Source organism: Leptosomus discolor, chromosome 1 (assembly GCF_034619465.1).
Source record: "Leptosomus discolor isolate bLepDis1 chromosome 1, bLepDis1.hap2, whole genome shotgun sequence".
NCBI classification, from domain to species: domain Eukaryota; kingdom Metazoa; phylum Chordata; class Aves; order Leptosomiformes; family Leptosomidae; genus Leptosomus; species Leptosomus discolor.
In genome coordinates this window covers 181,089,269-181,329,050 of record NC_141391.1, presented here as the reverse complement: position 1 = coordinate 181,329,050, position 239,782 = coordinate 181,089,269, and the positions used below count along the sequence as shown (strand labels likewise).

Sequence of the window (239,782 nt, the reverse complement as noted above, 5' to 3'; positions counted from 1 at the left end):
TGGAGTGTGTGATGCATGCTAGAGGCAGAAGCCTTGGTTCGGGTAGGACCAAGCATCCCTTTGGATGGAGATGTGGATAACTTATCGGTAGGACAAAAATTAGTTGTTGTGAATATGCCCTAAATGTACTCCATTTTTACAAGACAAAACAAAGTTCTAGAAATGCGGCATATACTTGGAGTAGGAAATGGGCCAGTCCTCAGGGCCAGTGGGACCTTGTTCCCATTGTCTGCGAGTGGTTCTTATGGAAGTTCTTCCTTCCTGTATGGGAGAAATTTTCTGTGTGAGTGAAGTTACTGATAGTGGAAATTGCACAGCTTAAAGGAAACCTTTTAAATATGCTGGGCCCACATCACTGAGCACTCACAACAAAAGGGTCAATTCAACACTCAATAAGAAGCTGAGAGCAGGAGAGACTGAGATGCTTGTGGCAATCTGCGCTGCTGAGGTGCACAAGTGCTTTCCATAGGAACATGGGATTTTCTTAGGGCTGCTGGCTTCCTGCTTACGTATCTGGCCTGCAGTTCAGACGGGAGGTAATGGAGGCAAGTGTGTACTCAGGAGACAGGGAATAGTGCCAGGTACAAGAAAGCAATGAAAATGGGTCAGGTCTCTGAGTGCTAAACAAGCATAGATAGTAATACCAGTAATTGTTTGGAACACACTGAATGTAGTGCTTTGCAGCAGCCTAATGACATGGACAGAAATCAGAATGGTGGCCTATTCTGAACTTCTTTGATTTGTTTATTTTTATCTGATGTATGTATTTATACTCTGCTTATTCATTGAATAAACTGAAATTAGAGCTTTGTGGCACAAGAAATGCATTACACAATTAGCCTCAAATGAAAATGTAAACGACATTTTTTCTTTCAATGAATGACGGTTCTTCTTTTAAACATTATTAGATGAATGAAATAAACATAAGTTTTCAAGACATTAGCCTTGGATGAAGTCAGGGATGTAACTGTGAACAGTGAGCTCTTTGTCGCTATGTCTACACTGCTCTTCATGTTGCCCCCAAACACTATCAAGGCCCCAGGCTAGAGTGCCATGTCTACACCCATATTAAAGGCTGTTTAGGACATCTCAAAAATATCTCATCAGGTATATTCAACATGTTTGCATCCTGCATGGTGCTCACAGGTATTTCCTTAAGTAAGAAAGTACAGGAATACAGGAAATGAGGCATCTCCATATTTTCAGGGTTCTGTGGATTTCAGACAGACGGAATCCCTTCCCAGTATTCTCATGCAATTAAGGATGCAGGTCTAGTTTTCATCATTCCTTAGACCTTGAAAATATTTGCAAAGCATACCTAATAGTAGATGCTCAAAAGCCAGAATAGTCTATTGCCATGATTTTTGGCTGCAGCTGTGCTGGGAGGATATTATCTATCTATAGAAGTACCTCTGCCAGTTCTGGGTGGCAAATATGTGTTTTACCTAGCCAGTGTTTCTCTATGTTAAGAGTAGCGAACCAATATGAAAAATACTCTGCCTGACTACCAAGCTCAGCTTCACTTTTTCCTTTTCAAATTTAAACAAAAAACTCTGGATGTAACCTACTGCAATGCTTTAGAGAATGAATTACACAACTAATGTCACCCGCTTAGAACTGTCTGTTATGGCATGCTGTAGTCTTCTGGCCAGAATTACTCTGAGACAGAAGATAACAGGGCAAGAAGGTTTTAGGGACCAACAGCTGAGTGACGTTTTGATACTGTCCTACTTCTGAGATTTACACATTCTCTCTGAATAACTTCAGGATGGGCCTCTCAACCATTCATCTGCATTCATGATTTCATACATCTGCCTCTCTGTAACTACGTTTCTGCTGGCTTCCTGAAAAGAAGAGGCAGGAAGATAAAAATTGACTACCATAATAAACACCAGCTTTTAGCCACTATTATTTCTTTTTTTTTTTTAATTCCTAAAGCCCTTGTCTCCATGTTGGTTTTTTTACCTATTAGCTTTTTTTCCTTATTATTTCTTTGTCACACTCTGTCATGAAATCTCTTGTCTTCCGATAGCTGGCATTCTTGTTTAAGCTTAGTTCCTGGGGAGCTGGACAGCTCGGGTTCAGGTTTTAAAATAAATAACCTAGCTATTCCGGTTCCTGAGAAAAGAACTGAACACATAAAGTAAATTTCAGTGAAAGGCTCATACGTAAATAAACTGTCCCTTTTAAATAAATACAGTTTTCTAAGCCAGGCTTAAGGATTTGGAGTTCTGCTTTGTGAATTTTTTTCAACGTAGAGAATCAGCAGTAATGCCTCCAACAGTCCCATTAAAATGGCCAGTGCCCAGGAATACAGACATAATAAAGTGAGCCAGGCATTAAGTGACCAGATCAGGGAAGAATACCCAGTTGAGAACATGCTATTCTATGGATCAGTACAGGTTATATAAAAGGCAAAGTACTAACTGCAGCAGGGGATTCTGTCGCCTTACGAAGTCTCGGACTTACGAACTAAGATGGTTCACTTTTTGTGACAAGAACTGCACGGTCATAGTAGGTCATCACACACTTCGTGGGAGTGGAACTACTGTGGGACACTTAGGGAAGAACCGTCACCTGGAAACACAAGGCCTCTGCGGGATTAGGGTATCGAGCACACTGTGCCCGTATGCAAGCAGTCCAGCAATGCATGGGAAGTGTGAGCACTAGATACCTTGCAGGTGCCCACATCTGAGCCACAAATAAGCATCAATGCCAAGGCAAGAGCTGGCATAAGCCTTTTGAACTCTAACAGGATGCCCTCAGGAAAGAAAAGCTTATGAGCAGAAGATGTATCAGCAAGACACACAGGTTTACATGCAGAGCGGCGTGGTCAATACAGAAACAAATGGTACATATTAGTACTGTCACACCACTGTTAACTTTAACAAAGATTGATTCACTCTTACAAAAAGTTGCATGGAAGCTGTAAGGAGGAGAAACAAGAACTTAAAAGAGGGACGTGCAAGTGAATCTGTTCACACAGAACTAGCACGGTAGCAGCAACTGTAATAGTTAAAAATTATTTTTCTTAGTAAAAAGCCTGAACAGTTTTATAAGCAGAAAGTTTTCATGTTCATCATGTAGTATTTGAAACAACTGGATAAACCAGAGTATGTTTAAAAATAGATTAATACAGTTTGTTTTCATAGTGAAGAGAGATTTCTTCCTATGCATACCATCTTAAAAGTAACTGTACTAGTTCTTCGAGTTCTGCGATTGTGTGACAATCTCCACTTTTATTAAAAAAGAAAGGAAAAGCACATTCCTACTGTTCATTAACATTCACATTCATTACCATCACATTCCTAAGAGAATGCAAACGTGATTTGAGCATACTTTTAAGGCTCAGAAATCAAAAGGTAAATAGAAACAGAAAGACACCAGCATTTATGATACTGAGAGTTTTACAAGAGGATCATTTTTTAAGATGTGACTCAAGATTTCTAAATGCTTCAGGTATGCAACAGTGAGTTGTACAGAGACCAGGTTGCATTAGTTGCTAGAGGAAGTTGCAGTAAGAGACAAGTTCTAACCCCAGAAGGGCAACTGTCCTTCATAGATTCTAAGAACTGAAAAAAACACGTAAATATCACACAAACTTGGAATCGGGAAAGAAAAGTAACTGAGGTATTAAGATACAACTCCAAATCCCAGTCCAATGAGGCCGATGGAAGAATGGTTGCTAACTTCCAGAAGAATACCTTTTCACCAGTGGAAGAACAGGCAGTTGAGAATACCAGTCCTTTAAGGATGGGAGGGAAAACACAACCCAAAACTTCTTATTCAAAAAACAACCACCTTTTTTTTCCTGATGAACAACAGTGTCCACACTCCCTGTTGTCAACATTTACCTTTAAAAAAACTATCTACTTTCAGTATCTAAAAATTTACTGCGTGGAGGTATTGATACTAATGAGGCATTGACATTATTAATACTAATGTATACCATTAAAGAAATGTGGAGATTTTGGATCAGTAGCAGAAGCAAGCTTTTGTTTTTTGCTTAAAAGCAAAAGACATATTTTTGAAACATTTCAAAATATTCTGGCACAAAGATTTTAAAGCATGACTTGAAATACGAAGACTTTTCAGTCAGCTGTTCTGTGTATCTACATGCTATTGTCTTGCAGGAGATGATTCAATTGTTAACAATTTATAGTATTTACTGCCCTCCTGCTGCTAAGTAAATAGTTTTATAAACTAACTCATGCCCTTGCTGTAACAGACAGACTGAACATACGAGTTGCGTTGGTAAGATGATGGGATTTCCCCTCTTGCAGGACAGCATACAGTCTTCTAATAGAAGGAAGGTGTCCAAGTGGGCACTAGGCAGAAGTGCGCTTGTCAGGATGGCATCTGGTCTGGGACTGGCTGCTGTTGGTTTGGCCAGTGCCACAGGCAGCCGGGGGTAAACACTGAACATGTTCCAACACGTACCCCAAATAGCTGGTGGAAGGTGTGGGTTGCTTCTCACTGAGGAGGAGGAATGCAACATCGGAAGCATTTCTCAGGGCATTTGGGATACCAATCAGCTACTACAGATTGGGAGACAGGTCAGAACAGGTACCTTTACATTAGTGGTTTAATGTGCAATGGAGTGAGAGTGTAATCTTCCCTACAGCTGAGGTTCTGTGCATCGCTCCAAGGCACAATACTGCTGCAGGTGAAATGGCTCCTCTGCCAGGGAAACAAGGAGGAGGCTGCGCACAGTGGGCCATGCAGAGCACACAGTAACACAGACCCTTGTCTAGTGCTTTTCCCCCTCAGGAGAGCTGTGCTACAGGAGGCTCAGAGGAACAATAGGACGGGTTCTGCATCCTCAGGAGTGGCTGGTCAGAAATGGAGGGTGGGGTACAGGAGTTAGTCATCACCATTCATCATCGTCATCATCACCATTCATCATGAAAGATGGCTTCAAGCCACTCCTCTAGCTCTGTAGACTTGGTTTGATCTTCAGCCTCACAGCTATCTTAACTTATGCTCTGCAAATGCCCCTCAATAACTGAAGATTAGCAACTTCAGTTCTGACATCAGCAGGGCGCATCCATGACATCCTTGCTGCAGCAGACTGAGGGGGGACGTACGACTGTTCCTGCACTTGGATCTTGTTTTGGCACGACTGCTGCACATGGTGTTGTAAGGCCAGTCAGAACTAGGTTAAAATGGAAACTCAGCCTCCTGCGTTTATGATGCGATAAGCAGTAAGGCTGGGGTTTTGTCACTCGGGGTGGACAGATAGATACAGGCAGGTCAGAAGATTTTGAGGGCTCCACACAGGTTCTGCGGCCAAAGGGCCAACGCAGAAGGGCCAGCGCACACCCCACACTCTGAGAAATGACAGTATGGCATCTCTTTACGTTGGCACAATCATTTTGACGACTACGCATTTCTGCGCACGGTCAGACATAGTTTCAACTGTAACGTATTTGAAAGACTGTATTTTCCCAAAGAAAACTGCAAAATACATCCAGGTGATTGTAAACTTAATGAGGGCGGCGCTCAGCCGCTGCCATCGAGGATGCAGCTTCCCATGGCGTTCGTGCCCTTACGCTTCATCCGCCTCCTCACACCTGTGACGTCGTGATGCCGGACTTCTCCACGAGGAACGTTCACTTCTGAAGGAAGAACGTTCACCCCGCGCCGTCGTCGGAAGCGAGCACGCTGCCGGCCACCCTGGCGAAGGGCCCACGGAAGGCGCGCACCTGGGCGCTTCGGCTTTCTTCAGCCCTTGTCAGGCTAAATATGTAACCTAGAAATGGCGTCAGAAGCCGTTTGACGTTCGGTCTGACCCTTCTCGCTGCGGTTTATCCCCAAACAACCGGACATCCAACTGCCGGTCGCGTTTTATCGCCAGGCGGGCGCAGGGCAGCGCGTTTCTGACGCGACCGCCGCCAACCCTCCCCCGCCTCCCGCACCCCCGAGCGCGGCGCCCCCAGGCCGGCCGGGGCTGCGCACGCCGCCGCGTCCCGACCACCGGCCAACACGCCTCCCGCGCCGGCTGCCCGCGCCAAGGCGGGGTGCCGTTCCCCCGCGGCCGCCCTCCCGCCTCTAACCGACGCCCCAAAGCCCCCGCCCCGAGCGCGGCGGCAACGGCGCAGGGGGGATCCGCCGGGGCGGACGAGGGGGGGGGGGGGCGCTCGCTGGGGGGGATCCACCGGGGGGATTCCGCCCCCGCCGCGGCCACAGCGCGAGGCCCCGGGCGGAGGGGCGTGCCGACGCCTCTCGCAGGGGCAGCGGGATGCACCGCCCGCGCCGGCGCCAGCAACCCCCGCGCGCCAGCCGTTACTGGGCGGCGGGGTGGGGGGAGGGGCCGCCGGCGCCGCGCGGCCCCGCCCCGCTTCCACCGTCTGGCCCCGGCCCCGGCGGGCGGCGCCCGCGGGGTGACAGGCAGGTCTAGGCCACAGTCGAGTGCGCACGCGTCAGTTCCGGCGGGGAGCGCGGCGCGGCGCGTGGGTAGGAAACGCCGCGGCGGCGGGGGAGCGGAAAATGGCGACGGCCGCGCAGCTCACGGACGAGGAGCTCTTTTCGGAGCTGAGGCGCTTCGGCTTCTCCCCGGGGCCGGTCACCGAGAGCACCCGGCCGGTTTACCTGAAGAAGCTGAAGAAGCTGCGGGAGGATGAGCGCGCTGGGGCCCGCAGCGGCGCCAACAAGACCCGGAACAGCAACAACAATAACACGGGGGCCGGAGCGGCGCCGGGCGGAGACGGCGGCGGCGGCCCCGGGCGAGCGGCCCCGGGCGTGGGCGCGCGGCTGGTGGGCGCCGAGCACCCTTACCTCCCCGGGGCTGCCGCCGGGAGCAGCCGGAGCCGCGCAGCACCCCCTGCCGGGGGCGGCAAAGTGCTGCTGGGCTTCAGCTCGGACGAGTCGGATGTGGAAAGCAGTCCCCGGAGCCAGGCCGGCGCCGGCGGCAGCAGCAGGAGGGAGCGGGCTTCGCCCCTCTTCCGCGGCCTGAGGCCCGCCGCCCCCGACGGCGCCTGCGGCCTGGGTAACAGCTCCCCCCCGGAGGAGGCGGCCAGGCGGAAGCCCAACGCCTGGTGGGGGGCGGCGGCCAGGAGACCGGCGGCGACGGCGTCTCTGGGCGTGAGGGAGCCCGGGGACGGCGACGAGGAAGGAGGGGAGGAGGACGACGAAGAGGAGGAGGAGGAGGAGGAGAGCGAGCAGCAGCGGTGGAAGAACCGGACCGTGAACGGTAACCGGCTCCTCTCCTACGGCGGCAGCAGGGACAAGTACTCTGACTCGGAGGAGGAGGAGGCGGCGGCAGGGGCGAGGGCCAAGCAGCAGGTACCGAAGGAGGAGTCTGCAGTTCGCCGGCCCAGACGGAGCCTCAGCAAGTCTCCTGCTCCATTCATAACAAGCAAATGCGCTGCGGCCGGCTCTGGCGTGATGGAGACGGGCCAAGAAAGGGCTGGCGGAGGCTGTGGTGCTGGTGTAGTCGTAACGAATGACAGGGCGGCGGCAGCGGAGGCGGCTGCTGCCGGGAGTCTAGACAGGGGCAGAAATGAGGAGGAGGAGGAGGCGGCGGCGGCGGGCGGAGGAGGATGTGAAAATCTGGACTCTAGTCCTCCCAGCCCCAGATACCGCATCGGCATATCTAAGAAATCCCCTACGGTATTGTTGTTGCCACCACCGCTCGCGGACGTGGACAGCAGTAAAGTCACTGACCCTCCGGCCACCATTAGGAAAGCGACCAATAATCATGTTCTCAGCGGTGCTGCTGGTAGCTATAATGTTGAATCCAGGATCTATTCAGCTACTAATAGCCTTCCCCCAGGTGGAACCACCTCCTCCCTTAGACTCAACCACTCCAATCATACGGGTTCAAATCATACCTACCTGAAAAACACCTACAAGAAGAATCTCTCAGAGCCCGAGGAGGAGCTTCTCCAACAGTTCAAAAGAGAGGAGGTATCCACCACTGGAGGCTTCAGTGCACATTACCTGTCCATGTTCCTCTTAACTGCTGCATGCTTGTTCTTTCTGATACTGGGATTCACATACCTGAGAATGAGAGGTTCTGGAGTAGCTGAGGATGTGGGAGCCAACAGTAAGTATTAGGTGAAGGGTAAGAGCAGTTTCTTTATGCAGCTGGATATACAATTGTTAATTCGCCTTTGCATTCCCTGACATCCCTTACTGAGCGGTTCTGGGTTCCACCTTGGTATAATCGTCCTGTATAGGATGGAGCACTGAGAAATTGTCTTTCCTTAAGTATATACCTTGCAAGCTGGTATGATAAGCTTGCAAGACATTTGAGGATAAACTCAAATCCTGGCATTTCCTGTTGTAATCTGTTGATACCTTGTTTTCTAGCGTGTTTTCTTCACAGAGCAGTTTTATGTGTTTTGTTCAATATAGCAGATGTGCGGTTAATAGAGAATTGACGAGGTAAGGCTTTATGCTAATCTCGCGGAAGTAATCGTGCACATTTAGATACCAGGGATTCCTGCAGGGCTAAGTTTTGACTGCAGTTGTTTGGTAATAAAGCAGGTTGTTTTCATTTACGTGTACTGAGGCTTGAAAAGGATGCTGGGTTGAGATGATGTTACACACTACAACAAACTTCATGCAGTGGATGCTGCACCTATTGTGTATTGTTTTCTAATAAGTACTTTTTTCTAAATTTAGCTGAGAGCATGTTTATACATGAAATGCTGTTGTGCTTTAGTTTGAATTTCAGAACATTCTTTTTTTAATCCCGAATTACTTGGGAGCTTCTTTAAAATATGAAAGTAACTTCTTGAAATGGATTTAGAAACTACCATTTTCTATTCACAAAGCATACAAAAATGGAAACATACCACCTAAGGGTGGTGATTCATGCTAATTCAATTCTTGGCTGCCCCAAAATGAACAGTGGAGATTCTAACATAAGAAAGAAAAAATCATGTAATTGCTGTCTTAATTTCTCATCAGGAGCAATGAAAAATTATGCAAAAAGCTAGTTTTGGGACGTGAGAGCATTAGAAGGTCCTTGGGGACTTGCATTTTTCTTGAAATGATTGAGGAAGGCCTGTGGGGTGTATGCATGTGCATATATTTCTTTGTATAGATAGTAGAGGATTTATATACTCATGTGTGGACATGTATATGGTATCTTGTAAGGAGTGATACCACTGTTAGATTGGGATCTTCCAGATGTTACAGGGCAAAAATAGCAGTGTGGGCTGATTCCGCCCACCCCCCCCGCCCCCAGTGTTATTTATTACATTATGGGAGTAGCAGAATGATCCTTAAATCTGTTTTGTGCACTTTGGGGGGCGGGCGGGGGGAGTAAAGGATTTAGTGTTTAGGAAGGACTGTAGCAGCAAGGACTTAAGCATTTGCAGTGGTTTCGTTCCTGTCCACGTGGCTCTTAAATACTGTTCAGTCTTTTTTTTTTTTTTTTTTGGGAAAGGGCTGAACATACGCAGGTGGGCTAAAATTAGGTAGTGTAGTGTGACTGTTGGGACTACTCATACTCCTATTCTGTGGTTAACTTCTGGCCCTGACTGCTAGAGACATACATAGATTTTCTCATGTGCTGATAAACTGTGTAATTCTACTAACTTGTATTAGATTTTTTTTTTTTCCTAATAATGAAATCTGGTGATTTTAATAGGATAGAAGGTCTGTCGGCCTACTGGGGTAAACTTTCTGACTGTCAGATTCAGTGATTGAATTAAAACTCCCCTGTCATGCTGATTGATAAAGCTGAATGTCTCTGATATGCAGATAGCAATAATAATACTGTGAAAAGAAGTACTCTCTGAACTTTGTCTTGTAAGAAAACTTTGCTTTAAATGTGTGAACTTTCCTATAGCACATGTGAGATCACTGTGTTGAGTACATTGCTCTTAAAAATTTAACCCAGCTGGAACTGATATACAGGGAAAATTGTTCTCTCCTGCCCTTTTGCTGCCCAGCTAATGGTCTGGGAACCCAGCGTTGCTTGGGCCTGTTCCTATTAGTTCTTGTTTCGGTGGAACTCCTGAAAGTGGGATTTCCTGAAGAATTGTTCTGGCAGTGGCACTGAGATTTCATGTGTCCTTTGTCACAGCCCCGGGCTTTGCAACGTAACAAATGGGAACCAAATGGGAACGTGGATGGGGCCCATTGGAAGAAGCAAATGACAGGTTTTGTGGCTAGCTCCTTTGGCAGGAAGAGGAGCAGGCTGCTTCTTTTAAGTAATGTGGGAATGTGCAGGGAATTACCTTGCTGATATGCTCACTCATGCGCTTACTAAATTCTTACTTAAATGGGCATATGCAATGAAAATATGGTAGGTCTGTAGAACAGGCGAGAACAGACAAGACAGGCCAATAAAGGGTGATTGCTGCTGGGAAGGGGAAGAACCCTGTCTTCTGTTAGATGCTTCCCTAAGCTTAAACATCGTCTGAGTGAGTCCTTTGGCTCTTAGGCTTGTGTGGGTGTATCGTCTGTTTTCTTTGTTGAAGCAGAATGGATTCATACACTATTACTTTAGAATATTTTATATAATATTAAATGTTATATAATATTATATAATATAATAATATATAATAATATAACATTAATTTATATATTTTAATATAATATTTAAAATAATAGTGTATCTCAAGAAACAACCTTTCAGTTAGGTGCCTGCTTACTGAGTTTTTTCCTGCCTTTTAGGTGGCTATAGGTAAGATTCTGTTGGCTGAGAGTGATTTGATTGTGAAAAACAGTTATTTTCAACTTCTAAAACCTTCTATGGTATAGTTTGGACTCAGTGGAGTTGCACTATACCCACTTCCATAATTATCATAAGTACTGTAAGAAAGCAAAAAAAGCAGTTATTTGTATATTTGGGTGGCTTCTTATTTTAACTTTGCAGGGAATGATGCACAATGAGCTTAATGTTGGCTGTCTTAATTGTTCGTTACCTAAAATGAAATTCAATTAAAATAAAGTGATATTGTGTGTGTGACATTGAAAAATATTTATCACTAAGTAGATCCCATATCAGCATTTACAATATTTGTCAGGCTGTAATCTGAGAACAGAGGAGGTGTGTGTAGTGGGGGAGGCTTAAATCTAGGTGTTGGGGTTGAATTTAGGCCTGGTAAAGTAATATAGATGAGAAGTGGTAAGCAGAAAGCTTTAGAAGGGGCTTCTCACTTACATAATGCGTAATGTTCAAATGGTTTCTTATTCAGAGCTCTGAAATAGCTATGAACTGCTTTAGTTTTTCTGCACATGTGGCATAAAGTGTTCAAAGACAAATCAGAATTGGGCTAATTCTTCCATGTCTATCCTATGTATGGTCACTTGAGATAAGGTTTTTCTGCATTTAGCTGTCTAAAATGCAGGTAAAGTATATATGGGGCTTTTCCTAAAGAATCTGAAACCATTGAAATGAAACTACGCTTTAAGCTTACATAAAAGACCACCTAATGCCTAAGCACGTATTGTGCTTGCTGTCTGACAGCGTTGTACCTGAAAAGAAAGATCAGTTTGGGCTTGGTGCTGGTAACCTCATTCATGTGTCTCTTGCTGTAAGGCATGTTTTGCTTGCACCTGCCTTCAAAATGTCATGGAATTGTATCAACTTCTTGCCATGCCAGCATAGTATTTTGTCAGGAAAATGGTAGATTTGACTTTTGTCTACTTCCTAGGGTTCTTGAAACCTTGGAGAGTTGGGTGTCTCTTCCAGCTTCTTTGGTTTTGTTTTCTGATGTTACTCTGTGAGCATCTCAAGTGGCTGCTCCCGGGAGTTAGTTCTGAAGTTATTTTTCATGGAAAGTTGATAGCCATATCGGATCAGTAGATGTTGCTTTTAGGTCTGGTTTATGTTCTGAAAGATGAGGGCACTAGTACAGGTGCTGTTTAAAATTGTAATCCGAAATAGGTTTTGTTTAAATTACTGTCATTGTTTCTGCTCCAGTACTTTGCCTGGGGAGTAGTTGATGTGGCAAAACCCCAGCAACAACAAAAACAATCTTGAAACTTTCAGGTAGGTTGTCTTTAGAATGTTATGTTCTTGTTAGGAGAGGCTTTTGAAAGTGACATCGCTTGCTAGTAATTTTGGTCTTTCTATGATACTTGTTACAAAACAACTGCTAGGAGGATAATCCTTAGTATGTTTGCTACGACTTGTGGTTTTGAAATGTTAATTCAGGGAGACTTAGCAGTTGCATATACTGCAAGTGGAAGCTTATGCAAATCACAATTCTAAGAGTTTAATTCTATTCCATTGATGTTGCTTTGTTCTTGACTTCTTAATCTCTGAAGTGTTAAAACTTCTATGGAATTTTACGCAGGGAACTCCGTTGTTAAGAAGGTAGACTTGCTGTATAAAAAACAAGAAGATGACTGTTATGCTCACAAGCCTGAAAGTTGAAGTGCTGTGGTATTTCACAGATAACTGTTACAAATCTACTTTACTTCTAAGATCACCTTCTTAGAAGGGTCTTATATTCTTGACAGTGTTGGCTTCAATGGAAGAAAATTAGTTTTGGGTAAAAATTATTTATAGAAGAGAAGACAGTAAAGGGAGGAAGCAAATTTGAAAGATTTGGAGAGTTACTGTGTTGTGTGGCTATTAATATTGCTTTTGCTTTGCAAGTGATACTCTGACTTGTATCTGACAATATCTAGCGTATAGCTCTGTTTCACTTTCTGTTTACTGCTTTAAACTCTAGTTAGCAAGTACTTCTCTTCTAGGTGATACAAAAGAAAATCCTAATGTGCATCTACACTAATCTCTCGTGTAGCTGATCTCACTTCTGTGGTTTGATCAGCTTTGGATCAAGATCAGTAGATAGAAAAAACCCTAGTCTGCCTTTGTAAGGTAAAGCCAGGCAGAAAAGTTTAATTTCCTTAGGATTCTTGACATTTTTAAACTCTAGTCTTCCTTATGGTATGTCAGAAATAACACTTAAAAATGAGGAACAAATTTGGCCAAGACCTGTACCCAGGAAAGTCCTGATGATTGTTAATAGTGCAAAATACTTCATCTTAGCTGACAAAATCCTTCCTAAAGGGTAATAAGCAGTCTGTTTACCTGTACAGCAGATGTATAGTGTTAAGTATAAATATGAAAAGTGCTCATCAGTATTTGAAACAAAAATGATGCGACTTCAGAATTCCTGTTTTTAAGGAGATAGCGGTGTTTGATACTTTGTTCAGAATATTGGCATTCATACCTTAAATGTGCTGCTGTTCACAGCTGCGGACAAAACTTTCCTTGTGACATGACTTTAGATATTGTTACAATGATGTTTTTTCAATGTTACTGTTGTAGGCTATGCTTTTTTGTGAAGTCATGGGAAATCAGAACTGAAACTACTTGCCTGGGGAGCAGGGATGCAGAAGAGCTCTGGGAGGATCTGTTTTCACTAGGTGTCAGAAACTAATCAAAAGTTTGCACTCCATTCCATACCGTGTGGTAGTTTTCTCAAAAGAAAATTTAGGTTCTGATGTGATCTGGGATCTGAAAGCAGATCTGGCTGCAACTTTTCCATATTTATAAAAAGTTGCAGACTAGAAAGGAGTGGGAAAGCAAAAAGCAAATGTGTGTGTTCTGTTAAGAACCTCTGCCAGCTAATAGTGTTCTTTAAGTGCAATGCAGATTTCTTTCTGCTTAGGACAGATGTGTACAGCAATAATGGATGCAGTGGAAATATTTTAAGAAAGAGCCCACTATACCCAAGGACATAAATTTAGCATTGTAGGAGCACTGTTTCATAATCTTTTAAGTATCCCAGTACAAGAGGACAGTCAGGTCTGCAGTCTTTCTATTCTAGAGGACCAATTGTGTTTCTGAAAAATCATGTACATTTAACTCCTGTTATCGTCTGTGTTTCATCTGGGAGTAGTAGGTGGCAAAACTTTGGCTTGATTGCTTACGCAGCTAAGCTGGCGGGAGTACTAGAGTCATACCAAACCGATCCCTGTCGTGCTTCTAGACTTCTGCTTCAGAAAGAGTATGAACATGTGAACAGGCCAGAGCTGCCTTTTGAGACAGTAGTTCGGTCACTTAACAAGAAAGATTGGGCAAGTAAATTCAGCAAATACATCAGTTTTTGTTAATGAAAGTGCTGTTCCAATGCTGTGGTTTCTTGTGGGTTTTTGTATTCTCTGGTAAAATTAGCTGTGATTTGTGGTAGATTCAGGGGAGTAAGTTGACTGGTTAAGGGATTCTGAAATATTAAGAAGAAAAAGCAATTTTCAGGGGACTTGCGTGTTTACTGAGAACTTCAGTGATAGTAGTATCTTTGTCTTTACTCTTCATTTCTTGGCTCCTACTGTGGCTGCTTGCAGGTCTAGAGTTGTGGGAGAAGATGGCGATGCCTTTGCTGTGATCATAATAAATGAGGACACAGTGTAACTCTCTCTGCCACTGATCAAAGTAATCTTGATGGCTTCTGTCCACTGAGGAATTCTGATTTAGAAAAACTTGGAAAAGGGGCGGTGTTAACTGATGGAAAAAAGCATACTGATGGATGCAAGGGTAGATTGAAGAACCACTGCACAACTTAAAGCTGATCTTACATAGGTTCCTCCTGTGTAGAAGGTTTGCTCCAGTTTATGACGTCTGATGTTGAGTCCTACTGCGCTGTACTTCCCACAGTGCTGTTTAGTGCTGTTTCTCTATTCTGCTGTGTGTTTACAGTCTACTGTGGAGGGTGAGAGGGTAAGGAGCAAGTGTGGATGCGTGTGAAGTGTGAAACAAACATGGTGTTTGAGGGAAAAGTGTGTTATGTCTGGTGTTTTTCAGAGATGAAGTCGCCTTTTTGCAGAGGAAAGGATCAAATTTTCTGCTTACTGAGGGTGATATTGTAACACAGGTATCTTGAGTAAAAGTGCTTTTTAGTCTTAAATTCCTTTAGCTGCTTTAAATGAATTGAGTGACAGACTGAATTGATATAGAAGGCTGTTTAATGGGAGGAGAAGAGGTAGGGGCTTAAAAAGAGAGGTCTAACATTGAATTAAGTGGCATTTTAAACTTACTGAGTAGTCTACAAGATGCTGAATTCTAGTGGTGCTGTGCTAGGTAAGTAAGAAATAGGTCTGTTCATGAATGAAGGATTGTAGGCCGATTCCTAGGCTAGCTTTTTTGTCTGAGAAGGCCATTTACTTAACTAAAAATTGAAAGTTGGCCTGTTAGAAAACAATTGCTTTATATACATACTAAGACTTCCTTCATACTGCTTTTATTCACTTAAGTCTTAATACAGTGTTTATATATAGGTCACATTCCTTTAACCTTTTCTTGAGTACAAGAAACTTTTACAGTTGGGCTCATGGTCTTTTGGGTAAATGCAATATCAGCCTGTCCTTGCTAGGCAGTTGACTAAACAAAACTTTCATCACGAGAGGACTGCTGGGATGAGTTGAATAAATGTAGTGTTATTCCAGACCAGATTTTAAAGGCTACATCTATATCTTATTTCATTTTCTTCACAGAAAAGTGTTTCTTTGAAGGTCAGTTAAATCGCCGAATTGCTTATTGGAAATGCCTCAGACTGTCCATTGACTTCATAACTGCTTATGTTAGCTTTTGGATATTTTCAATAGGCTATGTATCAACAGATCAACCATCTGTCCCCTCAATACTCATCATCTCACTGTGTAGTTATACAGTAAAACATTCCACAGCACACTCATTCAGTAATACTTACCCCAGTGTCAGTTCAGTATCATCAAGCTGCACAACATGAGCCTCTCTTGTCTGGTATTCCCATATCTGACAACACAACTTCATCAAATTTTTATCTGAACGTGTAGATACTGTTGCTCATAGACAACAGAAGTCTAGCTAGAACTAATCTGAAATGTGGCAATAGCCGTTGAGCAATGGAGCACTTACTGTGAATGAGGGGTTTCAAATGTCAAAAGGTAGATGTGTGATTGTTTTGTTTGGATTTTTTTGTTTTGGTAGTGTTGCCTGAAACAGCTCTTGATTGTGATGGGTGGTGGCTTGTTTTGTTTTGATGTTTGTTGGGTTTTTTTTTTAATTCCCAGGAGGTTTTCTGGGAAATGATAAAACATTCATCATGAAATTTTCTGTTGATCTCTGGCAATTGACTTATAGCTAAAGTTTAGTGGGCTGTTTGTTCTTTTTCAGGTGTTATGCTTCAGACAACCAAAGAGGGTGTTTATTAATTTTGTTGAGTGACAGGCTGGGTGGTGCATGTGTGACCAACCCCTGAGAGGCCTCTTTCAGGCTATGGAAATCCACAGCCAAGCCAAATTATTGGGGAAACAGCTGGTCTTACTTTTGTTTCTCATTCTTGCGTACTCCTTGGAACTAGTTTACTGTTACTTTGTAAATAAGAGAAAATTATTTATATGAAATTCCTTGGTTTGGTCTTGAAAAGAAGAGGAGGGTATAATGTCAGGTTCATCCTAGTCTGTTTCTCTATTTGTTTGCACCTGATGTGTGATCCAAGGAAGCTTCTGGAGGTCAGAAGCATAGCTTATTTCCAGGAATAAGTTGAAAAGGTGCTCTCTTCATTGTGTTTTCGTTTTGTGTTTGGTGGGGTGTGGTGGTGGTGTGTTTTGGGAGTTTTTTGTTTGGTTGGTTTGGTTTTTTTTTTCCAAAGAAATGTTATCCAGTCCTGGGGAGAATTTTCCTAGCTGAGAAAATGAGTTTAGAGATGCAGGTTTCCTTCTGGAGAAGGAACTAGTCTCACTACTTATTTTTGGGTTTTGTTTCTCTTATGTAAGCATGTGAAGTACTACTTATGCAAAAGGAGCTTTGAATAAAAGTGTTCCTAAATCACTGTGGGAAATGGTAAATCTGAGCTGTATCTGAAGGATATATTCATGTTTGGGTACTTTATCTATTGTATATAACAGCAAACGCCTGTTCATTTTTATATAAACTCCAGAAAAGTAAAATTGTGTTGAACATCTGGAAGAGCCATCCTGTTGTACTGTCTGTACAGTGTCCGTTGAGCTAGTAGTTTTTCATTTCTCATTGAAAACCAGAAATACTAGCCTTTTAAGTACTCCTGAGAGCTCATTTGTTCAGAATGGGCAGGTGTATATGCAGTCTGACTTGGTGATCCTATGTGTATCATGACCAGTGTCTGTTCACTTCCATTAAAGGTAGTACTCCCTGCAGAAATGCTATAGACTTTTTTAAAATCTTGTTTACATTGAGCACTAGTGTGTCTGTGTACTTTGGAATTGGACAGTTCAGTGGCTAATGCATTTTTTGATTTACAACTTTAAAAATGTGTTTTTCTCTTGACCTTCAGCTAAAGTTGCTGCTTATGAACTAACAACAAAAGTACACAGATTGAGTACAAGTGCACATGAAATAGGGGGGAAAAAACCACAATAGGATGTTAAATCCAGACTTGTTTTATTCTGCTGTATAGGATGTGTGGTATTAGTTATTCCTTTAGAGGGAGAGCAAACTGTGAAGGGAAATCACGTGAAAGCAGCAGCCCTGGGAGGGAGCTGTCCTGGTGATTTGGGGACTGAAGGACAATAGGGTCTGCCTGTCCCTTCTGTAAGGGAATGAATTAGCATGCAGTGTTCTTTGCCGTTCAGGAGATGGGAATATACTGAGCTTCTTACACAAACCTTGGCATCAGACTGCTAGCTATATGGCCAGCTATGCTTCCTTAAGCATGAGATAAATGATTTGAGGAAGGAGAGTTAAGATCTTGTTTTGTAAACTTTGTTTTATAGGTTAAACATCTAGCTTTGTACTCTACGTAGTGACTTGCGTACTACAGAGTTCTTATGTATCTGCAGGTAGCCAATGGTGTGGTAAGGTTTGATTGTCCCCAGTGTTTGAGATCTCAGTAAGTCACTTGTCCTTCCTTTCAATCCTCTTTTTTTTTTTTTTTTTTTTTTCTGTTTCTGTATGGCACGTGTGTTTCTTACCAAGATAGGTTCTTCCTTCTCTCTAGATCCACCTGGATCAGGAGGATTGCACACAGTACTGCTAGAAGGTTCATCGGCTTAATCCACGAGCTGGTGCAGTAACCCTTTAGGTAATAGGTGTAACCTGTTTATTGATAAATAATTAGATAATAATATTGGAAGTCTTAAATCAAGCAAACTCTTCAGCTGAGTATAGGAGCTCATGAGAAGGCATATATGAAAGGATAATGGTGATGTATGGCTGTTTGGTAGCTCAGTTGTTCCCTTCAGGTATTAATTTTTATTTGAACCAGCCAGTTTATGCTATCAAAGAAATGCAGCTGGTATGGTAGACAGCCTGGAAAGTTAGCCCAGCTGAGTAAAAATGGAAGTTACTGAATATTGCCTACTTTCATTTATTTCCAGTCAAGTGGTGTTATGTCTTGAATTACTGCTGACCTCATCCTGGTTTTGAGCTCTGCAAACTTCTGCTATGCGTGATCGGCAATAGAGGAAGGAAAATTTCTTCTATTTAGCTAAGACAGATAGTTCGGGTAAGCTGGCTGCTTCTTCCTCTATGAAAGCTCATCTTTGTCATGACAACAGACCTGCTAGCAGCTACCTCTGTATGTTCTGCATAGAATAATCTTTTTTTTTTTTTTTCTCCCTAGGGTACACGAGGGCACTTGTTTTTTAGAGTTTTGCTGCCATGTTCAGGCTTTGTATAGATCATTGTTTAGCAGTTCTGCTACTTTTAGTGCAGCAAGCAGTCATAGACCAGGGTGTGCTGAATGGTTAAAAGGATGGAGGCACAGCAGAACCCCAGTTTTAAATATGAAAAATTCCTGTGTGATCTTGATCTTGACTTTGTTAGTGTCTCTACTGTCATGGTTGAGGGTCTCTTAAGAGTTATCCTGCCAGTGTTCTCCATTTGAATGTTGTCTCTGGATGCTGTAAACTGTTCATACTATTATAGTATATTACTAATGCTTTGTAACTGAAGTCTGCCTGGAAGAAGAGGTTATAACTGGGTATACTCACATTGAGAACTCTTCAAGGCAGGAATCCTTCCTGCTTGTATGAGATCACAGGAGTGTTTCTCTCCAGACTAGGACACTTGGCAGAGTGACAGCAGATTTCATATTTAATTGCAGAATTCCATTGATGCTTAAACCTTTTGTGTTTTGATAACAGTTGCTTTATGAGTTTGCTTTCCATCTTGTACTTTGGAGTTTGAGGAAAGCAGAGCACTTCCTAATTTAACCTAAAGCTACCTGCGCTGCCATATTTTCAAGGTGGAGTTTCCCCTGCTTCTGAATATCTTTAGATTTGTTGTTGTGGTTTTTTTTTTCATTTGTGCTCATTTGTTGAAGTTGTGAGTGTGTTTTGGCCTTATAAAGTACAAGAAGCTGAAATATTTAGGAGGGAGCACAGAAGAAGGAAGAAGAGCTGTTACAGAAGCCTGATTCTCTTGCAAGTGAAGGTACTCTCCGCCCATTGTAAAATGCTGGTAGGTGTCTGAAGTCTAATGTTTCTCCTGGTAACACTTTGCAACTACTGATAAAACACTAGCCTATAATGGCAATTGTGTGTGTGTGGTGCAAGGAATGTAGTATTACCTAATTTTTACAATGCGTGGCAAATGCACTTCTAGTCTTGTTTGTTTTTTTTTTTTTTTTCTGGCATTTTGAGCTTTAGGAGCTTTAAGAGACAGTGTTTTAGAAATGTCCTTGACACATACACAGTATGTCACTGGGTGGAATCAGTACTTGATCCCACACTGAAAGTTACAGGTCTGTTAGCTGATGCTGAAAGTACTTGGATTGTGAAATTGAGAACTTGTTTCCAAGGTCATGTACAAAAAGGCTGGGCTAAAGGCCCCTTTTGGATAGCAGTGCTTCCAGTATTGTTCCTGCTTCTGTTAATTTTCCAGCTACTGTTTTTTTATGAAGAAAAAATTCTAATGGAAAGCATTAGGTTATCCACTTACTGAACATACCTTTACAGGACAAATTTTGGAAAAAATACAGCTTCTGTTTTGGGATTAGTCTGCTTGTGATATGGTGGGTGGGGAGGAGAAAAGTACTTTTCTGTTTGCGAGGAGAAACATTCAAGCTTCTGCAGAAGTTGCCAGCTTGAAGTGTGTGTGTTGCAGTGTATGGTCTCTGAGTCCTTGTATTTGGCACTTTCGGTATCATCACATTGAGAAATTAAGTGCTTATGGGTTAATTGGAATCATTCTTGGTTTTGCAGCTGTGGCTTTACAGCTCCTTAAAGTTACATTGGAAAGTTACTTTTCCATTTATAAAATCAAATTATCTGTACGTCCGGGAATAGATTATGGTGTTACAATTATTCTGTTTAAAATGTTGCGTTAATATTCAGTAGTGGTCAAGAAGGAAATACAATGGTAGGATTTTCTGATTTTTAGGAAGGGAATGGAGAACTTGTATTCTTGAGAGGATACATTTGAGAATATCAGTATGGACTAATAATCCATGGTGCTCCTTTATTTTGAAGAGTCCAAATCTGATTGCCAGCCTCAGAAAGGATATAGCAGAGCTGCAGAAAGATTCAAAGAGTAGTAATATGGTCAAAAGCACAGTATGGCATTCATGGCAAGGAGGAATAGGACTCTTGAGTGTGGAAGAGTGAGAACCGAGGGAAAGACTGAGGAATGAAGTAGAGGCATGAGATGGTGAATAGCATCTGATTACTCCTGTCTCCTCTAACACAAGGACAAGTTTCTTAAGCTAACAACTGGCAAGTTTCGAGTAAGCAGAGAAAGTTTTTTCACACATGCATGTTTAAGTTCTGCAACTTTCTGTGACCTTATGTTGCTGAAGCTAAAAGCTTGCTTTGGGGTTAATGTGGGACTAGACAAATTGGTAGGGGAAAAATACATTGGAGTTGATAATTTAGGAAAAAAAAAATAGCCAGCCACTTTTGTCTGTTGCAGGAAGCTTCTGAGGTGCAAAGTTTTTGATAACTGGAAGAACATTCTGTTGAAGTGTCAGCATACACTTTGTATCTTTATGCTCTGACACTCATTTTTGACACTGTTCTGTTGATTTTCCCCCTCCAGTTAGGGACAGCTGTATCTGAAAAGAGTAAAACTTCATGCTACTGCTAGAGGCAGGATTCTGGCCTGGATGAATCCTTGGTTTGTCCTGGTGTGACTGTTCCTTCATACTTCAGTTTTGATGTTGTTTGTTGAAATGTGTTGAATACTGAAACTGCAAGAATGGTAACACTGTTCAGGGCAAGGTACCACAGCATCCATGAGATAGCTGTAGTGGAAGGATTAGCTACTTTTTGGCATCCTAATTTGGTGACCAGAAGGTAACAGAATCCCTTATTTTGATACCATTTAGTGATAATGGTTCTAGCTTAAGTCCTAAGCAAAGATATTTTTTATTTGTGCAGTATTCTTTCCAGGTACGACCGCATGTGAAGCTATGTCAGTCTTTGGAACTTGTACTGTTAAGACTCTGTAAAAGCTAACTTGTGTGTTCATGAATGTCTGCAGTTAGGCTGCAACTTCATGTCTGTTAAACCATGCTTTGGAAATGAGGAGAAATCCCACTTTATGCTCCCTGTTTGTTTCACTGGAGAAAACTGAACCTTTCTAAATACTGTGTCTGTCTGCAATTGTTGCTAGTGTATTAGGGAGGAAAATAGGTGGTGGCGGTGAGTGGTTTTATTGTTACTTTGAAGATGAAAGCTTCTGTATTCTAGAGAATATTAACTTTGTATGTTGACACTGACTGCACTTGCATTCCTAAAACTGAGCATCTCTGAGATGACTTGGTATGTGCACTTGTGTTGACAGCTTTGGCTGGAATGCTTTGGAGCTGTGCTGTGACCCTTAGCTTTGTATTGGTGACTTTTTGTTATTTGAGACTGACCAGTTCTGCCGTTCTGAGGAATTCTAGTAGTCTGTAAGTTATCATTTACAGCTTGTCCCCACAGCAATATGTGTGAATTAGTTACTTCTAAGGGTCATTAGTAGCCTTTTCAGTTATCCAGAACAATGCTTTTATGCTGCTTTGGTTTCTTTCACAGGCTTTTCAGTAATCTTATTGTCTTGTTCTTGATTAACTAGCATTTAAATTTAAATAAGATCATTTCTTAAAAATTGAATTTAAATAGCATATCCCTTCCTCTTCTGAAATCAAGTTTCATGTGAAGTTGATGTCTCTTAGTGTGCTTACTACTTGTTTTCTTACATTTCTGGCCAAAGAATCCTATTATCGTTACACCTTGCCAGGAATAAAGCTCTTCTACCATGTATCAAACTTTGAAGCAGAATGTTTAGCTATTACAGTGTTTTGGAGGAGTTGGTATGGTTCCCTCTGTCACGTTTTTGAGGTTTTTCTCCCATGAAAATACTCTTGCTTTTTTATCCAGTTAGTATGTGGTCAGGTAAAACTGCCATGCTTATCACAGTTTTGCTGCTGTCTGGGGAGTTCTAATGGATAATGAGATTGTCAGATAGTTTGTTGCTTCCCTCCTTTTTTGAGGGCAGTGGGTATGGTTGTCACTTGGTTGGCCAATCTGGAGAGAAGACTCCCTGGGACAACAGTCAGGAGATCCCTGTTGTAGAGAATTATCTCTCTAGTTTTTAATTTTGTAGTGTAAGTAGATGAGAATTTGTTCTCTGAAGCTCATAAAAATGAGATTGATAGACTACATCCACGGCTGGTAATTGTTGCAGGATGGTGAAGGTCTTGAACCCTTTTTGAGGATGAGCCTTCAAAGTATGATATGTTCACGTAAGAAACTCTGCTATTAGTAATTAGTTATTAAATTAATGCGTAGTTTGGTAGCAACTTGTTACTCTTAAAACTATATTTGTATATATTAAGAACTGTCAAGAAACCTTTTGAACCAATGTTGATGTAATATATTGAAATACCTTAGACATGTTGGAGTAGGTGAAACCTTTTTGTATCTGTGGCTGGAGCAAGTGGGAGGATTTGGTAGGAGCTTAGATCCTGGACAAAAGATGGGTGGATTCAGAACAAAGGAGTTACTGGAGCAGTTAAGGAGTGGCCTTATTAACTCAAGGTTATGTGCTAAATAGATGCAGATTGATTAACAGTTGTTAATTGCATATGCAGCTGATAAATTGCTGCAGTTGCGTTTAGCATACTTGCTTCATAAGGCATTAGGCATCCTAAACTATATTAACATCTTATGTAAAATGTATCTCACTTATTGATTAACTTGCCATAAAATTACTAACTTCAGAGGATTTAATGGAAATCCTATAGTGTGAGTTAAGTGTTAAATTTTTGTGATAATTTTGGAGGAGAGGTGGTTTTTTTTTTTTTTGGTCACTTTAGCCACAATGTGTTTGTGAAGGAGAGGCAAACATTGACATCTCACTTAGATCACTTCATAAGTTTACTGTTTTAATTTATCCAAAGATTAAGTTGCTCATATGTGAGATTGACTTTAACACTGGCATTGTGGTGCTGGGAAAGTCTGAGTATGATAACACCATTGCCTTCATTTAATTGCTGTACTGTCTGAGCATATGTAGAATTGCAGCTGACAGTTTTCAGTTTGCAGGCATGGAAGTATTGCATTTGTGTTTGTTCCATAGCTTTCATCAGTGCTAAAATATGTTTGTCAGGTATACTGAAATCTACATGCTGTTGTCTCTCATGCCCTGCTCCTTTCCCCGCCCCCTCCAATCTAAAACCGTGTAATCAAGATTTCATGTATGCTCAATAAGATTGACCTTGGGAAGAGACCGTAATTACATAATTGTCCTGTCTGGATAACTAACGATCAAACTAGGAGGTTGGCAGTCATCTAGAGCCTTGGCTGTGTTTCTCTAATCCTATTTCAGGCTATTTAGATTAAAAGTTTAGTGTACTGGGAACGTTCTGCTGAGTTAATGGATGAAACACATAGAAGCTTTGTAAAGTTGGTAGCTTGATAATCTAGTAGGCAAGGTCTGAGGATTTGCACCTATGGAATGAAATCATGAAGTGGTATAGGGCTTGGTTTACAAGAGTGCTTGAACATCATCTGCTTCTATCAATTTTAATTAATCTGGTATCTGAATCAAGTATTCAAATATCTGTGAAAACCAGTCCCTGTGTTTGGGTGGTTTTGTATTTTTTTTTTTTTTATATTTGCTGTGTCAGAGGAAGTTGAAGTGCTTATTGCTGTTGGGTAGGTAGCATGCTTAATTTTCTTCTGGGCGCTGGCACATGGACAAACCATTGTTTGCGGTTTCAGAGAGTCAAGCTTTCTTCTTCACTCAAAATTTTCATTGCCCCACTGTTTTATACATCATTTGTTGGTTGTAATTGTAGAAATGTGTTCTTTACCATTGCTACATGTAGGAGCATTGAAAATGGTAATCATTCCCACTTCAGACTTGCCTTTCAAAAATAAGGTGAAATGGGTCAGCATCTGGCTGCTGCCAGAAGTGCTGTGGAAGTTTGTGCAGGTAGTAAAAACTACGTTGTTTTACAAATAACTTTTTTGAGTTATATCCAGATGTGGTTACACTAGGTAAAGGTTAGGGGACCCCTGGTTTATAACTTGGTCCTTAGTTTCTTTTGTATCCTCCATTTCTCCTAAATGAGAAATCTTTCCATTAATTTAATCTAGTGTGCCCACCTTTTTCTCTTATTTTTCCCAGTTATAACTAAATTAACTGGTCAGCTTAATAATCATGGTTATGGTTCAGGAGTCAAGATACTGTCAATTGGCTGACTGTTGGGGGGACAACTCTTGATGTTTTGTGAATATCTTTGTGTGGGAGTGCCTTTTAAGAAGTCAAATTGGTTAGTGCTGTCAGAGGCTGTTGCCAAGTTACCTTCGGATGCAAGCAGAAATGCTGTGTAAACAGTTGCAATATCTGGGGTGGGGAGGTAGGTGTAATTACACCCTGTAAATGGAATTACGTATTTGGACACTATTTAAGACGGTGGTTGTCTTTTACTATGCGTTGGTCTAGAAAGTTGAACTGCAAGATTTCAAAATACACAGAATTATTCCCAGAGTGAGATTTCTTCCAGGTTGTCTGTGCAAATGCATCAGACCTAGAAGTTCTTTTGGAAGATTTCTCCTTTTTGTAGAACTGTATATGGAGCAGTGTGTCACTCCAAGTGCTACCTGTTCTTGGTGTGCTTTCAACATCAGTATGGTGACATTTACAACTTAGACCTTCAATTTTGTGTCAAGTTTCCCAGGATACTTTTTTCTTCTGTTTTTGTGATTGCTGAACTATGGTCAGTAGAAGCTTCATTTTATGTTGGACTAGCACGTAGAACTGCTGATTTCTGTATAAGCTCAAACTGTGGGTGAAACAAGAATTTGTGGCTTAGAAAGGCAAGACAGTATGCTTTAATGGTGATTGCTTCCTGCCTTGGTCACTTTTCAGTTACCAGCTGGTCGGTCTTAAGTGGACGCATAGCACAAATTACGTGTCTGATTTCAACTTCTCTTCCTTGAAGAATGTACTTTTGTAGCCAAGAGGAATATAATAGATAAACTTAATGATTTTAGGAATGCTGTGGAAACTGTTTTATTTAGAAAGGAAGGAACGGTCATTTAGTCACACTGTACTTTTCACCTGAGCTCTCAATGTGCCATCTACTCTTGTCAAAACAGAAAATGCTGATGAGTTGTACAGCTTTGTATTTTGTGGATTATTGCGTAGTAAAAATAGTTCCACGTTTTTAAACTAGACACTAAAAAAAACGTAAAACCTTTGAATTACGATTTCAATGCCATTGAGTCATTAAAGCAGGAGTTTGGCAAATGGCAAGCATGGTTTTGTTTGCATGGAAATAGCAGTAGACTCTGGTTTAACCTAAATACTAGTATAGCGTGTTATCAAATGCAGAGTTAAGTCAAAGGTTAATAGCTGTCTAATTGTTACTTGTCATATTATGGACTTGTTTGTTTTTACCTAAAAATTATAGTATTATCATAAAGGTACAGTGTTGCTGTACCTTTTTAGTATTTTCAGAGTCTAGAATGAACTAATTTTTTTTTCTCTTTGACAGTCAAGAATCCCTTCAGTGAAGAAGTACTACAAAAAGTAAAAGTAAGTAATCTCACTTTGTATTGAGATATTAATATATATTTATATTTTATATTTGGTCTGTCAAATGATTGTATAAAAACAATATAGATCTCTTCAGAAGGATGCAATTTCAGAGTATTTTACATGGGATTAATGCACTTCTTGCAACTATAATGTTTTAATCTTTTGTTTTTCATCTTGGGCAATATAGCTAGGATTACAAGATTTGTCTGTGGCATGCTGGTTGCTTTATATACTAGGAAAATGTTACATAACTTGTGTTGTAGTGCTACGAGGAAAAATTGTGGTGTTGTAAGTTTTGAGACTAAATTTATCAGTTTGTCTCTTACTGTTACCATTTGGCTTCTCAACATTGAAAGGACAGCTGGTAAGAGGTGATTGACTTGAGACTCCAGGATCTTATTTAGTGCCATAGAAGAGCAAGGGTCAGCCTCCAGAAAATGGATTTTAAAAAGTCTGTCTTTCTCACTTTGATTCTATTTTGTTACTCGTTCCTACATTCACTCTCTGAACTGGAACATTGGCATAACCATTTTTGAGATGTTACCATTAAACGTATCTGTATTATTCGTAGTCCTGCAGCATGTGGTCTGATGGTTCTCTCTTCTGGCTTTCAGTCTTTCTGCCTGGAGTGTAAACAATAGTGTTCTGCTTTTGCTAGGCCTATATAAGAAGTATTGCAAGATAAAGGGGGTGTGAGGGGAGTGTTGTGTGTTTTGTTTTGTGTAGTGGTTTTGTTTGGGTTGTTTTTTGGTGTAGCCTTGGCTGGTTTCTTGGGTAGGAAACGTTTCTGAATCTTTTGAACAAATTGAATTTTGTGGGGTAAATTCTGCGGATTCTTTCAGAATGACTTTAGTGTGCGGAGAGAATGCATCTTGTGCACTGGACTTGACAGCTTGAGAACCTGTTTTTGTGTGTTTTGTATGTAAGTTTGTATGTTCTGTTTCTTATGTACTGTTCCATAGGAATCCTGCTCCCATGCTTGGTTGATCAGTAGCTACGAAGGTTATACTATTCAGTTCCTTCCTGTGGTCCAACCACTGATTTACAAAAAAAAGTTTGGTCACAAAACTGTTTCACGTGTCTGTCTCTGTGTAGCTGTTAGTGAAGTCATGGGTGTACCTACTGGCAAATAAACGGACCTTGGAGTACTGCTGGTGGTGTGTGCATGTGGTAGAGGACTGATTTTCCAGCCAGGAAATGAGTTAAGGTTGGTTAGTTTCCTGGGGAATACAGACTACATCAATTTAATCTCGGTGATGGTTTTATAGGACCCGGAGAAGGAGAGGTGATGCTGGTAACTGTTGATAGCGTCTATAGGAATTAAGCTGTCAAATGTTTGACCGATGAAAGAAGTACTCTGCTTTTTGAAAAAAATTGGAGCATTCAGATTTTAAAATAGTGTCAGACAGTGCTGGTGCATCAGGGAATTAAGATATATTTAGTGTTTTTCAATATGAGTATAATCAGTAGATGCACAAACTGGAAAATTACTTTCCTTGCGTATTTTCTGAATAAAGGCTCTAGCCTTACCTCAGCCATTTGACTCTGCCCTAGGAGTCAGAGCCGACTTCAGAAAAAACCCAACACTTTAGAATGGCCTTTAGTACTCAGTTTATGTAATTCATGTTCCTTGTTTTTGTATTTTGAATAATTTCTTCTAATATAAGATGTTTCTGGATATATTTCAATGAAATTGCTTAAGGAAGTTTCAACAAGATTGTATAGTCCATGGTTTTCTGGGGGTGTGTTTGGTTTTTTTCTTGTTTTGTTTTTTAATTAAGTTACTGTAGTTTGAAGTTAGACAGCAAAAAAAAAATCTTACTTTGTTACGGATTTTATGCTGCAATATGACCAGATGGTACTTTAGTGTGACTTGTATGAAATGTTACTGCACCTTTATTAAGAAATAAACTTTTATTTTTGCATAGTAGCTATTAAAAAAACCCACAAAAACAAAACTGAAAAAAACAAACCCAACCGAACTTTTGTGTCATTGTGCTGTTATCTCTATACTATTAAAATAACTTTTTGAGCTGTCAGTTTTACCTGGCAGATCCATCGGAGTCCAGGCTGCAATCTAGTTTAGTTTCAGTCCAGATCTGAAAAATCAATATTGTGACTACTTTGATTCAAAATCTATTGTTTGTGTCATTGTTGTGTGAAACGCTCCAGCTTTCCACCTGTGTGTGTAAACCCATTTTTTTTCCCCCTCATGTTATGTAAAGATTTTTGGGGTAAATAGAAGAAAATACATTTCTACTAATGTTTGTTTTAACCTTAATGTGTTTTTCTACTTCTAGGAAGATGAAATAAGTCTCATGATGAACAGCTTATATGCACTTCATGATAAATTGGCACAAGTAGCAGGTAACACTTTAAAAATATTGTGACTAAGAGTGTTATGGCAACAGCTACAAAGAAGTCTATGCTTAGATAGTGATTTGTGACAACTGGTATATGCTGGGGCCCTGACAGCCATTTAGAGTTCCATTTTGGGAAACTACACATCCCATTTCTAGTTCACTTACACTGCCTTTTTCACCACTGTAGCACCTTTTGTTGCAATGTTTTTTAGTTAGTGGGATAGGCTGTTGATTATTGTGGTCCTCTATGGTTTTTAGATCTAATGTCTTAATGCTTTATTAATTTGATTTCATGAAAAAAGTTTATATATGCTATATGTGGAGAGGAATGTATTTCTTTTAAAGGTACTTATGGTGGAAAAATGTCTGAAAAACAAAGTATTTTGCAACAATCAGAAAATGGTTACTAATACAACAAACTGTGGTGGTTGAACAAGATTGCCTTGTTAGACAAAGTAGTCCAACTTAATCATACTAATTATATAATAATGAAAATGCTGTATATGATAATGTGTCAGAGGTGGTGTTTAGGATTAGTGTTAATTATTGAATATTCAGCGTAAAAAATACAGTGCTTTTGCCTAGAGTCATAATTAACACAGCTTTAAACTGCATAGATATTTCCACATCAGAATCAGGAAATGGTAAAGTTAAGAGTAACTTTGGCATCTGGTGAGTGTGAGTTACAACAGAATCTGTTTCATGACTATTAAGCCATTTATTTACCATCCTTGCTTATTTAATCCATAATGTGTTTAGGAGGCAGTGGTTCAGGGTTTTTTGGTTTTTTAAGCCTTATTGTTTTTTGTGCCAACTATTTGTTTTGCCACAGCAAGTTTCACCAAGAAGGCTTTTCCGCTATTATCAGGTGCTGCAGACATTTCTCAAACATAAAAAACAGTGGAAACAACTCTGTGTTAGAGATGAGGCTGACAGTTTTGTGTGTCAGGGCTATACAGGAAATCTGTAAGAAATTTGAACAGATCTGTAATACCTTTTAAGTTGCAAGAGTAATCTTCCTGCAGAAGCTTTTTGTTTCCAGAGCGTTTACAGTATCTACAGTGAATAAAATAGATGTTTGGAGAAAACCCACAGATTTCTTCTTGTTTGTTATTCTTTAACCCAAAATAGTGAAAGAATGATGTTTTAACCTGAGTGCATGCAAAATTATAGTTGCTTTAGTCTTCATTTTATTTCTTTCTGACTGTGAATGCCTTAGTGTCGATCTTTCACAGGTCAATTATCTTGATAAATTTGTATCTGTTTCAAGCTGTTTCGTACTTAATAGTATGAAAGTAGATAATTCTTTGTTATAAATCATTGGAGCCAAAAGATTTTTTTTTCTATGTCGGGTGGCCAACCTGTGGTGTCTAGGAATGTCTTAGGAGACCCACAGCTGTGTGTGGTAGAGTACTGACTTGTGTGAAGTGGAAGTGATAGGTTAGGCTACTTCTCTCCCTCTTGAAAAGCAAGTGTAGCAGTTTTCTGTTCCCTCACTGTGTCACCTGGCCCTCCAGTGGCCATACAGTAAACAATGTACTTGCCTGGATAAAAAGATTTGGCACTTCATTTCTACATCTGTGAAAGAAAGGGAGTTTTCTTAATTAGCTGAGGCTTACCTGTGTGCACATACAGTATAAAAATGTTTACCTTTCTGCCTTATGAGAGGAATTTGTATGCTTAAGGATGACTGCTTTCTTCCCCAGGTCTTAAAGGTGCACTAGTCTCTTAGGCTATTCCTGGCCAGGACAATCTTCAGTACTTACTTTCAAAAAGTATAGCTATACTTTCTGGTTAGATGGTCCCCCAAACTGAAGCTGTATTGTGAGACTACCTGATTGCTCAACAGAGTAGCTTTCATACAGTCTGAAAAATGACCTAATTCATCTGTACTTAGACAGAAGTTTCCTTCAATGCCAAGTTTCTTAAGGTATGAGAGGAAGAAGTCTGCTGTCCATTTTTGAATACCATATTGATGTAGACCTGGCACAATATTTGGAAGCTGTTTAAAAGTCATAGAACAGGGAAAGCTGCTAGAGCGGTGCAGGGTTTAAAAGTGTTGATCTTGTACACGGTGAACCACTTCAAAAGAGGGAGAAGTAAAGGAATACAGCTTTACCAAAAGTGGTGCTTTTCAGGTCTCTCTGTCACATACTTGGAAAAGTTCCTCTCATTTCATACTTGGCCATGAATCATTTATTCATGTTATAACTATTAATATTAAAAAGGCAGGCTAGAAACTTGCAGTAGTCTGTTCTGTTAAGCTTTAGTCAACATCTTGACTACCATGAAGATGGTCACTTCAGAATTTGGTTTCTAGCTCTTCTTGTATTTTTACTGAGCTGTTTTTTTGCCTTGTCAACTTCAGTTGGAGAGCAAGTGATGGAGCTTTTGTTTTAGAAGGTAAAACACTGACAGTTGTTTGAAGGAAGAAAAAAGTCAGATAACAGCTTGTTAATTTTATTTGACTTAATATACTGTGTTCCAGCTGTAGATGCATATTCGATACTGTGGTGCTCCGATATGATGTAAAATGATATAATTACCCTATGTAAAAATAGATTGCCTTTAATGCATCACTGTTCTCGGAATTACTAGTCTGCCAGTGGTGAGTAATGCCTACCTTGCAAGAAATTAGAGGGAGAAGCAGTATCTACTCGTGCAGTTCTGAGTTGAACTTTGTGTTCCTAATGCTTCAGCCTTTCTTCAAAGCAGCACCTTTTCGTAGACAGTATATATGTCAGTTCCTAACACTTCCTCCCAAACCAAAATATGTGCTTTATTTAAATTAGACTTCCTTTAGGCATAGGTTAATTACTGGATGTCTTGGTCTTTCATGGAGAGACTTCAGTAGATCATATCCATTTTCAGTCAGGCTTGCAAAATGAATAAACATAACCACTGTATTCACAAGAAGCAGCCAGCTACTCATGGATATGTCCCTGCTTTCCTGTACATAAAGAATTTTTATTTAGTTAGACTTTTGTTTTGCTTGCCATTCCTCACAGAGTGATGATCTATCAGATTTAGATGGTTTCCTTCTGAGCTAATGGACAGCACAAGTCCTTCAGATGCAGGAGTGGATTAGACTTCATATGTAATAAGGCTTACTGATAAATCCATGTCTGGATGAAAATCTGGCAAAACACTAGATATTACTTAATATTAATTTCAAGTGTCAGCTACTGTATCTGATTGGTGTCACAGGCTGTCCGTTCTGTCACTCTCCTTAGTCTTTAGTTCTTAAGGTAATTGATAGTGTGCTGTTTCCAACCAGTGACTTAAAGACTATTTAGCAAGTTCTGGTTTTCCACAGTGTTATTAAACTTGAACTTGCCTTTGGGAGACTAGGCATCCTTACTTACACTCACAACACTTGTTCTGCTCCTGCTTTTCTTCACCTACCCACTTTAGTGTCCTTCTGCAAGTAACCTGTAAGCATGAGACCTGCTAAACAAATGCTTTGTAGACTACTTGCTTTTTGTATTGGTTGGCTGTATTGCATCAAGCTATAACCTAAAGATCTGTGCTAAATCCATGTGTTTCTTAAAGTATTAGATTTGCACTGGGTTTTGGTTCTGGTACTTTTAAGACAATTATTTACATTGTAAAGCAAATATTTTAAAATTTGAATATTTCTGTTAGCTGTGTATGCTGCAGCTCATAAATTAAGCTAAATGTCAAAATGCAAGTCAGTTTCAAATATTCTAGCCTGCATGAAAAAGCAGCTGTGAGAAGACTTACGTGTTTCTTTAGAACTGAGGCTTTAGTTGCTTTTTGTTAGTATTTCTAAGAGAAGAACTCAACTTCTTATGTGGCTTGCCCAAGTACACTAACATAAGCTAAAAGGTAATTTTGTGGCCCTTGCTGGGATGTGTTACTTCTCTCCTCCCTACAAAGGCAAGTAGAACCGTTCTCTGATTGCACTTGAAATTGAAGTGCCCAAGAAAAGTTTGAGCACAAAGATCCATGCTTTGTGTAAGCTTGCAGTAGACACTTTAACGGAGGGGCAGTTTTTACAAAGAGCTCAGACTTACCTTGCAGGAGACCTGTGTAAAGTTTTTTTGCCTCTGCTTCAGTTTTATTCCTGGGTATAGGGCCTCAGATGGAACAGTTGGGAAACATTTTGGCTCAGACTATGGAAAGTGGGTTTCCAAGCCAAGTGGTTAATGATTGCACCAAAGTTATTCAAAGTAAGCCTTCATTTGCAGAACTATTAGCTAAAGCGGTGACTGAAATGGCATATAGGAATATCCTGCTGTTTGTAGTGAAATAGAAGGTTGTCTGACTTGTGAATTGCCTAACTTTCTGCAGGCTTTCAAATTCATGAGTTTCTCAGAATAAAGCTGTTAAATAGTTCTCAGCAATAGATGGGTTGGAATGAGAAACTGCATCTCCAACTGCTTTTTGTACGGGACTGAAACTCTAACTCTGATTAGCTTTCTTGTTTCAAGAGTGGGAGGCAAGATGAAAGTGATTTTTCTCTCTCCCCCTGCCCCCCCCCCTTGCATGAGGGTAATTTGAACTGATGGGCCTCAGACATTGTCAGAGCCTAGGCAGCAAAGGCATTTTTAACTGTTAAACTTGTTCAGAGCGAATATAGTCTGAAAAAAAAAAATTCAGAAGCAGGACTGCGAGGAAGCTGTCTGCTGGTTTTTGAGGATGAGACCAGAAGCTGTGAAGTCAGTGTGTTGGCTGCATACTGCATAAACGTAATTCCTGGAAGAAGGCAAATAAGATTGAATTTAAAACTACTAAAGTAATCTGGTAGTCCCCCATCTAAGGGAGCTTTTTTCTTTTTGTAATGTAAGAGGTAATACTGTATTCTCCTAAGACTGAAAATCTAAAATGAATCTTGAAACTTGTTTTTAAGAATTCATTTTTCACATTCTGGTCTCCTGCTTGTGTATTTTGTTTTCTTCTCTGTGTATTAAGCTCACCTTTTCTATTCTCTTATTTCATAAACGGGCTTCCTGGTTATCTAGATGATTACAAAACCAACCAACCAAAAGCTCCTAAGCAGAAGGGTCTCATCCTCCTGCTCTCACAAGCTGTTTTGTTCAGTTAAATTGAGTGACATGCTTTTTCTGTGTTGGAAGGACCCCAGGAAGACTTCAGGTCTTACTGAGCAACAAAAAAAAGCTTAAGTGGATGAATACCTATCAGACTTGCTCATGTCGTACCACCTGATTGAGATTGTACATAAGGCTTCTACAGAGATACATTTTGGTGTTGTGTGTATTCTGTCAGTTCTACGTGTAAACCAATGTTTATACTGGAGACTATATGAGTATGATACGTAGTTATCCCAAGTCTGCTAATCTTGAAACTTGAAATTGCCAATAATTACACATGTAAATTTACAGGTTGTAGAGCTTATGCTGCACAGAAAGAATGTCTGCCTAAATTATGTACAGGAATAGCCCATAACTCCAATTCTAGAGTTGACTTCTAAATTCAGAGTGTGTTTTTTTTTTGGCAAACGTGGTGTTAATTTTCACCAGGGATCTCTGTAGTTTTGTTACTCAGGCACTTTGAAAGTCTAAGACATCGCATGTTAATTATCAAGTGAAACAACTTTTAAAGTAGTGTCTTTTCTGCTCAGTGCTTGTTTGAAAATATGCGCATGCACACAGGCTTAGTTCCAGCAGTGCTTCTAGGCCAGATACCATATGAGCACTCTTAAAAACAGTGTTGCTATTTCTCTGTAACCCAACAGTAAGAGAAGAGCATCGCTGTTACACTGATGTAATTGCAAGGCCAGATGCTCTTAAATCTGTTGAAGTGTATTGAACAAAACTTTGCTTTAGCAGTCTGAGAAGGACTTCTGCTTCACAGAAACACTTATTTCTTTGGAAATCCCTTCTGTGAATGAGACTTGAAGATTCTTCTCTGTAGCTTGCTAGTGTTTCCTGATTTTTGCTCAGATTGCCTCGAATGTTCCCATTTGTGTAGGTAGTTAATACTTGAAGTTGCTCCGTGTAGAGGGTATTTCAGTGTGGAGTAATTCCAACTTTAAATACTTTGCAAGAGAATAAGCAAAGGCGTATATTTTATATATGCATGAGTATCTTACTTTCCTAGCGTTGCTATGGCTTTGGGAATATTACAGCTTGGCATAGATTCAGGGAGGTAATGCAGGCATAACCCTGAGGCAGAGAGAGACTGAATCTGTTGTTTCCTTTTTTTTTTTTTTGTTTTGGCACAGTAGAATCATAGTTATAGATGCTAAGATTTTTTTTTTTTAAAGAAAGATCAGGAAAAAAGTGATTTGCCACTCCTGACAGATCTTCAGAAATGATGGCCTAGTGATAGATAAAACTGGCGTTAGACCTTTTCCTTTTCTGCGTGACTATGTTGGTATGACTGTTAATGCATATTTTTTGCATGAATCTGGTATCTTCAGTTTAGCAGAGAAAATCAGGAAGATGATGGCTGTCAGGACTCACTGTGTGTGCAGTGCCTTATTTCCTGGACAACCTCTGCATAGTTTTTGAAAGAATTAGGAGGATGATGAAATCGCCACTTTTGGGCCATGTTAGGATGTTGTGCATGTTCAGGAAGGGGATTGGTGATAACTTGTGATAACTTGTACCAATCTAAAATGTAGTAACTTCATAGTGCCTGAAATACTGTTACAGATATGTTGCAACTGGAACTAACTTGGTCTATATAAAAGATAATACATGTTTCAGTGTAAATGGAAATTACTTGGAAGAAGTTGGGTCAGGGTACAGCAACTGTTTTATAATGTCCCTCATAGTTCTTGATACTACCTTTTGTTCTACTTTGAGTTTAAACACCAAAATATACTTTGAGCAGTACGCAAAGTTGTATTGATGTGATTTGTACGTATTATTAGCTGTGACGATCTTAATTTTTGAAAACTTTTTTGAAGGAGAAATTTGTCCAGAGATTTTTCTGTATTTTTAGTGGAACTTGTGAGAATTATTGAACTACTGCTACTTGTGTAGAGTGTGTTAACTGTAAGCTTGTGTTTAGGTGATTTTTATTTTATATAAAGCAGTAATAAGTAGATCAAAATAAACAAAAGTTTAATTTTACCAGGGGAACATGAATGTGGCAGCTCTATTCAAAGAAATCTTACCGTCCAGGAGGCAGCTGCATATTTAAAAGTAAGCAAATGAGGTATTTTTCGTTGGTTGTATATAAGATTTGTGTAAGTTACAATATATAAGGCCTGGTTTCATGTCTAGCATATTGATTACAATTCAGCTTAGTATTGAATGTTATTTGGAAATGTTTGGAATTGATGTCTTTAACACATGCTAGTTACAATTTTTATTTGGGGATGTAACAAGGTTTTGGGGAAGAGGGAAGGTGAAAAACTGGATTAATTGCAATGAAAGTGTGGATAGCATGCGGGTTTTTTCTCTTTAAACACAACACTAGGGCATAATTTGATGGCGATAGTTGACCAACATGAAAATCATAAATTTATGAAATTAAAATCTCTAGAAGCTTCTCTGGAAATAAGTATACTATGCTTTGAGACTTGGTAGAAAAAGATACTGTCTTCCTTTCTTTGGGAGGAGAGGTTGATGTGTGGATCCATGCAGTGGGCCTGACAGGCAGCAGCTGTATGGAAACACCATTCATTGGTGCTTTAAATAGAAATGGTCAGAAAAGGCCTTTTTGTTAATTTGATAGGTGTGCAGTATTATGAAATCCCACTCTCTGCTGTCATTCCCCTGCCTCACTCCCCAAATAAAAGATGACTGTTGCCTTGACAGCTGTAGGGTTTATTTTAGCCCACGTTGGTGTACCCTTCAGTGGAAAATACTTGAAGCTTCTAAAAGGCTGAGAGTATAAGATTTCTTTGATTGGATGGGGAAGAGTTATGTTGATGTGATTTGTAATATACAAGTGTATACAAATTTTACATTTTTGCCAATGTTTAGACAGTAGACGAAATGGGGCAATGTTAAGAGCATCCTGAAGAAGCAGCTAATGCTCGTTTATGTTTTGGCAATAATATTTGAGATCTGTTAAAACCAGTGCATTGTGGGAATACGTTGGAAAAAATTAAGTTGATGCCAGATAACTGATGGTCTTACCTATATTGTGCTGAAAGAATAACAGTTGTTATTGTAACAATTGTTTTAGCTCCGATGAACTCAAATTTCATATGAAAATTTGTCGCTTTGTACAAAGTCTCATTTAACCCTACAGTTCCTCATTTTGGGAGTGTAAATTTAACTCCTTTCCAGAATTTCAGTGTTCTGTGATAAAACTTTAGTATTTTACTTTCAAAGTGAAAATAAAACAATTACAGTTTTTTTTCTTAAGTGCTTATCCTTTAATTCTAGGCTAGTTACATTATGTGAGGTTCAAAGGCAAGATAGAGACAAATCTTTTTTGGAGAGTATAATTTCAAATACAGTAGTAACTTCAATTCTTGCTTTTCTTTTTCTGCAAAAGAACATGCAAGGCTGAACTACAGAGACAGCCTTAGCTCAGATAGCAGTGAATGTTCTCGTATGATACTTGATCCCAAATAATTAAAAAAATCAATTTCTATATAGTAATATCAGTTCTTGAACTACAAACACTGGACTATTTATCAGTTAAAATGGATTTTTCTCAAACTTTAAAAAAAAATAGCCTGAACTGCTTTTATAGGACCTGTTTTCAGCTGGGTTTATGTCTAGTTTGAGGTTTGCTCTGAAAGTAGATTTTCAATGAGCACCACCTAGTGGCTAAATATTTTTTTCTTGCTGTAGGTTAGAATTTTTAATAGAACAGTGAATGTGGCTTGACTTTTCAAACAGTCTTTAATTTGACCAGTGGCAGCAAGTCTGATAGCTGCTCATAGCGTGTATAGATTCACTTCATGTAGTGAATGCTTAACGCAAAATCTGAAGAATCAAGAACAGAACCACGTGGTTTTAGCTACTAGTCTGTGCAGTATCTGAATTTTATTTTGGCATGATAACTTTCTGGTCATTTATGAAATTACTCATTAATATTTACCTTTTGATAGAATTTAGATCCAGAATACGAAAGTGTACTTAACACAGCATTACAATGGATCTTGAAGAGTGGGGAAGATGTTGGCATAAAGTAAGTGGTCTTTTATTTCTTAATTTATTTTCTTCTAACAGAATGTATCCTTTTTCATAAATACTGTATATTTTTGAATAGGTGTCTCAGCAATGACCCTAATGAGATGGATGTCATTAATGTGACAGATGTGAAGTATCTGGAATCCACTAGTCCAAAGATGTCTTTCAGGTGTCGTTTTCGCCGTGCATTTGTTAACGTAACTCACAGATTATCACTATTGCTTTTGGGTAAGTTAATAAAAAAAATCAAACTTTTTTGTTAGAACTTGTATTTATTTAAGTGAACATGGAAAAGTCAACAGCATACAACTGTAGTGTAGTTTGGGTTGGAAGGGACCTTTAAAGGTCACCTGGTCCAACCCCCTTGCAGTGAGCAGGGACGTCTTTAGCCAGATCTGGTTGCCCAGAGCCCCATCCAATCTGGCCTTGAATGTTTCCAGGGATGAGGCATCTACCACCTCTCTTGGCAAGCTGTTCTTTCACCACCCTCATTGTAAAAAACTTCTTCCTTGTATCTAGCCTAAATTTGCCCTCTTTTAGTTTAAAACCATTACTCCTTGTCCTATTGCAGCAGGCCTTGCTAAAAAGATTGCCTCCATCTTTCTTACAGGTCCCCTTTAAGTATTGAAAGGCTGCTATAAGGTCTCCCTGGAGCCTTCTCCAGGCTGAACAACCCCAACTCTCCCAACCTGTCCTCATAGGGGAGGCGATCCATCCCTCTGATCATTTTTGCAGCCCTTCTGTGGACCTGCTCCAACAGGTCCATGCCTGTCTTGTGCTGAGAGCCCCAGAGCTGCGCAGAGTACTCAGGTGGGGTCTCACCAGAGTGGAGTAGAGGGGGAGAATCACCTCCCTTGACCTGCTGGCCACACTTCTTTTGATGCAGCCCAGGATATGGTTGGTCTTCTGGGCTGTGAGTGCACATTGCTGGCTCACCTTGAGCTTTTTGTCCACCAGTGCCCCCAAGCTCTTCTTAGTGGGGCTGTTCTCAATCCCTTCATCCCCCAGCTTGTATTGATAGTGGAGATTGCCCCAACCCAGGTGCAGGACCTTGCACTTGGCCTTTTTGAACCTCATGAGGTTCACACAGGCATGCTTCTCGAGCTTGTCCAAGTCCCCATGGGTGGAATCCTGTCCCTCAGGTGTGTCAACTGCACCACTCAGCTTGGTGTCATCAGCAAACTTGCTGAGGGTGCACTCGATCCCACCGTCTGTGTCATTGATGAAGGTATTAAACAGCACTGGTCCTAGTATGGACCCCTGAGGGATGATGCCGCTTGTCACCAACCTCCATCTGGATGTTGAGCCATTGACTGCAACCCTCTGGATGCAACCATCCAACCAGTTCCTCATCCACTGAACAGTCCACCCATCAAATCTGTATTTCTCTGGTTCAGAGAGAAGGATGTTTTGGGGGACCATGTCAAAGGCCTTACAGGAGTCCAAGTAGATGACATCCATAGCTCTCCCCTTGTCCACTCATGTAGTCACTCCATGATAGAAGGCCCCTGTTTTGACAAACCAAAATAATGAAAGGCCAACTGTCCCATATTGCTGTCTTTCTGATAATGGTTGATATGAGAGTTGAGTTGGGATGTGGAGATGAAACTCTGTATCCAAGTTAACCACTGGTCTTACCAGTCATGCTGAGCAAATTGCTCTGTGTCTCAATTTTCTCATCTGTAATTAAGGTTAATATGAAGCACCTTTTCAAAAATAAGCCATTGTATAAATACTAGCTGTGTTGTCATTAACTTAACACACATTTTGGCCTGAAATGGTGTCCCTCAGTCTCTTTTCATGTATTGGTTAACATTGCCTTGTGATCACTGGTATATGAAACAAACTATGTAACTCTAACTTGTGTATGTGTGGTTTTGAGGTGATTTTTTTTAATTGTTAAAAGATCACAGGTGTAGTGGTACCCTCAGCCAGGGATAGAAGGAATATAAGATTTTTATTTTCAGTTTGTGCTGCTGGGCTTCCTAACTAGACTGTCCTTTTTGGGAATCACTTTTAAAGTAATAGAAAAAGAGCATGCAGTATTTTGTTGCAAGAAACGCAAATCTGTAGCTGGACTGAAGTAGTCCAAGTTAATTAGCTTTGACTGGTATATCTAAAGCATGTGACTTGTCTATGAGTTGGTGAATATTGAGCATTTTTAAATCTTAACGTGCTCTGAATTGTCAGTTTACGACTTTTGATGTGACTTTGAGTTTTTCCAATATAGGTGGTTTACTGGTTTGTTTTTTTTCTTCATAAACGGGTATAACTTCAAACCACAGTCATGGGATACCAGGCTGTCATTAAAACAATGAAATGTTTTTCTAAAGGTAACTATTCTTCAGAGTTTAAGAGTTTGTGATGCTGTGTTAGTAAAATATAAAATACTGACAGTGAGTACAGTGTATTTTACTAGATTGGAAATTTAAAGTGCTTCAAAATGTTAGCTAGTTCAACCAGCTTCTGAAGTGTGTGCTGTAAACTTTGTTAATAACCAATGTTCTAATCCTGTTTAAATAACAAGTATTTATTATATATCTTAATGCAGGTATAGCAATGGTCTGGGGAGTCTTGCACTACATGAAATACCGTTGGGCAAAAGAGGAAGAAGAAACGAGGCAAATGTATGATATGGTGGTAAAAATCATAGGTATGGCTTCTTGAGTCACATCTGATTTGTCTGTATCAGCTCTGTATAAGCTTTCTAAGTAGTGGCATTAATTCAGTTATGTTTTCTTCCTGTTCAGTTGTCAGTTATCATGCTGTTAAGAGTTCTTGGTCAAATGTGTGGTTTATGTGTTGTTTTTTTTTTTTTTTAAAAAAAAAAAAAACACCATCATCCTTCAAACCTAATCAAAGCTTTTGGTATAAAGATTGTAATTTGTGAATTACATCAACGTGGCTATAATAAATTCCCATTGACTTAGTGGTATTATTGTATCTTACTGTTGAAAACAAATACAAACGCAATGTTTGTTGACTAGAACTATGGTGACGTGTTGCTTTCTGCATCTGTTTTTTCAGCTATCTTTAGCTAAAATATCTACTCCTAAAATGTGTGTTAGCTCTCAGTTCCATCCTTAATGGCTTTTCATAGAAAAAGCAGCTTTTTAATTAGTCACTTTGAGAAGAAATTATGTTACTAAAGTAGAGTGCATAATTGAGTTCTGAAAGCCACAATGTTTTCAGTAGTTTGTGTTTGTAGATTTTTAAGCTGTATCTTTAGTTAAATTGTCTTACTACTTTCACCTATGGCAGTCATCATAAATACAGAGATGATAGACAAATTTGAGCTCTTCTCCATTTTCTTACCTTTTTTTTCAAATTGAGTTTTGTTGGGGTGGGGGAAAGCACTTTATTTTCAAAGGTGGCTGTCTTTGCTAACAGTTAAAAGTACCGATCAAGAGTTAACTGCAAGAACTCTTTTCCTTTATTCCAAAGTTATTCGGGGTACTTGGAGGCACTGTGTGTGGCTAGTTTTCTTGACTTGCCTTCAGCATAGTTAGGAGGAAAAATGTTTCAAAATGCCAGAAACCACCTTAACTGCTGAAATTGGGAGGGGTCTTCAGAGTAACTGTTCATTGCCAGAATTGGTATTTTTCTTAATGCTTGCATGAACTACGTAGTTACTAGTTTTTCTTATGGTGTCCTCAGATGTTCTAAGAAGTCACAGCGAGGCATGTTCTGAAAATAAAGACTTGCAGCCTTACATGCCTATTTTACACGTGCGTGATTCTCTAATACCACCGCAGGACAGGTATGTTCTCACTAGAAGTACTGAATTTCCTTGTGTGTAAGTAAAGAAAAACAATAAAAATAAGTTGGTCAATTAACTAAGTTAATTTTAGTAGGTTGCACAGTATAATATTTTGGAGATTCTTGCTGACACAGGTTCAGGGGAACCTGATTTCTCTTGCATACTGGATGTCAGCTGTGCAGGTTGTTACAATGTTAACTTTGTAATTGTTGCTTTGATTTTTAAGGAGGAAAATGAGGAAAGTCTGGAACAGAGCAGTTGACTTTCTTGCGGCAAATGAATCTAGAGTTCGCACAGAGACACGAAGAATAGGTGGTGCCGAGTTCTTGGTTTGGAAATGGATGCAGCCTTCTGCAGCGTGCGACAAAATTTTAGTGATACCATCGAAAGTGTGGCAAGGCCAAGGTACTGAAGTTTAGTTATATTTTTCTAATATAATTTTTTTAATTTCTGCATCTAGCTTCTAAATGGTATTTTGTTGCTTGAACATGAAAGACTTGTTTTCTCTCACACCTTTAAGTACTGTTATGAACTGTCAGTGCTATTTCTCTGTTACCTTATTGGTCAGTAGACTTGCGTTTTCTGCGCACTCTGACTCTGCCTTGTTTTCAAGCAAAACGAGCTTTTCTGTTATAGCTACCGCAGAAATACAGCAGAGGGCATGTAGCCAAAATGAGCTGCTCGTTCCTTTTCATGGATTTTCTTTAAAAAAACATACTCTTTAGTCATTCTGGCATACCTTCTACTTACTGGAAGTAGTGTAATTGGTGGTATCTAACAGCAGGTAGATCGGAGCTTGTAGACTTGAGTTTCCTACTGTTATCAGTCAGGTACCTAAAGACAGTTTGGAAGAAGAGATGTTTCTTTATTTTGAAAGGGAAACTGCTGGGACAAAAGACTCCTCAATCAGCAGAACATGGATTTTGAGCATCTCCTAGTAGTGCTGCTTTTCTGTCATAAATGTTTTTCTACACTGCATTTGTATTTCAAGCTCTGTGCTGCAGCAAAGCATTTGCTTTAATAGAGGAGGCTGTTGTCATACATGGATTTTGTAGTGGTCTGACACCTTTTTCAGCTTTATTATGGAGCCAAGTGGCAAGAATCCAGTGGGTTTGCAGTTGTCTGACTGCAGTAGTCATCTTTTCCTAGGTCTTTTTTCTTTCTGCCTTCATGTTAAGCTTCAGGTTTTGGGGTGAGTTGGGTTTTTTTGGTAGATGAAAAACTGAAGCTATGAAACTTGAATTCTGGGTTTCAATAAAAAAGAATGGTAATTTCTATCAATGAGTGTGAAGGTAAATGTTTGAAGTGAAATCTTAATTGCCAATTGTTTAAATGTTGTGATTTTTCTTAAAAGAGACTCTTGCCTTACGTTCTTCTGTAATGCTGTATTATCTCTCCAGTGGGACTGAAATAAATGCTGTGCAGAAGCCTAGTTTATAAACTTATTGGCTTACCTTGATGGTGAGGGAGGAGGGAGTGGTTGCTTCTCCATTTTTTAGTTCAACTCTTAAAATTGTATGTTATCAAAGTTGTATCATGCATTACTTCTATGGCATTGAGCTAGATGCTGAAAAAAGCCTAGTTAAAAACCAAACAGACTTTCTGCCCTTTAATCCCACTTAAACAAGATAAAAATTCCCACTTTCAAGCAACAGCACACTCATTTATGTTGTTCTGGAGTATGCTAATTTTGGTCTCAGTTTAACTAATGCAAATGTAATAGGCTTCCTTATTTTGCTTTTTACTGGTATACATTTTTATTTGTAAGAAACAATGGGTTTTTTGTTCCCTGTAAAAGGGTACAGTTTATAAAGTAGCTCCTTATGGAAAGAGTTTCTTTGTGGACTGGAACACTTATGCTGTAACAAGCTAGATTGCCCAAGTAAACTACTGCTAACGTTCTGGTTTTGTCCCAGGCCACTTGCATGTTTTCATAAGTTCTATGTATGCTTTCAGCCCTTGGGTCTTAAATTTTGCTTTTCTGTAAGTTCAAAGCAAAACAAAACAATTCTGTCTGTCAGCTTGAAAAGCCAAATATTTTGAGACATTTGCAGATACTTGGCATGTTGTCTGATGAGGGTCTTAGTAGTCTTGGGAGCAATTTCTAGCTCGTCTATGCAAAATGTTATGTTGGGTTATCATTATATACTTCTCAAAGTTATGCTACTGGTTTTAGCATTATGTTTCTCATTTTAAATCATTCATTGGAAACGAGGGCTGATTTTTTTTTTTTTTTAGAATACCTTGTGAATATTACTGCAGGCTTGAGGTTCTGTGGTCATTGTCCTGTGGTTCTGCTGTGACAACTGTGTTACATTCTTTTAGTTTCTCAAAACTTTAGTAAGATGTGAATAGTAACTTTATTATGAGAGTTGCAGAGCCTTTTTCTTTCTAGGATGTTGTTCACTAGGGATGTGCAAGTGCTTTAGATGCAGTGCAGAAATGGTGGGTTTTGTCAACAGCTGTCTGTTCTATCTCTGTCATGACTGATTTTCAAACACTTAAATTGCAGAAGCTATATTCAATTTATGTGTGTTATAAAGCAGAATCTTCTACGTAGTTTATTGTTCAATACAGGCTGTGAAACATGGCACTCCGTTTCTGGAATTTCTCACTTACTACTCATTTGCTCTTAGTTTTTCCTGTCTTGTTTGACTGCAATATAAATCACTCTATAGCATTCTGTCCCGTATTAGAAAGAGGACTGGGTTTCCCTTCATCTGGAAGACTTATCAGTGTGTTAAGCTCAGGTGCTGCTTTGCTACATGGAATTTGCATTCAAGACTCTCAACAGTAGTTTCCAAAACTTCCTAGAAAGCTACTGTAGTAGCTACTGTTTGGTAACATCTGCATTTGAACATCTGATACCTACTTTAGCATATTGTGGATGTGGACAGAGTGACTTTTTCAGCTGTGGTTTTTAGCTGTATGTTGCCTAGAGTACGTACTTAAGACACTATGCTTTCTGTTGAACAGGATATATTAAGATCTATCTTGTTTCAGTTCTTTTAATAGCAGTTTTCCTAGTTTTCTTGTTATGTTTCTAGTTCAGCAAAGATCTTTGAAGAATTGAAATTGCGTACTTTGGCTTTTAACAGAAGGGTGTGAAAATAGGGGTGGCTGAAATTACGTAGGTCATTTGAGCTCTGTATGTCTTGGTAGTCAGCAGGCAAAGGCAATTTTCACATGCAAAGGCTCTTCCTATTTTACATGCCTTGTTTTCATGTGACTGTTGGAAATAGTTCCATTACACAAGTCTCATACTTTCTGCACAGCTCTTTCTTTCCTGGTGTTAGGCATCCTATATGTATATGTCACTTTCTTCATTTTTGGAAGTATACATCAACTGGAATTAAGTTCATCCTCCAGTTTTGATGTTTGAATATAGAAGTTCATAAATGTAAATACTCTTCAAGACTGCTAGGTCCTGAACAAACTCAGTATATACAAAATCAGAAGGCATTATTGGTTTTGAATCTTGTGAATAAATGTCAAGGTCGCCATTTTAACCTTCTGAGATCTGGTAGTGCTCTGTAGCAGAGCACAATACCTAGAGTATGCGCAATTGAAGAAGAAAGCCTCTTGACCTGTCAGTGTGTACTAGGATATTGGTAGATGATAGCATGCATTTTAAATGTGGGACCTGTAGCATGCATAAAGATCTAGGCTGTACTGTCTGTTAGCATCTCGAGTTCAAGCATCATTGTGGCGTTTTGTCCAGACTTTCAGGATACAGCCTGTGTTTTGACAGATAGTTTGGGATTTTTTTTTTACTGTTTACGGATCAGAATAAAGTCTGGTGTACTTCCTTTGAAATATTATCTACCAGATACAGTAGATATATCTGTCAAAAAAAGAAGTGGGTAGGTAAGCTCATTGTAGGATGGTAGAAAAATGTTTTTTATAACTGACAAGAGAATTGTCAGTTGAAAAAAAAATCTTGATCATGCCAAAATGTAATTTAATTAAATCAGTGGGGGGAAAAAAAATCTAGTGTGTTCAGTTTGCTTTTGAAAGAACAGATACTGTTGTCTTATTGTGCCTTTGATAACTGGAGCTTTAAAGAAAAATAGACAGGCAGAGCTCCAGTGTAGCTAAGCTAACAGCAATAGCTAAAGTTCCTGGACAGCTCTGGAAATAAAGAGGTTCTCTGAAGTACCACATCTAGGGTGATATTTCATCCTGCAGCATGGAAGATAACCTGTTACCTTGTGTGAATGACACCCCTCCCCTCAGCTTGTGAGAATATAATCCTTTCTCCGTGTTTAAAAAAAAAAAAAAGGGCGCTCTATTTTTAACTATTGCAAGAAAACTGGATTTTACGCTTGTTGTGAAATGCTGTATCCATCCCGTCCTGGTCTTCTATAGCTAAACTTAACTGTATTAAGCCCCAAGTCAATCACACTCTCCTCTCATTAACGTTTAGTAGGATGTTGATTTCAATATCTTTCCTGTTCACTGAAGAACCGAAAGTGTGTAACTTCAACATTTTCAACTAAATGTTTTATCATCTTGCCTTTGATAAAAAGGGTTAGTATTTAAATTATGTGATCTGTGGATTAACGTGAATAAATCTGTTCTTCAGAAACATGGTTGCCTGTATTTGATGCAAGTCTTCAAGCCTTATCAGGTGCATCAAATCCACACCAAAAGATCTGTTGAGCTGTCTTATAACCCATGGTGGTGATACAGGGGGATCCCTTTAGCAATAATACAGTAGTAATTCAAGAGGTATAGAAAGCTGTACTGCAATTTGTTAGATGTTCATTTTGAAGTCTGTGCAAGAGCCACTCCTATCATAGACATACTCCAGTCACAGTGATGAAGAGGCTGTTGAAAGCACATGCTTTTAGCTGCTGCTGTTCTTTGAATCTGGAATTATATAATCATATTCAGTTTAAGGTAATAAAACAAAGTATATTGATTGAAATACAAGGTGGCTTCCTTTCCTTGAAGGTGCTTACTAGTCCCCAAGGGGAACTTATGAAAGTCCTAAAAAATTTCTTGTCAGTGACTTATTGCACAAAGTTGTGCTTCTGCTTTCCTATTTCATCTCCACCTTTTTATCCTTATTGTGTCTTACTGTTGACACTACTTAGGAAAAGAACTGGTGTGTGAGGTGCTTAGTTAATTATGATGTAGCTTAGACTATCCCACAAGAATGTCTGCTGCTTATGCCTGTATTGTCAGGGGAATATTTTGTATGCTGCACACGAGTGTAAATTTTCAAATAATCAGTACTGTAATCTGAATAAGTTTGTCACTTAAACTTGTTCTTTTCAGGGGAGGGTGAGAATTAATTGTTAATAGATGTGTAATGAAATTCAAGAGACGTCTGTTAACTGTGCTATTTTGAATTTTGTTGTGTAGGTACAGCATTACTTTTAACTTGCCTGTGTCTTCCCTCTCCTCATTGATTTCTGTGGCCATTTTTTCCTTAAAGAGCTCCATCTAATTTGCAAAACTTTCTTTCAATTTACCACGACTTTGAACCTTTTTTGAGAAAAATCAGAATTCATCTTTATTTTCCTATGCTGCACTGCCCTAGGCACACTTGCTCTACTAGTATGATGTTACATTAAGTTGGTGCCGGGTTAGTTTTGTGCTAGTGGTGTGCTCTGGCTGAAATCATCTCTGCAAGCACCTGAGATCTTCCAATCAAAAGGGCATCAAGATTATTAGAAATTGGAGCAGACAAAGATTGCTTTTTTTAGGTTTCTACACTAAAGCGTGAATTCCCTATTTAGTTACTTTTGCATAGCTCAGTGGCGTGGCTGCTGCCTTAAACAGTGTGGGTTTTTTAGAGTTCACAAACAGCTTGCAGAAATATTGATCCTCTGGGCCTAAAGTCTCTGCAAATAACTTCACCATTCTTTATCCTTGGATTAAAACCATGTGCTGAATGAACCTAGCTATTGACAATCAGCACATAATTTCCTCAACCCCACACCTTTTCAGGTCCAGGTCCATGACTAGGCCACCCCAGATCACCTTCTCCAGTATGGTGTGGTGCCCCAGTGTACAATATGCTGGTGACATTTCACTCCCCCTTGATCTGCTGGAGCCAACCTACATGAGTAAGGTAAGTCCATTTATTTTTCAATGTTGCTTAGTTCTGTAAAGTTTTTATTGTATACCCTATGTATAATTTTTAATCAAGGGCAAAAAACTTTACAAAACCATGTGCTATTGAAAAAGGACTTGTCCTTAAACTATAGGCAGCTCAGAGATAGATGCAGTGTCACCAGCATATTCAGAAATCTGTTCCCTGGAAAAAACAGTTGTTGCAGGTGTTGGTGACTTGGACTCTCTGTGTGTGTGTATTCTAATAATAACAACATCTGTAGTTGTTTGGGGAACTTATGGTAGGTTCCATATTATTGTTGGAGGCCTCCTTTCCTAATTTCTAGTTGACAATTGTATTTTTTTCCCTCGGAAATTTACATAAGGTGTAAGTGTCTGTACCATATCTGCAGGCAGTGTATTTTCTCTTGGTTGGTGCTGGTCTGTGGCATGCAGCGTGTTCCACATGACTGAATTTCTTCTATGTGACATAGCTTTTGTTTTGGTGACATGCAGAAGAGCAGTGTGTTTGTATTTTGGATATACTTGCAAGATTTTATTTTAAAAGGTTAGCAGTAAGAAGCAGAGACCTGCAGTGTCATCAGCCCAAAACTGAGACTTGTAACACATCTTGAATCTGTCAAACTTCTCCCAAAGTAGGGATTGCAAAGGAGAAGCATTAGCATCAGTTTGGAACATCATTTTGGTCCAAAGATTTTTAATCTTATGAGTTGATACAAGAGTTTAAACATCTGAAGTCTTCAAAGTAAAACTTCCTTCAAGCCTTGGAAGTTGTTTTACCAGGTTATCCCCTTCCATTTCTGTTGCTGTGTTGTTGGCCCTTGTCTGAATCTGAAGGGATCTTTTATTCCTTTTCTTATGGTGCAGTCTTCTGTTGTGACTCCTACAGGTACAACTTGTGAACTTTAGAGAAGTTAATATTTATTTTAGAACTTCAGAATGTATTTCCTGGGATTGTTCAGCTTTGAAAGAATTACTGTTATTTTTAATTTCCATTTTTCTTCTTTCATCTGTTTTACCCTCTTGTGTGTCTCACTTCAGATTTTTGCAAGCTTCTGATCATGTGTGTAGAGCATTTAGGGTTACCAAAGTTCCAGCCTTTTGGGGTGCTCCTTGACAGTTGTTACTGTAATACAGATGCAATACAACATCCATTTAAGTGTGTCCCTATTTCTAAGTCAGATGGGCAGTAAATTGCCCCAAAAGTGGAAGAAATTAAAATTCATTAGACAGCTAAAACTAAATGGTTAACCTCCAGATCCAAAGATTTGCTCCAGATGTTAAGAATATCTGTCTTTTCATGGAGATGTAATGCAAATGCTTTCTCTTCAACTATATGGCATTTTTTTAAAATATCCTGAGTTCCTTCCATGTGCTGTGGTCTGGATATAAGTGCATTATCTTTTTAAAGGTGAAAGTTGTAAATCTAAAGTTCGGTTAAGTATGGTACATTTTCTTCAGTGCAGAAGACGACTGTGGGGACCTGAATTTGCTTGAAGCTTTTTCGTATATGAAGGAAAGTATTTGTTTGAGTGAAACCAGAAAGGTATTAATGTGTAAAGCTGACACTTGTTAACTAGATGGTATTATGCCTGTCAATTACTATTAAATTTCTTTTTTTTTTGTAGCATTTCATCTAGATAGAAGAAATTCGCCACCAAACAGCTTGACACCATGTCTAAAGATTCGCAATATGTTTGATCCAGTTATGTAAGTAAAACCAATTATCTTTCTGTATTCTTCTAGAAGGGTCTGTTTCTTTCCTCTGAGGGGGATTTGGAAGACGTGAATAAACATGATGAATACCTTGGAAACAAATGGGTTGAGGGGAAAAAAAAATCATACTCTCAACATCTTTGAGAAGACATAAATAATCCTACTGTCTGTCTTCTGTCCTTCATTGTCCTGTTTTTGGGTTGGTTCTTGAAGAGCGTGGCATTTAGCCAAACTACTTGGAGCAATGGCTGATCTTTCTCCATTAATTCAGTTTGTAAATTTTCAACTATATCAGCTGACAGGGAGGACTTATGTGGCCTAACAATAACCTGTAAGTTTCTGAAGTATTGTTAAGTATTCTGGAGTATTTAGACTGTTACAGAGCTTGCACCATTTGCATTTAAAAGGTTGAATTTAAATAATTTATTACTTTTTGGCAGTGTGACTGCCTAGTTTTAAAGCAAATGGATTTTTGTAGCGGGAAGGTTTAAACAAATAAGTGCAAAGTCCTGGCTTCTAACGCTCAGATATAATTCTAAAGTATGTACTGTGTATGAATAAATAACGGCAAACCTTGTTTTGTGTGTCAAGAGTTAAGGAAGAATAGTTAAACTTTTTTGTAGTAGTTTAAAGCTTCATCCACTCCACTATCGTCTTATATTCCCATTGGCTGTGTACCAGATCATTTTAGGAGTTGGGGCCTAACACATAAATTTTATGCCAGCTAATCCTTCCTAATTTTTAAAGCCTGATTTGTCCAGTGCAAAGAGATACAGGGACTCCAGTAACTGCTCTGAAGTAATTTATTCCCCGATGCGATTATATAAAGGAAAAATGAAAATGTTATTCTGTCTGGTAGAGTAAAAGTGAGGTGCTAATTGGGACTGAAGAGTAGGAGAAGTTGAGTGGAAAATAAAAGCTATTGATTAGAGTAGGGAATAACAGGAAGTAGGAGGGGACACTGCAGTACGAACACAAGTGATTGCAAAGTTTGGATATATTTCTTCAGCTCTGTTTCACTTCTGCTTCTAGCCACACTTAATTACTTTAGTTCTGTGCCTTATTAATTGGGAAGCTGTTAGCTAATTTAGCTGAGGACAGTGTTACCCTAGTGTAGAGAAGTACTCTTAAAAACTGTTTTTCTCAATGGCTTTAAGACTTAATGACTGTCATGGGTAGAGATCCCAGCTGTGGCTTCTTTCATAACTTTCAGGTTGCAGTAGGGTGAGCAAGACTGAAATTTTAGGCATTGTTCTTGAGGCAAATTCCTCCTTCTGTAGGAGGATGAAATAAAAGATGAGATTTGCTGAGAATTTTGGGCAAGATTGACATCCTTTTTGTTCTTGCTACGAAGGAGGCTTCATGAGCTATATTGGTTAGTCTGAGTAGTACTGAAATAAATCAACTCGTGAAGCTTCACTGTAATATTTATTGGTATGCTGTATTGGTTACTTTCTTGTTTCACAATGTTCACTGTTCAAAATCCCTGCTGTTAACAGAACTAGTAACTGAGTTCTTATTTTTGTTAGAACAATCTCCCTTTATAGGCTCTATCTTTGCTGTAAATGTCACTGTTTTTCAGTGCTGACCTAGTCTATGCCCAGCAAGTGCATTAAAAAAACCCCCACAAGTATTTATAGACTAGGATTTGTTCTCTTTTGACACCTCTCTGGTGTCTGTGTCCAGTCAGCTGTTTTGAACAGTGCAACTTCCAATACATTTGCTTTTCGTAGAACGTTTCTTTTGCAAGTTGACCTAGCTCTGTTAACTGGACTGCTGGATTATAGTCATAGTGGGATACTTCATCCAGTTCATATTGCACACCCCAGCCCATTCCTCTTCCACGAGCTGTCTTGCAGAGGGCTGCTGCTTAAGGAAGTACTTTTTATCACACCCTTGGAGTAATCTTAACAAACCAAAAAAAACCCCTAAAACCCTCAGTGCAAGACAAAATAGTTTATTCAATTGGTTGTGTCAAAAGAGGAAGGAGGTTTATGTTCTTGTCCCAGATCTGAAAGGGAGGGATGCCTTCACTGACCACCTGAAATATAGAATGTACCAGTGTATGTGATTAGATTGGGCCATAGGTGCAATGTATGTTTAACAAAATTAGGTTTTAGCTGCTCTTTAAGTCAAGCTATTTTATAGTAACAATAAATGACTAAGTAGTGTTCAGCAACATGCCAGTAGCTGGTAAAAGCAGCCATCTGTAAATGAGGTCTTTTCTCTTGAGCTGAGATTCGTCTGGGGAATATACTAGTTTATTTACTCTGTTAGCACTGATAAATACAAATTATCATATTTCTACTGCCAAAAGTCAGAAACCTTACCTGGACACTGTGAACCCTCAGACCACAGCAGCAGACTTAAACTTGGGTGTATGTTCTAGGCATTTCCTATGCCAGACACAAACCTATTTTTGAAAATCAGTCTAAGCATCATTTGGGTAAGCCCATTTTAGCGTTTCTGCATCTCCCACGAAGTCCTTGAAAAGAATGGTTCATAGAGCATGGGTAGCATTCCTGCAAGACTCATATTGACAGCTAATGGAACATGTGTGCAGGATCAGGGAAGGGCAAGTCATTCCTGCTGGGAGTGTATTTCATTATGGGAAATACAAGTTAGTTGGTAACTTGTGATGTTTCATGTCCCAGGTTTGCAAAACACAAGCAGCAGACTAGGCTGAGAATGCACTTCTGCTTCATTTGCAAACAGGAAAGGAGCACTTGGGAGTAATGCAGTGACTTTGGTATTTGGGAAGAATAAACAGCAGAAAAGATGATTGCCTGCTCTTAATAATGCGATCTCTTCTTATGGTAGCTGGCTTTCTGCTGACGGCAGCATGCTTCTCGAGAAAATCTGGACGTGAGTCCTGGGCTGGGAAGCAATGCACTGAAGTCAAGGTTTCTTAGAATCATAGAATAGTTTGGGTTGGAGGGGACCTTTAAAAGTCCTGGCTTTTGCAACTTGGAATTACTTTATTTCCCTAACATCCTGAGCACACACAGCATGTTATTTAGAAAATACTGTTGTTTACACTGTTTGAGAACGGGAAGGAGACTTGTATATGCCCTTCATTTTGAGCTAGCTAGTAAAAAGAAAACACTTTTTTCTTTCTTCCAATCTGAGTAGGGTGCATCTTCTCCTAACTTTTGCAGGGTTTTAGATTGCAGGTGGTTTCCACTGGAAAGTGTCTCTCCCAGTAGGACCTTCATTTGGATCTTCTTTGCACCCTTGTGTCCCCCTCTTACTTTTGTTTGCTTGTTTATGTATTATCTGCCAGTGTCCGGGGCATCAGCTGGAAAGTCTGATCCTCTAACCAGTCAAGGTGAAATGACAGAAACAAATCTAGAAACAAATTCCATGTTGCTGGAGTCCCTCAAGTCTTGAGTTAGTGTCCTGCTCCAAAGTAACATCCCTGACCTATTAACTTCCCTATGTACATTCCATCCCTTGCCACCTTTTTTTTTTTTAATGAGTAAGGATGAAGGTAGATTAAATATTTCAAGAATATTTGCCTTATTTGGAGAAAACTCTTTAAAACTACCCAGAGCTCTTGATAGTATTATTGAAAGAGTAAGTTCATTGGTTTTTGTGTAAAGACTATTCAGGCAGGATTAAAGGTGTATTAAATCTGTTGAAATTGTTTTCCCTCTGCTTAGATTTATTTTATTAGGACCAGATATTTCCTGTAGTATTTTCACAAAAATACATAGAATTCTGTGTTCTCTAATGATGTACCTAAAGATTGATTATTCTTGACAATTAAATATATTTTTTTTGTGAAAAGCCCCCAAAATTGGAATCAGACTGTAATAACTTCTATTTCTGGATCTAGATCGGTACGTTCTGTCAGTATCCGATGGGATGAATGCAATTTGATGCTTTGTTTGGGATAGTGAATAGCTGTTTCAGTGATGAAGAGGATCTGAATAGCTAAAAAGCTCCTTCAGCCTGCCAAAGTCTGACATGGAATGTTGCTTCTGTGACTGCTGGTAGAGGTGATTCAGTAAAGGGGCAGAGGCCTTTGCGGTGTTGTCTTCTCCTGCTCTTCTTCCTCTGCAGTAGGAACAGTCTAGGAGTGGCCTTCTCCTTGCAACAATGGCCAGCCTGACAGAGCAGGTGTGGGAAGACGAGTTTATGACTGCTTGCAGTTTCAGACAGGAAGGTGAAGGCAGGCTGCTGGAAGGGAAGGACAACCCCCCCAAATACAGATTACTCCTTTTGATTCTTAGGGCTGAATTTTCTGAAGTGGACCATAGGACCCCATTTTCTGAATATTCAATAGCTAAAGTACAAGATCTGTCCCAAAGGCATTTAACAGAGAATGATGTCAAGTTGCAGAGAAACCAAACTCGGTGGGGAAGGATGAGATTGTTGTGAATGCTTAAAAAATTATGTTCTTAATTAAATCTTTCATTGTTTGCTTAGGGAAATAGGTGATCACTGGCATCTAGCAATTCAAGAAGCAATCTTGGAGAAATGCAGTGATAATGATGGAATTGTTCATATTGCTGTTGACAAAAATTCACGTGAGGTGAGCGCCTTTCCTGTAACATCTTAATGCTTTGTTTATCCTTTTCTGTTGGACTTCAAAAAAACCAAACCCCTCTCTCTCTTAATGCAGGGTTGTGTATACGTCAAGTGTCTCTCTCCAGAGTATGCTGGAAAGGCTTTCAAGGCATTGCACGGCTCTTGGTTTGATGGTAAGGAATGGGGGTTTATAACAAAACATGAGTAGAACTGACAGAAGATGGGTGCAGTTGGAGTTCTTGTAAATGGCGAAATGCTTTAGATATAAAGTGTTGAGCTGTAACAAAAACTGGATCTTTTCAGTAGTCATCACCTGGTAAACTAACCTCAGTGTAATGACATGTTTGTGTGTATTATGTCCTGAACAAAAATGTGATAGTACTGAACTAGAAGGTTTCTCTTTTCCTATTTCTTTGCTTCATAGGAAAGCTGGTAACGGTAAAATATCTGCGACTAGATCGGTATCATCATCGTTTTCCCCAGGCTCTTACTTGTAACACTCCACTGAAGCCATCAAACAAACACATGAACTCTATGTCACATCTGCGTCTTCGGACAGGCACAACTAATTCTCAGGGAGGTTCCTGAGAAGACTTTCTACAACTGCTAGGACTGTTACTTGCAACAGGAATTTTCCTGTTTGGCTGCCGTCTTCCTTTTTTAGTGCTTTTTGTATGTAATACTTTAATGAATTAAATAAAAGTTTGAACGTTCCAGAAATCTTGTTTCCAAAGGGACTTAGCAATGAGGCAGTAATACTGAGCTGACAAAAAAAAAAAGAAAAAAAGAAAAAAACACTCGCTTCAGGAAGTTTCCGGGGCTATAGTAAACCAATGCATTTAAGTTTTGCATGAGGAATACCGAACTCATTATACATTTGCAGATGTGGTGACTGTATTTTTGCACCAAGAAGTGTTTTTGATAATACAAAAGCATGGAGAAAAGAAGACACTTCCTGTATTTCCATAGTTTCCTGTGATATAAACTTGTGGGTATTTTGTAACAACCAACCTACAGTTCCTGATGGTGAATAAGTTAAAAAATACTTTTCAGTCAATATTAGTTTTTTGTTGCTGTATAAAAATCTTTTTCTGCAGCTAGGGTATGGGGAAAGTTAATCTGGCATTAGTGGTTGCATATAAGTGAGGGAAAATGAACTGAATGCGGATGTACTAGGTTTTGTATATAAATGTAAATGCTGGTGGTGGCAAAAATGGTTGTGTTCTGTGAGGATGTCTGCAATTGAAGCAGTGAATAAGCTTCCTATTTTATTCAAAACCTAATGTTTTATATGGTTTTGGCTGTACCATGGCAAGAGGCCAAATACCTTAAAGTGTTAGATACAGGTTAAATATCTTTTATAGGTTTTATATTAAAATACCTGACTGATTTTGTGTGAAAGGTCTGATACCAATTGTAATGAATTCAAAATTGTGAGCAATAAAGAAGCAATTGGCAGATACTGGAAAAATATTTTGTGAAAAGCTGTATTTATTATTGCAAATGCCAGGGCTGTGACAAAATACCATTGGGATTAAGTGATTTTTCGCAATACATTATAACTTGTTCTAATGAACCAGTTACCTGTTAAAAGTTTGAAAGGTACATACTTCCTTGCAACAATTTTGCTGATGTGAACTAGAAGTACAGCTGACAGTAAATATTGTGATTCCAAGCTCGTAAATTCACTAAGGTTTACCTAGAAGTACAAAATTGTTGCTGAGAAGCTTAGTTGCAAATCTAAGATTATTGGCTTTACTAATCCCCACTTCTACAACAATTGTATCTAATTATCCAGCGGAGTATCCTGTAGGAGGTGAGACTGGAAGCACACCAGTCCCACAGATTTTACTGAAACTCACTTTATTTTGTAGATAGGATGGATTTGCAGCATGAACTTGCACAAATAATGCACGTTTTTCTTATGGTTAAGTAAACATGATGCACACTATTCTGCAACAGAAAATCCTATTGTGCCTTACCTTTGTGCTTTTGTGGGCACCATGTTTATTATTGGAGAGTTTGTTAACCGAAAAATTTTAAATCCTCAGTTTTATGTCTCAGATGCTAATGAATGAGTATATATAATATATAATCAGCCATGCAGAATTCTACTTACCAAGGACAAGTACATATTTTTGATGGGTAAGTAGATTGTGCCAGGTCTGGTAGATTTTGATGAGTTTTACTATATACATATATGTATATGTATAATATACATGTATATGTATTATATATATGTATATAAACTAATTTCATTGTATTTGATGTGCATCATAGTGATTCGTTAACCTGACCTTAGTGACACCCCATCTTGTGACCTGTTGCAAGAGTGAATGTAAAAATAGTTGTGGCATTTTAAAAGGTCGCCTTGATGCAAATGCATCTATCTTGCTTCTAAAATATATTTCTTGTAAACACTGTACATTTTATTATTGTAATATGTACTATTATGTAGCTTATTTTACCTTAAACTGTTAAGTTGACCAATATCCCTTCCTGCAAGACAGATGGGAATGTGTATAATACCTGGACATTTGAGGAAAAATGAGATGTTTGTTGTAATTTGTCACCCTGTCCTGTAAAAACAAACAAAAAAAAAACCAAACCAAACTCGAATTAAAGGTTTATTAGGGGTTTTTATCTGTGTCTCACCTAGATATTTGGATGTCTGTTTGACTCGAGTACTTTTTTCAGCTGGGAGATGAGGAGGGAGATTAATATCTAGCTTTTAATATTTGTTTGGAGTTGAAGCTGAGCTTCACTTAATTGTCATCTACAGAGGGCGGGCAGAGGCACTACCTTGGTTTCTAAGTACAGGGGAGGCCACGTTACAGACCTGTTAGACAGAGGTGAAGAGTCTTCGCTTATTTCTTGTATTTTGAGATAAAGTCCTTGAAGGGAGGCTGTTAGATTAACAGAAACCATAGGCTTTTTTTTTCCCTGTCATTACATTTCTACTATGCTGTTTTAAAATTGTTCTAGTACCGATTTGATTGAAAGATGGGGGGTAGGAGGGCCACAGAAGGGGGTGTTAAGTGCATTATTTACAGGCATTTGCCCAGCTCTGCCCTGTGGCGGGGGAGGGGGAGGAGGGAGAAGGTCGCTGTCATTCCGTTTCCCCCCCGTTTCTGTGCAGACCAGCACGGTGGGCACTGAGAGCTCTCTCATTTTCGCTGCCTGCGATAAAGGTCTGTCAGTCGCTCGGCTTCTGGCCGCCAGCGGAGGCCGCGGGCCGCTCCGGCCGGCGCCGCTCAGGTGGGTCGGGGCCGCGGCGGGCCGGCGCCCGGGCAGAGGGGGAGCGGGGCGGCGGACCCTGCTCGCCCCCGCCGTCCCTCGGAGCAGCAGCAGCACTGTTTTTAGTAAGGCGGAAAGCCGCTCCGTTGGCCTTGCCGAAGGGAAGAACGGCGACCTCCGGGCGCGCTGTAGCGGCAGGACGGCGTCCCTGCCTTCCCCTCAGGCCGCCCCCCTGCAACGGCGCCGGGGGCGGCCGCCTCCCCCCCGGGCCGGGCCGCGCCGGCCGGGTGCCTCCCCAGCTCTATGTTCATATTTGGCGTTGGCCGCCGGTGCCCAGGAATTTCCCGTCATGCTCCCCGGGCGGCGGGCCCGTCACTGCGATCCCGGGGGGCGGGGGGGGCCGGGGCCGCCCGCTCGCTCCCTCGGGCCTCTCCTCATGCGCGCTGCGCCGCCGCCGCCGCTACTCTCCGCGCTCTGCCTGGCGCTGGCGGCCGCCGCAGGAGCCGCAGGTAGGAGCCGCGCCGCCGCGGCGGGCAGCCGGCCCTCCGCCTCCCCGCCGGCCCCCCGCCACCGCCGCGGGGAGGGCGGGCCGGGGGCTGCGGCGGGGGCGAGGGGAGGAGCGGCCCCGGCGGCGCGGGGGGCCGGGCCGCACCTGCCGGGGCTGCGGCGGAGGGTGGCGGGTTGGCCGCCAGGCTAGGAGCGGGTCCCCGCTGAGGAGGGAGACCCCCCCGGGCCCCGCTGGCGGCGGAAAGCGGGGGGCTGGAGTCGGTGCTCGCGTCGAGCCCCGTTTCAGGGAGCGAGCCCCTGGCAGGGTTTGCCCGCCCTCCCTCCGTCCCTCCCTGACGGCCGGGCCGGGCCGGGCCGGGCCGTCCCTGTGGCCGCCGCAGCGCCAGAACCCCCGGGCACGGCGCGCAGCCCCCGGGCCCCAGGTGTCCCCTGCTGTAGCTGCCGCTTCCGACTCAGAAACGAGGTAAATAGTTTCTGGGGTGAAGAGCGAAATAGTTGGCTTGGTGAAGCAGCGCTTCACCGAGTGGGTAATTAGTTCAGTTGTGCTGCGGTCGCCTGCGCGGTAAATTGTGCTTCGTTGGTCAAAAAAGGAGCTGAAACTTCATATAGGCTTTCAGAAGGTGGTCGTGTTTTTGTGAGGGAGCTCAGCGTGCCCGCTCGCTGGGTGTGCTTTTTGTTTCGCTGCTGACAAATATAGTCGATGCAAAGAATGTAATTTATTTCTTACTGACCCTTTTCCAAGTGAGTGTGGCTGTACTTGGTGCATCTTAATATTCCTGGAAATGGAAACGAGACTCAATTAAGCTTCCTGTAATATTTGACTAAGTTGCTATAAATGTACGGTTTTCTGCTTAAGCTGAAGTTCCAGTCATCATCCCCTAGCATAAGGACTGTCTGAAGGCACAGTGATCTTAAACAGGGGTAACCGTACATTAAAAACACTAAATCTAGTGATGGATATCTGCAGATAAGGCTAGATGCCTGCTGTTACCTAGTGCTAAATGTCAGATCTCTGTTAAGAGTCCTGACCTTAAACACAGCTTTTAGGAAAGTTCAGAGCCTTACATTATGTATGTAATGCTTTTAGTTCTTCTTCTTCTAAGCCTTCCGTTGTTACTATTAGAATGGTTCCGAAACCGTGCTCCCTTGAAAGACAGATGTCAGGATGGGATGGCTGCAATGGGCAGATACTTCGCCTCACCGATACGGCTTGTTCCTGGCAAACAGTCAGTGAAGGGAAGAGCCAGCTCTGCTCCCGCTGTGGCACAGTGCCGTTCAACTGAACGCAGCGTTTAATGCTGAGAGTTGGTCCTGTTTATGTTCTGAATTGACACAAGTGCTCGCCGTCTTATTTGCTGATGATTCCCAACTTTTTATTGCGCTGCTGCATGCTTTTGCGGTTCGTCATGATTCCTTGTCTGCCAAATTTGGTTGGTAACAGTGCCCTTTAAGTCTGATTCTGGAAGTAGTTTCCATGTGGCTTGTCGTCTTAATCAGACATTTGCTCATAGTTTCTAAAAGAATCGCCTGCCTTGCTGCAGACAGGGCTTATTTTAGAACTAATCTTATTTCTTAATTGTCTTTTAAAATTTATGTAGGAAATTAAATACGGTGAATAGCTTAACCAGAGTTACTAAATAATCCTGGAATTCAGAGGTGAAAGAAGATCCCTTTTTTAAAATAAATTTCTGCATTGATTTCTCAAAACCGCTGAAGTTAGTGGCGTTAAGCCATATATAGTTCAGTCTAGAATGTGGTTGGTTGGTCTTTTTCCTTCTGACGTTCCTTGGATCTTTGTAATACACGTTTGAAAAGACTTTTTGGGAGGAAAAAAGAATTCTGTTTTTCCCCGAAAAGCATAATCTTTAAAAATAGTGCCTTTGTATATGGGATAATGTTTCTATATTCGGTAGCAAAGCCATATAAAGCAGTTGATCCTAGACAAAAATAAAATCTTTTGACTGAATGACCTTGCTTATTTTTCACATTCGTGGTGGTTGTACGCTCTCATGGGGGTTTGGTTAATACAGATTTCTATGTTTGTACGTACCGTAAGAATTCCTTGCTGCTGTTGGATAAGGGAGGTTTGCGCGAAGAAGATATTTGGTCCTTTGCCCTGATATTTATGAAGATGTGGGAGGATCTTGTTTACCTGCTGGTGTTTTGTCAGCTCTGTAAGATGATACGTGTTTCTGTATCACTGGAGATCCAGCCTATTTATTACAATAGAAATGCTAGAAAAGAAAATTTCCCTTGTAGGTGGATTGTTAAAGGTTCCCTTGTTGTTTATTTTAAAAGATGGGGGAATAGGAGGGTGAAGGGGGAGAAAAGAGATCGCTCCGTTAAGGATTTAATCTTCTCAGCCAGAAGGTTAAGAAGTCTGCCTGTCTGCATCTGACTGGCATCGCTACAAGCCGGTGATGCAGTAAAGCCGTCCAATTTTGAGGTAGCTCTGTTGAACTGCATAATTCAAGTGAGTGTATCCTCATTGCAGAGCAACTCTTAAGCTACGTGCAACGTTGTATTAGTCAGAGGTCGGGAATATGACCCTCTTTCCCCCTTGCTATTCTTTTTCTTTTTTCATTAAAAGCTGCTGCTTTCAGCAGCACCCAGGCTGCGAACTTAAGCTGTGGAGGCTTTAGCTGATGGGAAGGTGGGATAAACTATCAGCCTAATTATAGCTTGGTCTAGCCATGGTTTGTTTAAGGGTTCCTTTAGCCAAAAGACCCCAGAAAAATGGGCCCTCAGGTTCTTGGTGTATTTCTGATGGTGTGTTTAGGGATTACTGTAGAATAAGGTTGGGTATGGATTTACCTTTCCCTGAGTATCTCTGAAGTTGGTATGCTTGTTTTGGCACAGACTCCAAGGCTGGATGGAAATAGGGTGTTTCTTGCTTGGAATAATTGTGTCCAAACATGGAGTTGTTTAGAGGCTGCTTTCTCTACACAAGCCAAAGGTCTTTAAAACATAACGACAACAAGCCTGCCACTTTGGGGGTGATTTTTTTTTTTTTAGTGTCTCATAGAGTGGCCTCAGGTTAACTTTCCCTTCCCTCACTCTTGGTGCTTCTGTAGGATTGTAATACTTTGCTTCAGAAGGATCTTAGGTTCTCAGTAAACTATTAATATGTACTAGCCAAAAAAAAGGAAACAAAAAAGCAAGGCACTAGAGATTTAAGTCCTCCTCCATGGAAATTTGTGAATGTGTAACCAACTAGCAGTGTTTTAAAAGTAATTTCCAAACAACCAACCACTTAAGAAAAGGAAGGGAGCGCATATTGCATCATGAACTTCTACCAGAAGATGAAGAATGTCATTCTGGGTTTTAACAGGGATTTTTGTGTCCTTAATCTGTGAAGATGGTGGTGGTTGTTCTGTTTTGTCTGGAAATAGGGTAGAAGAATTCTTTGGGAGCCCCTTTTATGGTGAGGTAATTGGAAGTTATAATTTATCTGCTTAGCTTCAGCCTTCTGGTTCTCATTTAGCAACCTCAATTCCAATAGCATTATCTGAAAACCACACAATCTAGCAACTGGAACTTGGAATAAAGAGGCTTTCCTCAGTAAGGACTTTAAGACCTGAGGAATTGAACGATACTGGCCTCAAACAGGCAAGAACAATGCTTAGATTTATAAGGTGCTAACACAGTTTCGCTGTCTTCACAGGCTTAAGTTGTAGTTTAGCATTGTTTTGTAATATGATTAATAGCATAAGTACTTCTTTGTTTAGGCTGAGCAGTGGAAATGATCTTTCTAGTAAGTTTTGCATTTAAACATGATTCAGCTTTTGAAGTTGTGAGGACAGGACTTCTGCAGAGCTCCCCAGTTCACTCTTGCCTTCAGTAGCACTTGAACGTTGGGATTAATGATTTCTTTGAAATGTAGGCAGCAGCTTAGCAAAACATATATAGTGTGCTAACACACTGCTTTGTTGGGAAATGTTACCACATCCAAGAAATCTGAAGAGTAATGTTGTGAGTGGCATTTGGAAGTATTTCCCCAGGGGTCTCTTTAACTCTGTGTTCTTCCAAACAGGGACAACGCCTTTGCGTTTCACCTGATGGAAAACAAACAAATCCCTGCTACCGGGGAATAACAATAGCACAGCACTGATGGAAAGTAGCTGCCAAATGCCACCGCTTTCACTCCGACTGCACAATGAAAATGGAAAAAACCCCAAAATCAACACAAGAAACCTTAGCAGCTTCCTGGGGAAGCGATCTGTGCCAGTCATTGCCAAAAGAAAACAGCCCAGGAAGTGTTTGGTCTGGCTGAGGGATTGCCCTGTTCTTGTTCCTGTCTGTTCCCTGGTGTATGGTTCTTGGGGAAATCCGCAGGCGAGGCTGTGCCTCCAGCTGTACGCACGGAGAGCGTAGGTGATTTAAACCACCCTGAGGACCTGTGCGGTGGGGTTGGCTGGGGTGAGAGCTGCATGGACGTCCCTTTCAGTTCATGCAGCAGGTGTGTGACAGCATGGTGAGTCTGGCCTTGGTTTTCCTGCAGCTGGTTCAACAGCAAGCGTTGGTTTGATGTGAAGTTACTGCACTTGCTCAAATCGGCTAAGAAAAATGGTTAACTTTGTACAAGCAGGCTTTGCCACCGGGGTCAAGTTGTCACCATCCTGCTGCTGGGAGGAAGCTTGGTATTAAACATAAAACCAATGCACATTCCTCCCTGTGTGTCCTGATGACGAGCAGTCATGACTTAAACCCAGTTCAAGTCCAATTTGTACTAGTGAGTGATCCAGCAGCGCACCGATTCACTGATAAGGAAAAACATTTTCACTGTGAGGGTGGCAGAGCACTGGAACAGGCTGCCCGGAGAGGTTGTGGAGTCTCCTTCTCTGGAGACGTTCAAAACCCGCCTGGACGCATTCCTGTGTGACCTGCTCTAGGTGGTCCTGCTCTGGCAGGGGGGCTGGACTAGATGATCTTTCGAGGTCCCTTCCAACCCCTAACGTGCTGTGATTCTGTGATTCATGGTGCTGAAACCAAGGCTTGCAGATCAGATTGGTTAAGCTTCTGCTCCTTCACACCAGTGGGACTGTCAGTAGCCATAGCATGAGTCTAAGGGAGAGAAGGGAGCAGGACAGGAACAGATGCGTTGGCTGCCAGCTCAGGGACAGGTGGAAGAATTGAGGTGAATCAGCCAACTGTGTGAAGTTAAAGCCCTGAGGTGCAAATCCAGAAACTCCACAAATAAAGTGATTTGGGTTTTCTGTAGCTTTATCATCTCTGCTTTCCAATGGCTGCAGAGAAGGAAAATCAGCACTGTTTGTCAAAGCCTTAGTATTTAACTGCTTGCTGAGGGAACTCTACTTTTAGGCTGTAACCTCATTTTTTCCTATTTTTTTTTTCAGGATGAAAGTCAGTGTTTCATTAGGTCCTTTGTATATACAGTGGAAAAATACTCTGTGCTGGCAGTATACCTTTTAACATCTCTTTTCATAAGAGAAACCAAATTGTCTGGGTACATACTTGTTCCGTGTGCTCTTGCTTTTACTTAAAAGCCAGCACACATAAGGGGCAAGATCTCCACTGTCTTGTGTTGCAGATTAGTGGCTCATTCGGGGAGGGACCCACTGGATGCTGCAGCTTTGTAATCTCCTGCAGAACCTGGCATCCCTCATCCAAAACCGCACAGCAGCTTTGCTACTTGCCTCTGAACTTGAGAGAGGTGGCTGGATTGTATCAGCCTGTTCCAGCTCTGGTTGTTGAGCTCTGCTGGGAAGGGTTACAACAGATACTTTGCAAGACCCTGAGACTCTGCCAGTGAAGTCCTTTAAAATGTGAAACACAGTAGCTGTCTGGGGGAAAACAAGCCTCTTTTGTTGCTCTGTTACATATGAATTACAGAGTAGTACATTTTTATCTAATGACAGTGGAAGAACCGAGTGATGTAATGCTATTTAAGACAAGATGCAGGTTTTCAGAGCATTATCCCATCTCAACAGTCACTCTTGTAGACTAAACAAACCAAGTTCTTAAAAATTTTTTGCAAGGATTTGGTTTTCTGAACCACTGGGGTTTTTTTGTTTGGGGTTTTGTTTTGGGTTTTTTTGTTTGTTTGTTTTAATTTCTCGTCTGAACTTTCCTGAATTGTCTGTGTCCTATGCCCCAAACTGGCAGGGTGTTTCAGCTGATACCTCACTGCTGCTGAGGAGAGCAGATTTCCCCCCAGCCCTGCTATTATGTATCATGCTTCTCTTTTTAATAAACTCCAGATTGTCATTTGCCTCTTTTTTTTTTTTTTTTTTTTTTTTTAATAGTTTCACACTGTTGGCTCTATTTATTGTCACTGTAACCTTGACATCCTTTTCTGCAGTACTGCTGCTGGTGTGGTATTCTTTGGTTTTCTGCATTTCAGGATTTCTTTTACAGTCCAAATGTGGTTCTTTGTACTTGGCTGTACTGAATTTCATCTTACGGATTTTTAACCGATTTATTAAGACCGTGCTGAGTTCTGCTTAGCTCTTTAGAGTGCATCTTACTCCTTGTGCATTGGTGTCTCTGCTGTTTTGACCCTAGTCAATAGGAGACGTGCTGAACAAGTTCTTCTAAGCAGCTCTGCACCCATGTTGCAGCCCCATGATCCAGAAGGAGGATGCTTTTCCAGTTTGCTCTGTCAAAAAGTATTTTATGTTTGAGATCTGTTAGATTTACTGCTTTCCTCCTGCCTGTAGAGAAGAAGGAAAGAAGGAAAGTACGTTGGTTGATGGGGTTAGATTTTGGCAAGTGCATGTTGGTGTCTTACTGCTTTCTAATTTTCAGTTGCCTGTTTATGGTTTGTTTAGTAATTTGTTTCAGAAGCTTTCTGAGTGTCGAAGGTGGTCTTCTGGCCATGTAGTTCACCAGTCGCTCTTTACTCCCTTTTTAAAAATGGACATTGTCAGCTTACTTATGAGCTTTTGGAAAGGCAAAAGCCTTCCAAGAATCCTCCAAGGTGCTTGCTCTTTTCTGAAGGATTGCCCCAGCTTGTTTCCCAAACACTGTAGGATAAATTTCCTAACTTGTCAGAGGAGGAAGAGCAACCTCAGGCAAAGGTTGCAGACACACGAGATAGCTCCATTGTCTGGGAATATACTGATTCAACATCAGTGTGCCTGATTTCTGATAATCAGTCTCGTATTTATCCAGATAAAGTGCCTGAAGTGAGTTCCTAAGAGTGAGAGGGAAAGCTTGGTAGATTTTGATAAAGCACTCTCAAAACCAATGCAGCTTCAGCAGCTTCACTGATGAGCTTGTTCATTACAGATCCAAGTGCTCCACTGGTAACTCATGTGCAGAGGAAGGTCTGTGCAACAGATTTCAATGGTCTGACATTAGTCACTGCAAGTACTTCAGATGGTCACCACTCTTGTTTCTTAAAAAAAAAAATCCCTCGAATACACTGCCATGGAAGGTCACCTGGGAAGTCAGCCTGTTTCCAGCCTGACAATCTGGTGTGTGTGTTGCTTTTTTCGTCCTGTCTGGACATGTTCCTGTGTGACCTGCTCTAGGAGAGCCTGCTTTGTCAGAAGAGTTGGACCAGATGATCTCCAGAGGTCCCTTCCAATTCCTGCCATTCTGTGATTCTGTGATTCTTTCTATTGGGTCACAAATAGCAAAATTTGCAGATCATAGCTTATGGTTTATTATTTTTTTTACTTGTTTTGCCCAGCAACTACATAAATTTTCCAAACATCTAGGTAAGTTCTGTCTGTGAATATCTGTTTAAGTACACATATCAATGTAAGAGAATGAGAATCCTTCTGTACATACATACCAACGCTGTAAAAATAACACAGCCAACAAATATATCAGAATTCTAAGCAGTAATTGTTGTTTCTGAAAGCCTTAAGGCAGATACAGAGCTGGTAAATCCTTTGTCGGTTTTGATAAGGGCTGCTGGAGGCTTGCATGCTCAGCACTGAGATGTGCTGAAGTGAACCGTGGGAGGAGAAGGGTCCTGTGCTGGGGCTGAGGCATTTCTAATGTGTCAGTGAAAGTGGTGTGAAATGTCAGGACCCAGAGGGGAAAGAGGGACTCCCAATGTTTTAGGTGTAGGATTTCGTTTTTTGGAGCATGAGTGCAAGTAGGACAGAAACAAACTGCATTTTGGGGCAAGGCTTAATAAAGTTCCTGACAGCACGCTTCGGCAGGAGGGGGCTGCCTGTGGGTGCCTGCTGCTGCCTCTGCTGAAGGAAGTGGAACAGATGTCACTTGTAAGAATAGATTGCGCAAAGAAAACATCCAAATTTATCTTAGAATATTGATCCAGATGGGAAGCTGAACTACGAAGCCTTGAAACTAGCAAAAGGCTGAGGGAAGAGGAGAACGAACTTGGTGGCTGCATTGTTGCCCCTGTGACCCTCCAAACGAGAGGAGCTGAACTGAGCAGTGAGCCTGCCCGGTGAGCCAGGGCAGCCCCGGCCTCTGCGTCCCGGGGGGAGCTCCGTGCGGGGCTGCTGCCAGCCCCGGTGCCAGGAGGCAGGCGGCATCACCCCTGCCCGCAGGTGGCTCACGGCCGAGGCCACGGGAGCTGACCCTGGAGATACCTCCAGTATTAGCCCTGTCGTATGCTCGCTCTGAGAGCAGGAGGAAGTATTTTATGTTTTGGGTTTGTTTTGTTTTTCTTTTTTCTTTCCTAAAGGTAAGTACTTTTCGCTGTGCAGAAAGGCTTTGCAAGGCTACTGTTGGCTGCAAGTCCAGCTGGTGGGTATAGGATGACTATTTTTGTCTTTTGAGTGCATTTAGGGTTGAGAAATGTGGATTGAAAAAAAACCCGTGATGTTTAATAAGTATTTTCAGTCAATTAAAAGACGTGGAAGAGACACGTTTGCATTCTGGATGCTTGAGAGAGAATTAAAGAGAAGGGAAATAATCAAAGCAGGTTTTAAAGTAATGTATTTAGCTAGAATTAATACTTCTTTTGTTCATTAATTGAAAAGTAGCTTTAGGATGCCTAGAGGTGCAGATGCTTGTGCTGCACATCCAGTATAAATATATTTAGCTAATTAAAAAGTAAACTACTATGTTTGTGCATTTTTAAACTGCACTGGAATGAAAATCGGAATTCAGCTCACACAGATTCCAAGTAACATTTTTCATTGAAAAAAAGTTTGTCTTTGGACTTTCTCTCTTGTAAGAAGGAAGAAGAGTCCTGAATAAATGTTTTTATCCCTGTAATTACTTAAGTACAGGTAGATGTATGTATAATCCTGGTTATTAAACAGTGGCAGAAAATTTCCTGTGACGTTATATATTTTTTGCTTATCAACGTAGTTAATGATAGCCTAAGCATGTGAAAATTTGTTTTAAGAAAATGGTGTCACAGAAATTTAAATAAATAAATGTCCACCTTGCGCAGTGGTTTATAATCAAATAATCTTTATATTTGAATCAAATCTATTGCTGTTAGGACATAAGTAGTGTTCTTTGCTCTCTAACTTTTCAGTCATTGACATTCATTATTATTTGATTGTACTGTAAGTTCAAAGAAGATTTAAAGTACAAAGATATATACTCTTTCCTTATTAGTGTCTTCTCACTGCTGTTCATAAAAATAAAAGTACATCTCTGACCAGGGAAGACTTACGAGTTACTGTTTTACTTGGTGGAATTTTATTTTGGTATGGATTAGCTGTTCTTTTATTTGGTTTGTTTTTTTTTTTCAATTGCATAAATGTTCTTTGGTTTTAGGATGGTTAATGTCGCTGTTACAGTGTGCGAGCCATTCTTTTATGCTTTTTTGTGCAGTATCAGAATTTCTTTGTGCTATTTTTTTTTAAACTATTTTTGGATGAAAGGCTGAGGTTTTCTTGTATATTCATAAGGCTGCTCTGCATACCATCATGACACAATCTGGGTGATCAAAGGTACATTTTTAAAGAGTGCTTTTATTCTGTTGACATATGCGTAGACTTTTGTGTGCTGAGGATGTTATTTGAAGGATGTTGCTTGAAGGATAACTCGGGAGACTGTGTAGTATCTAATTTTATGAAAGGGAGATGGCTCCTCTATGTGGTGATGAGCGGTATTGGTTTTTAGAGAAAGCCACGTAGAAAATTTCCATGTAAGGGAGACTGCTGGGGAGAGATTGGCAGCTATGATGTTTTTAAATCGAAATGCTTTTCTAGTAGCTGGGATGATAAAAAAGAAACAACCGACTTGGTCTGAAATGCGGTTATGCTAGCTAACAGATATAACTACATTTTATAAATCCTGTGCTTTACTTACAAGCTTTTTTACAAAATATGAGATGATACTCAGGTCTGGTTCACAGTCTGATCTAAAAATTGTATTTTCTTATGTAGTGAATTATAAAAATACGGGGAGGTAATCTAGCTTGAATGGTTTGTGCTGAAGAATTGAACGCCGAATGAAATGACGCAGGCTGATGTTTAGGTAGGATGTGGGTCTATATGTGTCTTTTGCACGAGAAGTTAATTTTTCTTTTAGGGTGCGTGGCATTTATAGGCACATTATGTGCCTATACACGCAGACAGATATTAGCACCAACCACTTTTTCAATTAAAAGTTTTAAATGTCTTTAAAATCTGCTGGTCATAGACTTACTGATTATTTTTGTTAATTTCCTATATACAGTGTAATAACCCCATGGCATCTGATCCTGCATTGCGGATGCTTTAGTTTGCTGCTGTGGCAGGGAGCATTGTTTCTTTGGGTTTTTTTTATTCCCTGAGACAGATTTTGCTCTGAGAGGCTCTTTAAATCGGAGGCCAAAACCACAGCTGAAATCACAACTGGTTTTAGCTCTGATGTGTTCAGGGACCTTGTCTCCTTCAGTGGACTAGTAAGTATCATTTCTACAGTGCCTCCTGAAACAGGGTCATCAAATTTAACTCATCAGTGATATTTCAGAATTCAGTTCCTCTGTGCAGCAGAAGTGGCAGCTTCCTTCACACCTGTGCTGTGCGGGACAGGAGCACACGCTCGGCAAACTACTGTCGGGAGGGTTTTCGCTCATCTCATTTTAGGAAAGAATGAGACAATGCTGTGTTCAAAGACTGTACTTTCTGATGTTTTAGGTTGGAAGTTGTGTTAAGTCATACCAGTTCTCAGCTGGGGCTTTCTGTTTGCTTCATTTTTATGAGGTAGTCTACTTAAGAGAAATGGCTCATATCACATACCTGTTGTGTATCATTACCCAGGCAAATAAGCTTTGTAAGCCAAGAAAGAAGTCTGCTGAGTTACGGAGCAGTGTGTAATATCATTTAAAAGAACTCCAATTCCAAATGATGTATTCGTTTAATCTTCAAAATTAGTCTTTTTATTTTCTTTGAGAAGTGAAAACTAGTAGGAAGTTCTTTCAGAAAAGCAGAATAGAAATTCCTGTTGAAGGGCTTCTGTTCACTGCTAAAAAAAGCGAGTTGTATTTTACCTTCTGGTAAATGATGCGTGGGATTTGTCCCGAGTTGAAAATAGGGAGAATAGAAAGCTTTTAGGTGTGCCATGTTGGTAAGCTTGACCAGGCAAATATTGGTGGAGAGGGAGAGCATACCTACTCAAATCGACCTGATAGTAAAAACAGGTATTATGTCTTTACTGCTAAGGTATCCCTTGGATAGCTCTATCCATAGCAGCAACCCAGACATTTTTAAACTTTGTTTTTGCTTTTAGTACTGAAAATGAATTCTTTATTGGTGAGCAATGCAAGAAGCTTTCGGGCTTGCCAGTAGGAATTGTTAAATTAAAAGGTTATTTCCAGAACACTTGTATCTCATCATCTGAGCACCAGAAGCAATTACATCTTTACCACTGTGCTGGAGAGGACTGCCTGGAATGGAAAAGATTAGATATTTTTCAAGATGTTGAAAGGATCGTGATTCTCAGAAAAGACCCATTTAAGAATAGTTTATGACCGTTGTAGTTATAAACTCACTGCCGTAAAAGGAATGTGCTGTGTGTTGGCAGGCTGCCAAGTCAGGGAAAATGAAAGTGCAGCTCAGCGCTATTTTAGTGCATCAGTTCTGGGAGGAGCAGGAGTGGATGGGGGGGAAATCCCAGTTGACTTATATTTACTCTCCTTTGAGAAGTATTGCCAGTCGTAACTATTGGGAAACAATCTGCAAATGACAGATGGGTGAGCACTCAAGGCTCAGAGACTCGCTGGTTTCTGCCCCTAGCCAAGGACCCTCTTTCGTCCGAGGCTGGGGGACTCCTTGCTTGTCCAGTCTCTTCCTCTCCTTGGGGTCTCTCTGCTTTTTCTTGTCTCTCTGCAGTTCCACTTTTCTCTTCCCGTTTCATCCGTTGCCCACAAGGCTTGCAGTGTCTTGTCTCTACAGTAATGAAATCTCCTTCCATTTTATACCCCTCCCTAAAGACCAAGCACAAGTCCCTTGAGCAAGGACCCTCTTAACTTTTGTATTACTCAAAGAAGAATTAATTAACTGCCTCCTCCCCTTGTACTCGGTGTGGCACGGATGTCCTCTTCATCCCCACTGTGCAAGGCCATGTCCTTTGGCTGTTCACAGGGGACCAGTACCACTGCCCTGCTGCGTGCAAATGGCAGGTAGTAAAATAAGGAGAATTGAGCCTTGCAGTTCTCTTCTCCGTGGGAGCAGTTGCAGAACAGGGAGGCATTAGTGTGCGTTTCCCCTTCTCGCTTTTCGGGAGGGTACAACCTTCAAAAACTCCCTTTGTTTTGATTATCCTTTCACATCTCAGGCCGTATTAATTTGGTCCCTGGACACACCTCTGGGCTTTAGTTACACCAGCACACCAGCCTCTTTGTTGCCAAACTGGTTTTTCACTAGCTGGAGAGGGGAAGCAATGCAGCAGCCAGTTCAGCATACAAAAAGGGGGATTCCTGTAGAGGATTGTGAGGTTCCCATCTTTGTCAGCTGATGCTAGAGAGAATGTTAGCTCAATTTGGAATTAAATGAAATTAAATATAGCTCTTTGCTCTCTGCTCAGGTGTAGTGTTTTTCTTTAAATAATTTTTCTATTCTGGATAACGATTCTAATATAACTTCAAACTCACAGACATGTGGAGCCCTACCTCCTTACTTAGCATATTTTTTTTCTCAACAATTGAAATCAGTGAAATTATCCTGAATTTTGTGCAAAGGTTTCAGAATCTAGTTTATTTTCCAAGATTTTAATGGTTATTTTATTGTAAAGATAATGGGTTTAGCCTGCACAGTAATCTAAAATCTGTTGTGGGAATCTCATCTCTCTTAGGTAAGGGAGCAGAGTCTGGGTAATAAAGCTCAGACTAAAGGCTGCACTCCTAAAAAAATCTCTGATTCACCTCAGTGGGAAACTTACACGCAGCCTAAGGACGGAATATGGCGGTGGTTAGTCCCTAAGGCTTTGCTTGTGACTGTGTATCACAGAGTGGGACTCGGAGTGAGCAGGTGAGAATATACGTTCCTGCTGTAGGGAGAGCAGCGCTTCCATGCTGCCTGATCCTTCCTCATCTTCTTTTCCTTCTTTCTTCTATTTCTTTGTCTGATCTCAACCTTCAGACTTTTCTTCTTCCTCCCCCCCTACTCCAGCTGTTAAAATGATGAATATAGAAGATACTGCTACTGAAGCTTCCCAGCTAGAATATGGAAAAGATACATCAGTAACATTAATAGACTGGGCCATATTACCCCATTTCACGGGAGAAAGAGGGCTGGCCTGTGGGTACCGTGAGGAAGCCGTGGGGCTGAGGAGAGCCTCCTGCACCCCTCGATCTTCGCAGCCACGGTGCGTGCCCAGGCAGGCATGTGCCCACGTCCAGCCCTGCTGGCTCTGCAGGTGCGGGGACAGCCGCTGTAGTTTGCATTGTGGAACACGGAATGTACTCCTCAGTTAAGGACTTTTCTGTTTCTTCCGCAAATGATCATGCCTGTAAGTAAGGGCCATTAAAACATCTCTAGCTGGATCTGACAGTATCCTAAAGTGCATGTTAGCCACACTGGTATTTGAAAAGCTCTTACATGTTAGACTGCGTTCTGTCTAAGTTTCTATGATAAATACACTCAGTTGCTGCAGGAAGGGTTTAAGAACAAAATCCAGCATAAAAGATTGTCTAAAATTCAAGAAAGCAAAAAGCTTTTGAACTTCACTGTTAGGCTCCTGTCTAATGGTAGTACTAACTTCAAGTTTAAAGTTTGATGTTTCCTGGTTTTCCACTCAACTATTATGAGGTATGGCAGTAATTACCTCTTTTTATCAGGGCACGATGTAAACTTCCTAAAGTAGACTGGATTGCCACTCGGTTTGCACATTCCAGCACAAACAGCTACAGAGAGCATGCTTTAATTGAAAGCGTTAAAAGTGAAGTGGGAATTCAGGTCTAATACTTCTGATTTCTGTGGCTGTAACTGAGAAGCTAGTATAGTATGACAGGGAAAAAAAGTACATGCAGACAAGCATGCAAGTTAAATGCTACAGTACTTTTGTAGACTTGCAAGGCTAACGCAATTAGTTTCTTTTATAATGTTTTATGCCTCTTCAACAAGCCTTTGAGAAGCCTATATTTATAATTATCTTTATGATGTTTTGCTGCATATTAATAATTAAAGTATTTTACTCTCATCAGACAGTGAGTTTTGCAAGGTATTTTAATAGCAAATCATGAACTTGTGAAGGCACCTGGTTTGTATTATCAATGGATGTACAAGCACATGAAAATCCAAAGCCTAAAATGTGTCTTTAAAGATGAATTTCCAAAGGTTTTGTCAATTACCTTTACAATTTTGTGCGGAATGCTTCAAATAGAGTACAATGCAGTGAAGCATGCAATTGTCTAAAAATAGAATTACAAAGCACAAACGGGAGAATTACAAAGCATATTCACAGAATGTGTGGGTTTTTTTGTGGGCTGAAGGCTGCCGCCTTGTTGTTCTCGCAGGCTGTTGGGAGGCCAGGACAGAAAGGGTGGTTAGCCCAGGTCCTGACATCTGTGTGTACGAGGAGAATACTTTGTGTGCTGCAAAGGGTGCTAGTTTCAGGGTCAGAGCTCTTCTTGGATCGGAAAGGAGAACTGGAACTCTTCCCTTCTCCTTTCTCTGATAAAAACCGGCAGTCCTCATCCCCCTGCTGAAAAGTTTTCCTGTGCTCCAGTCTGCTGCCACAGCTGGCAGCTTGGTGATGGTTATTGGATCAGACCCCACTAAACAGGGATCAGACCCCACTAAACGTCTCCTTATAAGCTATTAAACATTGCCTTCACTCCCACCTGAGCACGTGCCGTGACAAACCGAAGACATTTACCGCAAACAGTAAAGTCCCTAAAAACTACCAAGTGCGCTGCAGGGAGCAGGAGGGACCGCGGGCTTTGGCATTAGTAGAGAATGCGTTAAAAGAAAATGATGAGGGAGTAAATAACGGTTAGACACAGAAATCCGTGATATACTGAAATATTTGCTCATGTGGTTCTCTCTAGGGTGTGCTTCTTCCTGCGCTGCCTTGTGGTTGCTCTGTTCTGTCTGCTGAGTCTGTCTGGCAGCAGCTTTAGGTGAGCAAAAGCCAAATAGTAATTAAAAAAATTCCAAACGCTAAGGCTGGAATAAATATATATATTAAATATTCCGCTAAGCTTTATCAGTGAAACATTTGGTATAGTTTGATTTATGTCAAAATAAAGAGAACCTTTGCAAAACAACTGTTTGAACTTATTGCTGGACTGGAGAAACTTAACAAAATAAATATTGATTAAAATTAAACTGTTAAGTTGCGTATAGCAGACTCACAGGCCTTTACTGTCTTCTAACTTCTGGTTGTTTGGGTTTCTCCCGTGTGGCAATATTTTTGCTCTTTGCTTTTTCTAGTGACATAGAAATTCCTGACTCAAGAGCCTGGCTCTCTGGCCAGCGTGTACCTATCTCTAATTGTTTCCTGCCCTCCAAATGAGGCCAGAGACTTGGGGGAAATTGCAAAAAAAGTAGAAGCCTCACACTATTAAGGTCTCGTTATTGGGGCAAGAAAAGGAACAATTGTTCCCTTCAGAATTTGTGTTATTTTTTTTAAATTTACTTTTAAAGGGCTAAAAATACACATTTTTGTGTGAGGGCTGGGATTCTCATGTAATTTTAGGAATTCTGGACCTGAGTTATCAGGAAAAAGACTGAATATGGAAAAACTTAAACCAGTAGTGTTATCAGCTCCTGAGATCCTTGATGTTTCCCTTACAGCTCTTAAAAGCAAGGTGTGATTATATCAGAATTTAATCTTTCAAGTTGTCCCTCCCCCAAAGAAATGTCTCTAATTGCAGACAGGGGTTGAGAAAACATAACCTGAATATGTACAAAGTTCTTAATTTCCGAAGGACAAATTGTCAGACCCCCTATGTTACTTTTTAATAAGTCATGTTTATTCTGGGGCCAAATTTGTGATTTCTGAATGTTTGCAATTGACAATATAGACGCTCTTGCAAGCTGGCAGTACTTTAACATATATCGTTAGGGTATCAACATCCTGAAAGGAAGGCTTTTCTGGAGTTACCACATCTGTCGTCCTAGCAAAAGGCTCCTGAATCCCACCTAACGACATAGTTACTGCTATCTCTGTGTGATCTATATTTATAAGATTTACAAGCTATCTCTGAGTATAGCATCCATCTGATGAGAGCCAGACAGATGAAAGATCCATGCTGGCCCATTTAAAGAGCAAAGTGAAGTGAAGGGGCTCCAAGGGGTCTGGTGACACCACGGGACAACTGTGGAGGAGCCAGCGGTTTCCTGGGTGTTGCAGGCAGTGCAGCAAGCAGCACGTGTTTTAAAAAAACCCCAACCAAACCAACCCACCAAACAACAAAGATAAGAAGTGTTGTTTAAAGCATCCTGTCCTTCCCTGCGTTGCGAGTTTTGCTTTGACCTCTTCATGGAGCACCTGTCCCGCCAGAACAGTGGCACGTTGCAGTGCTGTCATACAGGCAGGGTGCGTGATGCGTCTGCGTGGTGGGAGTGCAACGCTGCAGTACTCGCCATGGCTCCAGCATGTGACAGCTGCCTTAGCATGCATTGTCCCCAGGCCACTCGGCCCCGGTGCTGGTGAGGTGGGGTGCTGTGCTGGCATGGCTCAGTCCCCTCGGGGCTGAGGCAAGTGCTTCCAGCACCAGTGTGGGGTCTTTGCTTAACCTGGAGAGGTCCGAGTGTGCACAGCACAGGAGTTTAAACCACCCGCGGAGGTATTTCCAGGGTGGTGTTTTCTTCCCATGTTTCTTGTCGTGCTCTGCCTGCTCTTGTTTAATAAATCTGAGACACAAACCCAGTTCCCAAACCAGTTGAAGGCTATGGCCAAGCTTGCATCCGCTGCAGAAATTGCAGAGGAAAGATCTTAACCTGCCCCAACAGCGTTACCGTCATTCTCCCTCAGCCTGTTCTCTGTACCTGTGGCACTGGCAGACAGGGCTGAAGCACCTCTCTACCAAATGTTAATTGTAACGAGTTTGACTTTGCTTTTCTCCTTACTGATTCTTTACAAGCAGTTCTTACGGTGGTCTATAAGCTTCCCCACAGCGGGGGCTTTGTTTGTGTGCGTACAGTACCTAGCACCAGGAGGTACTTGAAGCTACTGGGCATTGCTGTAACAGAGAGAGTAAATAAAAATAGCGATCAAAATGTCAGCAATAGAAGAATAAAATATGTTAACTGCAATAAAGTACTTCCATGAATGCTCAGTTATATTTTATTGGGCTTTCAGGACTTATATATCCTCTGAGTCTTTATGAATACTTGAGACTAAATAACATTTTGGTGAGCACTGAAATACTTGACATTTTCAAGAGGTCAGGATCTATTTTATAATCCTCGGGAATTTCAAATAATTTCCTTTAAACTGTTTACACTTCAGGGAGTTACGGCCCTGGCAGAGAGCAGGGAAGCGGTGTTGGTCTGGGAGGTTGATCCAGGACCACGGAGGAGCGTGTGGGTCTGTTGGGCTGAGGGACTGTACAAGGGGAAAGTGACATGACGTGGCCCTTCGCCTGTAGGCCGTGCTCGTCGGGTGCCCGTGTCAGACTGCGGTGGGGACCTTCATAAAGACGTGTGAGAGGTCACGTAGGCAGGGTCGGTAAAGGCCTCGCCGTGTGGGGATCTGTCAGCCCGTCGGCACGCTGACCTCCAAAATGGCTACCGGTACTGTGGGTCTGGAACAACCGCTCCAGAAGGTCACGCTGCCGAGGGTTTTGGCCGAGCCAGGCGCTCACGAAGCCCCGCGGGAACCACGGGCGGGCCGTGGCCCAGGTGTAACGGCGGCCGGGCGCACCGGGCGGCCGCCCAGCCGCCGCTTAACGGCGGAGGCCCGGCGGTGCCGGGTTGGGGCCGCCAGGCGGCGCCGCCGTGCGCGGGCGAGGCCGGTGCGGGCCGCCCGCCGGCGGGGGGCGCCCGGTGCCGCTGCTGGCGGAGCGGGGATTTGTTGGAGGCGGGGGGTGGCGCTTCCCGCCGGCGGGGCTCTGAGGGCCGGCGGGGGGGGGCGGTCCCGCCGGCGGGGCGGTGCGGCCTGCGCTGCCCGCCGCCAGGGGGTAGGGCGGCGGCGGGGGAGCTGCGAGCTCGTGGCGCGGCTGCGGGCAGGTCCCTGGCCCTTCGCACCGCTCACACGGCGTTCAGCAGCACAGGGACGTGTCGGTTTTAAGTCCGAGTTCAGGCATGTGACGTCAGGTTTCCGTCAGATGCACTACGGGTGCTGTGCGCTTGTTCTTGCGGGTGGGAGCGCCGTCGGCGCTCCCGGCCGGGGGGTGCCCGGGGCCGTCCCCGGCTCTGGGCCGCTGCCGGACCCCGCACCCTTGTGCTGCCGCAGGCGAAACAACGAGAGCACCTGGGGGGAGCCTGGGGGCCGTGCCCCGCCCCTCGGTGGCCACCCGGGGCCTGATCTCACTCCCACCAGAGCCCGTTACTGACTTCGGTGGGGTCTGGCTCAGGTCCCCGGTGTCGCATAATGTGAGGGGAGCTGCGGCTGGGAATGGCTGGGCCATGAGGCAGCTGCGCTCCCTCTTTCCCATCGCAGGGTAAATGAAACTGTTCGTATTCGTGCGTTAAATCCTTCTGAAATAAAACCTCGCGACTGCCATCTCTCCATTTGCTATATTTAAACTGGCCGGAAGATTGTTTAAATATATCTCGTGGACAGTTTACAATGCGAATGATTTCCTGCCTTCGAAAAGAGGTCGTGGTTTTAAGATATCTGGAAAGTTTATTGCAATGAAATGTCACGTTCCTCAAACAAGTCATCAAAAGAACAATTTTTAGCAATGACTGGTTTCCAGCGTTCACTGTTCAGTTGCGGAGTGTGATTTTGTCTTAAATAAAATAAATAGAAAAAGCCTGCATGTTTGATCTTCCCGGCATTCCTGGGTGTTCAGAGCAGGGTTCCTGCTATCTAGCTGAGGTCCTGAGTTTCTCCCTTAATACGTCTGCTCTTGTGACCCACGCAGGTTGCTACCCTGAGTTGCTCTCAGTTGGCTATCTAAAGTAGCCGTTGTGAATGCCCCCTATAAAAATGCTCCTTCCCTCTCACTTGGTAGCATGGAAAGTTGTTTTCACTGCATACTATGTAATAGATATAAAAATGTTGGGGGTGTGTGTCAGAAGTGGGCTAAACGTACTAAGAAAAGTGCATTTAGAATTGTGCTGCCATGTGGTGGTCTCATAAAACTGTAAGCATTGTTTTTTCTGTGAATGTATCTTGACATTTTTGATGTTTTAATTTGTTCTCATCTGTTTTTTTTCTTTTTTTTTTTTTTTTCTTTTTCTTCCCTACTCAGCTCTTGCCCCTGTTCTTTGCCTCTGGTTTTGTTGGTGAGGATATCACAGTGATGTCTGCATTCAACCTGCTGCATTTGGTGACAAAGAGCCAGCCAGTGGCCCTGCGAGCCTGTGGGCTTCCCTCAGGTTGAATGGGTGCTGCTTGTTGTGTCATGTGTAATGAAGGCCCTTTTAGGAATGGGTGTCTCTGCTGCAGGAAACGATGTGCTATGGGTTACTCTGGTTTATTTAAATTTTCCTTTGAACCAGAAGTTTGTTTGCCTTTTTTTTTTTTTTTTTTTGGTAAAAGTCACTGGCTTAAGTGAGGGTTTTCGTATCTGAGACTCCAAGATTTTAGGATGCTTGGAATGCTGTCTTGACTTCCTTGTCCAACATATTGTCTCTTAAATTTTATATTATTTTCCTCATTCTTGGCAAAACCAGTGGAATTAAACTGAAAATAATTTATTAAATGCTATTTATGTATTTTTAAAAGATGCATAAAAGAATTTCACATATTGATTGCTATCAAATCATAGGACTTAAAAATATTTTCCAAAATCTTTAGCTGTATACTATAGTTACACTCCATGTGCCCCTTTTTACGTTTTCACCATAAATCAAATATGTAGCACTGAAAAGTATGTACAAAAAGTGTGCAGAATTTAAAACTTAGTTCTTTCATTCCTCTGACAGCATATTCTTTAGTTATGTGACACTTCTTTAAATAAATAAATGGAAACACGCAATTTCATGCCCAGATGCAGCTGCACTTTTCATGCAAGGTCCAGGTTCAGCTGTTAGGTCTGTGAAGGGTGCCGTAAGACCTCATCTCCGTGAATTGGTTATATCATGAAAACCTTGAACCTCAGTATTTAGTGTTTGACTTAAACAGGAACAGTATCTGTCATGTCTGCATAAGAATGTCAGTGTGCATGGTTTTGTGGGAGAATGTAAAGGCTGCACTGAGCTAATTTTGAATGTTACTAGGAATTTTCTTGACACCCAAGCAAAAAAGATACAATCCTGGCTGATCAGTGTTTGAAGCATCAAAAAAGAACCAGCTTGGGTGTTTGTACTGCACTCACAACTGGTTCATAAGGGCGCAAAATGTTACAAGCACTTTTTCCCAGAGCTGGACTTAACAAGCATATGGAGGTGATGTTTTAAAGATTTTTTCGGTGATAAGACATCAGTTTTCAAGCTGATGGATTTTTCTGAAGCTGATTACACTTTATTTGAACTAAATCTGAGTCCAATTTTTGCAGCATTTGTGTTCTGTTTCCCCCCACATGTGCACAGGACTCCCATTAACCTGGATAGGAGCTACAAACACATATTGAGGAAGAGAGAGAATAGCCCACATTGTGTCAGCCTGACCTTGGTTTCCTGTTATATTTGCTGCCGAGCCAGATTTAAAATCCTAAAAATATAGGGTAGGCAAATTTCCTTAGCCCTCACTGTGCACCTTTTGATGTGTGCTTACATTGCTGGTGACTACCTTAAAATGGGGGCACTCAGTCTTTGTGGAGCATTTTGTTCCTACTTTGAAAAGGAGATCTCAAAGTTGGTCAGCTAGAAACACGGCCTGTGGGAGGTTTTGCTGTTGCATACCTGTTTGAAAAGCATTACATTAGCTGTTTTGGCAAATCGTTTTTCTGTCATAATCGAGTAGTCACATTTTGGAATAAAAAGCTCGTAACACTACTGTTTATTGCTGTCCCTTTGATGCATAACTGTGCAAACGTTAATAGAGTGAGTTCCACTGACTGGCTTTTTTATAGATAGATAGATAGATATTTGTATATAATAAACCCAAATTAATCTGCTAACAGTGGAATAATACACAATCACATATCTCACATGTTTTAAGAGTAATGTAAATTCCCCAGATGCTTATAAATTAACGTAGGCTTGTCCTGCCTTTGGTTTGGTTCTTTGTGTGTGATGTATTGAGGGGGTTTCAAGTAAAAGGTGTGGCATGTATCAGATTAAACTTGGGAATAGGATCTAGAACCAACATCTGCTTCAATGCCACAGTGCGCTGTGACTTTAACTTTTGAATATACAGAAAACACCTCGAGTTCTCATGAGTTTTTTGTCATACCTCGAGTTAGTGCTTTTCCCACCACCCAGTTCTGTGCGAATTGCAGCCCTGCAACTCTACCGCCATGCTGCTTGCACCCCGAGTCTGGAATGGTGTGGAGTTTGGTATTCTAATTCAGTGGCAAATTCCATACAGAAGGAGACTTTCTAACCTGGGAGCCTCACCTGCTCAGCGTAAGGGAGCAAAGTGCCAGCATAGCTGTAAATTGGGCATTGAAACACAGGTTTAAACTCCGTGCAGTTAAATATTTTCAGGATGAGGACTTAAATGAAGGTATCATTTCCATTTCTCTGCTTGGAATGGTATCTCTGTCCTTCCTGTAAGGAACAAAGTAATACAATGCAATATTTACTTTATATTTAATGTGAAGTTATAGTTCTAGATCAGAAATAAGTGGATTTTTTTGTTTTCCAAAAGTTAAATGAATGAAGTAATGTTAGGAAGTATCTTAGAGTAGGGATGACCTTCTGTCTCTTCTTTGAAACACTGTGTTGTAAGCACGTGCGAGTTCCACTGGATGAGTTGTGCTAGTGAAGTGTTTTTACTTGCTCTTTTTCCATATGTATGTTAGCACCTGGAGTGCGGATCTATTCTTCCAAATTGTATTTTTTAAAATATTTTTTTGTCTGAAGTTAGGACTAAACGTTTCAATGTGTGCACACCGAGTGCAGGGTTGCCCCCTAGCATGTTTTGGAGCTGACACGGTGGAGCCGGAATGCGGGCAGGCAGTCCCGGCAGGTGGCACTAAGCCGATGCTGTTCTGCACGCCTCGCACCGCAGGAAAACCTTTCCTATTTAGGAGTCAGCCATACATGAAGTACGAACATTTACAAGTAGCTTAAGAAAAGCGTGAGCATTGGGAAAAATCACATCAATCTGTGCTGGTGTGCAAACTGCCTTCACCTTGGTTCAAGGTTTCTTCATTGCCAGTGATGATGCCAGCTCTGTTGTGTCTGTCCCGTGATGTAGAAATGTCGCTCCTTGAGCCCGCTTTGTGGGAGCTGAATGCTCTAAATTTCTTTGGAAATGTAGCACACACTCAGCACCTGCTAGGATTTAGTTCACAGAAATTAAATCTTTAAAAAAAAAAAACAAAACCAACCAAAAACCCAAACCACAACAAAACCACCCAAAACTTTTAATGTAAAAACTACTTCAGCCACTTTAGTGCATACCAACAAGTAACTGATACAAGTAATGATTACGCAGATTCCATGTACATATGTTTTCTGTAGCAGACCACCAAGCTATAAAGTAAAAAAATAGCTTATTTTTGCTTTGCTGTGTCTTTTAATTATTATGGGTTCTCATTTATTTTTAAAAATTCTTTATTTCTTTAACACTTTGAATGTTGTGCTGCTTACATCACTTTTTTTGCATGAGATAATTTGGCTTTTCCTCTCCTGTAGATGAAAGAAAATTATGGTGCTTTAAAATTAAGTAAAAGTAATGATGAAGAAATTACAGGGGTAGACTTAGGTGTGGGTTTTTTTCTGTATGAAATAATAAAGTCTAGATAATATTAAATTGTTGTGAAGTGCTTAATTACTAAAATAACTACCAGTTGGAAACCATACTTTTCTAGGATTAGATTAAACTACAATACATCTGTATGAAGATGGTGCTGGGCATATGGTGTAAGTCTTTATTAAGTAAATATCTGTGGTATAGTTTCTCATAACTTGTTTTATTAAATCTTCGTTAATTCCGAGTTTCAGTATAATGTGTTTTCGTAAAATTGAAGTGAATAGTTAGTGAACAGAAAATTACTGGCTCTCAAAATTGGATTTTTACTAGTAATCTGTTAACATAACGGATTACTTTTGGGAGCAGATCTTGCAAACAGTTACATACATGAGTCATTCATATGAATTTGTCCCTCTGAACTTCCAAACTGCTCATGTCAGTGAAATTATCTGTGTGCACAGTGTTTGCCAGATCAGACTTTAACAATGAAAAGGCTAGAAAAGACCTTAGTCTCATGTGTTCAAAGTGCAGTAGTTGCTGTCAAACTTTGTGTGACTTAAGTATGTCTAAGCATTTCATATTATATGTTTCTATGTTCAGAGATCTAATTTCCATAATGTGTAACTTTCCCATAGCTCTCCGTACGGTGTATCACCAAAGAAGATGTACTATTACAGATGTCTGTTCACATGGTCTGAAAGAAAATAAAAGTAAGACTGATATGTTGTATAGCAAAACCGACCAGTATGGCTATGGTTAAATGCCTGTCAGTGTTTTCATTATAAATCCCTATTTTCTGGGGTTTATATCTTGAACATAAAAATGTGCTCTGGATTTAAAGATGTCATACAAGATCTCAGCTGGATGTACTTGTTCCCCAGAACTGGTTGGGGAGCAAAAATTAAAACTAATTTCTATGAAGATTAATTAAAAAAAAAAAAAAAAAGCGCAAATAACAATTTGGAACAAAAATAGATTTTTAAACTTAAAATACAGTCTTACAAATTACAAAACAAGCACTATGCGAGCACAATAGTAAATAGCATGTGAGGCTGCTCATGTGTCAGTATTATATAAATGTCTGTCTGTATGTTCACCTCCTAGCCATACGATCGAACGCTGTATTATCATAATAGAGCATAGTGTTACCATATTTTTGGAATGGCTTGAAAATGGGTTTTAAAAGTTACCTTTGTATATAGCTGTCTTAATGGGAGTGTATTGGATGTTATTCTGTATTTACAAATGTTTCTTTTGTACGATAGTATTCAGTCTAGAATGTCCTATTTAATACAGTTTAGAATTAAATTTATTTGCAGGTATCTCGTTGGGAGTAATATTGTTATTGTGCCTGGTGCTTGCAAAACTTGGGATCACAAGACTAGAAACCCTTTTGTTAATGTACTCTTTTTGTTCATACCCTGTTTTTTCCCCCTTCTTAACTCCTTGTTCTGGCGGAGTTTTGCAGTCTCCTTCATCTGCTTGATAGACAGAAGGTGCTTGTCCCTGCCTTGTCTGGGTGGAGGCTCCTCAGTGACTCTGGCGCTGAGTAGCACGGGGATGGTGAGACGTTTCTTGTGCTCCCAGACCATGCACAGAGCCAGTTCCTTTATGTGTTCCCTGTCAGATCTCTTAAGGTCATTTGCATTCCGTTCCTGCTCCCATAAAGGACCCACCACAAGCCATTTCTACCCTTCTTGCAGGAATGTTTTAATTCTGGGAGCTCATAAATTTCCTGCATTCCATTCCTGTGCCCTCTGCAGCTCAGGCGTACTGTGTTTTCTGCTTAGGTGGGTATGGAAAAGATGAAGTTTCAGCACTAGCAGTGTTTCTGTGTTTTAAAGTTTCCCATGAAAAGCTACTTCTTTAGTCATTGGACTGTCTGTTTATAACAGGAGGTCTGAGAAAGTCCTTTAAGGACTGCCTTCACTTTTTTCCTTCCAATTAAAAGCAACCCCTGGCTTGCTTTGCCTTTCTCTGAGGAGTACATGATGAAGGTTGCAGAGGAGAATGTGATGTAAAGGAGAGGTGACAGCACAGAAAAAGGAAGGAGATTTCATATATCCCTAAGCTGAGGGAGAGGAAGCAAGAAGAAGGTGCTAGATGGGAATGTGAACCCTAAAGTCAGTAAGAGTATGTTGGGAAGTGATGGAGGAGATGATCCAGGGGGGCAGTTACAGGATGTATGAGCTTGGAATTTGGTGGTACATTGAACGGGTTTAGAGTGTGGACTGGGAGTCAGGTGCCAGGAACACAAACATTACCATAACCTAGCTGCTAGGTTCACCACAGGTTGCTACAGCACAGATTGTGATTTGAGAGGGAATGAGTCGAGAGGAATTGTGTCCCTGAGGTGGCTAAGGAGCAGAACATGTTTGTTCTTAGTTACCGGCTAAACATGTAGGATCAAGCGCACCCTCAGCAAGTTTGCAGATGACACCAAGCTGAGTGGTGCAGTCGACACACCTGAGGGACGAGTTGCCATCCAAAGGGAGCTGAACAAGCTGGAGAGGTGGGCCCGTGTGAATCTCCTGAGGTTCAACAAGGCCAAGTGCAAGATCCTGCACCTGGGCTGGGGCGATGCTCATAATCAATACAAGCTGGGGCATGATGTGATAGGGAGCAGCCCTGCCAAGAAGGACTAGGGGGTACTGGTGGATGAAAAGCTGGATATGAGCCAACAATGTGTGCTTGCAACCCAGAAGGCCAATCATATCAAGAGAAGCGTGGCCAGCAGATCGAGAGGTGATTCTGCCCCTCTACTCTGCTCTGGTGAGACCCCACCTGCAGTGCTGCGTCCATCTCTGGAGCCCTCAATACAAGAAAGACATGGACCTGCTCGAGCGGAGGAGGGCCATGAAAATGATCAGGGGGCTGGAGCACCTCCCCAATGAAGACAGGCTGAGAGAGTTGGGGTTGTTCAGCCTGGAGAAGACTCCAGGGGGACATTATAGCGGCTTACCAGTAGTTGAGAGGGGCCTACAGGAGAGGTGGGGAGGGACTGTTTACAAGGCACGTAGCGATAGGATGAGGGGCAATGGTTTTAAACTAGAAACAGGTAGATTTAGATTGGATATTAGGAAGAAGTTCTTTACCATAAGGGTGGTAAAGCACTGGAACTGTTTGCCCAGAGAGGTGGTGGAGGCCCCATCCCTGGAGACATTCAGGATCAGCCTTGATGGGGCTCTGGGCAACCTGATCCAGCTAAAGATGTTTCTGCTTACTGCAGGGGGGTTGGACTAGATGACCTTTGGGGGTCCCTTCCAGCCCCATGCATTCTGTGGTTCTATGATTCTATGACCTCCTGATTTCCTTCGAAAGAAGCTGTGTTGGGAAAGCGCACATGGCTGGGGTACAAAGGTGCCCCCTGCTCCAGCTGGAGGAGAGGTTCCTGTGGGACGGTAGCTGCTGGCAGCCGAGGTCTGGTGCTGGCAGCTTTGTGCACCGCAGGTAAGAACCCCCTGATCAATGCTCTGGCCCAGGTCAAGGAGTCCCAAGGAGCAGAACAGGGAAGGGCTCGCCTGAGTCCTCTTAAAGCCCTTTTGTAGAGCTTGACCCCGTCTTCCTGACTCATAAAGCATGGCTGAATTTTACAGAAACATAGGGAAGTCCGGAAGGCCCACTAGGGAAAGAAGTTGGCAGTTGCTAACTTTTTTGGCTGTTTCTCTACCTTTAGTCCTGAAGCAAGTTCAGAAGGGAGGGGGCTACAGTGTTTTCCATGGTGGCCATAGCAGAGCAACAGCTGGAGGACAGCATGTTCCAGCTGTTCCTGTCCTCACACTGGGTACATCCCTGAGTGCTTGAAGATGTGGGATGAAAGGCCACGGAGCAGGCTGTGCCTGCTTGCGTCTTCGCTGAAAGGGTTCCTGCACGGTTGGAGACAGACCGAGTTTTGCAGGGGTTAGATCTTGGCTGTTGTGGGGAATTGGAGGAGAAGAAAGACCTCCCCCAATGCGCTCCTTTCCTCCACGCCCATCCCAAGTATAGACTGCGGCACCTTGGCTCTTGAAATGCTGTGCTCATTTCACAGGCCACACATCACTGTGTGGAGGAAGAAGCAGGAGGATTTAGCAGCAGCCCTGAATGCCACAGTAAGGTACACACCACTGTGGTAACTGCTGGCAAATGCTGGCTTTTTAATTGTTTCTGCTGCAGGGTTAAACCTTTATTAAAGCCGTGTGAATAAACTTATTTTGATGGCTTACTGAAATATTTTAATTGCAAAAGGTAGCATAAAGCACTCTTATTAAATTCAGCTTAATTCTGCTGTTAATAAAATGCCTTTCCATGTGTTGTGCACCCTTTTATTGATTGTGACAGAAACCTACTGACCAGATACAGAGTGCTCAGTGTCTCTGCCTTTCTTGTTTTTAATTTAAGCAAATGTAGTGCCTGTGCACTAGGTGCTAGGATCATATCAGCAAAACAAAAGTCTCTTTATCTGTTAGGGGAGAGAGGAAGAGAAATCCATCATTACAAATGTCCCCCCCTCTGCTGCTGTACCAAGAGAACTTGATCATGTCTTGCCTGGTTTGCATCCAAGAGTAAGGCAAATAGGTCAGCTGCCCTGTGCACTCTGTCTTTGGCCATCTCAGCAGAAAGGGTAACAAAAGGGGCAGTTTATAATGTAACAAGCTTTTGCTCCGCTGAATTGAAGGTGCCTCTATTCACTAACCAACTCTGCTGAGCAGCCACATGGTACTGGTGAAGATGACAATCAACAAGCCGCTGGGCAAGCTGCCTTCACGTCCACCGGCCAGCGCAGGGGGGTGGTGGAGTCCTCACTGGTTATAATTTCGAAAAGTTGTGAGACCAAGACTCTGGCTGCTACTGATACTTACTCCATTAACATAAGATAAGGAAGTAGACATCCCTGGTGAGGACAACAGGAGCTGCTTTTCTTTCCTCCTTCCCCACTATGCAAAACACTTCAATCTTTTGTCAAATGTTTTTTACATTTGAGGGGAGGCAGCTTCAGGTTTCTTTACCAGGGAATGTCTCTTTGGCTTGTGTGGCTACCTCGGCCATGTAACTTGCTGCAAAGACACTTGCAGACCTGCAGAAACAACAAGGCAGCTTCCGTTCCCATAGATGCTGCCTGTACTGGGACCGCTGGGATTTCAGTACCTCTTTCTTTGGAAAGAAAATGACTGCACAGACGAGACGCATTAGTTGAGAGTTTGGGGATTTTTTTTTTTAGTGCTTGGGAAATTTGCTGTCTTACATGGGAGATCTCTGATGGTGACTCAAAAGATACACATTTATATAAAACACGAGCCATGCTGATGACCAGGTGGAAAAAATAAATATGACAGCTCTGTCACTTGATTGCATGGGAAGCTTGCAAATTTGCAAAGAAGGGGCTTGCCCTTCCCCTGTGGCCATGTGGCCCTTTTGGGTGTTAAGTATATTTTTTCTTTTAAAGACAGTTAATTTTTGGGTGGTATTCTTTTAAGATAGAAGCTGGCAGTTGACCCAAAAATTGTAACTGTTGTCCTGGTACCCAGCTTTTGGATTTTCAATGCACAGTATAGTGGAAATGGTCTTCGCCCCATTACTCCTAATGCTTGCATGAAACTGCAAATGGTATTTCAACAGCGTGGGAGTTAGCTACCTACAGCAAGAAAGCAAAGAAGCCATCCCTCAGAGAAGAAACACAGATCTGTTTTTCAATGTGTAAAACATTTACAGGGCTTTTTTAATGATGAGGTTTGGATTTTACTTAAACTTGACCTAAACTTGACCTCCCAACATTTCAGAGTTCTTTTGTGGCATCTATCCTAGTCAGCAGCATGCTTAGGTAATTTAAAATGGCTTGTGATGGGTTTATAAAAAGATCTATCATGTCAAATAGAGATTTTGTAAAACAAAGTTTTCCAACTTACAAACCAATAGAACTGTTTGCATCAATTTGCATTTTCAAGAGCTGTTCTTTTTTAAACTAGATGAGCAGTTCCTGGCTTGTTTGCAGTGAGAGGACACTGCGGGTGTTCTCACAAAGCTGTGGACTAGAGGCTGCAGAGAACAGACTAAACACAAGTGAGAGTTGCATGTTGGCCTTCTCCTAAGCGGAGAGAGAGGCAAAACTGTAAACAAGAGGCACAAACTCTGTAAATGATGTTTGAAATAATAGGAATGCAGAGATTCCACTTTTAATAATACTGAGTGTTAGCGATAGCATATGTAAGGATATTTATTTCAAGAAATGTATGCAAATATTTTTTAACCTTGCAGGATTCCTCTTAACGTCACTTTGAGATAGTTTACCATTGATGACTAAGGTATGACCCACTGGTGAGGGGACAGGCTTTGGGAAGCAGAGAGGTGTATACTTAGAGCCAGATCCTGTAATCCGATGTAGATTTGTAGACCTTTATGTAGTTGTTGGAGCTATGCATATTCCCAAGGGTCTGCCCACACAGGTCACATTGCAGGATTGGGGCTGGAGTGGTGTATGAATATAAAATGTGCTGGGAGGCCTCTAAAAAACTGCTTGGTTATATTAAAAGAAGTAGTACTGAAAACTAGAAGCCAAATTTATTATATGGCTGTGCTCTGCTGGAACATTTGATCTTGCTGTATTTAATTCAGGAAGTCTTAATGCTGTGTGCTCGGTGCATGACTGTAATGTCCATTAATGCTAGTGAAACATAAGCATACATAGAAGGGGGAAAATGTATGCTGTGTCTTCCACGCAGCTGAAATGTTTATTTCAGTGATAGGAAGCAACAAAACGTAAGAGAAAATTGTTAGAATGGCTTGAAAGACTATTTGAAGAAGGAAAGCCATCAGGCAAAATGCCACCATATTTGAGGACATGTCAGACACTAATTGCCACCCTCCACCATGCTGGAGCAGGTGAAGGGCTGAGTGGTCAGGAGTAATGGTCTGCTAAGTTGTGTCCGTCTGTCTGGAAATATCCCGTTCCTAGTTTTCTCGTGATTGCTTGTATGGAAGGAAATGGCACACGCCTGTGTTGTGAACCACAGTTTTGAAAAGGTCAATTGAAATTGGAATTTATATGTGAGGTGAGATGCTTAATGTCTTCATTATCAGGTCAACACCCAGAAAATACTTTCTCACTTCATTCGTACAAAGGAGGACTCCAGAGCTGAACTCTGAAATGCCCCTAGTCTGCGGGTGAATAGTAAATGGCAGTGTGCATTGTGTTGCTTTTCAGAAAAGCCATTCCTAAGCACAGGAACGCTGTGAAGTCTCCAGAAGGGTTTCTCTTGGTGTTTGTTTCACTCTCCTCAGCTTTTTTTATGTTTATGCATTAAGATTTGTGAGCCTGGCCTTTTCTTCGCAAAGCCTTCCGTCCTGCTCCAGGATCTTAACAGCTCTTAGCTCTGCTGTAACCGTTGGCAAAAGGCTGAAGGCAGGTGGCCTCAAGAGGAAACGCTGGTGCCAGTTGCCTGCGCACTGCTCTTCTACTGAGTGCCGACTCCAGTGAAGGCACTGAGGTGCGCCGATTAGCGAGATTTAATCTGGTCTCCGATCCTGCAGCGTAAGGTAAAGGGAATTTTGTCTGCCCTCGCAGGCCAGCGTTTGCCTCTCCTAACAGCAGGATCTAACCGGAGCTGGGAACACAGCTGTCCCAGGCTCTTCTAAAAGTTATTGCTGAGCGCATCACCTCCGAAGAACAAGTGAGATCCAATCCAGAGTCCTGATACATCCATATCCAATGAATCCAGACTCTCTTATTTTCACAGTGTATTTAATTTAGTCTCACCTTTAATGTAATCACACGGATGTCATGCTATTTGTGAAACCGATGACCTTTTTTCTCTTCTGCCTTGAACTGTATAATTTGCACATGAACTGTGAGCCTGCCTTTATGCCTGACTTGCTGAAGAAGTTTCTTGCCTGCCTGGGAGCCCTTTCCACAGCCCATACCTGGTCCCTTCTTTGGGGAACCAGACTGAGGAAGGTGGTTGACCTGCACCTTTATTCTCTGCTTTAATAATGAGTTTGATAATAGCTGCATTACTAGTGGCAGTTTCTCTCATATTGGGCATATATTTGTGTAGCTTTATGTTGTCCCCTCCCAAGATACAGGCAGTTGGTTTGAATGTAGCAGACATATGTGCCGTAAACAAACCGTTGAAAACATGGAAGCAGCCACTGCTGAATGAACTGCAAGTTGAGCACTTTTGTCCCTCTTGCATGTAATTTTTTTCCTAAACAAAGGACTGTATTCCTAGAATCTCATCCGGTAATTCTTAGGATTCACTGCATTTTATTGAGGCTTGTAGGCTAGTCCTCTGTTTCATATAACATATCCTTACATTCTCTGCAGTCAGGGGTGAGTCTTGCTTAACCTCCTTGGCTCTTTGGCAATAGGGAAATAGTGCAATCAATTTACTGGGCTATTTTATGTTACTAGCAGTTAAATAATAAGTGCAATTAATTGAATAGGGCTGTTCTTGAATGCTGAGGGCTGGACCAAGAGATTTCCTTTATAATTTGTAGTGCCACTGAAGCTTTTTGCTGATGTATACTCCATTAAATTACAAACCTGGAGAGTCCTTTGTTGGGGTAGGTTGTAGTTTACCCCAGTGCAGTTTGGCAGAATTCTCCTGTAGACGTAAAACTTGTCTGTATTGTAAAACATGCAGTTAATTATTAAAAACAATGGGGGAAAAAATCTTTTATAACACATTTCCTACTTCTGATCTATGTCATGGATCAGTGTCATATAGAAATTTTCTTGTGCATATAGTGAGCCCATTGATTGAGGAACACTAATTTTCTAAAATAGATTTAAAAGGACAGTAAAGAGGGAATACTGACTGTTCTTTAGAACAGTCAGTATTTTCTCTGACTTTTTCCAAGATATGCTTAGTTTGCTTTTTTTGTAACATCTGAAGAGCAGCAAGATTTTTTTTTTAAAAAAAGTGTAGAGCTGTTGGTTTGTAGGATTCTTTGCTGCTCTCTAGACTACTTTTTAGTACTGAAATTACAGATGAAAGGCCATCTCTCAAACAGTTTCTTTCTGAGCTGCGTAAGGCAACATAACAATAGCTATTTATATAATGCATATGCTTTCTTTCCCTGTTAGCTATACTTTGAAAGACTTATTAGTCCTAGAGCCCTACACGTTCGGAGAATAAAAACCTCCAACGTTTGACATCTTTAAATAAGCAACCAAATGTTATAAAGAACAAACCTCACTTACAGTTAGGAAACAATATTTACATTTAAGGTTGAAAAGCCAGGATGTAGGAAAATTTTGCTAATTTGGAAGGTGACCTTTAAGTGCACCAAAACCAAATAATTTGTAAGCTATGGCACAGGGCACATTCCTGCAAAATTTGTGTGAATACTGCTTTAGTGGTTCTTGAAAGACAAACAAAGAGACCTGGAATGAAATCTTTATCCCTCTCCCAAATAAGATTGAAGCTAACAAAGGCATACAGCAGCGCTCTTTCAAAGCTTTCCATTAAAATGAAGGCTCTGCAGCACAGCTAATGAGATGGCTCAGAGTGGAAAACAATCTGTTTTTAAGAATGTTTAGATCAAAAGTAATTTCTAATCTATGAAATAAAGTCGCTTTTCAATACCTTTCTTTCACTAGTAAAGCTTTTTATGTTTGCACTATTTACTTCAATCAGATGTTTTCAATTTTACTTTTTTCTTCCTGAAAATACTTCCTAGGGTTAGTCAGTAGTAACCAACAGCATTATTCGTTTTCTCTCTCCCCTATTCACCCACCCCCACACATTAAAAAAATGAGAAAAGAAGAGGGGGAGGAAGAAAGAAACATCTTTTCTTAAATGATTTGCAAGCATCTGTGCTTTAAGCTACTTTTTATGAACACTCCTTAGTAATGACTCAAGGTAAAAAAGCAGAAAAGCATCCAATGTTAGGAAATTGCAATCCAATACCATGTAATTTAAACCTGCCATTGCCTCTCCTGTACTAAATGACATACAGATGGGTAGTTCTGTTGCCTCTACTTTGGGAACACAATTGGTCTTTTTATGAGTGTATATACATTACTAGCAAAAAATATTTTTGTTCGGACTGTTTATTTCTAGTTGTACCATATTTTAATTTCTGTCATAATTAGAGTGCTTTTTCCCTGCTCTATTTTGTCAGCTACTTTTTGCAAGCAATTATCAGTGTTATTTGAATATTTGGCAATTTCTGTTATACTTTGGGAGTTTTCATTCTCAAAACCAGTCTTATTGTTATTTTTTCTTTCCTGATGAGATGTGAGTTTTTGCAGTATACAAATGGTTTTTTTACAGTAATCCTTATGTGCTTCTTGGATTTTCTGTGTGAACTAAGAAAAGCGTAAGACAAGATTTTCAAAGGAGGGTAATTTCAATAGCAAACCTAATTTTTACAAGTTTATTGTTGAACCTTGTACAGCTTTATGCATAAAGAAATCACTTGGTCCTCGGGGCTCCTATTCTAGTGCTTCAACAGCAAAAAAATACAACGGTTAATGTTATAAAGTAAAAAGATGAGGATGCAACTAGAAGTTAAATCAACCTTATTGAAATTCTGAAGACTTAGAATTGGTTTTCAGCTACTTTAGAGAGTAATGAAATTGTTGGATGTTGTGGCTGAACATCATATGCCCATTACCATAAGTCTCCAATATAGATGTCTTGTAAAGAACGTTTCAGCTGTAGTTGGGGTTTTTTGCAGATTTTTTGTTTTAATGGTGGGAAAATGTTACTTTCTTGTGAATGATTGTGTGCACAACAGTTTAGTGTATAACACACCAAAGGGCTTTGGCTGTAGCGCATTGTCACTGCTCCAGTGGAATCACCTGGCTCTCAAGCAAAATTCTTTTTTAAACTTGGATTTGAAGAAATAATCAGCTGCAGTTCAGCTGAGCCATTTTTCGTGCATTAGGGACCGGTCTGGTCATTGACAAGTGAATGCAGAAGCTATGCTGTGGCCGTCTGCCAAAGCAATTATTCAGGATTTAAGCTAAAAAGGCTCCTTCTCCCATATCCTCTCCCTTTGCAGGGTCATGTAGGGATAAAAAGGACTGTAAGGTGGTCTTTTCCCAGGAGGAGCTGAGGAAGCGGCTGACACCCTTGCAGTACCATGTCACTCAGGAGAAGGGGACTGAAAGGTAAGGCAGGATGAAGGAAACACAGTCCTCAAAAACACAGGCATCTTTCTTTTCTCCCCCTCCTCTTACTGGTGCTTCCTCACCTTCCCCACCAAGTTGGTTTGTGTTTTTGTTTGGTTTTTCTTTTTTTCCCCCAGGATTTCTGCGCTTGTTTACTAACCCCTACAAATTAACACCACTGCAAAGACAAGCATCTGCAGCACAGGGGCCGAGGCCAGGGGTCTTGTGTGACTTTTTCTTTTAATGAATGCTGCATGTCTTATAAAGTCACCGGGCTCATGTTTAGAGCCTGTTTTTAGTTTACTACAAAATGTGTGGAAGTAATAGCGGTTTAGGTACACTTTTTTTGGAAGACATTGCAGTAAGCAGAACCACGAGGGAAATGGCCCTGTGCCAGGAGGCTGGAGTTTTGAAGGTGGCCATTGTAAGTATAGACGTTTTGGCTGCAGAAAGAAGGTAGCATAATTTAGTTCTTTTCCACCCCACTCCAATTTCTTTTTGAAGCACATGTGGAGAAGGTATTTATTGGCTCATTTGTGGTTGGAATGTCAAAAATTTTCAATAACTGCCCTCACATGGCTTTAGTCGCTGGAAGCCAGCCCCAAGTCCTGGAGGAAAAAAAAAAAAAGGACTTGCTTCCAAGACTGTTTTTAGTGAATAAAGTCTCTCTCTCAGCTGATTCCAGCATGAAGGTAACTTGCCAAGGCCTAGCCATTTTTTTGTTGTCTAATTTATACCACTGAGCTTGGCATAAGGCCCTGGCTTTACCTCTGCTCCAAACGTACTAATGATGTAACTGCTTGTTTTCATTCATGACCTGAAAGGGCTCTCCACCGCACGTGGGGTCCCGGTGAATCGGCAGCACTCTTCCTGACAGCGCGTACCCGTGGCGGAATTTGCTGAGGGAGGGCTGTGGGGACAGTCCCCCTCTCCGCCCCAGCCCCCTTCGTCCGCCTGCAGCCCCGGAGGGGCCGGGGCCTGTTGGCCTCTGCCGGGAGGCCTGCTTTCCCCCCGGCCCTCCTCGCTCTTGTGTACGGGACCAACAACGTGATTTAATGCACACAAACAATCGGAGATTAGGTCATTCTTAAAAATCCTGTTTATAAAAAAAAAATTGGACCTCATAAAAAGGGTGAAAGGATAATAAAAACAAGCTGCCGAGCACATAGGCTTTTTGTTGGGCTAGCGCAGCTGATTCGTATTAGATGAATGACCTCCTAGCCTCTTAGATTGTTAACTTAGAAAAATATTCCCTTAAAGCTGTAATATTGCTTTTCAACTGAAAATATAAGGCGCACACAGCTTGAAATGCTGGACCAATTATTTCATTTTCAGCTACAATGCCTCTGTTGCCCCGGCAGCCCATCGCGGCCTGACCCAGCACCATGGCTTCCCAGCTCTCAGGTGGCAGGCAGGCACCCAAGCGCTTCACACCCCTGCCTTGGCAGCTGAGCCCACCACCCACACCATTTCCTAAAGACAGACCTAGAGAAGCACGCCAGGTTGAGCTATGCCTCAAACAATCCGCGTTTACAGAAGCTTACGCTTCACTTGCCAGATAGCAGAAGATTCTGGTTTTTCCCTTTTTGTTTTTGTTGTTGTTGTTGTTCTGTCCTTTGAACTGTGGGACAATTGGCTTCCTCTTGCATGATACATAACACCTGAGGCACACTAATGAGGACATTCCCCTTTTCCTGTGCCTGCTTTATTTGCTGCCTTTAATAAAAAACAACTGCCAACTTTTAAATTGTGGGGTTTTCCTGTAACATTTCTCTAAAGTCTTAGCTAATTTAATAATTTAAAAACCCCTAAATTCCATTATTTACTTTTAAAATGTAGTGTTGTTGTTTTCCCAGTGCCTTTGAGGGGGAGTACACACATCATAAAGCTCAAGGAATATACAAATGTGTTGTTTGTGGGACTCCTTTATTCAAGTGAGTATGCTAAATATAGTTTTGAGATTTCTGTCTCTTAGTTTATGTGCTGTGTTCCTGTATAATCTTGTGTGTATTCCAGTACTTACCTCATTGTATAAGATAATTTAGGTTATTCAAATTGGTAAGGGATACCAGAGAAGCCATGTAAGTAATAAAGCTATAGTAAAATTGGTCTTATAGTAAAGATAAAAAATTGTAGTAAATAGATAAGATAGTAAGATAACATTCAGGTAAAATAGGTAATTTGACAGAAAAAAAGGAGTAAGTTTTTTGTTTGTTTGTTTGTTTAATATGCAGCCATGCCACGTAATTGTAACACTATCTTTCACTGCACTGATAGATGCTGAGTTTTGGCTGTTAGCATTACTCACAGGTAGCTTTAAGATCCCAGTCAGCGATGCTGCATCATTGTATCTGATAATGTAGAAAAAAGTAGATGCTTTTTTAGAATGCAAACACTTAAGAAGACAAAACCCGGGAAAATTGCATTGGTTACTGAATTTTCATCCATCCTAGTTAGCACATATGGAGAGCTGCTTTAGGAACTGAAGCAAGGATTAAGAAAGAAATAACTTTTGTGTCTTGCATGAAAAACACTCTTTAGAAGTACTGTGGGAATTATGGCCCTAAAATTGGTGCTAGAAGCAGTGCTGATTGAATTATCTCAATCACTGCATTGTTCTGCATGAATTCAGTTGTTGTCATGTGTTTTTTTCTTACTTCTGTCTGCTTGTGTTCATTCTGATGAAGAATTTACTTTTTTTTGGCTTGTTTTTCCCTCAGTTCATGCTAACTCAGTCCCTCTCACTTGAAGAGGTACCTTTACAGCAGCATGAAGCAAGATGGTCAGGATACTGCTAATAATAGAGAAAATTGGATCAGTAATAAGTTACAAAGAAAATAAAATTGATGTAGCTTCAGAATCACCAGATGTGGCAGTGATAGTTGTTCTCAAGAGACTGTCTGTAAAGATGAAAGAAGCTCTTCATCTCTGTTACGTTTGATTCCTCTGTTTGGAGGATTACCTGCAGAAACTTCAGGAATAACGTGAATCTTTTGAGTTGGAAAACTGATCGTTATGAACTCAGCTAAGGCAATATTCTTATGTCGTGTGTGACTGAGGTGCTTGTCTTGGGGGTACAAAGTGGGGATCTAAAGTCTCCATAACCTGATTTTCTACTCTGCCATTTAGACATTCCCTTGCTTACTATAGCTAAATATTTATGGGGGAAATCCTGGTTCTGTTGAAGTCAATTAAAATTTGGTAAACAAATACAATGGAGTCAGGATTTCACCTTTTACCTTCAAGACTGACTGACGTCTGCTGGAGAAAGAGTGGGTTTTTTTTGTGGGGTGAGACTTGGACTGCAGTAGTTCACATAAATGAATGTGAACTAGTTTCCAGTTGCTTTCACAATCCATTTAATATGGGAAAAAACTGCAATATGAGACTTACCTGTGATTATCTCAAGTGCACAGTATGCTTTGGCATAGTCTAGACTTTTTTTGAGTTAATGAGTTGGATTTTTCTATGTGAAATGAACTATGTGGAAATGTCCTTGTTTTCAGATTCTCTTTGAGACTCCCCATGGATTTTATGGAAGGAGAGAGAGGGAGAGCGGGAAGTTGTTTGGTTTTGTTTTTTTTGTTTGTTTTTTTTTTTTAATAAATCCCAGGCCAGTGAACACCTGTAAAAAAACCACCTTGCTGATTGTGTCCAAAGGCTGGACTAATCGACAGTCTCGCCAAAGTCTCTTATTGCTTTGTGCGCTCTTGCCATCTCTGCACATCAAATTCATCCAGTTGTTCTGAAGTGGCTGGCAAGGGTGGTAACAAATGGAGAGGCTGATAGGGATCCATCTTCTTTTGTTTACTGACCCCAAAATATCAGTATGTAATGTCTTCCTCAACTAGGGAAGATACATTTCCTGTATCTTGGTGACTGCTTCAGCCCTGATAGCTAAAAAAGTGAGAAGGAAACATAGATAAGAGAACGCAAAATGTGTGCTATTTACTGAATTTTCCCCATAGAGTATAAATCACCAAAGTGTTTTCTCAGGAGTAAGGTGGTAGTACAATACAAATTCCATTGCCCCATTTGAAATGCAAGTTGTTTTTGTGGTGGTGTTTTTGTTTGAGTGGTTTTCTTTTGTTTGGTTTTTTTTTTTTTTTTTAATTTCCAGACAGTCATTTGAAACTTGCATTTCCATTTGTTTTTCATTGGGTGTCCATTAATTTTTTTTCTTTATGCCATTGTAATCTGTAAATATATATATTTGGGCTATGGACCTGCCAGTTTAACCAGGAAAGAGACTGGAGCTTCAGCAGTAATACTAACAAACTTCAACTTTTAACATTTCTGATTTACGTTGTTTCATTACCATGTAACACACGAGGTCAGGGAACACATGAATTTTACACTCCAGATGAAAGACCTGGATTTTGGTACGTCTTTAAAACAGAACACTGTCTCTATCACAGGAAAGATAAAAGAAACAATTAGGAATTTAACATCTCTTCATCTACCTACTTGTACTAGTGTTATGAGAAACCTCCCAAGCTTTATGGAGAACATGCTTTAGCTTTTTCCACAATCAAAGGTGCCTCACACATAAAATCCATAATCATGCCATTGAATCTAATTACTCCATCTCTGAACTTTCACGCCAGACAGTCTCCTACATCCCAGTACAGCTGCCTAAAGAAAGCAATAAATGAGAGAGACAATAAACTAATCTCAAGGACCTCCTTTTCTGCAAGCCAGCTCTTATGTGGTTTTGTGTTACACTTACTCCAACCTAGCTGCAGGCTTATGCTAGAAGAAGCAGCCCTGCTCCCTACATGTTTCTATAGCGTGTTTTTTTTCATAGCTTCCCCTTCACTGGACCTCACCTGGTGTGGCTGGACCATGTCTCGATGCGCCACATTGATCTGACAGAAGACGAACCAGCCAGAGAAAAAACCCTCAGGCTTATCAACTATACCTGCTCATGTTAATTTTTTGCAAACTGTGTTTATCATAGGCGGACAGCCTGTGCGGCAAGGTTGGGTGTTTCTGTATCAGTTCACAGAAAGCCACCTATGCTACTCGAATCCTCAGTGTTTTCTAAGGGCCAAATGTATTTGCAAGATTGCACCTACTTTAATTTTTCAAGGTATTTTCTTGTACACCATGCAAAAATACCATTCTGTCAACAGCCATGGCAAGAGGAGGTTAAAATGGACCTGGGTGAAATCCACAACTTGTGCTATTACCATAGGAGAGGAGCTGTTCCATATTTAATAAACCACGGTCCTGTCCTTTACCATGTGCAAGACTGTGTGAGAAAGATGTGGTATAGAGGGAACTGGGAAAGCTGGGAGAATGATTTCCTTTTAAAAAAAGAAATATTATTGTTGTGTCAGTTTCCAATTTTTAGGGCCAAGGAATGCATTGCCAAGTCCTCATAAATCACCCACTGCTGCCTTTATTGCTTCCTGGAAGGAATTCTTGGTAATGGTGTTGGCTCTTCTGAACATGCACTAAGAGAAATTGCAACACCTTTATTCATGTCATGTTTTCATTTGATTTTTGTTGAACTATGTCAGGTCTTCTCAACATCTCTCAGACATCCAAAAGCAAATAATGAGAAAAGCAAAGCATGGCTGGGCAATATTGCAGTGCTATTAGCATTGTACCACTCTTGACTTCACAACACAAGGGAGGATTTCAGTCACCAGCCTAGATCTATACAGGGAATTTCCTCAGTGCTTAATTAATAGTCTTTAAGCTTTCCTAATAATCTTTGTATCTTTTGAGCGGGCCAAATCACAAATCAACATGGGCTGCCTGGCTAGGAGAGCCCGTATGAAGTAATGGCTGTACCGCCTCTAATAAGATCTAGTAGAACTACTTGAGCAACTTCATCCACCCTGACTGACTCTTAGTTTCCTCACAAAACTGTCAAAACCAACAGCTTCTGTTTAATAACATTTGTTTGGAGTAAGTTGGCTCTCGCTGGTGTAGGAATCATAGAATTGTTTAGGTTGGAAAAGACCTTTAAGATAGAGTCCAGTCATTAACCTAGCACTGCCAAGCCCCCCACTAAACCATGTCCATAAGTAAGTGCCACATCTACACATCTTTAAATACCTGACTCCACCACGGCCCTGGGCAGCCTGTTCCAATGCTTGATAACCCTTTCGGTGAAGAAATTTTTCCTGATACCCAATCTAAACCTCCACTGATGCAACTTGAGGCCATTTCCTCCTGTCCTATTGCTTGTTACTTGGGAGAAGAGACTGACCTCCACCTCACTACAACCTCCTTTCAGGCAGTTGTAGAGACTGATAAGGTCTCCCCTCAGCCTTCTCTTCTCCAGACTAAACAACCCCAGTTCCCTCAGCAGCTCCTCATAAGACCTGTTCTCCAGGCCCTTCACCAGCTTCATTGCCCTTCTCTGGACACGCTCCAGCACCTCAATGTGTTTCTTGTAGTGAGAGGCCCAAAGCTGAACATAGTGTTCGAGGCGCAGCCTCGCCAGTGCTGAGTGCTGGGGGACAATCACTTCCCTAGTCACACTCTTTCTGATAGAAGCCAGAATGCTATTGGCCTTCTTGGCCACCTGGGCACACTGCCAGCTCAATCAGTCAGCAGGCAGTATTACCAAGCAGTTCTCATCCAAACGCAGATTTTTACTAGGTCTTGTGTAGCTCCAAGAAGCTCAAGAATCTTAAAACTTGGAAGAGTTTCTGCAGTTTTTTGTGACCGTCCCTTAAAAAAGTCTGATGGAGTTAAAAATAAGTAAAGTTGATATCATTGAGCATTGGTTTCTTCTTGCTTCATCATTTTTTGGTTGACACCAGCTGTTGTTTTGAGTCTGCCACGTCTTTGCTGGATGACAAATGGTTAGACACTCCTAATCATCTCACCAGAAATCAAGACAGCAGAGTTCTTGTCTTCCTCAGAGCCATCTAGAATCTGGAGGTTTAATCCGCCTCTGAGGATGACTACCGGTATGAATGCTGTATTTACTGCGGTTCCTGCAGTAAAGTTGCTTTTTGAATATGGCCCATGGCATCTTCCACATCTGAACGTGCCTGAATGCTGGATTCACATCTAATCCTACCTGAATGCTGAAAATGTGATAAGCTGTGTGCAGCTCATCACAGCTGTAGCATGGGGCCGTCGCTGGAGCTTGACCTGGTGATTACTAATTTCTGTAGTGGTTTGGAACAGGACTTTGTCCTCCTGGTCCTCAAGAGTCCCTTGGAGCAAGAATGGTACAATTCTGCCTGTGGGTGGAGCTGCTGGGTGGCTCTTGGGGAAAGGCTCCTTTCACTGGGTGCTTGGCAAGTATGGCGTAGAGGAGCTGCAGTCATTATAGCAAATGATTCTGCACTCCTAATCGACTCATAGGTAGTTTTTAATATCCTCCAACTGGCAGCATCTTGGCTGGTGCTCAATGTTCATTTCACTACCCTCATATAAGCAATGAAGTCTGGAAAGATTTTTATGTTAAGGATTAGGAGAGCAAGAGCAAGTTTGGAAAACAAAAAACACTTCACCTCATTTATTTCCTTGATCCACAAGCCACCTGGTCTTGTTTTTTCAGTAGATCAGCTCTACTGTACTGAGCTGGTTCCTGCCCACAAATGTAGTAAGGCACTGTCTGAATTACTGCAGGCCAAGGTCACTGGCTGCACAAGGAGCAGGTTGGATGAGACTGCCAGCTACAAGTCAATACAACTGCAAACCTGAGATTTCCTTTTGCTTGTGTTCTGCAGGTAATACCATCTCCAACAGTGAAAACAAGCACAGGAATATGAGGGATCTCACAGTTTGCTAGGCAGAGGGTATTTCAACAAGTATCCTTTCCAAAAGGCACATATTGTTTTAGATTTCCTAGGAGAAACGTGTTAGGATTTAAAAAAGAAGGAAAAGGGGATTTGAAGTGTAACATTTTAAATATTTCAAGGTCTCATTTTGATTTATTTATTACTGAGCATGGCTGAATTGCAAATCTGTGTTGAAGGTACTTAGAAATAAGAGGAAATAAATGCAGATTTCCATAGGCCTAGAGATATGTATAGACAACTTCCACCGATTTTACTAAGAATTTCATTGGTATTTTCACTGTAAAATTTCAGCGGGTTCTTTGTAAACTTTAAAATCTGATACATAATTTCCCATGTTTGAAATTCACACTACTTTGTGTTGACTCTTCATCAGTTACCCTACTTAGAAGAACTAATTTTCTGCTGGTCTTAACTTGCCATGTGCTTTACTATGTGCATGTGTGTACCTGAAGTAAAAATCAGGTAGGGTGGATTGTTATGGATCATGACTGCAGAAGTTGTAGATATTTATCTGTTTATAACTCTCACATTAAAATAAACTCTGGACAGAATTCACCCAGAGACTGCTTATTGACTAACATGATGTTAAAATGCTCTGTTTGAATTTGGCTTTTCATCAGTATGCAGAACACATATTGTCACAGCATCCGTCAACAGTCAGTCAAAGTTTTTTCTGTAGTCTAGGAAAGTGAGATTAAAAATATATCTTTAACCAGGCTTCCTAAGGAAGTAAGGCTTACAGCATCGTGCTGTCTGTGTGTCAATCCTTTCCTAATAATAAAAGTGTATCATTTAATCTACTCGCCAGTTTCAGCCAAATTTGGCAGGGGAGTTGCTATTAAACCTCAAAGATATTAAGTTCTTAAAACTTTCATGAAATCAGGAGAGAGATCACATTCAAGCCCTCTCTGAGGGGAGACCTGAACAAGAGTTCAACTATATTATTAGATTATACCAGATAATATTATTGTAAATAATACATATATTATTGTATTATAACAGAGAATCCACATGAGGGTGGAAGAGAGAGAGACATTATGAATGTCCAGCTCTGGGAAGTACCTGTGAGTAGTTCTGCTGCCTTAGACACCACAGGATCTCTCCCCTGGCCACAACGCAGCAACAAGCCCAGCTTTGCTCCTTCTGCTGCCTGAGGAACTACTTGGTTCTTAATACTCGAGAGCTTCTCAAATTCCCTCATGGTGCGGGTCTCATAAATTCCTAGATAGTTGCATCAGGTATTAATTTTTACATTGGAATACTTCTGCTTTTTCCTTTCTGGAAGTTTGCCTTGTTACTTGGAGCTTGGGCTCATGAGTAAGATCAGTGACCGCTTCCAAGTAATGGTTTGGGTTTTCAGAAGGGCTGTGTCTATAATTGTAAATAAAATGGACAAAACCCTCTTCTCTGTCCATAGAGCAAGTGACAAGACGTGACTTGTGTTTGTTACCCTAAATTCGTCTCCTCTGAAACAGAGTGGCCTGGTTCATCCTGCTTGTGGGGAATGGTCCCTGGCCTGAGCCTCCCCTGGAGATTGCCTTGGTCCTGTCTAGGAGAGTGCTAGTTCACAGGAGCATGATATGGGCCAACACAGTGTCCAGGGACATGTTCACAACTGAGCATTTCTGTCCTGGCTGCCGTTAGCTTGCTAGCAGTGCTGTAGCCAAGCACGCTGATACTCCAACTTGGTATTTTCTGTACAGTTGGGGGCAAACGGGAAAGAGAGAGGAATGGTTTTATTCTGCTCAGTTACTTGGGCCAGGACATTGGTTGGCTTGGATTGCATCAGGAGCCTGCTAGATCCTTGTCTCTTCAGCAAACTGCCCATGCCAATATGGCATAAAGTTCTTTGAAAATGAAGATGTACCGAAGCTGCACCTATCTTTACAACTGTAGCAGATCTCTATTCAATCAAAGTCCTTTTCAGAGGGAGTAGTATTTTGAATGTCTGCCTCTACCAATTTTGTGTGTAGCATCCTTGAAGCAAAACCTTGTAAAGGAACAACCTGGTATAAACTGCTAATGCAGAGGTGTAAGAAAGACAAGAGTCGTCAATGACTCCTTCAGTGTTAAAATGAGAGGATTAGAACTGCAGAGGTTTCACTAGGTGCTTTCTGAGAGAGCTGTGGGGCTTTTAAAGGCTGTTCCCAACATTGGGTTTCAACAAAACCTGAATAAACCTATTAAAGACTTCATTCAAGAAGGGTGAAAGAAAAAGGTAGTTGTAATGCAATAGTAGAGGTTCTGCAATAAGTCTCCTTTCCCCTCCCCTTGCCAAAAGCCTCTTCACTGGCAAATAGCAGATCTGTGTTAGCTTCAGCTGTAGTGTGTCTGATCATGCCGTAGTATGTGGCACTGAACAACTGCAGTTCAGTCATACTTTGGAAGACGGTAGTTTAAAATTCACACTACAGGAACACATAGTGATTATCGTTACTCCGTTTCTCTCTCTTTCTCAGTACTTCGCAGTCGAAATCCTGCACCTCTTTGCAGTACAGATAAAGTGACCCTCATGTATTTTATAGTTTGTGTTTGATTTAATTACTTCTGGGATCTTTAAGAGTATTGTGGCACTTTGTCATTAGCCAAACCTTTCTAGTGTTTCACCATTTCCTTGCATATTGTGTGTTGGTAGTTGCCACAGGTTAGGGTTGGACTGGACACTAATGAATGACAGATGCTCTCTATTGACCCCTCTCCCTCCCCAGAAGGGGAAGGGAGAGAGCATAAGGGAAGAGAGGCTTATGGATTGGAAAAGAAAACTAAAACAGCTTTAATGAAACAATAACAATAGTAAGAAAAAATAAATAATAAGAACATAATAAAATATATACAAATATATCGATATACCAAACCAATACCAAACCCAACCCCCTCGATGACGATACATCACCACTAATGCTGCAGGGCTGGCACTGAGGCCGTCCCAGGCTGGATTCGACAGCAGACGGCATGCAGGAGCTGGATTCAGGAATGCATGGGTCGGGATGGCAGACAGAAGAACGTACGCAGTCCTCCTTGGATGTCGGCCGTCAAAGAAGAAGAATTAACCGTCCATGATCTCTCAGCTTTGTACTGAATATGATACGTATGGGATGGAATGCTCTCTTGGTCAGTTTTGGGTCACCTGTCTGGCTCGCTTCTCCCTGCAGGTGCGACCTTTCACTTCACTCTGACCCTTTCTCACTTCTGGCACCTCAACACGGGATACAGAATGTAGCAGTGACCTTGGTGGCTTACAGGAGCAAGTATAAGCAAGGGCCTTTCTGCATACCATTCCTCAGTATTAGCTACAAACATCAAGCGTTATCAGTGCTAGAAGCAGTCACTGTCTGGAAAAACATGCTGCTGTTTTTCAGAAAGTGCAGTTACTTAGAAGAGACTTAACTGAAAAGTAAAATCACTGAACAGAATTACTTCTGTTTTAGCTCAAACCAGGACAGTAGTTGAGCTACTTGGCATTTGTATTGCCATGTGTAATGTGTATTTGAGTCATATCGCAGTTGGAAATGGAAAGCACTTTATAAATACCCTCTTGCTGTCTTTATGCATGTGGACTCTTTTCCAAAAATATTTATGAATGATTCCCTAACTTTCAGAGTACTCCTGTCGGGCAAAAGTAGAGAAAATATGCACAAAGCTATTCTCTGTCTGTTGTGCGGGTATTTTTTCCCCTCTTGGTGTGATAAATGATAAAAGACAGTTTGTAAAGTCAGCCCCTGGCTCTGTAAGGTGCATCTTGTCTGGTAGGATGGTCAGGTTAGATGTCAGAGTATGTACAATGATAACGAATAATGTACAGAGGATTTTTTCCTTCTAGTTAATGTAGCTTTAAAAGTATAAAGGAGTCAGAGTGAATATTTTTGTGTGTGGCAGAACATCCCTTTGGAACATACTTTCAGCATTTAATATGATCCTATTTATTGGCCATTTTTGAGTCACATATTTTTAGCACCTATGTGCAACTAGTTTCTGATACTTTTGTCTTAGCATGCTGTCAAGAAAAAGATATAAGTACTTGGAGATCTAGGGGAAAAGTGCTGGTTCCATTGAAATTGCTGGAAGCTTTGTCATTCCTTCAAGTAGTCAAGGTGACGCTGTGTTCTTGCAGAGCGCTTCTCTTGCGTCTGCTGCTTGTTCCTTATTTGCAATGCCAGAAATGCTTCATTATTTTCCTCCCTTTTTTCTGTGCCTTTCTAAGATCTCTAACAATTTCTGTAATACTGTGTCCTAATTTTTGCATTGTTTTCCCAAGGTGACATGGTGACCATAACGTAGGTGGCCCTCCTCAGTGGCTCCTAGTGCTACCTCCCATGTTGTGTTTTCTTTCATAGCTGTTCTGCTGTTGCCAAAGTTCTATTCATCTGTCACCCTGTATCAGTTTTCTGATTTGTTGTCCAGTAATTTATGACTATTTGGAGCTTTGCAACTCATTACAGTGCCCAGTGACCCTTGTGACCCTCTTCCACATGTACTCTCTGCCACCTTGGCCCCATGGCCAGTTTGTTGATGCTGCAAGTTGCAGTGCATATGTCTATGCCAAGCCATGCAGGCTGAGAACCAGGGTCTTTGTTTGACCAACTAATACCAAGTATCTAGAATATAGGCAGCAAGAAGCTGATTGTGCCAGTAAACAGATGCTGAGGGTAAGGTTTGTATGTTTTCTCTGACTATGTAGGTAGTGAGGTGTTGCTTACACAGTGATGAGCAAGAGAGAACAGTCTAAATAGGTATACTGCAGCTTGAGAAGAATATTGTAAATAAAATACTGAGTAAGTGGCTTTACCTGGAACCCAGTGGAATTCCCCCCAGTCACCAGCACTCACTTTTCCCAAGGGGGGGACTTTATCCTGCTGGGCGTAAATACCAACTGAAATACACTGCCAAGCAGGAGCATGGGCTGGTGCCCTGGGCAGTTAGTGGTGGTGGTACTCATGAAGGCACATGCTTTCTTTGTTCAGTGCTTTTGGTTGTACTTTGTATGTACCAATTAGGAAGGTAAGTTATGATTTTTTTCCCTTCCATCTTTTCACCACCTGGGAGTTATGTTTAAGATATGAAAGATTGTGAGCACTGGGGGAAGGGGGAGAAGAAGCAGGAAGGGAGAAGGGAGTTGTTTTCTTTCTGACAGCTTTAACTATAACTGATAGTGGGAACTTGTTAATTTTTTAAATCATGATTGATTCGATGTTTGTTTTCCGTAGCATAGATCTTTGGTACGGGATTACAATGCCAATTGTATAAAATACATATATCTGTAAAATACAGCTTCATGTACCTGCATGTACAAGCCTATAAAATAAAACAAGAAAATAAATATGCAATAAGTTCTTCAGCTTCGGTCATTTATTTTTGAAAAAAGGACTGTAACTTCCCAAAATACATCCCTTCCTTGATGCAATAGTAAAAGGATCCAGCATTGTACTTCCTTCTTAGAATTTCTGGGGAAATGCATTTTACTGCCAACGTAACATCCTTTAACAGGTCTCCTGCTGGTCAGACCTTGTGTCCTGCTGTGACAGCCATGACCGTGTGTACAACTGATTGTTAGTGGGCAATATAAGTCTGATTGGAACATGCCCGTTAATTGGTTTGAGAGCGCGATATAGACAATGCTGTCTTATAGCAGATTGTGTAGATAGGCCTAGTCATAGGGTTAATTCTGCTTGACAGCACATCAGCAGCATCTTGAGAGTAATTACCCAACTTAAGTTTTCCCACAGTTGAATTGAGATCTTCAAAGGCTTCTACATTTACAAGTATTATTAACCTATATCTGAAACATGATGTTCCCACAAGGGCTAATTTTTTCTTCCTTTTATTAAATATACAGGTTATAGGGTTCATTTGCTAAGTGCTAAGCCCTTAGAAGAAAACACTACTTGTTAGAGAGAGAAAAATCTGCAGTGCTCGACCAAAGCTAATGGTGCATAATGCACACATCATTGTCTTTTTGCGGAGACTTTAAAATAAGTTAAAATTTAGATCTGGTTCCCTTCCTCTGTCCCTCTCTCCCACCCCCCGCTTTCCACTTTTAAGAAAATCAAACCGCTTATTCCTATGTGCAGAGTGAGTAAATTGAAGACACACACAAACAAAACCCTCCTAGGATGTTGTACAATTAAGTACAGATCATTGGATACAATACATATGACATTAATGAAACGGTATCTGCTTCAAAAATAGATTGGAAACATTCATGAATAAATTAAATCCTCTTAATGACTTTTCAAAAATGAAAATGAATGAAAACAATATTTATTTCATAGGAACAACTGTGTGCCATGATTCACAGGATATAATTTAATCCTGGTTTAAATTTATATTCTATTTTCTGTGTTCATTTTATGATTTGTTCTTTTAAAATGTCTTCTTGTAACTCTACATTGTCAAAAAACCTCAAAATATTAAAGGTAATAGTTATTATTTGGGTTCAAATGCCCTTGAATGCATTAAATATTAATGTACAGAGGCAGACAGTCATGTTAGAGATTATATTTGCTGGGGGGGGGATATCAGTCTGACAAATGACTTTTATGCATAAAGCAGTTCTTGTAACTTACGATCTTTTTATTTTCTTTTGCAGGTCAGAAACAAAGTTTGACTCCAATTCAGGTATGTTTAGATTTATAGTGTTTTGCTGAATGTACACTATTCAGGTTAATCTCAAAAGAGTAGTTTATCAGTTCAAGTTCAGTTTAGTTTTAAACAAACTGGGGTAGGTCAGTCTTAAAAAGGATCTTCATTTCTCACCCTCTGAAAACAGCATTATTACTGTGAAGCATTTGCTCCTTCCTGTCATTAGTTCCTGTCTCTTTACATTTTCCCAAAAGATGATCAGGAAGATGTATATTGCGACAGGCTTTAGTTGATCTAAAAATATTATAGTACAAATAAATGATAATACAAACTGAAGCAAATGGAGGATTGAAGTGAAGTTTGAGAATGATCACTGCTGTAAAGGAGAATGTTTTTCTTCCTAGTGGACAAAGACATTTCATGGGAATTTGAAGTCAGTGCAGCCTATCTGTCAGGAAACAGATGATTTGTCATCAAATTTTCGTGACAGATGCATGTACACAACGCATGCCAGACCAGTCTGTAGGGCTCACTTTAGGAGGTTTACCAAAAGGCAGTCTCCCTCAAGATGTCTTTTTAAAGAATTTTAATGTGTTATAGGGTTTGGGAGGGAAGCGAAGGTCAGTCTAACAGGTTAATGTGTATCTAACAAGACAAAAAACCCACGACAGCAAACAGCAGAACAGTTGGGGAAAAAACAGAGATCCTAATACCAGACTGTTGTTTATTCAGTTAACTATTCCTGGGTGTTCCTTAAAGTCAAACAATAGTAAATTAAGTCTGTTGTCCTGAAACTAGCTGAAATGCCCATTGCCTGAAAAGGTCATTCAAAATATATTTTTGCTAAGATGAAAAAGACTGTTTTAAGCAGAAAACCTGGTATTATTATGGCAATTTTGTATTTAGGCCAATGTTATCTTCTGTATGGTTTGCTTAATGAAGTGATTATAATTGCTTATAATGATATGAATTTTACAATATATATTAATCAGTATTCATGGAATAGCATGTTTCCTTTTATCCCAGTTACAACATGATTTGGGTCTGAAATGTGAGGTATTACGTTGCTTTTTCTTTCCACATTAGATTTTATCTTTGGAACTATATGGGAGTGAAATCTACAGCAGGAAGCATTTATATAGCCAAATCCTACATCTTGTATACTTGAGTCATCTTGCTTCTATTACGATTTTAGTCTGTGACTTTGAGGTTACTTGCTTTAAATATTGTTTGAATGAACTCTGTGCTAAGATTGTTTCTTGGATCCTGACAAAACATTTTTACATGGGGGGAAAAGCTTCACCCATTGTCTGCCATTTCCCCCTTTCTTTTAGTAAAGTGACCAAAACTAGGGTGTGGAGCAGAATGTCTCACTTTTCTCTTGAAGGGAGAATGCTCTCTGCACAACTTTGATTGGCTTGGTGGATTAAGCTACGAATGGTTTTCTGACTTTCTCTTTTGAAGCAGCTCTCCTGTTAGGAGCGCTATTCTGCGTGCCGCTCCCCATGGCAGTGAAGGCAGGGGTATGGTATTTCCTAGGGAGCACAGAGTAGTTAGAGAAGTTTGGCATTATCACAGCTATGGCGAACATCTGCTCAGTGGGTGGCACCAGGCCTCTGTAATTGGACTCTGTAGGGGGAGCATGAGCTTTTAAATGTCTCCTGTTCATCTGTGTGCCCTCCACAGGCTTGCTTTCCTTGAGCTTGGGTCCATGTTCTGGGCACTTGTCTCTTGTTTCTCACACAGGGGTGTTGGAAAGCCTGGTTGCCCAAAGACCGGAGGACTCAAGTTGCTCTCCTTGCCCTGCTCTTCTGAAGACACTCCTCAGGCTTTATTCTTACAAGGCCAGAGCTCTGGCCTTGTGAACATTTGTTGCAGTTTTATCTCCCCAAAAGCACAGAGCACACAAAGGTTGCAAAAGGATTTGGAAGTAAAGACCATTTAAGGGAGACCACACGAAAAATACATAAATGTAAATGAGCAGTAAAAGACTTAAGATCTTCTCTGTCTCCACTTTTGCTGTACCTAAACATTCTCTGGACGTACACCAGAATTCTCTGCAGCAGGTGATTAACGTTATTTTGCTGAGTGTCAGCATCAGCAGGTAGCATGAATGTCAAAGTGGTTTGTATACCACCAGGGATACATTATGGGAAAATCTGGGACTAAGGACTTTCTTAGATTTATTCCTCCTTTTTCTGCAGAGCCTCACTTTCATCTTCTGCTTGTGATCCCTTTCCCCTAAATCTGTGGGGAAGTCTTTAGTGGGAATGGTTTCAGGCTTCCCTGTCATGGGACCCTGGTCACCCCCAAGGTGATCACCTGGTGATCTACTGTGGCTTGCCAATGTGCATGGCTGGCCAGGTGTCGTTTTATTCTTTGTGCCAAATGCTGTATTTGGAACTGAGAGTTACTGAGGTTTAACACCTCAGTCTCATCAGTGCTGCCTCTTTTAGGTTTCAAGTTAGAACCAAGGGTAGATGTTAAAAGATAGTAGAAAAAACAGATTTAAGCACACAATTGAAATGGCATTTTAAGAGAAAAGAAATCACAGAAGCTTCATAACCTCAAAGCGCATTTCGTGGCCTGCGACACCAAGGCTGAAAAAAAAGCCTTATCTTTGTGAAAAGTACAGCAGCCTTCCCTTTATAGGGGCAGTACTCAGCACTTCCACCAAGAAGCTTTTCTTAATAGTCAGATAGTGCAAGCACTTAGAGTTTACCTTTTGTTCCCAATATGTGAGAGTAGAGAAGAAGTGGAGATCAAGTCAATATGTATCATCCAAATAAAACATCACTGGTTTTGTTTCCCCCTCCGAAGAGTTTGCCATCTCTTTCCAAAACCGGACAATAAGCCCAGACCTCCTACTGCCTCTGAGTGAACAGGAGGGTGTAGGCAGGGAGTGGAAGGATGCATTGGTGATGGCAGAGAGGCATCCTTGTAAAAAAAATCTTTCTCTACTATGGGGCGGTGCAGTGCCCTATGTATCACCATGTTCTGCATAACACGGGCCTTTGAAGTGTGTAAAAGTAGTGCTGGTTTTAAAAGGGCTGCTGACATTTGCCACCAATGACTCTATATTATACCTTGAGTTCCTTGGAGACACCTTAAGGTATTTTCAAATCCGTCATTTCATCTTGAATTCCCCAGACTGTGATTAATGAGTAAACCAATGATCCTGCAAACTGGAACAAACATGTTGTGTTCTCGTTTATCTCATGTTACTCAAAAGAGTTCAAGTGTCGAACGTGAGAATGAGGTAAGTTTATTCTAGAATGAGTGTTTTATTCCGGGGAGCTGTTCTACAACCTGTCACATGCTCTAAATTAACCCTAACGTTAATTCCAGTTAACTTGCAAGTCTAGATGCACCCTTGGTAAGCATTTATCAATGCTTCTTGTACTTGACTTTCCTAGAAATATTTGTGAAGCATTGAAGAATTAAAAGAAGTCTTTCTGAAGCAAGTACAAAGTCTGGAATACAGCTTTGAAAGTGCCCAGTAGGCTTACTGTAAATGTAACCCTGGAAATGTTGTTCAACACTGAAATATTAGGCAAACGTTGTCAAAAGAAGATTAATTTGAACTTGAGCATTAACTTAAAAGAAGGCCGTAAAATTCCTATAGTGATGATCGGGATTTATCATATAAATAGCTATAACATCTGTAGGAGACACACATTCTTCATATCATGACTAACAGTTCCATCTGAGAAACTTCTTTTTCTCTGCTGATTCTATAAGTCTATAGCTGACAGAATTTCTGTCCCAGAGACCATGGGGTTAGCTTCATGCTGTTAGAAGATCTTAAGAAATGAAACAAGTTTGCTTTCCTGTCATAATATGATGAATTTCACTGGTACTGAAAATAGATTTTTTTCTAAAAAAGTACTTGAAAGCGAAAAAGGTTGTAGGATTGGGGTTTTTTCCTCAAAATTTGTTAGGAAACAAAGTAAACCACAAAAACCACAGCTGAAACAATTTTGTTCTAAGTATTAGTATGACACTTGGCAGCGTCTAAAATGCTTATTGTGCTTTGTGCTTGGTTAGGAGATTTTAGAATTTAAGAATGTCAGAATTATATTGGAATAATGAGTTAATGAAAGATTTTTTTCAATTTAGAGAAAAATAGGTCTTCAGCATGCTGTTCCATAGCAGGAAGAACTTGTAGGTCTCTAAAGCTGTTGCTGAACACTGTTCAGCGATAGAAAAAGCAAACAACTGTCTCAGCATGCCCACTGGTTACCAGGGAATGGTAATGGTGAGTTTCTTGCTGCCTGCTGGGAGGGCTGGAGTTTTCTTGGGGCATCTCCTGTAATATTTAGTGTATCCTGCATGTCACTGTGGAGGTGAGCCATATGAAACTCAAGTGATAGTGCTGGCAGTGAAATTGTGAAGGGGAAGAAATTTGAGTTTTGTTCTGTGTTAAAAAGAAAGGATAAATTCCTGGACACTACACGTGGCCTCCAGTGAGTCTCTTTTATATATGTGTCACTCAGACGGTGGAATGGAGGAAGTCAGAGAGAGCAGGGTGCAATAAAGTGACAGTTGGGGAAGTACGGTGCTGTAGAAATGCAAGGGCTTTAAGCTGTGTTCTTCATCATTCACTGTGCCAGCTTCCCGCTTCTCTCAAAAAAAGACATGCATCTCCAAAACCCATTCTTCCATCTCCCTGCTTCTGTACAGATCAAATGAAAGGTAGAGATTAGCTGTGTGGCTTTATGTCGCTGTTTGCGTTGATACTTTGGAAACATTCCAATTAGTATCAAGAATTAAGCTGTAGTAGCTGCCCATGCAGCTAGAGACTGTCCTGGGGGACAGCTACACATGAGCATTTGTTGGATCCCTGCTGCCCCAGCAGTCAAATACAAAGCAAGTCAAGGAGCCCCTGACAGCTCCTGGAATTTCCTTTGTCTGCCTTGTCTGGACTCACAGTGTCAGCCAGTGACTCCGCAGGTCATTTCTTCTCTCTACACATTGCTTTTTCCACCAGAATGTGTGTATCCCCATGTCTTCAGCACTGCACAATGCTGACACCTCTCTATCCCCATCAAAGTTCCTATCCTTTCCTTTCTCACCTCTTGTATTCACTGGTATCGTTGCCTTAATGTGGCCCCTATGAAGTACTAACTTGCTAGGCTACATGATTCAGTACAGGTGCTAGAGAACAGTTGAAGAAAATTATAAGGTTGGGGGTGGTCAGATGTTTTCCTCTCATAAATTCCTCTTGGCTATGCTTCCAGATGTTCAACAATAGACTTTCCAAACTCTCGCTATCAGCCCTGATTTGCCCTAGCCTGTCATCAGTCCTACTGTATGAAAGTAATCAGTACAACTGTTATGAGCATAAGGAACTCTTTGCCTGAGTAAGAGAGAAATGAAAACCAAAAGGCATCTTCAAAATGAGCATCTCTCATTGACCCTTGCTACTAGGGAAACCGAAAAAAACCTTAACTTGCCTGAAACCTTAGGTCCTTGAAGCAACAGGGTGTACTTAGTAATATCATCCATCTATCAATTGGATCATAGATCTAAATACAGATTAACAAATAAATTTTTAAATTTTATTCTTGTCAGCTTCTTTACCCAGGTTGTGACAGCATCATAGAATGGTTCTATGATTCTAGACAGAGCGGTTCTTAATTTCTTCTTAGCAGGGCTGAGTAGTTTCAGGAACAGGGAGGAAAAGAGACATTTGGTGTTCATAACAAGTCATATTGACAAGTTCATCAGTCACCTAGGGTATTTGATTAAAAAAATAAAAGATTACTTTAGCGTCTGTAACAGGGAAAAGTGGCAAAATTAACTAAGTTACTGAAGAACAGGAATGTTCCAGAGCTTCTTGAATGAGGCAAGTGACCTATTCAGCATCTCTTCCAACTAGGAGGAATTATCTCTTTGGCCACCACCAGTGCACGGATTCTTGAAAGGGTGTGTGAGCTGGCACAGAGAGACGGCGGGAGACAGCAATTACATAAACAGAACAGTAGCTCAGATTATCGTTACTTGTCAGTGCTATTTTGTTCTTGGCATTAACAACTCTACAAGCAGATCGTTGGGGATGCAATGGCTGGAGAGCATGGTCTGTTATATTTGTTCAGCAGTGAGGTGAGCATTTAGATTCAGATGCAAGCTGAACCATCTGTTGAATGTTTTCAGGGCCATACTGCAGTGTGACTTGGAGCGTAGATGGCTGAGACATCTCACTGGTACATCCCAGTGAACCATGTGCTTGTAACAGCGCTGATCCGCGGCAACTGATCATCACCCTGCTCTTAATCTCTCGGAAGGGATGTGAAAAGGTGGTGGTCAAATTATTTCAACACATAGAACAATGTTTTAATTTGTGGAGGGCTGATTAAAAATGTTGTAAGCATGCAAGCAAGCTTGCTCATCTAGGATTTTTAAAGAAGGCAGTCAGCTGCCAGAGGACTCCAAATGTGTAACTTTCCAAATTCCAATACCAGCTTTGCAGCTGCAGCTGTCTTTTCCTCCCACTTTCTGCGTTCATCTTACTCATACCTGAGCTGCGCTATTCCTTGTTATCACTGGCATGATTCTTCCCAGCTGTCAAAGTGTTTTAGTAGGAAGCCTGTTCACTTCCATAAGCTCCGTGAATATACTGACAGAGGCCAGCAGCCTTGATCAGACTCACAACAGCCTTAAATCTTTCTGTGTGAATAATTTGTGTAATTTCTGTTTTGCAGGGTTTTTTAGTTAATATTTCTCCCTCCAAAAAATCCCGTTTGTGTTCTCATTAATAGGGCAGCTACTTAAAAGATGCTCTGCCCTAGTGAGCTTGCACACGTGCTCACTGTGCTGCTCCTGCATGAAGCACTGCCTGTCGGCATGTGGTGAGAACTGTGCGTTAAAGGGCTTTGCTCACGGAGCCAGGAATGTAATATCAACAAAGACACATACAATTTTCTATTTTTGTCTTACGTATACTTTAATAATCATTGCTACTTCTTTCTTGCCTTGCTCTGAGGATCTTGCTGAGAAGGATTTTGCAATGTGTTTAAATTGGTCCTGTAATGAAAATATTTAGATTTAGGTTTTCCATTTTACTATCTTTAATGTAAGCAAATTCGTCAGATTTATTTAGGAGAAATTTTTTACCCTTCTTTCTGAGTACTAAAGACAATCTTTTCTATTTTTTATTTTATTGTAAATAGCTAAAAAATGCTGTCTTTAAGAAACAATTTGTCAAAAGTAGTTTGAGAAGACATGAATAACATATAAATCATGGTTTTATTACATGGAATTGGAAACTGTGCTACTCAGTTAAATTATAAACTATAAAGTAGATTGGTGATTTTTTATTCATCATAAGTATAGCTGCTTCAGAGAGGTTTGGTCTATGGGGGACTTAGTTTGTTAGTCAACAAATTGCTCTTTCAAGTTAGCAACATTCAGCAGCATAGCATCTTTACTGTTCTGGAGGGCTGGATTTCTTAAATACAAAATTTGTGATTTTTGCTTAGACCCGTTAATCATTGTGCAGTTTTTTACGGAGCAAGGCTACCTAATTACTTTTCAAGAGCTACTTGCATTGCAGTCTTGTTCAGTGGGCAAAGTAGAAGATTTTTGGTAGTATTCTTGAATTATCCTACGCTTACAAACTTCATAAAGAGTTTTTCTGTGCCTTTTAAATGAAAATTCATTCAGTCAAATTAACCCTATTACAGACTAACTGTGATAATTAACTTTGTCATAGTCCCATTTAATTAGCCCAAAATGGAGTACGTGCACAAGAAGCCACAAGAATGGACAAACAGGGAGGTTTCTGGTCACAGCTGTGACTCATTGAGATGGTTATAGAGCTCAAATGCCACACCATGTACAGCTCAAGTCAGTTGTATTGTTTCGCAGCTTTATTAGTACTCTATTCATTTAAACCATGAAATGGGGGCGGGGTGGGGGGGAATCGCTGTCTGCTTTGTAATTTGGAAGCTGAACTATAATTCATTTGTAAGTGGAGCATTAGGGCATTGTGCATCATGTACATACTTCTGCAGAGGTTTTGAAGAATGGCAACATGGGATACTGTTTAGCTCACTGCGTGGTGCCAGGAAACAAGAATTCTGTAGGATACAAGGATACATGTCTCTACTATCTTCTGGTGCAGAAGTATCGTCATCCATCTGGGTGGATATAGGTAGCTGGGATATGCAGGTCTGGACATAATTTGTATGGCTTCATATTTTTAATGTTGTATGGGCATCTGCTGATTCTGTACCCTGTTCCAGCATGTCTGACAGCTCTGTGAGCTTGGGGGAAGTACTTTTTCCCTATGCCTTTTTTTTCCTGCCCATTTTCTGTCTAGTTTGTTTACATTGCAAGTCTTTTCAGGGAAAGAGCCGTCTCTTGCTGTTGAGCATGTCCGAGACCTAGTGCAGTGGAAACGCTTTCTCAGTTGAGATCACCTCTTAGGTCCACCATAAAGCAAATCATTTGGCCCATTACTTTATGAATGAAGTTCTGTTAGAAAGAGTCTCTGGAAAGCAATACAAGAGGCAAAATGGTAAATGTGTTCAACTAAATTAGGGTTTTCACTCTGCGTACACAGTCACCCATACCACAAAATTTGTGTCAAGGGGATTTCAGTTCTGTGCAGAAGAAATACAGTTCATGCAAATGGTCTTCCAAGGTCCGGAATCTCTCACTTAATTGAACTGCTTGATTTCTACAGCAGAATGCGTGACTGTGGCTATAGATTAAAGCCTGAATTTGTTTATTAAAGTCTGATATGTAATATTAGTGGAGTTTAAATGACACGTAAATATGATCTGAGGGCTTAGGCGTATAGACCAGAAAATACTTACAGAATATAAAACTTCCAAAAGCTCTTGAGGACTAATATTCCTATCAGTGATATGGGTCTAAGAGACAGGTTTTTACCTGTTCATCATAGGATCATTCACCCATGCATTAATTTCTGAAAAAAAAACTTGCTTGTAATTGCAAATGTGCATGATACTTAACATTATGGGGCCTGGAGGATGTTAAATGTTCTGGTCAGTGCGAGTTCATTAAATCAGTTTGAATCTTGCAAGATTCTGAGCAGTCTGATCTCTTCTGAAGGCCATGAGAGTTGAAGATTCTCCACACTTGTCTTGGATCAGTTCTATGCTGTTTTCCAATATGGTGGAAATAATACTGATTTTGAACGGAAAAGGAGGTAAATCAGAAAGATGGTGCCCTGTGAATGCTGAAGAGATCCTAATAAGATGTTTCTTAATATATGCTGTATTTAGTATAATCTGATGCATTTTCAAGACAAATTGTTTTTCCCTCCTTAAAAAATAGTCTCTTTTTAAGCTGCATCTTCTTCCTAATAAGCCTGAATTTACTCTGAATCAGTAAATTCCTTGCTTATTCTAGAAGTCCATGTTGAGTCTCCACTGCAGGTTTCCACTCCACCCTTCAGGAAAGTTCACCAAAAGACCTGAAGTACTTCCATTCCCTTTTCATTCATTCCCACTCACCTGAAAATTCCTCTTGCTCTCTTTTCTGGTGCCTAACAAAAATTTTGGATTTTTATTTGGCTGGAGGCCAAGCAGCTGAGGAGGTTGCGTTGGGGCCCTTTCTTGATTTAGGCAGAGACTAAGGCTGTGCTGGGAAATCAAATACTAACTTAGTAGTTCCTAGACCCTTCTTTGGGTGGACCACTGCATCAGTTGCCCCATGAAAAGGCATCCCTTGTTCCTCATAGTGCTTTTTATTCTGCCTCTTTGAAAACAGACAAGGTCAAAGGAAGAGAAAGCAGAGTGCAAGGTGGCAAGATTAGTGGCCTCTGTGAGATAAAATCCAGTTCCTACTTGGCTTCTTGTGGAGGAGGGAAGTTCTTCTGTTCATGTGGTGCCCTACTGAATCAGAGGAAGATGATGAAAAATGTGGCTCCTCATCTGAGGAGTGTTCCCACTTTTTTCATCCACAGAATCTAGGATCTGCTCCATATTGGCTTTCCAGTTTCACAGTAAAACCAAATGAAACCAGCCAAACTTAACCTAAGCTATCCCAACTCCCTATTTTTGGCTGAGGGAGAAGAATTGCTTAGGATGCTTTCCTTCAGCTGCCCTGGCTCTCCCTTCCCACTCTGGGAGGAGTCCACAGCTTCAATAAGGGCAGCAACAACTTAAGACATCAATAGCATCATTTCAGTTGTGACAATCTGGAGGTGCTTGGCACTGCTGTGACTTGAATTGAGCCCAGAGGAAATCTGGAGCTGTGTAAAACGTTTGGGATGAGCACCATATTGCCAGCCTCACCAGCCTCTGGAACTGAGTAGCGGGCAAGACCATGGCATTCGCTGGGTGCCCTGCCTCAGCCCCCATACGCTACATGTCAGATGGCTCCTTTGGCTTCAGCAGCTTATCTATGGGACAGTCCCAGCCAAACACCAGGCACAGAGGACTACTGAGGTGTTTTTTGCCTGCATGCCTTGGTGAATTTAACAGGATGGTTATGGACAACATGTCCACTCTTTTTCCATTATTTTCTCACTACCATAAAGGGCATTTTCCTGTTTTGGTTTTAGGCAATGTCTCATTAAGCACAGGATATTTTGTGGCTGAGTGCATGTAGTCCAAAATTGAACATCTTCTGTTTTGATTAGCATGGTTTATAGGGTTATGAATTTGAATAAGAAAGAAGTGCAAGCTGTTTTTTTTTCGTCCATCTGGATTTGGCAAAGAGAAAAAAACCCTTAACAACTTTTCTGTACAAGATTGAGAATGATATCATACAGTATTAGTTGAAACTGGAGGAAATCTGTTATTTGAAAAAAATTACCTGTTTCATGTCATTAGACTGTACAAACGAGCCAAGTGATAATTATTAATGACAGAAGACTCAATAAAGATTAAAATATTTTATGTTTCTCTTTCAATGATGTAGTGCTGTAAACTTACGACCAGTAAGAAACCATATGAAAATTCTGTCAGCTTTTACTATTGCACATTTTAGTCTCTTATCAAAACTGATCTCAGGTTTTGTAGTACTAAAAGTGAAAGGAAAAATGCAAGCTGCTTTTAATCAAACTGGAATGTTCAGTGATCGCCATCAAAATCTTTACAGTGTTGGTCTGAGTATGAAACAAAGAACGTTAATTTGTCTTTTGTAGACTTAATTTAGTGGCAGCCACAGCCTTTAGGATGTAATGGTAGACAAGTTTGTGTCATACCACTGCAACTACCACTATACATGTGAACACCCGTCTGCTTAGGATTAAGTCCTAAGTCAAAACACCAATGAGGTCTAATGCTGCCAGTTTAGGTTAGACACAATTTGCACTGAGTTTTATGCGAGTAAGGACAGCACGGTCAGGTCTTAAGCCAGATGACAGTGAATTAAGTTACAAGGGCTGAAAGTATTTCTGCAAGGAAAGAATTGTATCCCTTCGATCTGATCAGGAGTCTTAGCAACCTTGTTTTCCATCAGGGGCTGAATTACCATTCTCTGTTTTTTGCAAGCCTGTCTGTTGTTCTTTACAGAGGCAGTGGTCCCAACCTTTTCATTAGCCATGGTCCAGGTGTCTGAACAATCTTAGATCTGTATGCCCTTCTCCAGACATCATGTCTATCAAGATCACAAAATCGATATTCTCAGTGTTTGGTTGTTGTGAGTAAACCCTGGAGTATCTAATTTAGCACTAGTCTTTGCTCTTCTTTACTAGCTGTAGCAACGGAGGTGCTTTGATTATTTGCATAATGCCCTTTTCAGGTTATCCCTTGACTAGCTTTCACACAATCCCTGCGTGTCTGTGGAGAAACAGTAATGTTTCATTTGGAGGGATATTTTATACAAGTTGTTAACGTATCAGGGCGAGTGGGATCATCTTATCTAACTGTGACTATCTCCCTTAACATAGCCTTCTGAGCTTCATCCAGAGTCAGTTGGAAGAGAGAAACACCCTTAGAGGGGTTCATCCCTTCTGCTGGAGACTTCTGTCTGGGCATGCACTGAATCACCCTTTGGAGTGCCCATCAGATTTAGAGTTAGGCATGTAACTTTGGTGGTTCAAGTTAGCAGAGGTTGTCTCTGTCTGAAATGGATGTGCAGAGAGCTGGGGATGAGTAGGCATGATCCCCAAGTCACTTTCCACAGCTCCTGCTGTGGAGGTATAGTGAAAAAAATGCTACACAGTTACTCTCAAGTTCTTCTGCTGGGTGTCAGTAAACCACCTGTACACAGAGCTTGGGCGCAGCATATTTATGGGAAGGACAAGTTTACTTACCTGTAATTATTTTAGTTCTTTTTCTCCTTGTGTGCATTTTCATTTCCCTTTTCTTTTCTTACCCAAATCTGCTTATGTGTCTCCACTTATCATTACCTCAGAGAATTGCAGCAGTTTTCTTCTCTTTCTCTTTAATTATGAGTAAGAATTGTCAGATGTGAAAAAGTTGACAAAATGTGTTATGTAAATAGGTCATTCACCACTGTTCATCCATTCATGGACAGGAAGAGAAATACGTAACTGAAAGGTAACTTGAATTAATAAAAAATGTTGTAAACTTACTAAGTTTAGATTCAGCTAGGGCCCAAATATAAAGCTGGTCTTTGACGTGTTTCAGAAAGCGTGTGAAATTTTCCAAAAGCTTAGTAGGCAGAGATTTTGCTGATGTTATGTCACTATTCTTGAGCTTTTAGGAAGTCAAAGTGCTTTAGTCTGTGTTAACCATTCTAACCAAGTTAATGACACCTGACATAATAAATGCAGATGCAAAAACTGAAAGGTCAGTTTTTGAAACATTAAAATTTAGAAACAGAAATGTTCTGTTTCTGCCTCTTGCTTTTCAAGGAGGTGGTCGTAAGAACAGAATTCCCCTGTTTATATTCTCATTTAAAAAATATTTACCCGTAAGATTTATGGCTTTTGAAAGTGTTCATATACTCACTTCCATACTATTATCTCCCCTTGGGTCAGTGAATTTTTTTTCCTTGCCACACACTCTATATTTAAGGGATTTAAACATGGTCTCAGGAATATGGATTTGCAGAGGGATGGGATTTGGAATGTCAATTGTCAGAGCCAATAGAATATCTGGAAACTGATTAAGACATATTTAGGTTGAAGAGTGGTGGAAAAAATGTGGTTGCGAATAAAAAAATCTGCTGCATAAAATACTGTGTTGAGGGCATTAGGGCTCTGGAAACAAGTTTAAAAGGCAAGAGGGGAAGATACAGCATTTTACTGAAATTTCACCCCTCTCTGCTCTCAAAGGAAAGTAAGAAATCCCTAATTGAAAGTGTACTGTCAGAGCTGGACTTTAGGTCATGAGTTAGTATTAGTGTTAGACTGTGGCAAACTGAAGTTACTTTGGCCATCGCTTACGCAGTTAACTGGCTTTGCTGGAGAAGAGAATTGTAGGACCTCTCTTTTTAAATTGTTCTATTTTCTTTACTATCTGCGTGTCTGAGACTCTTCCCTTGCCCCACAATGATGGCATATCTTGGGCGTACCTGGATCTGTGTCATTGTAGCAGTATAATTAAACAGGGCTGCATTTTACTGTTGAAGAACAGCATGGTGTTGAACCTGTGCCGGCAGCTCTTTCACTCAGTTTGGTTCCAGACATCATAGTACATAGACTGTATAAAAAGTAAGTCCCACTCCTAAAAAACCAGATAAATGTACATAGCAGAACTGTAATCTTAACTCCCATGCTCTAGCCTCTGTAAAAGTAATTTATTTAATGATACATTAACGTAAGTTTTCATGTTCCCCTTTGCTTTCTCACACAAGGAAGGTCTGTGCCCAAAGGACCTACTCCTGGCCAGGATGTGTAACACACCAGTGAAACTCCCCAGTGGGACATGCCCCCTCCTGGTCTCCTGTTTCTGTGGAGGAGGGAGTGAGTACCTGACCACCTTCCCACCTCCTCTGAAGACTATGCACAAGTCCAAGTTTGAGACCCATGTCATCACTCACTTAGGGTGCCTGCTAGTGTGGCACGCAGAATGGCAAGGTATCTGGGTGGGAGTGAGGACACAGACCGCCATTTAAATGCCCTTAAGGCGATCTGATCTTCCTTCATCAGATCAAGAAAGGGGTGGACCATACAGAGGCTCTGTCCATTCCTCCTCGCGCCCCCCCCCCCCCCCCCCCCCCCGCCCCTTTCCACAGCAAAGGGGGTTATTGGGAAACTTCAGAAGCTGAAACTCATGAGATTTCCACTGGCACTTTGCCTCTGAGTATGTTTTTACTTACCCACAAATGATCGAGCTTTAATGAGTTTCTCATAATTTGTACGAGCAGTAACAGTGTGTTTCTTTCGTTCCTCTGCCAGCAGTTCTTGCGTATTTTTTGAAATTTTTGTACACTGTATTGGCCAGTGCCAGGCTTAAACCTGGCACAGATGGAGGTGGACAATAACGTTAAGATGCCTAAGTAATCACACGTATTACAGCCTGCAGTTCTGCTTTAGCATTTGGATAGGAGTGTGTTACTTCATATTTAAAAACATAAAGGTGCTCTATTAAAGAAGCTGAAAGAATAAGGCAGAGTGTTCTTCAAATTTATTAAGATTAATAAATGCAGGGCACTCAGCATCATCTTCAGTGCAATGTAAAGAATAAGATTATCTAAGTTATGCAGACAGTCTACCTTTAATTCAGGCTGTATTTACAGAAACTTCCCACCCATATCTCATTAATTCAATGTTATGGTTTATTTATGCAAGTCTGTTTTAAAACTAATGAATTATGGGGAATTAAGAGAGTTACAGCGGTGATAGCAGGTATTTAAAAATATTCAAAGCAACAGTGAAGAATGCTATGCTCTCAGGAAATGAACTGATATTTACCGAAGCCCATGCAAAGATTTAAATGATCTAATAAAGACCAGTGAGGAAAAAAATAAGAAAAATAGTCTCATGGAATGGGCATAGGAAAGTAGATTGTTAAAACACAGGGACAATAGAAAGATACACTAGTATAAAGCTGCAAATAAAATTACCATTTGTCCTGCTTACCCAGTTTACATACTTGGATGGAAGTCCAGCCTTTGCTATACATTCTGACTGTAAAAAGAGGTAAAATGCTAAAGTTAGTCCCAGAGGCTGGGGTAGCCACAGTGAGAACTGTGAGAACAATAGGATTTTTTATTTGGGGACCACACCTGCATATGGAAACAAAGTTGGGGACTTGTGTGTCCAGGAAAGTTTGCTTTAAGTTGGCGAGCACAAGTAAAAGATTTTTGGTTTTCCAGTGGATTGAACTGGGGCAGGGTGTATACCCCTCAGATTTTTTAAATTAAATTGATATTGGAAAGGAAACATTTCAAACAAAGGCTTGAACTATATACTTTCAAAATGAAGAGTGGAAAACACTTGAGCTATTTGAATTTTGTCCAAATTATCCTGCTTTTCTAGTAAAAATTTTTTACAAAATTAGAGAAATTTTCAGAAAGTTTTCTAGACCCCTAGAGACTGTGGTTTAAGGCAATTTTATTGTTTAGAAAGAAACTAAACACAAATTCCCAAACCTGCCATCAGCTCAAAGCTCAGGCCCCATTTAATTGGATGCTTAATTACTAGCACCCACAGGTTGGTTTCCTAGATTGCACAATCAGCCAGCTGTGACGGCCTTTCTTTTCAGTGCTGCTCTGGTACAATGCAGCTGAACCCCTCTGTGACCCCTGGGAATGCGAACAATAGAGATGATCAGTCACTGCACACACAGCTCTCCAAAGGGTGATCACTTTGTTTCAGGTCTTTCTAGAAAACGATTCATAGTTTCCCAAGTATTTTAGACAACATTTCTTAGGGTGTAGATTAAAAAAATGTGTTACTTTGAGTAACAGTGTGAAACAAGTATTACACCTAGTGACAGCAGTGCTGGACACTGAAGTATAGAGGTTGAACATTCAAAGTTTTGCTACTGAGGCTGCTTGGAATACAACAGAGTAGGAATTCTTCCTCCTGCCCGCTGCACATCTGCCCTCAGAAATACACCAAATCAATGGGATGGTGCCTTGTGCAAATGAAACACCGTCCTGTTTCATGTCAAAATGTACAACCGTTTTAATCTGGTTGAAGGCGAGGCTCTGAAGCTGATGTCAGGTATGGCCTGTACTGAAAATCTGCAGGTCATTAAGCTGCCTGCAAGGGAGGGAAGTACATTTTTAAGGTCCATTTTGGAACGTGGGTTGGAGGTCCTCAGGCCCTCTAGTTCTTGCTCTAAAGCCAGAAGCTGCAGGGCTTGTTTGGGTTTTCTGTGAGATGCTTTATGGACTGTTGCTTGTGGCAACCAAGTCATTTTTCAGAAACTGATTGTGCTGCTGGCTCCGTTCTTTTCCTGTGGAGATTTGGACCGTATTTTACCTCTTTAGTTATTTTATAGGAAGGAATCCTATTGAGAACACCTGGAGTGATACAATTACAGCATGAGCATTTAAAACCATGAGTATGCCTCAGCTTCCTGGGGAGCTGCTAAGAAGTCAGGGAGTGCATGAAGATTTTTTTGGGCTGGCTGCAAACCGTTCAGGGTACTAGATGCCCTTTAAATTTCAGTGGAGGTTTGCGCTTAGAACAGTCCCTTTTATGCAACCGAAAGCACACCTTTTCTGCTAAGGCTAAAAGTGCTTCTCAGCCAGAATATGTGTTGTTTTGGTTGCAATCTTATGAACACCTGAAGGGCAGAGAGGGAAAACCCGGCAATCTCCAGCATTCCAGCCCTTCCCCATCCCTGCAACTTCCATTGTTGTGATGCTTCTAAATCTGCTTTGCCTGCTCAGAACTTAAGTAAACAGACATTGTACTTGTGGGGAGTTATGCAGCATTTAAAAACAGGTCTGAGTTTGTTGAATAGAGTTGGATCAGTCCTGGGGTAGCAGGGTGTCAAAGAGATTAGCAAGGTTAGATTTTGTTGTATCCAAGATAGAGTTGAGAACTGACATAACTGTAGCTTTTCCTGAGTGATCTGGTTTTTTAAGTGCTCACATCATACTTTGAGAATGAAAATCATCCTCTGCTACCTGCTCGCTGAGAAAAGATTTAGCCCAGATAATAATCCAGGTAATTTATCTTAAATTCTAAACTTGCCCACTTTGCCTTTTGTAATGCTGAGACAGAGGAGATCTTTGGAACAGAGAGATTACAGGCTTATTTGAATTATAAAGGCACTGACCTCAAGCAGTCTTTTAGTCAAATCTGTTGTTGGTGTGGTCAGCTAATAATCATGTTTCTGTGATATTAGTGCAAAGATGTAGTGTCAATACTGAGTTCAGAGGTTTACTTTATTCTAACAGTAGAGTTTCTGTCAATCAGGGATATCACAGTAAGTCATCCTTACACCCCTTGCCCTGTGTTCCCACCTTCTGCCTTGGGTTGCCTCCAGTGGTTGTTTAACCTCTCAGTTAACTGATTCAGCTTGCTAACCCAGAAAAAAAGCTGAATAATTTTCTGCTGGTTTAGTGAATTGAACTTTCTTCTCACAAATGGATAAGCACCAGAGCTGCTGAATGGTGAGGAAGCAGCAGGACCAAGGCAACTGAGAGCAGGAGCAAGAGAAGGGCAGGAAGCTGATGAATTGCTTCAGCCATCTTAGGACACCTTCCCCTAAGTCTGCCTTGCTAAACCTTCTCCACTCTGCACACAAAATATTAGAAGTGGATTAGAATGGATGCCTCCCATGCATCTCTCATGGGACCTTCTGCTGAGCAGGTTACTGACTGTTCTAGGTTGAGTGGGTCTTTGGTGAAACAGAGGCATCCCTATGAAAATATTGCTTCCAGCAAGTAAGCATTTCATGTTTCTTTGTGTTTAAAGACCTGTTTTTATGGAAGATTTCTTACTGAGCCCATATCAAGATTTTGTATTTTGCCTTCTCTGGTGAAAGTCTCTGTAAGACTTTCCTTTTAGAATGAACCACAAACTCGTCTTTCAAACTTAAACAAAATGTCTGTACAGCTCCTTCCAAAATCTAGTCTAATCAAGGCTATGGTTCCTTGACTTCATGCTCCCAAGCACACACTGCCTGAGAGGAAGCCCAGACACCCAGTTCACTGCCTTTTTGAGTGTAAAAGAAAAGAAATATTTCCTGTAGCATAAGGAAAAACAAATGAAAAGAAGAAAGAAAGTGGAAAGGCTGAAAATGAGAAGTTGGACACATAGGGTGTAAAAAGCATTAAATCAAATTAAAATCTAATTAAAATCTCTACCTGCAGCTACTTTTCAACTTAGCTATTTTTGCTTACCCCGTCAGTTGGTGTGGACTATTGTTTCTGCTGGCTAACTTTTGTTTTGTTAACAATTCTTCTTCCAGTCAAGCCTGACCTACCTGTATCTCCCCACTTGCTTCATCCCAGGGCTCTCTCGGCAGAAGTTTTGGCAAGTAAGGAACCAAATAAGCAATTGTGTGTATGAGGTGAGAATCGACTTCAATAAGTTCAGAATACCTTGCAAACTCATTTGGCACTATTTATGCAAGGTTTCAGCAGTTTACTTTTGAAGTAAATATTAAAGAGAAATGAGGTACAGTGCTGCCTTTGAATGCAGAACATTATTTTACACCTCGTTAGGTCTATTTTTCCTACTAATACAGCAGTGGCAACTGGACAAGTAAAAGACTGGTGGGATGAACAAAAGCAGTGTTCCTTTCCTGAGCGTGCCAAATCCGTTCTGTAAATGTGGCATTAAAAAAAAAAAAAAGACCCCAAACCACATGGCGGAAGTCAGGCCTCCCAAGGAAAACCTGCACTACAGCAGTTTGCACAAGCTCATGCATCTCTTTATTTAATGTTTCAGACCCTCCTTTCCCTTGACATGAGGAGGATCACTTGTCTCTGTGCAGCTAATTTGCTGGTTTACTTAGAAGATTTCCTCAAGGAAATATGCAAAATAGTGTAATTGTGGTTGGATTTTTTTTCTGCTTTTGAGAATTTGTTTTTATAAATGTTGAAAACAACTTGATCCTGTTACTTAACAAGGCCTTTATTAATCTCTCGTAAGTAACAACTCTTCCGCTTGTTTTGGGACCTGCTGGTCCCAGCACGAGCTTATGCTGCAACAGTTATTGTGGGGGAACTGTCCCAAGCAAGTGTCTGAGATGCCCTGTGAGAATAAATTGTGTAGGGGAGGAAACTTTCCCTTACTCACAGCTCCACACAAGCCGCTGACCCCTTGTCCAGAAGATTTAAGCGTATTTCAATAACTAGTAGTATCAAGATTCCTTTTTTTTTAGGGGTATCATGTAGCAAATGGTCCAAGTGATATCTCCCATCCCTACCTGCATCACATCTCTGGCATGAGCTAAGTGTGAGTAAACCAGCACAAGAAAGGAGCCATGAAATGTGAGCTGTTCCACACAAAAATGTACGCAGCTTTCACGGATGCATCAATACTATTGTAGATTTAGTGATGCTCTATTTTAACCTAATAATAACAATGCTATGGCTTGAATACCCCTTCTTTTGCTTCCTGTAGAAGAAGCTTTGCAGTGCTACCCCTTCATACCCTGTTTTTCTTGCCTGCAAGAGTAAGATTTAGCTGCTGATACAGGATTCTAAAAGGCTGGGGGATAATGGAGTGAATTAAACATTCCTCTTCCAGCTGCTGCTGTTCACAACACTTTTGACAGTTAAAATACATCACACATTCTCTTGTCTGTTTAATATAAACAATTAGTATTTTAAGTGGAGTCCAGAATCAACCCCAAATAGGAGGATCCAGACAGGCAGTTCAGATAGGAAACTAAGCAGTGTCCTAAATTTATATAAAAGTAGTTTGCAGTCAGTTCAGCCTATGCCTAACATACTGTCTACCGCAGCACATTAGACCATGGAAATTGAGAGACCAGTGGCTTGTCTTTTGGGGATGAAGGTTTCGTTTTTCATCTCAAAATTATTTTAGCACAACTTTCTATCTGAAATTTTTAGTATGAAATATAAAATGAAGGGGGAAAAAAATAAAGTATTTTTGTTTTCATATAATGAGTTTTTTGTATAATGAAACATTTTAGTTAACCCAAGACCAGTTTTGGAGGAAAGCTTGTTTAAAGAGAATTTTCCTTTTTCTTTTTTTTTTCCATTCTGGAATGAAGACATTTGAAATCACAAAACTCATTGAAACAAACAAAAAAATCTGGCTTTTCTGTAGGTTTACTTCCTTCAAGCTAAAGTAAACCTGAAGTAATGGAAACTTAGTTTTAGTATAGAAGCAACATTGTGATAATAGTAGCAATCTTTGTCGTTTTTTGGGAATTCTGACATGATCTCTGTGAAGTGCAATATGCTAAAATTTATTTTCTAAATGAGAGAATTTATAATAAAAAGGCTGTAAACTGAAAAAGCTCCTTACTCCTTATGAAAGGCATCCAGGATGCAATACTATACATGCTTATTTTTGGAGTCTAGACGATGCATAGCTCCATAATGGAGATGAGGTAACATTCTGCATAATATTGCTTCACACAGGTGGTTTTGAAATCCTCTGTACCTAAAGTCAAGGCCCTTGTGGGCATAAGGATCTCTCTGGAAACGTCTCTGATAACTTTTCCATGTCAAAAGCTAAGCGTGCACCTCAATGTGAAGCTGGACCAGGAATGCCTATCATTTAGGACTGAACCCTCTAGCTACTAGCATGGGTAAAATATCTAATAAGTCTTTAGCCTCACTTCTGCTTGCCAGAGAGGAAGTTAAAATTTAGGTTATAAACTTTACATCAATGACTCCCTGTATTCCTTTGCAATGGTTAGTGGCTTGATTGCACTGTAGGATCTACAACAGTGCAGATAACGAATCATAAATAAACAACTTCCCAACTTTGCAAAAGGAAGCCAGGCAATTAATTTCTTTTAAATTGAGACTTCGTCCAAAATGAAATAGTGCCCTCAGACCCACACAGCAGCTTCTGCAGCCGTCAACTCGGTTTGCACCTTTAAAGAAAAAAAAGGAGCAGGGCACAGGGAGTAAAAATGAAAACAGCTTCAGGTTGTTCAATTTCCTGTTTGTTTAAATTTGTCCTTCCTGACATGCAGATTCATCACACTCCTTTCCTGGTGACTACTTCATTAGATTAGTTTAGTCAGGTATTCAGAGGGATTTTTATCTTCTGACTCATAAAATTCTTGTATTCCCCTAAGAATTTCCTGTGTCTGACTGGAATTTTATGTCTTTGTAGTGTTAGCTGGACTCCTTGAAGAAGTTGCTTTCTAAATGACTCTGCTTTTGAGATCTCCAAATAGCATCTGAGGAGCCAGCTCAGAGCCTGATTCCTGCTTTTTCGGAAAACTGATCTGTGCCAGCACTTCACTTCTTAAAATTTAAATCAGCAATTTTTCTTAATCTTTTTGAATGAAACTCTTCCTTTCCCAACAGTATTTCCTCTTGCTGCCCATGCCCTTTCCAGGTGTCCACTTCAGAATATTTTTGTCCCATTCCAAAAATACACCCCGGTGGCTCAGAGTGCAGCATGCAAACCTGTCCCATCAGGTTTTTATCACTCACTTGCTATAAAGCAGAGAAGCTAAGGTTACGAGTATATTGGACCATTTAGCAGTTGATGAGAAATGCCTTTGTGTATCCCTTCCCTGTCTTTTTTTAGTCCTTTCTGAGGAGGGTGAGAGCCAGGTTAGGCTGGAGCCCTGGTGTGTGCTTCTTTGAAGGGTTCAGTGAATTGAAGGTGATGCTTTTTGACATGTGAGCTCCAGAAATGTGTGGAGCGATTGTAGTGCCAGCTCGCCTGCTTACACAAGAGCTTCGCCTGCCTTCGCTCCCCATTCTGTGCAGAACGATGGCGCTTAGCTGCCCTTGGTCGTCGGAGCTCGGTGGTGCCTTTGACCGTCTCGGAACAGGAACAAACAGCCGACAGAATGGCACCGTGCTTGTTTTCCAACAGTCTGGCTGAAAAAGCAGGAAAAAAAGCCCTGGTCACCCGTTGCGGTTTTAGCGTCTTTTCTGCTGCCCTGGCTCACGGCGTTTGACTGCGGCTGGAGCGCCTAGATCGGTGCCCCGAAACACAGCTTTCAAATAACCGGCACGTGTAGTTGTTTGTAAGGTTACCCTCCCCGGGTATATTTGCTCATGGCATCGGCAGGTGGAGACACGAACACGGCTATGCGCCGCCGCCGCTCCCGCCCGCCCCGCCGGGACCTCCCGCCCCGCCCCGCCCCGCCCCGCGGCCGCAGCCGGCGCGGAGGAACACCCGGGCGGGCCTGGGGAGGGCACCCCCCGCCCGGCCGGGCTTTCACTGCGGGCCGGCCCGCTCCCTGCGGCCGGAGCTGCCTCCCGCCTCCCGCTGCCTTTCCCGACCCTCGGCGTAAACAGCCCTTTCCGGGGCGGCGGGAGAGGGGGAAGGGCGGGGGCGTTACGCGGCCTCATCTCCCTCAAACGCCGTGGCCTGCGGGCGCTTCCTTTCTCGTCTTCCGCTCCGTTCTCCCTCCGGGGTTTTCATGTGGGAGGCACCCGCTTTCGCTGTGGGGCGGGTCGGGGGAGCCGGCGTGCCCGGCAGCTGGCCTGCCCTTCGGGCTCGCTGGGCGAGGGCAGCGCCCTGAGCACCGGCCCCGCGCCGGGGCCGGGTTCCCGCCGCTGGGGCCGTGGGGCAGCCGAGTGTCCCAGAGGAGAAAGCTCAGGGAACACAAATACGAAGCAGCCCTCAGTGCTTCGGAAGAGCGTGTCCAAAGAGTGTCCGTAGCCGATGACGTGAAGTGCAGGTCCGGCTAGCCTCGTGCTGCGTAATGGAGACAAATCCCCATGAGTGCGGAGAGTTTTCCTTGAGATACGGGATGCATCGATTCGAGGACGGCGTGCCCGCCCCTGGCACCTTGCCTCGCTCCGGTTTCCTCTTGCACATTGGCCTGTTTCCTTTTGCCGATTTGCTCTAAATCCCTTAATTCCTTCTCTTGCTTATTGCATCAGGTTTCTTTTCCAAGTCAATTACTCTTTTTTTACATATTTCTTTACCTAGACTAGCATGAAAGAAAACAAGACCCTGAAGTGAGCTGAATGTTTATAAACCAATATTATTTGTCTGTAAAAACATGTGGTGGGTATAATTGACTTCCACTGTGACCATTCATACTGTGCCTAATTACAAATGCTCTTAGCGTAGGTTGAAAATTACTTCCATGTCTTGAGCAGTTTGTGTATGGTATATTTGTTTATTTATTGAAGTAAAAAATACAATAGAAGGCTAATCCACAAGAAAAAGAAGAAATCAAAGATGCGGCCATGTAAGCAATAGCACAGGCACCGGAGCAAATAAGAGACCTGTGCTGAGCTGATGTGCACAGCAGCCATGTTAGTGCTTGCTCAGTCTTTGGGAGATTCCAGAGGAAAGCTGGGCTTCACCGAGCAGAGCATTAACAGAGAAAGCTTCTCATGAGATCCTTTCTAAGTAGTTTGCTATTTCTTTCCTTGGACTGTGTCACTGGCTACATAGTATGGCTGTGAAAGGTTTTCCTTTGAAATCTTTCTTGAAAGAAAATAACGGAGTTTAGCAGAAAGGGCATGCTTTGCTTTAGAAACTGTAACAGAAAGCAAAACAGAAGGTGAACATTATAATCTGAAATATGAACTTTTCCATTTCAATAGTTTTGGTTTTCAAAAGTTTTCAAAGTACAGCTGAAGTTTTCCACAGAAAACTTAAAGGAAAAGGATGAGTGTGGGGGACTGTGTGTGCACATATATATTGTTTTTGTCAGGCTTTTCTGTGAAGAAAGGTGTTTATTTTCTAGTCAGCATTATTACCTATCTCCTTTTGTTTGCATAAGAGGTTGTTAAAAAGATTTAAACCTTCCCCCCCAAACCAACACTAAGTCCAAACAATCTAACCCTGCAAATCATTCCTTTTTTCTTCTTTGAGGATTTTCTGCAGTGCCTATAGCTGTTGCATCCTTTTGTGCATGACAGCACAGTGTTCACTGTGTGTTGTAGGGACAAAGTCCTAGGCAGCGGGCAATGTAAAGCTACCCTGGGCACCTGAAGTACCTCAGAAGTCTTTGCATGAAGCTGCAGTGAGTATTTTCTGCGTTACCCAGGTGAAGGAGGGCTTCATGGGAAGGTTCCTTGCAGGGCTTGTTGGGGCAGTAGCTCATGATGAGGTAAATGTTCCTGCACTAGGTTGAAAATTGTGCTCTGGAAATGTATCTGTTTGAAAGGCTAGCTTAGTGGATAAGCTGTAATATTAGGCAAAGAGGAGGGTTTTGCTCTCCACCGCTTCACGGTGGCATCAGAAGGAGCCATACCCCACCTTCCTGCAGAGTCGTGTCCTGTGACCACAGCAGATCTGGTGGTTTGTGGCTCTGTCTTCACCCTGCTGTTCAGTACTCTATTCTGTCAGCCTTTGGCAGACATTGCCATCTGCTAACTGCTCCAGTCTTGGCCCAAATCCTGACAAAAGCTTTCCTTGATGGCCAAGAAAATTATGTCCCTTCTTAGTTATTTGTGACCAGGTTCCCTCACCAAGACATCTCATTCAATATCTAAAGTAAACAGAAGAAAAGGGGCCTTTGTCTTTTTTTTTTCTCTTTTAATCAGTGTAATAACTCTTTCCCTTGTTTCAGAACTTTACAACTGCAATGAGAGCCTGTTTGTCCAGCTGTAATGTGGAGGGTGCTTGTCTGCTAGAGCACTCGGTGCTGGAGGCACCGCAGAAGGAGGCTCCATAGAAGAAATATAACTGCAAAAGGAAGACAGTACAGGCTGCTTTTTTTCTTGAGTTAAAAATAATTCTGTCAGAATCCCACTTCTGTAGTTTCAGTTTTAGTGTATAACTGAGTTCTGGCTGTTCTTTACAAACTTTATTTCTCAGACATGCGTAACAATACTACAGGAAAATATTTCAACAAACAAATTGTGGATGTTCATTACATGAAACACTCCATGACAAATTTTTCAGATATGTACTTCATCTGTGACTGCTGTTCATTTCAGTGCCAGATGCTGATTATTACAAGGTTGCATTTGCTGGGGTTTTTTTGCTTTCTCTGTGAACACTCTGCATTAGGATTCCAGTTTTGTCAAATCACTTCCATTGTAAGGCCTGCCAGCTGTACTGCTATCCTGATTTACTGATCCTATATGAAAGCTTCAGTTATTTTAGTGAATTGCACAGATAACTCATAGGTATACCAATGGCAAGATACTTTGCAATATGTACATTTGTTTTACCAATACTGCTTCTGGAAGGAAAACAAAAAAAATTATTCAAAGTTGAATGCTTTGGACTGAGGTTACTAGGTCAACAGTAAATTTTAAAAACTATTTGAGACATTTCTTGGTGGCATTTTAAAATTATAGCTTAAGGTTACCCTGCTTCACACGATTCTATTTGGTTCCTTTGATGGTGAAGATCTACAGCTGACTTATGTATAAGATATATTTTTCCAAACATTAGCCGTGATTTCAAGTAACAAGAGACACTGTTCAGATGAGGGGAGAAACCCATCCTTTGGGAGGAAGTGAGTTAGGTTCAGTAGTTTTGTTGAACCTGAACCAAGAAAGAAACCATTAGTAACTCAATCTTTGTAAGAAGACTTGAGGAAGATCCCATCTCCTGCCTATGTGTTGATTTTAGCAGCAGCCCAGACGTTGGAGATGTCAGGAGTGTTACAGAGAAAGGCTCTAAAGCAGCCAGCTTGTATTTAGCAGTATTGTAGAGCACAGTGAAAGGACTACGGAAGCAGCTAGGGCAGTAGCAATATTGCAATACAGTTATTAATTGCTGAAGAGAGCAGGCCCCATGCTTTCATTGCTCAAGAGACATCAGGGGCACTCTTGTTCTGAAAAAATCAGATGCCAAATGAAATGGTAGATGTGAAGTTTCAAGTCTCCCTTAACAATCATTTTAAACAAGTATAACCTCCTTCCACTAACAAAGAAATAAATCTAGGTTGCATATGGTGTTTCATAGTAAGTTGTTTTGGTGCTCAGAGTGCTGTAGTGGAAGAAAAATACCACCTTTATTTATGGCTTTCACTTTTTTATTTCCCAAGTGAGAAGCATATAGAAAAAAAAACCCAGATGACAATTGTCTCATAAAAGCTGCTGTTAGAAGTTCAGTTGTTTTCTAAAATTCCCTTCCCACGCTCTTCTGTCGGAGTGGTATTTGCCTGCTGCGGTAGCCCAACTTTGCTGTTGGAGACCGGTAGCATCTTAGACATAAGCCCTCTCTTTACTTTTCCTTCCAAAATTAAGCTTCATTTTGTCTTTGTTTCCCGCCCGCCCCCAACCTAGTTACCACTCCGACACTGCATGTTCTGCTGAAAAACGGTACCATGTCGTCCTTCTTATATCTATATGGTAATGGAAAGGACCAGCTTTTCTTCCCAGTGGAGTATATATCTGATGTAAAGTCATTTGCTGGTGAACAAGAATGTTTCTGTGCCTGATTCAGTTTCTAGCTACATTTGGGTAAATTAGATGAACCTCCACTGAAAGTAGTGTTACCTGATGGTAAAACATTTGTAAGTAAGAGTATTTGTTGTGCATTCATCATCATGGAGATAATATGAAAAACAACCCAGGATCTTAGCCAAAAGAAGCCCTATGTCTGCACAGGCATTCTACATAATAGCAGTATGTCACTTTGTAGTTCTACATTAAACTTGTATGTGAGAAGTTACAGCTGTGGATGCCTGTGTCTTTCAGATTCTGTTTCAATAAACCTGTGAGAAAGAAAAAAGTGAAGGCCCTTCAGCTTTACAGCAGTTTCAAAGCAGAAGCTTTATTACCTTTTTTTTTAATCCTATATGCTTTATGTTTTTCCAGAGACATAGCTTCTCAGTGAAGATAAATGATGAGACTCTACCTTAAAAAGCCTTTGGGTTTTCATTAATCCGCATTAGGTTAAAAGGGAATCAGAATTCTAAAAATACAGCACATCAGAGAAACAAGATATTTTTCAGGTCAAGGTCCTCTTTTCCATCTGGTGCCGTTTGGTAGTTCTAACATCTTCCATCTCCCCCTAGTTCTCCATCTGTAAATAACTCACTGAAGTAAATGCTTGGAATATTTACAGCAAAGAATGATAAAATGCAGGTTGAACTTAATCTCTTTGGGATCTAAAATGAAAAACATAACTACAGACATCACAGTTATTGAAAAACTGTGGAGGTCTCCAGTCAGCAGGTGTATGGAGTGGGAATAATGTCAGAGCATTAGATGCTTTGGGATTGCAATTGTGCTGTTCAAAAAAATGTCAAAAGGAATATTAGTTCAGGAGAGGGGAAAAAGTAGCCTAGCAGAGCTGATTTTCAAAAGCAGCCTGCCATTTTGCTTCTGCAAATCATTAGAGACTGGTATTTTAACAGTTAGATGTCTAAGTGCTTGCATCCATTTATTAGGAATTTGGAGATCTAACTACAACAAAATGTGTGCAAACTTGCAAAACTGGAAGGAGGTTTGAAATTGATCACTCAATCAACAGCTGGACTGCTTTCCAAAAGTTTATCGGAACAAAACGTCTGTCTTTTTTTGCATGAGGTCAGCATCGCCCTGAGAAAGAGTGCTGGAGTAGCCCACGAGACGAGGTGCTTTACAACTTCCTGGGTTAATGTGAAAGAAACAATCTACGCTGGCGGGGGTTTCATATCTCTACCAGGAATGCACAAAGGGCGCTGGACTGTAGGCACACCATTTGCTGTCACTGCCTTACCCAAGCATGACAACTACTTTGTTGGCATCTGAATTTAAGAAGCAGACGGACTGTTTGTCAGCTGTCAGGGACTGCTGTGTGCCTGATGCCTGTATATGTGCCCGCCTTAGTTGACTCGTTAGTAATATAGACTCACTCAGGTACATAGACAAGGAAGTCTGAAAGTGAGAAAGAAGCTGCCTCTTTCGAATGATTTGAAACCGTGTGCCCAGGGATGCAAAAGCAGCATCCAGCGTAGGTTACCAAAGACAACGTTTCTTTTCCTCCCTGTTCTTCGCTGTTGCTGCCCAGGGCAGTAGCAGGCCATCTCTGCTCTGAAGAAAGCATTCTTTGATGAAGTGGCATGAACCACTGTCTCCTCTTTGCCAGAACAGGGAGCATTATGAGAAACAAAAGATTTGGTTTTGGTGAGGGGGCGTGGTGTGAATTTTAGAAATGCTGTGCAGCTTTTACGAAATATTTGGGGGATGTCCCAGAATGAGGAGGAATGGGACATGACTCAGTATGTGTGACACCCAGCAGCATAAGATCCTTTCTATTACTCATGCAGGATGGAGCGGAAAAGATCTGTCAGTAATGTTCAATTTACACATGGTTTTCACTTAAGTACTTGACAGAAGAAAGTTTCATTGCTTTATTTAGTGTATTTTAGATCCAAGAAAGGATATGTGCAAGGATACTGTGCTATGTATCTGAAAAACTATTCATCTCCATGGCTGGTTTATTAACGTACCAGAAACTGGCCCTTAGGACGTAGCGGCCTGACTCCCATTTAAAGGGAGTGAGCACAAACACAACAAACTTTTATTTTAAAGCCCTTTTATATTGCCAGTGTGATGCAAAGTGATTGTGAAAATAAGATTGAGCCCATGTAAAAGGTCTATAACGTGATAAAAATTGCTGACTGTTACTGTGTCGTACTCTCCCTCAAACTAAACTTTGCATTCAAGGGTAAATGTATTCACAAATCTTAACTGCTGTTCACACACACACAAAAAAGTGCAAATGTCATTTGAAGTTGTTCACTCAGCTGGGAGACTCCCCCCACCCCCATCTTGTCTCCTGCAATTACCCTTTGCCCCTTTCCTCCAGCAGCTATTTCTTCCTAGCTGTTATGTTTTACCATCCTTCAAAAGACCGCGGCCCTGCTCCTGCTGCCCATCAGATGTGGTGAGCTAGACCTTACAGAAAGTCATCACCCGGGGAGGGTTGAGCCTCAGCACCAAGGTTTGCAAAGGGTCTCCTCCAGTGCTCAATCTCTGCAGTGCTAAGGGTTGCTGTTTCTCTCTCTCAGCTCAGCAGAAAAGAACAAAAATGGTCTTCTTCCTCCCCATGCCTACAGAAGCATGCCCTTTCCAAGTAGCCAGGTAGCCTTCAAAGGCAGGCTGAAGCTTTAATGCACAGCTAACAGCAGTCTAAAATGTAAAGCGAGCCTGCTGTTTTGCAGCCTTACAGCAGAAAGGAGGCCAGCACTCCGGGGGACAGGAGTGCAGGAGCAGCAGCCAGTGAGACAGCAGGAGAAGTAGCCTAGGGCTTGCACAGTGGAGGCCATTGCTGGGTCATTCACCACTTACAAAGACAGGAAGACTGTATGAAGAGTCCACAGGTGTCTGGTTGGCTTTCTATGTCACTAGGAGTTGCCTGATGTGCAGGCAAGCAGGCTGCTTCTGCAGCTTGTTCCTGGCTGCTTTTGAAGTAGAGAAAATAGCCAGAGGAGGCTTAGCAAACTATCAAATGGGTTTTCCACTTTAGCTGAGGAGAGAGGAAATGAGACAGCAGAGGGGGATGGGTTTTCCTGGTGAGTTTGGCTCATCAACTCAATGAGCAGTTCACTTGTCTTGTTCTCAAGGTCAGCAAAGTGACATTGTGTCTCACTGTGCCCTTCAGGGCCTTTTCTGTTGCAGGGTTTGCTCAGTTTTCAGTCAACCCTCATGAAGTTACTAGTTCATCACAGTAATGCTGGTGCCTCGCCTGCCATGTCACTCAAGAAGAGATGGCTTGACTGAGAGTTAAAAGTCCACGCTGTGGAGGCACAGCCTGTTTCCTCGTCCCTGTCTTGGGGCGTGTATGTGGCATTGGTGGAGCCTTTGGAACATGTGTCATGTATGGCTTGAACTGACAGCCTAAACTGAAGTCACTCCAGTTGGGTACAAAGGCTACTTGAGGAGGAGCTTGCCTGTTTATATAGGTTTCAGATGACTTCATTTTTTAAAAGTGCATGGAGTGCATCCAAAGCAAATAATTTTTCTGTGGTGAATGGGAAGACCAAAAGGAAAAGTCTGGAGAAAGGAGGATGAATGGTCTTTCTTTAATGTCAAAGCTGACATAAACACGTCTCCTCCAAACCCTTCTTACAAGATAATTTTCTCAGCAAGACACAGATTGCTTCAATCTCTGTGTAGCTGCCTTTGAAGCTTCCCCCTTATTGCTGTTATGGAGGAGGCTGGGTTGTCTTTGAGAGTTTCTGCAGCCCTGAAGTGTTCCTCCTCCAAAGACTTTCACATGATCAGATAGTTGGTTGCTCCAAACAGCTCCCTCTTTGGAACTTCTCTGCCATCACATAAGAGCAAAGTGATGTCTGTTCTGCAACATTACTAAATTAAAAAACCTAAAAAGGCTCCATTAAAAATATTCTGACCAGCTCTGTGTAAGGCCTCAATTCTCGTTAGGCAGAGGCCCAGCTAAGAAGATGACGAATGGTGTTGGAAAGGAGCCACCAATTAGGAGACATCAATTTTTCTGTCAACAGGATAACCCCTTTTGCAAAACTTGTCATATGTTTATTCCTTTTCTGTTTGTGAAGGTATTTGTTTGGCAGGGATATTTTGCATGAGGGGAAGCGTTTATAAATTGTTTTTTTACGGTTGTCATTGCTGCACTGTTTTGAGTTCCTGTCTTCCGGGATGTTTTCCCTGTTCAGAGTTCTTGCTCCTCAGTCTGTCTGCTGTCTGTAACTCTTCCATTTGCAATACTTTTTGGGAAAAAATTACTCTACTTACTTCTGCAGTGAGTTCTGGGGTGGAAACACTTGTGATGGTAGTAGGTACCTTGGGAGCATAGGCCTTGGGGCTTGCAATGCCCTCAGGTTGCAAGCTTAGGAATGCTACTATATGGATGTTCCCAAAAGGAAGAGGAATGCATTTCTTTCTTAAAAAATTGTGCCTATTATGCTTGCATTCTAGTAAGTGTTCTTCCATATTTAATGGTTTAAGATACAGCTGAAGGCATACAGATTTTTTTTGCGGTTTACACACTTTCTTTACCCACATTCAGAAGACTTGATAGCTTCCACACCTCCTTTTACTGTATAGGAAATTTCACTCAACTTTATTTGTGAGAAGCTGTATACATCCTTTATTCATCTGCATGCAGTGATTCACAGCTGCTGCTGTGTTTCTTAATAGCTTATTGCAAGTAATTTTATGAAATCATTGGTATCAAATGCTTAACAGATATTAGAAGGAGAAACAAGGAAGTTCTGTATACGTGGGCATATGTGTAATACACAGAGAGCAAGGGCTGCCTGTGCGTGTTGTATTTGGCAAGAGACTGAATGAGAAGGACAGATAGCTGGTGGGATTTCAGATGGGCGCTGGTAGATGTTGACGTGGCCTTAAAGCCTATCAGGTTCTTATGTGGGAACCCAGCTTCAGGAAACGGAGAATACGGTGACAGGTTTTTGAGGGGTGGCTGACAAGTTACAGCTGTGCAATGGGTATCTACTGGCACACTGAATAGACTTGTGTTGTTTTTTTACCCGTGCTGTGGAGAGGGGGAGACTTGGCATGGAATAGTGGCCATTACTGGGAGATCAGGTATACACCTCATCATCATCTGGTGTCAGGTCGTGCTGCTCAGTGCTCAGCTAGCAGCTGCGTTGAACGTACGTGTTAATGAGTGCAATTGTTTTGTCCTGGATGCAGACCGCATGCAATCCATCTGCTAGTGTCTAATATAGGCGTAGTTATGACTCCACCTGGCCATGGCTGATCTGAAGCACTCATTAGTGTTTTGAAATTAGACACAATAGTGGTCATCTCACTGCCTCTGATGTGTGATGGGTCAGTGTCTGAGCATGTCCTTCTGGGTGTGACCATGCCTTGGTGAAGGCAAAGGTTAAGGCAGGTTTTGGGGCTCTAAATTGCAACTTACCACCTCTTTTTAAAAGTACCTTTACACTGCAAAAGCAAAAATGCTTGTGTTCCTTAAAGTCTTGTTGTTTGTATGCAGGGTGGAATTTGTGGGTTTTTAAACTGATGGTGAGGCTGAATCTGTCTTACCTGGCAACCACCTTCATGGCTGAGCTAAAGTGCTACTGCTGCTTACAGTGGAGTGCAGGAATCTCTGTTGAGATGGAAGATGGGCAGCTAGTGGCAGTTTAGTCCTTGCCTGTAAACAACTCTGTATTTAGGGGGGAAATTTTCCAAAGTACCTAGGTGATTTAGGATCCAAAATCTCCGTTTGAGTTATTTCCAGGCTCTAGAGGGAGATAAACATTTTTCAAAGTGTGCTTTTCTTTTTACAGTGCCATCTGCCACGAAGACACCCTCTTTTCTTACTTACCTTGTTCCTCTTTTTCCAGGTTGGCCGTCCTTCTATGATGTGATCAGTCCCGATGCAATTACTTTCAATGATGATTTCTCCTATGGGATGCATCGGATTGAAATATCCTGCAGTCAGGTTAGTTTATAGCACACACAGACCGTTCTGATGGCAAAGGCTGCAAAAATCATTACAGCGTGCTGTACTTTCCCTCAGATTTGCAAACCTTTCAGCTCCATTAAAGAGTAATCATTGTGAGAGAGCACAATGGGTCGTAGGTATAACAGCTGGGTGGAAGGAGCTGAAGGCACAAAGGGCTCATTGGAATGCACGCCGTTGTCTCGTGTGAGATTCAACAGAGCAGATGTAAATGGTTGGACTCAGTGCTGAGTCTACAAAAACTGTCTTCCTGAAGAGGGTCCCTTCAAAGGAGCTCCTGAGCCTGAGCCTGGCCGACTGACTCCACACGTGAGCAGTTGAGAGGGAAGTCGAAAGCAGTGGAGCGACTGTCGGTGTGCTGATTCCATCACTGTGCATTACTGTGCAGCCGTGCTAACTCATTCCCAACACTCATTCCCAGCGCAATCCTAATGGCTGCGTGAAACAATCCCATCTGCTGTAATAATGAAGTCAGTAGTCATTCAAAACATGCCCAAATTTTCCGTTGTCTGTGTTGTTCTACTTTCTCTCATCCTTTGTGCTGCCCTCCTCTCTGTGAAGGGAGTGGCATAATCATTACTTAGCAAAGGGAGAAGCTGCTGCATTGGCATTTGGCTCCAGCTTCACATGATCAAACTCCTCCTCAGAGAAGCAGAAGCTTCATTTGGGCAGTGATAATTTGCTGTTCTCTTTCCAGGAAGTATTGGTGGAGGGATAACTGATTTCATCCCTGACGATATGCATCCTTACTAGTCAGTCAGTCCTCATATATAAATGCTCAGAGTGAGTTAAGAAGCTTCTCAAAAAGAGGCAAGATTGTCTTTGTGGAGAATCCATTAACTTCAGTCTGGGTAGAGGGTTTGGCCCAACATGTTAATGGCCAAATCAGCGTGTCTGCTAGTATGTCATGTATACTACATAATTCTGTAGTTTTTATGTTGATAATATGCCTTAGAAGATCCTTTTAACGCGTTGTGGGAACATCCGTTTCCCTAAATTCCCTAGCAGGGTAGCAATGGGACTGCAGACTGGGAAGCTCGTGCTTCACCAGTGATTACTGACATAACAAAAATGCAACCCACTCTCTTCAGCTCTGCATAGGAGGCCTGAATAGTGCTAAAATCAGTGTACTGCCAACCTGCTGAGCCTGTATCTGCTGACACCCTTCAAGAGATGGCCAGAGCTCCTGATTTCAACTGAGAGAAGCCCAAGGCAGCCTGTGGTCAGGCCAAGGAATCTGGGAATGTCGTTTACCTGTTGCCAAACAAAATAGCATTAGCAGACCTGAAACCACCAGTATTAGCAGCAGTCACATGCAGACACCATAAAATTAAAGCAAAACCAAAACCTGAATTTAAAGCATTAAGAAGAAAATACGACGAAGGTTGCTATATAATCCAATGGCAACTTCCTACCAGCTGCTCCAACTTCCTGGGGCAATAAGCCCACGGATGATCAAGTCATGCAGGAAAACAGCTTGAGGAGTGGTGAGCATCTTTGCAGCCACTGCTCAGCACAGTTAATACCACTGCATTTTGTATCCGTAAAAAGACCATTTCCTCCCTTCCTCGGAGCTCTAGGAATGTGATTCACACATGCAGCTGCAAAAAAATGCGGTTTTACTGCAGCCTGGAAAGCAGTGGGATTGATATGGCAGGCCTTGGTAGAACTGGAGCGAAATACCCTCACCCACACACAAAACCTTATTAATCTTTTGCAGATGAAAAAGTAGTTGGTTTTTCTTTAAAAGACCTTCCACCTGTCTGAGAGAATAGAAAAACTCTCTTTTAATGTTCTCCATTATAGGAGGCAAACACTGGGGGAAAATTGCTGTAATATTAATCAAAGACATGCATGGGATTATCCTAGAGATAACTTTTACAGTTTTTTGGAAAGACATCACCATGGATGTATTTAGAAGGTCAATAATTAGTGACAGGTAGAAGTTAATTACAAATGCATTTGAGGAATACTGTAAAACAGGTTGCATCTCTCTTTTTTTTCCTCTTTCCTGCTCGAGAGTCCTGTTCCCTGAGGCCTTCCTACCTATTATTTGTACCTGTACAAGTCAATAAAATTCTGTAGTCACAAAAGTACTGTTTGCACATTGATAGCTTAGACTTGGCTACAGCAGCTGACTGCAAGCTGCTTTCCGTGCCTCCCAGCAGCATATTAGAACCAGGAGGTTTCAGAGATCCAAGCATACTGACAGTTAGCAGGACACCCCCCCCCCCTTTCCTGCTCCCAAACGCATACTTCAAATGCTTTACTCTAACCGTTTCACCGTCCCAGTGCATTCTGCCCAATATATTTATGTGCAAGGCCACAACAGATGATTGTTTCTTTTTGGAAGGCTTTGCAGACATGTATATATGTCCTAGAAAAATGATCAGCACCCATTATGCATGGAGAGGACAGTAAAATCAATTCATCCTTTGTACTCTCAGCTGAGGACCAGGTTTCTTATACTGGGATACAAAGGATTAAATTACCTTTCCTTTCAGGGCCGATGAGTTATAGAGTCCTCTACAGAGAGAATCGCCACATAAATTTTTGGTGAGGGGTAATCTCAAAAGGTAACAAATTTTGCAGTAATCCAATCCTGGTGTGATTCTGCCATCACAAGATGGTGTAATGAGACTATGTTGGACTCTCACACAGCTTCTCAGGTTTTGTGAGGAAAACATTTTTGATAGATTGTCTTTGTAGTCTGTATGTGACTATATTACTCCTGCAGACCATTTCTCTCTACGGTTACTCTTGTTCTGTTTCTGTCCAGTGGAGAGGGAATGATTTATTTGGTTAAATGTTAATCTGGGAAAGATCAGTTTAACACTTCTAGCCAGGAGGTTTTGAAGCATTCGTAGTTGAGATGATTTAATTAGGATGCTAAGCATTTAGAAAAATACTCTCTCTGGGACACTTACGTTTTTTTAGATTTTCTTTTTTCCCCAAGGTATGGAAAAGCTTTATAATCAGGTGAAATGCCCCACTGTGAGAAACCCCACTCTGAGAACCAGCTCAGGTTTTCTGCCCAAACTGCCTAAAAAAGGCCTTTAATCTAAAGGAAAATGAAATAAAATAAGCAGTGGAGAGTTCAGGAAAGGGTGGCAAGACAGCACTCTTTCAGAAGCAAGACTTGAAGCTTTGTCTTCTCTACTTCCCATGCAACTTCCCTTTGCCTTTTCCTTGTTTGCCATGTTTTGTCTTCCTTCCTTACAAAGCTGAGCAGCTGCTGCTTAACCCAAAGTCATCCATGCCTTTTCCTATTGCCTCTGGGAGCTCGTCCTGCTGATAGCATGGGCTAGAGGCACCCGCGTTTGTTATTGGGGCCCTTGCTGGACTGCCTTGGCTGTTTCAGCGGCACTTCTCCAGGAGCAGGGAGCCTGGGATGTGGCTGTGCAGGTGGGACCGACAGGCGGGAGCACTGAGGCTTCACGTACCTACCTGCCCTGCGCCCGGAGTCAGTGAGGGTTATTGTTTCAGCTGTCATTAAATGAGAAGAGTTTCTGTACCTCCTAGGTGGTGTGAGAGCCTCCTCTAGCCTTTCAGACTTTGGAGAGAGTTTAACCTGAAGCCAAGACTTTACCTGCTTCTGCAGACGCCTTTCCTATTGCTTTGGTGAATTTAAGGCCATAACAGCAGGAGAACATTAGCAAAACATGGTAATGGCAAAGTAGAGATTTGCCATCACCGACTCATTCACAGTTCGGAACGATCAGTGTTGCCTCTATGTATTTGGGATACTATGAATTAATTAAATGTTAAGAATAATTTGTAGTCTTTAATTTTTGCTGTCTGACTGTGAGCCCATGAGCAGCCCTGTGATCCCAGTTACATCATTCCAGCTCTCACTGAGATCGGCTATTGACTTGAAAGGCCAAGGCTCTTTGGTAAAGCAGCATGACTTTCCTGTTCAAGATAAATATTTCTCCAGTGCAAGGTTTTTATTTTTTTATTTCTCATGGCAGGCTGTAAAAATGAACTTGTGGAATTTAAGTGACTAATTATGAGAAGATCTTATTATCCAGATAAATTGTCAGCCATAACGTGCAGTGATAGTAATCCTAATTTTTTAATAAGGATCAACTGGATCAGCTTCTTCAAAATATTGTACTCTTCTGTAAAGCAAGGGACTGTTACCTTTCTTGCAGACAGGAGCAGTAGTGATCACCCTGAAGGCCACTGTGAGTATCTGAGGCTGATTCATGCAGAACAAAAGTGTCAACAGACCATCTGTAGTTTCATATTGCTTACAAAAAGCAAATTCAGCATCATTCCTATTTATAATTACTCCCAGCTAAAGATTATTCATTCAGAAATCTGTTACATATCTTCACTACAGGTCTTTTTCAGTCACTTGTCCCTATCTCTTACATACTACAGAAAGTCGTACGAGATGAGTAGTGGATGAGCTCCATCCTCTCCAGGGGTGAGGAGCAGCGGTGCACGCAGAAGGACCCTGATGCTCAGAAGAGCGCCAGGCTGTGGAAAGAAAAATGAGTATAAGGGCATACTCCAAAGAAAGTCATCACTGCTTTAGGTCCTTGCCAGGATCACCAAGGGGTTTAGTGTTTTCTTACCAAGGGGCATAGCAGATGGCCGCAGGCTGAAGAGAGCCCAGAGCTCAGGCTGCCCCTTTCTTACACAGCTGACCTTAGAGCAGTGAGTGAAACGTGGGCAGTGCTGCCCTCATCAACGTGTTTTTAACTGAGCTCCTGCCATGAGATCATTGCAGAGACAAGCGGCTTCTCAGAAATAGTGGCCCAACCAAACATACGCAGTGGCACAACGGGAAACACCCAGGAAATTTGGGCTTGAAGTCTTAGGTGCCCGTGGTATCTCAGAAGATCGTCTTCCTCGATCACTGTTGCAGATGAATTTAGGCTGTAAATCCCACTTGAAAGAGTGATGTAGGCACCAATGTGCTTCCTCGGAAGTGGCTGCTGGTGGTTGCTTAACACCATGGCGATGCCATCAAGCTGCACAGAGGCACAGTGATATTCTATTGTATTTTGTTTCAGTGTGGTGCGCACCTGGGGCATATTTTTGACGATGGACCTCGCCCAACTGGCAAGCGGTACTGCACAAACTCTGCTTCGTTATCTTTCAAGCCAGCAGACAAGAACAACGCCGGAGAAGGCAGCGGTAATGCCAGTCCTGCCCAAACAGGCAAAGCTGAGCTGTAGGATGAAGCAAAACCTGCAGAAAACTGTGCTGATCCCACACGGCTCACAAGGAATGTTTTCCAAGTTGCCTGCTCTCTTATATCCTAAGAATGTTTAAACGTATGAAAGCATTTTGCACCATCCCTCTTCCTCACCTTTTTGGAACTGACGCCTTGCCTGCTGGTGCGTTTCTATATAATTGGGTTGAAAAATGTGTTGACTGACTCCACAGGTTTTCTTTTCCTTTCCTTTCTTTGAGATTGCTTTGGGGAATCCTTAAATCAAGTGGCTTTGGCATCATTAGTTATTAGTTTCTTCTTAGTACTATGTTACTCTAGGTTTGAACGCTATTCCTTTTTGTGTGGGAGACAGGACTTGGGTTTATCTCCAGTCTATAGGAAACTTTTGGGCATAAGAAAATCCTGAATTCCTAGCACATCTCTGCTTTGTTCTGACTTGCGAGGCATGCAGCCTTTGGTCATATATATTCAGCCATCTCCCAGCATCAGCCACACCCTGCAAAAACTTGTTGTTATGGCTGTTCCTTCACAACTGAGAGAGATGGATGAGATGTGAAGCCCATCCTTTGGCTAATTTACTGCCAAAATGTCAAGGGTGTGGTCGAAAGGATGTAAACATTGTCTCAGCATCTATTTTTCCCCTTTGTTTGGTATTTAAATCAAGGTTTTAACTAGTAAGGCTCACTTTTGCGGGCTGCTAAAGAGGCTTTGTCTTTTTGTGAGGCCTGTTTGGCAACTGTAACTCAAATCTGAATTAAAGTTGAAGTCTGCAGGGGGTAATTATGTGGACAAGTGCAGAGATAAACTTGAGAAGTGAAGTAGATGAGGGATGACACTAGGCTCTTTATCGTGTCGGTTTCTACAAGGATTCAGAAACACAACAGTTTCTGCTAAAAGAGAGTTTAGGAAGGAGTGTGGCAGAAAGAGGGAGACCCTCCTGAAGTACTGGATTTTAAAGATGAGCTGGTCTGGATGCATACTGCCTACAAGGCCACAGCCTTTAATTTGTGCAATTGCAGTGTAGGGCATGAGTGAGGGGATTGGTTTAAGAAATGAATTTGAAAAAAGCCTATCAGAGCTCCAGAAATTTTCATGTACCAAAATTTGCTGTCCCATAAGGTGCTTTTCACAGCTGCTTTTAGATTTTGTTGAAAACAGTTTGTCTAGAAGTGTGCATAATACTGTTCTTTAAGCTATACTATACAGTATTTGCTAACACCACTTTGCCTTTAAGCATTGAGAGACTTAATGAATATAGTATTTACTTTTATTAGCAAACTTTGTGACTAACGTATTTGGATCCAATTTTATTTCTTGTAGGAGCAAGCAACCACTGATTTTTATGGAAGCAGGACTGAGATTTTTAGGTGATAATAAACATATTATCTAAAGTACAAACATCCCTCAGTTAAAACACAGCTACTGTAAAAGCATATGGAATGGTCTGAATCGCCTTTTTAGCAACATAAAAGAAGACATAAACAAAGCATACAATACCTTGACATTGAATAGATGCAAATAAAGATGATATAAATTATTTAGAGCTAAAACACTCGGGCTGTGCTGTAGTGAGCACCTACTCACATGAGTATTCCCCCAGATGTCATGTAAGGAATTGCTCATTGGCTGCAGGAAAGGTTGTGCACACTGACCTTTGGTGTTTCAAGGCGGTTGAGTTTCTACTGGTCCCATTGGTTTTTAGCAATTTCTTCTAGAAGGACTGCTTTTATCCTTTGCCTTTATTTAAAGAAAAGTAGGTTTTGTCTACCACATTTTCTGACATAAGCATAAAAAAGGCAGCACCTATAAAAATGTGGTACATAAATGTGGTTTAATTCCAGGTTGCTGTTGGATTTAAGTGTTATCGAATTTCAGTATATTCCTGCCTTATGTTAAAGAAATATATTATTTGAACTTCAGTATGCAGTAATGTATGCTGTCCTACAGGAGATTTATTTTTGCAGGATATGGAGTGCAATGAAATGAGTCAATATGGTGAGGTGTATGTGATCTCTGGGAGTTAGACCGTTTAACATAGGAAATGCATTGTTCTCTCTTGTGTGCAAACTATACCACAGTGCAGTGCAAGGTAAGACAGATTTCCTTTTATTGCTCTTAGAAGATGCTGGTAAGGGCTAGTATTGAACCCTCCAAATTTGGTTCAGTCTGATTATGATCATGACAGAGGAAATTTGGGAGCTGAGCACAATGTATAGAACAACAGGAGAATATTTCTGTGTGTTTAAATTTTGCACTGTCTAGATGCTTATAAAAACTGAATGCAAACTGTAGAAATAGCAAACTATATTTTATAATATCTCTATTGTTACTCGGATGTTTAAGAAGCATACCTTAAAATATCATGTAAGTCACATGTTATTTATATATACTATACATATATATATAAAATTGCACATGTTTTTATATATATATACGTACACACACATATATTAACCAAGTATAATTTTACCCTTTGGTAGCTTTTTATTAACTAAAACCTTTCCTTAAGAGGGTTCAATACTTTTAAGAAATCGAATATACATTTTTCAAATTAAATTTGTTTTCCTATATTTGTTGTACACAAATATAAAATAAATTTCTTTATAAATAATTCTGTTCTCCTTCCTTATTTATTTGCTTTTATGTCAGGTTTTCAAGTTCCTAGCTGCAGCGTGTCTTAGGGAACTGCCTTTAAAGTGCTGGATGTGTAATATTCACACTAAGTTAAGGGAAAGCAAAGTAAGTTTGCTGGCAGGGTCACAGCGCTGCAGGATGCCAGGTGTCTTTGCACTTACCTGCTTTCGAGAGAATATCTCAAGGACCCAGGCCCAATAGAGAGGGGAAATGTGTAGAGAAAGGCTCAACTCTTACTTAGCAGAAGTTTTGGCCGCTTCTGAAAGACGCAGTGTGGGATGCGGTGAGTCGCAGGCGTGCCGTAGGAACACGGCGGTGTCCGGGCTCAGTCTGCAGTGGAGGAATTGGGCCGGAAGGTTAGTTTCTGTCAAGGTTTCATCTCCAAGGATGCAGGTTTGGAATGCCCCATGGCAGCAGGTTAATGCCACTTGGTAGATCAGCTCTGCAGTGGGTTTTAAAAGATAGGTGCGAGGTAGGGGAAGAAGTTGCAGGCTGTTTTCAAACCAGATTCCATGTTTGTGTTCATGGGAACCAGAGAGTTACATCAATATTAATTCACTTGCTAGTTGTTCTCGAACATTGTAGAGCGTCCTAGGATAGAGGACACACTGAAGACTTGGTTTACAAGTTTAGTATAATCTCTGTTAGTCCAAAAATTAATCTTGTAGCCCTCTGCCTCCCACCCATCCACTGTCATTCCCTCTCAGAACTGTGACAGTTTGATATTTCTGAAATAAGGAACTAACTGGTACCCACTAAAATGAGAGGCAGGGCTGGACACCCTGTGGTGGCTTTGCCCTGCACTCCCAGCATAACCCAGCTAGTCCGTCAGCACCCAGAGGTGCTGTGCTAAGGCAGATCTTTGGAGGTGTGGCGTCCTCTTGCTGCTGCTGGCCTGGCAGCAGACACAAGGGACAGCTCTGCGCTCCAGTCCAGCTCAAGGCATGCTGTGGTTTGCAGTGCATGGCATGCAGTTGTGCCTAAGACACATGTACGCCCCACCGCTTCAAAACCACGGAAATTTCTAGTAAGGGATGCTCTCCCTGATGCTCTGCTCTTCCTCAGGGTGCCATGGTTGCAGGGTGGGAAAAGCAATGGTGGCAGGATCAGCAACACGAGGCCAGTTAATAAACCGCTTTGTGATTCTCTTGTCATTGTAGCTATATGGCTTCCATACATTAAAGGCACCTTAACTCTAAGCCTTTTTCACAAGTTCTATCAGCTCTCATATGCTAAAAAAAATACAGTGTGTATATGTGAACAGGGTAAAACTGAGGCCTTAACCACAGTGGCTGTAGCACGTATTCCCCACATGGACAGGGGTAGACTGACACCTGGATTTGTGCAGCAAAGGCATCGCTCCAAGAACGGAGAGGGAGCTGCTTGCGAAGTAATGCATTGTCCTCTTATTTGTACTCGCAGGTAAGTGGTGTCTGAAGGCTCTGTCAGCTGTCAGGGTAAAAGGTGAGACAAAACCGAAGCGCACAACTTGCCTCCAGTGGCCCAGCATAAGATAGTGATAATAATGACCCGCGGGATAGGACCTGCCCACATGTACTAGTGTGAGGCACAAGACCTCATTGCCCTCTCAACAGCTGACAAAGGTGGAGCTTTCTGTGGCACTAGCTAAGGTCCATTGTATTTCCTCTTCTTCCTCACCCCAAAAATGGCCCAGTTAAGTAAGACAACATCATAAGTCAGCATTTCTCTTGGGGTTACAGTGAAGAACGTGTTGTCACAAACGTGATGCCAAGCGTGGATATGGATGTTGTCGTATTGGTTGTACTGAAGGGTCTCAGTCTTAGTTCATTTAGTCTTGTTTTGCAGTCCATTTACCCAACTGAATTTTGTAAGGCCTTCTCTAACAGAATATGTGATGTATATTAATTTTTCTTATTGTTCAGTATGTTACAAAATGTCTGTGGTTAATGTCAGTGCATGGCCAGCAGTCCTCTGTTCCTTCACCCATGGTCTGGAAGGGGATGTGTAGTACGTGATATAGGCTACTTTTCTGGTCCTAACTCGGAGTTTAAAAATCTTGCCTTCTCTATTCCCATCCTTGAAGGAATTTAAGGATGAAAACAAAACAACTGTTCACACTTCCCAAATTAACATCAGTGTGCTCTGTACCCACTTGTTTACAGAACAAACGGCAGAGTATTCAGTGGCATTAGGAGCAAATGCATCAGCTTCCATATTCAGTAGAATAAGACAAAACGTTGCTTAGCTCATTGGCAAACTGAACTAATAGTTCTTGGTTTATTGACTATTAAAATGAGGCCACCTACAGGTCCCACAATAAACCTGCAGAAATGTTTAATCCTGCATATATGAAGAGCTGCACTGCGGTGTGGCTTGCTCCTGCTTTGTTGTAAAGAGAAGTTGTACACCATAGGGTCGGACGACGCTTTTCAGATCAAAGCCATGACAGCAGTCAGCAGTTGTAGTATTAAAAAAACGTGAGATAATGATTCCAAACACACTCCAATCAGTGAAATTACTGAAACAGCCAAACTCCAAGCAGTGTAGGCACGTGACATTCTGAAATCCTTATACAGGCCACTGGTGTAATATTAAATGCACTAAACAAAAAGGTCTCAGTTATGTCCGCATATTTTTGGGATCAGGACCCCCTTGAGCAGCCCAAATTGAGCAGGAATAGTACACTCAGAAACCTTCCCCAGTGACCTCCTCGGACTTGCAGCCAGTCTTCTCAGACCTTTTGTTTAGCCCACGTAGGCCAACAGACAAAGAGAGGTGGTTCCAGATTCCAGAAAAGAAAAAAGTCTTCCAGTTTCAACTTCTCTGTTTTATTCACCTCTTGTTAGACAGCTTGCGAACACTGAAGGCATTTCACTCTGCAGATGTCTCAGCCAGCGCATTGTCATTTGGTGCTCTTCATAGTTTCAGTACAGATGGTACCTGCGGTCTAACTTTTACCCAGGAAGTTTTCCTGTCCTTATGCAACACGTCTGTTTCCATCCCCTCCATTTTCAGTTGCTACAAGGATTATTTTCTCTTTTGTTTTTCAATAGCTGGCATTCCAGACAGTGGTATGTTATCATTTTCTTTTCACTGTAGCCTAAAAACTGTCTGAACTGAGGCTTCACCTGGTCTTAGACGCTGTACTTCTCACTTCTTGTCTGCCCACGTGGAGGGAATATCTTTTCCTCAAAATACAAGCAATCACCTACTGGCAATATAAGAACTGTAACAAATGGCGTGCCCACTTGCTGGGAAAAGTAGCAGTTCTTTGGAAAAGCAAACAAAATATGTCTTTATCGTCCTGTTAAAGTGGACAAGTTGATTTTTTGTGGGTGCAAGTTAATTTTCATGTTTTTCCAGGCCACCCTAAAGCCCTTCTTCTTCCAGTGTGGGTATTGTCTCCTCCAGTTTACAACTTTATTATTGTATGTTTCATACAAACACGAACATCTGGAGAACATCCTCAGGTATAACTGCTGGGCAGTGCAGAAAATATCTGGCGTGATCTGAAACAGGTTTTTCTTCCCATGAAAGTACACCCAGGAGACTGAGAAACTTAGAAGGTCTGTAATGGCGTAGACATCCTTTCACCTCCAGAACACCACTTTACATTTAGCCTGGGTCTGTAGCAGCCAGCACCCCCGGTGATTTCTTAGCTGCTCACTGTTTTTATTGTGAAATTGGTTGGTGCTGGTACTGGTTCACAGAAATCACTGTGGCGGTTTCCCTGAGAGCCTCGGTGATGCTGCAACTGGTGAGGAGATTGAATTCCTTGCTTGCAAGCAAGCAAGTTGGTTTCTATCCAGAAAGCAGTCAGGAGATGGAGATGGAAGAGCAGTTGGAGGGTGGGGAAGGGGAAAGAGGAGTTTGCATTTTGCCCATTGCTGTTTGCCCCTCCCGTTCATCTTAAATTAGATGGATTTCCACCATGGCACTGTGAGAGCACACTTAACTCAGGGCAATTAAAATAATACAGGCTTCTGAAACCCTGTAAAAATAGGGTAAAAAAATTCTTAACTGCCTTCCAGTATCCATCTGACACCACTGACTTCAGCAAAACAAAGCCACTATAAATCTGAGGGGATGGAAGGGACTAAGGTCTACTGGGAAAGATTTGTTGACATACTTGAGAGAAAATATTTTCCAGATTCATTAAAAAATTTCTGTGGTAGTAGGATGCCTTTGGAAAAATCCTGTTCCTCCAAAGAACTAGTACAGAGAATAGGAATCCTGAAAACCATGGACCAAATCTTGAAAGTTCTTCACTAGCTGAAGCACAGGATTGCTCATCCCTCATGAGACAGTCCCCCACCTGCCTCTCTGCAGGCATCCTTACTGCTCCATTTTCACACCTTCCTTTTCATGCTGCAATCGCAGTACGTTCATACACCCTCGCTGCTTCAGCCCTGTACAGAATTTTGAGAAAGGTGATCACTTCATCTTGTTCCTAGTTTGAACGATTTCTAGGAAAAAAAAAAAAAATTGAACTTTTTTTTCTGAAGCGGAGAAAATTATAAGCATTCTCTAGAATTTGTTGTCTCCATGTTGTCAATGTCAGCTTCATGGGCTACCACCAGTCACAGCAGTCACCAGTGACCATGAATTCAGTGTTCTCTGTTGATAAATTACAATTTTATCTTTGTTTGGCTAGGGCTTTTAGTAGCCTGCCAACTCAAAACCATTGCCTAATATATCATTAGAGGGCAAATATATTCCCATGTATGTCTGTGGCGTGCAAGCAGCTCCTACCAAAGCCTGGGCATTCCAGAATCCTGCTGAGGAAGGAAAGCAGTGCCCCAAATCATTTAGACTGCAGATTTTTCTTTTCAAATAAAATATTTTTTGTTTTTCAAGGTCAGACACTTGGGGCTGCTCAGGTCACAAGACGCCAGAGGCTGTTTACTTTGGAAAACAAGGACAGCAGTGGTGGGAGGTGGTTTTAGCAACACCCAGATCTAGCATTTTAAACCAAACAGCAGTCTGGCCAAAGGGCAGCTTCACTCATCCTTACTGACACCATGACATAGAGGGAGAGCGTCCAAGAACTGACTGACGTACATGCAACAGGAATAATATTTGGTATTCTCACTTATGAACTCAAATACCTCAAAGCATGTGGGAGATCCTCAGATGAGAGGAATAAATATTTTGCATTGACTGCAGTCAGTGTTTACAGTGGAAAGTGATTTCTTGAAGGGCTGAGACAGTGCCCAGTAGTGGGTTGCATCTAAAAGCGTTTTGGTCATAGTGGAGCAGCACTTTTCCTACACCCAGATGCCAAGTGGGATGGTCGGTTTTCCTCTTCCCTTTGGGTATTTTATTTCATCTTTCGGTTGGGTCAACTATTCAGGCTATGGAGATTTCTACAAGCCAGGTTTCCTTCTAGGTCGTTAGTGGAAAAAGAGAAGAAATGAATCTTTGAGAAGCTGATATAGAGTGGCAAGAAAAAAAACCCAACAGTGTGAAAGTTTCCTACTATTAATACATATGGAGGCACTTTTATATACAGTTTTGCTTCCCTTCTGAATTGCATCGCAGGGCTGAAGCTGATCGAGCAGGATGCCCAGCCTTGCTTCTCCTCACTAACTGGCCAAGCCCACTCTTTCTAAGAGTGTCGGACTTGTCATACCTGAGGACAGCTCAACTGAAAAGGCATGGCCTCCTGGACCTTACTAATCCACTCTGGAGAAACCCTGAGTCTCCAGCCATTTGCATCCCTAGCTGGGTGGCCACGCATGAGTCTATAACACTGTTTAAAAATGTATGTGACTTTCTGTATGTGGCTTTTTTTCATCCTTGCTTTTTCACCACAAGCCAAAATTGCCATAGATAACTATTTTCCCTCTGTGAAGACATTTGTTTCCTGTTGACATTTAATTAGTAGATGTAGTCTGTGGGTCAAGTTAGAGGGCAAAAATAAAAGTCAATTTTGGATGATTCAGCCCATTCTTAACCAGCAAAATGGTGTTTGGAAATGTTAAACTGCAATAAAAATCCACATCTATGTGGACTCACCTAGAGTTTCACAACAGCAGTGAGGATAGGGCACAGAGCTTCCTATTTCAAATGTCTTCAAAACATCCCTTCAAAGAATCTCTATTAGGTGTTAGGAGTATAGAGCCTGTGGCATCCAGTTACACAGTTTTGACCATTTAAGAGAGGTGAATAAAATAGGGTCGGTTTTAGAAGCGTGCTGTGAATGGATTACTGTTTTAGCCCTGAAAATACACATTTCTTTCAGCAGTGTAAAAGTGAGGGGAGCGTTTATGTCACCAGTGTAGGAAACACACATCTCTGTTCTCCAGTGACTAAACTAGACTAATGAGAGCTATCAAACTTGCTAATGACTGAGGGAAAGCCTTTCGGTGCCTCACACTGGTAAAACCTAAGCGTTTTCTGCAGGGTTACTTCCGATTGACACCAGTGTGAATGAGAGGCAAAGAGGACGTAGCATCAATGTAACGCAAGAGTCCAGGTGCTTTTGATGGCAGTGAGTGAATATGGAGAAGCAAGTCCAGCAACCCCAGGAGAGAACCACATCAATTGCCAAAGGCAGGGACCGTTACTTTGAGCCTTACCTAGTAGATACATTTCTCAATGAACTACATTTTAAACCATTTCTGATATTCCAGAAAAAGGTTCTGATATTCCAGAAAAAGGAATATGAACTCCTTCTGTAAGGGAGGAAAAAAGGGCAAAATGACAGAGCTGAGTCACTGGTTGAGGGGACCATTCTTGACCGTGCCATGAGGACAGGCAGGGAAACTGCTTGTACAGGCAGATCCCAAAGGTGAGTCTCTGACTTCTGCATTCCAAATGCATGCACTGTCCTGGGTGATGCGTAATCTCAATGTGTTTGCCATTATGCAAAGAAAAATCTGAACTCCATTCCACTCAGTCAAAGAGCTTGTCTCTGTCAAAGATCCGCAGGCCAGGCAGTCAGCTGTAGGAGGCCTGTAAAAGAGTGAGCCTGAGATTGTTACAAGATGCCTTAGAGACGCCTTTGAATCGGCTGAGGCAACCACTGCTTTTAAAAGAAAGACATTAGCTAAGAATATTTATATTTTGAGAGTAACAGGATAACTTGGGACAAAATGCTCACCTCCAGCTCACAAAGCGTTTTCATGCCCGAGATTGTATTACAGTTAAGAAAATTCACTGCAAAGTCTCCAGGTTTGTTTGAAGACATGCATGAAGAATTATATGGTGAAACGTTTCATTCTGGCTGTGAAAAAAGTTAATTCAAAACAACTAAAACGTCAGCCATAAAGATGTACAACATTTTTCAGGAAGCCTTGTCCACCCTGAACAAATGTTTTCATAAAAAACAGCCTGCCCGTAATAATCACTGTTATTGAAAAGACATCCCAAGGTTGCTGTATGGAAATATGTTAAATACGTTCTGAAATTCAATCTAATATAATTTCAACATTAGAGCTCATTCATAATCCTGTATTAAAAGCCTATGCAATTTTCATGAAATATGTCTGTCTGTGTAATCATGAATGCTGAATATTGTCATGGCTTTCCAGGAATTTTCAACCTCAATGCAGAGGAAAGAAAACTCTTCCAACTGGACTTTTACACCACTGAGAAGAAATAACAATAACAGCTCTAAACTTAAAATAAACATTTCTGGAAAAATACTATCTTTTAAAAGGGGCTGTAGCCTGAATTTCAAGCTACTAGTAATACAACAGAGAGCCTTTGAACGTGCCTATGGTTACAGCTCCTTGCTTTGTGTGGTACTGGGGACAAACAGCCCCAGTAGGAAGGAATCTGTTTACTCATGCTAGATTTAGAAAGTGTTCCCTTCGGTTGGAGTTGGCCTAAACCCCATAAATATTTCTAGTTTGAACCCCAAGTTTACAACTGGATGTAGCTGTTACTCTGGTTATCAAGTCAAGTCTTGCCAATTCTTTCTAATTGCACAGCACCACAAGCGCAGGCAGCATCACGAGGCTGGAAACGGAAAGAGAAAATTCTCAACATCACCGTACATCTGATGTGCTTGTATGAGTGCAGTAGCTGCTCGTCATCAATTTCTTTGTGTTTATCGTTTTAGAAAAGAATGGAAGCCTATAAAGCAGTACTTGCACACACAAAAGGGTGAGGAGTGGGAAAATCTTGCTTCTCTCTCTAATGTTCCTATTCATTGGTGGCTCTTTGATATTTTTCCTTTTTATGAGCAACCTTTTTTTATTAGTGGAATATTGCTGGTTCCGTGGCATAACTTTAAAATGATAGGAAAAATTATACAACTGGGATCTCAATTATTCAGCACAGCCATTTTAATCCTTCGTGTTATTTGATCCAGTACAAGGTAATATACGTCTTATTTCCAATTAGAATACAATTCTCACTATATTCATCATCTATCGATGTCTGCTTTTCCATTTGCCAGAGACATGAAAGTCTGTGATTCAAAGGGTGCCATTCAGACTACCCTACTTGTGGACAATTATATAGTGTCAGCAAGGCTGCGTGTAGGTTTGATGCCTGTAGCCCAGGGCAGCTGGGAGCTGCTGTGCGCTTTCCTTCCTGCAGAGTTTCTCACCAGCTGACAGCGTCTTGCAGAAATGGTTCCTCTGTGCCTCCGCAGCCCTGTGCCATTTGTGTGAGCAATACTGCAGAGCACATTTGTTTGAGACCACTCAGCTGCATGTGGCAAATAGATCACTTCTCATGCCTGAGGGCCTTATCCTGCAAACCCCTTTGCAGTGCTGCGTGCTCTTGGCTCTCCTTGCTGTCCTGGGGGAGAGGTGGATGATGAACCAGGGATAGTGAGAAGAGAGGAGAATGGGAATGGGAATCAAAATGGGAATGGTGGTGGGTGAAACAAGAGTGTGGCTCTGGCCCATCACTGGCTGCCTCTTGCCGGGTGATGCTGTTCCTGCACCCCTCCTTCTGCCCCCCATCCCCCAACTCCTGCCACTCCCTTGTGCTCCCTTTATACTGGTGTTGAGCTGGTTTAGCTTTCTGAAGCCACAGAAGACTATCCCAGCAAAAAAGAAGTAGGTAATTTGGACTGCTGAGGTGAACTGACTGACAGCAGGGTGAGATGAGCACTTGATCTGGTAGCCAGGTGCAGAGGGAAGCAGGAGCAGGGACTAGGAGGACTGGAGGAAGAGATGGTGGGGACAGCGTGTTGCCTCCTAATGGGAGTGATAAGTTGCTATGCTGTAGCATATAACCCTCACTGCTCTGCCACTCTTTCCCCATCTATATAAATAGCTAAAAAACCCCTTCTAATGCTTGCAAAATATCTTGAAAGATGTCCTGAAAGCCTCCAGTGCATGAAAAGCTGATATTGACTGCAAAGCTGAGTGTCCCTTCCATGAACTGGAGCAAGACATGCACACAAGACATACCAGCTCCATAGTATCAGGTTAACATGGTGTGAAAGCTCTTCAATATTCTTCTGGCTTCAGTCATTCATGTCCAGATGGTGCCACCTCAAGGGGGTCATACAATCATAGAATCATTAGGTTGGAATAGACCTCTAGGATCATCAAGTTCAACCATTGACCCAACACCACCATGCCCACTAAACCATGTCCCAAAGTGCCAAATCTACACATTTCTTGAAGGATTCCCAAAAGTCATAGCCAGGCAAAATTCTGTACTACAAAATCCCACGTGGTTCAGCCCACCCCTCGCGTAGCCTGTAGTTACTTATGAGCCTGACTGGGTGTCAGCATCCACCTTGTGAGCATTTGCCTCCATCCTGTGCTCACAGGAAAGATGAAGTCTGCTCTCTACATGAGAAAACTCTTTAGAAATCTGTCCTCCTGACTTAATAGATGTGTGTCCAGCTTTAGCTGGCCAAGAAGCACGGAAGAGGCCTTTGCCCCACAAAACTGTGACAACCACCTTGAAAGCACTTGAGAGATTTTGGGTAGACTGTCCATCTCTCAAATTTTAGGGTGCCTTTGAAAGTAGGTTTATCCCTGGTCTTTTAGTAGCATAAGTATGGCATAGAAAAAGACAAGAGAAGACAAAAACCAAAGCTCAGCAGCAGGGTACTCACAGCCATGTCCTGGGCTGGGAGAGGAGAGGCTCTAGGCACAGCACGCCTGTGAACTTAGAGGTGAAGGCTGGGAGGCAGGTGACTTTAGATGGTGGCAGGGCTGCGACAATTCACTGGAATTAGAGGTTGGTTCACTCCCATTTCTTTGGTTTTCTAATGTGCTGAACTCCAAGCATGATTCGTGCAGATCTGAGCTGAGAGCAAAGCTATAGTATTGAAACGGACTCATGTTTTCTAGGTCAGTGGGTTAACTTGAGTTAAGGAACCTTCACAAAAAGTTACTCCAAAACCCCTATGACCTTGTGCAGTGGTGACAAACAGCACCCTTGGGGTGAAACAGGTCTAAACTGAGAAATCACTCAAATGCCCACCTCTCTTCGTACAGTGGGCTTTGTTCTCACACTTCAAAGTGAAGAGGCTGCTTCTCGCATATGCAGCTGTCAAAGTGAGATTTTTAACTGTTTCCATCTCAAACCTTGCTTCTTTGTGTCCAGAGTGCCCTGGCAGATGACCAGGTTACCATAAGATGATGTTGAGAAGATGGATAGGGAACAGCGGTTCACTGTTCCTATGGAACAAGAACTAGAAGGGACTCAGTTAAATTTCCAGGCAGGATGTTTAGTGGAAGCGAGAGACACAACCTTTCTGTAACAATACAGTTACTCTGTGGGACTCAGTGCTGCAGGATGTTATGGGATGCACAAGCACACATGATTCCAAGGGCTTAGGCAAAATTATCGAAATGCAGGTACGAACTATTTAAACCCAGTGATACAGGCACAAACATGAGCTCAGGGATATCCTAATCCATTTATTGCTGAAAGCTGGGAGTCTGTAGTGGAAGTAGAATGGTGACTTTCTTGCAAACGTTCTGTAAGAGGCCACCACTAGCACTGATGGAGGCTAAGCAAGATGGCTCTGGGCAGCTGCTCGTCACGTGGGAATATGGGCAGCTCACCCAGGCATCCCATGTGTGTGTACATATGTGAACACATGCAAGCTCACCCTTGCTTGCCCTGCAGTAGACCCTCAATCTCACGCATGTTTGTGAAGAGCCAGGGTGAGAACATGGTTGCCTTATCCTTTGCACTGCCTTTCACCCCAGGAGAGGAATGTAAATCTGCAAGATGCTGAGCACTGTTGGCTCAGGGCAGGCACTGGTGAGCTCTGTGCAAGCCTTGCTTTGCACTGTTTTTATCAAGGAATGTTTTTATTCCGGGTGGCAGATGTTCGAACTAATCCAAATGCACGATGCTTTGTAAAGGTGTGGAAGAGCATGAGCCTGCAGCTCTGAATTTTTGTAATGATTTCTCAGGGCCCTCTTTAAAAGCTGTCCCCTTGCTAATCAAAATGGGTAGTGAGCTCTAAGAGTTATGCTAATCCTGGAAAAACTTTATTATCCTTAGAGACACCTTCTTGCAGGGGCTTCTACAAGTAGATCAAAAAGCAGATCTATATATTTTCACATAAATATTTGAAAAGCATTATAGTGAAAATACTCTTTTTTTTTACTCCAGTGGTAGTGAAAAGGGCCTTAATAGCTGTAGCATTGCATAGCATTGGCATCCTGCATGTGGTGATTACAGGACAGAGAAACTCCAGACTGGCACCATAAAGCTTTTCTGGGTGCAGCTCCACATTTGCACAGAGAATATCTGAGATTTAACTTATGATTGTAATGACCAGGAACAAGAAATCTCTCTACGATGTAGCCAGGCTACGTGCAGTGTCTTTAAAGCTTGAGGAAGCAGCCACATCGTTTCAAAGGTAAATGATCGCATACCTTAAAATTGCAGCTCCCCCAAAAGCCCCTGCCCAGCAGAAGGCAAAGGCAACAAGTGGCCATGTGCTGCTGTTTCTGTGGGATGACTGATTGCTGCTGCTCAAGATGTCCTTTGGAAAGGCTGCCCTGGAAAGGGGTATTAACAAGCACTGCATGTGTAAAAGTGTTTGGCATTTCAGTTTTTTGCAGAGAGTTGGGAGGCTGCCCTAAGGATAAACATTTCTTAGTTAGGACTGAAGGAAGAGGATTCCCTGGGTTAGGCAGGGAACGGGGCTGAGCAGAGTGGGGAGAGGGCAGTGTTCTCCTACAGCAGCCGGTATTCTTAACGTGTGGGCCTGGACCTGGTGCTAGGATCTTAAACCTCTATGAGATGCAGTGCATTGAGAAGCAGAAGGACTTCAAAACATGTTTCAAATTATTTGATCTCAGAACACTAGCAAATGTGGATGCTCTTGGCCATTGAGCTGAACCAGTAAGAACACGGGAGGAACACAGGTAGAAAGGAAGAAAATTAAAAGCCATGGGACCATGTAGACTCATATTGTTTATGTAGGAGGAAACTAAGGCACAAAATGAGTTATGAACCATCTGAGATCAGTCAGAGAGTAACACTGAGAGTGGGGAACCTTTATCTCACTGTCCTTGCTTTAGTTCCTGGACATGCGTGCCCATGCAGGGGAGACCCTCGGCTCCTGGCTCAGGATGCTGGCCTTGCTCCCCTGCTACTTGAGGTTGAGCCACCGGGTGCAGCCTGGGCTTAGAGGAAGGAGGTTGTGGCCGGGGGATGTGTGTCACTGGTAACAGCGCTGGTGGGCAGTGGGGTGGCTTTGGGTTTTGAGTACATCTATGGCAGGTAGCAGAAATTACTGGATGGTAACTGTTCTAGAGGGGATCGTCAAACTGCTGCCATCATGGGCTGTGACTTAATAGCAGTAAGAGTTTTACTTCTCAACCTGGCAGCCCCAAGTAGGCATCCAAGGGGTTGAAAAAGAACAATATCTTGACTTCCTCATGCAGGCCAAGCTTTTCCACTTCCCAGTTCATTGCCTTTCCCTGCCAGGTGCGTGTCCGTCTGCCTGTCTGCTGCATTTGCACTCAGACGTTGGCAGGGTGTGTTGGCTTGTCTGGGGTCACCAAACTGCAAAGAAACACTCTCTGTTGGGTCTGGAGCTATGTGCTCGCTTTCATCACATGGATATGCGTCAACATGTCACTTTAAAGTAGTTCAAGTAAGAGAGATGGGGGAACAGATGAGGAGGAGGGAGGCAGGAAACGTGTCATAAATCCACAGTGAGAGGGACTCTGAAGTAAGAGAATTAAAGACTCTGGAAAACACATAAAAATCTGCAGTAGAAAGGGCACTGTCAATGCATCCTGTCAGTGCAGCTTGCTTTTTATTTCCTAGTGTGCAATATGATATAAAAAAAGTTCACCTTTACTAGATGATCCATGAAAGCCCGTATTTCACATGAGATTTATTTTTTGGATGAATAGACTTGGTGTTTCCAGACACTGGTGGATATCAGTCGCTGTCCTATAAAATGAGGCCACGAGCACCTGTGGTCTCCCAGGGACTGTCTCTTCCAAGTGCTGTTCCTCACACAAGGGCCACTTCATTGTTTCTACTTTTCGTTTAAGCAGAGCTGAACTGAGGAGTGTAGAGTTAAATAAAAAATAATGGAGAAAGATCGGATTGAAATAATTGCCCCCCCTCCCCATCCCACTTGTGCATTCATCAGATATGTGAGGCTTTGTGCTTTCTCATGTTGCTGTTGTAAAAAGAGAGAGAAAATTTGAATCCACTCATGTATTACAGAGAGTCTCAAATACTACAAAGAGTTTCTATAGACATGTGTCCCACTGCAAGGATCTGAAATCCCCTCAATACCCACAATATTAAGGAATCTGGGGCTTGTACTTTTAGATCAAGATTTGAGAGAAGGAAACATCCTGGCTTGCCTAAAAATGACTGGTGAAAGAAAAAATTGCCAATGCAGCAGCCACCAACCTCTCTGGCAGCCAACTGTATTCTTGTTCATCCATCCCTGCTGCCTTCATGGGACTTAATGTGTTCAACATGGGGAAAAGGCCTCCAGGCTCTGTCCAAAAGACTCAGTGATGCTAATAAGGAAGAGGATTTACACCGTGTAACCAGCTTTAAACACGATGAAAAATAATTTCTCTACAAAAGTGTGTGAGCTGGGACATCCCAGCCTGAGAGGGGGACTTTCTTCTGACAGCCAGTGTGCCCCTCACTGTGCCTCCTCGTCTTACTCCTTGGCCACACTGCGTGGTAGTGAGGACACATACCAGTAATTTCAGTGGCAGTTGATTGCAAAGGGTTAATTGGATGGCTTTGATCCATGGCATCTGCAAGGTATTCTTACAAACCAAAGTGCTATGCCGTGGGGACTTAAGGAAGGAAAAGCCCATCATACTTGGGCTTCCCTGTGGGGACCCACCAACCAGACAAGTACACTGCTCCCTTCTCTCAGCCACCCATCTTACCTTACTCTTCTGCTCCTAGCACGGTTTGACAGCTATTGCTGCTGAGACTGCACTTTAATTTCTTCGGTTTCATTGCTAGTCTATGCATAACGTATTAGTGGTGTGAAATGGAGAGGAAGGAAATAGAGGGGAAGCACAAGGAGCAAAGTAAACATCTTCAGGGAGGTAGAGACCGCACAGAAGAACGCTCACTCACCCTTTTGAACCAGGAATTTAATGTCCTTCTGCTTTGCATGACAGTCCCGCGTGCAGCACTGCTCTTTCAGGCTTTGCCAGGAGCCATGGAGGTTGCAGAGCCCTGTGAGTCAGGCTCCCAGGCACACATCCTTCATCACGCCCAGCCATGTGGGACCTGCTTTCAGCTCTGAGGCATTTGAAAAGTATAGACGCATTTCTCTCCAGATGAGCAGGCTGCTACGTATCAAGACCTTGGCTGTCTTTCCCCCGGTGACGGGATGTTAGGAGGAGCTGTTTTCTGCATGCGATGGCTTGGATCCTGCCAGGAGTGAGAGTAGATGAGACAGCTTCTGCTTATGGCCTTCAGGGTGCCGAGGTGATGTCCTTCCCACAAAACCCTAAAGCGCTGGGAGAGAAGGCAGGGTATAACAGCCCCTGTTCTTGTATGTGAGACCACCAGAATCACAGTGTCTGAGTGTGCATAAGGACCCAACAGGGTCTCTGGCTGCTGTCACAGCAAAGGGCAAGGTCTCAGCTGAAGTCTTGTTTGGGAGAGCCAGCAACCGCACGAGCCCCCAGCCTGGCTGAGACGGGGCAAGCACCTCCAGGGGACACACGGCATGACCACACCACAGCCCTCACACCCCTGCCGCAGCGTCTTGCCTGGGGAGGGCTGCTCGTGCAGCGAGCCTGCAGTCCTCTGCTTCTGCTGGGAGAGCTGCTGAGGTCACAGCTTGAGAGGGTGTAGTTGCAGGCTAGAAATGGGCAGGGGCACCTAGTGTGTGCGTTCAAGGTCTTTCCAGCTTCCTTTCACCCCATCCACCCACCCTAGGCAACATGAGTCTTTCAGGACCATTGCTCAAACACAGTCATAGCTGGGCAATGGAGCTGAACAGCGAAAAAAACACAGGACTCCTCATTGCTAAGCAAAAATGCAGCCCAACTGCTTTCTAGGTTGGATGGTACCCTGGCTCTCTGAAGGTGAAGGAGCTCAAGGTGGCTTGGGGCTGATGTGCTTGGAGATTAAAGCCAGCTCTGCTCCTCCTGGGGCTGGACCCAGATCTGCTGGTACGAGCCATGGGGCTTGGGGCTGCGCAGGTCCTGCATGACAATTACTTGAAGGATAAGCAAGAAGTGACATGATATTATTTATTTGCCTGTTAATCAGGGAAGTGGATAGCTTTAGTGACCATCAGCAGAGTAACCACGTACAGTGACTGTTATGGAGCTATGTGTTTGTGGCCTTATCCAGCTTCATTCTGCATTTCCTTCTCCTTGGTGCACTTTCCTCAGCTCCATACACAGAACTGTGCTTGCAGGGAAGTACCATAGCCTGCAAAGTTACAGAATGATCCCAGCCACTCTGCACGGAGGCTCAAAGCTGCTTACTCCTTTGCCAAAACTAGAACTGTCCAAAGGTGCTGCTTTGAACCCTCCTGCCTGCCACCAACACCCGGCAAGAGTGCTGCGATGTTGAGGAGACCCCATTTTTGCTACACCCCAGCTGGAGGCTGGACAAGTGTCAGCAGCACTTCTAAAAATCATCTTTGCCTTGAACTGCTAGCATAGGCCATCATTTGCCTATTTTCTGGTTCCTTTAACATGTTAATTTTGCAATGGCTACAGAAGTACATCTGCTTCAGTGTTTTCTGGACAAGCTGTGCTCCCTCTATGGGAAAGAAACAGGAGACGTCGCATGCAGCCGGCCTCTTTCCAGCATCTTAAAAGCTGCTTAGTCAAAATTTCACCCTGATTTTGTTTCTTCAGCTTTAGAGATCTGATTGTCAAAGTAGCAGTAAGTTGCTTCTGCGCCTGTGCTTTGGGGAGGAGCACCTGCTGAATCCAGCGTGTGGAGGCCATGGGGGCTGCAATGGGCACCAGCAGCACCAGCAGTGACTTGACCTGGGCCAGCCCCTGACTGGGGCAGCCTGGTCCTACTGGCTGCGGTTCGGGAGGGCAGAAATCAGCCCTGGGCCCTGGGGCGTGAGCAGGCTGTGGAGTTGCAGATGGGGAGGCACAAGGCAGATAGCCAGAGTGAAAAGCATAGCCTCTGCAGATGCACGTGGCTGAAAGATGAAGGTTTCTACCTGGAGAAACAGCCGTGAGAGGAAGGACAAGGTGGTCTGGTGCAGTGACCACCGTGCAGAGCCTCTGGGGACACAGTGGCAGTGGTCACCCCAGGGCCTTCCAGCTCAGTGGGCAGCTGTGGCAACCCCCCTGTGCTGCTGCTGGCCAGGGCGGTTGATGGACATGAACCGCGAAGAATTTTTCTTAAACAAGTGCAGAAACATGTACCTCCATTTCTGGCCTCGCCTCCTAATCCAGCTGCCCCAGAGCACCATGCATCTTGTTGGTTACAACGTGCACTAAACAGCATATGTGGGTGTCCTTACATACGGGCGCCTGGTCCGTGGCTCCAGTGCTCTGAGAGGGTCTGTGGGCAGAAAAGGAGGGGTTAAGCTGTGTAACTCCAACCATGCTTCATCCACAAGGATGGGCTGCCAGGGGGCAGGAGGAGTAGGGAGGGGCTGTCCCCATGTGGGGCTGGAGCAGCTGTGGCTGAGGGTCCCGCGGAGGGTCCCGTGGGGCTGGGGGGGGGTGTTTGCTGACTCCAGCCCCCAGCCCCTTGGCATGCAGCCCAGTCCCAAGAAATATAAACCAAAGAAGCATAAACAGATGATCACATGAAAAATATATCATGATTAGCCAGATAGATCCCAAATGTTTGTTCTGTAAACTGCAGCAGGCAGCACAAGTGTTCGCTGCAGCTGTAGTTTCTCATCTTATTTGTGTAAGTGTGCCATTAAGCTTAGACATGGGCAAAATAATCTTTCCTTGATTCTCACTTAAGAAGCTGCTTTAAAGATATATTATACCAATGTTTGATTCGACCCTTTTGTGACTGGTATTATACCATAAACTGATTCTCACTTAATAGAAAATCTTTGTGCATTTTTTTCTCCTGGGTTACTTCCTTTTCCCTCCAAAGCCAGTAAAGTGGTTTGTTTTGTGAATGAAAGCTGGATGCCTTTAGCAAGATGGCATTAACACTGACCTCTGCTCATGCATTGAATTCCTGCCCAGCGGGAGGCGAGGTTGGAGGAAAGGGTTAGTTCATTGATGGTCAGAACCTGCTGAGCGCAGGGCTGTTAACCTGCCTGGAAAGGGAACTGCTCAGAGGGCTTTTCCCTTTCTTGGATTAGCCCAATGAAGCCATCCTTCTCTCCCTTTAGTTTTAACCATCTGCTGGAAACATGGCTCTCATTCATCTCAGCTTGGTAGAGATTTTTTTTTAATATATAAAATGGCAATAAATGGAGGGGGGGATAAACTTCAATTTTCCTATGGCTACTGCCTGTATCAGAGAAGACTATCTGAATTTCACAGCATGAAACATTTAGCAAGGACAATGCAAAAAAATCAAAACCAAACTCCTTCAGCTGTTTCCCAAGAAATTCAGCATGTTTTATGCTCTTTGGATCCTAAAAAGCATCTTGGAAGAGGGATAATCTGGAAAAAAAAAAATTTGTGAAGCTGATTGCCAACAACATCTTCCGACAGCTAGTGCACGAGAGCTGTTCTGAGGGAGACGGGTCTATAATTTATGATGCTACTAGACTCTGAAAAGGTATTGTGTAAAAATAGCAACTTTTCATTTGATAGTTTTATCTGCTGAATATGGTGATAAAACCTGTGGTCTGCTTTTTTAGAGCTGGAGAGGACCCAGAGTGCAAGTCAAAAGCCAGAAGGATCACACAGCGCAACTGGAAAACATGCTGTAGGTTTTTCTCTCCTTTTTATCTTAGTCCTTCAGAGCCAAGGCAGCATTTGGAAAATCAGCTGTGCCTGCGCTCATTTTTGAATTTTGATTCACTGACGAATCCTCCTTCTCCTCCTCGTTTTTCCCCTGCCACTTAGGCTACCACATTGCTTCAGCTGCAGGTGGAGGAGTGACCATACTGAAAGCAGACCAAGATGTCCATAGTCCAAGTTGAACTGTAGCCATAGCACTTAGAAACACAACATCTTATTTTAGCTCTCCCACCAGTGTCAATCTAGAAGAAATCCATTGAAGCATCAAGAAGAAATCCATTGAAGTCAGTGGAATTGCACCAGCACAAGGTTGATTTCATTGAGATTAGGCTTTAACTTTGGTGTCTGTTTTATTTGTAAATTGAGCAGATAGAAGCCGCTGGGAGATCATTAAATTGGAGCTCAGCAATTTTCATTTCCACTTGTTTTTTTTTGAGTAAAACCATACTTTGTTATCCTTGCCAGAGTCTACAAGGACTAGTTTGAACTACTCTCACCAGCTAAGACAACACTTCTTCTCTATAAGGTGAGCACACTGAATAAAGCTTATCGATGTAGTTGTTTCTTTTTCTTTTAATTCACCTCCTGACCTTTTAAAATTACTTTACTCAACAAAGGACAATAGGGCCAATCCAACTCCCATTAAAGTCAGCAGGAGTCTTTTCATTGACTTCAGCTGAAGTTGGGCTGGGCCCAATAAGACTAACTTTAAGAGTAAAAAATAGCAACTCATATAGAGCTTTATCTTGCCCCCTGTGGCTTGATACCTGACCTCCCATCATGTTCACTGGGACAGGATCAGGCCCATAAAGCCAAGTAAAACTATTATGGGCCTAATCCCATAACTCAAAGCTTATAAAGTATTTGCATTTCCTCTTTTTAATCACACAGGAATATTTGAGAAGTATTTGTGACTTTATGAATGGGGAAATGCTTCCAGCTGAACAGATTGGATTAATCTTTTGGGTTGCTTTGTCCCCCAGAGTTTCCCTTTTTAAAACAGGCAGATAGCAGGGGTAAGGGGCTCAGAGATGACCTCATACACCTCCTTCACTCTTCAGCTTTCCTGCTCCATCTTCCCACACAAGCACCGTACTGCTCCTCTGCAGCTACCTTGCCAGGTCACCCCAGCTCCCACCCTCTGCACCATTTGCTCTCCCAGAAGAAAGTGCTGCTGGTCTCCTCTACCTGCTTGTCCTAAAGCGAGCAGAGCAGCACCTGGAGGGGTTCAGCTGGGGCAGGGTGGTGATGCGGTTGCCTATTAGTCTGATGGGAGGAGACAGACTGGATTTTGATCTTTGTTACACCTTCGGCCTAAGACACTAAGCATTTGTTTCCTAAATAATGCTTGAAATATACTCTAACAGGAGGGAAGGTCAACCAATTACACAAACTGTCAGCCTGTTTTATGATGTGGATTTTCCAGCGGTTCTGGACATGACACAAAGCTGATATTTTTCTCAATACTGGTTTCTCGTAATGCTATTTTCCCCTTTCTTTTTAATTATCTTACAAGAAATCTACATGGAAGACTCCATCTCTAGCACATTGAATTGTTTCACCACCAAGAGAAGAAAGGTCATTTGGCAGCTCTTCGAATTGCTGTTCAAATTACCACCTACTGTAGATGCTTGTATGTTTTATTCTGGAGACCCTAGGTCACAAATTTTCTTTAGGTTAAAAATAAATCCACTCACTGGCATCTGTGGAGAACATTTTCCAATGTCAGAAAACTACCCCGCCGTCAGAATAATTTGTAGCAGCCACCCAGGGAAAGGTGGGCTCGACGCCGCAGCCGTGCTGCGAGACAGGACGCAGCTCCACTGCAAAGCAGCAGATGCTGTTCTTCCCTCACTCCCATGTCATGAACCCTTCTCCTTTTTCAGCAGAATCTAAATTTACCCAGTCCTTTAAATATAGATATATAGCATGTTGGAGAGAGCTCTCGGATATCACCAGCTTCTCCCTGTGCGAGGAGGAAGAGCCCCCCTGACTCCTGACACCATCAGCCGTGGTATTCTCTGTGCTCGCCCAAATGTGCTGCAGCATCAACATCAGTCACTTCAAAGAGCTCTTTCATGTACCACACATTTTTTTATCCAGAAGGCCCAAGCGAAAGGCAGATCTGGCTGAAACTGGCTTTATTCAGCTTGCCACTTGTGTGGCCCCTTGGAAAGGTCTCGGAAGAGTGAACAAACTTTCCGTGCGCTTCCAGTGAGCAGGTGTAAGATATAAAGCTTTTTCTGTCACCTGTTGTTAGCAGTGCAAGGTAATTAACAGCTTTGTGTTGGTCAGGGGTGTGTAGGTCCTACTGAGCGAAGGATTCCTCCCCATCTGCATTGCAGAGAAGTCCTGTTTTGTGGGTGAGACAGTGCATGGAGATGGGCAGTTTCCATTCCTCTCTGCCCAGCCTCCTGCTCGTGTCTCAGGAGACACCCTGCCGATTGTACTGGAGCAGTGCATGCCATGGCAGGATGGGAAGCACATACAGCTTCACAGCTGCCCACCCCAGCCATTGCAGAAATGTGGGCTGCCCCTCATGGCGCCCACCTCTCTGCAAGCGGCTGGGACCACGTCCAACTTTGTCATATTGCGGATGCTCTGGGGAGCAGCCTGTGGCAGGGTCAGCTCTGCTGGGAGCAACATTTGATGAGGACAACCTGACCTCATTTCAGGAGCCTGTGTCCAGGGAAGCCTGGGGAGATTTGCACACCCGTCCCACCAGCTCACCCTTCCCAGCCATGTGAGTGCTCAGGGAGTAAGGGATGCTGCTCTCCAACCCTTCTGACACCCAATGCAACAGCTGGGGGAGCCAGCTCAGCAATGACCCTTTTTGGGAAAATTTTGATTCTGCATGTCCCAGGTGGAGCAGGCTCACAGGAACCTGCCTACACCGCACAGCAAAATCCTCTATTTGTGTTGTCAGATCCTTAGTATTGCCACATGTTCAACATTGTAGGTCTTTTCTGCCTGGTTCTTACCAGCTTTAGGCAACAGGCAGCTAATTCAGGACCTTAATCAATGTAAGCTCCTTCTAACATCTAGTTCACTGTCTGAAGGAGCCATTGCTTTCTGCTAAGCAGAAAAGGGAGCCCACCAGAATTTGGGCAATTAGGTGCCTAAAGTCAGTTGGGATAAACTTAGTCTACATTCTCAGAAGCCACTAATCAAGCCTTTTCCTAACTTCTTAATCTCTTGTAAACATGAGATCTGATTAAAAATAATCATTGACTTTTTTGGGAATCTTCTGATAAATTCATGAGAGCTGATGACATTGCTTAGCATTCAAATGCCACCTAAAGCAACATTTGTTCTTAGTGCTTTATATAGATGCAAATATTCTGGCAAATTCTCTGCTCTTGGATCTCTGTGTGGAGAGATGAGCCAGATATTGCACTCTACTGTTAACCTGAAGCCAGAAGAGAAGGGAAGGCACATACCAGATTTACTGCATACACCTTCATTGGCCAAACAAGGCAGGCAGCCAACAGCCTATTATTCCATGCAGCAACCATGGCTTCATCTTGCTTCTGCAGCCAAATGAGAATGGTGAGGCATATGGCAGGAGGTTATATTTTGCACTCTTGATTCCTATTACAAGGTTCAAAGTTTTTTGTTTACATGCTGAAATAACAGAGGCCAAGTCTCTTCATGCTCCTAATTACTTGGGTACAACTAGCAAGAAAGTTTGTTTTTCTCATCTAGAAAGCATTTGTCTGTAGCCAGTCACTTATAAAAGACTTTCAGGATAGTTTTTTCCATTTCTCTGTCCTTTGAATATTAAGTGGCAAGTAGAAACTCATTCCTTAGAGGATATAATACTTTCTGCTGCCACAGACCGTCGTGTACTTACCGAAAACATTGATTTCCTTTGGACCCAAAGATATTGCCATTTTTCTGATTGATTGAATGTGACTGCGTATTTCCAAAATACACAAAGGTGGGACTACCACAAATGTATAATTAATGAATTGTTCTGGCCATATTTACTACAGAAGTTACCTGAGCCTTGACTAGAAAACATCCATTCTGGCCTGGGCCAAGTGCATGCCCCCATGTATATTTTCATTAAGTTACATGATATGAATGTTTTTAAGAATCACTTGTGTTCTTCCAGTCTGCCTGCCAGAAGTGTTGCCTAAATCCATTCCCTATTTAATCGTGAAGGAATGCTGTTCAAAAGATTTGGGGTCAGAAGTGTTCAATAAATCAATCCAGATACACTCCTAATGAGTGGTGAATTAAACGGCATTTGTTTTAAGATCAGAGGTCCTCTTGGGAGATTATTTTTTATTGCAAGCAGAATTGCTCACTTGCAGGTATCAACAAGCTAGGAGTTGAGGCCTGTTAGGAAGGTCCACAAAAGAATCTGGACCTTCTTTACTGAAAGCATGTGATTATGTCCAGACAACAATGATAAATAGGTGAGACTCATGTCTTCCACTGGAATACCCAGTTTCCTGAATTAAGGAGAAAGAAAAATATTGTATCTTCAGCTGGGATGAAGCTATTCTGCATTTATATCTCCAAGTTCTTATCTTGCAGAGCATGACACACGGATTCAGGACAAGGAGCGTGGAGAATATAGCTGAAGTGGAAAGATGATGTTTGGAGTCCACGCTGGCCAGTGGGAATGGCAGCTCACTGTAACTGCTCAGAGCAGGGCGCTGGATCCCAGTGGATGAGGCTATCTTCTGCAGGTCTGGGCTTCTTCCTCTCCTGGGGAAGGAAAGCAGGAGAAACGACGGCTTTTTGCCCCCTTGAAGGACAATATGTGAAATTTCAGGTGAAATGTTTGAAATAGAAAGGAATTTGCTTTCTTGTAATGTCTTGTTTATTCCTAGCCTTCTATGTTTTTGAAAATTGGTGGGTTTTCAGGGCATTAGAAAGTAATAATTCCAGCCTTCTGGTCACTAACTTCCCACTGGCCACCCTTCTCTGAGCAGGCCAGCAGGCTCACTTGCACATGAAGGTAGCAAGTAGATATAAAATGTCCCCATGCAGCCTAAGTAGCATCATGTGGCTGCTTTACACAGGAGCAAGTGAGAGTCTCTGAACAAGCAGGAGAGGATCAGGTCCCACACCGATAGCTAGAGACCTGCATTCCATGCTAGGAGAAATTAAGAAACCCATGCATACAAAAGGACCCAACTCTACATCTTCCTTCTATATTATTAGGAAAAGTGGAGCAAATTCCCTCTTGTGTCTGGAGAAACACAGTTAGATCTTCGGTTTGCACACTGTTATGTTTTTGTCACACATTGCTCATTACAATTTCATTTAATTGTAGTTTAAACATATAGGCTGACATTGCTTTTCCTTTTATAGTTCCACATTTGGACAGAAATACCCTACAACACAGTGGTGTAACACACAGTCATGGCAGGGACACACACCAATGAGACGACTTCCAGGTAAAGGATGTGGGTGCAGAAATTTGAAATATCCTCATAAGGAACAAGGGCTATGAAACTACAGTTTCCACAGAATATTTAGCAATCCATGCTCTGGGACTGAGTTATTAAATTAAAAAAAAGTTTTTTAAAATAAGTGATTTAAGGCTAGTGTGTGTCAAAACTTGGCATTTTCTTTCTGTGGGAAATCCTGATATTTTGAGACAGTTTTCATTCTGAATAGGAGCAAAGCCTAAAAAAGTTTTACCTTTCCTGTGGAAATTAAATTTTGAAAATATTTTGTTCTGGGAAGCTCAAAACATTGTTTTTCAGCAGAAATATGCTCACTGTGTGTGGGGGTTGTCTTCTCGGATGCCAATCTGAAGTACATGGTGTCAGAGAAGACTGTAGCATTCCCTGGACTGCTCCTGTGATGTGTGGTGCATAGAAACCCCTCAGTCATGTTCTTTCTTGGGCCTCCAGACCTGCCATGTGCCCTGCTGTGCAGCAGAGCCCAGGAGCTGCAGCTCTTGACCCAGAGCTGTGCTGCCCGTCAGATGCTGCCAGGGGTGACCGAGCCTACAAGACTGCCAAGAAAACTTCAGTCTGGGGATGGCAATAGTTTCCAGAATCAAAAATATTTTCATGAAACATACTGGTTTTGACATGTTGCCATTAATCAATTACCAATTCCTGACTAGCTAGGAACTGTGTTGGTTTGGTGGGCAGTGAAGCACGTTATGGTTCTTGGGCAATCATAGTGGTTCTCGTACCACTCACCAGTGGGAGAAGGGTTACATATCAAAAAGACTAACCTGTGCAGGAAGTAAGAATGAGCTTCAAAAGCTCTGAGGTGATCCTATGGATATATGCGAGCCCAGGGAATGTCACTGATGGAAGTACGAGCATGCAGCTCATATGGGACAGAAGAAGGGCTGAAGATCTAAAACATAGTCTGGGGCAGCCACATTAATATTTGCATTATTTATGTTGGTTAGGCATCTACATCTTTTCAGTGTTCTAGATCTCACCTCCTTTTGAAAATGGGGTTTGGACTCATAAGTTATCTGGGCACTTTTAATAGCTTTATCTCAAATTAATAACTCTTCCAGGAGTAACTTCGGTATTTGCACATTCCCTGTTTTACAGTGGATATTATTTATCCCCACATATGTCAGTTCACAAGGACAGACCATTCAGAAAAAGATGTGGCTTATTACACAGCAGTGATGGATGGTTTCTTTATAGAAACCACTTGCATGTGAGAGAACAACTGTTGTGTATTAAATACGTTCCCTGTATTGTGCATAGAGTTCATACTTGTCATTGAAGTAAAAATCCAAAGAGGAAAAAAGCAAGCAAGCTCATGAAATTACATGAGACAACCATACAAATACCAAAGAATACACCATGTTTTTTGTTATTATACTGAGCACCTATGGAAGTCATGACGATGTGGTGCTTGAGAAACTTGGCAAATGGGTTGGTGCGCCTGGGACATTTTGTTCCTGCCTCATGTACTTGAGACTTTTTGTTCCTGTACTGAAGAAGAAGGATGAAAACGCTGTGTATTGAGGAATCAGTTACTCATAAAGCATTAATAGCTGGAGAGGTGCCAAATCATTATTGTTTTTTCTGGAAAGGGTATTACGTATTATTCAACAAGATAAGATTTTCTTTCCATGTGTCCATACCAGCTCAATATTGGAAGATGAAGCACATACCTAGGGGATTACAGGCCCAGAAAACACCTTTTCCAGGAAAACGAGCTGAGTGAATCACTTCAGACAAAAATGTGTTGAAATGTTAAACAAGTGCTCTCTTGATTTAATGTTCTTGTTAATTATTTAAAAAGCTCTATGAAAATGGAGACAAGTTAAGACTTATATTGTTTTATAGAACTAGTATTTTTAAGGGTAACAACGAAACTGGGCACATGATCTCAAACTGTTCTGAAAAAGGAGTAGAAAACTTATTAGGAAAAAATTGGTCCTGTGTTATTTTCTAGTGACTGAACAGTTAGAATTGTCATAGCCTTGTGGTTTCTGCTACGGGCCAGCTAGCAAAGACACAGCTTAGTAGACCTCCAGCTAGCAGAGCTGATTTCAAACTTGAGGCCAGCCAGGTTTTCTCAGGACAGGTCTTGAACCTCAGAGATGACACAGCTTGGCCATACCTTCAAAATGAGACTTATCCCAAGGTGGAGAATCCTCAGAGACCCTCCATGGCATGGAAGCCTTTAGTTTACAATACAAGTGAGCTTAGACAATCACACAGGCTCTTTGCAGTGTCTTTCATTTAATCTTTTAAAATATTATTGGAGTCCTTCACATGATGATTCTGTTTCCTGAATTCAGTGCACCCATGAGGTAAGGGGGAGTGGGAGAGTCCTCTGTTTCCTTCCCTTCTCCCACGGGGTCCCTGCATGTATAGATGTGTGTGTGTGAGTATATTCACATGCATATGCACAAACTGGGGACTGGGAGCCTTAAAACGGCAAGAGCTCAGTGCTGGTGGCTCTTGACAGGACAAGGAGAAGAATAGTTGAGCTGTGTGTGCTCCAGACAGACCCTTGCCAGCAGCAGAGGAGTGCCAGGAGCCAAATGCACCACCTGGGCTTTCTTTGCCAATTACAACCAAATCTGGGATTTTTTTTTTTGGTAAAAAATCTTTCCGTTTAGAAGTTGAGAGAAATGGAGTGCTTGTGTCCCAGAAGCCCCAGGGGCCAGCAGAGGCAGGAAGAAAAGAAAGATTTGGGCTCAGTGAGTGTGAGGAAAGGGGGAGAGTTTCTGGGAAGGAATATCTGTCGTGTTTCTGCTCCTTATTTAAAAGAGCTGGAGTACTTTAGGCTTTTTTGGCCAGTGAGGAGGGATGGAGAAGAAGAAGACTGATGGCAGTAAGTATCTGGCAAGGTAGTATTAGGCTGAATCTAATAAAAGCACAGATATCTCAGGCCTTTCTGCCAAGCCATAAGGGTGTGATTACTTTCCTTGGAATATGCTGTAATCTTCCCTGAATCCACACATATTTCAGGTGCAGGAGAGCAACTTTCTCCATAGTTTTCTCTGAGTCTGGACAGATTCACCAGATTTTCCAAGCTGATGCTTTATTGTGTTTCTCTTCTCTGTTTCAGCTCTTTTATTCAAGCCAAGGTAAGCACTGATAAGTAGAAAGGTTAGTCCTCCCTGCTCCTTGGCATGGGGCATTTAGTTTCCCGGGTCTCTGGACAGCAGGTTTAAGTTGGTGGCACCGAATTTTGCCAACAGGAAATCAAATCCAGCCCATCAGACTGCCAGTAAATACTTCCCAAAGGATTGCATGAATATTCAAGCATATATGGGCATCTTTAGCATGTAGTCCTTTAATCTAGGGAAATAAGCCAACACTACCACAAGTACAGTACATAAATGAGTATATTTTGGTCTACATATACTTATAGGGTATGTACAGGCATGTATTTAGACAGAGAGAGAGACAGGGAGAGGGCAAGAGTAAACTCATCTGTGGAAAGCCAAATAAGGCAAGATAAGAAATGCAAAAGCCCCATCACACAGGTTTGTGCACAGCAATTACATCCCAGACAAGGCTGCTGGGGGCTCGCAGGCAGCTTCAGCAGCATGACCAGCCTGTTGACTTCCCATTAAAATTCACTCCCCCAAAAAGGCACAGGCATGTGATGAAATCATTGCTACCAGCAGAAAACACTCTTCCCTTGGCCAAGATGTGGCAAGGCACCTTCCTGAGTAGCCATAGATGGTAGCCTGCCCTTTCCAGCCCTCCTTCCCCTGTTTCACCTCCCTTGGGGAATGCCTCTGCTGTCACTCGGCTGTGGGCAAACTCAGGCAGCAGAGACCTCAGCCACTTGGCTGGCCCCACATGGCTCTGATTTCCAATTCTGCACAAGCAACAGCCACCAGCCCTGGAAGCCAATTAGAAAGACTGTAAAATGCTGCCGGTTACAAGGCAGTTTTCTGCTGAGTGCATGGCCTGGTACTGATCACTATGGGCTCTAAGCCCAGGCTTTTCTTCTTTTGCTTCAATTACAGGGCCTTCAAAGCATCTTGTGTTTTCAGTTGCAATTGTCATCACACTTCAATGCAGCATGGGCCATGGCACGTGCGGGAGCACAGCTGGGTTTCTATACAAAACCAAAGATATTTGCTTTACAGGCCTGTACATGCAGTCCCCGCAATCTGCCAACGGCCAAATGTGTTGGGCTACCACTTCTAGTGGAGGATCAAAGAGTATATTTAAATGTTTCTAACTCAACATCCAAGTAACTACAGACAGTCACAGGCAATGGTGGTGGCAGGGGAGTTGGCGAGAGGAAAGGAGGTATTAAAAGAGCATGTTTGCTGGGTGTATGTGTGCAAGTTTGGCTGGCTGTGTGAACCTGCCGGGTGGGACACATGCTTTATGGGTCCTGCACCCAGAAGGCTGTTCCCACTGCCCAGGCTAAGCCCCTCTTCCCACTATGATGCCCTGTGCTGCGTGCAGGAGAGCCCGTGCCACCTGGCTGGGGAGCAGCGGGGCTCCCAGGAAAGGGCAATTGAGCACACCATCTCCAAAGTGCACCCACAGCACTCAGATGCATGCAGGCAGGACGGGCAACCGCTGGACCTGCTGCACCTCCTCCTGCCGTGACACAAGTGAAGGCAGTTTAGTACATGTGGTGAAGACCTCGCTTCCAAGTCCTGCCCTGCCTGGGGATCAGTTTGGGCCTAGGCAGTGAAATAGGAGGGTATTTCTGGTCGTTTGGTAGGAATTACCTCTCCTTCTTGCTCTTTGGTTCCTCTCCAGGCAATGAGAAAAGTTTGGCAGAAGCCAGGAAGACCCAAGGGACGTGACCAAGGAGCCACTTTGGTTAGAGAGGCTGAAAGCTTTTGTCTACTCATCCTGCAGTCTTTCCTCTTTATGGCTTTGTAGGAGGAGACAGAAAATCTGCTTCCCATGCAGTAAACAACAACAGAAAAATCACCTGAAAATAAAGACTGGAAGCAGATCACAAAAGCATTACATGGAAACAGCTCCATTTCCTCCCATGCCCCAGCGAGAATGTCACAGGAGGAGGTAATGATGCTGAAAATACTTATTTGTTGTGTTCTTTTAATGTCATCCTTTCACTTCTGTGAAATAAAACGTGTGTAATGACTGTCACCTTGACTGACTTGTTTTATTTTTTATAATACAACAAATGATATATAAATATGAGTGCATAATACAGCAAAATCTACAGCTTTGGTTTGGGATCCACCATCAAAGCTAGACTGGGTGATACAGAGAGGGGACACCCACAGCAGTGTCAGCATAGGAGCTCTCTGAGTTGTGGCTGGGGTTATGCTTGGTGGTTGCTATCAGCCCATGATGGATGTGGCTGCTCCCCCGCCGAGCTACACAGAGCAGCTCAGCTCTGGTGTTCGTGAAAAGTTTTAATATGCTGTCCCTGGTTTAGCTGAACACACAGCGCCTGCCTTAACTTTGATTTTTCTTGGTTATGCTTGGTTTGTGCTATGCCTGTGATGTCTTCAAAAAGTCTTTTTCTTTTTTTTTTTTTGATGAATGTGTACAGTAGCAATTTACCACATCAGAAAGGATTTACTTTCTTCTTTCTTTAATATATTTTAAAAACAAAATGTGTCTCTTTTCCAGGGTTAACATAAGAGACCAAATCTTGTAATAACCCTGTTTCCTGGTAATGATGCCGAACAATGGACACTGGTATGGAATAATTCTTTCCATATAGGAGTTATAGACTTATTTCATTGCCGGTAGAAAATACAGGACCGTAGCAATTATCATAGCTTTAACCACTTCTCCACGGTTTGTGGATTTTCCTCTGATCTAGGATACTGTACACGTAGCTGGGAAGCTGCAGCTAGCTACACTACCTGTCAGCTTGAATTCCAGCAAACAAGTTCTACCAGATTTATGGTGTGCTGGTAAATGACTCCTTTTAGAGAATATTTGTGCTCACCAAATAGGGTATAATATCAGTCAAAAACCCAAATTCACTGTCTTTGTCCAGATAATAGGACTTATCCAGAAGCTAGAAAGAGAGTGAGAAGGTGGTCAATTACCTAACTATTGGAGCTTTCTCTCTTTAGCCCGCCACCAAGTTTATGGGATATCTTTTCATGTGCTATTCATTCTGACTCCCTAATAATTTGAATTAAACCTTCAGAATTGCATCAGATCGACACTGAAGAAGCAGTGGCTGTCTGCAGGTATCAGGGAGCAGCTGGCTGTTTTGAAAACAGTGTATTTGTAATGGTGATACACCCTCCTTTCTCTGGGCTGTAGGTACACCCAGAGTCCCCAGCGAAGCCTGAGGACCTGCGCTGCCCACACGGGCAGAGGAGATCCTGCCTCACAGGGCCACAGCCCAGGCATGGATTGGTGGAAAAGTGGAGAGGTATCTTATAGCCAGGATGGGATGAACCAAATTCCTCTGGATAGTTGGCTGCTTAACTGCACTGAAGCCAGCGTCAATTAAAATACAACCAAAATGTCTTCAGCAATCTGGGCTTGAGGATCCAGGCTCCTTCAGAAGTAGCTTCGTTCCTCTGCCCAGAGATGCCCAGGCTGTGTAGGCAGCCTCTCCTCCCTGCTGCAGATAGACATTTGGGATCAGGAAAGCACAACATTTCATAAAAGTGGTATCAAGGAGTGCCCTACTGCACTCATTGGCTCAAAGAGCTCTTGGCAAAGGTAATGCTGCCCTGAGCTGGTCTCAGGGCTTCTGCTTCTGCTCTTGTTTCCCCACCCGCTGGCGGTCAGTGACTGCTCAACAATCACATCTATTTTCCTGATTTGTTTTGTTGTGACTGGTAAAGCAACAGTAAAATCAGCCCCAGTTGAATCAAATTTTATCTTAATGGCATGGAGAGAGAAAGCTGCTCATGCTTCATTAGCAAAGGTTGATTGATTAGAAGAAATAATTCATTTTGTTTGTCCCACCACACTGTCTCCTTAACACGCCGCAGAGAAGATTTGCAGGAGACAAAGGTCCTCCATTTCACTGTCAGATTTTTCTCTTGGTGGTGTTGAAGAAAGACCTGATACCATGCCAGGAAAGAGGCTGGGAACAGATGTGCAAGATGTGTGTTTGAGTGTGAGCTTGTGAGATGTGTGCATGAGATGTGAGTGTGCAAGATGTGTGTGAGGGTGCAAGGTGTGTACGCGTAAGCATGCGAGATGCATTTGTCTGCAAGACACATGTTAGCGTGAGTACACCGCAGCTGCAGGGGCAGCAGTGGGGCGGGTGGCCACAGCCAGGGCCTGGGTGCAGGGCTGGGATCGGGGCGCAGGGAGGCTGAGCTGCCCCTTGGTGCAGGAAAAGCACCTTCCTGAGGCAGTGCTCCCGCTCATGCCCTCTCCTCCACCTCCCACGGCTCCTCGCAGCTGATTTTCATCTCACGTTGTGCAGCTGGACTCCCAGGAGTCACGTTTTTAAAGAAGCACGATGATGAATCGGCTGTAAATTAAGCACCCTGTTAGGATATGATCTTAGGGACTAAATAAATGACTTCTTAGTCGGCCCTCTGAAAGTAAATTAGTTAGTTAGTTAACTTAGGATATATTAAAAGAAGTTCTTATTGGTTAATGACCAGATTTGGTTTGCTCCGGTCATCACCAATTGCTGGAATAATAATTAAAAAAAAACCTTTAAAGATATGAGTCATGAGAAGAGCTGGGATATATCACTAACACATAGTTGACAATATTTCCTGCATTGGTTCACAAACCACCAGGATGTCCCTGGTGAACTATACACAGTCCATCGTGCTCTCAGGGGGAATATGTGTGCTGTCAGTCATTGGCAGCATAGTGGGGTAACCAACAATGAAATAAAAGCCTCAGCGCACCCAACGGAGGTTGCGGGATGCTAGAAAACTCCACGAACAGCTGAAATGCTGCTGCTGAGCAGATGATCCAGAAATTGAATAAGGCACTAGGATGCAGAAGGCTGGCTCGTTTGTGTGAAATCCTGTGCTAGCCCCTGGAAAGACCCCCTCTGTCCTACGGAAAGGGCACATTTGGTAAGAGAAGAAACTGGGGGCTCATGTCAGCATTTGAGATTTATAAACAGAGATTTTGGAGAGAAAAATTCACTTAAATGTATTGAACTATAACAGATTTCTGGAGAGAGAGAGAGAAAGAATAAGGGGAAAAGTTGAACTCTAATAGAGCTACAATGACTTTGTAGTGAACTGCTCGTCTCCACTTTTTTAAAAACCATTATTTTCAAAGGTAAGTTTGTTTTCCTACAGTGACACACAGTGAATATACAATACTCCAAAGGTGTTTTGTTTGACTGATAAAAAATGGACGTTATGTGCCAATTCGAAATGACAGATTTCTACTTTTATTTTAGATTCTTTTAGCAGGACAAAAATTGTGATGAGAAAAGTTCGACTCGATTTATGGCAAAACACTTACTAGTCCAATAACATTGGCCTCTATATACCCCTGGTGCTTTGCAAGAGTTTTTGTCCCTTAATCTCCAGAATTAACCATGGTTGGCCCAGCCACCTTCCAGGATGCGCTTGGATCTTGTGGCAATAAATGGCAGTGTCGCACCACAGGAGCTAACCCCTCTGATGAGACTAACTAGAAAGCAGATCCTTTTTTGTGATATTCTTTCTGCTTAGAAAAGCAGAATTGCATCTCCCGTGTAACACAAAGAAATACTGGGGGAAAGTTCCATCTTTTTTCTCCTAGTCCATATGATAAATGAAATAAGTTAATAAGATTGAAAAATACTCATAAAAGTTAACCCACATCGTTCCTTCAAGTTGCTTCAGTACTGCACATTAATATCAACATAGACCACAGGTTTTGCTTTCTTATTGGGAATATATTGTGTAGCTCCTCTCCAAGACTTTTGTCCTCTTCAGTAAGGTAGCTACAGGTCTGTGCTCACAGAGAGCTTAAAACACATCAGTACCAACTGTGTCCCACGTGAAAGCCCACAACTGTTTGACTCCGTTGCAAACAAAAATCTTATTCACAGGAATGCTCATGAGAAAGTGAACAGGAAGGTTCACTCAGCTCCACCTTTTAAATGAAGACTGACGGCAGATATGAAAATGGTTTTTGTTTTCAATTTCATTCCATATGGTTATGGAGTGGCTGCAGGATCAAGCTATTTGTATCTGAAAGGGAACATTCTTTCTGTAGATACAAAACATCCAAGTATTTGCAAAACTTAAATTTTAAGAGAAGTGAATAATTCTGGTTTTACTACCTTTTCAGCTGTCCTGGAAATATAGACCATCCTGCTCTAATCAGTTCCATTTCAGGAGTCATTCTTGTTTTGAAAAGCAGATGCAGAAGTTCAACCTATAGCCTTTCCAGATAAGAGACGGAAGTATGCTTTTATGCACACAAACATAACATTCTTTCAATAATTTGCATATGGATATTTTGTGTGCATAATTACATGCTTCTGTCATCACTGGTGTATTTTGATGTTGGATATTCAGTACTTAGTGACCACTGAAGTGCATTTATCTTCGCACTTTATCATTACTTTCAAGCTCATCCTAATTGGAATCCTATAAATATGATTGTTAAAAATGTATTTTATTAAACAAACTGCTGTAGTCTGGAGGAAAATGCAGTTGGGTCTGGGATGAGACACTCAGTTCTGCAGTGATAATGGAAAAAGTCTTATCTAAATTCAACTGGATTAAGATAAAGATATGTCAGTAACTTAAATGCAACATCCAAGACTGGATCTCTGACAAGAAAATTTATGCCATTTTATGAAGTTTGCTATTTAATGGAAAGGAAAAGCTATTCACAATTTAGCATGAAGGGGGAAGAGCCCTTTTCTTCAGTCACCCTCTGCCCAAACCATGCTCCGAGCCTCTAGATTCTTCCACGACTTCATCTCCTCCCCCTCCCCTGCCAACCTTTCCCTCTTCTCCCACTCTCTCTCCACCTGGGGGCCAGAGGAAGCTTCTGAACTTTCCTGTCTCCCCTCAAAGTTGGTCTTGAGGCTGTTTGTGATGGGGGCAGGAGAGGGAGAAATATGGGTGGTGAAGGGTGGTGGGTAGCTGTCAACCATGACCATGATGCTGAGGGCCTTGGGCATCCCAGAGGGGTACAGCACGAGAAGATGCCGTGAAGCTGCTCCCTGTCCTTGCGGACATGCAGAGAGACTGTGTGGGCCTATTTGGGGTGAGACAGGTGGAGGGGAAGGCTGGGATGTTCCTAACTTATCCTGTGCGTTGGTGCATCTCTTTCTGCACAAAGAGGCAAGAAAGGAGTGAGGAGCACACGAGGTCATGATCATCAATGTGATGAAAGGAGATATGTTGGGAAGCATGCTACTGTGGCAGTACCCAGGATGAGCAGCCAGACCTGGAGTTCATATTAGACAGTGGCTTTCAAGTCAGAAATGTTGGCTGTTAGAAGCCGGCTGCAGCGCAGCATTGCACTGGTGGAGCTGGCAGTGAGTGGTGCAGAAGGGAAACTGAGGCAGCAGCGAAGGTCAGCACCAGCTCTAGAAGGACCTTTCTGTTCTCACCCTCAGTCAGTCAGGACTAATATTGCCATGTGTAAATGTGGAAGAACAATATCTATTCATCTGTCACATGGCCAGGATCCAGCCCAGACAGACTTCTGGGTGGCTGCAAGCGGCAGGCCAGCGAGGCGGCAGCCCTGTGGAAGATGCAGATATCCCTGTCTCTGCAGTTTCTGAGCCCAGACCCACGCCAGCCTTGTTCCTCCGTCTAAATGCGGACCTCCGAGGAGTTTTCTGCGGCTTTCCCTGGAGAAGGTCCATCGGCCAGTCCCAGCACTTCACTGGAGCAGATAACTGTGTCTGGAAAGACCGTCGTTATCTCTGGTGCCGTCTGGAGGCCGGGGCTCCCTTCCTGTCTGGCCTCCAAATGGTGCTCGGCGCTGTCTGCTCACAGCCACGGCTGCCAATGGCGGGTCGGGAGCTCATCTCCCACCTCACAAATCCCTTACTCAAAACTACCATCACGTTTGCTTTCTTCACTTTTTTGTCTTCTTTTAAAAAGCAGAGTGACACAAATTCACTCTCGTAATACGTGTCAAGTGAAGACCATCTGCATTACAACGTGCTCCCTTTACATGAGAGGTGGAAATAGCTTTAACATGAGGTAAAATGATACCCATGGGAGAGGGAGATCCACGTCCCCCTCCCAACCCCCTTCTCTTCCCACAAAAGCACTAGCAGGCTCTGGAACTGACAGCTGGCCCAAACGGACCCTGCATCCTTGTGCTCTGAGGACAGAGAGAGGACAGTTTATTGGTGAGCAGGCACACGTATGTTGTGTCCAAAAATGGCTTCAATTGGTGTGGTGTGTACAAGCCTGAGCTAAGAGTCTGGCAGCCCCGGTCCTGCCTGCCTCCGGCCCTCCCGGTGAAGGTGGTATAGGGCCTTTCTCCTCTCTCTTTGCTGACACAGTATAGCTTTTTGAGAAGATATGCCTTGCATAGGGCTGGTATTAGCTCCACCTGGGGAAAGTACTTTCAGCACTCAGTTTCCCAATTATTTGGTTTACTGGCCTTTTTGTGTTGCCTGAGGCAGGCTGCAAGGCTGTCCTAGCTCTGGACGGGATGTGGGTGGACAGAGCTCCTCTTCCCAGGGCTACCAGAGCATGGATCCCTTGACCAACCACAACCACGACAGCTACGCTGGCAGACTCCAGCAAACAGTCAGAGCGCAAAGCCTCAGGGAATTTAGCTTGTATAACTACAAAAAGTAGGTGCCTGGCCAGCTCCAAGTCACTCAAGCTCCCTACACAAACACTGCCAAAAAAACCCAAAAACACTTCGAAGGTGCCCAGCAATCCTTAGACTCTTTTTGCTGTCTCTCACCCAGGACCTCGACCAGCTCCAGGCCATGATGAAATCCTGATCGCGACTGAACTCAGCAGGTTAGACATGGGCTTCAGTGGGACCAGGATGCCGGCAAAGTGGTGGATGTGGCTTCTTATAGTGCACATTGCTCATACCACACGGGAGATGAGTAGCAAAGAATACACCGATCTGAGTCATGCACGCTGCTAAAATACTCACCACCGAATATGAGTGTCTGCTCAGAGAGTATTGTCATCTGCACAGTTTGCTAATGCTTGCAGCCACTGTCAGCACCCCTTCCTTTCTGTTATTACTCGCTGTATTATTTTATTCTTGTAACGCTGCTCTATACAGAAATCTCCCTAATCTGTTTCAGGCGGGCAATGGGTACCAGCACCCTCTTGCATTGCTCAGTTGCACTAGTTCCTGAGGATTACAAATGAGGGCCATCTGTAGTCCCTACTATTTGTGGAGATGAAAAGGAGCTTAACTTAATGTACTTTGGCAGAGTAATAGGGAAACATCAATCACAGGGTGACATGTTAGTTCATATGCACCAATAGGCTCATGTTTGTAGCTGGACACATTAAGTGGATCTGTTTCTTTAAAGACGAGTCCATCACTTACAGACAGGCATTCAGAGCTCTAGCATACAGGACACTTTTAAGAGATACTTGATAAAGAGCTTGAAAATGTGAGTAGTGACATGAAGCTAAACTCTGGCTCATTTTCTTCAGATTCTCTATTAATATGAGCCTCATAAAGTTGAAATTGGGGTCACTTGGACAGTTATTTTAGCTAAAACAGATGGAGTTGTGGTGGTTGCTCCTAAAGAAGCAACTTTTACCATAAGTTGCCACACACTGTCTCTGGCATAAATATATTTTCCTGTTCTACATCATTTGGGATTGTACGGCAATTTCTGGGCCAATGCTGGTTTTTTAATGGCAACCATGCTAATAATTTCCATTAAGAAACTATTCTGAGGTAGTTCACAACAATGAAGGAAAAAAAATCATTTTCCTCACAAATACCAGAATCAAACAGTTTCCTAATTTATTACAAGAGCATAAAAACTGAGCATCCTCTGAATTACTGTTTTCCCCATGTAACAAAATATTCTGCATGAAGACCCCCTGAACTTCCCTTGTAAGTAAAGCACAGCTGTGCGAATAATTCACAATGAATAATTTATTGGATGAAGTTCAGCACTTTTTTGACTTGTGAACTCTTTGGGAGGGAGCAGTTCAGGACTTCCTTGTTATTGTTATTGATTATTATGCAAAATTTTTCACAAGTTTCTTCAGTAATTCAATTTTCAAATGGTTCACAAAAAATTCATTCTCATTACTTAATTCACTTTGTGTCAGGTCAGCAGCGCAACTCAGGTGAAGTGACTTCTGTCCCTTGAACTGACGACACATAAAATTATAGATTTATTCCCATTTTCTGCTATTGGATATGCAATTTCTAAAGAAGCAAAATACTTAACATACGTAGGAACTAATTAGCTGAGGAGTAAAGTTGTTACTTATTATCACTACTTTTAGTCACGTTTATTAGCCTACAGAGCAACCAGGATTGGGCCCCCCCTTCAGCAGATACAAAAAGGAGACGGTGGGAAGTCCATTTCCCAAAGAGCTTATGGCTGCAACCAGGACCACAGGTGAGGAGGTGAGGAGGGAATGATAGCAGGAAACATCATGTTAAGCTATTATGGTTTTGAAAGGTGGTAACATAAAAGGAGGATAAGTTACAGAGAGAGAAAAACAAAGAGAAGAAAAGGTGTATCAGAGGCAGAGGCATGGGGTAAGAGGACCAGATGTGAACTGAAGCTAAGGTAAAGAGGTCATGATGAAAAGGGAAGGATGATTTCCTTTCCCACCTAAGCATCAGCCATTACTTGCCAAGATCAAGCGTGCAATGGGAACTGCCTCTTTAAAAGTTGTTTTCATCTGGGGATCAGGAAAGAGAAAGTCCAACAGCTCCCAGCCCTGCCAGGAACAGCCCGGGCAGGTGCTGCGGGAAGTGCCCCACAGCTTTGCTAATGCATCTCAGGCATAATTCAAAAAGTCCCAATCTTCTTTACTCTTGCTGTTCCTCGAGCAAGGCATGCTATTTGTACTTAATAATGCCAAGCTCTGCAATGAGAAAAAGATGTAGCCCAGAGAGTTCAAGCTCACTTTGTTTAAAGTAGAAATGAAAGGAGCTACATTTGTGATTGAAAACCAGTCAGCTCTTGATCATCTGGGAGCAGCGCATTCAGGTTGCAGATTAGCTGTGCCCTGATAAAAATATTCCCAGACGTGTCCCCACCACCACCACCTTGATGTTCATTCTTCATTGGAACTTCGTTTTTTTGTCCTGGTTTGGGCTAAACCAGAACTAATTCTTCAGTATTCTTTTCAGTAAAGTCTCTTCTAAGTAACTGCACTTTCAGAAACAGCAGCACATTTTTCCAGACAGTGACTGCTCCTAGCAGTGATAAGGCCTGATGTTTGTAGTGAGTACCAAGGAACGGGATGCAGAGGGGCCCTTGCTTATACTTGTTCTTGTAGCGACCAAGGTCACTGCTAGATCTCGTACTCCGTGTTGGGGTGCCGGGAGTGAAAAGGGTCGCAAGCACGAGAAAGGTCACACCTGCAGGGAGGAGCGAACCGGACAGGTGACCCAAACCTGACCAACAGAGTGTTCCATCCCATGTACGTCATATTCAGTATAAAGCTGAGAGATCACGAGGGTCTCTCTCTCTTCTTCGATGGCTGACACCTGAGGAGGACTCTGTCCATTCTTCTGTTGTCGATCCCGGTCCGTGCATCCCTGAATCCAGTGCCTGAGTCCAGCTCCTGCATCCCGTCCCTGTCTGCTGCCGAGTCCAGCCTGGGACTGCCCCAGTGCCAGACCTGCAGCGTCAGTGGTGACGAATCGTCATCAGGGTGGGGGTAGTTGGGTTCAGCATTGATTTTGTATCTATTTGTATATATTTGTACATATTGTATATATTTCATTATTTCCTTATTCTTATTATTATCTTTTCTTTTATTGTTATTGTTTCATTAAAGCTGTTTTAGTTTTCTTTTCCAAACCGTAAAGTCTCTCTCCCTTGTTCTCTCTCCTTTTCCCTTTTGGGAGGGAAGAGGGGTTAATAGAGAACGTCTGTCATTCATTAGTGGCCTGCCCAGCCTCAACCCGTGACATTTTTCAAAGCTAAATGTACTAAATATGTTCTATTCTAATCTGCGAATAGAAAAAAAAAATGCATTAGCCATGTTAGTCGTGGCATATCACTTAGCTGCCTTTGACTCCAGTTCATATTGGAATTCTAGCATGTCCCGCATGGTAGCACGCATTGCTTGTGCTTCATTCAGGCCATGACTGTCTACTGTTGACCTCCATTCTCCATTAGACTTTTGCACTGGCCATACAGAACTGTTAAAGGGTAAGCGAGCCTTAATAACCACCCCTTGGCCCTCTAGTTGATGGATGAACTTATGCATGGGAACCATGGGGTCTCAGTTGACACGATATTGTTGTCAATGCACCGTTTTGGTAGCAACTGGCACTTGTTGATCTTCAATCTAATCAGCCCCTTAGACCAATTTACATATGTTCTGTATTAGTCTATTGACAATAACATTGATAGTTGACTGGACATGTAAAAAATGCAGATTACTTCAGTGGACAGTACCAGTGACTTTCTCCTCAGTGCATATGGAGGTAAAGGCTAGATATAAACTCCAACTGATTTCTATTAGCTGGTTAAGTGCAAGCACTAATTATCCTTCCACATGCCCAAACATCAGCTAAGAAATCACTTTTCATTGAAGCAGGCTCACAAGGCTGTGACTTCTAGGCCCACCATAGGAGGATGACAGGAAGCACTTACAGTTCATTTCTCTGCGTTTTTTTTACAAAAGTCCTTTTGCAATGGGCACGTAGTACAAAACAGGCAACAGCTAACCTGCATCTGGTAGACCCCAGGGAGGTGATGTTGGTGCTCTTTGAAGCTATCAAAGGCAAATAACCACGGGGGGAAACATCACCAGCTGGGTGAGTGGCAGTGATAGCAGTCATCACGTTGCTCTCACCAGGATGCTGAGTCAGGACAAGCAGCACAGCAGGAATCAAAAAGACATAACCAGGTCCCTGTCCTCACATCCACACTCATGTGTAGCCCTGGTAAGGGCTAAGGGCGGATGGCGTGGTGTAGCCTTCTGAGGGCCAGCCTAGCAGTCAGCATCAGAAAGCTAGCCAAAAAAAAAAGCAGGCTGTGAAAAGGAATTGGAAAAGGAGGCACATCTTTAACTGAAGGCCTGTTTTCAACGCAAACCTAAACTGTTTTAAATCAGCTGAATCACAGTATTTAAGAGAGAGAGATTGTGGATCTTGGTAAGACACCAGATATGTAGCAAGGATACATTTTCAAGGTGCAGTAATGTGAGGTCAATCAGAAATCTATCAAAAAATGTCAAACCTGATAAAAGGAAGAAGCTGCTGTAGGTCTTGGTAACACAGGCAAATGATAAAATTGTAGCAGTAGAATGTGTCTTTTAACAGCCCATCAAAAAGCCTTCCTGGCTTTTTAAAAGCAATGTTTTATTGTTTCTGGAGAAGATCTGGAAGCACTCTCTGAGTTGGGCTCAGATTTAATAATGGAGTTAATGCTGCATGTTTGGGCTGTCATGGGGCTGAAATGTCAGAGACTAAGTGGGTCTGCTCCTTCTGCTCCTGCACTGGGCATCCTTGGAGCACAGCACGACCACTGTGGTGAAAAGCAGACGGTTATGAAAGGAGAAGGTTATCTGACTGCTACGTGAAACCAGGACCATGCACAATGTACTTTCCAACTAGTTTATAAATATAAAAGTGTCCCTGTTCTGTCCCATCGCCAGCCTTGCAGGGCTGTCCTTCATTAGCATTGCAGGAATTAATAGTAAGATCAATATGATTTGGCCTCCTGAGTAACGCTACGAAACTCACTTTCTGCTGCCCCCTCCCTCCTGCTCATCCTTGTGCGCTCAGCTCTCCAGCCAGGGCTGGGAAGGGTACCGTGCTGTGACCCACAGGCGGCCAGCTGCGGTTCCCACTCCCCTGCTTCCCCTCTCCTCTGACTGTGAGAGCAAGTGCTCAGTGTTGGGCTGACAGCCTCACCCTTTTTGTTATGCCAGGCCCTGTAGGGGCCCCAGGAGCTGCATTATAAGGTAGGAGTGTCTGCTGCCTTTTTCAGTTCCTTAATTCTGATCAGTTCTGCAATGAAGAAACCCAGAAAATGGAGTAAGATTTACAGAAGCTGGGATATCTGCTGTATTTTGTTTCAGAACAGGTCTAAGCAATGCAACTGAATGACCATGATGATGCTTCTAACATGTCTCAAATATTAGTCTTAATCCCTTCTGCTGAATTTTGAAGTGATATGATTTACCTGACATGTGCCGCAAGCTCAGGTCAGTTACCTGCAGTTCAGCTGATGTATCTGAGTCACATCCCTCCTGATGTATCAAAACTTTTAAAGAGCCTTTCAGCCCAGTGGAACAAATTCAGTGCCTGATCCATCAACGTTTTTTCTAGGCAATCTGTCATGAATGAGATAAGACTTTGCGAAGGAGAGAGCAAAAAGAGAAAGGAAGGAGGATGGTAAAAGAGAAAGATGCCCTAAGAAGGAAAAGAGACCTTTCTGGAAACAAGAATATATATTTAAGTCAAAAGAAAATTTTAACAAAAGGACAAATGGACATTAATGATCATGAAAAATGTAGTCTGGAAACAGGAAGAAGGAAAATCAGGACAGCTGAGAGATGAGGTTCTGAATAGTCTTTTGTAGGAAAAACAGGAGCAAATAATCTATCATTTTTTTCCTTTTTTTTTTTTTTTTTTTTTTTTTTTAAAGAGGGAGTTGGTTTTTTAAGAGGGAGAGGGTTTTAAGAGCGAGTTTATGAAAGGGACTAAGTTGTGTGATTGCCTATAATACTGGGAGACTAGACCAGTGATCCAGGAGTCCCTTTTCAGGAGTCTGATGCTTTATGAATGGTGCTTAATGGCAAGAAGGAAATAAGAGGAGAAAGAGTCAGAAGTAGGTAGTGGATGTTGTTCTCTCAAACATAAAGAAACAACTTTGAGGGCTATTTTATGTTTAAAACACAATGACTAAAACTGGCAATGACTGATTTCTGTTATCAAATGTGTACTCTTTACCTGTGAAAGATGCAGCCACCAGAATCTCTTTTCCTTTTGGGCAGTAAATGATGTGTTCCCAGAACAGCCTGTGTTAACAGTCTGTTTTAGAAATGAGGGAGATCCAGCAGTTGTCTTCACTCTGGAAAGAAACCTACCAATCCCCCAAAAGGGGTTTCTTATTGATAGTCTGAGATCAATTACATGTGTTGGGCATCACTAGACCAGGTGCAATGGCCAGCTGCAAGGCCATCCTGCACACTCATGCCTTTGTCCCCTTCCGTGGGGCAGCTGTCCTACTGCACTGGGGCTGCCTGTCCCTGGAGGACAGTGTGAATGAAGCTTGCCTCTAAAGAAAGGGGCAATTTATGGAGAGATTACAGTGAAACTCACCCACCAAAAAAAAAAGCCAAACCCAGACCTGAGAGCAGCAGGGTATGGTAAGCACCCTGTGCCAGGCTCCCCTGCCCTGGGGCACTGCAGGTGAGGCTGGGCAGAGGAGGTCCCAATGGGAGGGTGCTGCCTCCCACCTTGCTGTGGTCTGCCTGCCCCTCATGGCTGGTCCTGAGTGCACTTGGAGGTTACTGGCTACAGCCAGCAAATGCCCACCAAGAGCAAGAGACAGGTTTGGCACTATGTGGTGAATAAATGATGCCGACATAGCTGCAATTGCTCTCAACGGTGTGTGGGGAGAGGCTCATGCCGTCCTGCAGCCAGATCAGGCACCACATCATACGTGTGTGCAGAGGCACACGCAGGCTGGCAATGCTCATGCCAGCAGAGGGGCTAATCTCCCACATCCCCCCTCCCCAATTTGCTCACACCTGAAGTAAAATACTAGCTTGGGGGTCAGCCTGCAAAGCCTCATAAGTACATAAACACACCGAAGACCTTACCACAAACCACGTCACATCCCAACAGATGTTCCCCAGCAAGGTCTGTGGGGAAGCGCTGTAGGCTGGTACGGGTCCCAGCATTGCTTGCCTGCAGGAGGAACTGGACATGAATTTAAACCATGAAAATCTCAGACTTCATCAGAAATGCTTGTTGTTATTTGGTTCCCAGCTTTTGAAATATACAGTCCAATCACACAAAGTTGTCATCTGTAATGTTATGTCTTTCCATTCTCGCCCTTGTCTTCTTAGTATGCTTCCCCTCTTTGGCAGCAAAAGCTGTGCTTAAAAAGCCCAGGGAATAAGTGTGTCTAGGTGGGAGGCTGCTGAAATTACTTGAAATTTATTCCTCATCATTTTTTCTTAAGAGAAAAAAAAAAAGACAGCTTCCCCAGACACTGGGAAAAATCAGACTTGTTAGTTTGACTTCACTGAAGGGGAAAGACTCTGAAACTCCTTTAAGGAATCAAATAGGGAACACTTGGAAAAGCAGAGCTTGATTAAAGACAGCTAACATCAATTCAGGGAAAGGAGATCATGCCTAACTAATTTGTTGGAATTCTTTGAGGAAATTACTGCCCTGGTAAGGAAGGGGAAAGGATATTATAGACTCCGTTTTTCAGAAAGCATTTGACAACATTCTCCACTGTTGGTTAAAATGTCTAAGGGCTGAAGTCATGGAATAGAAGGACAATGAGCATATTGGACTGAAAACTGGCGAAAGAGGAGGAAAGAAAGGGTAACTATGAATGAGAGTCTTTCATTTTAAAGAGGGGGATGTAAGAAGGATCAGGGAAGAAACCACATTTTGAGTTTTAAAACAAGATTTCCCAAGGTTACTGAAGACACTCCTGAACCTTGGGAAATACAATTAATAATGAGGAGCCGTGCAGACAGATGGAGAAAGGAATGGTTTGTGTTACCACGGTATCTTGGAGAGCAGATAGAAAGAGGAAGACTTTCTTGACTGCTCTGCTAAAATATATCTGTCACAGTTTGAGTGATAATATGTGTTAAATTCCACAGACACAGGAAAAGACACAGATTTTCACACTGCAGAAACTAAAGGTGGCCCACCTTTCCCTTCTTCATGTTAATGATTACTCCCATGCTCTTAAGCCTTCTTTTTTTAAGAATGATCTTATCACATGCAATTGCATACAAATGTTATTACTTAGGGTCTTCTCATAAGGCAACGATTTCACTTCAGGTTAGTCTTATTAAATAGCATAGGAAAAATAGTTCTGCTTTTGAATCTTTGCTTTGGAAAAAAAAAACAACCTGCTGCTGCTTCACGCTAGTGGCTTGCCTATAATCATGTACCCTGAAGTATGTGTTGAAGCACATTTTAACCAGTAGACGTGACAACCCTGTCTCACATCATCTAAGCTATATCATAAAAAGCTGCTGTCATTCCTGAATTAGAGTACATGTCTAGTCTGACCTTGAGGTACTGGATCAGGGAGCAGGCTTCAGCCTGGTGCACTTGTGCAGCTGCCTCTGGGCCAGCAGCATCCACCAGCTGTGGGCATCCACGCTGGTCGAGCTCAGAGCGCCTACTCATGCTGTTTGCCCTTGCAGCCAGCAACGTCTCAGGAGAGTCCTGCAGCCTTGACAACACTGCTGCAAGAGACTGTCAGAAAGGGGTAGCCCTGCTCAGTGCACCTCAGCCCTGCCCCGCAGCTAGCAGCCCTGCCCTTGGCTCTATGTACAGCGAACCACAGGCATGAAGGCTTGCAGAGCAGCCTCCTTCACTAGGAGTTTGCTCTAAAGTGGGCACACAGTCCCTGCTGTGGGTACGGTCTTCAGCAGGGGAGAGGGAAGGCTGCAGCAGCCCAAGGACTCCTATGTCTTAAGCCACAGTGCAGTTCACCAGGGGATGCCTGCCAGGTTCCTTAAACTCTCTATTCCCACCTTTCCAGCATGGCTGACCTCGTCTGATGCTCTGCCCAAAGAAGAAAGCAAGCTGATACTTGTGTTTAGCTGTCAGGTATGGTCCCCTGAACATGTTTTCCATAGACCATTTGAAAGCCATTATTTTGTGTAGCACCACCTTTGCTGCTAGGATATTATGGGCAGGAGCACTTCACTCTCCTGATTACACCGTGCTTGGAGAGGAAGCAATAACTTAAGTGGTGTGATTACAAGACTGCTTCTGATGGGCTTTAATATACATGGGAAAAGGTACCTTCTATCAGTGAGATCATTAAGCTAGGAAGCTTTGTCATGCTTGGAGAATTCATTTCAGTAATAGAGCCTTATAAGCCTCCATTTTTCTACACAAGTTGATTTAGTGTGTGACCTTGGAACCAGCATGTCCTTTTCTGTTTCCTCTCTTTCCAATTTGAAGTACAAAAGAAACTAGTGAATTTTGCTTTGTTTTCTTTGGTTTTTACACACCTAACTGACCAGAAGGAAAGAGGATGTGCAGCCATGGCATTACACCAGGAAAATGCATAATTTCATCAGCATGTCTTACTGCTATTCTTCTTGGGTAGGTCTTCTTCCTCTTGTCTGGTGCCTTTTCTTGACTGTGTCTGTCTGGGGATATTTATATACCTCTAGGATGGAATTTGCCACCAAAAGAAGTATTTCCCTGCTCTTCCCCTCCCTCCCTGGCTCCATTTCTCACCTGTTTGAAGCACTGAACGCCCTTGACTCCCAGTTCTCACTCTAGTAGCTGGTGGTGACTTCTAGTATATTTGTACTTTTTGCGTTTCCTCATTTTCAGAAATATTTCTTCCCTTCTCCCCTCCGCTTTGAAGCATCATTAACTTCCACAAGCTTCAGGCTGGCCCTTCTGACCTGCACACCGAAACAGTGTTCTTTGTCACTCAAAGCAGAAATAGCAGAAGTCCAGAGATGTGACCCTTTTGGACACCAAAATACAGCTTTTTTTTTCAATACAGTGAAGGTCTCAATGTTATTTCCCTTATAAGCCAAAGTATGTAATGCAGGAAATAAATTACTACGTACAATTCAGTAATATCTGCAAGTAGGAATAGAATAGATATATTTTAACTCAGCACCTTCTGCTGCTAGGAAACCGTCTGGACTAGAGAATTTCTGTACATTAAGCCTGTAACCTTTGGAACACCATCTCATCTCAGCCTTTCCTCTCTATATTAATTTTCTTCCGATGCTTTTTTGGCAGCCTTTGCAGTATTTTCCCCTCAGATGATACTGTAACTCCAAGCATCTTATGGGGAGAGGGAAAACTTTTCAAAGACAATTCTAATCTACTCTAAGCAGATCTCCCTAAACTATTCCTTATTAATTTCTGCTTTGTCAAAAGGTCTCTTCTCCATGCCCTTGGGCTGATTACTAATAGACACAGTAACAAATTTATAATCCCACTCTAATTATTTTTTCTTTTCAGGCAAGGGAAGGGGAGAGGGTTGTGTATTTTTCAACGTCAACTGTTGTCCCTCCTCTTATCAGGTTAATTGGGCTGTGGTAATGTCTGACTGGATATCCTGCCCGGAGGTGATTTAAAAATGGCAAATGTCATGATTTTTTTTACTTAATGCTGGAATGTCAGCCTTCTCATATAAATTATGGCAGTTGCTCTTGTCTCAGTGACATAGGTATTTCTTTAACATATATTCTTGGATAAATACCTCCATAGCTATCAAAAACAAGGACTGGGTGATTTCACAACAACAGGGAAAATAATCTTCTACCAGCCTTATCGCTCAGCCCTGTAAAAGCCCATTGGTAGCTGGCCAGGTTTAAAGATCTCACCATCATGCTTGCTACTTCCACTTAGCTCTGCAGAGCTCTGCCTGGCATCTTTTCAAAACAAATCTTGGAAAGTGCACAGAGAAATGCTTTCTTTCTGGAGCCCTCTAGGTCCTCCTAAATACACAGTGGCTGCCAATCGCAGCTAACAGGTCTCTTGCTCTTTTTTTCCCCTTTCTCCCCCCTCATTTCAAGTACCATTTGCCCCAGCCGAGAAGGGCTTGCCTCTGCCTGCCCCAGCCCCAGCTGTGGGATGTGGCACAGGCAAGAGGTGGTTTCGGGATGGGGGCTGGTGCGGGGTGGCAGCAAACGTGGTTCCCATGGCTCGGGGCACACTGCGAGGGTTAGCGCCTATGGTGTTGACAACCCGTAAAACTCAAAGTCCTTGAGCTGAGCAAAATGATAAGCAGTGAACACGGCAAGACAAAATAAGAAAGAAGGAGTAGTGATTAAAGAGCTGGAAAGGCTGCTTTTGTATTGAGGATGTCACGAGGAAGGAAAGAGGTTTTGGTCTGGGAGAGGTTGTTTCTTGGCTCTCTGGAGGGCAGACAGCAAGAGGATGGTCTCTTCTTTTGGGGCAGCAGCCTTGGAAGGGGTCCTGTACGGTGAGGACCTGATGGGCAGCAGGTAAGAGCAGGCACCTTCACAGACATTCAGGGATGGCTGTTGGTTGAGCTCAGCAACACTTCAGCTCTGCTGATAGGCACATAGGGCAGAATCCAGCGCTCACCGGGTCTGGCAGCAGATGGACAGCTGACATTTCAACACTAATTGGGGTGGGACTCTGAGCCACAGACTTAATCTCTCCTGTCAGAGACCACTGCTAAAAGACTCGGCAGCTTTTTCATTTCATAGCACCAAGAAGCATTTTGTACAATACTCAGCTAAATACTTTTCATGACACTTGAGCTCATTTGTTTGTTGCTGTCAGGTTACCACTTCTCCAGCAAAGGAGGCCCATACTTCTTGTTTCAGGTTTGGCTATTTTCTCTATTTTGCATCAGAGAAAATCAAACAGGAGAAAAATGGTGCAGTGACTTAAAGGAGATCACGTACGTTGCTGGGAACGGAGAAGGTGACTGCATTGTGGCTGGTCAAGCAGGACAGTTCTTGGCACTGCCAGAGTACCTCGTGGTATCCCAGCTCTTGTGGATGTGGCCAGTGCACTATTTGCCCGTATTCAATAGACTTCTGTTAATACTGTCCAAATAAATTCAGGGAGCTTTGGATGCAACATAATATTAGATAGATATAGAGCATTCCCTTTTTCATAAGGGAATCTGAGAGCTCTTTGTTATGATTTCAGAGAATTAAAGCTTCATGGTATTTCCAAATTATACCTGGAGGAATTATTTCTCATAAGCTAAGGGAGCAGAAAGATGGATGTCCCTTCCTCATGCTAGGGTTGGGATAATGGATCCAGTGACTGCGGCTGGGGCTCCCACAAAAGTCTCCTTGTTCTCATGTCCACCAGCTCTTGGGTGGTGACTGGCCCTGGGTAGCAGCCACCCTCTGATGCGCCCTGAGAGATGCAGAGTGTACTCAAGAGCACCAGCCGAATCCTGGAAAAGGGATGTGGAGAGAAACAGGGGAGACTAACAAAATGGTAGGAGCTGCTGTGTCTTGTGAGTTGTTTTAAATAAAGAATGCATTTTAATCCTACTGGCCTCTTGCCTGCTTGCTTCACTCAAAATAAAACACACTCTCCAGAAGATGGTTTTACATAGCCCAGCCAAGTTTCTGGTAGAGCGCAGACCCCAGACATCCATAATTCATGAGCAAGGAAGGGTGTGGATATTTTGTGGGAACTGGACCCTCCATGAACGAGATCATTTTCATTTGCTGATTATGTCGTGTAAACAATATGCTTTTAGGATTCAAAGGAACAGAACTGTGCATCTAGCAAAGTCAAACTGTTGATTTGTATGCTGGAAGGAAATTAAATTAACCTGAAGACTCTGAGTTAACAATAAATATTAAAAGGAGTATGTTGTTCTTCGAAGTTTACTTTACCAAGTTTTAATTTCTGGTATGTATCTTTTACCTGTTGAACAACCCAAATGCTGTTCAGCTTGCAAAATACTTGCACTTTTCATTATTGTGGCTTAGATTTGGAATGCTGTGGCAAGGTTTGAGTATTTGAAGCCATTCAGAATGTTTACGGTTGAGAAATGACAGTAAGTAAATTGAAATGTCTCACCAATTTATGCTTGACAGAATGGTACAGTCAAAAGGACACAGTGGATAGCTGTTGGTTTTCCTCATGCTCACAGTTTTTGATCCCAGATGCTAAACCCTTATCCCTAAGATACATATACGATATGTAAAATCCCTATCATCCATAGAATATGGTAGATATTTTATTGTACATAGCTGGTTCTCAACACTATAACTAATTGTCAAGTATAGTTATCAAGTGTGCTGCATTTACACAACCTGGAGGCTCAGCCATCTCAGCAATACCATATGACTCACTCCATGAATCAAAAGCTGACACAGCTGACAGGCAGCAATCTCCTGTGATGTTTCAGAAGCAGAATATTTGCACATCCTGTTTTCTTAATAACCATATCACGACTGATAAGAAACAAATATAGGACCAGCTTCATTTTACACTTCAGGGTATCATCTGTGCTCCTCCAAATAGAGCCAGGTTTTTCTACAGAGGTAATTATATTAGGCATTTGGGAAGACCTTTAGATCACGCTAGCTGTGTACCAAGTACATGGTTTTACACTGAGAAACGCTGATGCTTCACTGGAAAATGCCTTATTGAATGTGAATACAAAACCCACTGGCTGGCTCAAGTCTACAGACAGTATTTGGCTATAAACAAATCATCTACTTCTCATGCAAGAAACCCTGACAGACTGTTGGGATTGCCTATGGAAAGACTGTTGGAGCAGTGGTTAAACTCCGGCGTCTGGTTTCATGGTCATTTTGCACCAGCCTAAGCTGCTGAGCTGCCCAGCTGGGGACAGCAGGTGCTGGCAGAGCAGTGGTCCTGGGAGCAGGGACCCAGGGTGCAACTCCCCCTCTGACAGCAGCATTGCCTTATGCTGATTTAAGGGGATGGTGAACCTCCGTCCTTAGGACTCAACGCTTTACTTTCCAGAAACTGTACCTAGACAGAGAAAGAAATCAGCCACCTCACCTTATGGAAATGTATGAAATGGCGCAACAGACTTGATTCATCCCTGGGTCTTGATAGAGACTAACCATGACAGAAGCCAAAAATGTTTTAGGTGCCACTAGGTTTATTGTGACTAACTATGGTGCATAGCTTACTGGGATGGAAAGGCACCGTGACAGGCTGTAAACTTTGTTGAACCTCTACGTTTTATCTCCTCTGGTAGCCATCCATTCTTGGGGATACCAGGAAGATTTCAGCAGCACTCACAGAGTGTTATCCTAAGAATACCAAGGACAGCAGAAGAAGGAAGGCCATGGGAGATTACATCTGCTGAGCTGCAGAGGAGGCTAGCATCAAACTGGGATTTCATTCCCTGGTTGCTCCCTTGGCCAGCGCAGGGCATGTGGTGAGGCACACTCATGGCCATGGGGACCCTGCTTCCTACAGCAAGAGATTTATTCTTTTCCCATGGTGCTGAAGGCTTCCCTTCCTCTTTGGTGGTAGGGCATAGGGCAAGCAGTAAAAGCTACCTGAGCAAAGAGACCTAGAACGCTCAGAAAAATACATTTATATTGGACCCTCCCAGGGTCAGCATTTTTAGAGACAGATATGCAGAAAAAGAATTAAACAAGGACAAACACAGCCATGTATGAAAGGCAGATTATTTATACAACAGGCATTAGGAGCTCTGTGGCTGGGAGTTAAGGAGATTACAACCACATGAGAAGGCTAACCTACTCCTGTAAGAGCCAACAGCCATTTATGCAAACAGACTAAGAAAATTAGCTTCAGCTCTCTCCAGTCTGAAGCCATTGTATTCACCAGCAAACTCCTGAGTGAGGGAGATAAATTGAAACAGAAAAGAGAGCAAGGAAATAAAAACCCCTATACCTTACTGAGACACACACATTGAGCAGGGGGAGAAGTGGTGATTTAAATCACACTTGATGCCTGCGGTGCCTTATTACACACCAGCTAATGGGGAAATGAGGAGAGAGAGAGAAATAAGGTGCCCGATTCATTGGCCCAGCTGCAGGGAAAGGACTCCCCCCACCTGAGGGAACAGGAAATTCATTTTTAAACTGCATTGGGGATCATTCAGCTGTTTTAACCCCAGTCCTTTGGGTATTTAAACTGGTCCTAGATTGGACATTAAACCTTATACGGAAAAGACAAATCTCAAATTTTCAGGTGGTAGACAAGAAGCATCTGAATTTCCACAAGATAGGGATATAGGTGGTACCTGGTAATATGTGTATGCTGGCACCAACACTAAATACGCCTGCACAAATGGGGGAATTGTGTGGAGTGGCCTATTTTGCATTCAGAAGTGTGAAATTTCCAGCCTGCCTCAATGAGAGTATGCTCTGTAAGTGTATTGCAGAGGTTTGGGACCAAGAGCTGTGCACAGCACGGTGTACGAGGTCATAAGTAGAAAGCTGGCTCTCAACACTTGTGGCTTGGCCTGACCTAGAGCTGACTTGGCCCTCGTGAAACTCAGGATGTTGTGAGCATCCTGGCCCCGTGGTCCCCACACCGGCACTTGATAATTTGTGCTCTGTGCAGGGGGGGTGTCGAGGTGGGGGGTGGAGGCTCAGCCAGAAGTACATATAGGAGGGAGCCAGGACGCCTGGATCTGGCCACTTGCTTCAAAAATTTTCTTCAGTCTCTGCTTCTCCAGCTCTCACTTTTATAGCTCAAATCCCCAAAGTCCCTACTCCATATTTACTCCTTCCTTGGCAAAACCATGATCAAATTAGTGGAAGTTTTGACTGAGGAGAAGCAAATTTATACCCTGGTCCTTGGCCGCCTGAGGATATATATGTGCTGGTGTGAGGAAGGGGAGGGGGAAAAGGGGACAAAAGGAACATTCACAGTTAGTCCCAGCCCTGGTCCCACACTCCCGGTGGTACAAGAACCAGTCCAGCCAGCAGCCTCCGCGTCGCTGTGAGCACAGACCCACAGACTGCCCTGAGGTTGGCAGCCTGGGTGGTTTGGCCAAAAGGATGGACACACACTTGGTGCCAAGGTCTATCTGTCCAGCACCATTCCTCTCCATCACTCACAAAGGGGGTGGCTCTGGAGGCAGCCACCTTCCCCAAGCTGCTGCCTGACCTTCCCCTGCCTCACGGCACCATGTACATGTCCCAGCCTTCAGAGAGCCAGACTGGCACAGGGTGGCCCATGTTGCCCCATGGTTGCTGGGGTCAGATGGCCCAGCCACCTGAGGCAGCCCTGAGCCCCACAGATTGGATGGTCTTGGCTGTGCCCGCCAGCGATTTCTCACATTCAAGCTAGCTCTGGCAGCACCAACCGTCTGGGGACAATCTCAGCTTAAAAACCCCACAGCAGGCCCTGTGGCATAGTGGGCATGTCCTCTGTCACCTGAAACTGGAAGGAGAAGCAAAGAAACTCTCCCTTGTATGAGTTAGAGTACAAGCCACATTTCCTCAGGTCAAGCATGGTCAGTGAAGCAAAGAGGAGCCATTTAAAAGCTGAAATGCTGCATACAACTGAAATCTGTGTTTTTTCAGCCTGGGAGCCAAGAGTTTCTAAGAAGTGTGTAAAAAGTGATGAAGCAAAGCAAGTTCATACGCCAGCCATCTACGCATGCAACATTTTTAAAGGGGTTTGCACATCTGCTGGAAAATTGGGGATCCGTAGATTGCAATGAGCTAAATGAACTCTCAGCCTTCATTAGCGTGAGGCTGGGCTGCTCAGGGCCGGGTATAAGAAGTCCTTTGTGCATTGAGGCATGCTTGGGCCAGTCGACAGATCCCAACATTTGCAGTATCGTGGCAACCAGTGTATCACTTGCATCAACCTGTACGGCACTCTGCTGGGTCCCAATACACAAACCTCACACAAATATTTCAACATGTTTGGAGCCAAACTCTAGTCAATATATGAAGTCATTTCACCACAGCTTTTAACCAATAGGAAAAAATTCCCTACTAACTTATTTTCAGAGGTTAAAAATAGCATTTGTGTGTGTGTGTGTGTGAAGTTAGTAAAAACAGAAATGAGAAAGACAGAAGTGAGGGTATATGCTGTTAGCATTTCTAAGCCACCTGGAGCTGGTCCCCAGCTGGGTAGGGTGGGGGCTGCTTTTCCTTTCCTTTGGACAAGCACCCTTTGTTTGGTGGGACCAGATCAGGGATGGAGAGCTGAGGGCTCCTCCCACCAACCCCCCAGATGCACCCCTCTTCTCTCCATGGGCATGAAGTGCAAGCTCATGTCCCACTTTGCAGGGATGGCCCACCATGGAGATGTACCCGTAAAGTCCATAAAGAGAAGCCAAAATAAGAAAAGGACTACCAGGCTGGTGGCACAGTGTCAGCGGGGTGCCCCATGCACAGATATGCAACTGCTTGTGCTCCCTGGGGCAGGAGAAGCAGATGCTTCTGCCTTGCCCCTGCCTGCTTGTGGGGTGCCCTGGCATACTGACCCTGCCCACAGCACCCAGGGGCAGCCGGGGCAGGCCCATGCCTCCACCAGCAGCAAACATCTTCATGTGGGAATAGCACAGAGGCTTCCAGGCAATAAATTTCCTGCAGGAAGGTTAGACTTTTTGGCAGCCCGCTTTTTGATGTTGCACCTTCCCTACAGCACTTTCCTTTCACTTACAGTGTGCAGTGTGTGATATGGATTTTCATATAACGTTGGTGCCCTTTGTTTTGGAGTTGTGCAGTACCAGATGCTGCCCATGGGCCCTCACATCTGGTGGAGGCATAGCGGTGATGTCTGTGGGAGCTGCTCTCCTGCAGATGAGCTCAAGCTCTTGCAGGGTGCAAAACCGCTCTTAAGGACAAGATTGTCTTATGAGCCACCTCTTGATCCCATCTGTAATCCCCCAGCCCTCAGTACGGCGACTGCTCTCTTTGCTCATGGCTAAAATAATACTGGAGTAATATTGCTGTGCTTATTCCTGCCTTTAATGTGATGGCTGTCTGTGCATGTGATTGCATCCCAAAGCGTTTCTCTGATCTCAGGGATCTGCAAATGTTTAAGTTAACAATGAAAATAAAATATTTTTCTTATCAAAAGCTTGCCTTTCTCATGAACTGTGCTGGTGTGTCAGAGGGAGACATGGAAATCCTCGCTTTCTCTGGTTTCCGTCTGATCTTCACCCCACTCCTTCTGCCAGGCCCCCTTTCCTCTGCTCTCCCCCTCCTCGTCTGCCTGTCCTCACGTCAGCCTCTCACCCCTACTCCGACCTCATGCTTTCTTCTCAGGGAAGGAGGGAGACATTGGGAAAAAGATGTCCTGGCTCCTGTACCGAACCGTTCCTCAGTCAGTCTCCACCATACCACAACTGTGCCGGTCCTTCCACCCACGTACCACAGGTTTTCTCCAAACCTGCAGGCAGTAGGACTGCCAAACTTTGGCTACAGGGTAGGGGGCGGAGGGAATGAGCAGCTTCCCGATGCTTTCGTCCCCTGTCACCACTCAGGACAGTGGTGCCAACTCTGCGGCAAATATCTTCACTGCTGGGTAGGTAAGAGAATACTAATGCTAAAGTGTGGCTTTTCACTTGTCTTTCAAAGTCCATGTTCTGAATGTCAAACCATTGTGCCAAACCATTTCCGCAGGAAAATGAGAAGAAAGGACCTGTGCCCCTGCCCAGAAGAAGACCTATTAGATGTGCTTAGATTTCTAGGCTCCAGCTCATGTGAGCAGTACATAAGTTATTAGTGTGTAACCACAGTGTATTTCAGAAGAGGCAGTTATGCTACTGTACAAATGGTAAGTGCATTCATTCATCCTATCATATAATAGGCAGAACTAATGGATTGCTGTTGGCTTTCATCAGCAGTGGGTAAAGGTGGTGTTGATATGCAGGTCTGTAATCTTTGACAAGAACTGCAGCACTAGTGGGACAGTAAATTACTTACACTGAGTGTGATTCATGAAAAGGGGCCACTGCATGAAGGGTGGAATGATTTGCATCTCCCCAACAGGGCTGCCAGGTGCATGAATTTTAATTTTGCAGATGAAATGCAGGGGAAAGTCGCAAGGTTCTTTCTAGATTAAGTTCAGGAGCACTTGGGGACAATTCACTGCACAGCATAGGGTGATTTTCCATGGGAGCTGACATGACACATTTTTTCACTTCAGGTCCTGCAAGAAGGATTTTCACTGATCTCACTCACCCTGCTGGCCCATTGCTCCTAGGTTAAGGCAATCAGGAAGCAAAGTGAAAGTTGCAAGGGCTGTCCTGTGCACCTCATCTTTGATAACCATGCTTCCTTTTCTCATTGGAAATGAGAAGAACATTTGATGATGTTCTGTCCTAACCTACTGTGCCCTGGTTTGAGTGCTGCTTCTCTGTCTTGGCCCAGCACAAACGGGGAAGCTGCTTGTAGCAATAAAGTGGAGAGGAGGTAAAAATGGCCATGACCTGCCTAGACTTGACTTAATTTAGTGGAAAAAAATCCCCCAAACTTGCTAGAGCCTTCTCATCTACCACAGCAGCAATAATCCTGTCCCTCCAGGGCACTTCATCATGTGCCCCCACCTTCTCCTCTTCTTGTCACAGTAGAAAGGGACCTGCCCTGGCTGGACCTGCTCCTCAGGATGTCAAAATGTAAGTATATTTGCACTCCTAAGAGGTTTCTCACTGCAGTCTGTGAACATTTGGGTCCTTGGAGAGGAAAGATCAATTCAAAATTTAAATTATATACTAACTAAAACCTTTCCTAAGTCTTTTCTCCCAGTAATATTGGAATAGAAGAAATTTATCAGCTACATCTCCTTAGCTCCACTCACACAATTGCACACTCCACAAAGAAGACAAAAAATAGACATTAAATTCCCCAACTGTTACCATAATTTCCCTGGTAGCCAAAAGGCATAGCAAACAGGTGACATTTGTGTGTGCTTTACAGATCAAGAGGTGGGTAAACATTGGCAAAGTGTCTATATGAGGAAAAAGATGAACTCCAGTTTTCCAAAGTGACTTAAGGGCTGAGTTCCTCTGATTTCCAGTGAGACTGGACTCAGAGATTTGAACATCCTTGACACTAAGACTTAGAGTTCAGCTGGTTTTATGCATACCTCATATACTTCATACTTCAGTGATGGCACATTGAGCCAGACCCCTCCACAGTAACCACAGCAGCGTTTTGTGTGTTTCATCTGCTGGCTCTACGGGACAAGTTGCTACGTCCCACAGAGCATCTGTAAGACATAGCTCAGGAAAGAAGACTCTGGAGAGCTTCTCCTTATCCTTTCTCAACTCCTTTATGATTCTAGGGAATCTCCAAAACAGGGCAAAGATCATCTTTCAACTACAGAATAGTATGTTGACATGCACCATCCCTGCACAGACAAACTGAGGGGCTGGGTTTTGTCTCTCTCCCCCTAGCTCTTGCCCATGTGCTAACATACTAGCTTCCTTCCACCTTTCTCCCCAGTGGATATTTTATATGAGATTTACTATCTCTTTTTAGTTCTGCACTGAGGGTCCCTGTTCTGAGGAATTTCTGAGGAAACTTGAAGTAATATTGGTGAATTCCCTTACTGCATTCTCCTCTTCCACATGGAAATTCTTGGTGTCTCAGCCAGGTTAAGGTTTCTGAGGTTTGCTTGATTCTAATGATCTATTTCTGGCTTTGTCAGAGAGCCTGAAGCTTCCTTCCCTCCCTTACAATGGCAACAGGGGCAGCTAATCTTTGGGGAAATACCTATCGTACATTTTTCGGTTCCTTGTGCTGTTAAGTTGATTTAGTCTCTCTGGCCGTCAGTACCACAACCTTAGTCTTGCTGTTGAGTCCATCTAGATTGCAAGCATAGCACTGCTACTCCTTTGCTGTGCCAATGTCTTTCAAAACTTCCCCAAGTATCTCCTTTCTGCTGTAGGCTGTCAGCAGTAGAAGAAATCTCTAACTGCTTCTGCTCATCCAAAGCTCTCGGAATTCCATGAAAAGGCTGCTGTTGAATCTTTATGGGGCTGAAGCTTGTCCTTGAATGCCTGTGTATGTGTGTCTCCTGTTTGCTGCAAGGAAAACCAGCTGACAGTAAAAAATATGAAGGGTATGGAAACAACTCTTCAGTATCATGGAACAGTGAAGCTTTGACGTAGAGACTTTTCCTCAGGAAGGCACGATACTTCACAGGATGGCAGCAAAATGCATGTGGGTGCATTGTGTTCTTTTTGGGAAGCACAGTCATGGCAACAGCCCATTTGCAAACAGATCTCTTACAGGCAGGCAGGAAAAACACAGACAGAGCCTCATTTGATGGAAACTGGCATTGCTCCACAGATGCCACCAAAGCTGTGTTGGTTTACACTACCTGAGAAAGACCAAGTAGATCCTGGAGAAATGGCATACATGCCTTCTAAAGGGGAGAACCCTGTCATCTTGGGCTTTGGTTCATATCTGGAATTTCCCTACATTCCACTCACATGAACCAAATAACTCAGAGCTCATTATTTCTTTAATCAGACACTAAAGCCCCTGTTTATTTAAAGCTCTGCAGAGATAATCAGAACTAATCATCGCATGTAATACAAATAAAGGCATTCCTCCCTTAATAGTAGGAGCAGATCTAAGCCATTTGTTCTCCAACTGAACTCAGCTGGACTAAGTTGTGACTGTTATTCTGTCACTAAAGGTATAATGGGAGGAGACACTCTATTTTTGCAAGAGAATAAACCATGAGGAAGAAGTCTGAGTCATTTTTCTCAGCAAGGGGAGTGGATTATACCTGAAGACGAGGCATTGTTTCTGTTCTACTACAGGAAGGGAAACACTATCAATAAAAGCTACAGTCACTCCTTCCAGTCATGCTCTACCCTTGGGTGTATCTCTCTGGGCTTAACCTGTACACGTTTCCATTCTTTAACAAAAATGAGGAATCTCTCCAGCAGCTCTCCCAGTTCCATCCTCTGTGCATGTCTGATTTAGCCAAATGGTGCACAGAATAAACATAATCTTTCCTTTCGTTTCCCTTTGTGCTTGTAGCTGTCTAAAGCCAAGCTGAGCTGTCAGCTTCAGCACTGAGTGACCAGAGCACCCGTAATACCCGGGAGAGCACTATGTTGTTCAGTACTCCAGCTGACACTCAAGGGAGGCAAGGATAAGGTTAGACCAAATGGAGCCAACATTTATATAAATAAACATGGGAAAAACATGACTGATTTGTTGCTTCAGAGATACACAGAGGGAAAACTCTTTTTACTGAAGTAAAACTAGACAGAGAAATTCAAATGCCCACAGGGAGTGCTGTCATCTTCACAAATACTGCCATTACTTACGATTATCATGGAAGTGGTAGCATTTCAGCTGCTGTCCTAAAAAAATTGAATATGTATTTCTTAACAGGTGGAAAGATTTCCTAGTTCAGATCTGAATCAAAGGCAGAAAGGGCTTTGGTATATAATCTTAGTCTTTGTGTTGATAACCTGCGGAGTGTGACTCCTCAACGCTTTGTGCGTGCATCATGAGCAAGGCATGGGGAATATTGCCATTGTCACTTGATGGAGCTAAAAGTACATTCACTGACTTAAAAGACATAAAAGATTTAAAATATCTCAGGAGATCCAATACCTCAGAAGTAAAGACAGAGAAATAGAGAATATAGAAAACCGCAAAATAAAAAGCTGATGCAAACCTTCACGAGGAAAGGCAAACCTTCCATCTAAGAATTTATTTCAGTAGAATCAAATAATCATACGATTACCTGCAACATCTGAAAATGGCTGCCAGTACAGGAGACAGGCCACCAGTGCGGTTCAGGTAATGCATGGGCAATGGTGATGGTGCAGAAATCATTTTCTGTCTCTGCTGGGTTTGTGGAAGATGACCTGTATCACACTTTAGTACGTATATTATCACAGCTCTCTTCTTTTATGTAGATTGTAGTTAGTGCCACACTTAGTTTTCACACATTGAGTTACATATTTGTCAAAGAGCCCTGAAGGAAAGATACTGTAAATCAGCATCTGAATTAGCTCAAGGTCTGCAATAGAAAGAGAGCAAAACTATGCACATGGTATTGGTATCTCTTTTACCACCTTCACAGAGATCACCTCCAGAGACCACAACTGGAAGGAGACACTGATGAGGCACTTTATTAATGGTGCCTGCTAGTATAAAATGGTAGGGAGGCTTTCCTCGATCCTCAAGATTGCCCTGGGGAGATGATTTCTTTAGCTCAAATGGGCACAACATGAATTAAATTGTCCTGCTGGTTAGTCACTTGAAAAGAGTTTCTCCTGCTTATTGGAAATGAGTTGTGGTTATACAACTGAGAGCATGTCTTTATGCTATGACGTAAGCTGAAGCTGAACATTAACTTCATGTCAGCATAGCCTCGGTCATTCCTGCTTTGTTATTCCCTTTCTATTACAGTCACATACAGGAAAGGGAAGATAAATGGGAGGTAAGATGAAAGGCAGCTGAAATAGTGATCATAAACGCATTCTACATCTGAGACAATTCATCTATAGAAATGACTGTAATGCCAGTAAACATGATTTTACAACTATAAAAAGCTGCTGTGGTGGGTTTTTTTCAAAAGAACCTGCATGCATCTTCCAAAATTAGAAAGTAGCATCCCTGAATTTCAGAGGCTGTAATGCAGTGTATTTATTAATTCTCGAAATCCTTAAAATATGAAAGTGGCAAAAGACACCTACCCAAACCCTCTAGTGCTAGTATTCAGTTGAACAAATGTTGACTTTTATACATTACCCATCCACAACTGAGCTTGTCAACTGAATTCCCTTTATAGTCAATTAAGTGAAAGGGACGCTTGCACAGGACAGTTTATCTCATCCTAAAGCACACCTGTAGCATAGGTCAAATAACTCATACCCTACCCATTTCTTTCCACTGACTGCAAAGAGGATCTGAAGCCATGTCTACATCAGACATCACATGGAGCAGTAGGAGCAGCTCTGTAGTGCAAAACAGCTTGTGCAACGGACCTGACATCCACATTTGGGGCTTTTATTTTGGACTAGCTCTAGTCTGCTCCTGTGGCCTGAATGCCCATTAGCAGTTGGAGCACATTTGATGGTAGTCTGGAGATCATTTCCTGGCTTAGCTTTCATCCAAAATTAATCCAGTGTGCACACTCTGAGAGGACTCCACAATGCAAACAAAGTGTGAAAAATGGTGGCAATGAGGAGATTCACTTTAGAAGTACTATCCAGATCCAGCTGGAAACACTGACATGACTGCACCCTCAAGTACTTACTAGTTAGTCCAGCAGTCAGCAAAGCAGACATTTACAATTAGGTGACATGAGTTTCATCCTACTTGTCTCTAACTCATATAAAATATGTCAATAGCCTCTTCATAGAAAATAGTGATCAACCAGCAAACCAATCTCCCTGTATAAATTTCATCTCCAGGACCAAGAACCTCTGCTGTAGTTTTTTCTGAAAAGCAGAACCTGACAATATCCACTGAAAGGCAGTACCCCTGCAATATTTTGTTTTGGAGGGAAAGACTCATGAAAAAACCAAGACTTTCTCCAGCACTTTGCATCACCAGCTCCCCTTCACTTCATATAGATTAATGTGCAATCAGCCTGAACACTCTGATCCCAGCAATGCAAAAGGGAATAGTAGCAATGTGTACCTTTGTAAAGACCAGTAAATATATCTTGCACATCTAGTGGATAACTAAAGCTCAGAATTTCATAGGCAATTTGCACTGCTGCACATACATGGGCTTTACTCATCTGGTAGGCTCAAAGGATGTGAAAGCAAAAAGAAGGGTTTCCTGACTAGTCATGCATGTTCTGAAATATCAGCGAGGCTAACTACATACAGAGGAAAGAGAGGCCATTTACACTTCAGTTCCTATATAAATTTTGGGATGTATCACGCCTTTTATGTTGAACACTTGCACCCATTCTCCACATATTTAGATCTCCAATACTATTGCAGAACTGCCTATGGCATACGTGTAGAACACCACAATGCACAGATGGCTGTGCTTTTTTCCCTTCAATGAGACATGAGCAGCAAGTAAGCTATATAGGCTGTTTGTGCTATTATATATTGCCTGTGCTACATATGCATGTATGGAGTATACCATCAGCTCATCGCCCAGCCAGTGTGGCACACAATTATTGCCTGATTCTTACTGCATCTTTAGAGGAAGCTTTTCTATAAAGATCGTTTCCCACTATGCTTTGCCCATGCTGTTGCAAAGCTGGCCCTTAAAATTTGACACAGATGTGCAGCTGTGGTCCTAAAGTGACTGTTCTGGTTTTGGCTGCTGCCATTTCTCTCCCTTTTCTAACCAGCTGGTAAGTACACTTAGTAGGTGCTATGATTGTCCTAGATCTTTCCTTTTATTATTTCTCAGGGTTAGCACATTTGTACAGAGGCAATGTGTCTGTATCCTTCGCGTAGAGCATTAGTGGGTCACCACCCAAGGAATGACAGATACCTTCTTCATGAAAGAGGTCTGTGGAGTTCTTACCAAGAGAGCTTGTGCTTTGGAGGTGCCCTTGGCTGCCTGAACTACCACAGCCACACTGGCATAAGGCAATTAGCCATTTAAAGAATACAGTCAGCTACTCCTTTGCTTCCCGGCCAACTAGAAGTGGGTAGATATACCTTTAACTTGAAATATCTTCAGCACCTCCTCAAATATTTTGCAGGATGCTATTCATTGGGGAGCCCCAAGACAGCTACAGACGCACGCTGTGCAGGGATGCAATGCAGGTGATGCTCCTGCCTGCTGAGGTGACTCCCGGCAGGCACCTCTCTGTCTTTTAAATGTCTCTTCCTTTAAATGCCAGTCCCGAGGGTAGCCTGGTTTTCAGCAGCACAGGAGGTTTTTCAGGAGTACAGCCTCCCAGAGCACAAAGGCTCCCTGTTACTTTCACAGGAGGAGGACTTGTGAAGAAATGGGTTGTGAGAGGACCTCAGCAAATTTTCTTTCTTTTAGTGGCTCCTTCTGCTTGCAGTTTTTTCCAGGGTCAGGGTACTCCCTGTCTCTCTTGGCCACCCTCTGGAGAAATACTGAGCACCTGCTATTTCCATTAACTTCAGAGGGAGCTGCAGATACTCACCTCTGAGTGGTGACTCATGGATATCCATGGGTGCTGTGGGCACTTAGTGCCTCACAGCTGGTGCGTGGGGGATCAGGCCCTGGGAGAGGCTCCTGGAAAGCTCGTGACAAGCTGTAGGACACATGTACTTCTGTGAAAGAGACTAAAATTGGGCTTTTCCAAAAAATACATATGCAAGTGAGGCTCCAGGGATGTTGAAGTATTAAGGAGCTTGTAGTACTTTCTTGAAATTCACACCATTCTGTTGACGTAAAAAAGGTCTCCCGTGTATGAATTTTAAGAGACCTGACTGTGCTTTTCAGAAGGAGAAAACACACAATACCATAAGTAAACATATAAATCAGTTAGAGAACCTAGAGATTAAGGATTAGGTTCATAAAGCTTTATGTCCCATATATGGAAAGTGCCAAAAGTTGCTCTTAATGACTGTGGAAAACGTATGCACTTTTTCTGTAGTCCTAGCTCTCTTTCTCCTTGTTAGCAAATGGTTTCATTCTACACTTGAAAAACTCACATGCCAAAAAAGGGGGAAAAAAAGGTGAGTGGAATTTAACCAAAAAAATAATAAAAGTCATTCGTGGTTCAAGTGCTCAGCCTAAGCTATATTTATTCAGTTGACATTTTTTCCAAAAAGACCAATGCGTAAATTAATGTGCACATGGGCAGGTCTGAATTATACCCTGGCCATTTATAGTATGCAAGGTTTTATGTGACTTTTTACTCTCTTGTTCAATAAAACAATAAGTAGTTATGCAGCAGCCAGAGGAGCCAGTGATTCATTTACTTCCACGGGATGCCAAGAACCTTCTTAAGGAAATACACTCACCAATATGTAATGAAAACCTTTTGTACTTTCTGTGGTACTTCAAGGATTAATAGAATTTCCAAAGACAAGAGATGAATGAGATACAGTAGCAAGCGCCGCAGAGGTCAGGTTTGGCCCAGAGGTGACCGCATGCAACTCAGCCTTCTCTGAAGCTTCACAGCACGTGTGCTTTGCTCACACTGTGGAAAACACAATCAAATGCCTCTTGCCGCCAGATGATTCAGCCTGCACAGGCTGTTCAATTCTGCTTCTTCAGCTGATTTTGTTAATGTTGTAGGAACTGTAAAATAAAAGCCTGCAAATCAACTCTGATGTGTTTAATAAAGTGTACTCTGGGTGCTTGTCTTCCTTTCTGACAGACACAAAGTTTCCCTTGGGTGGTTTTAGTGAGTGGAGAAGAGGCTGAAATCAAGTGCACCTCCAGGCCACTAAATAATAAGTTTTTCTTGATCTGCAAAGGAAACAAGGAATCAGCCTCGCTGATGGGTGGTCAAGAAAACAAGCAGACTGGTGAGAATTGCTCCAGAGGAAGTGCTAGAGAGCTGTGCTGCTGGATAAATCCACGCTGAGTGCACTTTCAGGGTAGCGCACCCATCTCAACAGCAGTCTATGAGAAACAGAAATATTACAAAGAAAGGCAACATCACATAAGCAGCCATAATACAGCAAACATACCAAGAAAGACTAAACAGACTGGAAGTCTTCAACCAGAAAAAGATGACGCTGAAGGGAGATATGACAGGCCAAAAAAATTAAAACAACAAGGGGGATGGGAAGTGATTTTTTGCTTCTCCCCACAAACAAAACCCAGGAGGCCTTCGGTGAACTGACTGGACAGAACAGGAATTAAACCAAATAAATCTCTTCACACAATTGTGCACTTTGCTGCTGCAAGGATGTTGTGGTGACTGAACATATACATAGGTTCAAAACAGGATTAGAACAAATCCACGGAAGCCTATTGATGGCTACTCCATGATTGTCCAGATGGACATTCAAGAACAGGTCGAATGGGGCCCTGAGCAACCTTATCTAGTTGAAGATATTCCTGCTCATTACAGGGGACCTTTAAAGGTCCTTTCCAATCCAAATCATTCTATGATTCTATAATTCTATGAAACCTGCAGATAAAGATATCTCTTGGCCACCACCTGACCTGTAGAAGTTTCATTTCTTATGATGCCATGAAGTACCCTTTGCTGGCCATTGCCAGGTGAGATGTTCAGCAGTGTGAGGCACTATTCTTGAGCAACAAATGCAGGACAGGGGTGGAAGAATTGTCATGGCTGAATATTCTGACTTTTCTTGAGATTATAGCAGCAGTGTAATAACTGATACCAGTCAGACACTGAAATCCTCATAATTCAATAAAGAATTAATTTCAAATCATGGAAACCCCTAACTATTTTTCTGCATAGGTAGAAAAACAGGGTCGAGTAAATAGTGTGAACTTTTGGACATCGCCAGAGTATCTTCCCTGATTAATCACAGCTCTTGGCCGCAGCTGAGGATACTGAGGGGTGTACTGAAGAAACTTGCTGGCATTAGCATTATACCAAACAAAACCTGAAATGTGTTTATTTAGGGAGAGTGAAAGGCAGATGAGAATGGATCAGTGTAAAGATACAACCTGCTCACCCTGAAGAGCAAGAAAAGCAAACAGTGCTGCCCATGGTAACCAGGAATTAGAGGGATCTCTACCCACTTACTCCCCTACGTGTGTATGAGGGCAACACTCGTTTGTACTGATGTGGCTTGGCCAAGGCCACAAAAGTATCTGGGTACTAGAGCTGGAGCTGAGGGATTCCTGGCCGCTAGTCCTGCATGCAGGACAGGACAGATTTCCAGTCTCCTGTTTGCTTGCTTTCTTTTAGAAGTGCTCATTCCTAGGCGAATGAACCCAGACTTAGGAATTCTTTAATATTTTTGGACTCCACATTATTTCCAAATGGACCTGGAAAATAAACCAGCCTTCGGGTGACAAATCAAAGATTAACTTAGGTAAGAAAACCAAAAAAGTTGCCTCCAATCATACATGCAAACACTAACTTATCACACATTAAATTCTAGATGTCAGAAAGTTACCGTCGCAACCCAAGCATGCTGCAACTCCCTTGGACAGCTGAGTGATAAATCTGTATCTTTTGCAAGAGATGAAGCATTACCATGCCCCAGAGATTGACTGTGTCTGCTCTCATGAAAGTCAAATAAGGAGCCAGTGACCATGGAAAAAGTCTCATACTTGTCATTAACAAACAGTTGGCAACATACCTGTAAGACTTGTTTAATGCTTACTGATAAATGCTAATACGTATTGCTAGCAAAATCTCTGAAAGGAATCCAGACCTTGAATGGACCGTTTCCTGTAGAGACAGTCTGACTGGGATTTTCATTCATAGACCTTTGAGGTTATTCCAATACGTCTGACAGTGCTATACACACCAGAACTTCATTCTTCCCTCTCCTACACCGTGTATATCAGAAGTAACTTCCAGACACAAAGAATTCTCACCAAGGAAGTGTTGAGATGTTGGTATGAAAAAACGTTTTTTGTCAAAATTAAGCCTTTTTTTGCTCTGAGTTTTCACCTGCTTCATATTATTTTTAATGGAAAATGCATTTGTTTAAAAATGTTTCTGCTATTCATGCTTATGGTAAGATATTTTGAAATGAGAATTTTTTCTATAAGCCAAAAAATTAAAGAAAAATCTGTTTAAGAAACTGAGCAACATTCAAGATTCTTTCTCAAACTTTTGGCAAGGAATCCTGAAGTCAACAAAAATATGAAATTATTTTCTTTTTGCTTCAATTGACTTTTCAAATTCTCTCATCAAGTCTGTAAGCTTGCCGAAGTCAAAAAAATGTTTTAATGGTATTATACAAATAGCATTGCAGTTTACCCACATATTTTTGGATTTGCACATGACTCACCTCTCATTTCCCAACATCATAGCAGTCCCCATTGTCGCCATTGGTGATTTATCAGTCTCACAGAGGATGAGAGAGGCAAATGGACTTGCACCATTAGAGGCTACAGGCAAGCAGTGTTCAGTCTTTTTTTTTTTGTGATGGAGTGTAGACTAAAACCGACAGTTTCACCATTGAAATGATTGTAAGATCCACTGGACAAATCTTTGGATGATCCCAAGGATCTGGTGGCATTGGTGTTGGAATATAGTGCTTAGGGGATTTCAGCATAACTTAGATTCTCTACGTGGCAACTGGTGTCCTGTGGATTTCATGCCAGCTTTAAACTGATGTTATCTGAGAGCATTTGTGGGGTCGCTCATCAGGTTTTGACCCATGGTATGGAGGTCATTGATTTTGAGATCTTCCCTGAGATGCCACTTCACCCACAACAAGGCAAATATTCTTCCTTGCTCTTAACGCTGTGGTCAAGGTCTATCAGTATGGTGTTATAGCAAAACAGATCCATTTTATTTTAGTAACTTTCATACTAGTGCAAGTCACAGAACTGACTAATTCAGACAGGAAGGGACCTCAGCAGGTCACCTAGTCCAGCCTCCTGCTCAAACCTAGGTCAACACTGAATTCAGACCTGGTTGCTCAGGGCTTTGTCCCATTAGGTCTTGTAAACCTCCAACTACAGACAACTTCTTCCACTGCTTGACTCTCCTGACCAATGGATGTAACTTATTCATCTAGCCAGGGAAGTGGCTCACCAATAACCGTGATCCATTAATAAGGAAAACTTTTGACTTGTGAACTCTATAACATACCATGTTGCCTCTCAGTTTCTGGGAAGCTATTGGCATTTAAGGGGGATATGGAGCATTTGGATTACAGTCGGGAGAGGAAATGACCGAAGAGCATCTTGGAATTTGATCATTTGTTGGACTTTGCAGGTCTCTGCGGGGGAAGAAGCAGGGAACATGACAGAAGGTGGGACATAAAAGCTGGAACATAAAAAGAGCCATAGCATTGTGTGGTGTGTCACCTTCTATAGCTACCTTCTATGAGGTGCTATGAATGCTTTGCTAATGTTCATTTTGTAAAAAGTCGATTGGCTTTTAGCAAGTCTTCTCTTTTCTTTTGACTAGGAGCTTGGGGTTTCTGTAGGCTGCTGCTATGTATTTGGGTTCAGGTCAGCTTCTGATGGGGCCACCTCTGACGTTCTTATACCCCGAGAACAACCAGTTCTAATTCTCTCCTCTCCATCACAGTTACTTAAGGCAAGTGCAAAGGTACAGTCATTATTAACACATTATTTACTGAAGGTGAAACACCAGCTATTTTAAAACACATGGACGTTTCACCAAGTCCTCAAGAAATCACCTCTTTTTGTGGAGTATTTGCCAGCTGCAGCCCATCTTAAATCTCCTTTTTTGGAGAAAGGTAGTGATTTTCTCACCTCATGGGATGTTGATTCAGATGCTGTTCCATCATTTGGTCTTTCTTTGGAGTCAATATCATGCATGAGAAGCTGTAAACTGTTTCCTGCTAATGTAAGATCAAAATCCCCAAGCTACTTTGCTTGTGTTGGACCTCTTGGCAGCTAGTGATATATCTGATCATGGATGGTTTCTTCAACAGACAGGGATATTGCTGTTTTAATCGAAGCTGCTCTCTGGCAGTTCCTGCCCTCTCAGAGTACTGGAATACAATGCTGGTGATGGCTGCTTGGACTCATCACTGAGGACTCTGAAATATGGGTCAGCTTTGCTGTCTGTGTTCTTTAAAGTCAAGCCAGCTGGGGAGATCATTATAAAATATAAGGTAGAGTATATTGACAATACTCGTCTTGTGTTTCATGTGGACACTGCAAGTTCAGTCTAAGCTACGGAGGAATGTCTGAATGTTATTGCTTTTTGGCTGCATTAGGGGTGTCTTGTCCTCAGCTTTGGAAAGACAGAAATATTGTTGCTGGATATACTGTCTTCTTGGCTAGAAGGGACATATCTGGAGACTGTGAATCAGGTTAATAATACTGGCATCATTTTTAATATCTCCTTGCACTTGGAAAGCCTTGAGTTGGCTATAGAGTTAAAACGTGATTTCCAGCTATGTGCTTTGCATAAGTAATTCCTCCATTTATCTCGTGACAGCCTGGAGAAGCATGACCCCAGGACCTGGCTTAAAATTTATTTACAGTACTCATGGTCTTCCTGTCCTGTAACAATATTCAGACTAATAGTGTCTTTTTTATATTTGGTACCTTTTAAGACACAGTGAAGCTTATGTGAACCTTAATGCCATGTAAATCTCCAGCCTAAAAGTAGTCTGGTTCTATTCAGGCTCGTGAATCAATTTGTCCACCATTTAGTAGGTTTTGCAGTCACAAGCCCTTTGGCATATCAGTAACCCTCCAAAAGCTCAAGAGCGTGTGATTTCCTCTTTCTGAAATCTAGCTTGTTTTTTCTCCTCCTCACATCAAGAGAGGCTTAAAATGTGGGGTTTTTTTCTTTCCCAGTGATGAAATTGTTACGACCATTGTTGCTGTTCTGTCATTTATTTCTATTTGTTTTATTTATACATCTGCTTTGGCATTTTTTTGAGATTGGAGTGTCCTTTAATTATGACAAAATTGGTGTGGGAACCATTACTGAGTGCCCTCCTGGGTTTTGGAGAGGATAAGTTTGCAGCACTTTTTAATACTGTTACTTCAATGCTGTATTTGTTTAACATTCACTATGAAGTATTAAGTCTGGTTTTGTCTTGCACCTATTCGGAGGGGGCTCTATATACCTCGGTGTTTTCTCAGGGTATACTTATTCTTGCCTGACTGAACACATCTTTAAAGCCCTTTTCATACAGTTGCACTCATGAGTTTTACTATAATGGCATTATTGCACCTTTTTTTCTCTCTTTCATGGATCTTTTTTTCTAGAATGTTTTTTTTAAATCATTCACTAGCACCTGCATCATCTCCTGACAAAAGGCATATGCCCATTGTCACCTCTTCGCCAGCCTCAGCAAAGTCTACCTGCTTTTTCCCGGTAGGTCATGGCCCCTGACCCTTTTATCAATTGTGTTGCTGGATTTTAGGCCGCCCTGGTTTATCACTAGCTCTTCTGAACCAAGGGGCCCAGAACAAAACAGACTACATGAGTTATGCTCTTAGAGTCAGTGGGACTGCTGGTGTGACTAAGTGCTCACCAACATGAGCCAGGGTCTCATGCCTGAGTCCTGAGCTGTGAAAAGGGGAATGCTTTATGTCACTGATTTACTCAGGTTCCCTCGGAACATGTCCAAAAATAGCAATTTGCTTTTTTGCACAAAGCATCCTGTCATGCACTCATGATTAATTTATATACCGTCACTGCCTGGTCTCTTCGTTACTGCCTTCTAGCCAGGGTTCTCTCATCGGGTATGGTATTTCTGCCGGTATTATTTCCCCCTAGCCTCCTGTCAACTAGAGTAATAACTACAAATAAGTGATATTGCCCATATTGGCAATCCTGAAAGAAAACTCGGCTTTTATTTTTCCTCAGAACCCTTCTCCACATGCAGAGCTCAGCTTTATGTGTTCAAACACATTTTATGGGGAAGGCAGCAGAGCACAACATGGAGTGGAGGCAGCGGGGGAATTGCTTCCAGGTACTTGCAAAGTTGCACATCGATCCCTCTGCTGAAAATTACCCCCTTCGCCATCCGGTGTTTCACTAGGGCTCTGCTGTGATAACATACAGGCTTACAACCTGCAAAAGTCACTGCTGATGTTGGGCTAAACCAGCCTCCTGGGAAGGAGCAGTAGATTTGTTGGTGACTTCAGTGCGAATGGGAGTAGGCCTTTCTCTACACAAACGGTTTTCTGCTCCAAGTGCCATATTCTCCCTACACTATTTTGCTCTAAATATAATAAAAGGCTCCCTGTTGCTACAAATAGCACCACTCTGAATGGAAAGTGCTGTTAGTCTTGTTTATTTTGGCTGCAATGGTTGCGCTCTGTTGTATTACTACTCTCCACAACTTGTGTATGTATTATTCCTTGACTCATTACATGTAAGCACCAGGGGAGGTGCAGAGGCCAAATGTGATCCACAGATGTCCACGATTCCCTCAGTGCCTCCCCTCCGCTCTGCTGACGGCCCATGGAGCTGGCTGAGGAAAGCCACCTTGGTCCCTTGGGCTGCCGCCATCCCTCCCCACCAGCCGCGGGGCGGCTGCGCGCCGTGCTGTTGTATGCAGATCAGAAGTGGCCGTCAGACGTCTGGCGGGTCGCCAGCACCGTGCTCCATTGAGCAATATTTGGGAGCTCTTGTTGTTTATTGCAATTACCGCTGGGCAAGCCCTGCAGAGTTTGGTTTGTTTGAGCTACTACAATCAAAGCTGCAGGGTTCAGTTTTCAGAGGTTAGCGCTTGAGCAACCTCCATATATTTACTTCGAGGTTCAAGATCTATTAAAAGGAACCATTCTGCTCTTTTGTCTCCTGTAAGCTGTATCACATTTGGCAGGAATGAAAGTACAATGGTTTCTTTGTATGTAATATATTGCCTAAAAAAAGGTATGTGATTGGAATGAGAGAGGTGCTGGCTGCAGTTACTGCCCGACTGGAGAGGGATGTATTTTCTCTGATGTAGAACAATTCTGCAAACTCAAGAAATGGCACAAATCAATTGACTTATTGCACATAAAAGTAAAATTTGTACTCACAACGTTTTACTCACGTGACATAACATCCTGGTAAAAATAAATCACTTTACAAATCCAGTTCACATGCCATTATCTATTGTGGCTTACTTTCTGCCTTTAACCTTCCCCACGCACACCACCCCCCCCACCCCCCCCCCACCCCCGCCCCCTTCTTGTTTTATTCTGGATAGTGAAAATCAAAATCAGCCCCACTTTTTAGAAACAGCTTTGTGAGAGGTCCTAGTGCTTGGGGCTCACAAGACCACACCCATTTGTTTCCAAATTTTTTTTTTCATCTGTAAACCCAAGAAACAGTGGATTTTAAAAGTTTGAAACATAATTTCTTGGGAAATGCACATTCAACAACATTGCCAAATAATCTTGACTAAGAAAATCTGAATGAGAGCCATATAGACGAGGAAACCTTCTCCTTTTCTTTAGTTTCATGTTGCATTTCCACACACAATTGTAGGACACAGGATATTGGGACTGGGATAACAGATTTAGTCTTTTCCTCAATATTTAGGAATTCTATTTATAAAGCAAAGATGGAGTATAGAACAGAATTAAGTTATCTCACTTTGTCAAAAATGGACCACTTACCCATGTTTAAAAACTACCATTTGAAACACTACTCTTTTCAGTATTAATAAAAAATATGAATTATAAATACATAAAAAAGTCTAGCACGTGATTGATTGTGTCATTTCTTAACAATTCTCCTACAGTAGCTGTAAGCTGTAGGTCACCAGTTTTGTCCCAGCAGACTTATAAAATCTTGCAGTAGTTGAGCCATGACTGTCCTACTCCAAACTGAAACCACCTTTTCCTTTCATGCTGAGCACCAGAGTTGTACTTTTCAGCATGGGTCCCACCAAAATAATTATTATCAACTACACCAATTCAAAAAACTGATGGTATACATTTTGGCTTAGATGGTATACATTAGTCATAGAACATATCTATATAAACCAAGGTCAAAATCAGTACAGAAAAATATTAATATTGCTTTAGTTAGAGGTAGAGTCTCTTCTAAATAAAGATGTTGAAGCAGGGATCTAACATAATCTATGAATTAATTTTTAACTTCTTATCTTTATTTAATCCAGCTTCAGTCTCCCTAGCACTTAGTGTCTCAAGGGCACAAACTCTGAACTGTATCTGTAACATCTGCATTCATCTTTTGGGAAGTTTCTAGTCATTTTGCAAGAGGGGAAGCAAAAAAAATCCTTTTTATTGAAATAAGAAACATATCTCATTAAACACTTATTTCTTTTACAGTTTGAATTATTTTGAGAACCTCAACATTTTAAATAATGACATTAACTTTACGGTCACATCTTGGTTGAATATTGATTACAATTCATTATTCTCCCCCTCTACTCTGCTCTGGTCAGAACCCACCTGCAGTACTGTGTCCAGCTCTGGGGCTCCCAGCACAAGAAAGGCATGGACCTGCTCAAGCAGGTCCAGAGAAGGGCCATGAAGATGATCAGGGGGCTGGAGCACCTCCCCTATAAGGGCAGGCTGAGAGAGTTGGGGTTGTTCAGCCTGGAGAAGAGAAAGTTCCAGGGAGACCTTGTGGCAGCCTTCCAATACTTAAAGGGGGGCCTACAGGAAAGGTGGGGAGGGACTCTTTTATCAGAGAGTGCGGTGATAGGATGAGTGATAATGGTCTCAAACTGAAAGAGGAGAGATTTACACCAGATATAACGAAAAATTTCTTTACTGTGAGGGTGGTGAGGCACTGGAGCAGGTTGCCCAGAGAAGCTGTGGCTGCCCCCTCCCTGGCAGTGTTCAAGGCCAGGTTAGATGGGGCTTTGAGCAAGCTGGTCTAGTGGAAGGTGTCCCTGCCCATGGCAGGGGGGTTGGAACTAGATGACCTTTAAGGTCCCTTCCAACCCAAACCATTCTGTGATTTTATGATTTCTGTGTTGATAAGACCACAATGTTTCTTTTCTCAATGTGGGTGTTTGGTTCCTCTTTCGCTCTTGGTATCTTCCCGGAAATTTTATTCACCTTTAAAATTCAACCAATCATTTCCCCTCCAACTTCCTCTTGGATTTGTTCCTACAATAATTTGTGTCTGATCTGATGCATGGACTGAAATGAAAAGTTATTTTCCAGGCTGTAGAACTTCTGTGACAGTGATATATGATACATGCATTTTCTCCTCAATATTTAAGATTTCTAAATTCTATCAGTATCAGTTCCTTTGCATTTTCCCATCTGAATTGCCACATCAACCCTCGTTAAGCTCTAGTTTCACAATATCGTATTGCGTACTTTACAGTTGGCAAGGTCATAGCTTGCCCATGATAACACGGATTCAGTGAGTTGTGGTTCTTCCTACTGATTTCAGATTGCTAAACAAAATCAGCATAGCATGACCCACAACAGTAGTCAATATTCAGATTTGGAGACTACTCTAATTGCAGACATAATTATCTCTGCCAGCATACAGGCTGTCTTGCATTTGTGTCATGTACGTACTGCAGATAAAAATATAATTGCCTTTCATTGGATAAGTCAGTTTTTAATTTACCACAGCAGCATGCAACTTTCCTAGAAACTTCCTAGAAATATCCTTTACTACACAAGCAGCACAACAGAATCTGTGAATTTGACTTGACACTTTCTCAACCATTTAAAAGTTCTGGGATCATATTCTGACTTTGGGAAAAAAAAGTTGAAAAAAGCTGCGGTCAAATTCTTCATATTTTCATCTTGTTCTGAATAATGGCTTCGTAGGACAAGTTCTTGTTGGCAAGATAATATATTGTACTTAGCATTTTTATTAGAATCTTCCTGTTTTCTCCCTTCTTCTGAGAGTTCTGAAAACGAAGTATGTCACCACCATTCCTTGTGGTCTTTTGAAGAGTATCAACGGCTCCGTGATGACATGGGGAAACATAGTGCCATTCAGATTTGTCTCAAGTCTTTTTCCAATTAGTGAATCCAGACTGTGTGAAAGCTTCCTCTGTGCGCTTCATCAGAAGTAGTTTGCAAAACGGTAGCAACAAAGTACATTACCCCCATTAGCATCAGAAAAATAGGTCCACTGAAAATCACGAAACTAGGATAAGCATAAAGGCAGGCTTGTTTTTCCGAAGTCATGCACAGGGAGAGCCCTAAGTCACAGCTGATGAGGTGTTTAATAGTGTCAGGCAATTAGCATTTGGTTCTTGTTGCAGACGACACCAGAGACATGTCAATCCTACAACCAGCTAAATTTGATCCACTTGTTGTTGAAGGTCTAGTCTCCTCCTTTTTAATCAGCCATGCTTCAAGTGATTCCATTTTTGCACTCTTAAAATCTATACTTTGGGATTTTTCATTTCAGCCGGTTACTGATCACTTAGTAAGAATGGCACAGGATTAAAGAATTAGACCCACACAATACCAAAACATGTAGCTGGCCCCTGGCTTTTGTGTAGCCGCTTGTTCTGTCTAAAAGGGTCTACAATGCAGCAGATGGGAGAAAGGAAACAGCCTTCACCTGATCTGTTCATTGCCCAGAAAACAATTGCTTTTATGCTTTGCTTATATAACCCCTGCTTTCCTGCCTCAGCCAGGGATCCTGACAAGGACAACAAGACAAATAAGATGCCAGTTGGCGGCCCCTTGACCTCTAGGGCTAATTGCGCTGGGGTCAGAGACTCCGTGATGTCTGGCCTCTCCCCTCCTTTTGTGCAAGGAGCTCGTGGAAAACTCACAGGACAGGGAGAGGAGCAGAACCATGGACAAAGCTCTGGAAACCATCCCAACGCATGGGCATCTGGGATCTGCACCCACCCCAGTTGCCCAGCAAGACCAGGTTGCTTCTCTGCCACATGCAGGAAATTGTCCACAAGACATGGAGCAGCCCAAGCTCCTCCAAACCTCAGCCCCTCTTTGCCCAGCAATGCTGAGACCATGCTAAGGAGGAGCTAGGGCCCTCCAGTCTGCCTGACAGCAGCCACACGATGTGCTCAGGAGGGAGCAGAATTCTGGAGGTGATGAGACAAGGTCAGTCCTTTGCTTGTCCATCTCTGCCCTCCCTCCCTCCCCACAGGAGCTCAGAGCATCTCTCCACATGCACCATACTCACAAACACAGAGAGAAGGGATGAGAAGTCCTTGAGCAGCAGGTGAGAAAGGCAGCTGGTATCTTTTGGGAGAAGTGGTGGGAAGCAGCCAGACAGACTGCTGGAGGACCAGCAGAAGTTTAGCCTCAAGCTGGCACACAGAGTTTGCTTTCACACTAAGGGGGTTCCTGCTTGCAGAGGCATTTCTTTTCCAGGGAATAAAGGAGTCAGTACTCGTCATATGAAGAGATGCTGAATGCAACCTTGTCTAACAAAAATTAGGTAATGACCAGACAGCCAGAAATATTGGAAGGGTACATTAATCTAACACTTAAGAGGACAAACAGTGAACTATAAGGGAACTGTTTTTGCTGTAATACTCAGTATAAAAAATATACACATTGCTATATATAGCTATATATATGTACATATGCATACAAATAAATGTGTGTGTGTTGGTTAATTCCAGTCTCCTTCTCAAATCAACAAACAAAAAAAGCTGAGTAAACCCTTGCCTTGGTAGGAACAATAGAAATATGAAATCCACAAAATAGACTGAGTAAAAGATGGTTCAGTGTTCCGTTTGAATTAGAGACTTTATTCTACACTGAAAAGGATTCCACTTATTGTCTTTGAGTAACATAATGACTGAATAAGGCCATGTCTACATGCCCTTCGAGACTGAGCATTGCTAGAGACCAGCTTGTTTGTAGACCACAAGAGTTGCAGAAGGCAGCAGTACATGGTCTACGAAACAACTGACAGAAACCCCAGAGAAATTTGTGTTCCCTTTCACCAGTAAGGGAATGAATGAGATGCAGGAAAGAAGCATCAGAACATGGTCATTCACAAGGTAGTCCAGTCACCTACTGTCTGTGGTTGAAAATCTGTGGAGGATACAAGACGACATGTGGATTTCTTTTTGAAAGGTGAGCTGAGGGATGCATGTGTGGTCACACAGCAAGGAATCCCAGAGTCAGTGAGTGTGGGCTGGTGTGACAGCTCTTCTAGCTCCCCAGCCCTTGCTTACCTCTTGGAGGCCCTCCTGAATGAAGATGGATTATGTGTGGGAGTGAGTAGCGATATGATCTGGCTGTTCTGGTGGACTGGATCTTGCCTGTGGGTCCCCATTTGGCCATCTCTGGACTGCAGGATCCTTTGAGGTCCACACAAGCCCTATAGTGCTCTGGATTTTTAGGAAAGCGCTCAACATGATACGAGCTAGATCTAGCAGAATGCTACTGGGAGGGATTGCTGTAAGCAGATGCAAGGGTGTGAAGAGGACACAAACCTTGTTACCATCACCTAGCATTGCTCAAAGGAAGTGGAGACAACAAGAGAGTATAAATATCTGTCTTGGTAGATTAATGCTTACACCATAGGTACCCATGGTACCAGCGTATCAGAAACAGTGCAAAGGTAGGTGATTTTCTGAAGCACACTAGGGAATCTGTGATTTCATTTTCACTTCTAATAATGACAGTAATCACAAAACTCTTATCTGCTAAAGCACTTCCTAGAGTAAAACAAACCTTAACCCCAATTTTTTTCCTAACAGTTATTAGATGCTCGATGTTAACAATTACTAGATGCTTTGCTCAGACAACCTAAGAGTGAAACCTACTGTATAAGTAAATAATACGTGTCTTACTTAGGCATAACACTAAAGGCTACAAGTAAAAATAGAGGCTTCCACAGAGGTCTAAAGAAGGAAATGAGATTAACACAGACTCTTGTTAAAGGATTTTTTTTGCCCTTTTTTTTTTTTCTTTATAATTGTTAGAGAAAAGACTGTTGACACATCAGGAGCAAGTGGATGAATTAAGGGCACTTAGTTTAGTCTGTAGGGGATTTCTATGATGTTATAAAGTGCCTCTTTATCATATCACCTTGTGCAAGATTAGGCAAGATTGTAACATGGTGCTGTAAATTACCTGGCTGTAAACTGCTGTAAGTGGATACCTGCTTAGAACAAGGGGCAAGTTTGTTGCAGGGAAAACTACTAACAAGAGGTTGTGAGGAGTACATGGCATTTACATTCTTCACTCTGCTGCTTGACTTACCTTCTGAAAACCTCCTCTTTCATTCCTGTGGCGTGTAAATACCGGGACCTTACAGTCCTGCACACTTTCCTTCCTCACCTGTATAGTAACGTCTACCATCCATGTGTAACTAAGTCACACTGCCCCTGGCCTTGGCTACCTGGGAAGCCTGGCTGGTTGCTTCATAGTCACCAAGGATGTGTGAAATTAAAAAATGTGCTCGAAGAAGTTGGACAACATCCCCTCTGTCCCCAGCTGCAGACTGCACGGAACCCAAAGTGCTTTTCATGGCCAAAAGCTACAAAGAAGCATTTATTACCCTTCCATGGGCTTGTTGTCTGCAGTGTACAAGTTATGAGGAAGATATGGGCTTCCAAGAGCTATAGCTCACCTGCGCTGCACATATACACACAAATAATGATAACAATGTATATATGGTACACATAAATCTAGCACACTTCCTTGAGACCAAGCAGTATATGAGATGGTCATGATCAACCCTAAACTTTAGTATATGTTTCAATTTTTAATCCATTCCAAAGCAAAAAGGAGATCTGTATAGAAAAATGCTGTATACTCTAAAGACATTCCTGATTCTTTTATTCAGAGAGTGGGATACCAGTACAGAAGCAAAACTGGACTCTACTCTTGGCTTTCACAGTAATTTACTGTGCAGCCTTGGGTAAGCTGCACAGTTAAGTCCCTTCACCTTTTTGTGCCTGTTTCCTCCCACAGCCTTTGCCTTATCTGTAAAACACCAGCTTTTCCCAGCAGAGGTTCTGGTATCCCACCGTATTTTACAATTTGTGGTGATCTTGTTGGTATTTTGTGATACAGAGTAATTTGACCCAGAGTAGCTCAGCAGGGTGTCTGTTCACAAACACCTGTGTAGTTCATATAGGTAGAAGTTTGATGCACATAGGAAAAGTTCAGGATAAGAATACTTCTTAGTACAAAAATGAAATTCTCACCTCCGCTCCAATCCCTTTGTACAAAAGGGTTGCACTTAGAGCAAAGAGGATCTGACTGGTATGGGAAAGAGTCATTCTGGGTCAGGAAACACGGAGACAACCCCGTGGGAGCATCAGTGCCAAGGGCATGTTAGAGACAGAGGAGGTGACAGAGGAGTGTAAAGAGAAGGGGGCCACAGCTGCAAGGATTTCAGCAGCCTCTCAATCCCTTGCATCCATTGGGAAATCTGCTGCTGCTCTTCAGAAACACACCTGGTGCCACGTAAATTATGCCAGCTTAACTTCGCCGTCCCCAGAGCAGCCCAGCAGTGAAAGCGTACAGAGACAATGTGTCAAAAAAGCTTTTGTCAGCTGTGAGTTGTGCTGCTTAGAAGATGGGTCTTGCTATGCAAGCACCTGCAATATTCAAAAAATAATCTAGGGAAGCAATAAATTTGAAACATCCCCCAAAAGCCTAGGGTTTAACAAATATATGGTCTAGTTCTCTTCGTTTACCGCTTCCTGTGTGGCTGCAGTGAGGCTCTTGGAGTTACTCCCAAGCACAGTCTGCATCAGGTAGACAGCAAATACAAAGCAACATAAAAGACAAAGCCATTACATAGCTGAAAATGCCCCGAACTTACTCTCCAAGCGCAGAAAGCCACCTGCTTTCTCACTTGCATCATTGCACTCATGTTATGGAAAGACTTTGAACTCGTGTAGTGTCTGATCCTGAAATCCTATACAGGAAGCTTAGCTGCTCAGCCCTGTCCAATGCTGCATCTCCACAGAGAAGTGTCATCTGGGAGCCTCTTGCAAAATGTTGGAGCACGCCCTGGTTCTTCCAACGGAAAAGGGATGATGTTCTCAGGCCAGCTTTTAGTTTCAGTCACTCCTGTCGCACTCAGATGGGTCTGAAGCGCAGCCCTCTTCTGAGGAGTAGCAAAAGTAACACTTCTCAGGAAAAATAACGCATCTTTACCCAGGAACTCTGCTCCCTGTTAGGCACTGGTTTATGAATTGGGTTAAACCTTATTACAATATTGCCTTTCTTTTCAGAAAGTTGTGGGAAGTCATTTAGCTCCTTTACATATTCAGCTGACTGAAGCTATAGGAGCTACTCTGCAACACAGGCATGAGTCCAGGCTCAGACAGCCCGTGGTCTGAGTCCTGTAGTCCAGAGGGTATCCTCAGGCATCAGGACAGCAAATACGAGGTCTAAAGCCTTTCCATAGCAGATGCCTGGATCCTCAGCACCCGCACCAGGGCCTGGCTGTTGCACTGGATCCAACCATGGCATTTACAAGCAGACCTTCACCTATTGTATGAGCAAGCTTGCCTGCATGGTGCTTAACTCCATCCACAAATCCCTGCAGGGCTCACCTGTGGCATCAGCTCGGGTGACCAGGAGGTAATGCGGCAACATCAGACCTGTCACATACAGGCAGGGCCCCACCATGCTGCACGGCACTGGACAGGGCGCTGGAGCTCATCCCACACACAGGTCCCTGGGTGATACTGGCCATGCAGCACGGCTCTCCAACCATGGGAGGACAATTCCTTTCATCTGTGTAACCCCGTGAAACACATCAGAGCTCACATAGGCATAACTGAGGCACAGTTTGGTCCTCATAATCTTTATTACTAATGGTGACGGTGATGATGATGTGTGAGAAGGAAATAGCGCAAGACTGACCTTCTCATCCCAGGGGGAATTTGCAGAGCGAGCAGATATAAATCCCCTCAGCTTTTCACTTGTGAACTGAGCAAATTTGTTCTGGGAATCATGAATACATAATGCCATTTTGAAGCCAGTTTTTTGGAGTAGAATTGCATATTCGACTATCCAAATCCTTCTGTCATCCCCACACAATTCTGCAACAGGGCTGGGACTGAAAGAAGTCAATTGTACTTCAGAAATTACAGGCAGCCAGTTTAAATAAAGAAAAGTATCTGCTATTTGGTGCTTTCCATTCATAATGTGATTCCGCTCTGTTAAAATTCATTAGGTGACCTAGATCCTGAGAACCCATTTCTGCAAATTGCTGAATGCTTCCTGGGAAGTGCTGCGAGCTTTTGACTCTATGTAATGGGACTTGAAAGAGGTCAGCCCTGGCCAACAATTGTCCCTTACGTCTCTTCAAAACGCCATGAGTCTGTTCTCTTTCCTTGAGGTGATGTAGCGACAGCCCTAATGATTCTAAAGGAAAAGGAAAAGCAAAAATACCAGACTTGAAGTTAAAACTGAACGAATTCATGACCTCTTGCACAAGCCCACAGTTAGGTCATGCTCCAAATAAGTGCTGTACATGAATTGGCAAAGGACTGCAATCCTAGCCAGGTGTAACAACTTAGAGACCAGTCTCAAAGCTTTTACTGATGTGCTTAATCTTAGCACATCTTTACTGTCCAAGCTTTTTCCGTCCACTTCCATCAGACTCTCTTTCCAGATGAAGACCTAATAGCAGATAGGAGAGGACTGCAACTCATCCAAATTGGAATTTCACACAGCATTTGCGTTTTTTTGCACATGAACTCTACAAACACTGAAGGGCTTTGATGTGCTTGGAGTGCAAGCTCTCCATTCTTGTACTAACCCTCCTTCATTAGAGCTCTGCAGACACATCCGCTCGGCTCGCAGAAAGGAAATCACGTGACATTTTAATTTACCAAGGTTATTGTACTCATTCTAAAATTAAATGGAGGGAAAAAACCTGGGCTGATGCTTTGCTACAGTTGAACGGTTAAAATCATAAAATGTCAGGAAATGCAAAAGCAAGGTTCTAACAGCAAACTGTAATTTAGCTGCTCATCCTCTGTATTTTGGAGTCTCCATTTAAAAAAAAAGTAAATAATTAATACCTTGAACATTTAAATAATGAAAATAGGAGCTGAAAGCCGTCCCTGTGTGGCTGAATCAACATTCTCCTTGAAAGTGTAAAGCCAGTGCGGGGTGCATATGACTTTTGCCAATGCTGCCTACATGCATCTTCTGCCTTCCCCTCCCTTGCAGCTGAGAAGTGAAGACTGTCACAGCCCTAAGTGCCCCGTTCACTACGTAAGGCAAATGCTTTATTTTACTTAGTTGTTTTTATGTGGGAGCTTGCCTTGGTTACTTAGGTTTGCCCTTTAGCTACAACTCATTTTCAGAAGGTATGTAAGTGTGTGTCTCTCTTCAAGCCCATGAGCAGTCCTGCTGGAGTCTCCCATTGCTAAATCATAACTTTCCTGCAAGTTGGGAGATCACATCTACCAGCACCACGCACCTGGAGGCTGTCACTTGTTCTACCTATATGGTTCGACACGGAAGAATAAAGCTCTGTAAAGAAAATAACTGTAGTCAGCCCATGGAAAGAAGTTCAAGATTAGTATTTCAGCTGGTTTTGCTGTAGCAGTGTTCAGAAAACCACTTACTGTGGGAAAAGTGGTGCTTCTCTTTCTCTACTGTTCCTATGGGTAAAAAAAGCTGAAGAGATCATTCCCTAATTTTAAAACTAATCGCAGTGACTGAGAATAGACAGTTTCAGCCCAAAAGGGATTTTTCAGAAGGTTACAAGACTGTGGAACAATGGAGTTATGATGGAAAATGTTTATGAATCTCAACTGAAATGGCCACAGCTATAACACTTTGTGAGGCATTATACTTTGAAAGATCAAAGACCAATACAGAGCTGAAAATATATTACTGTATTTTAAAATGAGCTTGTAAGACTCAAACCCAAACATTTAATGTTAGTCTCTGGGAAGAGGAAAAAAAAAAAACAACCCAACACACAAAATATAATTAAGATAATAAATGAAAGGCCTTTCTTTTCATCATTTCTATAACTACCTTAAATATCTGCTGGAAATGATTATATCAGCACAGGCTGGACTATATTAAAATAATGAAGAGTGAAGTTTTCACTGTGTTCCCATTTAATCATCACCTCACAACTTTACATTTTAATGTCTGACCTTAGGATATCCTCTTCCACTATCACATTAAGAATGTTGAAAGGAAACAGGAAGGGCCACAAGGGCTGTAGTTTCCTCAGAAGAACAGTGGCTATCAGCCTAATGGATTCTGAATTTCTCAGACAAAGAGCAGCAGCGACTCAGCCCACAGTCAGAGTTATCAAATGTTCACACAATACAAGCCTTTCCTCTAATTAACAGAGTTGCCTTCAATGAGGGCACTACCTTTTTTGCATCATGTTACTAGAAGAAAAAAAAATCAGCTGCATGGTGGGACCTAGTCTATAAATAGCCTGATGAAATGCAGAAGACAAAACAAGGTCCATTTAGTTGCTTTAAAAAAATAAAAATAAATTTAAAACAAACAAACAAACAAAAAACACCAGTAAAAGCGTAGGAAAGAAGACCTGCCAAAATGTTAGGAACTGCATTTGACCTGTTGCACCTCCTTCATGGCTCAAAGCCTAGATTTGAAGTAAACTCCTGAAGTCCTTAAGCAAGCACATGGCAGGTTTCTGAGTGTCATTCCTGTAGGGAGAAGCTAAACATTGCTGACTTGAGTACAGGTGAAAAGGCAGCGACTGGCAGGTCTTCTGTAATGAAATTTGTAACATTTCCAGGGGGGCAAGTGGGAAGGAATTATAATGGATGAAAACAGGAGATGAATTATTAAATGGAATCCTTTCAGCAAACAGGCTGACACTAAAACTGCATGTCATGTATGCTCAAGAGGGAGAGGAGGGCTCTCCGCCATCATACACATCATATAGGGCCAAATGGCTGCGAAATCTCAGATTTTGTCTTAAAGCAGTTCCAAATGTGAGAACTGTGTTTGTTTCATGCAAATCTAGATGGATCCTACTATCTAATATTACCTACAGGAAACCAGTTTAACATGGTTTTCTCAATGAGAAATAAATGAGAATCCATCACAGAAAAAAAATGTAAGGAGCAATTTCACTTTCGACAGCCCCTGATTTTGGCTGCTTGTGTAAATGAAGCTGGATAGCCATGAATTTTTGCAGACAGGAGGAGTTACAGTGTGAACTACGGACCACAGTACTCAAGTCCTGTCATTTTTAAATTTTCTTTACTTTGGGAATATCAGGATGTTTGTACTACATTCATGGAACTCCCTCTGGTGTATAACTTAACACATGAAATTTCTTGCCTTATTCTTTACCGAAGCGCTTATGTAGCCTGGTGCACAGAGGAGCTGCTTTCATGACAGTGCAGAAGATGTGTGACATTTCTTTTACAAATGGAAAGAATGACCCTGGGTCAGATCACGGCCATGGTAGGGCTGGGAACCAAGGAAACATCCGTGTGATGTGTGTCCATTAGTCTAAAGCGGCAAAGGTCACTTCAGGGTTGGCTCTGTGGCCTCACCAACAAAGGTGCCAAGCATGCCTAGTCTCTCTCCTTTAAACAGGACCCTTCTCTGAAAGAGATAACAAAATTTAGCCTTAAAACCAGGGTACTGAGAAACTGGTTTTGTACTCATCATCTTTCCTTCACAAGTTCTTCCCTCTGTCCATCTCATATTCAGCTCCCTAGAAAAAAGAGAAAACACCATAAAAGTCTCAATCTTGTTCATCTCCAACCATGAACCATCCATCATATGGAAAGAAAATGCAAGTGTGTTGTGAGTGAGGGTAGAGAAAACACATGGCCTTGCAATAAAAGCCTTTATTGTGGTAGGGTAAAGATATGGATGGACAGATGGGCAACTTGCTTTTGATATTTCTTGATAGGTACGTGGCTCAATACCCAGCTGTTCAGAAGAAGACCTCCTTTTGGCACTCTCTCCTTTGATACAGCCTTTCACGAAGTCACGTTCTTTGCATATCACACAGAAGGAGGGGAGGTGCAGGGTTATTTCAAAAACATCCACTAATTAAAAATGAAAGTCCATTTTTTTCCGCCTTCTCTGGCATTCGACTATAAATAAACTAACAGCAAAGCAACTACTGGATTGAAATTTCCCTTTGGTTCACATGCTGGCATGGAATATCAGAAAACTGATATCATTTATGCTCTGTATTATGTAAAAGAGTGATCTCCTTTTCCCTCCTTCCATGTTACATACTGTAGATACTCATAACAAAGGATGTGCTGCAAGGACTGCAGGGTGTGTGAAGAAATTAGGTTTATTTTTATTTTGCTGATAAGCATTTGGTATGAAAGTAGGTTTTATCTCAGCAGTTTTAGCTGATTAAAGATAACTACTTCAGCTCTCTATTTCATCAAGGGTACCTTTAAGGAATGATTCACCTCCTCTATCTTAGAAATACGGTTTTGTGATAGACCTTTCTTTAGCGGTGCCCTGCCTCTTGCCATTGACCACAGATGGTCTGAACTTGGGTACCTAATTTTTTTTTTTTTTTTATGGCTAAAGTGAAATGAGTCCTAACCCTCTTTGTGTTTCCCAGTTTCAGTGACTAAACCATAAAAAAAATCCTTGTTCCTACATCAATAGTCCATTATGCGACAACACATACTGTGCACCCACAAACATATTGGACTGAACTCTGCCAGCTCAAAACTGATCTTTTCAGAGGACCTAAGCTACAGCTTGAGGACCACAGCCTCAAAAGGGATCTGAGTACCTAAATCCCACAGAGGATGGCATCTGATGGTGAGTCCTACTACTCCAGGCAAATTAGAAGTTCTCTTTCCTAAGAAGCAACTGTTCTCAATTTTAAAAAAAGGAACAAGTAGTTTTTATAGTGCCCCAAACACACTATTTCACTCTCCATTTTCTCAAAAGGCCTATCCAATTCTGCTTGAAGCGGTTCAGTCCAACACTGGAAACACGCATTCCAAAAAGGTGATGTTTTAACATAGTTCTAAGTATCTGAAAATGAGCTTTCAGGATGAAAGCATATGTGTAACTTCATCTGGGGGAACCAGTATGCAGTCTTGTAGAAAAAACAAATGGTATACTATTTTATGTTAGACTTTTAATGGCTCTGTAGGCATTCCCACTTGTCTGATATAAATGCAGCACAAATACCATACACCTCACTTTTGGTTGTTAGAGATAACCATGAAGGGAGAGCTCATTCATAATTTCACTTTATTTTAGTACTTCCTAAGTTTGCAGTCATTCTCAATTCATTAAAGGGAAAACATTCACTTCAGATTTATGATCCCCATGCCCTTTCTCTCATTCACAGAAGTATTCACATTAAAATCATGTGCACACTGTCATTACATGACTGACAGTCTTTTCACAGGGTGGTAATGTCCTGATGAGGCCAACTGCTGAACATAACGGCAAAATTTTCAGAAAAGGCAAGAGAATAGCTCTGTTAAAGATAGGTGATGTTGCCAAGAAAGGATGAGTGCCTATGGTCTCAGTACAGAAGCTTTTAAATCCCACTCTGAACTCCAGCCACTGCATCCCTTGGTGATGACCTTGGCCCCGTCATTTCATATCTAAAATGTTGGTGGTTATTTTTGAACGGTCTCTTGTGGTAGCATGGGGTCTACCAATATAATGACATGGGGTATTTTCACTACTAATTTTGAGTTTCCGTGTTTCTTGGAACAGGGACCAACTGTTTAGTTCCACTAAGCCCTGGTCCCTGCCTTGTGCTCCTCAGGCTGCTGCTACATAAAGAAGTACTATATAGTAATTGCAGCACTAGTGGGACTCCAACAGCTCTTATCGCTGACAGGACTGGAGCTGTTTGCAAGGGTAGGAAAAAGTTGCAAATGTTTCCTACTCTAACCAACGTAACTCCATTTCGCCACCTTTATAATAATGCTTGCTTCTTTCACGGGGGCATTTGGAGGATTATTAGTTGGTGTCTCTCTGTTCATCACTTTGCAAATGTAAAGCACTATGTAAGTGTTATTATTGAAAGGCTGACATCTGTGAAATACGGCGTGTATTTTGAATTCTAATTTTAAACCAAAGAAAATCAAGTAAGAAAGAACTGACCATGTGTTAAAAACACTTGAAGCCCTCTTTCTTGTAACTGTTTATCTACATTTTTAAACCTGTGTTTACATTGTAGTAACAGCTGTGTTTAAAGGGGACATGACAGAGCAGACTAATTTGTAAAGCTAAACTTGATTTTGAAGGAAAAAAAGCTAATGTTTGAAAAAACACTTCAAAAGAAGACAAAAATGATTAAAATAGACATAACCATTTGTTTAAACTATGACTTTCTCAAGAAAAACCAGGCTAATGTAAACTGGCCTGTGCATAGTCCAAGCAGCTGTTCTGTGTAGCTGTTACACAAACCCCTGGTTTCAGGGAGGGATAAAATTATGACAAAACAGGTCATTCTCAATGAAGGAGCCAAACTAAGGACTGGATTACAAACCAAATGTGCGTACACAGGTGAGATTTGCCCCAACCTGTCAGAAGAAAACAGGCCAACTTTTTTTTGACCTACTTGCCTTCAACCGGGTTTTAGTCATATGTATCTTAAGTGCTTGGTGTATTTATTTTTGTCCACACCTTCAGCAAACCCAGAGCCAGGACTGGCTCAGTTTAAATGAAATTACTCAATTTCCTACTGTAGCCAAAGGCTTTCTTAGGGGTTTTATAAAATTTCTTTCCAGTATGTTGAAATGCTACTGAGGTAAATGAGATCTATATATTTCATAGGGCCTACCAGGAGAGATTTTCTATCTCTGGTCAAGGCAGTAGGAAACATTTTGATCACTTGTATCATCATCATACTATTTCTGAGAAAAAATGCTCTGTAAAGAGGAAGATGTTGTCACATGCCCAAGCACTAGTCATACAGCGTTAAATCTATCTTTAAAATCTCATTTGAAGCCCCTTTCATAAAATGTTTTCTGTTTACTCGATTCATCTCATGCTTTGTAAGCTGTGTTATCTTCATAGGATACAGCTGAACTGAGTGAGTCAGAGTGGTGATATCATGGTGGTGATATGACTCAAGTGGGTCCTAAGTCAACCTTAGAGACTTTTGAAAATCAGAAGTAAAAGCTGTAAGCAAAGAACGAAGTGCACAACAAACCAATGCAGGGTTAGAGAGCAGAAAAACGAGGGTTCGTGCTAACCTGCTCCACTGAGGAGAACAGGTTTATTTGCATCTGGATCCATACACAGACAATAACCCAGACTGGACAGGATGGACACAAACATCCAAGTACCCACAGTCTCACCCAGCTTAAGGTTTTGGTCTTGCTGATGAGTTTTGTCAGCTCTCATCTAAGAGGAACTGAGGTCTCTCAAGTGAGGTTCCCCTGCCACAGGTCTGGGCCAGCTTTTACTCTGGATAGCAGTTGGAAGATCCTGTGAGGACCTCTGATCTTCAGGTCTTCTGTCACAGCCAGAAGAAGGGAGGTGCAACCACAGTGCAGGTCCCCCTGTTCAGGCTGCTTGCAGAAGGAAAAGCAGTTACAGCCTTCACATCCTCAACTCTGGAGATGGTTGATGGCCAGTTCTTGCCACTGCCTAACCCTCAGCAAACTCTCTGGTCTGTGACCACAGATGTCTAACATGCAACCTCATTGCCAGTTTGACCTACCTCCCTGGCAACTCTCCTCAGCAGGACCCAGGTTACTGCCTTGGTAGAGAGGTTTTCAAATGGTGTTGGCAATTCAAACCCAAATGCAATGGGAATGAGAAGGAAGATCTGGGGCGTGGCTGGATGTAAAGCTCATTGTGGCCACAGAAAGCCGGTATAGCCATGCTCAGTGGTACTGCTCAGGGGTATTTGCATCTGAATGGCTGTTTCCTTCCAACAGCCTGCTTTAGCTTAGGTTTGTGCCACTGCTGGCTGGAGCTTTACTCCCAGGGAGACAAGAAGCACCGCAGTCTTCAAAATGGAGCTGGCGGCCTGGTAAAGAGGCGAGCCCACTGAGAAATGGTGAATTGCCTAGAAGCATTTTTAATCCACGTTAGTGTCCAAATATGCTCGTTTCCTGAGTTTTAATTTTAGTAACAAAGAAATCAACACTGACATATCAGTGCTTGCCTTAAACCTTTTTCCTCAAAGCTGGCTGCTCATGTTCCCAGCGTGTTCAGTGGCTCATTGCCCTTCTCTATCATGCAGCTTCAGCTATACTAGTGGGGGCCTTATCTTTCACTGTGAACAGAATTTGCTGAATGGAAGTATGGTTCTTGCAGTTCGACTCAATGAACCTGGTAATGAACCTGTTAAACACTCTGGTAAGCACAAATGCTTGCAAAGGTATGATCCAGCAGCGTCCCCTACCAACTTGGGTGCCTAGACAAGGCTGGCTGGCTGCTCCACTTCTCCATCTTTGGTGGTACGTGGTGATTAAATTTTACATTTTTTTATGTACCCTGGAGCAAACTATGGCATCACAAATGTATTGGAAAATGGCAGCTGGAACAGATTTGCACTGTCAAAGCAGTACAGAGAAGCACCGTGTAAGTGTAAAGCTTTTATCTGCAGGCAGGTACTATTTTTTTCATTATGTGTTTCCATAGCACTAAGCAGAATGAGCTCCATTCCTCTGAGTACCTAGGAAGTCCCACGGTGCAAATAATGCTAACAGGCTATGGGCACGTGGAAATGAGGAACAATTTCCCCATCCAGGGAGTCTGTTGTAGCTCAGTGTAATCTGCTTCTGAGGGAGACTGTGGCTATTTTTAAGACAAAATGATGTTTTTCTTGGTCTTGTATTCTAGCTGAAGACACTGTAATGGAAAGGTGATAGATTATATACATCCCACTGCAAAGCTTCCAGCAAGTTCAGTCTTTGTATAGAATACCAAGGGAAATGTTTTCTATATTCCAGTTGTATTTATTTACTGCTGGATCAAGAAGAGAACCGTATTGTATTATTAACTAGTTCTCTGGATTCTTATTTTCCCACGGAATGAAAATAACACATTTAATTTATATAGATTATTTTAAATTCTAAATAATTTATAAAGCTGAACCTGCAGTTTGAGGGTAACAGTTCCTCATTCCAGTGCAATATTTGAGCAGGCAAGTGCTAAAAGAATACTTCTAAAATATATACATATATATACACATATATAACTGAACAGATAGCTGACTATAATTCAGTATACTAGGGACAGTTTCATCTACCATACCAAATTCTCCTTATGGCTGCACTAATATATTTATATTTATTTCACCGGCTAACTGAGTTTATACATACAAATGTAACGTATTTTTCTTTGGGTTAGGTGAACCTATATGAATACCTGACTTGCGTTATTTCATTTTTACATGAATTTTTAAGACTGAGAAGAGTTTTCTCAGCATGAGAAGTGATCTCATTTGACTTTAGATCTGACCCCAAATAGGAAATGGAATACTTGTGGCCTGATACTTAATGCAGTGTGTCTCATTTTCCAGGTGCATACATCTGGTCTTTAATGGCCATTTTATCAGGACTGCATCATTTCATCTTGGTCCTTTCACCACAAATATTTGATTGTAATAAGATCTGACTGTGGGATGTGTCATCTGCAGTACTGAATATATAGAACGTCTTGGGTTTACTATTTCTATCTTCAGGGGATCCCATGTGCTGTTAGGGATGACAATTTTTTCATGGCAAAACATTGCTGACAAGATATTGTGCAACAAGATTTGCATGACCAAATATCCTGTGAGAAGTCCAGTGGTTAGGATAGGAAACACAGAGTCAGGGTAGCCTGGCTTTGTTCCCACTTCACACACTGACTCACTGTGTGACCCTGGGGCAAATCACTTAGGCTGGAATTTCCAAGGGGGCTGAGATGCACAGCTCCCAGGGAAAGCCAGGCAGAGCTGGGTACCTGACTCATTCACATTTTCTATCTCATGTCTCAACTGTTCTGCATCTCAGTTTGCCCACATTGATGCAGGGACAAGGTTTCTAAAGGTATTTGGGTCCTCTGGCAGAAATTGTTTATTAAGGAAATGATAATCATGGCATAAATATGTAGTCTTTACCAACACATGCTCTTTGGTTGATAGAGGCAGATGAACAAATTGTCTCCTTTGCTCCTTGAGAAAGGCAGTGTAGTTTGTTTCTCTTCTATTAAGAGGACGAGTTAAAAAGACAGGGATTGTCAAACCTGTTTCCAAATGTGGTTTGCCTACAAAACAGCAGCTACAGAGCATCCATGGCAGTAGCAGCTCTTGGTCCTGTGGCAGCTCATCCATATCGGCTCAAGGAGGTATGGCTTCTTCTCTTCTCCATCACCAGACTCTGTCAAGGATGCAGCACTGTTCTTCCCTACCTCATCAAACCATGACCAAAAACATACTCAGGCCCTTGAATCCTCCACTCTCCTCCCTCCAACCCATGGGAACACCAGTCTTGTACCCTTGCTGTTCACCCAGTCAGACAGTCTACATCTTTCCATCTCCTCCCCCCTTGCACTCTCTTCTCTCATCGCCCTGCCCTGCTTTTATGTCCTACCAGGAGATCATAGAATCATAGAACGGTTTGGGTTGGAAGGGACCTTAAAGATCATCTTGTTCCAACCCCCCTGCCATAGCAGGGACACCTCCCACTAGACCAGGTTGCTCAAGGCTCCATCCAACCTCGTCTTGAACACTTCTTGGACACTTTCCTTCCTTAGCCAACCTGTTCCAGTGTCTCACCACCCTCAGGGTGAAAAACTTCTTCCTTGTATCTAGTCTAAACCTGCCCTCTCCCAGCTTCCAACCATTACCCCTCATCCTATCACTGCAGGCCCTTCTAAAAAGTCCCTCCCCAGCCTTCTTGTAGGCTCCCTTCAGGTACTGGAAGGCCACTATAAGGTGTCCCTGGAGCCTTCTCCTTTCCAGGCTGAACAAGACCAACTCTCTCAGCCTGCCCTTGTAGGAAAGGTGCTCAACCCTCTGACCATCTTGGTAGCCCTCCTGTGGACTCGCTCCAACGCTCCATGTCTTTTTTGTGTTGGGGGCTCCAGAGCTGGACACAGCACTCCAGGTGGGGTCTACCCCACAAAGTAGAGGGGCAGATTCACCTCCCTTGACCTGCTGGCCACACTTCTGTTGATGCAGCCCAGGATGCAATTGGCTTTGTGAGCTGCGAGCGCACACTGCTATCTCACGACCGGCTTTTCATCCACCAGCACGTCCAAGTCCTCCTCCCCAGGGCTGCTCTCAATCCACTCATTGCCCAACCTGTATCTGGGCTTAGGATTGCCTCGAGCCGGGGGCAGGACCTTATACTTGGCCTTGTTAAACTTCATGAGGTTTGCCTGGGCCCTTCTCTCAAGCCTGTCCAGGTCCCTCTGGATGGCATCCCTTCCCTCCAGCATGTCGACCTCACCACACAACTTGGTGTCATCAGCAAACTTGCTGAGGGTGCACTCAATGCCACTGTCCAAGTCGCCAACAAAGATATTAAATAGCACCCGTCCCAGTATCAGTCCCTGAGGAACACCACTTGTCACTGGTCTCCACTCGGACACTGACCCATTGATCACAACTCTCTGAGTGCGACCTTCCAGCCAATTTCTTATCCACTGAGTGGTCCCTCTGCCAAATCCATGTCTTTCCAATTTGGAGACCAGGATGTCGTGCAGGACAGTGTCGAAGGCTTTGCACAAGTCCAGACAGATGACATCAGTTGCTCTTCCCTTGCCAATTGATGCTGTAACTCCATCATAAAAGGCCACCAGACTCATCAGGCAGGATTTTCCCTTGGTAAAGTCATGTTGGTTGCCACCAATCACCTCCACATTTTCCATGTGCCAAAGCAGAGCCTTCAGGAGGACCTGCTCCATGATCCAGTCACAGAGGTGGGACTGATCTGCTTGTAGTTCCCAGGTCTTCCTTTTTTCCCTTTTTGAAAATGGGGGTGATGTTTCCCTTTTTCCAGTCAGTGGGCACTTCACCAGACTGCCATGACTTCTCAAATACGATGGAAAGTGGCCTAGCAACTTGGTCTGCCAGTTCTCTCAGGACCCATGGACGGATCTCATCAGGTCCCATGGACTTGTACACCTTCAGGTTCTTTAGATAGTCACGAACCTGATCTTCACTTACAGTGGGCAGATCTTCCTTCTCCCAGTCCCCACCGTCGGCTTCTGCAACTTGGGCAGTGCGACTAGAGCCCTTGCCAGTGAAGACTGAGGCAAAGAAGTGATTGAGAACCTCAGCCTTCTCCATATCACTCGTGACCAGGTCTGTTTCCTTCCGGAGAGGGCTCACAGCTTCCCAAGCATGTGCAGGTGCTGGCACTGGCACAGCTTTTACAGCAGCCACTGAGGCAATAAGGTATTGCTGATCTGCTGCCGGATGCACGACAATCAGAGTACAAATACACTCATAACAGAACTTTAAAAAAATCATCTCCACCTATGCTGCTGGAAGCTGTCTGCAGACCTTGCACAAAGCGGCTTGCACATCACCAGGGAACCATGATGTGAGGAGGTCCCTGGTAAGCCACTGGCTTTGAGTGGGCACACTGCTACAGAAAGGGTTTTTTCCTCTTAAAAAGCAAACAAAATATCATAATTAATATGGGAGATTTTTACACAGAGGGTGAATTTCAACCAACATTTTGGCTTGGAAATGGCAAAAGAGAAAAGGCAATTAATCAGATCAAAGTGAAAAGCCATGTTTTAAAATTTCTATTCAAAGATAATACTGGGTTTGAGATGGCCACCTTTTCTGATATTGTTGGTATTTCTAAATTTCTATTGAAAAATGTGAAAATGGTCTCAGGAACAGCCATTATCTAATTGGAAACTGTGGTTGTCACGAAACCTTTACATAACCAGCCAGCTTCAGTTGAAAATGTATGATGGGCTCAGCTGATTTGGCACTAAGCTTGGGTCTTCTTTAATTTGGGAATATAAATTCAAAAGAACAAAACTAACAGGGACCCAAATCTACTGCGAAGGCAGTGCAGTTGCTCTGATTTACACCAGCACGGGGTAAACAGAGCAGCTGGGAGTTTGCCTGCCTATGGCATCTGGTGCTGCTTTAGCTATGTAAGGTGTCTCCCTAGTCTCTAGCTGTGACTCTGGAAAGACACGAGTCTGTTTTAAGTCCTCTGTCATAGCTGCCAGCCCTGTGCTGATGTGTGGATAGCATGGCGGGCCTAAGAGGACACCAGACATCATGTTTATGCCCACAGCCGCTTGCTTCCCTGTGGTGAGTTTGCTATCCTGGAGTCTTGCCTGGCTTAGAGAGCAACATGGAAAGGTGCCGAGGTCTTACCAGCAGCTGGGAGATTGAGTGTGTTTGCTTACACAACATTGTTCAGCCTTTCAGAGACACCCAAAGAGGAAGGAAAGGAAAACATTAAGGTGAACAACAAAACAAATGGAGTCAAGGAAGCTTAGCTCAGCACCAAATGCCCTTTGCATGAAGTCAGGCAGGAGCACAAAAGGGGAGGGATAATGGAGGCGGGTGGAGGGGGTAGGGGGGATTTGGCACCGAAATAACTTTTAGCTTACATACAGCGAATTTCCTTTTATCACTAGTAGCCTGGGTCATGGAGACTCAGAGGAAACTATCCCATTCCAAATGTTTGATACTGAATATATTTGGCTGTCTGCTGCTTCCAGATGTGAGTGAATCCAGTTTGTATATTTGTCTGGTAACACAGTTTGGGCCCAGTCTTTGCTCTCACTTACAAGCCCAGAGTACAACCCAACCACCCTTCTCTTGCTCCAGCTGCCCACCCATGTGCTGCTCATTAGTCCTCTGGTACACGCTGGAGCAGCTAAGAGGCTGCTGCCCTTTGTGCCAACACTTGGTATTTCCAAGGGGCTGCTACTGCACCTGGATCATGGAGACGCCAAAAATGCACAGAGATGCCAAAATGCTTTCAGACTCATCCCTTTTATCATGACACTTGCACAGAGATGGCAGCAAGCAACATCCCTCTGCCTCCCAGCACCACTCAGGCACCTCCTCCACCCATTCTCCTGCTGCCAGCTAGGTCTGTTTTAGTGCAAGCTTCGGGTAACAGAGCTGTGCAAATTTGCCTTAGATCAAAGATGATCTGGCCTCATCTCAAAGGTTATTCTTTTTTAATCTCCGCTTTATCTGGTTACCCTTCCCAGCAGCTTTACAAGGCTTGTGAACTCATGACCAAAGAGAAGTTGAAGCTCACTCGCAGCCCCCTTGTTAGCGTGCCGCCTGTATCGCATGCCGTCCAACAGCTCACTCCTTTGGCTTTGAAGAAGACTCAGCTCAACTAGTATGAGGGAGGTGACTGGGCCGATAAATTATTAGCGCTGCAGCTGTGAGGCAAAGAAGTTGAGAAAACAGTTGTGAGTACAAAGAAAGAAGGGGGAGACCGGGTGTACTCTCCAGATAAGATTAATCCAGAATTTTACAAATTCTACAAATCTCTTGATACAGTGAACTCAACTCCTCCAGCAAAGACTTGATGGAGAGGGAAGCTTTCTTTCTACTGGAACATATATATATATATATATACACACACACATATATATATATATATATTAGCAGTAAACATATATATACTATATATATCTATGTTTACCACTACTACATTTGCTTGTTTGCAAAGCGTGGTGGGCTTCTCCAGACATCATTTTTGGCATCTATAAGTAAAAAATGTTGTCACAAGAAACGACAGCCTTTGGAGAACAGCTTAAAGACAGCATTTTTGTGACAGAGATAAAACCAAGCAAATAATGGGGCAACTTTATTATGCTCAAGGTCTTACAGTGCTTTCAGTATGTGTGTGGAATTTGTTACGCCGTTGACAACATTCACAAATGGGTTTTTTCCCAAAAATTTTATCTTGTACTTTATAGGATTCTCAGTTCATGTATTTGTTTAAATCTGTTGTGTTTATTCAAGCAACGAGAAGGTTATGGCTGCTTTTTAATATTTGTGTTGTAGTTACAAGACGATAACCTCAGCTGCCCGGCGTGGCATG

At 42.3% G+C, this 239,782-nt stretch overlaps 2 protein-coding genes across 2 annotated transcripts; both read left to right on the top strand.

The window, feature by feature from the left end:
* Window positions 1-6,489: 6,489 nt before the first annotated feature.
* On the top strand, window positions 6,490-56,103 carry LEMD3 (LEM domain containing 3). The gene is made up of 13 exons (XM_086472153.1): window positions 6,490-8,047; window positions 25,860-25,900; window positions 28,204-28,270; window positions 35,335-35,402; window positions 37,271-37,350; window positions 37,432-37,580; window positions 39,904-40,005; window positions 41,010-41,112; window positions 41,339-41,517; window positions 48,825-48,906; window positions 53,344-53,449; window positions 53,540-53,618; window positions 53,870-56,103. The coding sequence occupies exons 1-13, from the start codon at window positions 6,490-6,492 to the stop codon at window positions 54,031-54,033; spliced, it is 2,778 nt and encodes a 925-aa protein (XP_086328279.1). The 3' UTR covers window positions 54,034-56,103.
* Window positions 56,104-56,985: 882 nt separating this feature from the next.
* Window positions 56,986-143,370, top strand: MSRB3 (methionine sulfoxide reductase B3). The gene is made up of 7 exons (XM_086472144.1): window positions 56,986-57,191; window positions 76,886-77,012; window positions 91,426-91,534; window positions 93,391-93,468; window positions 105,896-105,924; window positions 138,063-138,160; window positions 143,206-143,370. The coding sequence occupies exons 2-7, from the start codon at window positions 76,937-76,939 to the stop codon at window positions 143,368-143,370; spliced, it is 555 nt and encodes a 184-aa protein (XP_086328270.1). The 5' UTR covers window positions 56,986-57,191; window positions 76,886-76,936.
* The last annotated feature ends 96,412 nt before the right edge of the window (window positions 143,371-239,782 follow it).

What these genes read in the sequence shown, in the direction of transcription:
- MSRB3 (XM_086472144.1), top strand. Translation starts at nt 76,937, where the DNA reads ATGTCTGCATTCAACCTGCTGCATTTGGTGACAAAGAGCCAGCCAGTG. An exon ending in CAGGAGAAGGGGACTGAAAG is followed by an intron (nt 91,535 to 93,390) that starts GTAAGGCAGGAT and finishes TTGTTTTCCCAG; the next exon opens with TGCCTTTGAGGGGGAGTACA. An exon ending in AAAGTTTGACTCCAATTCAG is followed by an intron (nt 105,925 to 138,062) that starts GTATGTTTAGAT and finishes CTCTTTTTCCAG; the next exon opens with GTTGGCCGTCCTTCTATGAT.
- LEMD3 (XM_086472153.1), top strand. Translation starts at nt 6,490, where the DNA reads ATGGCGACGGCCGCGCAGCTCACGGACGAGGAGCTCTTTTCGGAGCTG. An exon ending in AGGCAGCTGCATATTTAAAA is followed by an intron (nt 35,403 to 37,270) that starts GTAAGCAAATGA and finishes ACCTTTTGATAG; the next exon opens with AATTTAGATCCAGAATACGA. An exon ending in GAAAGTGTGGCAAGGCCAAG is followed by an intron (nt 41,518 to 48,824) that starts GTACTGAAGTTT and finishes TTTTTTTTGTAG; the next exon opens with CATTTCATCTAGATAGAAGA.